General features: G+C 36.9%; 1 long non-coding RNA gene across 3 annotated transcripts; it reads right to left on the bottom strand.

The window, feature by feature from the left end:
- Positions 1-128,679: 128,679 nt before the first annotated feature.
- On the bottom strand, positions 128,680-249,433 carry LOC129626935 (uncharacterized). 3 transcript variants are annotated; one of them, XR_008702282.1, is made up of 3 exons: positions 248,701-249,433; positions 182,577-182,692; positions 128,680-129,529 (listed from the first exon to the last, which is right to left on the bottom strand). It is a non-coding gene; the product is annotated as an uncharacterized LOC129626935 (long non-coding RNA). The 3 variants fall into 3 exon arrangements; XR_008702284.1 differs by having other exon boundaries at positions 128,680-129,489; XR_008702283.1 differs by lacking the exon at positions 128,680-129,529 and adding an exon at positions 135,971-136,832.
- Between the last annotated feature and the right edge of the window lie 38,925 nt (positions 249,434-288,358).

The following is a 288,358-nucleotide window of genomic DNA, read 5'->3' as shown; positions in this document are numbered from 1 at the left end:
ATTTTATAAAAAGTTACCAAGTTGTTTTTAAAGTGACTACACTGTCATATTCCTTTCATCAATACATGAACATCTCAACGGCTTCATACCTTTAGCAGCATGATGTATTGTTCCCTTTTTTAAATTTTAAGACATTTTAGTGGATGTATGATGGTATTTCCTTATAACTTTAGTTTGATTTATCTAATAATAATGCAAATGATGTGGTTCATTTTTCATGTGTATAATGTCATTTTATCCATCTCCTAAAGAAAAGTGTGCTCACATATCATTTGTCTGTTGTTATTGTTTTTCTGTTGATGACTGAGTTGCAAATGTTATTTTTAAAGTCCAAAAACAAGAATATAAGCAGATGTTATATTTTAAGTGTTTTCCGGTCTACATATTTCTTTTCATTTCCTCAAGAAAGTACGTCTACAATATGTCATATCTAAAGAAAAGCAGATCCTACAGATGAGATGAGTTATGAGCCAGGCTTTCTTGGAAGGATGCAGCCAAGAATGAAAAAGAAGAGGTCAGCAGACTTATAGAGGGAAAAGTCCTGAAAAGGACACAGTTAGGAGAAGTTCTCTTCCTATCTCTTTTTTTTATAGTATTCAAAAAAATAACAATTTTATTGGTATATATTTGATTTAATGTTGTGTTAGTTTCAGGTGTACAAAGTGATTTAGGTATACATATACATATGTTCTTTTTTAGAGTTTGTCTTATAGGTTATCACAGAATATTGAGTAGAGTTATCTGTGTTATACAGTATGTCCTTGTTGGTTATCTATCTTATATATGTGCTGTGTGCTTAGTCGCTCAGTTGTGTCCAAGTCTTTGCAACCTCATGGTCTGTAGCCCACCAGGCTCCTCTGGCCATGGGGATTCTCAGGCAAGAATACTGGAGTGGGTTGACATGCCCTCCTCCAGAGGATTTTCCCAACCCAGGGACTGAACCCAGGTCTCCTGCATTGCAGGCAGATTCTTTACTGAGTCATCAGGAAATCCCATTTTATATATATATATATATATATATATATGTGTGTGTGTGTGTGTGTGTGTGTGTGTGTATTATATATAGTAGTGTGGGTATATTCATCCCAAGCTCCTGATTTACTTTCCCCTCCTTATGTTTCCCTTTGTTAACCATAAATTTCTTTTCAATATCTGTATGAATGTTACAGGTTTATAAATAGATTCATTTGTATCCTTTAGAAAGATAGATTCCACATGGGAGACATATTATATTTGTCTTTCTCTGACTTTATGTAGTATGATAATCACTAGATCCATTCATGTTCCTACAAAAGGCATTTCATTCTTTTTTATGGCTGAGTAATATTCCATTGTAATCATCTTTATCCATTCTGTATTGAGCATTTAAGTTGCTTCCATGTTCTGGCTATTGTAAATAGCACTGCAGTTAGCACTGCAGCGAGCACTGAGGTGCATATATGTTTTCAAATTATGATTTTTTCTGGGTATATGCCTAGGAGTGGGATTGCTTTTCAGTCCAGTTTTTGTGCCACTACCATAATGTTTTGCTTGTGGTAGCTTTGTAGCATAGTCTAAAGTCAGGGAGCCTGATTCCTCCAGCATTGTTTTTCTTTTTCATGATTGCTTTGCCTATTCAGGGTCTTTGATCTTTCTATATAAATTGTGAACAAAAAAATTGTGCTAGTTCTCTAAGAAAATGCCATGAGTAATTTGATAGGGATTGTATTGAATCTGCAGATTGCACTGGGTAGTATAGTCATTTCGACAATATCAGTTCTTCCAATCCAAAAACACAGCATATCTTTCCATCTATTTGTATCATCTTTGACTTCTTTCATCAGGATATTATAGTTTGTGGAATGCAGGTCTTTGCCTTCTTAGGAAGTTTTCTTCTTTGTGTGTGTGTGTGTGTGTGTGTGTGTGTGATGGTAGTTGGGACTATTTCCTTAATTTCTCTTTCTGAACTTTCATTGTTAGTGTTTAGAAATGCAACAGATTTCTGGGTTTTAATTTTGTATCCTGCAACTTTAGTATCTGTTCTTTAATCAGTTATATTTCTTATTATTCTGTGGTTCTTCAGTTGCTGTGTCATATATGACTCTTTGCGACCCCATGAACTGCAGTATGCCAGGCTTCCCTGTCCTTCACTATATCCACTGAGTCTGTGATCCCATCCATCTCATCCTCTGTCAACCCCTTCTCCTCCTGCCCTCAATCTTCCCCAGCATCTGGGTCTTTTCCTATAAGTCAGTTCTTCACATCAGATGGCCAAAATATTGTAGCTTCAGCTTCAGAATCAGTCCTTCCATTGAATATTCAGGGTAGATTTCCTTTAGAATTGACAGGTTTAATCTCCTTAGTGTCCAAAACCATAATTTGTTTATTCTCCAAAACCACAATTCAAAAGTATCAATTTTTCAGCACTCAGCTTTCTTTATGGTCCAACTCTCACATCCATACATGACTACTGGAAAAACCATAACTTTGACTATACATATGTTTGCCTTATCATTATACTTTTAGTTTAATTTTTAAATTCCATTTTATATTCATTCTTGACTTACTAGTTATAAATATTTTTCTGCTATCACATTTCCAGTGATGTTGCCTTACTAGCTTATAGTCTTTAAATATTTGTATTGTCCTCCTACCTTGATATTCATATTATTATTCTTTTATTTCTTGATAAGCTAGCAGAGACATCCATCAATTTTATTAAAATTTTAACAGAATCAGTTTTGGGGTTTCACTGATTTTTTTTTGTTTGTTTCTACTCAATTTATTTCTACTCTTTAGCATTGCCTTTATTTTCTTTGGGTTTAGTTTACTTATTTTTTCTAGGTTTGTAAGAATTTAAACACTGCTTTGCATGTTTTATATTCTAATATAAAATTTATTGCTAGAATTTTTTTCTTTCATAATATTTTGTTGCATCTCATAACCCATAATAGGTTGTACTGTAATTTTTATTCAAGTCAACATAATGTTATTTCTCTGGTAAATTTTTCTTTCACCTGCATATTCCTCAGATTTACATCCAGTTTTTGAAATTGTAATATGTATAGTTATTCCAAATGTCATTCTGAAAAAAAATCTAATTTTAGTTACCTGTGCAGATAATATATTTTGCAAGACACAAATTCTATTAAATTTCTTGAGGAGCTTACTCATTGAAAGTCATGTAACCTAATTTGTTGAATATCCTGTTTGAATCTTACAATTTGCGGTGGCATATTATGTCAACTTGTCCAAGTCCTATATGTTCTACTGATTTTTTTCCTCAGGTTTTCCTATCACTTATTCTATTTAAATCCTCAACTATAAGTATAGATCTGTCTATTACTTTAACTCTTAAGGTTTTCACCTGAAGTATTTGGAAACTGCTTTAGGTGCACATATATTTATATTTTTACAAACTCGGAATTACTTTCAAGAAATATCTCTTTTTTATCTCTGACAATTTCTTTGTTTTTCATCCTACTTTGTCTGAAATTATTGGATTCAACTCAGAGTAGGATTTATTTTTCAAAATTTATTTTTAACATTTGTATTTAGGTTTAAAATGGCTTTCTTGTAGGATTATGTTGTTGGAAGTTGCTTTTTTAACTAAATCTAATCTCTTTAAAATTGATTTATTGTTTACACCATTTACATTTTATATGAATAGGGTATGATTAGGTTTAAATGTACCACTTTATGATATTTTAGGTTTGTCCCATTTGTTCTCTTTTTGTCTTTTCTTATCTTCTTTTAGATTAATTATTTGTTAAAAATTTTATCTTCACTATGAGCTTAGTAGCTATATCTCTGTGTTTTGATTTTACTGCTTAGGCCAGGACTCACAATACATATTTTAACTATTTACTTTCACATAATGTACAAATCACACTCAACATAAAAAGCTTGGTATATTTTTCTCCTCCTTCTTCTTGTGCTGTTTTCATTATACATTTTATTTAGATATATGTTACAAACTTTACGTTGTAAGTGTGTTTGAATATAATCATTATAATTTTAAGAAATGTGTTAAAATAACAAAAAGGCTTTTCAGTTCAGTTCAGTGGCTCAGTCATGTTCGACTCTTTGCGACCCCATGGATCACAGCAGGCCAGGCCTCCCTGTTCATCACCAACTCCCGGAGTTCAGTCAAATCCATGTCCATTGAGTTGGTGATGCCAACCAGCCATCTCATCCTCTGCCGTCCCCTTCTCCTCCTGTCCCTAATCCCTCCCAAAATCAGGGTATTTTCCATTGAGTCAACTCTTCGCATGAGGTGGCCAAAGTAATGGAGTTTCAGCTTCAGCATCAGTCCCGCCAATGAACACCCAGGACTGATCTCCTTTAGGATGGTCTGTTTGGATCTTCTTGCAGTCCAAGGGACTCTCAAGAGTCTTCTCCAACACCACAGTTCAAAAGCATCAATTCTTCAATGCTCAGCTTTCTTTCTAGTCCAACTCTCACATCCATACATGAGTACTGGAAAAACCATAGCCTTGACTAGACAGACCTTTGTTGACAAAGTAATCTCTCAGCTTTTCAATATACTGTCTAGGTTGGACATAACTTTCCTTCCAAGGAGTAAACATCTTTTAATTTAATGGCTGTAATCACCATCTGCACTGATATTGGAGCCCCCCAAAATACAGTCTGCCACTGTTTCCACTGTTTCCCCATCTATCTGCCATGACGTGACGGGACCAGATTCCATGATCTTAGTTTACTGAGTGTTGAGCTTTAAGCCAATTTTTTCACTCTCCTCCTTCACTTTCATCAAGAAGCTTTTTAGTTCCTCTTCACTTTCTGCCATAAGGGTTTGTGTCATCTGCATATCTGAGGTTATTGATATTTCTCCCAGCAATCTTGATTCCAGCTTGTTCTTCTTCCAGCCCAGCATTTCTCATGATGTACTCTGTGTAAGTTAAATAAGCAGGGTGACAATATACAGCCTTGATGTACTCCTTTTCATATTTGGAACCAGTCTGTTGTTCCATGTCCAGTTCTAACTGTTGCTTCCTGACCTGCATATAGGTTTCTCAAGAGGCAGATCAGGTGGTCTGGTATTCTCATCTCTTTCAGAATTTTCCACAGTTTATTGTGATCCACACAGTCATAGGCTTTGGCATAGTCAATAAAACATAAATAGATGTTTTTCTGGAACTCTCTTGCTTTTTCAATAATCCCGTGGATGCTGGCAATTTGATCTCTGGTTCCTCTGCCTTTTCTAAAACCAGCTTGAACGTCTGGAAGTTCACAGTTCATGTACTATACTGAAGCCTGGCTTGCAGAATTTTGAGCATTACTTTACTAGCATGTGAGATGAGTGCAATTGTGCAGTAGTTTGAACATTCTTTGGCATTGCCTTTCTTTGGGGTTGGAATGAAAACTGACCTTTTCCAGATAACCAATACTTTTATGTGTAGGTAAAATTTCTGCTTTCACTCATATTCTTCTATATCATTTGATTCCTGCCTTGAGAATGGTTATTACCATTATTTGTGACAAATTTTGCTGATAATTAAAAATTATTTTTTTTGAAAAATCTCCATTTAATTTTTATTTTTAAATGACATTTGACAGATTATTGAATGTTCGCCAGTAAAGTTTCCTCCCCCTTCCTCCCCAGGACCTCAGAGATGTCATTCCATTGACCTTTGGCTCATACAGCTTTTGACTATCATTTTTTATGTTTGCTGCTGCTGCTGCTAAGTTGCTTCAGTCGTGTCTGACTCTGTGCGACCCCATAGACAGCAGCCCACCAGGCTTCCTGTCCCTGGGATTCTCCAGGCAAGAACACTGGAGTGGGTTGCCATTTCCTTCTCCAATGCATGAAAGTGAAAAGTCAAAGTGAAGTTGCTCAGTTGTGTCTAACTCTTAGAGACCTCATGGATTGCAGCCCACCAGGCTCCTCCATCCATGGGATTTTCCAGTCAAGAGTACTGGAGTGGGGTGCAATTGCCTTCTCTGCATTTATGTTTATTTATCTGCAAATAATGTGCTACTTTCCTCTGGCTACTATTAATATTCTGCCTTTATTACTAATTTTCTATCTTATTTTAATAGAAACATTATTTTTATAATTATTTAGTTCTTATTAAACATTGTATTAGTTAATATTGAACTTCTGCATGCCATACATGTATTTGTTTCAACTTGTGAACATATACCAAAAAAAGTTTTTCACTGAGATATGAGAAAAAATATGAGGATATATGACATTAAAATAATGAACCCTTTATTCAATAACCATGAAAAACGTTTTTCTACATTATTTCTTCATTATCCTCTGGAAATATTTTATAAGTTTTTATGTTAATCATGTACCTGTTCCATTAGATTTACTCCTAAAGAAGGATTAAATTTTTTGGTAGCATTACAAAATCTATATTAAAACTTGCATCTAACTTCTTCTGATATATAAATACAATCAATTTTTTCACTAGACACTCAATGTAAAAATTTCTTGTTGTACAGATATTAATTAGAATTGTTTGGATTTGGTCTGTGTATATGCTCCAAAATCTTTAACAAATTATTTGATAGCAATATTCTATATATATATGTATTTATCCTTGTTTGAATATAGAGATAAATACTTAAATATTATTAATAAATTCAATGTGCTATTGTTATGCTATTATTAAAATGTCAAATCTTTGACACTCACCACAAAAGAGGCATTATATATAGCATTTTCTATTTAAGTCAAGCTTGAGCATACACTATTCAGAAATTCAAGTTTAATCAGATATTCAACAAAAGTATACCTAAATATATAAAATTATGGGGCATATATTCATGAGCTCTATGCATTGTAAACCCCAAACTGAAATAATCCAAATATCTGTCAACAGTAGAGTGTTTGAGTAAATAGAGTTAAATTCACATGAAAGGACAATATGCAACAAGAAAAAAGGAACTATAGTCCACCAGAAAAGTATCTGCCCATATTAGCCAAAACACAAGCATACCTACTACATTAGCTTCAACATGTTGTGTCCAACCTAGGCACATCTAAGATGTCACTCCATTGACCTTTGATTGGTAAAACCTTTGACAAAGAATCTGTCACTTTTATCCTTATTTATCTGTGAATACTGTTTCATTTCCCACAGTTTTTTAAAGTTACCCATGTTATTATATCTGGAATGAAAGGTGAGGGTAGTTATAAAGATGGGTATGGGGCCTGATCTTGGTAGTACTCACTTTGTAACATAGATAAATGACTGTGCTGCTGCTATGCTATGCTCAGCTGTATCTGATTCTTTGCGACAACATAGACCATAGCCAGCCAGGCTCCTCTGTCTATGAGATTCTCTAGGCAAGAATACAGTAGCAAGTTGCTACTTCCTAGTCCAGGGGAGCTTCCTGATCCAGGGATCCAACTTGCCTCTCGTGTGTCAGCTATTTTGGCAGGTGGACTCTACCTCTAGCACAAATACTGGGAAGCCTTTTGCAGGAATGTGTCAAGTTCTTCATGATTTCAGTACAATGTTCTGTATACATGTTATATGCAATTTAATACATTTCAAAATAATGAAAAGGTGTTTTGCAGAAAGACAGAGGCATTTTACACATATACTGTGCATGCTCAGTCGCTCAGTTGTGTTGGATTCTTTTTTGGTCCCATGTACTCTATCCCACCAGGCTCCTCTGTCCATGGAATTTTCGGGGCAAGAAGGTGGAGCAGGTTGCCATTTCCTACCTTAGGGGATCTTCCCAACCCGGGGATCAAACCTGAGTCTCTTGTGTCTCTGGCATTGGCAGGCGGATTCTTTACTACTGCATGAAATATTGTTTCTTGCATGAGCATGTATTTTGTATCATGTTTAGTATCTTTTTTCACTTTATATACAAGAATATCTTAAATTCCTTTATTAGTTTGTAATTATGTACAAAGATCATATTTAAAAAATTATATATAAGAGTAATCAATTGTCTTGAATTAGAACATGCAATGTGTTTATCACATTAGATATTTACTTGTTCTGCATGAAAATATATTACACATTGTGTTCACAGATTGGTATCTAATTAGACAGTCTTTCTTTTATGAATAGAGCATAATTTATTTTGCCAGTTCCCTAATGATGAGCCTTAGGAATTTTCATATTTGGCCAATATAAATAGTGTCGTATATATTAATCTGAAAGAAAAATGACCAGAAATGAAATTTCTCATAAAAATAAGCATTATAGTATTCCCTGCTTTCACTGCAAGGGGACAAATTCCAAGACCTCTAATAGCTACCTGAAACCATGAAAGTAGCAAACCCAATACATATGATGTTTTTTCCTATACATATATGCCTATTATAAAGTTTAATTTATAAATTAGGCACAGTAAGGGATCAACAACTAATAGTAAAAGAGAATAATCATAAAAAGAAACTATAGTAAAAGTTATACGTGAATGTGTTCTCTCTCCCTCAAAATATTTTCCTGTACAAATTTAATATCCTTCCATTTTAACTAAGAATTTATCACTTACTGTGGCCTTTGCAATTTGAGGTGCAACAGCAAAACTAACACAAATTTCTTCTTCATTCTTCACAATTTCACAGATAAAAGATTCATGCTTACTATAAATCTTCGCAAACTCAGCATAGGACTTTTTTCTTTCCTTATTAAGTTTAGAACATTCACCTTTTCCTTTAAAGGAAGCACTTTATAGCTTTTCTTTGGCATATCCCAAATACTGCAAGCATTGCTACTTTTGCCCAGTAGGTCCATTATTACCTAAAATAAAGGTTACTTGATAACAAGTACTGCAGTACTGTGACAGTCAATCTGATGACCCAGACAGCTACCTAGTGACTAGCCAGTGGGATACACTAGACAAAGGGAAGATTCACATCCCAGGCAGGATGGAGCATGAATATGCAAGATTTCATCATGCTACACAGATGAGTAGCACACTATATGAAACTCATGGGTTGTTTCTTTATGAGATTTTCCATAATATATTTGAACCATGATACAGCACAAGTGGCTGAAACCCTGTGAAGCAAAACAGTGAATAAGGGAGGACAGCAATACAAATTCCAATAGATAATGCAAAATTCACCTTCTTCGCTTGATTAAGCAAGCAGTCATTCCCTTCAGTAATATAAAAGGGAGACTGTTTTCAAATATATCTCTAAACAAGATAATTAGCAAAGTATCTTTTCAAATCTGATAAGTAAAAATTGGTTTGTGCATGTGAAGTAGCTTCAGTCATGTCTGACTCTTTGCAACCCTATGGACTGCAGCCTGTCGGCCAGGCTTCTCAGTCCATGGAATTCTCCAGGCAAGAATGCTGGAATGGGTTGCAATGTCCTCCTCCAGGGGATCCTCCCAGCCCAAGGATAGAATCCTTGTCTCATGCATCATTTTGCAATGGCACAAGGGTTCTTCACCACTATTGCCGCCTGGGAAGCCCCTATTAAAAAAAAAAATTGTATAGTAGGAGTCAAAAATGCAGTCATTTATTTAGACAAAGACAGTTCAGTTCACTCCCTCAGTCACATCTGACTTTTTGCGACCCCATGAATCGCAGAATGCCAGGCCTCTCTGTCCATCACCAACTCCTGGAGTCCACCCAAACCCATGGCCATTGAGTTGGTGATGCCATCCAACCATCTTATCCTCTGTCATCCCCTTCTCCACCTGCCCTCAATCTTTCCCAGCATCAGGGTCTTTTCAAATGAGTCAGCTCTTCTCATCAGGTGGCCAAAGTATTAGAGTTTCAGCTTCAACATCAGTCCTTCCAATGAACACCCAGGACTGATCTCCTTTAGGATGGACTGGTTGGAAATCCTTGCAGTCCAAGGGATTCTCAAGAGTCTTCTCCAACACCACAGTTCAAAAGCATCAATTCTTTGGCACTCAGCTTTCTTTAGCGTCCAAAGCTCACATCCATACATGACCACAGGAAAAACCATAGCCTTGACAAGACAGACCTTTGTTGACAAAGTAATGTCTCTGTTTTTTAATATGCTGTCTAGGTTGGTCATAACTTTCCTTGCAAGGAGTAAGCATCTTTTAATTTCATGGTTGCAGTCACCATCTGCAGTGATTTTGGAGCCCAGAAAAATAAAGTCAGCCACTATTTCCACTATTTCCCCATCTATTTTCCATGAAGTGATGGGACTGGATGCTATGATCATAGTTTTCTGAATGTTGAGCTTTAAACCAACTTTTTCACTCTCCTCTTTCACTTTTATCAAGAGGCTCTTTAGTTTTTCTTCACTTTCTGCCAGAAGGGTGGTGTCATCTGCATATCTGAGGTTAGTGATATTTCTCCCGGCAATCTTGATTCCAGCTTGTGATTCATCCAGCCCAGCATTTCTCATGATGTACTCTGCATATAAGTTAAATAAGCAGGGTGACAATATACAGCCTTGACGTACTCCTTTTCCTATTTGGAACCAGTCTGTTGTTCCATGTCCAGTTCTAACTGTTGCTTCCTGACCTGCATACAGGTTTCTCAAGAGGCAGGTCAGGTGGTCTGGTATTCCCATCTCTTTCAGAATTTTCCACAGTTTATTGTGATCCACACAGTCAAAGGCTTTGGCATAGTCAATAAAGCAGAAATATATCTTTTTCTGGAAATGTCTTGCTTTTTTATGAGACTTACTTTAACACATATAAATAAAATATTTTGTGAATAGTCTGACCTCTTTTCATACTTGTTTGCTTTTCCACATAGTTATTGTAGTTATTCATCTTTTTCTTATTTACCTTGTATGCAAGTTGAAAATGTAAAATTAAAAGTCATTTGAGAAATATTATTCTATTTTATTTTTAACATCAACATTTTTTAGAAACATAATATTGATGCTAGATGTTGTATCAGGACCTTAATATGGTAATTATTTTACAGTGGCTTTCTATTCATTCTCCAATGTGTAAAGAATCTATGCTTCATATTCATGTAGAACAAAGTACTGAACTATGACAACACAAAGGAATTCTTAATTCAAGACACATGTTTATTTGCAGTGTTGTTATTGCACATCTGTGGATAAATAACCTAATTGAATTGCTTGATATTTACTATGTCTAAATGTACAATTATTCTTTGTTTAAATTATTTATTTATTTATTTCCAGGCTGCCCTGCACAGCATGTGAGATCTTATTTCTCTGACCAGGGATCAAACCAGTGCCTCCTGCATTGGTGTGTGGAGTTTTAACCACTGGACCACCAGGGAAGTCCCTGTACAATTATTCTTAACATTCCTAATATATAATAGAATTGTAAATACTACTATCAAAAATAAGAAAAATAATATAAAATACAACATCAGCTTACTTACAGGGATTTTGAGTCAGGCCTAATTAATGTTACTAAGAAATAGATAAAGCAGAGAAGATGCTGCTGTTTAATTTTACAGCACACAGCACAGAAGTTTTGATAGAGTTTCATGTGAAGAATAAAGATTTATAAGAATAAATACTTATGGGTGAATATTAAGATATAACTTTAATATTGTTTAAATAAAAGGTCAAATATTATTCTATTGCTTTCACACACCAAATCATTTTTGACCCTACTTGTTATTAGGGTTAGACTGTATGATATTAAATACTGACTAGAATGTAATAAAGTTTTATCAAGAAAAAAATCATATTGCTTATTATCATACAATTAAGCAATTTGTTGAAATCTTTATACACAAGTAAAGCTATAAAATCATGAAACAGCAGGAATCAGAGCAGCATGTACTTTAGTCTTTATTAGCAACACCATATGATAAAAAATCTGTTACAACATCTAGACTCTCGTGTAAACTAGGGTATTTCTAGAGTTAAATATAGCTATAGCTAGATGTGGAAAGTTGAATTGAATTATAATAGTAACATGTTATGACATAGAACTGTGTTCATTGGAAAGTGTACTCCATTCTGTCTTTTTGACCAAATGTGAAATCAGGCATCTATCTTAGCAATTGTAGCATAGTGTACACTACAAGTTCAAATTAGCTCCAAAGATTTTAAAGTGGATCCTGACGTATATATAGATAATTATCTTTCCATTTGGTTGAAAACCTAATATATGCTTATTATTCCACAGATAAAATTGTACTTCGGTGAACAAAGAAGTTATTGCATGTGGCGGCATCTAAGCAAAACTTTCATTAAAAGAAACAACACATTTTTTGTTTCAATGTTTGTTCTCATATTACTGAATTTGTTTAAAATTGTTACCAAATAACCCAACAAAGGGAGTTCTAATCCCAATCTTTCAACTTCTAGCATCAATGTTGCCCGTTCCAGTAAGCATCATCAAACTTCATCAAGAAGCTAGTGGTACTCTCCTCTGTGTTTGCAAAGCACTTAATCATAATTGTTGATCACACCTCTGCCATGGCAACTACTGCACTCTGTATTGGTTTATCTTTGTGCCTGTTCCATTTCTTATTAATCATGGACCTCTTAGAGAAAATCTTCCATCTTTATTTCACCTATTTCGATGCTCAGTTGTTAGGTACATCCATGTTAATGATTGTTAGGCATTTCTTGGAAACTTGACCAGTTCTCATTGTGGAACACCCCTCCCTCTGTATACTTGATAACTTTCCTTGTTCTAAATATTCCTTTCTCTGTAATATATATGAGTATTTATATATATATATATATATATATATATATATATATTCTGGTTTTATTTTATTAATGCTAGCATGATGTCTTTCATTATATATTTACTTTTAATCCATCAGGGTTTTTACATTTAAAGCGAGTTTCTTATATATAACATAATGTTGTATCTTGTTCATTTAGGAAGTTTGACAATGTCTATCCTAATTGGCATATTTAGACCATTTGCAAATATTTACAAATATGTTGAATTAATCTACTACATTTATGACTTTTTTTTCATTAGATTCGTCATTTATTTTTCTTCTTTCCCTCTTTTTTGACTTTTGGTTTTGATAGAACATTTTATATGATTCTGTTCTATCTCCCTTGTTAGTGTATAACGTATCCTTCCTTTTCTAGTTTATTTTTTTCTTTCCAATGTTTACCCTACAGTTTTCCATATACATCTACAACTTTTCTTGTTTTACCATAAAATAATATTATAACACTTCAGGGCTAGTGCAGGCCTATTATAACAAATCATCCCTGGTATCTCCCTTCCATCCCTTGTGCACTGTTACCACTCATTTCAGCGATCTCTAGGCTCTAAATACCTAATACCTTGTTACCATTACTACTTAAAACAGTTAACTTTTAGAGCCATAAGGATAATAAGAGATTTTATTTTGCTTCATTTTATTCTTTTTTCTGTGCTCTTCATTTTTAGGTAGATGCTAGATTCTGGCCTGCAGTATTTTACTTCTGAACAATTACATAGCCACTAATCCCCTGAAGGACAGTTGAACTTGGCCAGCTTTTGGTTACTTGGCACTGTGTATAATAACACAGTTAAGTGCCGTTTCTTTCTTTTTTGAAAGAAAAAAAAAGTAACACACAAGAAAAAATTAAGCATATAACTTTTCACACTAAAATGATTTTAATACACGTTTATTCTTAGAATAAACCCACATGTTGGTGATGCTTTACAATATTTGGCTCAGGTTCATTGTTCTAGCCTTAAGCCTCTTCCCTTCTGTCACCATCACCAGATAATTTTGCCACTTTTTTCCATAATACACATTCACAACCCTCATATCTGACCCTTATATATATTCTCTTATCTGCCTGGAAAGCATTCCCTCATGACCTTTCTACAGATTTTTCTTTTTCTTTCTTCAATTTTTTTGTGTTTCTGACAAAGAAAATCTGCCTTTGACTATCTAAAGTCAGATCTCTTGTTATAGACTTATATAACAACCAAACTTCTCTTTTTAAAGTATTTATATATATATATATATATATATATGTATGTATAGGTATTATCATTACCTAATTCATTCTCTAAATATGCTCTTTTGTTGCTGTATTCTGATTCTCTGGTTCTATTATTGTATTTCTAGTGTTTATCTTAATATGTTAACATTCATTGGTTAGAGTATACTCATGAATATTCTTTGAGTAGATTAATCAATATTTGGTGTGAGGAGCATTGTTATTTCAAGCTAGTGATCTGTTTCATTGATAAGGTGAAACTAATAATCTATTTTTATTTCTATTCTCTTTATAGAGATATTGTCCTACTGTTCCCAAACTACAGATGATATTTTTATTTTATTTTCTTCAGTGAAGGTGGCTAGCTCTTTCCTTCCTATCTTCTAAGTTTATTCTCACAATTACTAAAATACTTTTTACATTTGACAAATACTTTTAGATGTATGTGTGACCATAAAGGTGACTACATTTAGATAGTTTTGGACCTTTCTGTGATTATATTAAATGTCACATTACATTTGTATCTATTCCCTGACCAAGTGAATACCTGCTGCTAAACTTGGAAATTTTACACACATGCAACTGGACATAAAAAATTTGAGTTTGCTCTTGTTACGTTATGCTCACCAAAGTCTCAGTTTTTAGGGAGATTGCTGAATATTATTCTCAGAAGTAAACTAGCCAAGAAAATGTTTTACAAAGATATTATTGTTATAGGAAGAGGAGAAGGCACACAAAGATATGTGACAGCGAGGTTTGACACCAGAGAGCATGCAATCAGGGGAAGGGAGAGGAAGCAGTCCAGGTGAGATGAGGATATGCCTGGTTAACAGCTGATATGTTTACACCATCTGCTCTATCAGGCTTCCATTGCCTCTGAAGCACAAGGAAGTAATACAAAGTCATAGAAGGTCACTTAGTTCTTTGGCAAAGTCATTTAAGGAAAAATTTCAGGTATGCAGTTATTTTCATTTAGTAATACAGAAGTGTTAATGTTAAGAAACTTTCAGATATGTTTACATTATTTAAGTTACATATTCTCCTAAAGAACTCCAGGCATTTAAAATATTGTATTATTCACATATACAGAGGAATTAGAGGAAGTTTGTGCAAATTCACTTACTTGCCATTTCATTATTTATAAGAATCAATGATTTCTTGGCCAAATTATTGCTATTATTATTAGTGTATATCATCTTTCTGGATAGATTATTAGCTACATCCTACAATGGATGTTTCAAAGTATATAAACTTTTCTCTATATTTCTGTTCTGTTATGAACTATTTGCTTGGATTCCCCCCAAATTTATATTAAAACCCTAACCCCTACTTCTCATCCCATAATCTTAAGTTTGAATTTTTTTTTCTGTTAATGGCAATACTTTTGTTCTACTCCTTCATCACATGGGAAATTTAGCCTGCTGATTACAGTTGAACACTCAGATCCAATTCATGCTTGTTTCAATCTGTTTCCAAACTTCTAATTGGTGATAAGAGAAATTTGAAAAAATTAGGCTCCTAATTAACAATTCTTTCTAATACATATCTTCTCATATTCATTGCAGAAGATAACATATCTTTCTGGTAAAGATAAAATCACTGCTTCTTTCCAGTCATTGTATGTTTCATGATCATTTGCTAAATGTCCCAAAACAATGCATTTAGTAATATTTAACATAGATATACCTCATACCTATATATGACATATACACCTCATATATAGCTCAAACTACCATACAATTACACTCATCTCACACTCTAATAAAGTAATGTGCAAAATTCTCCAAGCCAGGCTTCCACAATATGTAAACCATGAACTTCCAGATGTTCAAGCTGGTTTTAGAAAAGGCAGAGGAACCAGAGATCAAATTGCCAACATCTGCTGGATCATCAAAAAAGCAAGAGAGTTCTAGAAAAACATCTATTTCTGCTTTTGACTATGCCAAAGCCTTTGACTGTGTGGATCACAATAAACTGTGGAAAATTCTGAAAGAGATGGGAATACCAGACCACCTGACCTGCCTCTTGAGAACCCTATATGCAGGTTGGGAAGCAACAGTTAGAACTGGACATGGAACAACAGACTGGGTCCAAAAGGAAAAGGAGTATGTCAAGACTGTATATTGTCACCCTGCTTATTTAACTTATATGCAGAGTACATCATGAGAAATGCTGGGCTGGAAGAATCACAAGCTGGAATCAAGATTGCCGGGAGAAATATCACTAACCTCAGATATGCAGATGACACCACCCTTGTGGCAGAAAATGAAGAACAACTAAAGAGCCTCTTGATGAAAGTGAAAGAGGAGAGTGAAAAAGTTGGCTTAAAGCTCAACATACAGAAAAGAAAGATCATGGTTTCTGGTCCCATCACTTCATGGGAAATAGATGGGGAAACAATGGAAACAGTGGCAGTCTTTATTTTGGGGGGCTCCAAAATTACGGCAGATGTTGACTGCAGCCATGAAATTAAAAGACGCTTATTCCTTGGAAGGAAAGTTATGACCAGCCTAGACAGCATATTAAAAAGCAGAAACATTATTTTGCCTACAAAGGTCTGTCTAGTCAGAGCTATGGTTTTTCCAGGAGTCATATATGGATGTGAGAGTTGGACTATAAAGAAGGTTGAATGCCGAAGAATTGATGCTTTTGAATTGTGGTGTTGGAGAAGACTCTTGAGAGTCCCCTGGACTGCAAGGAGATTCAACCAGTCCATCCTAACAGAGACCAGTCCTGAATATTCATCGGAAGTACTGATGTTGAAGCTGAAACTCCAATACTTTGGCCACCTGATGCGAAGAGCTGACTCATCTGCAAAAACCCTGATGATGGGAAACATTGAAGATGGGAGTGGAAGGGGATGACAGAGGATGAGATGATTGGATGGCATCACTGACTCAGTGGACATGAGTTTGAGTAAACTCCGGGAACTGGTGATGGAGAGGGAGGTCTGGTGTGCTGCAGTCCATGGGGTTGCAAAGAGTCAGACACGACTGAGAGACTGAACTGAACTGGACATGTATGTGACATTTGTTATGTTCCAGCAACTGTTCAAACACTTCAAAATCAATACATTCGGTACTATTATTTTCCCCATTTATATATGCGAGATTAAGACATGCAAAGGGAAAAACTGGGAAATTTCACATGTTAACTGAAAGATTTTGCACTTCATAACTCTGTTTTAAATTGTTGTTTTCTTTTTACTATCTATATCCAATGTTTTTTTATTATAACTCATGAGGAAAAAAGAAAGTAGAAAAAACTCCTGAAAACATGAGTTCCCTACATCTTCACAAGCGGAGGTTTATTTTCTTACAACCCATGTGATAGGATCTGATCCTTATGCCATTTCCATGTTACTTGTTCGTAAAACCATTGCTAATTTGATATTGATATCATCTGGCATCACTACTCCCTTAAGTTGTTGAAATCTTCCATCTTAATATATGGCAGATATCACACCTGTTCTATCCTAGGTGATTTTTAACAGCAAAATATTCAGTTTAACCAAAATTCTGGCTTCCTTTATCCCTCAGAATCCCACTCACTCTCTTTCACTGCAGCATTTCAAAACAGTATTTTTGCACATTCTATTTCCACACTGATTTACCTTTTATTCCAGAGTACAGAGTGCCATTCAAGTGGGGCTTGGTACTCACTGGAGATTCCTTATTACAAATTTCACTGGCACATTTCAGCTCTCAAGTTGTTTGATCCCTGTAGTATTTACAACATGCAGTTGGAATTGCCACTCTGGACAGAGTTTTTCTATGGATACCTAGGAAATATAGATGTATTTAAAATACATTTGAAGACAAAAGAAAAGACAGTTGGCATTCTTCAGGAATGTTTTACTTCAAAAGACCTGCCCATTCTTAATGGAAACAGGCATAAGTCCCAGGTAGAGAATCCTTCATTCCCTACTTTGGGAAGGTCCCCTGGAGAAGGGAAAGGCTACCCACTCCAGTATTCTGGCCTAGAGAATTTCATGGACTGTTTAGTCCATGGGGTCTCAAAGAGTCAGACACGACAAAGTGACTTTCACTATGGATAAAAACCAAAATTAAAAAAAAAAAAAAATGAAGCTAGAGATTACAGCTGAAAAATCAGCCAGAAATTTGGAAGTAGAGTTTCATTTTGAATAGATTCAAGGAGTAAATCTCATAGCTATGGTGATTTTCCTCCTAGAAAATAAATTTATTTATGTGAACTGGGCAGAAAGATAAAATAGCCAAGAAGATGTAGAAAGACAGTGATGATTTTTCAAAGTCTCTTGTTGATCAGAAGATAAACATTCTAGGACATGCCAAAGGCTGAGGGTGTTCTGATTGGTTCTCCTAGAATCTCAGATGGGACCCTATAAAACTATAGGAAAAGGCAGGGTGCATCAGAGGTAGAGGATTGGCAGAAGCATTAACTCCATCTCAAGCTAGCTAGTTTCTTACAGATTAATCTGTCATTACTCGATCTGACTACAAGTGAATAAAGTGAAGTTTCTCTAAAAGGCATTATATCATTTAGGACTCTAGTATATTTTTTCATACAAAATACCCATCATTTAATTAGAAAATCACCCCACATAAAAGAAATAAATACAAGAGAAACAAAGACAATCTAAACAAACCCCAAATGGTCCAATCATGGCAGTTATCAGAAACTGTACTGTAAAATAGCTGATGAATATTTTCAAGAAAACAGATGATGACAGAGAATTTACTAGGAAACTAGACTCAATTAATTTCATATGCGATAAAAATTATAGAACTTGAAAATGTAATGAATGAAATTGAAATCTCAATATGTGAAATTAATTGCACATAAAAAATACTGGAAATAAGATTAAGAGAATATTTAAGCTAAAGCAAAGCAAAACAAAAACGCTTAGGATGTAAAAGAAAGTGAAAGAAATGGAAGAGTTTTAAGGAACATTTTGGTCTGCTTGAGTAGTACTAACACAAATTCATGGATTTAAATTATTAAAACACACTTCATGATACATAGAAGAAACACATGATAGTTATTTACGGTATGATATATTATAAATGAAAGAAAGGGCAAATATGTACTGTGCAAGCCCTAGATTAAGGAAGATGGTATAGTTCGAGAAATATAAGACAGGAAAGACAAGTGGAGAAGCAAGAATAAATAAAAACATTAAAAATGATTATATAATTATTCTTCCAAATAATATAACAGTTCTAAATTTGTGTGTACCTAGTAACATAGTTTCTAAATACATAACACAAATTGCTAGAACTAAAAATCACATTTAGAAACTCACATACTTTTTGCCAGAGCTGATAAAATAAACAGAGAAAAATATTTGTAAATTCATAGAATATTTGACTATAAACTACTAAGAAATAACTGTATATGTATATATACATATATTTATAAATGTATATAATCATAAAATCTAAATTTTAAAGTGTACCTGTTTATTAAAGCATTCATATTCTGAACCATAAGCTTTAACAATTTTCAAAATTAAAAATTTATTCAGTTGCATTAAGTCAAAAGTAAATAACAATGGTAATAAAGTACTAGAAAATGTTGAGATTTTTGGAAATTAAGTTGTACACTCTGAAATTACCACTGGGACAAAGGAGAAATTAAAATCAAAATTTGAAAATATTTGAAGCTTAATACCAAAATATGACATATTTAAACTTATGGAATTTAGCTGAAGCCTTACTTGGAAGGGCTTCCCTGGTGGTTCAGACAGTAAAGAATCTGCCTGCATTGTGGGAGACCTGGGTTTGATCCCTGGGTCAGGACGATCCCCTGGAGAAGAAAATAGCAACCTACTCCAGTCTTCTTACCTGGAGAATCCCATGGACAGAGGAGCCTGAAGGGCGATAGTCCATGGGGTCACAAAGTGTCGGACACAACTGAGTGACTAACACTACTACTACTATTATAAAAATAAAAGCTGAAATCAGTTTTTAAGTATACATCCCAAAAAGAAAGATACCAAAAATTCATCCTACATAAGGGATGGCAAGGAAATGAAAAGATAAGGATAACAATTAATAAATTAGAAAACTAGCATCACTAAATAATTGAGATTAAAAATTATTATTTTGAAAGTCAAATAAAACACATAGTCTTTCAGCATGATTGAAAAAAGCAAAACAATGAAAGCACACATTAAATAATAGTCTGGAAATAAAAATAAATGCCATCACTATGAATCCCAGAGGCATTATACAAAGATATTAATGGATATTTGAACAATATTATATTTGGATAAAATTGACAAATCCTTAGAATAATTTAAGTTCCTGTGTGTGTATGTGTGTATGTTGGGGGGGTGGGGGCGGGAGTTGTGTGCACAAGTGTGTGTGTGCGCCTGTGTCCAGGTTGCTCAGTCATGTCCAACTCTTTGTGACCCCATTGACTGTAGCCCGCCAGACTCCTCTGTCCATAGAATTTTCCAGGCAAGGATACTGGAGTGGATTGCTGTTTTCTACTCCAGGGGATCTTCCTGACCCAGGGATCATTATACCAAATAATGAAAAGAAAACAATTCCCCATTCATTTTATGGAAGAACATATCCTTTATAGAATATTACCAAAAAAAGTATATTGAAGACTGTCTTCATAAAAACTCCTAAAATAGTTATTGACTCCAATGCAATGTACAAACAAGTATAATACTCCATGGTCAAGTTAAGTTTATTACAAGAAATTCAGTTTGGTTTAATATTTAAATATTAATAAATGAAACTCACATCATTAACAGAATAAGAAAATAAAAATGTACATGATCATCTCAAAGATGTTGAAAATATGTTTGCTAGAAGTAAATACCTATTCATGATGAGGATAATGATGATATTAATGAACTAGGATAAAGAAGCCTTAGATAGAATGGAATTTGAACTGTATTGTTAGCTGACTAGTTAATTAACTAAACTGTGATACCAGAAAGCCAAAACCATGCTAAATAAGGACTGTTTGTAGTCCATTATGGGTGAAGTCAATGGACATTTTACATAGGTTATGTTAAAATAGGAGACATTATGTCAAAAAAAATAATGAAAAATATAATTTTCCTTTATTTTTAACCAAACCTATATTATATGTCATAATAACCCTTCTGCACAGTGCCTAACTGGCTAAGAACCCACCTGCAATGCAGAAGACACAAGAGATGAAGTTTCCATCCCTGGGTTGGAAAGATCCCCTCGAGGAGGCATGGCAATCCACTCCAGTATTCTTTCAGGGAAAATCTCAAGGACAGAGGAGCCTGGCAGGCTATGGTCCATGAAATTGTTAACAGTCAGACACAACTGAAGTGACTGAGAACAGCATATATTTAATATCAACTCATAACTTTGTATTTTACCCTCTAATGCTAAGGACAATAAGGAAAGAAAACAGCTGTAGAATGAGAATAATGATTATCGTTGTGTTTTTATTTTTAATTGAAGGATAATTGTTTCACAATATTTTGTTGGTTTCTGCTATACAACAACATGAATCAGCCATAGATATACATGTGCTTCTCCTTTGTGAACCTCTCAAACTACCCATCTAGATTGTCACAGAATATGGTCTGACTTCCCTGAGTCATACAGCATAGTCCCACTGGCTATCTATTTTACATATGATAGTGTATATGTTTCCATGCTACTCTCTCCATTCATCCCACACTCTCCTCTCCCCAACCCCTGTGTCCACAAGTCTGTTACCTATGTCTGTATCTTCATTGCTGCCCTGAAAATAGGTTCATCAGTACATCGTTCTAGATTCCATACATATGTATTAATATCAGATCAGATCAGATCAGATAAGTGGCTGTCATGTCCGACTCTTTGCAACCCCATGAACCACAGCACACCAGGCCTCCCTGTCCATCACCAACTCCCAGAGTTCACTCAGACTCACGTCCATCGAGTCAGTGATGCCATCCAGCCATCTCATCCTCTGTCGTCCCCTTCTCCTCCTGCCCCCAATCCCTCCCAGCATAAGAGTCTTTTCCACTGAGTCAACTCTTCGCATGAGGTGGCCAAAGTACTGGAGTTTCAGCTTTAGCATCATTCCTTCCAAAGAAATCCCAGGGCTGATCTCCTTCAGAATGGACTGGTTGGATCTCCTTGCAGTCCAAGGGACTCTCAAGAGTCTTTTCCAACACCACAGTTCAAAAGCATCAATTCTTCAGCGCTCAGCCTTCTTCACAGTCCAACTCTCACATCCATACATGACCACAGAAAAAACCATAGCCTTGACTAGATGAATATTTGTTGGCAAAGTAATGTCTCTGATTTTGAATATGCTATCTAGGTTGGTCATAACTTTCCTTCCAAGGAGTAAGCGTCTTTTAATTTCATAGCTGCAGTCACCATCTGTAGTGATTTTGGAGCCCAGAAAAATAAAGTCTGACACTGTTTCCACTGTTTCCCCATCTATTTCCCATGAAGTGGTGGGACCAGATGCCATGATCTTCGTTTTCTGAATGTTGAGCTTTAAGCCAACTTTTTCACTCTCCACTTTCACTTTCATCAAGAGGCTTTTGAGTTCCTCTTCACTTTCTGCCAGAAGAGTGGTGTCATCTGCATATCTGAGGTTATTGATATTTCTCCCGGCAATCCTGATTCCAGCTTGTGTTTCTTCCAGTCCAACGTTTCTCATGATGTACTCTGCATAGAAGTTAAATAAACAGGGTGACAATATACAGCCTTGATGAACTCCTTTTCCTATTTGGAACCAGTCTGTTGCTCCATATCCAGTTCTGTTTCTTCCTGACCTGCATACAGATTTCTCAAGAGGCAGATCAGTGGTCTGGTATTCCCGTCTCTTTCAGACTTTTCCACAGTTTATTGTGAGCCACACAGTCAAAGGCTTTGGCATAGTCAATAAAGCAGAAATAGATGCTTTTCTGGAACTCTCTTGCTTTTTCCATGATCCAGCGGATGTTGGCAATTTGATCTCTGGTTCCTCTGCCTTTTCTAAAACCAGCTCGAACATCAGGAAGTTCACAGTTCACATATTGCTGAAGCCTGGCTTGGAGAATTTTGAGCATTACTTTACTAGTGTGTGAGATGAGTGCAATTATGCGGTAGTTTGAGCATTCTTTGGCATTGCCTTTCTTTGGGATTGGGATGAAAACTGACCTTTTCCAGTCCTGTGGCCACTGCTGAGTTTTCCAAATGTGCTGGCATATTGAGTGCAGCACTTTCACAGCATAATCTTTCAGGATTTGGAATAGCTCAACTGAAATTCCATCACCTCCACTAGCTTTGTTCATAGTGATGCTTTCTAAGGCACACTTGACTTCACATTCCAGGATGTCTGGCTCTAGGTCAGTGATCACCCCATCGTGATTATCTGGGTCGTGAAGATCTTTTTTGTACAGTTCTTCTGTGTATTCTTGCCATCTCTTCTTAATATCTTCTGCTTCTGTTAGGTACATACCATTTCTGTCCTTTATCGAGCCCATCTTTGCATGAAATGTTCCTTTGGTATCTCTGATTTTCTTGAAGAGATCCCTCTCTTTCCCATTCTGTTGTTTTCCTCTATTTCTTTGCATTGATCGCTGAAGAAGGCTTTCTTATCTCTTCTTGCTATTCTTTGGAATTCTGCATTCAGATGCTTATATCTTTCCTTTTCTCCTTTGCTTTTCACTTCTCTTCTTTTCACAGCTATTTGTAAGGCCTCCCCAGACAGACATTTTGCTTTTTTGCATTTCTTTTCCATGGGAATGGTCTTGATCCCTACCTGTCTCCTGTACAATGTCACGAACTTCATTCCATAATTCATCAGGCACTCTATCTATCGGATCTAGGCCCTTAACTCTATTTCTTACTTCCACTGTATAATCATAAGGGATTTGATTTAGATCATACCTGAATGGTCTAGTGGTTTTCCCTACTTTCTTCAATTTAAGTCTGAATTTGGCAATAAGGAGTTCATGGTCTGAGCCACAGTCAGCTCCTGGTCTTGTTTTTGTTGACTGTATAGAGCTTCTCCATCTTTGGCTGCAAAGAATATAATCAGTCTGATTTCAGTGTTGAGCATCTGTTGATGTCCATGTATAGATTCTTCTCTTGTGTTGTTGGAAGAGGGTGTTTGTTATGACCAGTGCATTTTCTTGGCAAAACTCTATCAGTCTTTGCCCTGCTTCATTCCATATTCCAAGGCCAAATTTGCCTGTTACTCCAGGTGTTTCTTGACTTCCTACTTTTGCATTCCAGTCCCCTATAATGAAAAGGACATCTTTTTTGGGTGTAAGTTCTAAAAGGTCTTGTAGGTCTTCATAGAACCGTTCAACTTCAGCTTCTTCAGTGTTACTGGTTGGGGCATAGACTTGGATTACTGTGATATTGAATGGTTTGCCTTGGAAACGAACAGAGATCATTCTGTCATTTTTGAGATTGCATCCAAGTACTACATTTTGTACTCTTTTGTTGACCATGATGGCCACTCCATTTCTTCTGAGGGATTCCTGCCCACAGTAGTAGATATAATGGTCATCTGAGTTAAATTCACCCATTCCAGTCCATTTCAGTTCGCTGATTCCTAAAATGTTGACATTCACTCTTGCCATCTCTTGTTTGACCACTTCCAATTTGCTTTGACTCATGGACCTGACATTCCAGGTTCCTATGCAATATTGCTCTCTACAGCATCAGACCTTGCTTCTATCACCAGTCACATCCACAGCTAGGTGTTGTTTTTGCTTAGGCTCCATCCCTTCATTCTTTCTGAAGTTATTTCTCCACTGATCTCCAGTAGCATATTGGGCACCTACTGACCTGGGGAGTTTCTCCTTCAGTATCCTATCATTTTGCCTTTTCATACTGTTCATGGGGTTCTCAAGGCAAGAATACTGAAGTGGTTTGCCATTCCCTTCTCCAGTGGACCACATTCTTTCAAATCTCTTCACCATGACCCACCCGTCTTGCATTGCCCCACGGAGATGGCTTAGTTTCATTGAGTTAGACAAGGCTGTGGTCCTAGTGTGATCAGATTGACTGGTTTTCTGTGAGTATGGTTTCAGTGTGTTTGCTCTCTGATGCCCTCTTGCAACACCTACCGTCTTACTTGGGTTTCCCTTACCTTGGCGTGGGGTATCTCTTCACGGCTGCTCCAGCAAAGCGCAGCCATTGCTCCTTACCTTGGATGAGGGGTATCTCCTCACCGCCGCCCTTCCTGACCTTTTTTCTCCTTTTGATTTACTTTACTTTGTGTAATAGTTTCTAGTTTCATCCACCTCATTAGGACTGACTCAAATGCATTCCTTTTTATGGCTGGGAAATATTCCATCATATATATATATATATATATATATACCATATCTTCTTTATCCATTCATCTGTTGATGGACATCTCAGTTGCTTCCATGTCCTAGCTATTTTAAATAGTATTGTGATAAACACTGGGGTACATAACATATTTTTCAATTATGGTTTCCTCAGGGTATATACGGAGTAATGGGATTGCTGTGTCATATGGCACTATATTCCTAGTTTTTTAAAGAAATCTCCATACTATCTTCCACAGTGTCTGTATCGATTTACATTCACATCAACAGTACAAGATGGTTTCCTTTTCTCCACACTCTCTCCAGCATTAATTGTTTGTAGATTTTTTTATGATGGCCATTCTTACTGGTGTGGGGTGACAGCTCATTGTAGGTTTGATCTGCATTTCCCTAATAATGAAAGCCATTGAAATATTGAACATCTTTTCATGTGTTAATTAGCCATTTGTTTGTCTTCTTGGAGAAATGTCTGTTTAGGTCTCCTGCTCAATTTTTGATTGGGTTGTTTGTTTTTCTGGTGTTGAGTTCAGGAGCTGCCTGTCTATATTGGAAATTCATCCTCTGTCAGTTGTTTCATTGTATCCTTGTGTCTTGAGAATATTCTATTCAACAAAAGATTAGAGACTTCCCTGATGGGCCAGTGGTTAAGACTTCATTCACCCTAGGACTGCAGGGGGCAAGGGATCAATCTCTAATTGATGCAGCAAAAAAAAAAAAAAAAAAGAAAATAAAATTGCTATTAATAAAATTAATTTTAAAAGGTCAAAATAATTCACAAAATTATGAACAGAAGATGTCCAAGTTGCACGTAAGCATATGTTTTGTGATTGCCATCACGGAACAAAAGCATTCATTTTGATGACTCAATATTTTCTGCATAATCAGAAAATAGAGTGTTTATCAATTCATAGTGTTTAAACCAAAAACTTATTGAGGTTGAAATCAGCAGAAAACAGCAAGAAACGTGAAGACTTTCTCATTAGACCATGAAATGAAATAATTTTGACATGAATATCTAAAGAATTCAAACCATAAGAAATGATTATGTGATAGTTTGTTCTTAAATTTTCTCATGACAGTATTGTGTTATTTCAGTTTACTGAGCCTTTCCTTTTTTATCTCAATATATGTGAATATTCACTTTTATGAACTCTAGATTTAAATTTGCCTAAGCTGAAAAAAAAAGAACTTTAACTCCATTGTTACAAATCATTTAGTAGTGCAGAGCACACATTTAGTAAAAACAGATTAAATTTTCAGTATGTGATTTAATATTTATGATTGAACTAGATATTATTTATGATACTTCTTAAAAGCATTAATTTGATGACAATGTTTTTAAATAATGCCATTTTAAAAATATCTTCCAATTACAACTAACTTGATCTGTGCCATCCTAATCAGTGTCTTCAAAACTGATTATGTTGACAGATGGTGATGCTCTAATAATTGCCTTGGAATCACCATTCCCCATTGTAAACTGCTTCTACATATAAATCATGTCTATTTGCTATAGATATTTGCCAGCCACTGTGGAGAATTTATATAAGATATTAAGAGAGAGTATTCACTATTGTAGGATTCCCTGGTGGCTTAGGTGGTGAAGAATCCTCCCCCTGCAATGTGGGAAATCTGGGTTTGATCCCTAGGTTGGGAAGATCCCCTGGAGGAGGGCATGGCCACCCACTCCAGTATTCTTGCCTGGAGAATTCCATGGAGAGAGGAGCCTGGAGGGCTGCAGTCCACAGGGTCGCAAAGAGTAGGACGTGACTGAGTGACTAAACATGCAACACATTGACTACTATGGAGCTCAGTCAATAGCAGATTACAGGATCCTCAATTAACCATAATATGGTTGAGACATAGCACATCTAACAATGTTCAAAGACTATAATGACAAGGACTTCAGAGATTATACTCAGAGATGATTCAGCTAATATTTATTCAGAATCTACTGCATGTGATATAATTATACTAGCTGCTGAAGGCATGAAAGAACAAAACGGAATGTCAACACTAAAATAGTGAAAATACTTACTGGTTTTTTAAATGTTTATAATATAGTAGAATATCATACAAGGATACAGATAGTTAAAGCATAAGATATTCGGTTGGCCAAGAAGTTTGTTCATGTTTTTCCATACAATCTTTAGGAAAAATGCAAACAAAATCTCCTGCCAACCCAGTAGAATGTTGTATGCAATATGGAAAGGATCCATATTTTCTCATTTACTTAATAGTCTTGAGAATTCAGAGTTGATCAATAAATTTGATTTCTTAAGAGTTGAGAAAAGAAACATGGGTAGAGGCACATGAAAAATTATAAGATTTGGTCTTTTACATCTTTGATATTGATCACAGCTCTTAAAATGTCTTACATATTATTAATTATAAATTATTACAATTAATGATATTATGAAAATTTTGTAAAATAAAATATATAATTGTACATGTTTGTTAAGGGTTCTTTTCAGTTCAGTTCAGTTGCTCAGTTGTGTCTGACTCTTTGCGAACCCATGAATTGCAGCACACCAGGCCTCGCTGTCTATCACCAACTCCTGGACTTCACCCAAACTCATGTCCATCGAGTTGGTGATGCCATCCAGCCATCTCATCCTCTGTCATCTCCTTCTCCTCCTGCCCCCAATCCCTCCCAGCATCAGGGTCTTTTCCAATGAGTCAACTCATCGCATGAGGTGGCCAAAGTACTGGAGTTTCAGCTTTAGCATCAGTCCTTCCAATGAACACCCAGGACTGATCTCCTTTAGGATGGACTGGTTGGATCTCCTTGCAGTCCAAGAGACTCTCAAGAGTCTTCTCCAACACCACAGTTTAAAAGCATCAATTCTTTGGTGCTCAGCTTTCTTCACAGTCCAACTCTCACATCCATACTTGACCACTGGAAAAACCATAGCCTTGACTAGACGAATATTTGTTGGCAAAGTAATGTCTCTGATTTTGAATATGCTATCTAGGTTGGTCATACTTTCCTTCCAAGGAGTAAGTGTCTTTTAATTTCATGGCTGCAATCACCATCTGCAGTGATTTTGGAGCGCCAAAAAATAAAGTCTGCCTCTGTTTCCACTGTTTCCCCATCTATTTCCCATGAAGTGATGGGACCACATGCCATGATCTTAGTTTTCTGAACGTTGAGCTTTAAGCCAACTTTTTCACTCTCCTCTTTCACTTTCATCAAGAGGCTTTTTTAGTTCCTCTTCACTTTCTTCCATAAGGGTGGTGTCATCTGCATATCTGAGTTTGTTGATATTTCTCCTGGCAATCTTGATTCCAGCTTGTGCTTCTTCCAGCCCAGCGTTTCTCATGATGTACTCTGCATATAAGTTAAATAAGCAGGGTGACAATATACAGCCTTGACGTATTCCTTCTCCTATTTGGAACCACTCTGTCGTTCCATGTCCAGTTCTAACTGTTGCTTCCTGACCTGCATATAGGTCTCTCAAGAGGCAGGTCAGGTGGTCTGGTATTCCATCTCTTGAAGAATTTTCCACAGTTTATTGTGATCCATACAGTCAAAGACTTTGGCATAGTCAGTAAAGCAGAAATAGATGTTTTTTCTGGAACTCTCTTGTTTTTTCCATGATCCAGCGGATGTTGGCAATTTGATCTCTGGTTCCTCTGCCTTTTCTAAAACCAGCTTGAACATCTGGAAGTTCACGGTTCACATATTGCTGAAGCCTGGCTTGGAGAATTTTGAGCATTACTTTACTAGCGTGTGAGATGAGTGCAATTGTGCGGTAGTTTGAGCATTCTTTGGCATTGGTGTACTACAAAATATAATTGCTTAGAGAGATTATAAACCTCTTGATATTTAAAATGATACACCACAGGAACTCAGCTATAAATTTTAATGATAGAAACCCAGCATTATTTTTTTTTTCTTTTAAAGCTCCCCAGGTAATACTAATGTTCATCCTAGTATAATACCACTTCTTAGTATTTTAATTATGGATATAAAGCTTTGTGTAGACCAAGGAAGATGATTAAGTTGACAAGCAGTGATAGTCAACTTACAATTTCAGATTATTTTTATACTTGTCCTTTTCTTTCAAGTTACTAGTATACTCTGAATCTATGCTGTTTTAAGTTCATCTTGCTTTAACCTTACTTTCTATACAGCTAGGATGCCTTGCCTAAGGGATATGTATTATTTCTAATTGACAAAGAATGTAATGACAATAAAAATTAACTCACATTTGTAATACAAAGACTATCATTTCTGAAGAAAATCTACCAAAAAGTGAAGTGACTTCAAGTAATTTTGCTTACGTTGTACTACTTGACTTGGTTTAGACACCAATAATATTTCAACTTGGGTGAGATCCTTAGGTTAGAATATGATGGTTTCCTGGTGGCTTAGATGGTAAAAGCGTCTGCCTGCAACGTGGGAGACCCAGGTTCGATCCCTTGATCAGGAAGAACCCCTGGAGAAGGAAATGGCAATGCACTCCAGTACTCTTGCCTGGAAAATTTCACTGATGGAGCCTGGTGGGCTATAGTCCATGGGGTCGCAAAGAGTTGGACACGACTGAGCAACTGCACATATGGTATACAATTTTTATAGCACGTAGCATGAAAATGTGAGAAAATATCCTTGAATACCTCAGCAATAGTCTGAAACTATTGGCCTTTTTCCATATAACGTTGTTTTAATTCAGGAGAAAAAAAGATGGACTTAAATTGTCACCCATAGAACATGATAACATGAAGCTGATTATTTCCTACAAGAGGTCATTGGTATCTGTTGTTATGTTAGATGATGAGATGAATGCATGATATGGTTTTTAAAACTTTATAGCTAAGGTGATATTCAAGGCTAACCATACTTTCATTCAAAATACATTCTTGTTTTGTTACACCTGCCACTTTTCTCATGTAGTTAAATCCCTAAAACAAAATGTCATTGGAAATCAAAGAAATATTAAAGATATTGGCTTAATCAGTTTTTCAGGGATAATTAAATATTCTCATCTATTTATATAAGCTTTTTAGGACATTGGAAACTAGGATCTATTTTTTGTGTTGTTGTTTTACACAATTTTAAGAGTTAATTTCCATTTACAGTTTTTACAGAATATTGGCTATATTCCCTGTGTTGTACAATACATCCTTCAGACTATCTTACACCCAATAATTCATGCTTCCATTGCCCCACTTCTTCTTGTCTGCCCCACCCCACTGGTAACAAGTAGTTTATTTTCTGTATCTATGTCTGCTTATTTCATTTTATACTCCCTAGTTTGTTTTATAATTTAAATTCCACATATAAGAGAAAGCTCCATACTGCTTTCCATAGTGGCTGTACCAATTTACATCCCAACAATAGTATATACGATTCCCTTTTCTCCACATCCTTGTCAACATTTGTTATCTGTAGACTTTTTAATAATAGCCATTCTGGCAAGTGTAAGGTAATATCTCATTGTGGTTTTGATTTGCATTTCCCTGATGATTAGCAGAGTTGAACATCTTTTCATTTTCTGTGAGCCATCTACATTTGCTCTTTGGAAAAATGTTTATTCAGTTTTTCTGCCCCCTTTTAAAATCAGGTTATTTATTTTCTTTGATGTTGAATTGTATGAGCTTTTGTATATATTGGATATTAATCCCTTATCAATCACATCATCCACAAGTATTTTCTCCCCTCAGTAGTTTGTCTTTTTGTTTTGTTGGTGTCTTCCTTTGCTGTGAGTTAGGATGCATTTTTACTTGCTTGAACTGAATTCCATTGTCAAGTAGATACATTTTTTTTCTCAATAGGTCTTTTACTATTGAGTGAATCATAAAGACACAGAGTATTTGTTTATTGCATTGTATATGAAGACATGTTGAGGGAGGGCTTCTCGACACAATTTGTACATCCTCAATTAAATTATCACTTCTAAATTATATTAAATACATTGATTAGTATTCTGGTCTGGAAAATCTCATGGACAGAGGAGTGTGGTGGGCTACAGTTCATGGGGCAACAGAGTTGTCTATGGGGTCACAAAGAGTCAGACACAATTGTCCATAGGATAGCAAAAAGTCAGACAGAACTAACACTTTTGTTAGAACAGTGTGTAATAGAGAATAGAAATGCAACCTCAATATTTGTTCCTGGCAGAAAAATGCATACATTTTTAGCTAGATTTACCCTAGCCTGGATTCTGAACTATATGGTTAAGTCCAACTTAGATTAGAAAATTTTTGTTGCATTTTTGTATTATAAAACTATTTATTATTCTTTATGTCTGTAAATATAAATACATTTCCCTGCAACTTATAACTCAGGAAAATCATCAAATGGTATGTAAACATGAATTAGAATCTTTGCCCTAAAAATCTTTACTGTGTAGTAGACAGCCAGGTAAATAATCACAGTAATTGTTTTAATTATAATTGTGTCGGGGAGTGTGTAATTTCCCTGGTTCTGTCTCATCACAACAAAAATTTGAAGCAATGGACCAGCATTACAGCCCTCGGACGGGTCAGTGTTACAGCTCTCGAACAGACCAGTGTCACAGCTCTGTGTTACAGCTCAGTTTTATTTAGAAAATAAAGGAAAATACATCCTTGAGAAGTGAGGGCATGCCGACCCAAAAGATGCAAAGCGGAGAGAGAAAGAGAGAGAGAGAGAGAGGGAGAGAGAGCAAAAGACCAACCCCTGGCCCATGGCTTCTCTCTTTATATATTTTTTCCTCCCCCTGGGTCTGCCTACTAAAATGGGAAAGCCAGGATTACCTGAGGTCCTCATTCTGGTCCTTGGACTTTCCTTTGTTCTATTTTCGTGGAATTCTCCCTTTCTTGTCTTTTAGCCACCACCATTCTGGACTCCTTTTTCCTTAGTCTAACTACCTAACAATTGTAAATAATTATAATAAATAGAGTCAGTGTTAGAGTGAACATATGGGTATAAAATGAAAACTTACATCTTTATCCTGTACATTTATCAAATAATACTAGAATCATATATATTATCCTATTAAAAAATACTGGAACAGAGCATACTATCAACTATAAATTGGCACTTGTCATGGGTGCTTGTCATCTACCTCTATAAGGATTAAATCACATGCTGCTGCAGCCACTGGCCTTCAACACCCCCTGAAGGAGTTTAGGGCAGAGAGCAGAAATGAGGCATTGTGTGCTTGACGGGTAGCAGTGGGTACTGGCAGTACAGGTATTTAGATAGTTAGATATTCTCAGGAGCTGATTTTATGAGCCCAATTATTATATCTAGAAAAGCACTAAAATTCTTCATGGTGATGACTCTTTCTCATGACTAGCAGAAGCTTCTCGAGACCAGCAGAAACCTTCTGTAAAATACGTACCTGATTGCATGTACTCTTTGTTGTTGTTGTTCAGTAGCTAAGTTGTGTCTGACTTCTTGTGACCCCTGGACTGCAGCATGCCAGGTTCCAATGTCATCCACTATCCCCCAGAGTTTGCTCAAATCCATGTCCATTGAATTGGTAATGCTATCTAACCATTTCATCCTTGCTACCCTCTTCTCCTGTTGCCTTCAATCTTTCCCAGCATCAGGGTCTTTTCCAATGAGTTGATTTTTTACATCAGGTGACCAAAGTATTGGAGTTTCCTTTCACCAACATCATATATGTACTATCCTTCCTCTCTGCCTCTGCGGAGCAGTTTCTCAGAGCTATCTGAGGTGCTGTCTCCCAGGCTGCAATTCTCATTTTTATACAAATAAAATTTAACTTGCAACTCTCACATTGTGCATTTTTTCAAGTCATTAATACTATTCCAAATCTATGTTAAAAATACTGGGAACAGGCATTAAAAAAAGTAAAATAAATTAGCTGCACGCCTCAGGAAATGCTTGCTTTTGGAAGATAAGATTATAAACTGAATAAAATAGTTTCCCTATCAAGATTCATTTCAAGACCTTCTTTCTAGCTTTGCCAAGAAATAAAAAATTGTCATAAAACTCATCTATGCCCAACTTATACTCACAAATTTAACTTTTAAGGATAAATTAAAAATAATACAACCAAAGACATAAAATCATATAAGCATTCTCATCTGTTTTACCTTGAGATATGACAAGAGAGAAAAAAAAATTAGTTTGATTCAAAAACTAAAAACTTTATTCAGCTGAGGTGCATCAGGAAGCAACTAAAGACACAATTACTGCCTGAGCCAAGCTGTGCTGGAGTTTTATAGGGTAAGAGGAGGGAAGAAATATATGTTTTTGTAGTTTGGTTGAGGTAGAATTTTTCCTCATCTCTAACTGCTCTAAAACCTATGGTTGGAAATGGTGGAAACCTTTGTGATCCCATGCCTATTGCTAGGGATGGTGGGTGCAGTACCATTCAGGGACCTGTCATTACAGTTCTTTTGAGAAATATTTCTGCAAGTTGTATAATTTTTCAAGGTTCAGAGGAAAGGTTGATATCAGAAAAATAGGCATGGAGGAGAAAAGAATACATACACACACACACATATGTGTGTGTGTGTGTGTGTGTGTGTGTGTGTGTGTAAAACACAACTTGAAGCCAGAGAATTGGAAATTATTTTCTTTTTTAAAGACACTAGTAACATTTTCAAGGTGGTAGACTCCCTTACCACATTAAGTCTAATAAACTTACCTTTGCCTGTATAATGGATTTTTCTGATATTTCTCAATGAGTTGAAATTTGACAATAAGAAATATTGGAATACTGTGGAATGGAGAAGGAAATATGGAAAAGAAAAAGGAGGTTGCATAAAATGTTACATTTTAACTGCATCTTTAAACTGTTTCAGGGGTTGGGAAAAGTGAGGAAATTGAAGACAGCATACCACCATTATAACAAGTATGGTTTCCCATTGGGAAAAATATGGTACAGACTCAGTTAATAAAAAATAAAGAATTATATCATTACATACACTTCATCCATTGAGAAGATAACAAGATGATACTATGGACAGCTCTATTCTCATATATTCAAAAACTTGGAAAATATGAACCAATTTCTTAAAAGCTGCAATGTGCCACACTCAATCACAATGAAAGAGACAAACTCAATTGTCCTATAAGCATAAAGGGAATTAAATTTGTAAATAAAAAGCTCCTAACAAAGAAATCACCAGTCCAGGACTAAACTGCTTCATTGGAGAGTTTCACTAAAAATTTAAATAGAATTAATGTGGATATTAAACTTTAACTTTCAGAAAATAGGAGAGGAGGGAATTCTACAATTCATTCTGTGAGACTAGTATTATTCTGATGGCAAAAGCAGACAAAGCACATACACACCCAAGGGAAATGTAGACCTATATGTCTCATAAACTTACATGCAAACATTCTCAACAAAATAGCAGCAAATGGGGTACAATAAATGTATAAAAAGAATCATATGGCATGATCAAGTGAGATTTTTCCAGGTATGCATACAGTAGAATAAAATATTTGCAAATCACATATGAAACCAATGATTTGGGTAAGGAGGGATGAATAGGCAGAGTTCAGAGAATGTTTAGGACAGTGAAACTACACTGCATGATATTATAATGCATAGATACATGTCATTATACATTTGGTGAAACCCATAAGATCTGTCTGTGTGCTCAGTTATCAGTCGTGTCTGAGTCTTTGCAAGCCCATGGAGGTAGTCCATAGTCTTCTCTGTCCATGGAATTTTCCAGGCAAGAATACTGGAGTGGGTTGCCATTTTCTACTCCAGGGGATCTTCCTGTCCCAGGAGTTGAAACTGTGTCTCTTCCATCCCCTGCATTGGCAGGCAGATTCTTTCCCACTGCACATCCTGACCAAGAGTGAATTCAACGGTAAACTATGGTCTTTGGGTGTTTATGATGGATGTGTCAGCATACATTCATCTTTGGTAAAAATTGTACCATTTTGTTGAATGATATTGATAGTGAGAAAGACCATGCATTTGTTAGAGCAGAAAGTAACTGGGAAATCTCTGTATCTTCCTGTCAATTTTGCCATGAACATAAAATTGCTGTAAAAATGTTATTGTGCCATACAGTAGGTCCTTGTTGGTATGGCACAGAGAACTCTGCTTAATGTTATGTAACAACTTAAATGGGAAAGAATTTGAAAAAGTATATATACATGAAAATAAATCTTAAAAATACATGTTCTTAAAAAGTGCCAGTATAAAGGAAAATGGTCTAATGAGTAGCGAGTACAATGCTTAGATAATTAAAAATAAAGGTTGCAGATTAGGTTAGAATGCTAGAGAGGGTCTGTTGATTCAGGAACTGTGAAAGATTCAAGTTATTTACCTTTCTTGCAAGACATAAGACTTCTAGATTAGAGACATAGACAATTTATTACTTGTGGCAAAACATCAGCCAGAATAATTCCCTAGCTCCAAATCCCTGTGCTCCAAACTTCTTCACTATTTTGTGATGTGCTTAGTCATTCAATCATGTCCGACTGTTTGCAACCCCATGGACTGTAGCTCGCCAGGCTCCTCTGTCCATGGAGATTCTCCAGGCAAGAATACTGGAGTGGGTTGCTGTGCCCTCCCCCAGGGGATCTTCCAAACCCAGGGATCGAACCCAGGTCTCCCATATTGTAGGCAGATTCTTTACCACATGAGCCACCAGGGAAGCCCATGGGAAGGGCCAAATATTACCCAGTATATGCCGGCACAGGTACAAAAGAGTGATTGCAGAATAAGGATCTGATTTTGATCTTATATTAAGGCTGCTGGCAATCTATCCATTCTTCCCCCTAGAGAAAGACAGAAAAGTTACCCTTATTCCAGAGTGCAAGTAAATCATCTTCAGGGGAATTTTATTTTCCCAAAATGACTTGGAGAGGGGTAAATTTAGGCTTCATTATACTAGTCAGTAAATCTCTTCCCACTGACCTAAAGGGAGATACTATTTTTAGCTTCCAAGAATATTTATTATGCATACTTCTTTGAAAAGATGATCAGCGCCTTTTGCTCAGAAACTACATGAAACTACAAGAAAAAATGCATGGAGAATTGCCTCCTACATGAATCAGATTATTAAGAAACAGAAATTCTATTGAGGGAGGAACGGAACAGGCCAAGTTGACTCCATCTTGAAAAAGAAGGAAACTCCATCTTGCACTTTCAGTGAGCTTTGGACTATGTGCCTGGGAGCCATGGGAATAACATACCTATGGCCGAACTGATCTCCCAGACCGATAAACACCAGATTCCATACCAAGATTTCCCATTGCCAAAAAGAATGTAATAATCCCCTATGTAGTCAAGCTCCTTTGTAATCTTTATGGCACCCATTGGTGTAGGCTACAATGTATAACCAGCTGACCCTTCTAATTATGAATCATGGCTGTAACCTGGTTCTATCTCCCTTTAACACTTTCCAGGCTAGGTTTAAGAAATTTGGGGATGTGGGCTTGAAAACACACTTAAGGTATATAAGGTTTTCCAAAAGTCAGTCAAGGTACTTGGCTAAGAGGAGACTCTGCCTTGGGGCCGTCAGTGTAATAAACTGCACCCCACCATCTGCATTGTCCTTCTGAGTGAGCTTGTTTCCCGGAAAACATGGCTACAACATTCAGTGCATTGGCCTTGAAACTCCTAACTTTGAGGAGACAAGTCCCATTTGAGACTACTCCTAGGCCTTGCAGCTTGAATCATCTAGAGGAGGGGAGGCACCTTGCCCTCTGGAAGGATTCTGCTTCTCAACGCCTGGACCGTTCATGTTAGCAGGTAGTGGATAGCAGTAGGGGAACTGAGCACTCTCAGGAGACTGGAATAGGCAGGTGGTGGCCATTTCTTGGTACACAGGTTGATGAGCAAGTCAGGGCTTAGGAAGGAAATTTGTGAATGTCATTTAGGAGGTGGTGTCCACGCCATCTTGGGGGAAATTTTTACCAAGCAATCGCCAGGGAATTGTTAGGAGAAGAAAATTGGTCTTTGTGTGCTCATATTCTGCCCTCCCCAAGGAGATGTCCCATCTGCTTTGAAATTCTTGACCCCCTTGGAATTGTCAGGCTAGAAGGAGGGAGATACATAAATGAGTACGAATTGGCTTTTCCAGGGATGACCTGAGACATGGGATATTTAACCCATCTGTGTTTTCATCTGCACCTGATCAAGCCCACCAAGGCAGGACCGACTTTAAAAGTTAAGGGAGAAACAGTCTTAAGCCACGTGGTGTTCTGGTTCAGCCCTGCTGACTGGCAGGTGAAGATACACCAATCCCCCTTGTCCCTCTGGAATCTGGCAGGTAAGGCTCTTCTCGGCCCAATTAGGAAGGAGGTAGAATGGTAATTTAAGTGTTTAATTGAGTGGAAATATCAGAAATACATTGGGTACTGAGAACTTCATAGACAGAACGAAAAGGAAAAGTAGAAGGTCTGGGAAAGTAAGCAAGATGGGAGGAAGTAAATCTAAGGTAACTGTATTAGAGTGCATGATTAAAAATTTAAATAAGGGATTTGGAGGGAACTATGGGGTGAAGACGGAGAAGGCAGTGGCAGCCCACTCCAGTACTCTTGCCTGGCAAATCCCATGAACGGAGGAGCCTGGTAGGCTGCAGTCCATGGGGTCACTAGAAGTCAGACACGACTGAGTGACTTCCATTTCACTTTTCACTTTCATGCATTGAAGAAGGAAATGGCAATCCACTCCAGTGTTCTTGCCTGGAGAATCCCAGGGATGGAGGAGCCTGGTGCGCTGCCGTCTCTGGGGTCGCACAGAGTCGGACATGATTGAACCGACTTAGCAGCAACAGCAGCATGGGGTGAAGATGACAGCTAACGCCTCCACGTACTCTCTGAGGTCGAATGGCCCCCTATGGCAGCAGCATGGCCACCAGAGGACACCATGAACTTAAAAATAGTGGAAGCGGTCTATACAGTAGTCATGGGAGAGCCAGGACACCCGGATCAATATCCATATATTGACTCATGGCTAGGGTTAGTGCAAGACCCTCCTCCTTGGATGAGGTTCTGTATCCAGAAAGGAAAGGGAAAAATATTGATGGCACAAAAATTGATGATAAAAAAAAAGAAATTCTACAGGATTTGGATGGGGATTATCTGTCCCTCCCCATGCTGGATGATGACATGCCCACTGTCCAGTGCTCCACCAGGACCAGAGGCTGCCTTAATGCCCAATGCAGGGCCAGGTGGAATTTCTGCAGCAGCTGCTGCTCCTCTGCCAGCTCTCCCGGAGATCATAGAGCCACCGTTTCAGCAGGCTCCGATCCCAGCAATGGAGACCTCTGGTCAACACCCGCAGGATTCCACCTCAGCTGGACCTCCTAGAGTGTATCCACCTTTCCCATGAGTACTGACGGGAAGTGGGAAGAAAACGCAGGAATTAGAGGCTGTGCTTTGCCAAGGAACAGGGGTAAAGAACCCCACTACAGGTGCCCCTCAGAGGGTACAACAGCCTCTGGTTCAGGATGCACGTGGGCACTACCATCAGCCCCCTGTAGCCTATTATTACCAGCCATTTTCCTCTATAGATATATTAAACTGGCAGAGACACACTCCACCATACTCGGGGGAGCCACAAGCCATGATTAGGCTAATGGAGACTATTTTTCGAGCCCACCGCCCTACATGGGATGACATAGTCCAACTACTAGTCTCCCTTTTCAGCAATGAGGAAAGACACAGGAGCCTAACTGAGGCCAGAGAATGGCTAAGAGAAATGGCACTTGTGGATACTGCAAACCCACAGCGGTGGGCAGAACTAGTCACCCCACCATGGGAGGCCTAACTGGGACTGTAACACAGAGAAAGGGAGGGGCCACCTGGAGAGATATAGGATGGCTATTTTATAAGGCCTCAAGAGGGGGGGCCCAGAAACCTATGAATATGGCAAAACCCTCTGAAGTGATTCAAAGGGAAACCAAATCACCCTCTGAGTTCTACCAAAGACTGTGCGAGGCATGTAGACTTTATACACCAATAGATCCAGAGGCTGATGGGTCTCAGACGGTAATAAATGCAGTCTTTGTGTCTCAAGCCTACCCCGAAAATGTCAGATGGGGGAACACCAAGTGACTCATGAATTTTTATACATCCCTGAATGTGCAGTACCTTTGTTGGGAAGAGACTTGCTGTCTAAATTGGGTGCACAAGTGACCTTCCCCTTGCCATAAAAGACCCAGTCTTTGAGTACTCTCCCTCTCAGTAGCTCCTCAAGATGAATGGAGGTTGCATGATCTCCCAAAAGGGAAACTGGATGGGCTAAACAGTCGAGAGAGCGAGAGCGAGAGAGCGAGAGAGAGAGAGTTAACTTAACAATTCCCTGAGGTCTGGGCAACACCCCTGGGCTTGCAAAACAACAAGCTCCAGTGGTAACTCAATAAAGTCAGTACTGGCCTTGGGCCTGCCAGACCTTTCTGAGCTGTTTACTCTTTATGTGACTGAAAAGGACAAGGTGGATATGGGAGTGTTGTCCCAGACTATGGGGGCATGGGACAGACACGTGGCTTACCTCTTGAAATGGTTGGACAGTGTTGCCACTGGGTGTCAAGGATGCTTACGAGAAGTTGCTGAGGTTGCCTTACTGGTCTGGGAAACAACCAAGTTGACTCTGGGCCAAGATTTGATCATAAAAGTCCCGCATGAGGTCAACACTCTCCTGTGAGGGGACCCCCATAAATGGCCGTCAACATCCCAGATTACTCAATTCCAGGGACTGTTATGTGAGAACCCCCATGTTACTATTGAGCTTTGACAGGCCCTGAATCCAGCCACTGTCCTTCCTGTCAGAGAAGGTGGGCCCTCACGTAATTGCAAGGAAATCCTAGAAGTTTATGCCAGCAGACCTGATTGAGAGACCAGCCAATCCTGGACCCAGATTTGGTCCTGTACACCAATGGCACCAGCCTGGTGAAACGAAGACAACGACTGTTGGGATACGCAGTAGTCACAGAAGAAACCACTGTTGAGGCTAGGTTTCTGCCATCACCCTGTCCTGCTCAACGGGCCGAACTATATGCTCTAATTCGGGCCCTCTAGCTGTCAAAAGGTAAGAAGACAAACATTTAAAAAACACTCCAGGTATGCTTTTGCTACTTTACATGCGCATGGGGCTTTATATTAACAGAGAGGTCTTCTGACAGCCAAGGGAAAGGATGTTAAAAACAAAGAAGAAATCTTGACTCTATTAGATGCTGTATAGGAACCTGAAAAGGTAGCAGTGATGCATTGTTGGGGTCACCAAAAGGAAGACACCCCACAAGCACAGGGAAACCACCTAGTAGATAAAGCTGAAAAACATGTGGCTGAGAAATTTGGGGGCCACTGGTGGGGGATCTATCAGAACCTTTGTACTCTCAAAAATGCCTGAGTTAACTTTGACTCTCCCGCAGTATACCCCAGCCCAAGACCAGCTGGCTGAAGGAGAAAAGGCCACCAAAAATGAAAAACATTGGTGGGAACTGCCAGATGGCAGGTTTCTGGTACCCGAGGCCTTAGCCCCCACACTGGTATCTCAGGTTCACCAGACAACTCACTTGAGACATGACAGAATGGAAGAATTAATTAAAAAATATTTCTTAATTCCACGACTTTCCTCCTTATGAAGAATGGAATCCTAGAACTGTTCTGTTTGCTCACAGCTCAATGCTACTCCTGGACATAAACAAAAACCTCCAGGAATACTGTTAAAAGGCACTCTACACTTTGAACATTTAGAAATGGACTTTACTGAGATGAAACCCTGCCAACACCATAGTTATTTACTGGTCATGATATGTACCTTCTCAGAATGGGTGGAGGCCTTCCCCACCCGAACTGAAAAAGCAAATGAAGTGACTCACTGTCTGCATCAAGAAATAATCCCCATATTCAGGTTCCCAACCAGTATAGGATCAGACAACAGCCCTGCTTTTGTAGCCGACTTAATTCAATAGGTATGTAAAACTCTAAATATCAAGTGGAAATTACATATGGCATATAGGCCCCAGAGTTCTGGCATGGTGGAACAAACCAACTGGACACTTAAAGAGATCCTCTCCAAGTGGATCATAGAAACTGACTGCTTCTGGGTGGACTTGCTTCCGACAGCTCTGCTCAGACTCAGGATGACCCCATGGTCCCATGGCTATTCTTCATAGGAAATTGTATATGGGAGACACCCTCCTATAATAAAACAGGTGTCAACAAATTTGCCTCAGGTAAGGAGGGATGAGATTTCACAGCAGATGGAACTAGGTAAGGTAATAAATCAGGTAACTAAGTTTGTACAAGAAAGGGTGCCGTTTCCCCTCGGGGAACAGATTCACGAATTTGTGTCTGGTGATCAGGTGTGGGTCTAGGACTGGAAACACGACTCCTTGGCCCCACATTGGAAGGGCCCATATACTGTTGTTCTAACCACCCCTACGACAGTTAAAGTTGCAGGTGTCACTCCCTGGATCCACCCCTCGAGGGTGAAGAAAGCATAACATGCAGACCCAGAGGATGTCAAGTAGACTACACAAAAGGACCCCACTAGTCCCCATGAAACCAAGATCATCTTAAAGAAGAAGAGATGAAGCTCTACTATCAACTGCTGCTACAAGGACTTGCCGATATCAACTTGAGACTAAACATAATTTCAGCACAAGGAGGAACCTGTGCTATAATTAAAGTTGAATGTTATGTATATATTCCTGATTTATCTGGCAGTATATAAGCCGCCCTAGATGACATGAAAGGTCAGGTAAAACCTATGTCTGATGACAATCTTCCTTTTTGGACTTCTATTCTATCATGGGTAAAAAGTGATTGGTGAAAAACTATATTAACCATTGTTACAGTTGTTCTGTTGATTCTATGTGGACCCTGTATTCTCCAATGTGTTGTTAACTTGTATCACAGAGGCTGAATTAATTTGCTGACATATATACCAGGAAACCTAAAATGCAGTCCATCCCGATGAGTGATGCTCATACTGGAAGTTGAGACCATCAAGAGGGGGCTATGAGGTAGGAAAGGAATAAGCCAAGCTAACTCCATATTGAAAAAGAAGGAAACTCCATCTTGCACTTTCAGTGAGCTTTGAACTATGTGCCTAAGAGCCATGGGGATTCGATTTAGGTCATACCTGAATGGTCTAGTGGTTTTCCCTACTTTCTTCAATATAAGTTTGAATTTGGTAATAAGGAGTTCATGATCTGAGCCACAGCTAGCTCTCGGTCTTGTTCTTTATGACTGCATAGAACTTCTCCATCTTTGGCTGCAAAGAATATAATCAATCTGATGTCTGCATTGACCATCTGGTGATGTCCATGTGTAGAGTCTTCTCTTGTGTTGATAGAAGAGGGTGTTTGCTATGACCAGTGCGTTCTCTTGGCAAAACTCTATCAGCCTTTGCCCTGCTTCATTCTGTATTCCAAGGCCAAATTTGCCTGTTACTCCAGGTGTTTCCTGACTTCCTACTTTTGCATTCCAGTCTCCTATAATGAAAAGGACGTCTTATTGGGGTGTTAGTTCTAAAACGTCTTGTAGGTCTTCATAGAACCATTCAACTTCAGCTTCTTCAGCATTACTGGTTGGGGCATAGACTTGGATTACTGTGATATTGAATAGCTTACCTTGGAAACGAACAGAGATCATTCTGTCGTTTTTGAGATTGCATCCAAGTACTACATTTCAGACTCTTGTGTTGATCATGATGGCTACTCCATTTCTTCTAAGAGATTCCTGCCCACAGTAGTAGATATAATGGTCATCTGAGTTAAATTCATCCATTCCAGTCCATTTTAGTTTGCTGATTCCTAGAATGTTGACATTCACTCTTGCCATCTCCTGTTTGACCACTTCCAATTTGCCTTGATTTATGGACCTAACATTCCAGGTTCCTATGCAATACTACTCTTTACAGCATCGGACCTTACTTCTATCACCAGTCACATCCACAACTGGGTATTGTTTTTGCTTTGGCTCCATCCCTTCATTCTTTCTGGAGTTATTTCTCCACTGATCTCCAGTAGCATATTGGGCACCTATAGACCTGGGGAGTTCCTCTTTCAGTATTCTATCATTTTGCCTTTTCATACTGTTCAGAAATTGAAGAAAGTAGGGAAAACCACTAGACCATTCAGGTATGAACTAAATCAAATCCCTTATGATTATACAGTAGAAGTGAGAAATAGATTTAAGGGACTAGATCTGATAGATAGATTGCCTGATGAACTATGGAATGAGGTTCGTGACATTGTACAGGAGACAGGGATCAAGATCATCCCCATGGAAAAGAAATGCAAAAAAGCAAAATGGCTGTCTGGGGAGGCCTTACAAATGGATGTGAAAAGAAGAGAAGCGAAAAGGAAAGGAAAAAAGGAAAGATATAAGCATCTGAGCGCAGAGTTCCAAAGAATAGCAAGGAGAGATAAGAAAGCCTTCCTCAGCGATCAATGCAAAGAAATAGAGGAAAACAACAGAATGGGAAAGGCTAGAGATCTTTTCGAGAAAATTAGAGATACCAAGGGAACATTTTATGCAAAGATAGGCTCGTAAAGGACAGAAATGGTATGTACCTAATAGAAGCAGAAGCTATTAAGAAGAGGTGGCAAGAATACACAGAAGAACTGTACAAAAAAGATCTTCACGACCCAGATGATCAGGATGGTGTGATCACTCACCTAGAGCCAGACATCCTGGAATGTGAAGTCAAGTGGGCCTTAGAAAGCATCACTACGAACAAAGCTAGTGGAGGTGATGGAATTCCAGTTGAGCTATTTCAAATCCTCAAAGATGATGCTGTGAAAGTGCTGCACTCAATATGCCAGAAAATTTGGAAAACCCAGCAGTGGCCACAGGAAAAGGTCAGTTTTCATTCCAATCCCAAAGGAAGGCAATGCCAAAGAATGCTCAAACTACCGCACAATTGTACTCATCTCACATGCTAGGAAAGTAATGCTCAAAATTCTCCAAGCCAGGCTTCAGTTGTATGTGAACTGTGAACTTCCAGATGTTCAAGTTGGTTTTAGAAAATATAGATGAACTAGAGATCAAATTGCCAACATCCACTGGATCATCTGAAAAGCAAGAGAATTCTTAGAAAACATCTATTTCTGCATCATTGACTATGCCAAAGCCTTTGACTGTGTGGATCACAATAAACTGTGGAAAATTCTGAGAGAGATGGGATACCAGACCACCTGACCTGCCTCTTGAGAAACCTATATGCAGGTCAGGAAGCAACAGTTAGAACTGGACATGGAACAACAGACTGGTTCCAAATAGGAAAAGGAGTATGTCAAGGCTGTATATTGTTATCCTGCTTATTTAAATTATATGCAGAGTACATCATGAGAAACACTGAGCTGGAAGAAGCACAAGCTGGAATCAAGATTGCCGGGAGAAATATCAATAACCTCAGATATGCAGATGACACCACCCTTGTGGCAGAAAGTGAAGAGGAACTAAAAAGCCTCTTGATGAAGGTGAAAGAGGATAGTGAAAAAGTTGGCTTAAAATTTTGTGAATTAAAAAAAAAAGTTGTATTAAAGCTCAACATTCAGAAAACTAAGATCATGGCATCTGGTCCCATCACTTAATGGGAAATAGATGGGGAAACAGTGTCAGACTTTATTTTTGGGGGCTCCAAAATCACTGCAGATGGTGATTTCAGCCATGAAATTAAAAGACACTTACTCCATGGAAGGAAAGTTATGACCAACCTAGATAGCATATTCAAAAGCAGAGACATTACATTGCCAACAAAGGTCTGTCTAGTCAAGGCTATGGTTTTTCCAGTTGTCATGTATGGATGTGAGAGTTGGACTTGAAGAAAGCTGAGAGCTGAAGAATTGATGCTTTTGAACTGTGGTGTTGGAGCAGACTCTTGAGAGTCCCTTGGACTGCAATGAGATCCAACCAGTTCATTCTAAAGGAGATCAGTCCTGGGTGTTCCTTGGAAGGAATGATGCTAAAGCTGAAACTCCAGTACTTTGGCCACCTCATGTGAAGAGTTGACTCATTGGAAAAGACTCTGATGCTGGGAGGGACTGGGGGCAGGAGGAGAAGGGGAGGACAGAGGATGAGATGGCATCACCGAGTCGATGGACATGAGTTTGTGTGAACTCCGGTACTTGGTGATGGACAGGGAGGCCTGGCGTGCCGCAATTCATGGGGTCCCAAAGAGCTGGACGCGACTGAGTGACTGAACTGAACTGAACTGAACTGAGCCATGGGGATAATATACCTGTGGCCAAACTGGCCTCCCAGACTGATAAATACCAGATTGCATACCAAGATTTCCCGTTGCCAAAAAGAATGTAATAATCCTCTATGTGGTCAATCACCTTTGTAATCTTTATGGCATCCATTGGTGTAGGTTACAATGTACAACCAGCTGACCCTTCTAATTATGAATCATGGCTGTAACCTGGTTCTATCTCCCTTTAACAATTTCCAGGGTACATATCAAGAATTTGGGGATGTGGGCTTGTAAAGTACACTTAAGGTATATAAGGTTTTCACAAAAGTCAGTCAGGTACTTGGCTAAGAGGAGACTCTGCCTTGGGGCTGCCGGTGTAATAAACTGCACTCCACCATCTGCATTGTCCTTCTGTGTGAGTTTGTTTTCCAGAATGTGTGGCTACGACGCTATGAAAGGGACTTTATATCAGTTTATTATCCATTCATCCTCATACTCATCCATCCCCTGCAACAATCATTATTGAGTACTTATTATACAGCAGATATTTTAGATGTAACAAAAATGTTCATAGCTTTAAGAAACTGACTATAGTTGCTGATAGAGATGGTTAACAAATAATAAGAGTATATGAATAAGGGTAATTGTGTATATATATATATATATATATGGAATACTAAAATCAGTAAGAAAAATGATATTTAATTTTTAAGAAGAATAAAAAGGAAGAGATTGAAGGCAAGAACATCAATTATGAGATAAAATTACAAAAATCTAGTCCTGAACTGAAGAGTACCTGAAAAGTGATGTTCACAGAAAGAAAATGATTATTTAAGGATTTTTAAAAAAGACTATTTGGAAAAGCTTCTGTGCTTTCTCCACTGATTGACAGTTGTGGTTGCCTGGAAACAGAGAACATTTAATGAGTATCTATTGTTTGGTAATCAGACCTGATTGTATCCCAGACAGATTAGAGATGATGTTGAGCTTTCAGGAATAGAAACACATAATAAGCAGAGGTACCAGGTACCCACAATTCATATTTCCTTCCTAAGGTTTGGAAAGTAAAGTCTCTGAAAGAGAATTATTAATGGAACCATATTGGAGTGATAAGTGATAAGAATATTTGGCCATTGAGTAGTATTAGCTTTCTATTCTTATCAAATCATTTCTGATAATAATTACATCTGAAAGAGATGATTTGAAGAAGCTTAGGTTTTTAATTTTTTTCATATGTTTCCTCCAGGGAACGTTAAAATAGGAATACAAGTAATTAATTAATACTGATTCTTTGCAAGAATAATAGATAAAAACATGAAGGACTTGATATACATGTAGTCTGAACATGTTTAGTGTTTATTTACTAAGTTAAATAATATTTTTTGTGGGTCATGCATTCTCTACTAGATTGGGAATCTCTCTTATTCCTTTATTTTCACTTTATCATTTCAATATAGAAGAAATATCATTACTTATAATCACATAGTATATTGTATATTATAATTTTATTTACATAATTTGTATTAGTAATATTTAATAACAACAAAAATATTTTTTGGGAAAAGTATACAGGAAATCTAGTTAAGATCTAATTTTTTTCCCTAAGCTTCACAAACTCGGAGGCAAAAGTATAAAGGTAGGCTAAGTCTAGACTGTTAAGACCTTGATTTTCTTGTAAAAGAGTGAACACTTTATTCTACATGCCACATGTCCATTTTCATGCCACCATATTCATATGAGGAGAATGGTTTCAAAATCTGAATATCCTATAAATATCATTCACCATAGATATTTTCATAAAATATGTTGAAACTGTTAGTCACTCAGACATGTCCAACCAACTCTTTGCTACCCCATGGACTGTAGCCCACCGGGCTCTTCTGTCCATGGAATCTTCCAGGCAAGAATAGTGGAGTAGGCAGCCATTCCCTTCTCCAGAGGATCTTCTCCACCCAGGGACTGAACCTGGACCCTGGGTATCCTGCATTGCAGGTGGATTCTTTACCATCTAAGCCATCAGGGAAGCCTATATTGTCATACGAGATATTGAGTAACAGTAAAAACTTCTCTATCAAAACTGCCCCATCCCCATCCCCCAAATCATGTTTATCAAAGCACTCTCTGTAACAAATTATTCAATATGTATTTGATTAGTACTGATTTTGTGCAGTTCATGGCCAAAGTCTTCTAAGACAATGAAGGTTCATTTATATTTCTTAAAGTTCAGATGTGTACCCTCAGTCAGAGAGAAGATATAATGTTATAAAATTTTAGAGTGGATACCTCTTTGTCAAATTAGACATTGTAACAACTTTTATGCTGGATAATAAATCATAAGATTGCTTCCAGTCAAATTCAGGATTTTTCAAAAATATTTCTCTAGGAACTTGAATAGAATATAGCAGAAAAATCCAGACATCTGTATTATAAGGCCTGGGAAATTCTGTCCTGAAAATAGAAACATACACAAATGTGCTTAAATTGTATCAATCCATATGAGTTCTAAAGTATGTTTTATTGTCAAAGTTATAGATTTTTCTTATTTACAAAAGATTTTCATGTTCATGGAAGATGAGGAAATAAAAATTTAAATAAATAAAGGACAAAAATGAGTGGAAAGACCACAAGTTGCACTTCAATTCTTATTCTGTACTTTTTCTCTATCATTGGACACTCTTTAACCTGGTTTTATTCACCACTCCAGTATTCTTGGGCTTCCCTTGTGGCTCAGAATCCACCCTCTTTGTGGGAGACCTGGGTTCAATCCCTGGGTTGGGAAGATACCTTGGTGAAGGGAAAGGCTACCCACTCCAGTATTCTGGCCTAGAAAATTCCATGGACTGCATAGTCCATGGGGTTGCAAAGAGCAAGACATGACTGAGCAACTTTCACTTTCACACTTTCAAGTATTGATTTCATAGCTCTATAGTACAGACTATCCTGAAGTATCTTGAAGAATTTCTATATTTTGGGGTGCTTAAACTATTTCTAAGTTTTCACCTCCTAAATAATGTTGAAATGTTTATCTTGGTACATAAAGATGTTGGATAATGGGGCTTGTTTCACAAAAGAACTATGATATTGAAAATTGTATACCTATGTTTAGAGATAAAGCTTTGATATTTCTCATTTTCTGTTTTATTCTTTGCTTGCTTATCATATTGTTAATTTAGTGATTCTATTATCAATCAACCATATTACAAAATGAAGCATCATATTGTTTAGCTTAGAAAAAACTGTGACATTTAAAAAGTTATTTTTTTAATTTCATAATCCATATTTTCAATCATCTTTGTGAGATGGTGCTTAGTCTATGCTTTCACCACTATTACTAGTAGTAGTAGCAGAAAAAAATTCATTTCTATTTTTTTATTAGTTCTGGTGTGATATTTATTTAACAGCTTCAATATTAGCTCGATGATAATTAGATAAATTCCTAAACATTTTTGTCTGAGTTTCCTCACTTATAAAATGAAGTGAGATAACTATCTGTCTAAATTATTGAAATTAATGAATAAAATAATGCATGTAAATGCATGTAACACTGACACATTACACACTGAATAAATATTTCCTTCACACTCTTCAAAGGAAACCTGTACCAGCATCAAAGACTAGTCCAATTGTGTATTTCTTCTCAGATATTGCTTGACTCCCTTATGCCCTCTCGTGGTCATCTGTAGAATTGCTGCTGCTGCTGCTGCTGCTGCTAAATCGCTTCAGTCGTGTCCGACTCTGTGCGACCCCACAGATGGCAGCCCACCAGGCTCCTCTGTCGATGGGATTCTCCAGGCAAGAACTCTGCAGTGGGTTGCCATTTCCTCCTCCAATGCATGAAAGTGAAAAGTCAAAGTGAAGTCGCTCAGTCGTGTCCGACTCTTAGCGACCCCATGGACTGCAGCCTACCAGGCTCCTCCGTCCATGGGATTTTCCAGGCAAGAGTACTGGAGTGGGGTGCCGTTGCCTTCTCCATCTGTAGAATTAATTCAACCTTATTTCAAGAGGAGCCTCGTAGGCTTGGGGTACGTGAAGTCGCAAAGAGTCGGAGAGAACAGAGCGACTTCACTTTTTTTTTTTTTAATTTCAAGATTGAACTATTTTATGTTCAAAACAATGGTCCCAACTCCAATACGCCAGGTTTAGAATGTAGAAAACATTATGTAGACAAAAGAATTATAGCCAAAATAATTTCAAGTGCTCTGAAAAGATCATAAAAGATTTTATCAAAGATAGGTTCTTCTAAGTGTATCCTAAGTTGTATGTTGGGTTGACCAGTTACTTGCCATGTTAAACAGAAGGAAAATAGTAATAAAAATAATAACAGATAATCAAACCTTGTTAAACATTTACGATTTGTCAAGATCTGTGCTAAATGTTCCACATATATTCTCACATTTAATCCTAACAAGAAACTGTGTGGTAAACATGATAAATATATGACAGATAAAGAACCTGAGTTTTAGGGTGGTTAAGTGTCTTATTCAAGATCTGTTCCAGCTGTTTAACTACAAAACCCTTACCCTTAACAACTATACAGTCTTCTCTAGCTTAAAAAAAAAAAAAGTGTAATGAATAAAATTTCTCAGGTATCAGCGAATTACATCAAGGGACCAAATACTATCATTCCTTTGCCTCATATTTCCCTCTAATTGTTGCTGCATTTTTTTTAATTATACATTATCTAGCTTTTTAAAAAAGTATCTTAAGAAACATTGCCACTCCTTCACTTCTCATTCATAATTCAGTCTACTTCAGTTTGGTTCCAAACCAGCCCACTGAATAATGCATTTTTTAAGGTTACCACTGACTTATGTCACATACCATGAAAAAAAATAAATGATCCATGTAGATTTCCAGTGATCCTTACTGAGTTGGTTAAGAACATTAAACCCAAAGACCACCCCTTCCTTCACAAGAATATTCTTCTAACTTCCATTATCTTATTACTTCAATAATTTCTTTCCCTTCCTCCTTCCTCTTCTCTCTCTTCCTCATTTTTCTTCTTTTCCTGTTGGTCTCCATCTTTTTCTCAGTAAAGATTTAGGGGGTTTCTTTTGTAGATTCAAATCCTCTACTTGAATTGATGAAGGAATTTTTCTGACTCATTTTTGTCTCTCTGTTCATTCCCATAGATTAAAAAGTAAAAATACACTTATACATGTTACAAGCAAATTTTGAATTTCATGGGATTTCTAATCTTGTATCCGTCTAAGTAATTGGCATTTCCTTTTTAAAGTCTCAAATTCATCTACAACTAAATGTATCTTAAATATTTATCTTGGTTTATCTATTTACCAGATCACAATATTTCTATCCCTACCTATTATGTCACATTGTGTTTATCTCAAAAACTTCAGATTTGTCTGCCTAGATTTTCAAACTGGAAAACTTGGAGCTGTGCTTTATTCCCACTTCCTTTTCTTTCATATGCAGCATCCCATCTATCAGAATATTTTTTGTCTCTTATTTCTTCAACTCTTCCTTCAGTAGAAGATCCCAGGACACTGACATCAGTTTCCATAGCTCCTGCAATAACTCCTTAATCCTCTTACTTGTTCTATCTTAGCCCAATTCTACACCAGCCATTTAAAAGGATATTTTCAATATCCAAATACTAACATTTTACTTACCTACTCAAAGTGTTTTTGCAGCTTCTGATTTTACATAGAATAAAATCCAAACCTGGTATGCATGCATACTAAGTCTCTTTAGACTTGTCTGACTCTTTGGGACCCTATGGACTGTAGCCCACTAAGTTCCTCTGTCCATGGGGTTCTCCAGACAAGAATACTGGAGTGGGTGTAGAATGGGTGGGTGGAGAATGTCCTTCTCCAGGGGAATCTTCCCAACCCAGATATGCAGTCCATGTCTCTTACGTCTCCTGCATTAACAGGTGGGTTCTTTACCACTAGCCCCACCTGGGAAGCCCTGGTATGGCCCAACACAATTTGGTTTCTACCCATATGCCCATCTACTCTTGAATAAAACTCTAACCACTCTGGTCTTTCTTCATTTCTTCACACACATCACACTCATATTTCTAACCTTGGTCAGAATCTTGGTTTCCATATCCTTATATCCTGGCTAGGAGAAAAAGACAACACTTTATATTGGTTGCTGTTTTAGAGATTGAACAACAGCTTGTACAATTTTCCTGTCTCCCGAGACTGTTTGTTCCCCCAAATTGTTTCACATCCAGTCCTTCCTCTACTTGCTTTCCTTTATGTTTTTTCTCCATATTAATTAATACCTTCCAATGTAATATAAAATTTTCTTAGTAATTATGCCTCTTTGGGGGGTCAGTTTTTCTCCACCAGAATGTAAATGTCATGAGGGCGGGGATCTTTGTCTCTTTTGATCATTTGTGTGACCACACATCACAGGGCCTTGCACATAGTAGAAACTCCATACATCACTGATGACTGAATGACAAAACAAATGAGCGATTTTAGGAAACCTTTATCATGCCAAGGAAACTAGAGTATAGATTTTTGGCATACTCATTCAAAGGCTGTCTACTTTTACAGAAATTCTTTTATTTTCTCAGTTTGAAAATTCATTTAAATTATCTGGCATGAGTAATAACATGCCTTGTTTTATTTGGCAAGACACCTGTGACAGTTATGTTTATTATTTAATTTTACTATACTTTCTAGGCATGTTGAAAATAGAAGTTATAAAGAAAGCTCTGATGTAACTCCAGGTTAAGGAGATAATCTTTACTGTCAACAGTTAGTTTTCTTACTTGCCACACCATTATGTAAGCACATTCTAAAGATCAGAATGGAAGACACGCTCTTGTAAAATAATATTTGCTAAAGCATAGGCAATGGCACCCCACTCCAGTACTCTTGCCTGGAAAATCCCATGGACGGAGCCTGGTAGGCTGCAGTCCATGGGGTCGCTGAGGGTCAGACACAACTGAGCAACTTCACTTTGACTTTTCACTTTCATGCATTGGAGAAGGAAATGGCAACCCACTCCAGTGTTCTTGCCTGGAGAATCCCAGGGACGGGGGAGCCTGGTGGGCTGCCATCTGTGGGGTCGCACAGAGTCGGACACGACTGAAGTGACTTAGCATTAGCAAAGCATAGGTTTCTGTTTACTATTGTGACTCTATCCTCAAATATTCAGGCATTATTCTCATCCCATTTTACTCTTTTGGAAATACTAAAAATTAACATACAAGGGTTTCATTTTGTCAAAGTGCTTCTTAAAACCCAGGCAGCTGCAGGAAGAGACTCAAGATTCTAATGTCTGCCAATACGGTGATGTCATCTGCATATCCGAGGTTACTGATATTTCTCCTGACAACCTACATTCCAGCTTGTGCTTCATCCAGTCTGGCTTCTAGCATGATGTACTCTGTATATAAGCTAAATAAGCAGAGTGACAATATACAGCCTTGACGTACTCCTTTCCCAATTTTGAACCAGTCCATTATTCCATGTCCAGTTCCAACTGTTGCTTCTTGACCTGCGTACAGGTTTCTCAGGAGACAGGTAAGGTGGTCTGGTATTCCCATCTCTTTAAGAAGTTTCCACAGTTTGTTGTGATTCACACAAAGGCTTTAGCAGTCAATGAATCAGAAGCAGGTATTTTTCTGGTATTCCCTTGCTTTTTCTATGATACAAAGGATGTTGATAATTTGAAATCTGGTTCCTCTGCCTTTTCTAAATCCAGCTTGTACATCTGGAAGCTCTTGGATCAAGTACTGTTGAAGCCTAGCTTGGAGAATTCTGAGCACTACTTTGCTAGTGTGTGAAATAAGGGCAATTGTGTGGTAGTTTGAACATTCTTTGGCATTGCCCTTCTTTGAGATTGGAATGAAAACTAAACTTTTCCAGTTCTGTGGCCAATGCTGAGTTTCCCAAATTTTCTGGCATATTGATTATATCACTTTAACAGCATCATCTTTTAGAAATTAAAATAGTTCAGCTAGAATTCCATTAATTAGACTGGGTAATAAGTTTTTGGAATAATATTATAAAGGTAGGTTGCCTTTCCTGCTGCATCACATCAGAATGTGCTTGGTCAAAAACATATCATCACTGAGGACGTTAATCTCAATACCTAGTTTAGACAGTGTTTGCAATGTTGATCCAAGGTAGTTGCGGTTTTTTTTTTCCTTCCTCTTGTGAAACAAAGAATGTTGCTCACCATTCGGTTGTATAAGGATCAAGTCATTTTGTCATTGGCCACTGCAATGGCTGACCCACAGTGCAGCCCGAATGAGACATTCTGTGCTTTGCACAAGCAGATCTCTAATGATAGATAGATGCAGCTCTCTTGAAGAATTTTAATAAAGCCAGGTCCTTGCATCTTCCCATACATAGGATATATCTGTTCTTTTGACTAGCAATAATCCTTTGCTGAGATGTGTGCTTGACTGTATGTATTTTCTAGCCAAAAATCATATATAAACTTGCTCCTCCTTTACCTCTTCAGAGCAGTTTCCTCAGAGCTCTTGAGAGGCTGTTTCCCAGGCTATAGTCCTCACTAAGGTTCCTGAATAAAACTGAAACTCAACTCTGTGTCTTTTTCTTTCAGGCAACTCTGTGTTTTTTGTAAATAGTCTTATGTCTAGCTCACATTTAAGGGAGGAGAATTAAACTATACCTCCTGGAGGGGCAGTAACTAAATGTCTAACATTTGAATATACTATCTGAAATTCTTTTAAAAGATTTTTTTCTTCTCCTTATTTAATAAGTTATTTATATCGCTTTATAGTCATTGATATCTATTTTGTTCTTTGGGCTATCACCAAATACTATTATTATTCGTGTTCTCTCCAGTTGCTTTTGTTTTGGAGCTTGCTCTTTTAGTTTGGCCCCTCTGTCCTTCTGATGGTGTTTCCATCATCTACATTTGAGAATTTCCTTTCTTTCTGGTACTATGTAATACTCCAAGTTTGTATTTTACTTGCCATGTTCTGGCCCTAGAATCAAATATTTTCTAAATGATCCCTGAATATTTTTTAATTGGAAAAGGTATTAAGAACCAAGGTATGGATTGTGTTCATAGCTACTAATGTGTCACTTCTTAAAGACACTCTGATTAGACAGAGCAAGAAAATCATGCATATACAAACCCCTGTATATCTATTCATAACTATAAACATTATATATACACTTGCATACATGGTTATGGGCTTCCCAGGTAGCGCTAGTGGTAAAGAACCTGCCTGCCAATGCAGGAGACATTAGAGATGGTGGTTCAACCCCTGGGTAAGGAAAATCCTGTGGAGGAGGGCATGGCAATCCACTCCAGTATTCCTGCCTGGAGAATCTCATGGACAAAGGAGCCTGGCGGGCTATAGCCCATACTATCTCAAAGAGTAGGGTGCAGTTGAATCAACTGAGTGTACATATATAGGTATATCAGAATGCATGTGTGTGCATTAGCATGTGTGTATAGTAAACATGAGTTTACAGCGATACCTCTATTCGAGCCCTACCGAATCCATTTACCTCACCCCTCCCACACACCTTGCTTACTCATTACTTTGTGTGATAGACTCATTGTCTCTCATCTATTTTCTTATTTGTACAAGTCTAATTCATCAAGTAATTTCAGAATTGCTAAGCTGAAGACCTTTTTGGAGTTTATTTTACTCCTCCTTCTTAGAGTCCTCAGTGTTCTGGTAAGATGAAGTGTGTTTTATGGGTTTGCAGGTTACCTGGTTCATTTTGACTTTTTTTAATTTAAATTTATTTATTTTAATTGGAGTCTAATTACTTTACAATATTGTATTGGTTTTGACATACATCAACATGAATCTGCCACAGGTGTATATGTGTTCCCCATCCTGAACCATTTTGGCTTTTAGAGTAAAAGTGGAATGATGATCTCACACAACATTTCTACATGTAAATTGGAAATCCTTTTTTCTAATTTTTATATGGATGATTAACTCCTATTTTTCAGTCACTTCCCTCCTATTATCTATATTTTAGGCTACTCTCAATTATCACTGCCATTTAGTCTTCATATGCAGCAGTTTTGTGATTATTAAGTAAAGATAGTGTTAATAGTATGATTTCTTTTTAGACTATATGCTGTTTATAAATCATGCTAAAAACAACCTTAGGTACATTTGCCAGTTATTTTTGTTGCTGTTATTTTTACTTTGGCCTGTTTGCAGTGTGATCCATGACTTTATTCTGCATGGTTTCAGTCTTTTTACTTTCTTTTACCATTTGATCCAGTTTATCCTTGCCATACAGTACTGTCATTTATAATAAGAAATATATATATATATATATATATATATATATATATATATATTTGGTCTTCAACCTAGGTTGTGGTATAAAGTAACTAAAACCTTTAAAATGTCCTGTAATACTGGTGATAAAGGTTTCTTTTGTTGTGTTAATAAGATGAGGTTTGGATCCCACTTATAAATGAGAATTGGTTGCCTAGAGAACCAACCATGTGATTAGAGGGTTAGAAATTTAAGTCTGCCTCCTGGTAGAGGAGAGGGATTGAAAGTTGAATTGACGTTCAATGATTTCATCAATCATGGCTGCATAAAGAAGCCTCCCTAAAAATCAGAAAAAGGATGAGCTCAGAGAGTTGTGTTGGTGAACACAGTGAGGTGCTGGGAGAGGGTCGCGCCTGTAGAAGGATGGAAGCTCCAGGTCCCTTCCCCGTGTCTTGTCCTACACTTCTGTCTTGTCTGGCTCTTTCTGAGTCACACCCTTATATAATAAATTGGTAATATAGTAAGTAAAGTATTCCTTTGAGTTCTGATACACAAAGAAATTCATTAAGCCTGAGGATGGGAATCTTTGAGAATCTCTGTCCATAGCCTGTCAGTCAGAAACACATAACAACCTAGGCTTGTGACTGGTGTCTGAAGTGTGTATGTCTGTGGGTGTGGGTGTGTGTTGTAGCAGGGAGGTCTTACAAGACCAAGCCTTAACCTATGAAATCTGATACTGGCTCAAGTAGATGGAAAGTGTCAGAATTGAGCTGAATTGTAGGGCATCCTGCTGTCATCCTGAGAATTGCTTGTTTTGGTGTGGGTGACCCCTGCACACACATGCATACTTTGGGGTTGGTAACACCAAGAATGATGAATTTTTAAGTGTTTTATATAAATGAAAAGAGTGTTTACTGCATATTTGGGCAATAAAGCAGTGTGTAAGGGGAATTCTATTGTTAATGTTGTGAAACCTTTCATATTTTTACTGATATATTATCTGTATTTTCTGCACACATGTTCTATCATATGTGACAGAAGTATGTTTAAATCAATATGAATGAAGGTTTCCTTTTTTTTTCTCTTTCCTGTTTTTGTTGTTTCTTTCTTTATATATTTTGAAACCATGTTATCAAGTGCCAAGAGTTTAGATTAGATGGATTGAATATTTCAAATTTATAAACTATCATTTGTTTATAGTTTAAATTTTCCCTGCATACAAACATCATTTCAGTTCAGTTGAGTCGCTCAGTATTGTCTGACTCTTTGCGACCCCACGAATTGCAGCATGTCCGGCCTCCCTGTCCATTACTAACTCCCAGAGTCCACCCAAACCCATGTCCATTGAGTCAGTGATGCCATCCAACCATCTCATGCTCTGTCATCCCCTTCTCCTCCTGCCCTCAATCTTTCCCAGCATCAGGGTCTTTTCAAATGAGTCAGCTCTTTGCATAAGGTGGCCAAAGTATGGGAGTTTCAGCTTCAACATCTGTCCTTCCAATGAACACCAGGACTGATCTCCTTTAGGATGGACTTGTTGGATCTCCTTGCAGTCCAAGAGACTCTCAAGAGTCTTCTCCAAAACCACAGTTCAAAAGCATCAATTCTTCAGTGCTCAGCCTTCTTCACAGTCCAACTCTCACATCCATACATGACCACAGGAAAAACCATAGCCTTGACTAGACGGACCTTTGTTGGCAAAGTAACGTCTCTGCTTTTGAATATGCTATCTAGGTTGGTCATAACTTTCCTTCCAAGGAGTAAGCGTCTTTTAATTTCATGGCTGCAGTCACCATCTGCAGTGATTTTGGAGCCCAGAAAAATAAAGTCTGACACTGTTTCCACTGTTTCCCCATCTATTTCCCATGAAGTGGTAGGACCGGATGCCATGATCTTCGTTTTCTGAATGTTGAGCTTTAAGTCAACTTTTTCACTCTGCTCTTTCACTTTCATCAAGAGGCTTTTGAGTTCCTCTTCACTTTCTGCCATAAGGGTGGTGTCATCTGCATATCTGAGGTTATTGATATTTCTCCCTGCAATCTTGATTTCAGCTTGTGCTTCCTCCAGCCCAGCATTTCTCATGATGTACTCTGCATATAAGTTAAATAAGCAGGGTGACAATATACAGCCTTGATGTACTCCTTTTCCTATTTGGAACCAGTCTGTTGTTCCATGTCCAGTTCTAACTGTTGCTTCCTGACCTGCATACAGGTTTCTCAAGAGGCAGATCAGGTGGTCTGGTATTCCCATCTCTTTCAGAATTTTCCACAGTTTATTGTGATCCACACAGTCAAAAGCTTTGGCATTGTCAATAAAGCATAAAATAGACATATTAGCTTTCTTGTGGATAGTGTATTTACAAACATCAATTTCAATTATTTTTTTAAATTTTATTGGAGTATAGTTGATTTACAGACCTTAAAAGTCATGTTATTTTTTGCTATACAGCAAAGTGAATCAGTTGCACATATATATATATATACTCTTTTTTAGATTCTGCTCCTATATTGGTCATTACAGAATATTGAATAAAGTTCCCTGTGCTATACAGTAGGTCTAGTTATTAGTTATCTATTTTATACACATGCTTGTGTGTACATGCTAAATTGCTTCAGTTGTGTCCCACTCTTTATGACCCTATGGACTGTAGCCCCCAGGCTCCTCTGTCTATGGGATTCTCCAGGCAAGAATACTGGAGTGTGTTGCCCTGCTCTCCTTCAGGCAATCTTCCCAACCCAGGGACTGAATCTGCCTCTCTTAAGTCTCTTGCATTGGTAGGGAGGTCCTTTACCACTAGCGTCATCTGGGAAGCCCATCTTATATACAGTAGTGTGTATATGTCAACCCCATTCTTCTAATTTATCCTTCCCCATCAATTACTTTACATTCAAACTTTCTGCCTGGCAACTCTTTAGATATATGTATTATTCACAACATACTTACATTTAGCAGTGAAATTATATTTGAGGGGACCTTACTGGTGGCTCAGAGGTAAAGAATCTGCCTGCAATGCAGGAGACGCAGGTTTGATTCCTGGTTCAGCAAAGCAATAGCAATGCACTCCAGTTTTCTTGTCTGGGAAATCCCATGAAGAGAGGAGCCTGGTGGGGTACAGTCCATGGGGTTGCACAACTTAGTGACTAACAAATACAGCACATCATTATATAGAGAGCATTTAGTGCCCTTACATTTAATATCATTTCTCATTTATGATCCGATTTTAATTTTTTCTACCTGCTCTACATACCCACTTTCTCATGACAAACTTTTTTTTTTCATTTCCCCAGATATGATAGATGTATTTTTTTGGAAAATCAGTGTTTTTAAATTGAGGTATAGTTGATGAGCAATATAGTTTCAGGTGTACAACATAGTGATTCATAATTTTTGAAGGTTATCCTCAATTTATGATTATGAAAATTGACCATATTCCCTGTGTTGTATAATATATACTAGTAGCTTGTCTATTTTATATATAGCTGCTTGTACCTCTTAATTCCCTACCCCTATCTTGCCTCTCATGTCTTCCCTTTCTCCACTTGTAATCACTAATTTATTCTTTGGATTTGTGATACTATTTCTTTTTTGTAGTTGTTATATTTACTAGTTTATTTTTTTGGTTCAACATATAAGTCATATCATTCAGTATCTGTCTTTCACTTTAACTAATTTCACTTAGCATGATACTCTCCAAGTTCATCCATAGTTGCAAATGACCAAATTTAATTCTTCTTAGGGCTAAGTTGTTTTTCATTATATGTATTTGTGTGTGTGTGTGTGTGTGTGTGTGTGTGTATATATATATATGTTCTTTATTCATCTATTGATGGACACTTAGGTTGCTTCCATATATGGCAATTGTAAATAATGCAGCTATGAACATTTGTGTGCATGTGTTCCTTGGTGGCTCAGACAGTAAAGAATCTACTTGCAATATGGGAGACATGGGTTCAATCCTTAAGTTGGCAAGATTCCCTGGAGAAGGAAATAGCAACCCACTCAAGTATTCTTGCCTGGAGAATTTCATGGACAGAGGAGCCTGGTGAACTACAATCAAAGAGCTTGACATGACTGAGTGACTAATACACTCATCCTTTCAAAGTAGTGTGTTTTTCAGATATATTCCCAGGAGTGGGATTTGTGAGTCATATGGTGGTTCTATTTTTATTTTTGGAGAAATGTTTTTCACCCTGCACCAATTTCCATTCCCACTAACAGTGTACAAGGGTTCCCTTTTCTTCACATTTTTGCTAGCATTTGTTATCTTTTTTCATTTTTGATGATAGCTTTTAGGAATTTTATGTTTTCCATTCTTACATTTGTCATTAACCCATTTTGAATTTAATTTTATGTATGATTTTAAAGAATATTCATTATTTGACATGTAGCCTTCAGCAGTTTTCTCAGCACAATTTATTAATTTTTTATTGGAATATAGCTGATTTACAATGTTGTATTAGTTTCAGGTGTGCAACAAAGTGAACCAGGTATACATATATCCACTCTTTAAGATTCTTTTCCCATATAGGCTATTACAGAGCATCAAGTAGAGTTCCCTGTGCTATACCGTAGTTTATTAGTAATCTATATTTTATATAGTAGTCACTTTCCCAATTTATCCCCCTTACCCCACACTTATCCCCTGGTACCCATAAGTTTCTTTCCTATATCTGTGACTCTTGTTTTGTAAATAAGTTGATTTGTACATTTTTTTTTTAGATTCCAGATATAAGTGATTTATATATTTACTTTTTTGTGTCTTGCTTCATTCAGCATGAGTCTCTAGCTCCTTTCACATTACTACAAATAGCATTATTTTGTTCTTTTTATGGCCAAGTAATATTCCATTGTATATATGTGAAGTGAGTCATTCAGTTGTGTCCAACTCTTTGTGACCCCCCATGGACTATACTTTCAGTGAAATTCTCCAGGCTAGAATACTGGAATTGGTAGCCTTTCCCTTCTCTAGGGGTCTTCCCAACCCAGGGACTGAACCCAGGTCTCCTTCATTGGAGGTGGATTCTTTACCAGCTCAGCCACCAGGGAAGCCCATTGTATATATGTACCACATCTTCTTTATCCATTCCTCTGTTGATGGACACTTAAGTTGCATCTACGTCCTGACTATTGTAAATAGTGCTATGGTGAACATTGAGGGGTTCTCAGTTTTTAAATTATGGTTTTCTTTGGGTATATGCCTAGCAGTGAGATTGATGTGTTATATGGTAATACTATTTTTAATTTTTTAACTAAACTTGTTTTCCATTGTGTGTAACAATTTACATTCCCATCAATTGTGTAGTAGGTTTCCATTTTTGCCATACTTTCTTCAGCATTTATCTTTCACAGATTTTTTGATGATTGTCATTCTGACCAATGTGAGGTGATAACTCATTGTAATTGTGATTTGCAATTCTATAATAACTGGTGATATAGAGTATCTTTTTGTGTGCTTTTTGGCCATCTGTGTGTCTTCTGTCTTCTTTAGAGAAAAGACTATTTAAATCTTCTGCCCATCTTTTTATTTTATTTTTTTTAATATTGATCTGCATGAATTGTTTGTGTATTTTGGAGATTAATCCCTCAGATCAGATCAGATCAGTGGCTCAGTCGCGTGTGACTCTTTGCGACCCCATGAATCGCAGCACGCCAGGCCTCCCTGTCCATCACCAACTCCCGGAGTTCACTCAGACTCACGTCCATCGAGTCAGTGATGCCATCCAGCCATCTCATTCTCTGTCATCCCCTTCTCCTCCTGCCCCGAGTCCCTCCCAGCATCAGAGTCTTTTCCAATGAGTCAACTCTTCGCATGAGGCGGCCAAAGTACTGGAGTTTCAGCTTTAGCATCATTCCTTCCAAAGAAATCCCAGGGCTGATCTCCTTCACAATGGACTGGTTGGAGCTCCTTGCAGTCCAAGGGACTCTCAAAAGTCTTCTCCAACACCACAGTTCAAAAGCATCAACTCTTCGGCGCTCAGCCTTGTTCACAGACTAACTCTCACATCCATACATGACCACAGGAAGAACCATAGCCTTGACTAGACGAACCTTTGTTGGCAAAGTAATGTCTCTGCTTTTGAATATGCTACCTAGGTTGGTCATAACTTTCCTTCCAAGGAATAAGTGTCTTTTCATTTCATGGCTGCAATCACCATCTGCAGTGATTTTGGAGCCCCCCAAAATAAAGTCTGACACTGTTTCCACTGTTTCCCCATCTATTTCCCATGAAGTGATGGGACCGGATGCCATGATCTTCATTTTCTGAATGTTGAGCTTTAAGCCAACTTTTTCTCTCTCCACTTTCACCTTCATCAAGAGGCTTTTTAGTTCCTCTTCACTTTCTGCCACAAGGGTGGTGTCATCTGCATATCTGAGGTTATTGATATTTCTCCCTGCAATCTTGATTCCAGCTTGTGTTTCTTTCAGTCCAGCGTTTCTCATGATGTACTCTGCATATAAGTTAAATAACAGGGTGACAATATATAGCCTTGATGTACTCCCTTTCCAATTTGGAACCAGTCTGTTGTTCCATGTCCAGTTCTAACTGTTGCTTCCTGACCTGCATACAAATTTCTTAAGAGGCAGGTCAGGTGGTCTGGTATTCCCATCTCTTTCAGAATTTTCCACAGTTTATTGTGATCCACACAGTTAAGGCTTTGGCATAGTCAATAAAGCAGAAATAGATGCTTTTCTGGAACTGTTTTGCTTTTTCCATGATCCAGCGGATGTTGGCAATTTGATCACTGGTTCCTCTGCCTTTTCTAAAACCAGCTTGAACATCAGGAAGTTCATGGCTGACATATTGCTGAAGCCTGGCTTGGAGAATTTTGAGCATTACTTTCTTAGCATGTGAGATGAGTACAATTGTGCAGTAGTTTGAGCATTCTTTGGCATTGCCTTTCTTTGGGATTGGAATGAAAACTGACCTTTTCCAGTCCTGTGGCCACTGCTGAGTTTTCCAAATTTGCTGGCATATTGAGTGCAGCACTTTCACAGCATCATCTTTCAGGATTTGGAATAGCTCAACCGGAATTATTTTTTTCTCCCATTCTGAGGATTGTCTTTTTGTTTTATTTATGGTTTCCTTCCAGCATCATTTATTGAAGAGATTTTTTTTCACTTTTATTCTTCCTTCATCATACAGTAATTGGCCATAAGTGAGTCAGTGTATTCCTGAGCTGTCTATTCTGGTCCATTGGTCTATGAATCAGCACTGTACTATTTTGATTACTATAGCTTTATAGTATAGTCCAAATTCAAGGAACCTGACTCCTCCAGCTATGATCATATTTTTCAAGCTTGCTTTGGCTATTTGGAGTTTTTTTATGTTTCCATATCAATTTTAAAATCATTTGTTCTAATTCTCTGAAAAATGCCCTTTATATTTTGATATGGATGACATTGAATCTTTAGGTAACTCTGTAGGACAATCATTTTAACAACTTTAAATCTTCCAAACCATGTACTTTAATTTTGTATTCTTTACAAAATTATAATTTTACTGATTTTAGTGATGAGCTCTAATAGCTTTCTGGTGGCCTGTTTAGGATTTTCTATATATAGCATCATATCATCTGCAAACCATTATGTGTCTTAAACATTTTGATTATTTATAGCTTTCTACTTTTCCTGTTCTATGTTTAGTAATTTTCTAGAAATTAAATCTTTCATTCTTTAATTAGTAAAGACTAACATTATTACACAAGTTTATATTTTTGTCATTCCTGAAAATACCAGAAACTTAAAATATTTTATCTCCATTTACCTCTTACTTGATTCTCCTCTTTTCCAATATTTCAGATTCTCCAGTCCTTAGCCCACACCATCTGATTCCTTGAGAATGATTCACTCTTCAAGATAAATATTACTATGTTTACTGTATATAACCATATATGTGCAAACTTCTTTGAATCAGTTAATGATTCACTACTCTGGTAATAAAAGACTTTAACATTTATAGCTTATATTATGAAAATAGCAAAGAAAAAATGCATCTTTCACATGTGAATCTAATTTTCAGAATTCCATACTCTATGTTAGTATAATATATTGAGTGATATGAGAGATCATTTTTGACACTACATTCTACCATAATTTTATTCTTTCAGGAACACTCAGCTCCTATCTTTTAAAAAATATATCAGTACTATTCCTTCTAGTACTTCCAGCATCTATACTTGATCCCTTAATTCTTAACACATCACATCCATGTCAGTATTGAACTGCCACCAGATTAACTCCCACTCCTTTTCTAAACTTATTTTCTTCTTTCATTTTGTTGTATATCTTCTGTTACTCAAAAGAATTAGTTTTTGTATAGTATATTGCAAAATCTTCCTAGCTTATTTTTTCTTTTTGTTCTTTTTAATAGGTAAGTATATCTAATGAAATGTTGATATAAGGTACCCTCACCTGGGTTAAACTGTTCAAATAAAGTGCTCCTCATTGCCATAAAATAATTTATAATAATAATACGATGCTTGGAATCTTCTACAACCTGTTCATTGCTCATCTTTCTAGACTTATATTTTGCCACTCTCTCTTCTGCATTTTATTTTTCAGAAATATTATACCTAATCTCAGGCTTTGTTCAATCACTGATGGGTAAGGAAATAAGGGAGAAAAGGGAGGGGAAATTGTTTCTTAAATTATGTTTCATATGGTATATTGAAGCAGGTATTTTAAGAAAATAAATGTATCATAAGAGTTTTGAAATTGAACACCTAAGAAAATATTGAATGCCAATATTAATGTGTAAAATCAGATCAGATCAGATCAGTCGCTCAGTCATGTCTGACTCTGCAACCCCATGAATTGCAGCACGCCAGGCCTCCCTGTCCCTCACAAACTCCCGGAGTTCACTCACTCACGTCCATTGAATCAGTGATGCCATCCAGCCATCTCATCCTCTGTCGTCCCCTTCTCCTCCTGCCCCGAGTCCCTCCCAGCATCAGAGTCTTTTCCAATGAGTCAACTCTTCGCATGAGGTGGCCAAAGTACTGGAGTTTCAGCTTTAGCATCATTCCTTCCAAAGAAATCCCAGGGCTGATCTCCTTCAGAATGGACTGGTTGGATCTCTTTGCAGTCCAAGGGACTCTCAAAAGTCTTCTCCAACACCACAGTTCAAAAGCATCAATTCTTCGGTGCTCAGCCTTCTTCACAGTCCAACTCTCACATCCATACATGACCACAGGAAAAAACCATAGCCTTGACTAGACGAACCTTTGTTGGCAAAGTAATGTCTCTGTTTTTGAACATGCTATCTAGGTTGGTCATAACTTTCCTTCCAAGGAGTAAGCGTCTTTTAATTTCATGGCTTCAGTCACCATCTGCAGTGATTTTGGAGCCCCCAAAAATAAAGTCTGACACTGTTTCCACTGTTTCCCCATCTATTTCCCATGAAGTGATGGGACCGGATGCCATGATCTTCGTTTTCTGAATGTTGAGCTTTAAGCCAACTTTTTCACTCTCCACTTTCACTTTCATCAAGAGGCTTTTTAGTTCCTCTTCACTTTCTGCCATAAGGGTGGTGTCATCTGCATATCTGAAGTTATTGATATTTCTCCCAGCAATCTTGATTCCAGTTTGTGTTTCTTCCCGCCCAGCATTTCTCATGATGTACTCTGCATATAAATTAAATAAGCAGGGTGACAATATACAGCCTTGATGAACTCCTTTTCCTATTTGGAACCAGTCTGTTGTTCCATGTCCAGTTCTAACTGTTGCTTCCTGACCTGCATACAAATTTCTCAAGAGGCAGATCAGGTGGTCTGGTATTCCCATCTCTTTCATAATTTTCCACAGTTTATTGTGATCCACACAGTCAAAGGCTTTGGCATAGTCAAGAAAGCAGAGATAGATGTTTTTCTGGAACTCTCTTGGTTTTTCAATGATCCAGCGGATGTTGGCAATTTGATCTCTGGTTCCTCTGCCTTTTCTAAAACCAGCTTGAACATCAGGAAGTTCACAGTTCACATATTGCTGAGGCCTGGCTTGGAGAATTTTGAGCATTACTTTACTAGCTCAGGACTATTTGAGACAAATAAATATATTGAAATCTCTAGAAATAGTCTTGTGAACTTTAGTAATCAATTAAGATCACTCAATAGTGTTATTAGTTATTTTAATGAATGTTCATGCTATTTATTTTCTGTATAATTCATTTCTAAAGAGGAGATAGATTTATGAAAAGTTCATGTAAATATCTAAAATTATCTTATGTGAATGTGTTATCTGAACATTATTTGAGGTATTTGTTGACTTGTCTTTGTAAATTAACAAAAAATTTTTGTCTATGAGAGAATAAACTTCCTCAAAAACATATTACTTTTGTTGTAATGAGATGGCATGGATTTAATTTTAAGGAGATTACTTAACACAATTTTTAGAGAGATCAGAGTAATTTTATTTAGCAATTATTCATTTCATTATAGCCCTGAGACACAAATCTTACAAGTTTATTTCACAGATGTGCTTAAAAAAAACACAAAACTGATCTTTTTGCCTAAAATGTAAGTGACTTCATATCTATAGTGTATTATTTGGACATTGTAAACAAATAGCACAGAAAGTTTTAAGATAAAAAAAAGAGAGAAAGTGCTTTTATGTCCATTTCTGGAAATAAATGCTCACAATTTTGTTCCACACAACCATGTGTACATATAGTTTTGAAATTATGGGAGGGATTTCCACAGCGTTGGTAGACTGTTTTAAGGCTTTTCCCTGTCCCCTCTGGTAAGGTATTTGTTTTTTTCTTCTTGTAAATAAGCATAGATAGCAGTGTTTGGCTACTGGCTTTGGGTGTGTAGAAGCTGGAAAAGAGGACGACTATTTTGTTGGCACAGATTATAGCTAGATGGGTTTACTCATGGTGCCAGAGAGAGTAGTTATAAATCTTTGATTATGATGGCTTCCTCGGTTTTTAATCATAAGAATCTAAGAATTTAAATCTAAGAATCCTTGTCCACAGAGAGAAGCAGGGAAAGATAAAATCAAAAGCCTAGAGAGAGTAACCCCCAGTAGAGATATATAGCAGGATAATCTAATCAAGATGAGAAAGTGAGACATACCAGCAAAGGGAAATTTAAGGACCTGTAAAATAAAAAAAAAGAAAAAGATAAAACAATAAACATGCAACGATCAAGAAAAGCAGTGTCTGAAATATTTAAGAACATTAAAAACAGGAAATCAAAACTCCTCTGAGAAAAGGATGTGGAGTAATTAATTAGAGGTCTACTGTATTCTTTAAATAGAAGGTCACATCCTCCAGTCCAATATTAAGAATGTAGTTTGTGTCCTTTAAGCTTCAGGGACTATCAGTGAGAACAAGAAGGAAGGGGAAAATGGATGCCAGGGACGCAAATAAAGCAAACTACTCAAGAACTCCCTGTTTTTGTAAGAAGACTCAAATATTTAATCTAATGAAGCCCTTTACAATTATTGAAACATCTTTATAAATCATGTTCAGTTTGTTTAGCAGCATGAAGTGTCTGACTATACATTTTCTGATGCTGAATGTGAATCTCATTCAACTATAAGTTCAAATGCCTGACTGAAATTTATTTTAGACATTACATAAGTAATGAAATGGAAATATTCAATTCATTTACTCACTTAATCCTTCATTTGGAATTGTTTATTGTAAATACCAGATAATGTCGGGCTATATAGATCATTTTAAGGATTTTAACTTTACCACTGTGAATTTTGTCGGCTGAAGAGTTTTGGTTTATCTCTGTCCTTGTTGGGAAACTATGGAAATATATTAGTCCACTCAGTAGTATGGTTGCAGTAATCCCCTCAGTAATACGTTATAGGAATATAGTTAATCTGGCAGAGAGTGTGTATGTGCTCAAAGAGTCGTCTCCATTTTGTTTGCGACCCCATGGACTGTAGCTTGCTAGGCTCCTTTGTCCATGGAATTTTCCAGGCAAGAATAGTGGAGTGGTTTGCCATTTCCTCCTCCAGGGGATCTTCCTGACCCAGGGATTAAACTTTTGTCTCCTGCATTGGAGGTCAGATTCTTTACCACTGCACCACCTGGAAAGCTAGTTAATCTTGTAGATGGTTTTAAAGATTCTCTCTTTGAGAGAATTCTTCAACCCTACTTGGACTCCTCTGAGTTCTTTTTCAACTAGGCTTTGACTTTTGTGTTTATCTCTGTATTGTTCAATTTAAGCAAGAATCCTATTAAATAATTCTAGCCAGAATCCCCATTCCTTAATATCTGATTATCTACAGTATGTGGTTCCGCATTCTCCTTCCCCCAGGTAATGTAGGTGATATCTGGCCTACCCTCAGTAAAAGTTCTTTTAGGTCAGTTTAGCCAAAATTCCCCATTATCTCTATTTTTTTTTTGTTTTTCCTGCTAATCCCAAATTCCCAATCTATATCTCTGCCTTCACCTAGGCAGCTACAAGTCTATTCTCTGTGACTCTGTTTCATAGGTGAATTCATTTGTCTCATGTTTTAGAATCCACATATTTGTGATATCATATGGCATATTTTTCTGACTTCACTTAGAGTATGATAATCTCTAAATCAATCCATCTTGTTGCAAATGGCATGATTTCATTTTCTTATGGCTGAGAAGTATATATATGTACCACATCTTCTTTATTCATTCATATGTCAATGAACATTTAGGTTGCTTCCATGTCTTGGCTATTGTAAGTAGTCGATTATGAACATAGTGGAGCATGTATCTTTCTGGATTGCAGTTTTGTCTGGATATATGGCCAGGTATGGAATTTCAGGATCACATGGCAACTCTATTTTAGATTTCTGAGGAATCTCCATAAATATTGGCTGTACCAATTTATATTTCTACCAACAGTGTAGGAAAGTTCCCTTTCCTCCACACCCTCTCCAGTATTTGTTCTTCATAGGATTTTAAATGATAGACATTCTGATTGGTGTTAGGTGATACCTCACTGAAGTTTTGGTTGGCATTTCTCTAATAATTAGTGTTGTTGAGTACTGCTGCATGTATCTCTTGGCCATCTGTCTTCCTTGGAGGAATGACTGTTTAGGTCTTCTGCCCATTTTTTGATGGGGTTTTCTGTTGTTGTTGAGTGGTATGAGCTGTTTGCTATTTTAAAAATTAAGCCCCTGTCAGTTGCATCATTTACAAATATTTTCATCCAGCCTGTAGGCCGCCATTTTGTTTTGTTTATGATTTCCATTGTGGTACAAAAGTTTGTAAGTTTGATTAAGTCCTTTTTATTTATTTTTGTCTTTATTTATTTGTCTCGGAAGACTGGCCCAAGAAAATATTGGCATGATTTATATCAGAGAATATTTCGCCCATGTTCTAGAAGGTTTATAGTGCCATGTCTTATGTTTAAGTATTTGTGTTCATTTTTGTGTATGGGAGAGGGTGGCTTCTAACTTCACTAATTCACACGCCAGTATCCAACTTTCCGAACACCATTTGCTGAAAAGAGTGTCTTTTCCCCATTGTATAATCTTGCTGCCTTTTTCAAAAATTAATTGATTGTAGGTGTATGAGTTTATTTCTTGGCTCTCTTTCTTTTCTATTGATGCATAAGTCTGTTTTTGTGCCAATATCACACTATTTTGATTTCTGTTGCTTTAGTATGAAGTTTGGGAGAGTTATGTCTCCTGCTTTGTTATTATTATTATTATTTCCTCAGAAGTGCTTGCTTTGACAATCCTGGGTCTTTTACAGTTCCATATAAATTTTAGGATTATTCATTTAAGTTCTATTTTTTAAAAAGTCATGGTAATTTAATAGGGCTGACATTAAATCTGTTGATTACTTGTGGTGATATGGCCATTTTAAGAATATTAAATCTTCCAATCCAAGAACATGGGCTATCTTTCCATTTCTTTGAATCTTCAACAATGATTCTTTTATTCACATTTTATTTGATTCACTTCTTGTTTTATTAGAATGATGAAGAAAACTAGGGTTTGTCAGATGCCTTCCTATGATAGAAATAGCTTTCATAAACAGTCACACAAAAAACTGATCACTATTTTCCATTTATGTAACATGATTTCCTTATTTAAATATTTAAAATGGTATATAGAATGATGCCAATGCATATGTTTGAGTGTAGAAAAACAGTTTAAAAATATTTCTAAGAAATCATTGGATATGAAAATCATTTGGATTTATTCTTACAAATAAAAATGATAAAACATTATAATATGTAAAATATGAAAATAAACAAAAATGTATAAACTCAAAATACTACAGAATCAAACATTACTTTTTCCTTATAAAAAATCATAAGACAAAGAAATGACCAAGTTACTTTCTTCTTCTCAGGGAGTTAACCCATAAGCAGGAATGTTATATTTTATGCTACTTTTTGGTAGAGACCATCTCTTTATTAAGGGTTTTATATTCCCTTGTATATCTCAGAGTAGTATCATCTTTTTGAGCTAATATTTATAAATTTTGTCAGCCTTTTCACAGGTCAATTTCTTGATTATCTTTTTAACCCAATGCAACTTTCATTAAAAAATATGTTCCAATATATTCTTTCCTTTTCTATTGTTTTTAAAATTACAGGTACAGATATTCTGAGAGGTAGTGTAATACTTAAAAAAAAAAATCATACAGAGTGAAGTAAGTCAGAAAGAAAAACACCAATACAGTATACTAACGCATATATATGGAATTTAGAAAGATGGTAATGATAACCCTGTATGCGAGACAGCAAAAGAGACACAGATGTGTAGAACAGTCTTTTGGACTCTGTGGGAAAGGGATGGGGGGATGATTTGGGAGAATGGCATTGAAACATGTATAATATCATATAAGAAATGAATCGCCAGTCCAGGTTTGATGTAGGATACAGGAAGCTTGGGGCTGGTGCACTGGGATGAACCAGAGGGATGGTATGGGGAGGGAGGTGAGAGGGGGGTTCAGGATTGGGAACACGTGTACACCCGTGGCAGATTCATGTTGATGTATGGCAGAACCAATACAATACTGTAAAGTAATTAGCCTCTAATTAAAATAAATAAATTTAAAATTTAAAAAAAATCATAGATATGGAAACAGTTCTCCTAACAAAGTTAAGGATTTGACAGAGGATATCTGGAAATCTGGATTTCCATATATTAGAATATTTCTTAAAATAAATCTGACAATGTAAAGTCACTTATTTCTTAACAAAACTTTATATGTATAGCTAGATTTTCTCTATGCACATTTATTTTCATTATATGAGTACAAATATATATTGAAATTCCTTATCCCCAGTGACACTCACATTTACATTTCTTATCTAGAAATTTAGCCAAAATTTTTCTCAGACAGCAGTGACATTCATAAACTCTTGGACTACCAGATTACCACCTAATTCTCTAATGGGGTTCCTGAGATCTAAAATGATATGGTTAATGTGTTCAATAATGAGATTTATATGAAAATCAGTCTATAGCAAGTAGAATAATTTAACCTTTCAAGATCATTCTAGGATATTAAGTCATACAAACAAATTTCATTAGATAAAATATTATTAGCAAATAGCTTTTAAATATTTCACATAAATACAATGCTGTCTTTGCTATGGCTAACTAACTCCTTACAGACCTAACCCACCAACAAATGATAACTGGGCAATCTGAAAATTCTGGGTAATATTTTAAAAGCAATAATCTGAAAGCTCTATTTTGTTGTGAACAAAAGGTACATTTGGGAGGTAATTAAATACTGTAAAAAGGGAATTTTATGATATGAAAAACACATTTCATTGTATTAACCCTGAAAGCTGGACATAATTGGTGCATAGAATATAGCATTGAAAAATATACTAATTGAACAGTTTAAAATGTGTGTGTTGGATAAATTAAATATTAAATTATATAACCATATGTACCTAATCTAATATTATATAAGATATGATTTGTAAACTGTTAGCTCTGAAATAACTTAAACTTGGTGGAGATAAATAAAAAATAAAAATGTGAAAAAGAGGTTGAGATTGAAGGTGAGTAGAACTATCATATATCCTATTCTAACTTCCCCTCTTGTGTATAACCTCTCACTTAAATAGTGAGAAATCTAGCTACCACCATCTGCCATTCTTTTGATTATTTGCTCAGTTGTAATATAAACTTGCACTGGTTTGAGAGTGTTACTTATAACCCACTGAAAATAACTTTAACAACTATAGTACTTATGAGTATTTATAAGGATACTATAACTTTAGTTTTTATTCTCCACTTGTTAAGCTGATTTTAAAATGTATATTGAAATTGAAAAACACCCAGAAAAGCCATTATGGTGGTAAAAAAGAACAACAACATTAGAAGATTCACTGTCTGATTTTAAAACTGAATATAAAAAAGCTACAGCAATAAAGTCAATGTAGAACCATAGAAGGATTGACAGATGGATTACTAGAATAGTATTCACAATAGACCTACAGAGATTTGTTACAAAGGTGCCAAGAGAATTAAAGAAGAAAAAGAAAATCTCTGCCACAAATGGTTGAAATAACTGAATATCTATATATTAAAGGAAAAAGCAAAGCAGAAACTCTTACCTCAGATCTTATTTAAAAAAATTAACACAAACCAGATAACTGCTCAAAAATAAAGTGAAAATGTATAAGAAAACCTTTGTAACCTTGAGGTAATATTTTTTGATAGAATGTCAAGCATCAAAAAAAAAAACTGATATATTAGAATTCAAAAAATGTATAACCTTTATATTTTAAAAGATGTTATTAAGAAAAATTTGAGAAATGGAAAGTAATAAAAGGGCAAAACAATGAATAGACATTTCAAAAAGGATAACAAATGATTGATAAGCACATGAAATATTTAATATTGTTAGTTTTCAGGAAATCTAAACATTGAATTTAGGCCCATATCAAGAAATAAACTAGGTAATTTCCTACATTGTTTATGTTGGTATAAAATGTAAATCTATTTCAGGAAAAAATTGACAGCATATACTAATAACAATTGTTTACTTTCCCTTACTATTATGTATGCATGAAACTCTTATGTATGCATGAAAAGAAATGAATGAAGTTTTTCACCAAAAAATAGTTTTTAACTGCTTTTATAGAGTATCCAAATACTGGAAACAACCTAAATGTATGTCAACAGCTGAATAAACCTATTGCGGTTTAATTATACAATGAGTTATTACACAACAATGACAGTAAATCAACTGCTGCACCATGGGAAATAATGATAAGGAAAATAGATCAGGCACAAAGGAACATACACTTGCCACAGAATTTATGTGACGTTTGTGCACATGTGCTCAGTTGTGTCTGACTCTTTGCAACCCCATAGACTATAGCCCTCCAGGTTTCTCTGTTCATGGGATTCTCCAAGCAAGAATACTACAGCAGGCTACCATTTCCTTCTCCAGAGGTTCTTTCAGAACCTAGGGATGGAACTGCATCTGGGCATTGGAAGGCAGATTCTTTACTACTGAGCCACCTGGAAAGTCCTATATTAAGCCCTATATTAAGTTCAAGGACAGGTAAAATCGAATCATGTTTTTAAGCTCTTAAAGCAATTTTCTCTTGGATTATTGCTATGGTTCAAATATTTATGTCCTCTCAAAATTCATAGGCTGAAATCTTAACCCCCAAAGGTGATATTTAGTAATGAGGTCTTCAGATATAATTTAGCCACTGAACAACAACAACTTTGGGAGTTGATTTGGTCATGAGGGTGGAACCCTCATGAATGGGATTGGTGCTCATATCAATGAGAATTTGTAGAGCTCCCTTCTACCATTTGAAGAGACAGGAGAAGGTCCTCATAAAATCATGCTGGCACACTGCTCTCAGACTTTTAGGCTCTAAACTGTTAGGAATAAATCTCTGTTGTTTTTATAAGCCACCCAACCTTTTAGTATTTCGTTCTAGCACTCCAATGGATGAAGACAGACATTGTCTGGATAGCAACAGAAGGAATTCTTCTGGTATCTTGGCAATTACATAACTGTTTGCATATATAAAATTCATTGAACTACACACTTAAGAATAATGCACATTTATCTTTGTGCTCTATACTTCAAAAAAAAAAGGCCAAAAAATTACATTTATTCAGAATTCCAAAATGAGAGAATAGAAAAATGAAAGTGGCCCATATTATTTATTAATGCTAAGTTAGTATTAAGAAAGATATTAGCTAAGAATATTTCTTAATCAGAAATTTGAAATATATTTATTCCAGAAAAAGAAAAAAATCCCAAGCAAAATAAATAAAAACAAATTGAGAAGCACCATAGGCAATCTTTAAACAACAGACTTAAAAACTTAAAGTTCTTAAAAGAAACCATATATTTAAAACAAAAGATTATTTACAATATACAATTATATAATCTATGGACTTTTCAGTAATGGCAATGGAATAAAATGATATAATAATCAAATCTTTAACATACTGAGAAAAAATGACTATAAACCTGGAATTTTATATATAGTAAAACTATTAACTTGAATCAAGGGTGAAACCCATAAATAGACAAATAAAGGACAAATAATCACCGAGAACATGTTTCAAAAGAAAGAGTTCACTTAAAGCATATAAATGCTGGATTGCAGAGACAGGAAAAGTCTCGAAGGAAATCTGAAAACGGTGAGGAAGGAAATCATAAATTGGTTGCTGTGACCACCTGCAGGAGGAATACCACAGGAGGCAGGATGAAATACCACCTAAAATTTGGTTTAGATGTTAGGATTCATAATATTGATGATCACACACAGACACGCACACACACTCCCCAAGAGGGTATGAAAAGATTTAGAGCAATATTCCTAAGTGAAATGCAAGTGAAAGTCACTCAGTCATGCCCTACTCTTGGTGACCCCATGGACTATACAGGTCAGACACTGGAGTGGGTAGCCTTTCCCTTCTCCAGGGGATCCTCCCAACCCAGGGATCAAGCCCAGGTCTGCCACATTGCTGGCAGATTCTTTACCAGATGAGCCACAAGGGAAGCCCAAGAATACAAAGGTGGCCTCAAATTTTCTTGAAAGAGCAAGGAGTGGAGATTGAGTTAGCTTCTTGTTATGTTCAGGGTGAGGGATGCCAGTGAAAAGTCCTGCATGCAAGCAATGCTTGCTTGGTTTCAATCCTGCTCAGCACCAAAGGAAAAAACACTTGAGCATTTTGATCACTTTACCCAGATGTGTGGCACAGAGGAAAAAGAAAGGACGGGTGAGGTGTAAAAGCTGTCAGCACTTAAATACTACCATATGGACTCAAACTCTTATTGGAGAAGTGAAAGTATACAATTGAATTATAAAATGTCAATATCAAAATATGTAAGGTTAAGAATGAAATAATCAAGCTCAAATATGAACATTCATTACAAATAATTTTGGAGTACAGTCAATAGGATAAAAGCATGTCAAGTCTATTTACCTCTAAAAGGGATCTTTGTTAAATATGTATAAAAGATGTCTAGTATAACTTTTTAAGAAACAATGCATAACTTTGAAACTAGTTAAAGTAGGAATAGGCAAGCAAAAAAACCTCTAAAAGTCAAAGAAAAACTAGGAATCTATTTAATAGTGAAATATATCAGAACAAGAAAAAATAGTTTACCATAAAAATGAATATATGAAATTCAACAAATTTAAATAGACTATAATATACACTGTTGCTGCTGCTGCTGCTGCTAAGTCGCTTCAGTCGTGTCCAACTCTGTGCGACCCCAGATATGGCAACCTACCAGGCTCTGCCATCCCTGGGATTCTCCAGGCAAGAACACGGGAGTGGGTTGCCATTTCCTTCTCCAATGCATGAAAGTGAAAGTGAAAGTGAAGTCGCTCAGTCGTGTCCAACTCTTCGCGACCCCATGGACTGCAGCCTACCAGGCTCCTCTGTCCATGGGATTGTCCAGGCAAGAGTACTGGAGTGGGGTGCCATTGCCTTCTCCGATAATATACACAGAGGTATTCAAATGAGATAAGCAGAAAACTGAGTATATGTTAATAAAAGATGAATGAATATGAATGAATGAAAAACATCCACATGAATGAATAAATGACTAAGGAATTTGAAAAAATTGGATTGGTAAAAATTGTAATTGTCAATTAGAAATACAAAAATTTAGATCTAGGGTGAAAAAGAAATTCAATGCATCTCATTAAACCCAGTGAGAAAAGTTTTAACAAAGTAGCAAATAATAACAATAATTATATATACATAATAGCATAGCTTCAAACTACATAAATCAAACATTGATAATACTGGAGAAAAAAAATTACAATGAGAATTAAAAATATAAAACAACCTGAACCTTGATAGCTCAAGGTGACAAAAGCTTATTAGGCAAATATGAAAGTTCAGACAATAAATACCTGTACCTATATTGCTACCAACATTTGGAGGATTCCCATTGATTTCTAGCATATATAGGATGTTCACAAAATTGACCATAAGACAGAAAGTTAGATTCAGCAAATTTTCAACCATCATTATAAAAGCTATTTTTAATCAGTTAGGCAATGCCAAAGAATGCTCAAACTACCACACAATTGCACTCATCTCACACACTAGTAAAGTAATGCTCAAAATTCTCCAAGCCAGGCTTCAGTAGTATGTGAACTGTGAACTTGCAGATGTTCAAGCTGGTTTTAGAAAAGGCAGAGGAATCAGAGATCAAATTGCCAACATCCGCTGGATCATCGAAAAACCAAGAGAGTTCCAGAAAAACATCTATCTCTGCTTTCTTGACTATGCCAAAGACTTTGACTGTGTGGATCACAATAAACTGTGGAAAATTCTGAAAGAGATGGGAATACCAGACCACCTGATCTGCCTCTTGAGAAACCTATATGCAGGTAAGGAAGCAACAATTAGAACTGGACATGGAACAACATACTGGTTCCAAATAGGAAAAGAAGTACGTCAAGGCTGTATATTGTCACCCTATTTATTTAACTTATATGCAGAGTACATCATGAGAAATTCTGGGCTGGAAGAAGCACAAGCTGGAATCAAGATTGCTGGGAGAAATATCAATAACCTCAGATATGCAGATGACACCACACTTATGCCAGAAAGCAAAAAAGAACTAAAGAGCCTCTAGATGAAAGTGAAAGAGGAGAGTGAAAAAGTTGGCTTAAAGCTCAACATTCAGAAAACTAAGATCATGTCATCTGGTCCCATCACTTAATGGGAAATAGATGGGGAAACAGTGGCAGACTTTATTTTTGGGGGCTCCAAAATCACTGCAGATGGTGACTGCTGCCATGAAATTAAAAGACACTTACTCCTTGGAAGGAAGGTTATGACCAACCTAGACAGCATATTAAAAAGCATACACATTACTTTGCCAAAAAAGGTCCGTCTAGTCAAGGCTATGGTTTTTCCGGTGGTCATGTATGGATGTGAGAGGAGTTGGACTGTGAAGAAGGCTGAGCACCGAAGAATTGATGCTTTTGAACTGTGGTATTGGAGAAGACTCTTGAGAGTCCCTTGGACTGTAAGGACATCCAACCAGTCCATTCTAAAAGAGATCAGTCCTGGGTATTCTTTGGAAGGACTGATGCTAAAGCTGAAACTCCAGTACTTTGGCCACCTCATGTGAAGATTGACTCATTGGAAAAGACTCTGATGCTGGGAGGGATTGGGGGCAGGAGGAGAAGGGGACGACAGAGGATGAGTTGGCTGGATGGCATCACCAACTCGATGGACATGAGTTTGGGTGAACTCTGGGAGCTGGAGATGGATAGGGAGCCCTGGCGTGCTGCAATTCATGGGATCGCAAAGAGTCGGACATGACTGAGCGACTGAACTGAACTGAATTGAAGTAAGAAATAAGTAACACAGTCAGCAAAATATTATAAAATAGTTAAATTAATATTTGCTTCTAAATAACTTTGGATGAAAGATGAAATTGCAATAGAAATTACAAACATTTATAATTGAAGATAATAAAAACTATAACTCAAAATGGTGAAAGAGTAAAACAATCCTTATAGCAAAATTTATTACCCTAAAGACATGTTAGAGAAGAAAAGTGGCTGGAAAATACTGAGTTAAACATCCAATGTAAGGAGTCACTAAAAGATAAGATCATAAAAATTAAACACTCATTCAAAAATTTTTTAAATAATAGGATGAATACATAAAAAAGTAGTATCACTTAACAGTTTTAAAGAATGCACATTAATGAAATGGGAAGGAAGATAAATAGAATCAACAAAGTCCAATATTCTGTTAGTTTCAAAAAATATTTTTAAAATAATCCTGGAAAAAAATAAAGAGAAAAAATAATATTAAAATAAATATGAAAATGGGAGGAGTTATAATTGCTCAAAGGCTAAAGAAATACAAAATTTAAAAGTTTAATTCTTTAAATAATTCCTTATCATTAATTATAATAAAGGGACTTAAAGTAAAAGTAATTGCTAACAACAAAACTTTTGAATCTGCTCCTATTCCCCATTCACTTTAATGCCTACTAGAGATGGATACGTCACAATAACCAAGAATTTTTCATGATCATCCTTTACTTTCTATGTTTCTCAATTAAGTACTCTAAAACTGTCATCCACTGATCAGAACTAAACTTTAATAATGATAATGCTCTTCTCCAAATAGTGTTGAATTTTTTGATGGACTAGTAAATCTTAGAACCTTGGAATTACACATTGAAAAGGTGACCTCCTATAATTTTGTGAGATGATAAAGTGGCAGGAGGAGGATGCTGTAAGGGGAGGCCAAACAAATATTGTATAACTTTTATTATTACTATTTATAAAAATATACTTTTTCTGAGTAAAGTTTGATGGGGTGCATAGTCACACTGTCTTGGTAGGAAGAGCTTATGTGGCCAATAAAACCTGTTTGGAGTCAGTCAGTTTGGGGTTCTAGAACTAAATGTCATAGAAATGACATGTCTCAAGCGACAGACATTTATTTCTCATTTTTCTGGAGGTTGAGAAGTTCAAGATCAAGGTGAGTGCAGATCCTATGTCTGGTAAGAACCCACTTCCAGCTTCGTATCAGATCGCCACCTCATTGTATCCTAAGGCAGGACAGAGCTAGCAAGCTCCCATGTCCTGTCTTGAAGGTCTCTAACTCCATTTATGGGGAATTCCCAGTGGCTCAGTGGTAAAGAATTTGCCTGCCAATGCAGGAGACACAGGTTTAATCTCTGGGCCAGGAAGATCCCCTGAAGTAAGAGATGGTAAAATGCTCCAGTATTTTCATCTGGAAACTTCCATGGACAAAAGAACCTGGAGGGCTACAGTCCACAGGGTCAAAAAGAGTCAGCATAAACAATCCTATTTATGAGAGCTCCACCTTCATGAGCCTATTCACCTATCCACCATCCAAAGGCCCAACCTCACAATATCATCATATTAGGAGTTGAGATTTTAAGGCATGAAAATTATAGAGATGCAAACATTCAGTCCAAAACAAAATCTGAGAGTGAAATTGACTCTATTATCACCTAACTTTTTTCGGGGGAGGGTGTAATTAAGGAGAAGGATTCCTTGAAACTGATAAACCAAATGTTCTAAAAAGTAAGGATGGTTTAATATATAGAAATATAGTCATTATCTAATCGTGTACATAGATTTTAAGTATCTGTCATACATGCAGTATTCTGTATAGAAAAGTATATAACATTTTTGACAACTCAATTTAGGTTTTATGAAGACTACTATTTTTTTTCTTACTGAAAGTTATATTCCTTATCATAAGAGCATCTTATGTTAATTATGAAAGAATAGGAGATAAAAAAGCACAAAGAAAAAAGCCATGTATGCATATAATCCAAATCAACATTTCTATTAACACTTTGTTGTGTTATCATTCCCTTTTTTTTTCCTGTGGGTTCTTGTATGTGTATGTGTAGGTGCAAGCAAACAACAAATACATTTATAGCCACTTCTTGATTGTGAAAATGATTAGCAAAGAATAAAACCAGTTTCTTAAGATTTGCTAAATTAGGTTTAAATGTATTAAGATCATAGTATGATAATATAGGAAACAATTAACTTTTACGGTATTAGAAATGCCTAAAAGGCACATCCAGCCATTCTGCCATTCAAACTGATAAGTATTCATGCAACTTTTATCTCTACCTTTTTCTTAAAATATTTTTCTACCTTGCAAAAGCAATAACAGTCATAAATAATGTATATACCTACAGACCTGTAGGCAATGGTTTTTTTGAAAATGTGTATCTTCATTTAAGTCTTATAGCATTTTTTAAGTCTTATAGCTTAAATTGCTGAAGTCTGTAGGCTGTAATTATCTTTAAACATGAGTCATGCTTCTGTCTTTATTGATTAATCCCTCCCTAAATTGCAGAAAGGCCTTATGAACACTCTGAAACTAAATTTATGATTTTCTTTCCTTGAAAAGCAGAGTGTGGTTATCCCTCCCCTGTGCTTCCATAACACCTCACACAATTCTTCATGTTAGCACTTACCTCACCGTGCTGTAATTATTTGTTTGTATTTGTCTCTCCTGTTAAATAATGATTCCATTAAAGCAGTGCTTATTTCTTATTCAACTCTAAACTCTTAGCATCTAGAAAAATTCTTGGCATGCAGTAGACATCAGAAAATAATTGTTAAAGGTATAAAATCTTCAAACCTCCTATATCACTGTCACCAGCTTTAATGGCATAATTTGTACAACAATGTTGACAGAATGACCTGTTTTCATCGAGTTATCTTTAGAGATTTCACATTTGCTATACACATTCAGTCAACCTAAAGTTTAGCAATCTCCATATTCTTACAAATTGTTAAATAATTTAACATGGCATTTGTGTGGTTCCCAAGTAAATAATAAATGTACAATTGCTAATTGATTTCTGGTTTGGCCTGTGTCAACACTTAAAGAAATAGAACCAGTGATCATTTTGCATCAGATCATCAGGTTGTACATCTTAAACTTACACAATGTTTGTCAATTATATTCTGATAAAACTGAAAAAAAAAGATGTTAATAACAACAATTAGGACCAGAACATTTCTGTAGCATACTCAGAAAGTCACACTAGACTTTCTCCACTGAGATTCAGTAAATTTCTACATTTAAAGAACTGTATTGGATTAGAATTGACCACTACTATTGGAAGAATCTATTTTGTAGAAAAGACAAATACTTTAAAAAAAAATTTTTAAAGTATCAATTTAATTAGGTGTTTTAAATAGCATAGTCTGCACAAGCCACACTAATTAAGAACTAGAATTGTGGTATGCACAGATTTCTGCTAGAATATATATGTATGTTAGTTGTTGGCCACGTTTGAGTCTGCATTTTTAACCTTTCTACTGGAGCTACTATATAAAACTGTGAATCATATTCTTTTCGTTACCTATACTGATGGTAACTTAACTCTGAGTAGTGACTCAGGATTATAATATTGTATATTTTTCATCTTAAGGAAAAGACCCTGATGCTGGGCAAGACTGAGGGCAAAAAGAGATGGGGGAGACAAAGGATGAGATGATTGGATGGCATCACTGACTCAGTGGACATGAATCTGAGAACACTCTGGGAGATAGTGAAGGACAGGGAAGCCTGGTGTGCTGCAGTTCATTGGGTCGCAAAGAGTCAGACCCAAGTTAGCAACTGAACAATGCACCTTAAGGAACCTAGTTAAAATTAACAACAGTATAAAAGTAGCATGCAGTATTTTAAGACTATGTGTAGCAAAAATGTGATTTTTCAAAATCTGGAAGGCTTTGCCTTGAGGTATTTTATGATGATGTTGTGTGAGAGACTGGCCGTAGGTAACTGGGGTGCTTTAAGTTAGTGGATGTGGTTTAGCTCTTGAGTTAATGCTGGAAAATGTAGCTGAGTTAAAGGTATAGAACGAAATTCTGTGAATCAAATTCAGGTTTAATTTAGAATTACTAACAGAGAATAAGATCTTGTTGATTTGAAGTAATAAAATCTAGAAGGCAATCATAGTATATAATATTTCAAGTTAGATAGGTTTGGAGATTTGACCACTAAAGCTCTAGGAAATAATTTAGTTTACCACTACCCACTAACTCTGTAACTTGTGATATATGAAAGAAAAAATCCAGCCTAACAAAATGTATGGGAAAAAGTACAGAGCCTGCCAAAGTGAATTCTTCTAACAGCAAATAGGAGTGTAGAGCATTTCAACCAACATAAAGGCCCCTCACAACAACTGGGGAGTTGAACTCATGAATTTAGCTGCCAATTTGATATTCAGGATCTATATAAATGTTGTGAACTTTATACATTGCCTTTAAAATTCTGTTTTCCCTGTGTGTGTGTTCAGGCATGTCTGACTCTTTGCTGCCCCATGGACTGACTGTAGGCCACAGGGCGTCTTTGTTCCTTTAACTTTCCAGGCAAGAATACTGGAATAGCCATTTCCTACCCCCAGGGGGTCTCACCCACCCACATATCTTGCATCAGCAGGCAGATTGCTTACCACTGGCAGCACCGGAGAAACCCCTAAGTTTTCCCTATACTAATTCAAAGTACCAAAATGCATAATACTTCTCAAGCCAGAGATTTAGGAATCAACTTTGATTCTTCTATCCTCTTCACTTCCACATCTAATTACTGTCACCGCTACCTCCAGAATATGTCACAAATACATGAAATTTTCTCCAAAAGGAAATTGGAATAATTTGTAGAAGCATAAATCTGCTGCTCTCTATCCTCTGCTTAAATTAGATATCTTCCAAATGAACTTTGAGTAATGCCCAAGCTCCATATTAGTTCAAAACACCCTGTGACATTTTTTCCTCATCACCAAATCTCCATTTATATTGTTCTATTTTGAAAATTCTTGAACATGATGATCTTTATTTTATAGTCTTTTTAAAGATATATTATGTATAAGATTCACAATTTTAAAATGTATGCTTCATTTCCTCTAAAGTCAGGAACAAGACAAGGGTTCCCACTTTCACCATTACTATTCAACATAGTTTTGGAAGATTTGGCCACAGCAATCAGAGCAGAAAAAGAAATAAAAGGAATCCAAATTGGAAAAGAAGAAGTAAAACTCTTACTGCTTGCAGATGACATGATCCTCTACATAGAAAACCCTAAAGACTCCGCCAGAAAATTACTAGAACTAATCAATGAATATAGTAAAGTTGCAGGACATAAAATCAACACACAGAAATCCCTTGCATTCCTATACACTAATAATGAGAAAACAGAAAGAGAAATTAAGGAAACAATTCCATTCACCATTGCAAAGAAAAGAATAAAATACTTAGGAATATATTTACCTAAAGAAACTAAAGACCTATATATGCTGCTGCTGCTGCTAAGTCATTTCAGTCATGACTGACTCTGTGCGACCCCATAGATGGCAGCCCACCAGGCTCCCCTGTCCCTGGGATTCTCCAGGCAAGAACGCTGGAGTGGGTTGCCATTTCCTTCTCCAATGCATGAAAATGAAAAGTGAAAGTGAAGTCAAAACACTGGTGAAAGAAAACAAAGAGGACACTAATAGATGGAGAAATATACCATGTTCATGGATTGGAAGAATCAACATAGTGAAAATGAGTATACTACCCAAAGCAATTTGTAGATTCAATGCAATCCCTATCAAGCTACCAATGGTATTCTTCACAGAGCTAGAACAAATAATTTCACAATTTGTATGGAAATACAAAAAACTTCGAATAGCCAAAGCTGTCTTGAGAAAGAAGAATGGAACTGGAGGAATCAACCTACCTGACTTCAGGCTCTACTACAAAGCCACAGTCATCAAGACAGTATGGTACTGGCACAAAGACAGAAATATAGATCAATGGAACAAAATAGAAAGCCCAGAGATAAATCCACGCACATATGGACACCTTATCTTTGACAAAGGAGGCAAGAATATACAATGAATTAAAGACAATCTCTTTAACAAATGGTGCTGGGAAAACTGGTCAACCACTTGTAAAAGAATGAAACTAGAACACTTTCTAACATCATACACAAAAATAAACTCAAAATGGATTAAAGATCTAAACGTAAGACCAGAAATTATAAAACTCCTAGAGGAGAACATAGGCAAAACACTCTCTGACATACATCACAGCAGGATCCTCTATGACCCACCTCCCAGAATATTGGAAATAAAAGCAAAAAATAAACAAATGGGACCTATTTAAACTTAAAAGCTTCTGCACAGCAAAGGAAACTATAAACAAGGTGAAAAGACAACCTTCAGAATGGGAGAAAATAATAGCAAATGAAGCAACTGACAAACAACTAATCTCAAAAATATACAAGCAACTCCTACAGCTCAACTCCAGAAAAATAAATGACCCAATCAAAAAATGGGCCAAAGAACTAAACAGACATTTCTCCAAAGAAGACATACAGATGGCTAACAAACACATGAAAAGATGCTCAACATCACTCATTATCAGAGAAATGCAAATCAAAACCACTATGAGGTACCATTTCACACCAATCAGAATGGCTGTGATCCAAAAGTCTACAAGCAATAAATGCTGGAGAGGGTGTGGAGAAAAGGGAACCCTCTTACACTGTTGGTAGGAATGCAAACTAGTACAGCCACTATGGAGAACTGTGGAGATTCCTTAAAAAACTGGAAAGAGAACTGCCTTATGATCCAGCAATCCCTCTGCTGGGCATATACACTGAGGAAACCAGAATTGAAAGAGACACACGTACCCCAATGTTCATCACAGCACTGTTTATAATAGCCAGGACATGGAAGCAACCTAGATGTCCATCAGCAGATGAATGGAGTATTACTCAGCCATTAAAAAGAATACATTTGAATCAGTTCTAATGAGTTGGATGAAACTGGAGCCTATTATACAGAGTGAAGTAAGCCAGAAAGAAAAACACCAATACAGTATACTAACGCATATATATGGAATTTAGAAAGATGGTAACAATAACCCTGTATACGAGACAGCAAAAGAGACACTGATGTATAGAACAGTCTTTTGGACTCTGTGGGAGAGGGAGAGGGTTGGTTGATTTGGGAGAATGGCATTGAAATAAGGATAATATCATATATGAAACAAGTCACCAGTCCAGGTTCGATGCACGATACTGGATGCTTGGGGCTGGTGCACTGGGACGACCCAGAGGGATGGTATGGGGAGGGAGGAGGGAGGAGGGTTCAGGATGGGGAACACATGTATACCTGTGGCAGATTCATTTTGATATATGGCAAAACCAATACAATATTGTAAAGTTAAATAAAATAAAATTTAAAAAAATAAAAAAACTAGGAAAAAATAAAATAAAATAAAATGTATGCTTCAGTAATTTTTCATATATTCACAAAGCTGTTCAACCAGTATCACTAGCTAATTACAGAATATGTTTTTTTCATCACCTGGTAACAAATCTTATATCCATGAGCAATCATATTTTTAGTTCTATTCCCTGGTAGCCACTGATCTATAGAGTTTGTTTTTACAGATTTGCCTATCCTGGACATTTAATATAAATGAAATCATATAATGTGTGAAGTGAAGTGTTTGGTTTCTTTTACTTAACCTGTTTTCAATGTTCAGCCATATTAAATATATCCATATATATATATATATATTTTTTTTTTTGGTGAAAAAACATTTTGTTTACCCATTCATTACTTAATACAAATTTGAGTTTTCTCTTAGGAGATATTAATTTAATAATGCTGCTACAGATATCATGTACATATTTTTATGACATATGTTTATAATTCTCTTGGGTACAGGCTGGTTTCCACTTTTAAGCTATTGTGAATAATGCTGCTATGAACATTCATGTACATATTTTTGTGTAGACATATGTTTTCAATTCTCATGGGTACATACCAAACCTTGAAATTGCTGTGGGAAACTTAATGACTAGCCTTTTGAGTTCTACATTAAACATTTCCACAGCAGCAGCACCATTTTGTGTTGCACTAGTTATGAATGAAGGTTCCAATTTAATTGCACATAGTTAGTATCAGAATTCAATTGTAGTATGCCTAGTTAACATCCCCAAGAGTGTTGGGGCATTGGTTGCTGTGAAAAAGATCCCTACACATTTGGTGTCACAGATGTTCTGTAGGTAGAATAACAGTTTTGTTTTTTTTCTCTCTCTCTTGCACATACACACCCCTACTCCCCAAACTGGCTATAAACCAGACCACAAACAAGTTGTCAAATGTGAGTTAAAGATGGTTTTGAGCAGTAGAAAAATCCTTGATCTTTACATATTCTATGGCCAACTTGATAATCTGAATGAATGGTCCAATATTTAATTGAATGGAGTAGTAAAATCGTTCATGTATGTTTATCCGAACAACTCACAGACTCCCACTGTTTTACATCAGAATACAGAAAAAGGAAATTTCCCTTTGACTTACAAACAATTTATAACAAGGGTCCTCAACCCTAGGGGTTCCTGTTAGGAACTGGGCCCCGTAGCAGGAAGTTGGTGGCAGGCAGGTGAGACAGTAAAGCTTCATCTGTATTTACTGCTGCCCCTCATGGCTTGTATTACCACCTGAGCTTCACCTATCAAATCAGTGGTGGCATTAGATTCTCACAGGAGATGAACTCTAACCCTAAAATCAATGCGGAATATCCTGAGATGCCACAAAATAGAAATAAAGTGCACAATAAATGTAAACCTCTTGAATCATCCTGAAATCATCTCTTACTCTGACCCTGTTCCATGGAAAAATTATCCTCCATGAAACCAATCCCTGGGGCCAAAATGGTTGGAGACAACTGCTTTGTAAAATTAAAGCACTGTCACAAAAATCAAATGAATCCAAAGAAATTAGCAGTATAGACTTGTTATAGTTTCCAGTTATTAGAGAGTCTAGTAAGGCGTATTATATTATTTACTATATTCTGTACTTCACTGAAATCTCAGTGGATACATAGTATAGTTTTGGCATAGCAGACAAAAAAACAGGCTTCAAATAAATAATACAAATCAAAGATTTAAATATAGGCTTCTATGTAGATTAAATGTCAAGAGGCCATATAGAATATCTCTACCACTATTCTAAGCAGTCATCAATCTTTTTTGGATATATTTTAATGATTTTATTAGGCATTTCATTGTTTAAGCTTTCCTTCAGTGAACAGAGGGTCTAATAGGAATTTTCCTTCTATGTTCAACTTTACAGAGCAGGAAGAGTAGCTGCTTCCAGAAGGAGGCAATCCTACAGTAAAAGGTGAGGATTTAGGACAAGAAGAGGAAGTATGAAGCCAGTGTTTATAAGCAATGTGTGCTTAGTAGCCCAGTGGTGTCCAGCTCTTTGTGACCCATGGACTATATGCAGCCTGCCGGGCTTCTCCACCCACGGGGATTCTCCAGGCAAGAATACTGGAGAAGGTTTCCTGTCCTCCTCCAGGGGATCTTCCCAACCCAGGGATTGAGCCCAGGTCTCCCTCATTGCAGGTGGATTCTTTACCATCTGAGCCACCAGGGAAGCCCATGAGTATTGGAGTGGATAGCCTATCACTTCTCCAGGAGAGCTTCCTGATGGAGGAATTGAACCAGGGTCTGTTGCATTGCAAGTGGATTTCTTACCAGCTGAACTACCAGGGAAACCCTTAAAAGCAATAACAATTACTACAACATAATTGAGAATATACCCAGTGTGTCTTGTAAATGCTTCCTAGGAGAATTGTCTCATTAGGAGGTGAATGAATGTTTTGGCTGTCTAAACTCTGACAAAAAAAATATATCATTATTTCCCCAGAATGTCTACTTCCTCCAAAGACCAGTCTCCACATGGACATATTATTGCCAAGTTGATGAATTGTAAGAGCTTTCTTTCTTGACATGTTAACTGACACTATGTGAAGAGTGATAGTCTAATACTAAGGAACAAGCTGTAAGTGAACCCATCCAGGGTTTAGCATTTTGGTAGGATAGATAGATAAGGAAGCAAGTAATTTTAATATAGTAGTATAGCAAATATCTCTTAGTAAAGCATTTATCATGTGAACACAGTGGAAACTTGCCTAATTGTGCCACAAAATCTGATTAATTGTCTATTCTGCAGCTGATTCAATCAAGTCATGCTCACAATTTGAGTTTGTAAAAGAAAGTATCTTTTCTTTTTCTGACTTTGGTATAATTTCTGTTTTGCACTTTTGCTTTCATGTATACTATAGAGACCACTAAGTAAATTGCCAAGAGATATGTAACACTGATTTTCATCACTGAGAAGAACTATAGTTTGATAAGTTCTTAATTAATATTAAAGAACAAAATAAATAAGTTTTTTAAATAATTTAGCTTTTATGTTGCAGAAAGTAATTCTAAATTTTGTTGCATGTACTCTAATGCCCAGGGCACTTGGCATAGCTAAAAATAAATAATGCATCATTGCTGATCAGGCTGATAAACATGCTTTCATTTTTCAACTGATTGTTAGAAAATGTTAATTAGATAACGTTGCAAAAATAATGAGTTCTCATGTGAAGTGGAAATCTTAAGTATCTTCTTTTTGTGCCCTGATACAGACTGACTAGTAGCTCCAGGGTAATTACATTCTCAAGTGCTAAACCAAGAACATTGGAAAGAGGTACATTATGGATTATAACTAGTCAGAAATTATATATAATTAAAATGTACATTTTAGGAATATTGCAATTTTGATAAACTATACAAGTAGACTTGAACTATATTAATTCTAAATACATTTTCTTCTGATTTTCAAAATAATGTATTTAAGTGTACTAATCTTGGATGTAAATATCAATTTATTTGATGGGGACTGGCCAAGATGTGAGAAGACTCTGAGTCTACCTCTTTCCATAAGCATGTCAAAACAACCATCGACAGAGACACTATCAATGAGAACAACCTGATAATCAGCAGTGAAGTTCCTCAACTAAAAATATAAAGAAAGAAATACAATGAGATGAATAAGAGATGTGGAGACAGGGTATTGACAAGACTCACATCCCCAAGTAGGTGACCCACAGAAAGAATAATCACATTTGAAGAGTTTGTCATCAAGGTTCACCAGCCTGGGTATCCTGCATTGGATAGATAAGCCCCCAGAATATCTGGTTATGAAGGCCATCAGGGCTTGCATTTGGGAAATCCAGATGGCTGTAGGAAACAAAGATTACTCTTAGAAGGCACACACAGGATCTTAACTTTTTTTTTTTTTTTTTTTTTAAGAGAAGATGCAGTAATTTCAAAAGCTTCTGTGTCAGGTCCACTTAATGATATTAGAAGGACTCCTGGAGAAGCAGGAAGCAACTGGGTCTCACCTTGGAAACATAAACACAGATGACAGCAATTTGGGGGAGCTCATTCTACTCTAAGGACACAAGCACTGGCAGGTGCAATTACGGAGATGTCCCTCGAGCTTCTTAGCACCAGAACCAGGCCCCAGACACCAATCTGTCAGAATCAGTCTTGGGATCCCCCAGGCCAAGCAGCCAGCCATGCAAAGATACAGCCCCTTCTAGCAACAGGCTGCAGCAGCTGTGGGCCTCCTGAGCCTTTCTGCCCCCTTTGGACACAGTCCCACACACCAAAGGGGCCAGAATTCGCCCCACTCACCAGCAGGATGGCAGAAGCCCCAGTAACACCCAGGGCCCAGCAGCTAACCATAGCATGACCTGGCGCCACCCAATAATGGGCAGTAACACTAGGATCTGGCCCCACTGGACTTCCCTGGTGGCTAAGTGGTAAATACTACACCTGCCAGTGCAGGAGATGGAGGCCTGGTCCCTGGGTCAGGAAGATTCCCTGGCGGAGGTAATGGCAACCCACTGCTGTATTCTTGCCTGGGAAATCCCATGTACAGAGGAGCCTGGTGGGCTACAATGCATAGGATCACAAAAGAGTAGGACATTACTTAGTGACTAAACAACAAAACAACTGGCCTCACCCAGAAGTGAGCTGATTCAAGCCCCTAGATCCACTGACCCCTGAACCCAATCATACCAGTAGACCTGCACCAGGACTGAGTGAGTGAGTGAAGTGGGACTCCTTTAACATGCAGCCAGTCACACTAAGACCCAGACCCAACCATTAAGAAACTACAGCTTCCACACTAGGTAAAGCCTGGCAGCAAACCAGGCAAGGACCAGACATATTTACTGGTTCAGCCACAGTAGCTGATTCCATCACAACAAAAAGTTTCACTGAGCTAAACAGAGGGTGTCCCTAGATCATACAGGTCTCATGTAGGTCTTGGAGAAGACTCTTGAGAGTCCCTTGGACTGCAAGGAGATCCAACCAGTCCATCCTAAAGGACATCAGTCCTGAGTGTTCATTGGAAAGACTGATACTGAAGCTGAAACTCCAATACTTTGGCCACCTGATGTGAAGAGTTGATTCATTTGAAAAGACCCTGATTCTGGGAAAGATTGAAGACAGGAAGAGAAGGGGATGAGAGAGGTTGAGACGGTTGGATGGCATCACCAACTCAAAGGATGTGAGTTTGGGTAAACTCCGGGAGTTGGTGATGGACAGGGAGGCCTGGCGTGCTGTGGTCCATGGGGTCACAAAGAGTCGGACATGACTATGCGACTGAACTGAACTGAGCTGAGAGTCTGAGAGAAACCAAATATACACTCAGGGCCAGGAAAAGCAAGATGATTGACCAGAGGAAACTCAAAAGAAATGCCCCATATAAGTGATTCTAACTACCAGAAGAGCATGACTTTCTGAGTTGATCCATGTATCTATCCACATGTACACTTTTCCCTTTTTTCTCCTAATAAATACTTTACTTGTTTCATTACTTTCCATTGCTTTGGGGGAATTCATTTCTATAAAGTTGATGAGCCAGGGCCTTGTCCCTGGCCACTGATCTAGTAGCTAGAATTCAGTACCCTCACTGCCACAGCCTGACTTGAATCTCTGGCCAGGGAACAGAAATTCTGCTTCAAGCCACTGAATGCAGAGGCCATCTGAGATCAATTCTATCAGGTCAGCAGCACCTTGATACCAAAACCACACAAGAACACTGCAAAGAAAGAGTATTATAGCCAATATTATAGATGGACATAGATGTCAAAATTTCTCAAGAAAATTTTAGCAAACTGAATTAAATAATCACGAAAAGGATCATACATTACATCAAGTGGTTTTATCCCAGGGATGCAAGAACAATTCAGAATCTGCTAATGAATCAATGCAATACACCACATTAAGTTCAGTTCAGTTCAGTCGCTCAGTCGTGTCTGACTCTTTGCGACCCCATGAACTGCAGCACACCAGGCCTCCCTGTCCATCACCAACTCCCGGAGTTCACTCAAACCCATGTCCACTGAGTCAGTGATGCCATCCAACCATCTCATCCTCTGTCGTCCCCTTCTCCTCCTGCCCTCAAAATTTCCCAGCATCAGGGTCTTTTCATATGAGTCAGCTCTTGGCATCAGGTGGCCAAAGTATTGGAGTTTCAGCTTCAACATCAGTCCTTCCAATAAACACCCAGGACTGATCTCCTTTAGGATGGACTGGTTGTATCTCTTTGCAGTCCAAGGGACTCTCAAGAGTCTTCTTCAACATGACAGTTCAAAAGCATCAATTCTTTGGCTAACAAATTAAAAATTAAATCATATGAACATCTCAATAGATGCTTTTTTTTTGAGAAGGGAGCATACCTCACACAATAGCAGCCATATATGTATGACAAGATCACAGCTAACATCATGCTCAATGGTGAAAAGCTAAAAGCAGTTCCTCTAAATTCAGAAACTTGGCCAAGGATGTCTACTCTCACCACTTTTATTCATCATAGTATCGGAAGTCTGAACCACAGCAGTCATACAAGGAAAATAGATAAAATACAAATTTTAAGGGAAGAAGTAAGACTGTTAGTGTTTGTTTATGACATGATACTCCATATAGAAAATCAAAAGATATCACCAAAAACAATAGAAACTCATCAATTAATTCAGTAATGTTGAAGCATACAAAATTAGTGTACAAAAATCTGTTGCATTTCTATACCCTAACAATAAATTATCAGAAATAGAAATTAAGGAAATAATTCAATTTATAATTACATCACAAAGAATAAAATAATCAGGAATACATCTAAGGAGGTAAAGACTTATATTCAGCAAACTATTAGACATTGGTGAAAGAAATTGAAGAAAATAGAAATAAATGATAAAGACATACCATGCTCAAGGATTGGAAGAATTAACATTTTTAAAATACCATTCTACCCATGGCCATCTACAAATTTAGAGCAATACCTTTAAAAACACTAATAGCATTTTTCACAAAACTGGAACAAATATTTCTTAAATTTGTATGGAAACACAAAATACCCTGAGTAGTCAAAACTATCTTGAGAAAGTAAAATGAAGCTGGAAGTATCATGCTGATTTCAAACTATACTACTATATATTATTGCAGCAATTAAAGCAGTATGGTACTGTCACAAAAATAGGCATATAGATCAAAGAACAAAATAGAGACACCAGAAATTAAGCCAAACTTATATGGTCAATTAATCTGTAACAAATGAGGCAAGAATACACTAGGGGGGACACAGCCTCTTCAATAAATATTGAGAAATTGGACAGCTATATGCATATGAATCACACTGGACTAATTTCTCATACATATATAAAAACTCAAAATGGATTAAAGACTTAAAAGTAATGTGAACATTAAACTCCTTGAAGATAACAGCACACTCTTTGACAGAGGTCTTATCAGTATTTTTATTTTTTAATTTTTTTTGGCTAAGTCTCCTCATAGAAGGGAAACAAAAACAAAAATAAATAGGACTACTCAAACTTAGAGGGCTTCCCAGGTGGCCCAGCTGGTAAAGAATTCACCTGCAATGCGGGAGACCTGGGTTCAATCCCTGGGATGGGAAGATCCCCTGGATAAGGGAAAGGCTACCCACTTCAGTATTCTGGCCTGGAGCATTCCCTGGACTGCATAGTCCATGGGGTCACAGAGTTGGACATGACTGAATGACTTTCACTCACTCAAACTAAAAAGCTTTTGCACAGAGAATGAGACTATTAACAAAATGAAAAGGTCATCTAATGAATGGGAGTAGATATGTGTAAAGAATATATCTTATAATGGGTTGATATCTAAAATATACAAAAAAAAAATTCACACAACTCAACATCAGGAACAAATACCAGATTAAAACCTGGTCAGAGGACTTGAATAAATTTTTTCCAAAGAAGACATATAAACAGCCAACAGTCACATGAAAAAGTGCTCATCACTAGTCATCAGGAAAACACTAGTCAAAACCACAGTTAGATATCATCTCACACATGTCAGAATGACTACTGGGAAATAGTCAACAAATAACCAATGTCGGCAAGGATGAGAAAAGAAGGGAACCCTCTTGCACTGTTGATGGGAATGTATATGCCACTATGGAAAACAGTATGGGATTTCCTCAAAAGATTAAAAAAAAGACAAAACTGCTATATGATCTAGTTAATTGAAGAATATGAAAATAGTAATTTGAAAAGATACATGCACCACCATGTACATTGTAGCATTATTCACAATAACCAATATGGAAGAAATCTAAGTGCCCAGAGATAAACTGATGAACGTAAAGTATTTATACCACAGGCATAAAAAGAATGAAATCTTGTCTTTCAGGACAACTTGGGTGGATAGATGGTATTATGTTAAGTAAAGTAAATAGGACCAAGACAGTTATCATATGATTTCACATATATGTTGTATCTAAAAAAGAAAACAAATGAACATATATAAGAAAACAGAAACAGTCATAAATACAGAGAACAAACAAGTAATTGTCACAAATAATTGGGGTTGGGGTATGATAGAAGCAGGTGAGAAAAATGTTACAAACTTCCAGGGAGTAATAAATGAGTCAGAGCTTTGAAATATATAGTGTGAGTAATATAGTCAATAAAAGAAAAAATGGTATGGACCTAACAGAAGCAGAAGATATTAAGAAGAAGTGGCAAGAATATACAGAAGAACTATGCAAAAAAGATCTTCACAACCCAGATAATCATGATGGTGTGATCACTCACCTAGAGCCGGACATCCTGGAATGTGAAGTCAAGTGGGCCTTAGGAAGCATCACTATGAACATAGCTAGTGGAGGTGATGGAATTCCAATTGAGCTATTTCAAATCCTAAAAGAAGATGCTGTGAATGTGCTGTGCTCAATATGCCAGAAAATTTGCAAAACTCAGCAGTGGCCACAGGCCTGGAAAAGGTCAGTTTTTGTTCCAATCCCAAAGAAAGGCAATGCCAAAGAATGCACAAACTACCACACACTTGCACTCATCTCACATGCTAGTAAAGTAATGCTTAGAATTCTCCAAGGATGACTTCAACAGTACATGAACCATGAACTTCCAGATGTTCAAGCTGGTTTTAGAAAAGGCAGAGGAACCAGAGATCAAATTGTTAACATCTGTTAGATCGTCGGAAAAGCAAAAGAGTTCCAGCAAAATATCTATTTCTGCTTTATTGACTATGCCAAAGCCTTTCACTGTGTGGACCACAACAAACTATGGAAAATTCTTAAAGATGGGAATACCAGACCACGTGATCTGCCTCTTGAGAAATCTGTATGCAGGTCAGGAAGAAACAGATAGAACTGGATATGGAACAGCAGAGTGGTTCCAAATAGGGAAAGGAGTATGTCAAGGCTATATATTGTCACCCTGCTTATTTAACTTCTATGCAGAGTACATCATGAGAAATGCTGGCCTGGAAGAAGCACAAGCTGGAATCAGGATTGCCAGGAGAAATATCAATAACCTCAGATATGCAGATGACACTATCCTTATGGCAGAAAGAGAAAAAGAACTAAAGAGCCTCTTGATGAAAGTGAAAGAGGAGAGTGAAAAGTTGGCCTAAAACTCAACATTAAGAAAACTAAGATCATGTGGCATCTGGTCCCATCACTTCATGGCAAATAGATGAGGAAACAGTGGAAAGAGTGACAGACTAATTTGGGGGCCCCCAAATCACTGCAGATGGTGACTGCAGCACTGAAATTAAAAGATGCTTGCTCCTGGAAGAAGAGTTATGACCAACCTAGACAGCATATTCAAAAGCAGAGACATTACTTTGCCAACAAAGGTCCATCTAGTCAACGCTATATTTTTTCCAGTAGTCATGTATGGATGTGAGAGTTGGACTCTAAAGAAAGCTGAGCACCGAAGAATTGATGCTTTTGAAGTGTGGTTTTGGAGAAGACTCTTGAGAGTCCCTTGGACTGCAAGGAGATCCAACCAGTCCATTCTGAAGGAGATCAGCCCTGAATATTCATTGGAAGGACTGATGCTGAAGTTGAAGCTCCAATACCTTGGCCACCTGAGTCAGTGAAGAACTGATTCATTTGAAAAGACCCTGATGTTGGGAAAGATTGAAGGTGGGAGGAGAATGGACGTCAGAGGATGAGATGATTGGATGACATCACTGACTCAATGGACATGCGTTTGAGTAAATTCTGAGAGTTGGTGATGAACAGGGAGGCCTGGCGTGCTGTAGTCCATGGGGTTGCAAAGAGTCAGACATGACTGAGCGATTGAACTGAACTGGTAATATCATATCCATTGTATGGTGACAGATGTTATCTAGACTTACTTGGTAATCATTTTGTATTGTATAGAAATAACAAATCATTATTCTATGCAGTATGAACTAACATATTGTTTTAGGTAAATTATATTTACAAAAATAAACAAACATAAAAAAAGAGATTGGATTTGTGATGGCCAGGGACCAGAAACTGGGGGAAGATAAGTTGGATAAAGCTGGTTAAAAAGTACAAACTTCCATTTTTAAGATAATTAAGTACTTGACTTGTAAAATACAACATAATTAATAAAATCACAGCTGTATATTATGTATAAAAGCTCTAAGTGTATAAATCCTAGGAGAACTCTTTGCAAGGAAAAAGTAAATTTTATTTTGTAATCATGTGACATGATAGATGTTCGCTAAACTTACTGTAGTAATCATTTCACAATGTATTTAAGTCAAATCATTATATTGTATACCTTAAACTTATACAAGAATGTTTGTCAATTATACCTCAATAAATACCTCTCTTTATTATACCTCTCTTTCTGAAAGCAGAAAGAGAAATGTTTTTGATACAGTTTATAAATAGATATCAATTTACAATATATATTTACTAACTTAAAGGCACTTGCCCCCTTTATACATGGCAAGAATTACTCTTTAAAATCTAATTCATCAAAGGCCTGCCATGACAATGAATTCCCGCCTCCAATTTTCAAACTTCTCCAACACCCCTAGTTAAGAATATGTATTCCCTAAATTATATTCCAAATTTTAGGTATAAGAAATACGCATTTTTTATGCCAGGATGATATATATAGTCCCAAGTTTATTATGAAAAAAATTACTAAGTTTAAGAAGGTGTATCCTGGATTGTGTTACTTACTCTACAGGGAAGGGATCTTAGATTTTATCAGTAATTATTAGCTTTAAATATTGCATAGCTATATACATATATAAGTGAAACCCACATTTAAAAAATAAGCATTAAGATGAACACCATATTCCCAATATCCAGCTGAATAAATAAGCCTTTATAGTATTTTTTTTTGGAAAAAATTTTAGGTGAATATTAGATCCTCTCATATATATTTCTGAATATGCATGCCTTTCAGATTTTCTTTTTTTTCCCCTTTATTCTATTTTCCACATTTTTTCACATCTATCACTATTCCTAGCTTCACCTCTGCTATAAAAACAGTAGTAGCATGATCCTAGTTTGTTTATATTGCCATCAGAAACAACTATGTTTTGATCTGATACTACATTTACATATCTTTATAGATGGACACGAGAGAAGATTCACAGCAGGTATAGCATCTTCATCTCATCAGGAAACCCCAAACCTAAACAATACATAGCTTCTTTGACCTCCTTATCCACACAGGCAGTGTATGCAGCATAATTTTATTTATAGATCTAAATGGGCTGCATATTGTTCCTGATGTCTTTACTAGGTGTATTTTTATTTATTAGAATGATATTTATATGAATTCTTTGAGTCCTGAATTTAAGTTGTTTGTCCACAAAACATTTAAATTAACTTTTTGCATGTTCTCTGTGAGCACTAAAAATTTACGATCACTCAAGAAAAGGCTTAAAAGCATAGAGATATTTCAAACTGGACTGCGTGTTTCTGTGGAATGGGCTTTTGACCCTGAATTCGCAAGGGTAAATTTTAGTCTTTTGTGTTGTTTTACTCTCTTCAGCAACAAGCATCTACAGGCTAACTAGTAGTTTACGAGTTCTAATGAATTTCTCCAAGAAATATAATACTTAAGTGAATTGGATGCTTGAACATAGAAATTTGAAGAGAATCTATTTAGTATATGAACAGATCATAAATTCATATGGAGAAAAGTGGACGCAGAGAGAATTAGCTGGGTGCCCTAACTAATGGAGTGTTAAAATAGAAATTAGTTTCTGCTCCTAAGAGGAGAATAAAATAGGAAGGTGCCTGAGTGAAGTACAAGTCTCTCATTGCTTTTCTCTTGTGCTAGCATTCAGTTTACAGAAATCAAATTTGGCTTGGCTACCATTGTTCCTCTTGTGTTCAATATATAGGAAATAGTCTTATTAAACTTTAATATGTGGGAAAAAAAGTAAAATGTCAGCCATTTGAAAATGTGGAAATATAAAATTTAAGAAGTATTTGTTGTGAGTCAACTTGGGTAACTATCATTAGGATTATAATACTAATCCTTTCTTATTAATGTGTTTATCTCCACATGTAAATTATTAAGATAATAAAAATTCTTGAAAGTATAAGCAACAGCTGTAAGCATCAGTAGTACATAATATCACTCAGGGACTATTTTTATCACATAAAAATTGTAATTTTGTGATAGTTTTTTCTCATCTATTATTGCAGAATATAAATCTTAATATATACTATATTTTACACAACATAGGAGTATAAAACAGGATAATTTTTTTAGAAGCCTGTCAATTATAGGTACCATAACCATAAAATAAATATAGTGTTTTTCTTTGCATAGTTTCCATATTCTGTCTTTGTCCTCTTCTACTAATTTCTCTCATTTCCCATAATAAGTGCTGCATATATGGAAAAAAACACACTTGTTCCTCAATTATTTGTAGCATCAAGCAATTTTTTGCATCTTGTTAAACAATTAAGTAACCAGAAAGATTACATGGAAAATTATTTGGTTTTCTTTTTATTGTTTTGTTCTTGTTTTTATATTATAGTAGGGTTGTCAACAAAAATATTAATAAGATAATTTGACCAGATTCTAATTTACCAACCGCCCATTCCCCAAAAGGGCTCCAGAAAAACCTGTTGAACAAAATACAAAGCTGAGTTTATTAAGCTTATGGATGTAACCAAGATTATCACCTAGGGAATGTCTAAGATTGCATGATTTTTATGGTGAATTTTGCAAAAGAGAGAGTTTGTTGAGACTGGGCACTGTCTAAGGCATAATAATTTTGGATTGGTGTACAATTGAGGTACAAGTCTTGAAGAAATCTTGGTGAGGAATCTATTAATTTAGTTGGTCATTGTTTTATGTTACAGGAACAACTATCTCCTGATGCAAGAATCTAAGTCCATATTTGCCTGTTCTCTGTACTTTTTAAGTATGAGGTGAGAAAATTATGCCTGGAAGATCCCTAGAGAAGGGAATGGCAAACCATTCCGGTATTGTTGCCTGAAGAATTCCATGGACAGAGGAGCCTGGCGGGCCACAGTCCATGGGGTTGCAGAGTCAAACAGGACTGAGTGACTAACAGTTTCACTTCACTGTGTGTGTTTGGGCATGTGCTAATTTGCTTCAGTTGAGTCCAGCTCTTTGCGACTTCTTGGACTGTAGCCCACCAGGCTCCTCTGTCCATGGGATTCTCCAGGAAAGAACTGGAGTGGTTTGTGGTGCCTTCCTCCAGGGGATCTTCCCCACTCAGAGATTGAACTTGTCTCTCTTTAAGTCTCCTGTCCTGGCAGGCAGGTTCTTTACCAGTAGTGACACCTGGGAAACTCTTCACTTCTGGTACTGTTTAATATGAGGAAAAGACATTATATTTGGTGGACTTCTGCTGCATTGCTCTTGATGAAAGAATGGACAGAAATAATCCATTTTAGATTTTAACCCTCTGTTTTTTTTTTCTCCATTCTACTATAAAATTGTTCTAGAAACTTATCCACCCTTAGAATTCTCACCAAATTAGCCCACCTAAAACATACTTCTTCTACTGAGTTTCCCTTAGCATTTACTGATGTAGTTCATACTGCATTATTTTGTTCATGTTTAGTTCTGCTCAAGTAATTTATGTGAACTTTCTGACACAAAGGCCAGACTTCTTGCTGTGGCATAATTTCATTCAGCTACATTGTCCCAATTGTCTCTCATTATCCCCTCATTCAGTTTCCCTTCGGCAATTATTTACATAATTTTTATCACATTTCGGTTGTAATTTTACATATTTTTAACTCCCGTCAGAGAAAAAAATAATGAATTTATGCACAAATGCCAGAATTATCCATGTTTTATTCTTCCAGACTGAAACAGTGATTCCATTCATGCCCACAGTTGTTGATATAGAAACTGTTTCTAAGAATTTAGTTCTAATGCTAAAAAGGAACATGAGAGTTATTCCATTAAACTACTTATTTTTCTAAAAATAAGGTGGATAGTTTCTAAAATCAAGTATAATTTTTCTAATTTGTTTGAAGTAATTAGATATTCAAAACAGAGGAAAACTTATTAAAAATGCATTTTTTTCATTGGAATCTAATTGCTTTACAACGTTGTATTACTTTCTGCTGTATAACAATGTGATTCACTTATATGTGTACATATATGCCCTCCCTCTTGGGTCTCTCTCTTACCACTCCCCCTATCCTACCCATCTAGAGATGCAGATGTATAAAACAGACTTGTGGATACAGGAAAGGAAGGAGAGGGTGGGAGGAGTCAGGCTGTCTGTGTTATACAGCAGTTTCCCATTAGCTATCTGTTTTACACACGGTAGTGTTTATATGTCAATGCTAGTCTCTCAATTCATCCCACCCTCTCTTTCCTTCCCTGTGCCTAAGAGTCCATTCTCTATGTCTGCATCTCTATTCCTGCCCTGCAAATAGGTTCATCAGTAACATTTTTCTAGATTCCATATAATGCATTAATATATGATATTTATTTTTCTCTTTCTGTCTTATCTCGCTATATATGACAGAGTCTAGGTTCATCCACATCACTAAAAATGACCCTATTTCATTCCTTTATATGGTTGAGTATTTTTTAAATTGTAAAAATAAAGCATCCATTGAAGAGAAGTAATACAAATTTAATCCTATATTTTACATTAAGAATTTTGAAAAGCAAGTGTAATATTTGCTTCTTTATAATTTCTTCTTTTTTTTTTTTTTACCCTCTTCACACTTGTATAATTATTGTAGAAACCTGATGAAGTTTTTGTGTTTTTCATTTTGAGTAGATCCTCATGCAGATGTTAATTTTATTTATTATTTTTTGAGATAAATCAATTCAGTTTGTATTTATTTTTATGTATAATAATAAATTTTTATTTTATTTAATATTATTTTTAAAATTTAAATTTATTTATTAATTACTTTACAATATTGTATTGGTTCTGCCACACATCAACATGAATCCACCACAGGCGTACACGTGTTCCCCGTTCTGAACCTCCCTCCCAACTCCTTCCCCGTACCATCCCTCGGGGTCATCCCAGTGCACCAGCCCCAAGCATCCTGTATCGAACCTGGACTGGCGATTTGTTTCTTATATGATATTATACAAGTTTCAATGCCATTCTACCAAATCATCCCACCCTTGCCCTCTCCCACAGAGTCCAAAAGACTGTTCTATACATCTGTGTCTCTTTTGCTGTCTTGCATACAGGGTTATTGTTACCATCTTTCTAAATTCCACATATATGCATTAGTATACTGTATTGGGACTGGATGCCATGATCTTTGTTTTCTGAATGTTGAGCTTTAAGCCAACTTTTTCACTCTCCAGTTTCACTTTCATCAAGAGGCTTTTTAGTTCCTCTTCATTTTCTGCCATAAGGGTGGTGTCATCTGCATATCTGAGGTTATTGATATTTCTCCCTGCAATCTTGATTCCAGCTTGTGCTTCTTCCAGCTCAGCGTTTCTCATGATGTACTCTGCATATAAGTTAAATAAGCAGGGTAACAATATACAGCCTTGACGTACTCCTTTTCCTATTTGGAACCAGTCTATTGTTCCAAGTCCAGTTCTAACTGTTGCTTCCTGACCTGCATATAAGTTTCTCAAGAGGCAGGTCAGGTGTTCTGGTATTCCCATCTCTTTCAGAATTTTCCACAATTTATTGTGATCCACACAGTCATGAAATTAAAAGACGCTTACTGCTTGGAAGAAAAGTTATGACCAACCTAGATAGCATATTGAAAAGCAGAGACATTACTTTGCCAACAAAGGTCTGTCTAGTCAAGGCTATGGTTTTTCCAGTGGTCATGTATGGGTATGAGAGTTGGACTGTGAAGAAAGCTGAGCGATGAAGAATTGATGCTTTTGAACTGTGGTATTGGAAAAGACTCCTGAGAGTCCCTTGGACTGCAAGGAGATCCAACCAGTCCATTCTGAAGGAGATCAGCCCTGGGATTTCTTTAGAAGGAATGAAGCTAAAGCTGAAACTCCAGTACTTTGACCACCTCATGTGAAGAGTTGACTCATTGGAAAAGACTCTGATGCTAGGAGGGATTGGGGGCAGGAGGAGAAGGGGACGACAGAGGATGAGATGGCTGGATGGCATCACTGACTCGATGGACGTGAGTCTGAGTGAACTCCGGGAGTTGGTGATGGACAGGGAGACCTGGCGTGCTGCGATTCATGGGGTTGCAAAGACTTGGACATGACTGAGTGACTGCACTGAACTGAACTGATACTGTATTGGTGTTTTTCTTTCTGGCTTACTTCACTCTGTATAATAGGCTCAAGTTTCATCCACCTCATTAGAACTGACTCAAATGTATTCTTTGTAATGGCTGAGTAATACCCCATTGTTTATATGTACCACAATTTTCTTATCCATTCATCTGCTGATGAACATCTAGGTTACGTCCATGTCCTGGCTATTATAAACAGTGCTGCGATGAACATTGTGGTACATGTGTCTCTTTCAATTCTGGTTTCCTCAGTATGAATGCCCAGCAGTGGGATTGCTGGGTCATAAGGCAGTTCTATTTCCAGGTTTTAAAGGAATCTCCACACTGTTCTCCATAGTGGCTGTACTAGTTTGCATTCCCACCAACAGTGGAAGAGGGTTCCCTTTTCTCCACACCCTCTCCAGCATTTATTGCTTGTAGACTTTTGCATTGCAGCCATTCTGACTGGTGTGAAATGGTACCTCATTGTGGTTTTGATTTGCATTTCTCTGATAATGAGTGATGTTGAGCATCTTTTCATGTGTTTGTTAGCCATCTGTATGTCTTCTTTGGAGAAATGTCTGTTTAGTTCTTTGGCCCATTTTTTGATTGGGTCATTTATTTTTCTGGAATTAAGCTGCAGGAGTTGCTTGTATATTTTTGAGATTAGTTCTTTGTCAGTTGCTTCATTTGCTATTATTTTCTCCCATTCTGGAAGTTTTAGGCCACAGCAATCAGAGCAGAAAAAGAAATAAAAGGAATCCAAATTGGAAAAGAAGAAGTAAAACTCTCACTGTTCACAGATGACATGATCCTCTACATAGAAAACCCTAAAGACTCTACCAGAAAATTACTAGAGCTAATCAATTAATATATTAAAGTGCAGGATATAAAATCAACACACAGAAGTCCCTTGCATTCCTATGCACTAATAATGAGAAAATAGAAAGAGAAATTAAGGAAACAATTCCATTCACCATTGCAAGGAAAAGAATAAAATACTTAGGAATATATCTATATAAAGAAACTAAAGACCTGTATATAGAAACCTATATATAAAACACTTGTGAAAGAAATTAAAGTGGACACTAATAGATGGAGAAATATACCATGTTCATGGATTGGAACAATCAATATAGTGAAAATGAGTATACTACCCAAAGCAATCTATAGATTCAATGCAATCCCTATCAAGCTACCAACGGTATTTTTCACAGAGCTAGAACAAATAATTTCACAATTTGTATGGGAATACAAAAAACCTTGAATAGCCAAAGCTATCTTGAGAAAGAAGAATGGAACTGGAGGAATCAACCTACCTGACTTCAGGCTCTACTACAAAGCCACAGTCATCAAGACAGTGTGGTACTGGCACAAAGGCAGAAATATAAATCAATGGAACAAAATAGAAAGCTCAGAGATAAATCCACACATCTATGGACACCTTATCTTTGACAAAGGAGGCAAGAATATACAATGGAGAAAAGACAAGCTCTTTAACAAGTGGTGCTGGGAAAACTGGTCAACCACTTGTAAAAGAATGAAACTAGAACACTTTCTAACACCATACACAAAAATAAACTAAAAATGGATTAAAGATCTAAATTTAAGATCAGAAACTATATAAAAGCTGGTGCACAACAAAGGAAACTATAAGCAAGGTGAAAAGACAGATGTTAATTTAAAAAGTAGATCCATTGCTTATTTTTTTCCAAATAAAAAATATAAATTGAATTTATCTGGACTCCTTGAAATTTAGATGACTTTTATTTTTCCTATGAAATGGTGACCACCAATGGGAAAACAAAATCTGCCATTATATGCTATGATTTATTACAAATGAATTAAAATTATATGATCTTTATTAGATTTGTGTTATTTTGTTAAATTTAATTTGCAATTAAAAGTGGGAGGGAGGAGGGAGGAGGGTTCAGGAAGGGGAACACATGTGTACCTGTGGTGGATTCATTTTGATATATGGCAAAACTAATACAATTATGTAAAGTTTAAAATAAAATAAAATTAAAAAAATAAAATAAAAGCAATAATATACACTTGATCAATAGAGCATAAATATAAGAATTTATAATTATTTACTAAAAAGTACAACATTGTATTGAAAATGTATCTCTTCTAGAAATTGAGGTGATTTTAAAACATGAATTTAAATGTCTGTTTATGAATATAATTTAAGGGTATAAGTATACAATTTTCATCATCAGTTTATATAGTCTAACGTTTTACTTTTAAAAGGTAATTTTTGAGAAAACTTGGGTAATAATAGAAAACTATTGAAGATTTTTGCATCTATGTTCATCAGTGATACTGATCTGTAATTTTCTTTTTTGTGATATTTTTCTCCAGTTTTGTCTTGGAATGTGAAGTCAAATGGGCCTTAGGAAGCATCACTATGAACAAAGCTAGTGGAGGTGATGGCATTCCAGTTGAGCTTTTTCAAATCCTGAAAGATGATGCGGTGCAAGTGCTGCACTCAATATGCCAGCAAATTTGGAAAACTCAGCAGTGGCCACAAGACTGGAAAGGGTCAGTTTGCATTCCAACCCCAAAGAAAGACAATGCCAATAATGCTCAAACTACTGCACAGTTGCAGTCATCTCACACATTAGTAAAATAATGCTTAAAATTCTCCAATCAGGCTTCAGCAATACGTGAACCGTGAACATCCAGGTGTTCAAGCTGGTTTTAGAAAAGGCAGAGGAACCAGAGATCAAATTGCCAACATCCGCTAGATGATGGAAAAAGCAAGAGAGTTCCAGAAAAACATCTATTTCTGCTTTATTGACTATGCCAAAGACTTTGACTGTGTGGATCACAATAAACTGTGGAAAATTCTGAAAAAGATGGGAATACCAGACCACCTGCCTCTTGAGAAATTTGTATGCAGGTCAGGAAGCAACAGTTAGAACTGAACATGGAACAGCAGAGTGGTTCCAAATAGGGAAAGGAGTATGTCAAGGCTGTATATTGTCACCCTGTTTATTTAACTTATATGCAGAGTACATCATGAGAAACGCTGGGCTGGAGGAAGCACAAGCTGGAATCAAGACAGCTGGGAGAAATATCAATAACCTCAGATGTGCAAATGACACCACCCTTATGGAAGAAAACGAAGAAGAACTAATGGGCCTCTTGATGAAAGTGAAAGAAGAGAGTGAAAAAGTTGGCTTAAAGCTCAACATTCAGAAAACTAAGATCATGGCATCTGGTCCCCTCACTTCATGGCAAATAGATGGGGAAACTGTGGAAACAGTGGCTGACTTTTTTTTTCTGGGATCCAAAATCACTGCAGACAGTGATTACAGCCATGAAATTAAAAGACGCTTACTCCTTGGAAGGAAAGTTATGACCAACCTAGACAGCATATTGAAAAGCAGAGACATTGTCAACAAAGGTCCATCTAATCAAAGCTACGGTTTTTCCAGTGGTCATGTATGGATGTGAGGGTTGGGCTATAAAGAAAAATCAGTGCTGAAGAATTGATGCTTTTGAACTGTGGTGTTGGAGAAGATTCTTGAAAGTCCCTTGGACTGCAAGGAGATCCAACCAGTCCATCCTAAAGGAGATCAGTCCTGGATGTTCATTGGAAGGATTGATGCTGAAGCTGAAGCTCCAATACATTAGCCACCTGATGTGAAGAGCTGACTCATTTGAAAAGACCCTCTTGCTGGGAAAGATTGATGGCAGGAGGAGAAGGGGATGGCAGTGGATGAGATGGATGGATGGCATCACCGACTCAATGGACATGGCTTTTAGTGGATTTCAGGAGTTGGTGATGAACAGGGAGGCCTGGCATGCTGCAGTCCATGAGGTCGCAAAGAGTCAGACATGACTGAGTGACTGAACTGAACTGTCCAGTTTTGGTGTCAGAGTGATGGTTAACACAGAGAATGAGTTTAGAAGTATTCTTCTATCTGCAATTTTTTGGATAGTTTAAGAAGGATAAATGTTAACTCTTCTCTCAATTTTTGTAGAAATCACCAGTGAAGCCAACTGTTCTTGGACTTTGGTTTGTTGGGAGTTTCTTAATCACAGTTTAAATTTAAGTACTTATAATTGGTCTGTTCACATTTTCTAGTCTTCATGGGTCAGTCTTGAGAGATTGTAGCCTTCTAAGAATTTGTCCATTTATTCTAGGTTGTCTATTTTATTTGCAAACATTTGCCTATAGTAGTCTCATATGGTCTTTGTATTTCTGTGGTGTCACTAGTAACTTTTTTTTTTTCCATTTCTAATCTTGTTAACTTGGGCCTTCTCCCCACCCCCCTTTTTTTAAGGTATACATAGTTGCAAACATCTTCAACAATATGCTAGCAAACTGAGTCCAATAATTCATTAAAAGATTATACACCATGATCAAGTGAGATTTATCCAAGTTATGTAAGGAGTTTTCAATATCTGCAAATCATTCAGTATGCTACACTGTATTAACAAATCAAAGAATAAAAACAACATAATCTCAATAGATGAATAAAAAGCTTTTGATAAGATGACCATTATATCTACTATTGTGGGCAAACAATCCTTTAGAAGAAATGGAGTAGCTCTCATAAAAAAAAAAAAAAAAAAAGAGAGAGAGAGAGAGTCCAAAATGCAGTACTTGGATGCAATCTCAAAAATGACAGAATGATCTCTGTTTGTCTCCAAGGCAAATTCAATATCATAGTAATCCAAGTTTATGCCCCAACCTAATGCCAAAGAAGCTGAATGGCTCTCTTAAGACCTACAAGACCTTCTAGAACTAACACCAAAAAAAAGATGTCATTTTCACCATAGGGGACTGGAATGCAAAAGAAGGCAAGAGATACCTGGAGTAACAGGCAAGTTTGGCCTTGGAGTACAAAATAAAGCAGGACAAAAGCTAACAGTTTTGCCAAGAGAACACGTTGGTCATAGTAGCAAATACCCTCTACCAACAGCATGAGACGACTCTACACATAGACATCATCAGATTGTCAATACTGAAATCAGATTGAATACATTCTTTGCAGCCAAAGATGGGGAAGATCTATACATCAGCAAAAACATGACTGGGAGCTGATTGTGGCTCAGACCATGAACTCCTTATTGCAAAATTTGGACTTAATTTGAAGAAACTATGGTAAACCACTAGACCATTCAGGTATGATCTAAATCAAATCCCTTACAATTATACAGTGGAAGTGATATATAGACTCAAGGGATTAGATCTGATAGAGTGCCTGAAGACATATGAACAGAGGTTCCTAACATTGTACAGGAGCCTATGATCAAAACCATCCCCAAGAATAGAAATGGAAAAAGGCAAAATGGTTGTCTGAGGAGGCCTAACAAATAGCTGAGAAAAGAAGAGAAGTGAAAGGCAAAAGAGAAAAGGAAAGATATATCCATCTGAATACAGAGTTCTGAAGACTAGCAAGGAGAGATAAGAAAGCCTTCCTAAATGATCAGTTCAAAGAAATAGAGGGAAACAATAGAATGGGAAAGACTAGAGATCTCTTCAAGAAAATTAAAGATACAAAAGGAACATTTAATGCAAGGATGGGAACAATACAGGACAGAAATGTTCACCTAAGAGATGCAGAAGATGTTGAGAAGAGGTGGCAAGAATACAAAGAACTATACAGAAAAAGATCTTAATGATACAGATAACCATGAAGTTGTGATCACTCACCTAGAGTCAGACATCCTAGAGTGCAAAGTCAAGTGGGCCTCAGGAAGTATCACTATGAACAAAACTAGTGGAGGTGATGGAATTCCAGTTGAGTTATTTCAAATCCTAAAAACATGATGCTGTGAAAGTGTTGCACTCAATGTGCCAGCAAATTTGGAAAAATCTGCAGTGGCCACAGGACTGGAAAAGATCAGTTTTCATTCCAATCCCAAAGAAAGACAATGCCGAAGAATGTTCAAACTATAGCACAACTGCACTCATTTCACACATTAACAAAGTAATGCTCAGAATACTCCAAGCTAGGTTTCATAAATACGTGAACCAAGAATTTCCAGATGTTCAAGCTGGATTTAGAAAAAGCAGAGATCAAATTACCAACATCATTGGACCATAGAAAAAGCAAGAGAATTGCAGAAAAACATCTAGTTCTGCTTCAGTGACTATGCTAAAGTCTTTGATTGTGTGGATCACAACAAACTGTGGAAACTTCTTAAAGAGATGGGATACGAGAACACCTCACCTGCCTCCTGAGAAACATGTATTCAGGTCATGAATCAACATTTAGAACCAGCCATGGAACAACGGACTGGTTCCAAATTGGGACAGGAGTACATCAAGGCTGTATAATGTCACCCTGCTTATTTAAATTATATGCAGGGTACATCATGCAAAATTCTGGGCTGGATGAAGCACAAGGTGGAATCAAGATTGCCAGGAGAAATAACAATAACCTCAGATAAGCAGATGACACCACTCATGGCAGGAAATGAAGAAGAACTACAGAGACTCTTGATGAAAGTGAAAAAGTAGAGTGAAAAAGTCAGATTAAAGCTCAACATTAAAAAAAAGAAGATCAAGGCATCTAGTCCCATAACTTCACGGCAAATAGATGGGGAAACAATGGAAACAGTGAGAAATTTTATTTTCTTGGGCTCCAAAATCACTGTAGATGGTGATTTCAGCCATGACATTAAAAGATGCTTGCTCCTTGGAAGAAAAGCTATGACAAACCTAGACAGCATATTGAAGAGTAGAGAAGTTACTTTGTTGACAAAGGGCCATCTAGTCGAAGTTATGGTATTTTCAGTAGTCATGTATGGATATGATAGTTGGACCATAAAGAAAGCTGAGTGCCAAAGAATTAATGATTTTGAATTGTGCTGTTGGAGAAGACTCATGAGAGTCCCTTGGACTGCAAGGAGATCAAACCAGTCAATCCTAAAAGAAATCAATCCTGACTATTCATTGGAAGGACTGATGCTGAAGCTGCAGCTCCAGTACTTTGGCCACCTGATGCGAAGAACTGATTCATTGAAAAAGACTCTGATGCTTAGAAAGATTGAAGGCAGGAAGAGAAGGGGAAGACAGAGGATGAGATAGTTGGATGGCCTCACTGACTCAATGGATATGAGTTTGAACAACTTCTGGGAGTTGATGAAGGACAGGGAAGCCTGGTGTGCTGCAGTCCATGATGTCGCAAAAAGTCAGACATGACTGGGTGACTGAAATGAACTGAACTGAACACCATTTGTGATAAATACTCTCCAGAAAGAGGGTATAGAGGGAACATACCTTAGCATATTAAAAGCCGTATATGACAAACACACAACTCACATACTAAATGGTGATAAGCTGAAAGCATTTGCTATAAGGATGTCTACTCTTGCCACTTTTATTCAACACAGTTTTGGATGTCCTAGCCACAGCAATCAGGAAAGAAAAAGAAATAAAACAATCAAAATTGGAAAGGAAAAGTAAAACTGTCACTGTTTGCAGTGATTTGATACTATACATAGAAAACTTTATCAGAAAATGCTATCAGAAAACTACTAAAACTCATCAATAAATCTGGTAAAGTTTCAAGATGAAAAGCATACTTGTATGAGAACAATCCACTTGATTTGTGAAAACTTTCTTACTATGTCCACATGAATTTGCATAGATATATATTTTTTAATAGCTAGATGCCTTTGATGGTATATAAATGTACACATATGGTTTCCCTGGTAGCTCAACTGGCAAATAATTCACCTACAATGCAGGAGATCCCAGTTCAATTCCTGTGTTGGGAAGATCTGCTGGAGAAGGGATAGGCTACCCACTCCAGTATTTTTTGGCTTCCCTGGTGACTCACCTGGTAAAGAATCCACCTGCAGTGTGGAGACCTTGGATCTATCCCTGGGTTGGGAAGATCCCCTGGAGAAGGTTACCCACTCCAATACTCTAGCCCAGAGAATTCCATGGACTGTATGGTCAACAGGGTCGCAAAAAGTAGGACACTACTGAGCAACTTTCATTCACTCAACTTACATATTAAGAAAGCAAGGAAATTCCAGAAAAACACCTAATTCTGCTTCATTGACTATGTGAAGCCTTTGACTGTGTGGATCAAAACAAACTGGAAAATTCTTAAAGAGATGGAATACCAGAACACCTTAACTGTTTCCTGAGAAACCTGTCTGTGGGTCAAGAAGCAACAGTTAGAACATTACATGGAACTACTGACTGGTTCAAAATTAGAAAATAGGTACAGCAAATTGTATATTGTCACCCTATTTAACTTCAACAGTTAGAACTGGACATGGAACAGCAGACTGGTTCCAAATAAGGAAAAGAGTACATCAAGGCTGTATATTGTCACCCTGCTTATTTAACTTATATGCAGAGTACCTCGTGAGAAACACTGGGCTGGAGGAAGCACAAGCTGGAATCAAGACTGCAGGGAGAAATATCAATAACCTCAGATATGCAGATGACACCACCCTTAATGCAGAAAGTGAAGAGGAACTCAAAAGCCTCTTGATGAAAGTGAAAGAGGAGAGTGAAAAAGCTGGCTTAAAACTCATCATTCAGAAAACTAAGATCATGGCATCTGGTCCCATCACTTCATGGCAAATAGATGGGGAAACAATGGAAACAGTGGCTGACTTTATTTTTTGGGGCTCCAAACTATACATACCACTCATGCAGCTCAATATCAAAAAACAAACAACTCATTAAAAAAAAAAATGAATGGAAAACCACATAGACATTTCTCCAAAGAAGACCTACAGATGGTGAAACACATGAAAAGATGCTCAACATTCACTATTAGAGAAATGCAAATCAAAACTATAATGAGGTATTACCCTTGTTGTTGTTTAGTAACTAAGTTGTGTCCTATTCTTTTGTGACCCCATGGACTGTAGCCTGCCAGGCTCCTCTGTCCATGGGATTTCCCCCAAGAATACTGGAGTTGATTGCCGTTTTCTTCTCCATGGGGTTCTTCCCAATCCAGGGATCAAACCTGCATCTCTTGCATTTGCAGGCAGATTCTTTACCACTGAGCCACCAGGGATGCCCTGAGGTATCACCTTACACCTGTCAGAATGGCCCCCATCAAAAAAATCTGCAAACATTAAGTGCTTGAGAGGGTGTGGAGCAAAGGGAACCCTCTTACACTATTGATGGGAATGTAAATTGATATAGCCACTATGGAGAACTGTTTGAAGTTTCCTTAAAAACTAAAAGTATCAATAGAACTGACATATGACCCAGCAATACCACTACTGGCCATATACCCAGAGAAAAACCATAATTTAAAAAGATACATGTCCCCAGTATTCATTGCTGCACTTTTTAAAATAGGCAGGATATGGAAGCAATCTCAATGTCCATCAATAGAAAAATGGATAAAGAAGATATGGCACATATATAATGGAATATTACTGATTCATAAAAAGAAACAAAATTCTTCAATTTTCAGAGATATGGACGGAATCAGAGACTGTCATACATAGTGAACTAAGTCAGAAAATGCAAAACGAATGTCACATATTACCATGTATATGGGAATCCAGAAAAATGGTATGGATGATCTTATTTTCAAAGCAGAAATAGAGACACAGAGAGAAAAAAAAAAATGTTTAGATACCAAAATTGAAAGGGGGGTGGGATGAATTGGGAGATTGGGATTGACATATATACACTAATTGGTACTATGTTTAAAACAGATAACTGATGAGAACATACTGAATAGCACAGGGAACTCTACCCACTGCTCTGTGGTGGCCTAAATAGGAAGGAAATTTAAAAAAAGAGGAAATATATGTAAACATATAGCTGATTCACTTTGGTGTACAGCAGAAACTAGCACAACATTGTAAAGCAACTATACTCCAATAAAAAATAATAAAAGTTACATATATTTAAAGAATATTTACTATAGTCCAGGTATTGCACATGCACTATTACAATCAATCCTTGTAAGAAATTTATGGTACATGAACTGTTATTTTTCTCAGACATGATAAATGAGGCAGAAAGACATTAAGAACACTGTCTAAAGTCAAACAACTTCATCCAATCTAAAGTTCTATAGTCTTACTAAATAGTTGAAAGAGATAATTACTTACAGAATTTTTTTAAAGTGTTCCTATTGTTTTCACACCTGGCACACTTTATTGTATCCGTTTAATTTTCTGAGGGCTTCCCTGGTGGCAGAGCAGTAAAGACTTTGCCTGCAATGAGGGGGCCATGGAGAAATAAGTTTCATCCCTGGTTTAGGAAGATCCCTCGGAGGTGGTCATAGCAATCCACTGCAGTACTCTTGCCTGTAAAATCCCATGGTCAGAGAAGCCTGGCTGGCTACAGTCCATAGGGTCACAAACAGTAGGACACAACCGAAGCAACTTAGCAGCAGAAGCAGTTGTCTGAAGTTCACTCAAAGACCTTAGTCCAATGAGGGCAAATACCATGTCTGTTTTGGCCACTGTACCTCCAAACTCACAGGCAGTTAGAATTTTAAAAAACAAGTACATTTATGTTTAATGTGCAACCATTAAACAAATTATTTAGAGTTATGCCTATAGTCATGGAAAACTATCCACAATATAGTGTTTACTCAAGGGAAAAAGTCAAGGTACGAACACATATGCACACATTGTAAAAAGATTCAGACTATTATATAACAATATATACAGTGATAATATCTGAGTGGTGGAATTTGGAAATATTTTAACTTCTTGATTATGTCTTTATTTTCTGAAGTTTCCAATGAGCAAATAACATAGCTAAAATAATTCACAGCTTTTAAAACTTTAAAATAAAAATTTCCCTATTTTTCTTATCATTACTACATTTAGAAAGATTTGGCTCAAACACCATGTGTTCTACAAAAAGGTAAATTTTCCCTGAAGCTGAATGTTTTAAATTAAAAAAAAAATTGGAATATAGTAGATTTACAACGTTGGATTAGTTTCAGGTGTTCCATTTTATTCTTTATACTAAAAATAATTTGCACATATAATATGATTTAATTTTGCTAATAAGCTTCCCATTTGGCGCTAGTGGCAAAGAATCTGCCTGCCAAGCAAGAGACCTGGTTTTGATTCCTGAGTCAGGAAGATTCCCAGGAGGAGAAAATAGCAACCCACTCCAGTTTTCTTGCCTGGTAAATCCCTTAGACAGAGGTACCTGGCAGGCTACAGTCCATGGGGTTGCAAAGAGTCGGACAGAGACACAACTGAGAGACTAAAGTACAATAGCGACAAACAATTGCTAATGAAACACCTCTTAAAACTATTTAATTCATGGACCATTTTTTAATGTATAGAATTTTGTTTTGGTCTTTGAAACATATACACATTTGACTCTACAGATAATTTCTTTACATGACATGTGGAGATTAAATTAGAAAATTATCTGAACAGCAAGAAAACCAAAAAGGCACAAAATTATTAAAGGTTATTGGAGAGTCATGAAAAACTAAATTTTTTCCTGGTACTAATGCTGATATGAAATGAATAACCAGTAGTTAAATATAATAATAAAATAAATTGGCCATTGAAATAATACTCCAGTGAGGGATTATGTGACATACTAACATAAATATACTCCAGTGACTTGATTAACCCCCTATGTAGTTTCTATTTATCTTGACTAATTTGTGGATTCAATATAGCTAATTGTTTGACAAGTTGTACTCTTGTTTCTGCCTCACTATTTGGAAAAATTATAATGAGAATATAGCTTTCATTACGTCTGTCTTTTATAAACTAGTATTGGAACCCAATTTTCTTCTGGATATATCTATGTGTTCCTAAGTTGGTTGACACCTTCTGTACCTCTTGAGTTAGAAAGTACTCACTAAAACAATCAAAGAGAATTCTGAGCAGGAAGTGTCTTTATAGACTACCTAAGTCTTCTATTTAATAGATGAGAAAACTGAGACTCATTGACATGTTTAAGATCTGTCAGGGAATACGTGAAGCACACCAACTGGATAACTTGAAGGGAGTTCAGTAAAGGGTTCATTTTCAAAGATCAAGTTGAAAATTACAAGGGAAAACATAGACGCTTAGAGTTCACTATAGAAAGTTTCTATCCTAGACCTAAGAAATCAAAGGAGAATCCAAGAGCATCAAAACCTGGAAAAGATAGCTATGTGGGAGGAGCCACCTGAGAAAAACAGTGGCCACTGACTGAGGTATGCAATGAACAATGTGACTGAAAGGGAGGTCACAGAATTAGAACACTGACTCCACTTTTTATATAACTTCCAAACACTTGTGAAGCCTCCCACTGGCTGAACCCATTCAGAACTCAAGACACCAAAGAATCTGTTGATGTATCCATATTGGTAAATCCTGGAAGATAGAGCATTCTAGACAAGCGTACACAACAGACATAGAATGGCAAAAAGGAGAGCAATGGGAACAAGCATCTGGGGAAACATCCATAGGAGATAAACATTTTGCTGACTTTTAAAATAACATCTGTGAGGGGGCGGGAATACTATTCTCCCATTGAAATACTACTTCTGATCACTTTTATAGGTGTTTTTTTTTTAGGCCGTGTGGTCACAGTAATGAAGAAAACAAATGAACTCCTTCTCTCATGAAACTTAGAGTGAGAACAAAAGAAATGGTAAACTAATATGCAAAGGATTACAGTTTTAATAAATAATCTTTAAGAATGGAGCGCCTTAGGATAAAAAAAGAGAATAATTAATATATAAGATGGACAAAGAAAGGATTATGTCTATTTCTAGAGATGAAGAAATTTAAAAACTATCATTGTAAAAATTTGCATATTTTAATGATAGATATGGAAAAATCTACATTTTCTGTGTTCACCCCCAGTATTTTTTTTTAACTTACTGTCAGGGAAGACAGTATTTTAAACTATTAAACATAGGTCTTTTTCCAACTCATAAATCTTTGCACAATTGATTATTTCCACTATCCAGTGAACAAAGCTTCCTATACTTGTTGCCTTAGGGAAGGGGTGATAAAGTAGAAGCCAAAACATTTGAGTCTAACATAGTTTGGTGTTATAAAACCTCAGTCTATGAAACAATCCCTGTGAGCAATAACAAGTCTCTTACTGAGACTAGAAAATTTGCTAGTTATGAAGTGATAGAAGATAAAAAGGTTGAGCCATAGAATAAAGGGTGAAAGCAAAAACTAATAAACAAACAAAAAGAATTTTCAAGTCAAATCAGATAAATGTGGAGGATCCAAGGTTAGAAACATGTCCTCCAGTTCCATGAAGAATCTGAATATTGGTTTAAAAAAAAAAAAAAGCAGGGCAAGGATTACTACATAGCATGTCTGGATAGAAGTTTTGGGAATGATCTTAACAAAATTCTGTTAAACCACAGGAGACACTAGGACAGGATATTTCCACTTACCTAAGAGTAGTGAAAGAACTTACACAGCAACATGGGCTTGTATCATAGAATTTCTGTTGGTTCTAGAATAGCCAAGGCTGATTAAGGTAGAGACCAAAAGGAATAATTACACCCAGGTGACAAGATTCATGAAACTAGATACGTAAATCTCAATCAATACCAGTGTCTTTGAATGATGTTGACACCATGCAAAACCATCTCCCACTTGACTCAACATTAATCATCTGATAATTTTGATACAATCAAGGGAGAGTTTCTGATGCATAGGAAAATGGGTTTCTTAAGAGAATTTAAGATTTATGAAAAAATAAAATGCTCATTTTGCATACTGATTTCACAGTATACAATTTGAAACTATGGCAAGTACAACTGGGATATTTAGATGTTTGAATCACATTTTTTTTTACTTGTATGCATTTATTCATATTAAAGGAATTCATTAGGCTTTAGACTTTATAATTTTTATTTTAGAGAACTATAAACCATTAATTGTTCTTATCTGAGGAAATCATGATGGAAATACTTGCATTTTTGTGTTATACAGACCTGGATTTGAATACAGTCTCTGCCTTGAACTCAGACGAACTAAACTTTAGTTTTCATATCTATATGAGGAAGAGAAAAAATATCTATACTTCAGATATATTTCCTGTTATAGAAATTAGAAAAATATATTAAATAACAAATATTTAATAAAAAGCTGCTTAATCTTCTTTTCAAAGTTTGTGGGTGAGTCTATAACCTTTTACGAATTTGATAAATCTGATGTCTATATGTGACCTGAATATCTGAATTTTTTCAAAATATTTCTCTTTGCTACTTTTGATAGGTAGCCATTAGACAGCCATTTGGGAATAAAGTATCACTATCTTGCAAATGATAGTATTTTTAGACTCAGGGAACCTGCAGTTACTTTTGGTAATTCAAGTCACATATGTTAGGAGTGTGGGAGGAATTTTATAATCAGAATAATCATCTATTACATGAAAGACAAAGCTTATAGTTTTCAAAATGAAAACACACACACACATTGAAATCAAAGAAAATAGCTTTCATAACTAGAAAAAAAAGGATGAGGGCTGATGTTATTTCTCAGTTTATTCCATGATTTAAATGTTTCCCTTAATCATTGATAATGACATTCAAGTGGTTTAATTCTATTCACCAGTAGAAATGATAATTAGACCAGTGATCCACTCTTTACATCCATACATAAAATAGTATGAAAATTGTATAAAATAAAGAGAAAATCATTAGACTATCTCTTTTTTCCCTCCTTGCACTGTTTTGTCATCATCTGGCTACTATAAGGACATATTCATTTGTTCACAGATCATAGTTTTTAAGTAACAACAGCTAAACATTCTAGCTAAGAACAGATGGAAAGTCAAATTAATACAAAACTGGTTAGAATGGATGGAAACAACTTAATGTTAACTGTCAGTGTAAACTCAGTATCCACAAAATAAAACAAAAAATCTGTATTCTTAGTAAATCTATTAATTTTATATTAAAATTATATGTTTGATATTAAAAGTATGCTAAATATATAATATAGTTTATACTATAAATAAATAAGAGCCTTATAAATGATTGTGTGTTATGGGGGATAAGAAGTGGTAAAATATTAGGAGAGGTAAATATCAAAAACAAAACACCCTTTAAAATGTAAGAAATAGTTAACACGGGAAAGGGAGGCACAGAGAAATCACGTTTAACCATAATTTGGAGATTTGAAGTATGTGCGAGCATTTTAGTTAATGGAGTTAAAGAGATATGTCAAAATAGAGATGTACAAATCAAAATAGATGGACGTTTAGAGGATACAATAGTACAGAAAATATACCAGGAACTATCATAGAAACAAAGAGTTAGTCTTATTAAAGCAGAATGAATCAAGCAATAGTTTATCAACTTACTGGGTATTATCAGTCCTGCTGCTAAGATCAGTTACATCTCCATGAAAGAGACTTAACATATTTTGAAATGTCTCTGGGTAAACCAGTCTTCTTAATAAACAGCAAGAAAATAAGTCTATGATGCACAAAATATTTCTATCTTGTCAATAAATTAAGAATTTGTAACTTCTTGCATCTAAGTCCAAATTCATTCTTTCAAACAGAACCAAACTATATGCAGATACAAGAGCATTCATGTTTGGTAAGTGACTGAAAAGGAAACAAGATGTTTTGAGTCAAAAATCCATTGTTAAATATTTTAATTTCTTTTTCTCAGAAATAGTGCCTCTGTCAGAGTATAGCAGCCATCTCAGGTCCTGCTTAGGGGGAAAAGAGAGCAAGGAGAACTCAGGAAATAACATAATAGAAGGCAATAGAATTCATTGATAAGCCCAACAGTAAACCTATAGATGAGTTTTAGGAAATCTGAATACATTATCCCTATAGATATCAAGTTATAAATGGTGGTTGGGTATTTTTCATTGATTTCAACAATCAAAGGCTTAATGAATCCCTGGGCTGTGGGGAGGGTACCAGGAATGGAACTCCTCAAAGAAAAGAGAAACTAAGTATATTTATTATTCACAAACCAAAAGTATAAGTTCTGCTGCTAAAAATAATTCTGAAAAACACTGACATAGTTGAGTGAAATTGTGTGTGTGCGCTCGCACACACCATGTTTGGTTCAGTTCAGTTGCTCAGTCATGTCCAACTCTTTGCAACCCCATGAACCGCAGCATGCCAGGCCTCCCTGTCCATCACCAACTCCCAGAGTCCACCCAAATCTATGTCCATTGATTCAGTGATGCCATCCAATGCCATATTCAGTCATGGCCAACTCTTTGCAACCAGTACACATTTTTTGTTAATTACTGACTATATATATCTTCATCGATTAGCCTTAATACCAAACTACTAGTTACTACTTGCATTTTAAACAATGCCCAAAGAATACCACTTGGAATAACATCTGCCTCAAGTAGAGGACCATCCAGTTTCTACGCTTTTTGCTTGGTTGGAAATCTAAACTTTCCTGCTTTAGTTTCTGAAATTCGATCCCCAGTTTATGATCTAATACAGTTAACAATATTCTTGGCATTTTTCTGTCCCTCACTTCTCAGGGATGTAATGAAATACAGTGGAACACAAGTTTAGCTGATTACAAGCTGTGTAGTTGGACAGGATATTTAACCTCTGGGAGCCTCAAATTCATTATCTGCTAGTTGTGCCTGTCTCAAGAAAGCAGTTTGAGGACTAAATGTAAATGTCACATAGAGTTCCTTGATCCTTTCTTAATGGTAGTTATAATTATCATCATCACATTTCTTGTTGTTTTTGCTGTTAATTAATAACATGGGGTCTGAACTTGTCTAGTCTAAACTCCCTACTTTATGTCTTGAAGAGCATGCAGGTCAGGGCTCTGTTCTCCCTGATACTTTCTGCTTAACTGGTTTCTGATGTTTTGCCTTTCTTCCTCTGGTGTTCTGTCTCCTTCCCCCTCAATGTATAGAGTTACAGATACCAAATGAGCCTTGCCCCCTCACCTATCACCTTCTCATCACATTGAGCTTCTCCAGTGCTCTGTTGCAGTGAAGTTTGGGGTTCTGGATCCAACCAGTCATTTCAGTGAATGAGGCCCTGACCCAGGCATTAACTGTGATATGCTCCCATGTAAAATGAAGATTTTAATTCTGGCTATTCATACACACATTCATGTGTGTATATAGATATATGCACACACATATAACTTAGCTTGGCCAAAAACTTCATTTGATTTTTCATCTTACGGAAAAATTCAAATGAATTTTTTGGCTAACTCAGTATTTTAAAATTGTACTTTTATTATTTTAAATACAATACTTGGCCACCTGATGCGAAGAGCTGACTCCTTAGAAAAGACCCTGAAGCTGGGAAAGATTGAGGGCAGGAGGAGAAGGGGACGGCAGAGGATGTGATGGTTGGATGCCATGATTGACTCGATGGACATGGGTTTGGGTGGACTCCGGGAGTTGGTGATGGACAGGGAGGCCTGGCGTGCTGCAGTTCACGGGGTCACAAAGAGTCGAACATGACTGAGTGACTGAATTGAACTGAATGTCTTTAAACACAATATTCAACTAAATGAGATGAGAATAATTTGTTCTCACTTCTGTGCCTAAAAACTTTAATTCCATAATAACTATTCAATCGTAGATTTCTTTTTTCTGCTAACTTTAAAGGTTAACCATGACCCCACCACCACCACTGTGTGCATGCGGTAGCAGCATCACTTTGAAAACCAGAGAGAGGGAAAACCAAAGGGAAATCTTTAAAAAAACAATTTTTTTTTTTCCTAGAATGTTCCAGTGAATTTGTTTTTATCAAGTCAAAACCCTAAGGAAACTGACTCTGAACACCTGATTACAATTTTGACTCATTATGGCCCTTTGAAATATTTGATTCCAGAAAGGTAATATGTCATAATACAGCCTGTAAAACCACATTAAAATATTGCTTAGATTGCCAATATTTCTGTTGCTTTTTAGTGCTTGGGGGAAAAATAAAGTGAAACTAGCATTATGAGGATTTTTCTTCCTGTTTTTAAGTTCTATATTTATTTGGTAAGAAACCTCACCAAAGCAAATGATTTCTTTCATCCACATTCAAACCATCCTCCAAAGTTTTCATCAAATGAATGTCTTGAACAGCATCTCACACAGCCTCTCTTTTTTTGCTTAAAGTGGTTCCATGTGGCAGCACAAAATACAGAGTTTAATTTAAAAGGAGGCAATAGGATATTGGCATCAGCCAATTGTTGATGTCAAGAGAGAAAATGCCTATTACTGAAGGATCCTAAAGGTGATTTGTGAATTCCATCTGTGGCCCAAAAAAGCATATATATCCTGATGCCACTATCAACAAGAGTAAACAAGTTTCAAAGATTAGGTAAAATCAGCACTTGAGCCCTCAAGGCTTCCAAAGACTTTCTAGGATGAACTGAAAACAAGGACAGAAAGCCTGCTTTAAAAAAAAAAAAAAAAAAAAAGCAGTATACAGTCATTTAGTTTAACATTAAAATGAGGTGACACACATATATACTGAATTTAGAAAGATGGTACTGACAATCTGACATACAGAGCAGCAAAGGAGACACAGATGTAAAGCATAGACTTTTGGACTCAGTGGGAGATGGAGCAGGTGGGATGATTCGAGAGAATAGCCTTGAAACATATACATTACCATAAGTAAAAAGATGACCCTGAAAGTTCCTTGCATGAAGCAGTGCAGCAAAGCCAGTGCTCTGAGACAACCTAGAGGGATAGGGTGGGGAGGGAGGTATGAAGGGGGTTCAGGATTGGGGGTGGGGGGGTAACACGTGTATACCAATGACTGATTCATGCTGCTGCATGGCAAAAACCATCACAATATTGTAAAGTAATTATCCTCCAATTAAAATAAATAAATTTGAAAAAAAATAAAAAGAAAATGTTACAAATACTAAAATGCATCTATCTCCAAATATAATTTTGTTCATGAAGAAAATTCAGAATCCATCTAGAAAGATTTCACAAGAAAATTACTGTTATATGAAAGAGTGAAGAAATTTAGTATATAGTATGTCAGTAGTTCACTAAACAAAACATGCATAGTAGCATCCTGATACATACTTTCTGTGATGCTTGATGGGGAAAAGCCCTGTAGAAAAGCCCCTCATGAGCTGTTCTTACACATAGGTGGATAGAACTGTAAAAGCATTATGACAGTAGGAGACTGGACCTGGTGTTGGCTTTTGTTAACCTCATCAATGGCATATGATACAACCTATTGAAATAGTTCTATACAACATGACCAATGCATAGTAAATGTTATTGTAAAAGGAGGGGTATGGGCATTAAAAAAATTCCCAGATGATTTCAATAAGTATTTGACTTAAGAATTGCTGAAATATTCCTAATTTAGCAAAAGACATTTAAGAGCTAAAACACTGTGCCTTCATTTTAAACTCCTTGTTGACTACTTGTAAATATTTTTGGCAGGTTGAAGTAAAAGAAAACTAATATAAAGACATCTTCCTCAAGAAATATCCATTCCAGTAGAGAAGGTTTACTTCTGCTTTATTAAATATGCCAAAGCCTTTGACTATGTAGATCACAACAAACTGTGGAATATTCTTCAAGAGATGGGAATACCAAACTACCTGACCTGCCTCCTGAGAAATCTGTATGCAGGTCAGGAAGCAACAGATAGAACTGGATGTGGAACAACAGACTGGTTCCAAATAGGAAAAGGAGTTCGTCAAGGCTGTATATTGTCACCCTGTTTATTTAACTTATATGCAGAGTACATCATGAGAAATGCTGGGCTGGAGGAAGCACAAGCTGGAATCAAGATTGCCGGGAGAAATATCAATAACCTCAGATATGCAGATGACACCACCCTTATGGCAGAAAGTGAAGAACTAAAGAACCTCTTGATGAAAGTGAAAGAGGAGAGTGAAAAAGCTGGCTTAAAACTCATCATTCAGAAAACTAAGATTATGGCATCTGGTCCCCTCACTTCATGGCAAATAGATGAGGAAACAATGGAAATACTGACAGATTTTATCTTCTTGGACTCAAAAATTACTGCAGATGGTGACTGTAGCTGTGAAATTAAAAGATGCTTGCTCCTTGGAAGAAAAGTTATGACCAACATAGATAGCATATTCAAAGGCAGAGACATTACTTTGCCAACAAAGGTCCATCTAGTCAAAGCTATGGTTTTTCCAGTAGTCATGTATGGATGTGACAGTTGGACTATACAGAAAGCTGAGCACCTAGGAATCTATGCTTTTGAACTGTGGTGTTGGAGAAGACACTTGGACTCCCTTGGACTGCAAGGAGATCTAACCAGTCCATCCTAAAGGAAATCAGTCCTAAATATTCGTTGGAAGGACTGATGCTGAAGCTGAAATTCCAATACTTTAACCACCTGATGGAAAGAACTGACTCATTTGAAAAGACCCTGATGTTGGGAAAGATTGAAGGTGGGAGGAGAAGGGGATGACCGAGGATGAGATGGTTGGATGGCATCATGGACTCAATGGACATGAGTTTGAGTAAACTCCAGGAATTGGTGATGGACAGGGAGGCCTGGTGTGCTGCAGTCCACGGGATCGCAAAGAGTCAGACATGACAGAGCAACTGAACTGACTGACTGACTGAGAGAAGATATGTTGCCAACACAAACTTGGTATTAAGCATTTCAAAGTTCTTACTAGAAATGAGTGGAGTTTCTGTGCAAAAGTCAATGAGAGTGGGAAAAAATTATTTTTGCCACGTTAAATGTGGGAAGGTTTTATAAAGATGTAACTATTGAAATAAATTTTGATGAATACGTTTTTACCGAATGGAAAAGAGAGAAAATGATTTTACCACCAAACTTATTTAAATGAAAAATTTTTAAATAGGTATGAAACATTTATCTGTTTGATTCAGAAGTTCTGAATTACTAAAAGAGAAGGGAAGAGATGAAAAGAAAAAACAAATTTAGCAAATACTATATATCCTGATGTTGAACTGAAATTAACTTTTCCAATTCTCCTTTAATATGACAGGGAGGCCTGGTGTGCTGCAGTCCATGGAGTCACAAAGAGTTGGACATGACTGAGCCGAACCGAACCAAACTGAACCGAACTGAAGGAATAGATATAAACTCAAGAAGCTCATGAATATTAACAAAAAAATACTGGAGATGCCAAGAATTACATTATGTCTGGAAAACATAAATGGTCTAAACTTTATATATATCATATATATACACTATGTGATGTTGCAAAATTTAGTCCAAGAAGAAACTGAACAAGTTATACAAGTAATGAGATTAAATAGGATTTTAATCCACTTACAATTGTTTGAAACTAAAGAGCTTAAAATATATTTTCTAATTTTCTTGGTAAAGTTTAAATAAAACATGGGGAAGATTCTATAGTATTTTAAGATAAATTTGAGTTATACAAAACTCAATAATATTTTATCATGCATGTAAGTCTAGATTTTTAGTTCAGTGTGTAAAAACAAGAAAATCAAAGACAGAGAAGAGACGCAGAAATATAAAAGTTCTATGGAACTATAGAAGCTAAGCATATTTTCCTATGCTGTCTTGGATAGTAATTAAATGCATTGAAGAGGAAATGGAATTTGAACTGAATTTTAAATGATGAAGGAGAAAAGAAGGGAGAGACCCAGAGGGATGGTACGGGGAGGGAGGGGGGAGGGGGGTTCGGGATGGGGAACACGTGTATACCTGTGGCGGATTCATGTTGATGTATGGCAAAACCAATACAATACTGTAAAGTAATTAACTTCCAATTAAAATAAAAAATTTATATTTTTTTAAAAAATATAAGATTGTGAAACAGCAATATTCTAATAAAAATTGTCAAAAAGTAAGTGCACTGATGCTCAGTCACTAAGTCATATCTGACTCTTTGGGATGCCACAGACTGTATCCTGCCAGGCTTCTCTATCCATAAAATTTCCCAAGCAAGAATACTGGAGTGGGTTACCATTTCCTACTCCAAGGGATCTTCCTGACCCAGGGATCAAACCTCCTGTCTTGTATCTCCTGCATTGGAGGTAGATTTTTAACCACTGCACAACATGGAAAGCCAGGGGCTTTAGTAACATTAAAGGATGGTGAAAAATTCATCACTCTTAGAACAGGGTGAAGAAATGGCAAAATATAAAGGTGATTTATAATTAGGCCAAATATTAGGAAGACTTAAACACCAGAAATTTAGACATGGGCTTCCCTAGTAGCACAGAAGGTAAAGCATCTGCCTGCAATGCAGGAGACCTAGGTTCAATCCCTGGGTTGGGAAGATCTCCTGGAGAAGGAAATGGTTACCCACTCCAGTATTCTTGCCTGAGAAATCCCATGGGCAGAGAAGCCTGGCAAGGTACAGTCCATGGGGTCACAAAAAGTCAGACACGACTAAGCGACTGAAACACAAACACAGGTCCAGACGGCTTCACAGCTGAATTCTACCAAAAATTTAGAGAAGAGCTAACACCTATCCTGCTCAAACTCTTCCAGAAAATTGCAGAGGATAGTAAACTTCCAAACTCATTCTATGAGGCCACCATCACCCTAATACCAAAACCTGACAAAGATCCCACAAAAAAAGAAAACTACAGGCCAATATCACTGATGAACATAGATGCAAAAATCCTTAACAAAATTCTAGCAATCAGAATCCAACAACACATTAAAAAGATCATACACCATGACCAAGTGGGCTTTATCCCAGGGATGCAAGGATTCTTCAATATCCGCAAATCAATCAATGTAATACACCACATTAACAAATTGAAAAATAAAAACCATATGATTATCTCAATAGATGCAGAGAAAGCCTTTGACAAAATTCAACATCCATTTATGATAAAAACTCTCCAGAAAGCAGGAATAGAAGGAACATATCTCAACATAATAAAAGCTATATATGACAAACCCACAGCAAACATTATCCTCAATGGTGAAAAATTGAAAGCATTTCCTCTAAAGTCAGGAACAAGACAAGGGTGCCCACTTTCACCATTACTATTCAACATAGTTTTGGAAGGTTTGGCCACAGCAATCAGAGCAGAAAAAGAAATAAAAGGAATCCAAATTGGAAAAGAAGAAGTAAAGCTCTCACTATTTGCAGATGACATGATCCTCTACATAGAAAACCCTAAAGACTCCACCAGAAAATTACTAGAACTAACCAATGACTATAGTAAAGTTGCAGGATATAAAATCAACACACAGAAATCCCTTGCATTCCTATACACTAATAATGAGAAAACAGAAAGAGAAATTAAGGAAACAATTCCATTCACCATTGCAACGGAAAGAATAAAATACTTAGGAATCTATCTGCCTAAAGAAACTAAAGACCTATATATAGAAAACTATAAAACACTGGTGAAAGAAATCAAAGAGGACACTAACAGATGGAGAAATACACCATGTTCATGGATTGGAAGAATCAATATAGTGAAAATGAGTATACCACCCAAAGCAATTTATAGATTCAATGCAATCCCTATCAAGCTACCAACAGTATTCTTCACAGAGCTAGAACAAATAATTTCACAATTTGTATGGAAATACAAAAAACCTCGAATAGCCAGAGCGATCTTGAGAAAGAAGAATGGAACTGGAGGAATCAACCTACCTGACTTCAGGCTCTATTACAAAGCCACAGTTATCAAGACAGTATGGTACTGGCACAAAGACAGAAATATAGATCAATGGAACAAAATAGAAAGCCCAGAGATAAATCCACGCACATATGGACACCTTATCTTTGACAAAGGAGGCAAGAATATACAATGGATTAAAGACAATCTCTTTAACAAGTGGTGCTAGGAAATCTGGTCAACCACTTGTAAAAGAATGAAACTAGAACACTTTCTAACACCATACACAAAAATAAACTCAAAATGGATTAAAGATCTCAACGTAAGATCAGAAACTATAAAACTCCTAGAGGAGAACATAGGCAAAACACTCTCTGATATACATCACAGCAGGATCCTCTATGACCCACCTCCCAGAATATTGGAAATAAAAGCAAAAATAAACAAATGGGACCTAATTAACCTTAAAAGCTTCTGTACATCAAAGGAAACTATTAGCAAGGTGAAAAGACAGCCTTCAGAATGGGAGAAGATAATAGCAAATGAAGCAACTGACAAAAAACTAATCTCGAGAATATACAAGCAACTCCTACAGCTCAACTCCAGAAAAATAAATGACCCAATCAAAAAATGGGCCAAAGAACTAAATAGACATTTCTCCAAAGAAGACATCCAGATGGCTAACAAACACATGAAAAGATGCTCAACATCACTCATTATCAGAGAAATGCAAATCAAAACCACTATGAGGTACCATTTCACACCAGTCAGAATGGCTGCGATCCAAAAGTCTACAAGTAATAAATGCTGGAGAGGGTGTGGAGAAAAGGGAACCCTCTTCCACTGTTGGTGGGAATGCAAACTAGTACAGCCACTATGGAGAACAGTGTGGAGATTCCTTAAAAAACTGGAAATAGAACTGCCTTATGATCCAGAAATCCCACTGCTGGGCATACACACCAAGGAAACCAGAAGGGAAAGAGACATGTGTACCCCAATGTTCATCGCAGCACTGTTTATAATAGCCAGGACATGGAAGCAACCTAGATGTCCATCAGCAGATGAATGCATAAGAAAGCGGTGGTACATATACACAATGGAGTATTACTCAGCCATTAAAAAGAATACATTTGAATCAGTTCTAATGAGGTGGATGAAACTGGAGCCTATTATACAGAGTGAAGTAAGCCAGAAAGAAATACACCAATACAGTATACTAACGCATATATATGGAATTTAGAAAGATGGTAACAATAACCCTGTGTACGAGACAGCAAAAGAGACACTGATGTATAGAACAGTCTTTTGGACTCTGTGGGAGAGGGAGAGGGTGGGAAGATTTGGGAGAATGGCATTGAAACATGTAAAATATCATGTATGAAACGAGTTGCCAGTCCAGGTTCGATGCACGATACTGGATGCTTGGGGCTGGTGCATTGGGACGACCCAGAGGGATGGTATGGGGAGGGAGGAGGGAAGAGGGTTCAGGACGGGGAACACATGTATTCCTGTGGAGGATTCATTTTGATATTTGGCAAAACTAATACAATTATGTAAAATTTAAAAATAAAATAAAATTTAAAAAAAAAAGAAGGTAATTTCTCAACAGTAAAAAAAAAAAAGAAACACAAACACACATCTATGGAACAGACTTATACATGAATGCCATTCTTCTACTTGAGTTTAAGAAATATAATGTTGATGGCAGTGAGAAGGATGGATTTAGCTTGAGCAAGAACAGTCAAAATACTTATAGCAAAACTCCAAGTGAGAAACTAGGAGGGATTAGTCTAAAATCCCACAGTAGCAAATGGAAAAAGTTATCTGCTGGGGACTGAATTAAAGAGACCTCCTGAAGAAGCAATTCTCTAGTAATGTTTAAAGTGTGACAGTCACTCAGTAATTTCCGCCTCTTTGTGACCCCATGGACTGTAGACCGGGAGGCTCCTCTGTCCATGGAATTCTCCAGGCAAGAATACTGGAGTGGGTAGCCATTCCCTTCTCCAGGGGATCTTCCTAACCCAGGGATCGAACCCAGGTCTCCTGCATTGCAGGCAGACTGTTTTAATCTGAGCCACCAGAGAAGTAACATTTAAAAATAAGCTAATTAACAGTGATTAATATCGTTCATGTCTACCCAGATGGCTCAGAAGTAAAGAATCTACCTGCAATGCAGGATATGCAAGAGACATGGACTGGATCCCTGGATCAGGAAGATCCCTTGGAGGAGGAAATGGCAACCCACTCCAGTATTCTTTCCTGAGAAATCCCAGGGACAGAGGAGCCTGGCAGGCTACAGACCATGGGGTCGCAAAGAGTCAGACACAACTGAGCACAGGGCACACACGTGCATGTGGCTTCCCAGAATATTATTTTAGGAAAGAAAGTAAAGTATATTTTGCTCAACCATCTACCAATACACAATCTTCTCTAAAACAGTAAGACAACCACACTTATAAAAAACAAAGTTCTACTTGAGACATTCAGCAACAATTTCTTCTAGTTTTTCTTCTATGATAGGCTATATATTATTTTTCACATGTTTATTCTTTCTTTAATTTTCAGGCACTATATTGCATACATGTAGAATGTCCCTGTGTCTCCTGACTCTTTTCAGATTCCTTTTCAGTGTACTAATTACAGTGGAAACTGATAAATATCACTTGGTGTCATTTTTCAGTAAAATTCAAGTATCTTAAAAAAAAAAAAAACTACAAAGGAACAGCAGATTTAACATTCTTGTACATTTATGCTAGAGAATAACTATACTCATAAAAATAACTGAATGTAAAATTGTTTTTATGGAATGAGTAATCATATAATCAGTTTTACTTTATGCATTCTTAGATTGGATCAACATATGAAATTCCTTTCATGGTGATAAGAAATTAGTTCAGGATGGGAAATTTTCTAAACCAACCAAATTGGATTAATGAAGATGGACAGGATAGATCTGAATTCTGAACTTAAAGTCAGTTAAATTTTCTCTGACAGTAAAGTATCAATTTGTTCATTGCATTGTAGACCGGATGTTAAAATCATCCACAGCTACATAGATTCTTTAGCCATGGTTCATTAAAATAATTTTATAATTGACTGGATTTTTATTGTGGCAAACCTGTAATAAACCATATACACAGAAGACATGAGGCTATTCTGTACTTTTTTCTACAATAATATTCATATACACAAACCAAAATCTAAATTTTTAATCTTTAATGACTTGTGCTTTTATCTATCCTTTTTGTTTTTACAGTGATCCTCAATCACTGTATCCTTGTACCATAACCTGTAGATAGTTTACTTGTATTTGGAATGGGGGAGGAAATTCAGGTTAAATCACAATTTGTTCATTTTATTAACTTTGTAACTGCAGTTATTAGAGGTGATTCAGGCAGTTTAAGCCAAAACATGTAGAAATATATATTATTTTGCTTTTGGTCCTATAAACAATGGGAAAATATGGGATGGTTTTGCTGCTGCTAAGTCACTTCGGTCGTGTCCTTCTCTGTGTGACCCCATAGATGGCAGCCCACCAGGCTCCTCCGTCCCTCAGATTCTCCAGGCAAGCATACTGGAGTGGGATGCCATTTCCTTCTCCCCCATGCATGCATGCATGCTAAGTCGCTTCAGTCGTGTCCAACTTTGCGACCCTATGGACAGCAGCCCACCAGGCTCCTCTGTCCATGGGATTCTCTAGGCATGAATACAGGAGTGGGTTGCCATTTCCTTCTCCATGGAATGGTTTTAAGCCTTGGTAAAATCATATTTGTAATTTTGAAAGACAACAGTGGTGACAAATATGAATTAGAAGAGGTTGGGTAAAATGGATAATTTAAGAGGCTATTTCAATGAAGGGAACATGAAAAGATAAAGGACTGAACAATAAAGCATTAATATGAATTGAGAAAGTAGAAAAATAATTAAAATTATTTGAAAGATATTATCAATGTAACTTGATTATATGGGCTACCTGAGCGAAAGGCTAACTTACATGACAATACCATTAATAAGGCTTACAAGAGATGGTGCAGATTTGGCGAAAAACATAATCAGTCACCTTTTAAAAAATTCCACAATGAATTATAAAAACAAAAGACAGGAGAGAATATTGAGCTTTATTCCTCAAAGTATGATCTGTGGAGATGCAGCCCTGGCATCCCTTGGGAGTTAGAAAATGTGAAGACAGAGGACAGAATTTAAAAAAACATAAACTTTATCTAGTAGGAAATTTACAGCAAATGAGAATAAATGCCATACACTACTCAAAGACAATATGAGAACAGAGATTCCAGAACTTCTCCAGGAAGGTTATGAATAGGTAGCAGAGTAATATGAATAAATTCTAGTGATATTTCTATATAACAAACACAAAGAAAATAAAATGACCACCAAGCAGATAAAAACTATCAAGATAAAAACATTTAAAGTGATACACTTTTCAATGAAGGTATTTATACTCCAACATAACTGTATTAAAAGAACTACTACAAAATGTCCTAAAGGGGAAGGAAAATCAGATATAGGGTCTTATTTTTTAATAATGGAAATAAATACATCTTTAATACAGTTCAGTTCAGTCGCTCAGTCGTGTCTGACTCTTTGCGACCCCATGGACTCCAGCACGCCAAGCCTCCCTGTCCATCACCAACTCCTAGAGTTTACTCCAACTCATGCCCATCGAGTGGGTGATGTCATCCAACCATCTCATCCTCCGTTGTGCCCTTCTCCTCCTGCCTTCAATCTTTCCCAGCATCAGGGTCTTTTCCAATGAGTCATTTCTTCACATCAGGTAGCCAAAGTATTCAAGCTTCAGCTTCAGCATCAGTCCTTCCAAATATTAACAGTCTTCATTTAAAAGAAAAAATTACTGAGAAAAAAATAAACAATAAAAAATTGCCAATAGTTTTCTATTTTTTCTGTCATTATATTTTTTATTTAAACATCCTCCAGTGAACACGTATTAATTATATAATAACAATAATGTTCATTCAAAAACAAAGATCGGCTTTTCACATTTGTTTGAACACCTTTAAAAAATAATCCAGAGTTTCAGTTAATTTTTATGATGATTGTGTAAGGGAAAAATGCATCAACATTTTCCATTCTTCTTTTCCATTTTCATGTGGACTTTATTTTCTTGCCTGAGTGCTTTGGCTATATTTTATAATACTGTTTTGAATATAAGTGGCGAGAGTTGCAATCCCTGTCTTGTTCATCATTTTAGAGAAAAACTTTTGACTTTTCACTGTTGAGTATGATGTGTACTTGTCATATATTCCAGTAACTTTGTTGAGGCACATATAGCTACTTTGTTGAGAGTTTTCATCATAAATGGCTGTTAAATTTTGTCAGAAGTTTTTTCTGCATCAAATGTGATCATATGATTTTATCCTTCATTTATTATTGTGGTTTATTACTCTGCTTGATATGTAGATTTTGAACCATCACTGCCTCTCTGAAATAAATACCATTTGGTCATGGTGTATGATCCTTTAATTTCTTCTTTAAAAATATCTATGCATATTTGTCCTATGCTATTCACATGGGGCTTCAGAAATCAATTGAAAATTATTATAAAAGTATATTGATAATTTATTTCTTACAGTCACACAAATTAATGACTATATTTTATCAGACATGGTAGTCTTCCTAAAAACCATCAACTTTTTTCAGCTTATGTGTACATTCTCTCATCTCCTCCCCTCACTCCTCTCATCAATATAACTAAATGGACAAGAGGAAACACATTAGACAAAAGGGATCACGCACACAAACTGGTAGTTTATCACTGATCATTATATTTGATTTTAAATCCTACACTTGATATGCTTAATTCAGACTGAATATTTATATCAGTGTGACAAACTGCACAACATATTTCACTCATTTCAGTACCTGTATTTCTGTCATTCCTAAATTCAACAAACAAAATTTTGCCCCAGCATTTTTGGAAACTATTTGTTCAAGCCCAAGTACAGAATGTGTACTCACTAGATTATATCGAAATCAGACACATTGACTTCCTGGAAAATTACCATACATACAATGCTGTATTTAAAACAAAAACGAATAACAGACTTCAACCATCACACTGCTAAATGCACATATTCCTCAAAATAGTAAAAACACATACTATTATTACTTCTTAAAAATGCTTGGTTGAAACACATTAACCTATGTACCAAGAAAGTCTAAGAAAGACTAACCTGATTAATATGAGTACAAATAAAAGTCCTCCAGTAGGAAGCAGAGGAATTCAGGGAACAGAAAACCCAGACATAAAAAAATGTGCTCTATACCAGCATTCGTCGATCTGTCGACATTTCTGACGTTAACGCTGTACAACGCAATGCCCTGCGCGGGTCTACTGCTGCTGCTGCTGCTAAGTCGCTTCAGTCCTGTCCGACTCTGTGCGACCCCATAGACGGCAGCCCGCCAGGCTGCCCTGTCCCTGGGATTCTCCAGGCAAGAACACTGGAGTGGGTTGCCATTTCCTTCAATGCATGAAAGTAAAAAGTGAAAGTGAAGTCGCTCAGTCGTGTCTGACTCTTAGCGACCCCATGGACTGCAGCCCACCAGGTTCCTCCGTCCATGGGATTTTCCAGGCAAGAGTACTGGAGTGCGGTGCCATTGCCTTCTCCGCGCGGGTCTACTACTTAAAACAAACAAATCAGTTATCTCCAAAGCCTGTCTCTCTTTCCAACCCATACTGGGCAAAATATGCTGTGGTATAATTTTTTTATGAAATAGTTTCTCAGTGAACTAGTATAGATGCACCTTAATGAGAATCTTGAAACAGATGGGGATATTTTAACTGCTCTCACCCCTTGAACAAAATACTTTGTAATTAGTGGTGTGGTAAAATATTCCTTTTGAAAGGCTAGGAACTGAATGCATTTTCAGGCTATCATGGGAAAACCCATGATACACAAGAGATCCACGAAGCCAAGATTTTTGTTTTTGCTTTGTGTGTTTTTTGAAACACATTTGCTTTGCAGTGGACATTTTAAAAAGCCACAAGTAATTTCCTACACTCCATCCTCTTATTTCTGTGTAATTTTAGCAGGATATCTTCGTTAACAATAATTGCAAATTAAATGGAGAGGGGGTTCTTCTTTTAATTTCCTTTTATGTCTGACTCCCTGATTTTCTTTCAAAGACATCTTTTCATTCATTCTTTTTTTTTTTTTTTTGGCTCTTATGTGTTTTTTTATATTTATCTTTCCCAACTTTTATTTTCTAACCAAAATGTACAGAGTAACATAATCCTTATAGCAGAAATCTTTCTCTGCTTAGATGTACAGATGATATGCCCTACAAAAAATGTAGCAGCAAAAAGCAAGAAGGTAAATTTTAAAATATTCTATTTTCCACATGACTATCAGTAATGGAGTCCCTCTGACACAGGTCTAAATATTTTAACATATTCTAACTAAAGTGATATATCACAATTTTATCCCATAAGAAAATGTTTCCCTCTGTTGCTTAGGAAATACATATTTATAGGAATTTTCTATTCTTAGATTGTCCACAATAAAAATATTGACTGAAAACAAAAATAAATTATTTATATTTTTGTTTATTTCTCTTGTATACTGCATTTGATTATTGATGATATCCTTATGTTTCACTGGATTCGCTATATAATTTTTTTCCACAGACATATTGCCTTGAGTAGTCCCCCAAGTTTATTTAGCCAGTCCTGTAACAAAGTGAGCCATTATTATTCTTTCATTTTCTATGACCTCTGACTCTGGCAGTCCAACCTTCAGTCATGGTCTGAGCTCTCCAAATGCAGTCTTTCTCAGTTCTCCTTGTTCTTTTTTTTTTTTTAATATAAATTTATTTATTTTAATTGGAGGTTAATTACTTTACAATATTGTATTGGTTTTGCCATAAAAGAAAGAAAGTGAAGTTGCTCAGTCATACCCGACTCTTTGCAACCCCATGGACAGTAGCCTGCACCAAGCTCCTCTGTCCATGGGATTTTCTAAGCAAGAGTACTGGAGTGGGTTGCCGTTTCCTTCTCCAGGGAATCTTCCCGACCCAGGGATTGAACCCAGGTCTCCCTCATTGTAGACAGATGCTTTACCTTCTGAGCCACCAGGGAAGTCCATCAACATGAATCCGCCACAGGTATACACGTGTTCCCCATCCTGACACCCTCCTCCCTCCTCCCTCCCCATACCATCCCTCTGGGTCGTCCCAGTGCACCAGCCCTAAGCAACCAGTATCATGCATCAAACTTAAACTAGCTCCTTTTTCAGTTGGAAAGCAGAGAGATTCCATACCCTAAGATTCCACTTCCACATAACTTTTCACAGGATTTCTCCACTCTTCCCAGTACTGGCACTGCCAAATCCCTATTTTTGGACTTTGGGTTCCTAAGGACTTTATTTTCTTTTAGGGATTTTCACCATATATTTGTCATTTGTTCATCTTTCTTTGTCAAATTATAGCTAAAACCTTCCTGAACATTGGTCAAGAAAATATATCAAAGGCCAGCAGAATAGAGTGCATGAGCCAGCTCTTCCTTACCAAGGATAAAAAATCTGAAACAGTACCAACAATGCAAACCAGAACCAAAGTGGTTCAGAAACTAGTTTATGGTTTCTACAGCCACTACTTCAAAAGTCAAGTGGTGCTATTTCAAGAGCAATGAGGACTATAAAATCAATGTGCTTTATTAGTCTTCTCCACTGGCTGTGAGTTTCTTGAAATAACGGTTCTATAATCCATCTAAATATCCCTCCCTTCACCAAAAAAAAAGAAAAAGAAAAACAACAACTGTGTTTGGGATATGCTGCTGCTGCTGCTGCTGCTAAGTCACTTTAGTCGTGTCAGACTCTGTGCGACCCCATTATGGCAGCCCACCAGGCTCCCCCATCCCTGGGATTCTGCAAACAAGAACACTGCAGTGGGTTGCCATTTCCTTCTCCAATGCATAAAAGTGAAAAGTGAAAGGGAAGTTGCTCAGTCATGTCCGACTCCTAGCGACCCCATGGACTGCAACCTACCAGGCTCCTCCATCCATGGGATTTTCCAGGCAAGAGTACTGGAGTGGGCTGACATTTCCTTCTCTGTGCTTGGGATATAGAAGATGCTATATAAATCACTGTTTGTTGAATAATTTAATTTTAAAAATAGAGACATAGCCACTCACTGAATCCCAATTAAATGACCAATTACAGAGAAAATTCTTCAGAAAAGCCTAATTATTAACTATCGTCATGTATTTGAGTTAAATCTACTTCACTGAATTTCTCTTCCAAATTGATGAGAAATTTCCAAAAGAGCTCTATAGTGTATTTCAGTGTTGAGCCTTATGTGATGCTTTAATTATGGTAGGAAAAAAGAGTTCAATAATTCAAATAGTATCCCAAAAAATTTGTTTTGCAACGATATAAGCATGTATACTTTTCTACTTCATGAAAGGTTTCAGATCAGATCAGATCAGTCGATCAGTCATGTCCGACTCTTTGCGACCCCATGAATCGCAGCACGCCAGGCCTCCCTGTCCATCACCAACTCCCGGAGTTCACTCAAACTCATGTCCATCGAGTCAGTGATGCCATCCAGCCATCTCATCCTCTGTCGTCCCCTTCTCCACTTGTCCCCAATCCCTCCCAGCATCAGAGTCTTTTCCAATGAGTCAACTCTTCACATGAGGTGGCCAAAGTACTGGAATTTCAGCTTTAGCATCATTCCTTCCAAAGAAATCCCAGGGCTGATCTCCTTCACAATGGACTGGTTGGATCTCCTTGCAGTCCAAGGGACTCTCAAGAGTCTTCTCCAACACCACAGTTCAAAAGCATCAACTCTTCGGCGCTCAGCCTTCTTCACAGTCCAACTCTCACATCCATACATGACCACAGGAAAAACCATAGCCTTGACTAGACAGACCTTTGTTGGCAAAGTAATGTCTCTGCTTTTGAATATGCTATCTAGGTTGGTCATAACTTTCCTTCCAAGGAGTAAGCGTCTTTTAATTTCATGGCTGCAGTCACCATCTGCAGTGATTTTGGAGCCCAGAAAAATAAAGTCTGACACTGTTTCCCCATCTATTTCCCATGAAGTGATGGGACCAGATGCCATGATCTTCGTTTTCTGAATGTTGAGCTTTAAGCCAACTTTTTCACTCTCCACTTTCACCTTCATCAAGAGGCTTCTGAGTTCCTCTTCACTTTCTGCCATAAGGGTGGTGTCATCTGCATATCTGAGGTTATTGATATTTCTCCCGGCAATCTTGATTCCAGCTTGTGTTTCTTCCAGTCCAGTGTTTCTCATGATGTAGTCTGCATATAAGGTAAATAAACAGGATGACAATATACAGCCTTGACGTACTCCTTTTCCTATTTGGAACCAGTCTGTTGTTCCATGTCCACTTCTAACTGTTGCTTCCTGACCTGCATACAGGTTTCTTAAGAGGCAGATCTGGTGGTCTGGTATTCCCATCTCTTTCCGAATTTTCCACAGTTTATTGTGATCCACATAGTCAAAGGCTTTGGCATATTCAATAAAGCAGAAATAGATGTTTTTCTGGAACTCTCTTGCTTTTTCCATGATCCAGCGGATGTTGGCAATCTGATCTCTGGTTCCTCTGCCATTTCTAAAACCAGCTTGAACATCAGGAAGTTCACGGTTCATGTATTGCTGAAGCCTGGCTTGGAGAATTTTAAGCATTACCTTACTAGTATGTGAGATGAGTGCAATTGTGTGGTAGTTTGAGCATTCTTTGGCATTGCCTTTCTTTGGGATTGGAATGAAAACTGACCTTTTCTAGTCCTGTGGCCACTGCTGAGTTTTTCAAATTTGCTAGCATATTGAGTGTAGCACTTTCACAGCATCATCTTTCAGGACCTGGAACAGCTCAACTGGAATTCCATCGCCTCCACTAGCTTTGTTCATAATGATGCTTTCGAAGGCCCACTTGACTTCACATTCCAGGATGTCTGGCTCTAGGTAAGTGATCACACCATCGTGATTATCTCAGTCATGAAGATCTTTTTTCTACAGTTCTTCTGTGTATTCTTGCTACCTCTTCTCAATATCTTCTGCTTCTGTTAGGTCCATACCATTTCTGTACTTTATCGAGCCCATCTTTGCATGAAATGTTCCTTTGGTATCTCTGATTTTCTTGAAGAGATCCCTAGTCTTTCCTATTCTGTTGTTTTCCTCTATTCCTTTGCGTTGATCGCTGAAGAAGGCTTTCTTATCTCTTCTTGCTATTCTTTGGAACTCTGCATCCAGATGCTTATGTCTTTCCTTTCCTCCTTTGCTTTTTGCTTCTCTTCTTTTCACAGCTATTTGTAAGGCCTCCCCAGACAGCCATTTTGCTTTTTTGCTTTTCTTTTCCATGGGGATGGTCTTGATCCCTGCCTCTGTACAATGTCACGAACCTCATTCCATAGCTCATCAGGCACTCTATCATATCTAGTCCCTTAAATCTATTTCTCATTTCCACTGTATAATCATGAGGGATTTGATTTAGGTCATACCTTAATGGTCTAGTAGTTTTCCCTACTTCCTTCAATTTAAGTCTGAATTTGGCAATAAGGAGTTCATGGTCTGAGCCACAGTCAGCTCCTGGTCTTGTTTTTGTTGACTGTATAGAGCTTCTCCATCTTTGGCTGCAAAGAATATAATCAATCTGATTTCAGTGTTGACCATCTGTTGATATCCGTGTATAGAGTCTTCTCTTGTGTTGTTGGAAGAGGGTGTTTGTTATGACCACTGCATTTTCTTGGCAAAACTCTATTAGTCTTTGCCCTGCTTCATTCCATATTCCATGGCCAAATTTGCCTGTTACTCCAGGTGTTTCTTGACTTCCTACTTTTGCATTCCAGTCCCCTATAATGAAAGGACATCTTTTTTGGGTGTTAGTTCTAAAAGGTCTTGTAGGTCTTCATAGAACCGTTCAACTTCAGCTTCTTCAGTGTTACTGGTTGGGGCATAGACTTGGATTACTGTGATATTGAATGGTTTGCCTTGGAAACGAACAGAGATCATTCTGTCATTTTTGAGATTGCATCCAAGTACTGCATTTCGGACTCTTTTGTTGACCATGATGGTTACTCCATTTCTTCTGAGGGATTCCTGCTCGCAGTAGTAGATATAATGGTCATCTGAGTTAAAATCACCCATTCCAGTCCATTTCAGTTCGCTGATTCCTAGAATGATAGGTTTAACTAATATTTAATCATTTTAAAATTTTATTCAATCAATGTAACTTCTCCTGACAGCTTCCACTAAGGAAATATTTCCTTTCTCCTCCAAAAAAGATTTTAAGAATTTTCACCTGAAATATTTTATGGGTCATGTAAATGCATAACCCTGGAAGAAATATTTTCTGTGATTTCCTTCAATGCAGTAACATATAAATTCACTAAAGTATTGTGTTACAAGGAAGCTTGGAAACTCTCCTAATGATAGCTGTCATGTAAGTGGCCTGAGGATTTTTGGATAAAGAAGCCAGATGCAGTGAGTTAAACTTTAAGAAAAATAATACTTAATTTTTTTTTATACTGAAGTATTGACATCTGCTTGAAGTACAAACAAGAATTATTCTAAAAATTAAAGTGATTGGATCTGTCATTTCTTTTTTTTCTTAAAAAGTATGTTTCAATATCATTGTTAAGAATGAAATTCATAAAAAGAAAGCTATTATCAAATATGGTAAATGCTATATGGTAGCAATATTGTTTAATGCCAATTAATTCTTTTATGTATTAAAAGTTATTCCCCTACACACACACACACACACACACCCATATATATATATATATATATATTTAAAATCTTATATAAAGGAAGAAAACAGGTAGTTGCTTAAGGAAAGAATATATGAACTTATGAGAAAAAAATCCAACCTAATATCTTTTTAATTGGGGAATGTTTTTACAGTTTTGGGTTTTTTTTTTGTTTTGTTTTGTTTTTTAGCTTTCACTTAGGAAGTACACTTATTTTTATGTTGTTACTTAGGAATCAGTCCCTTACTCCTACTGTTACTTCAGAGTGTTATTTCAGAATGTATAAAATTTGTAAGCCAAAATTTAGAAAAAGGAAATGTGACTGTGTTTCCAAAAGTCCTGTAATGTAGTATTTTATAAGAAACAAGACATTTTTCTGCTAATCCGGAATAACATTACTTAATATTTGTAGAGGACAAACTGTGCCAAAACTTTAAATAGACTTTGTAAGTTGCACATTACAACTAAGTTGTGTATGATTATTGTTGTTAGTACTGTCCTGCTCTTTTGAGACTCTATGAACTGTAGCCGACCAGGCTCCTCAGTTCATGGGATTTTCCAGGTAAGATTACTAGAGTGGGTTGCCATTTCCTTCTCTAGAGGATATTCCTGACCCAGGAATCAAACCCACATCTTCTTCATTAGAGGCAGATTGCAATGCACTGAGCCATCTGGGAAGCTCCTTGTATATAATTAATGTTCCTAGTTTATACATCAGGAAATTGCTATAGTATAGATTTAAGTATTGCTCAGTTACATGAATCATAAAAAAAGGAAATTCTGATTTGAACACAACATTTAAAATTTGCCTACCCTCTCTCACTCTTGTTCTTTATTTGGAATCTATTTCAAAGGATCCAGCATGAAAAAATGAAACGTCATTATCAGATTTTCAAGTACTCAGAAAAATAGTGCACATTCACTTTACTTTGGCTACCTAATCAGAATTTATCTGTATGTAATCAGTTACTCTGAATGGAATCATTTTTCATTTATAGAAATGCTTTTCTAAATTAGGACCATAATATCTTACACTGGCAATCATAAAGACAACTTACTAAGCCTTACTAAGCAGTTGTGATCTATGAGACTTGGTGAGCCTTTTGAAATAGTTGAGTTACCATTTTATTACATGTACAGTTGACCAACAGTCCTGATCATGCTTACCTATGTGCAGTGCTAATGTGTTTGAGGACTGTAACCTAGTGTGGTACTTGGCACACTGTAAATGAATAGTAAGTTTTAGTTCCTTTATATTCCTGAGGTGGTATACATGTGCTCAGTCATGTCTTTGTGACCCCACAGACTGTAGCCTGCCAGGCTCCTCTGTCCATGGGATTTCCCAGACAAGAATATTGGAATGGGTTGCCATTTCCTTGGGGGGATCATCCTGACCCAGGGATCCAGTCTCCATCTCCTGTGTCTCCTGCATTGGCAAGTGGATTCTTTACCATTGTGCCACCTGGGAAGCCCCTTATATTCCTGAATCCCAACTTAACTTTCTTTATGCATGGTATCTGCTACTATCAATTCCATGTTTCAGAGTCTCCTGAATACTATCTATTTCTCAATGGTTAGTTTTCCTTAATATCTCTCACCAGTGTATGGGATATTATTCTCATTAGTATTGTCCATTTATAACCTCATACATTTCTCCTCTTCTATTTTTCTATTGCCATTTGTGGTCTAGGACCACATAATACCTCATCCACCACTTCCCTAGAGGACTACTTCTAGACTTTATCCTCATCAATCATGTACACTGCTGTCAGAGATATTCCAAGCTGATATTATATAATTCCCCTGCTTTAATCCATATGGTGACTCCCCATTGTCTTCAAAATAAAGTGAAATTTACTTAATATGGCCTATGAGAACATTCATGAAATAGGTACCCCTTACTCACAGCAGCCCTCCAAATTTTCTCAGCAGTTTTCTTTTCTCCCATTCTTTATGTTCTATTTCTTTTGCCAAGAGCAAAATTTTCCATCCTTTTCAAAGTTCAAAATAAGTAACCTCTTTTTGGTCTTTTCTGAATTCTGTAGAGAATCGACCTGACTTTTATGCATCATTGTACCCATGATAAATGTCCAGAATATTTTGGTTATTAAGATCTCTCAGCTCATTTATATAGGTGCACAAATGACGTATTTTTCCAAACAAATGCACCCCTGGTTAAGCTATGTCAAAATTTACTCCTAGATAATGCCTCTCTTAAAAAAAATATTTTAGCATTATACCACAATTGCTGTTATTATGGTTAAAGGGAGAAATATTTTTTTAATCTCATTAGTGTTTATGTTAAAACTAATTTATGGGACTTTTAAAATATTAATTGAAGTACAGTTGATGTACAATATTTTATATTACAGAGGCACAAACTAGTAATTCACAATTTGAAAGCTTTTACTCCATCTATAATTATTATAAAATATTAACTATATTCCTTGTGTTATAAAATAAGCTACAAGGATATATTTTACATCTAATTAGTTTGTACCCCTTAGTCCCCTACTTCTATATTGCCCCTCTCCACTTCCCTATCCCCATTGATAACCACTAGTTTGTTTCTTGTCTTTGCAGTCTCCTGATTGTTACATTCACTAGCTTGCTGTGCTTTAGACTCCACATATGAGTGACACCATACAGTATTTATCTTTCTCTATATAATCCGTGTTGCTGCAAATGACAAAATTCTTTTTTTTTTAACAGCTGCTTAGTATTCCACTGTGTGTGTGTGTGTGTGTGTGTGTATACAGAAGATATGGAGATATATGGCACTTAGGTTGCTTCTATATCTTGGAAATTGTAAATTATGCTGCTCTGAACATTAGCATGAATCTTTTCAAATTAGGGTTTTGTTTTTCAGCTGTATACCTAGGAGTGGAATTGCTGGGTCATCTGGTAGTATTTTTTTGAGAAACCTTCATATTCTTTTCCACAGTGGCTGTTCCAATTTTCATTCCCACCATGAGGGTTAACTTTACTCCATAACTTTCATACAAATTTTAGAATTTTTTTTCTATTTTTGTTAAGAATCTCATTATAATTTTGATAGGAATTTGTATGTCTAAATTATTTGGACTTTGCATACTATGGCCATTTTAAAAAATTGTCCCCAATGTGTTACTTCTGCATCAAGGGTAGCTTTAAAGAGAAGCAGATGGTTTGGAGCTGACTTTCACATAAGTTTTCTCTCCCTATCTCTTGATGGGTATAGTTTTCTTCAAGACTGATTAAAATGGGGATAGAAAAAAATAAGAAAACGGCTTCATGCATTGGAATCTAGGGGTGTTACTGTCTCACCTCCTTGGGAATACATACAATCTCTCCAAAATGCCCCTCTTCTTTGCTCCAGTAATATAGGGAGAGCTCCACAGGCTGATGAATCAGCAGAGGAAGATGTTTAGAAGAAGATATTAAAAACAAGAGGTTTTATCTTTTTAAAGATATTCCCCCCCAAAAAAGATATTCCCAAAATGTGTTAGTAGTTCTCTTTTGGTGAAGCAATACTCTTCTCTCTTACAGGTAGGAAATAAAAGAAAATAGATATCTTTTGGTCAGTTAATATTGGTCATCTAGGGCCCATGACAAACATGCTTTAATAAAATTGAAAGAATCTCCCAAAGTGTTAGTTTTGTCATTCTTTAATTTCTATAATAGAAGATTCAGACAGTGTCAACTGACATATGGCTGCCTTCTGGCAAATTTTACTAGTTAGAAGTGTTCAGTTCAATTGCTCAGTCGTGTCCGACTCTTTGCTACCCCATGGACTGCAGCACGCCAGGACTCCCTGTCCATCACCAACTCCCAGAGTTTACCCAAACCCATGTCCACTGAGTCGGTGGTGACATCCAACCATCTCATCTTCTGTCGTCCCCCTCTCCTCCTGCCCTCAATCCCTCCCAGCATCGGGGTCTTTTCCGGTGAGTCAGCTCTTCACATCAGGTGGCCAAAGTATTGGAGTTTCAGCTTTAGCATCAGTCCTTCCAATGAACACCCAGGACTGATCTCCTTTAGGATGGATTGGTTGGATCTCCTTGCAGTCCAAGGGACTCTCAAGAGTCTTCTCTAACACCACAGTTCAAAAGCATCAATTCTTCAGTGCTCAGCTTTCTTCACAGTCCAACTCTCACATCCATACATGACTACTGGAAAAACCATAGCCTTGACTAGTTAGAAGTGTTCAGTTCAGTTCAGTTCAGTTGCTCAGTCATGTCCGACTCTCTGCGACCCCATGAATCGCAGCACGCCAGGCCTCCCTGTCCATCACCAACTCCCAGAGTTCACCCAGACCCACATCCATCGAGTCAGTGATGCCATCCAGCCATCTCATCCTCTGTCAGCCCCTTCTCCTCCTGCCCCCAATCCCTCCCAGCATCAGAGTCTTTTCCAATGAGTCAACTCTTCGCATGAGGTGGCCAAAGTACTGGACTTTCAGCTTTAGCATCATTCCCTCCAAAGAAATCCCAGGGCTGATCTCCTTCACAATGGACTGGTTGGATCTCCTTGCAGTCCAAGGGACTCTCAAGAGTCTTCTCCAACACCACAGTTCAAAAGCATCAACTCTTCGGCGCTCAGCGTTCTTCACAGTCCAACTCTCACATCCATACATGACCACAGGAAAAACCATAACCTTGACTAGACGGACCTTTGTTGGCAAAGTAATGTCTCTGCTTTTGAATATGCTATCTAGGTTGGTCATAACTTTCCTTCCAAGGAGTTAGTGTCTTTTCATTTCATGGCTGCAGTCACCATCTGCAGCGATTTTGGAGCCCAGAAAAATAAAGTGACACTGTTTCCACTGTTTCCCCATCTATTTCCCATGAAGTGGTGGGACCGGATGCCATGATCTTTGTTTTCTGAATGTTGAGCTTTAAGCCAACTTTTTCACTCTCCACTTTCACTTTCATCAAGAGGCTTCTGAGTTCCTCTTCACTTTCTGCCATAAGGGTGGTGTCATCTGCATATCTGAGGTTACTGATATTTCTCCTGGCAATCTTGATTCCAGCTTGTGTTTCTTCCAGTCCAGCGTTTCTCATGATGTACTCTGCATAGAAGTTAAATAAGCAGGGTGACAATATACAGCCTTGACATACTCCTTTTCCTATTTGGAACCAGTCTGTTGTTCCATGTCCAGTTCTAACTGTTGCTTCCTGACCTGCATACAGATTTCTCAAGAGGCAGATCAGGTGGTCTGATCTCTTGAAGAATATTCCACAGTTTTTTGTGATCCACACAGTCAAAGGTTAGAAGTGTTAGTAGACCTCAAATATCAGGTTTTATTTTAGGTGTCCTTTTTCATATGGGTTATTTAAATAAGTTAATTTGAGTATTAATTTATCCTCTACTCATCATATTTCTAAAATTCCAGAGCTGAATTGATTCATAAGTCAGCCTGTTAACATGACATCCACTCTCTTTTGAAAAGTTATTTTCATACATTCTTTCCTCTGGTATGGAATTGCTTATGCATGTGAAACCTGCCTTTTAGATTTGTTCTTTCTTCACTGGAAAATGCATCAGATGGAGAATACTTTTCAGTAGATTTCTGAAATGAAGCTGTCACTACTTTTGCAATGGGTCTCTTAGTGTACCCTGAAGATTAGTTTTCCCACATGTGTTCAAAGACTAATTTAGGCCTCAAATTTCATAGCTATGGTCAGATGTCCAAACGTATTCAACTAAACAACCCAAGGCCAACTTGACCGTATGATGAAAGGATGTATGTCTCTTGTGCCTATGTATAAGCTACTTGAATACAAGGATAACCCCTTAAATTGCTCCCCTGTGGTCACAAATAATAAATGCCATTTCACCCAGCTGATCTAGCTCTGTTTATAACTAAAATCAAGAACCTCACAAATTAGTCCTCTGGAACACACAAATCATTTACTCTACCTGCCTGCATTTGGGCTTAAAAGCACAACAAAAACAACAAATAAATGTCACACTTCTTGATGTTCAAAAATTGTAAATATGGAAAGCCTCTTTTTCATAGTATCCTAAATATTTCCTCAGAAATATCTGCTTGCTGATAAATATATCAGCACATACATATATGTGTATATCTTAGCACATATGTACATATGTCACACACACACATATATATCAATAATTGTACCTAAACAGTTCAAAGTCAAGTTGAAACAAGTCACAAACTAACACTTTGATAAAGTTCATGTGTTTCCATAAACTGATGCCTTATAAAATAGCCATTGACCAGTAAAAAAAAACAAAAAACAAAAACTTCTCACTTGTGGACAAGGTGTCATCTATTATAGTTTTCTGTTAAGTTTGTAACTGTTAAGACAACAGCTCAAATCTAAAAAGGGGCAGTGCAGCTTTGAATATATTATCTGCTTTACTAAACCATCACTGAACTTAAACTCCCTGGATCAAGACCCCACCATAAATTTACATTCTTACTCTACTATCAAATCCCTTTCTTTAGAGGTTTTTTTTTCAGTCTTAAGTTCAATATACCAGATGTAAACATTTCCGCTGAATTAAACCTTCACTCCTTTCTGCCCCAGGACTATAGACCTTACACAGAGCAATTGAGAACTCAGGGTTTTCTGCAGGGATAAGTGTAACAGGTCCCAAAGACAAAGAAGCAAGTAATCCCCTCCTGTTGCAGGAGAATGGAAAAAAAAAAAGATCATGATATTTTCAGCCTAAAACCACCTATTTAATAAAGTTGTCATTAATATAACTTATAACACATGTCAAAGGTAGTCACCCAATAACAAGGAGGTTATATCATTAATATTACTTTTAGCCTTTTTTGATGTATTCCTTGGCACAGATCAGACCTGTGTATGTTGTGTTTTCTACATATTTTTTTCCTCTGTTTTCCTGCCAAAGCTTTCCACACTGAGGTTAAAGAGAGGAACTCAGTTCATGCAGAAAATCAGTGTGATTCAATTCTAAAGAAGAATCTAGAACAATTTACCCCTTTACTCCTTAATGTAAAAATTCACCCCAATACAAAGAGCATATTACTTTTCTTTTATGCTCAGGACAGCATATTTTTAACATTAGCTGTGCAATTTAATGTCCTTAATAAGCTAGCAATATGGCAGAAATATTAATGGCATGTACACTAATAATTATAATAAATTCAGTACATGCAATAAAATGTATACTTGAAACACACAGGCATGGTAGTTAATAGAAGCAGGTGAGGGTGGTTAGGGAAAGTTGGTTGGGAGAAGCAGCCTAAAACATTTGGTTTCCATGTGATTCTATCTCATATCCTGCATTTCTCTGAACCAAATGTGATTTTTAAGTAACATAGTTAATAGAGAAATATTGATTTTGTTTGTTTCTTTCATAGTTCTTTTTGTTTTAGTCACAAGAAGAAAAGAGCAACATATGTTTGACAAAATAAAATCAATAACTCTAAAAATTAACTTACTTTTTCCAATAACAGAATTAGGCATACACATAAATAATGTATTTTGTAGTATGAAAGAGAGAAATGTGTGTTGTAGGAAAAAACAATTTACTGAAGGCAGCTTAGGCAGCTGTGAGAAATGCCCAGTGGCACTGAGAATAAAGTATAGTGGATTTGGTGGGATCCATACTTCATTTTGATACAGAAAGTGTGTAAATACAAGGCCTACTTTAGGGATGAGAAGCATCGCCTTTCTTTTATTATTCATTTTTTAGGGAAGTCTGGATAATTTGCACTCACGTATCAAATGTAATGGGCTTCACCAGTGGCTCAGCAGTAAAGAATCTGCCTGACAATGCAGGAGACATGGGTTTGATCCCTGGGTTGGGAAGATTCTCTGGAGAAGGAAATGGCAACCCACTCCAGTATTCTTGCCTAGAAAATCCCAGGGACAGAGGAGGCTGGCAGACTAAGGTTTGTGGAGTTTCAGAAGAGACAGACATGACTTAGTGACTAAACAACAACAATCAAATATAACGCTTTTCATGGATAAGTAGTATTTAAATTTGATCATAATTTATGTCATCCATTTTTAAAACAAAATGTCAATAAAATTTCTTTTTAGGAAGAATTTACAAAAATGTGCTCTTTGTATACTACCTCAGAACTTAAGAAATGTTGGGGAAAATATATATTTCTAACGTAGGTCTAAATTCCTTAACTATAAATTGTCTTAATTGTAAGTTCTGAGTTGAGTGAAACAACTTTTATACCTCATTAGAGAAATGCTTAAATCCCAAGTAAACTGTCACCCAAGCAAACTGTCAGTTTGGATATTTTTAACTGATTACATAGAGAATCATGTTTCATTTCACTCTCCTTCTGGCCAAGAAACATTTGCAAGGTTTTAGTAAAATGTGAGTATATTTAACTACCTAATACATAACACGGAGTGAATGTAGACATTATTCTGCTTGAGGGAAAACATCACAAACTGAACCAACAAGGCCCAACAATTTGTTTTAAAAGAAGTGTCTCTTTTGTGTTCAATAAATGGGAAAACATTCACTATCTTTCTCATTCTATATAATTACAGCAGATGGTAACGTTTTTCTTTAGATTGAGAACTTGGCATTTTACATGTTTAATTTGGCTCAAGATACAGCATTTATAGAACTGCATTCCAAACAGTGATTTTCTAAAAGATTCCCTATTGAATATGAATGTAATTATGTTCAATATTCCACCCAGAAATTACAACCCTAACCCTAAAGGTTAGTCTTTGGGCATAAAACAAAAACATAGGTCTTTTTTCCTGTGATATTTTCTAGACCACAGAGAAGTCTATAAATTACTACTCCAGGGTAATAACTGACTTAAAATTTGAATATAAATACAATTAGCTTTAACACTCCAAATGATATATTAAACTTATTAATTATGGTTTTTCCCCTTGTGTATTAATGTCAAGGTTGTTCCTGTATGACTGGAGGCTAAAGGCCTACAATAGATGCAGGGAAAGAAAGAAGAAGCAATTTGGAATATTTCAATCAAGTATTTCTCTGCTTTTGCTCTTTTTCAATTGTTAATGAAGGAGCCTGTGCCACTCTCACAACTGATACCAATCATTAAATCACTCCTGAGTTTTAGAAGAATTTTTCCTCAAGGCTTATACAGAGAGAAGAAGCCAGACCAGCTTAAAAGTCACCCTTTCCCTCGGGTAACCAGAAACTGTACCAAATGAACAGCTTACTGTGGCATTTGGAGTCAGTATCTAATCTACAAGAAATTACCAGGCTTACTCAGTGCAACTTGATATGCAGGAGGAGTTCGTCTTGAGAACTAGGCCTAATGAGTTTGGCTAATATTTATCACTGTTGTGAGGAATGTGTGCTGACTATAAGAGAAAGAAACAGGAAAAAAGCAATTTTAAGAAAGAGCAAATGGCGATTGTAGAGTCTGGATTCAAGTTTGGGATCAAGCATTCAACATGAAGTGAAAAATGCACAGAACACTTGAATGTTCAGTGAAAGTAGTACTCCACTTCAGATTTTATAAAAAGTGAATGGGATAAAAGAAAGCTTTTATTGAGACTAGTTAGCTGTATGTTAGATGAGGGTCTTTAAGAGGATGAATATGACCTGCATAAAAATGAAGTACATCAGGAAAAGCAAGGGTCATAAATGAGGTAAATGTTTCAGTGAGAATAAAGAGCAGAGAACAAAGAGGAGAAAACTGAATCTCTTTACCTCTGGGATACACAATTTATGGAATACTTTCCTATACAGAATGGTTTAATAAATTATTAGTCAATACTTTCATAAAGAAGCTCACCAGTATAAGACAGTTCCTACATCAGATTGACCACTGGCAGCCAAGTATAATTTGAAAGCCTCTGATTAGATGGTAAACATAACTCTTGGTCTGCTCTCATTAACAACAGTAAGAAAAGCCAATATTAAATATGTAAGACATACAGGTCTATGAAAATGGCAAAAATAAAACAAAACCAACAACAAAACCCTGGCAATATCAATTCTTTTGGCAAGGAGCAAAAGGACATCTCTGTGGTAATAATATAAAATGGTAAACTGCTTTGAAAGATAATCTGACAGTACCTTACAAATCTAACTGTAGTCAGACCATTCAATCAATTGTGCTCCTAGATGTTTACTCAACTGACTTGAAAAAGTATGTCCAAACAAAAGCCTTTTTATTTCAGCTTTATTCATAATCATTAAAACCTGAAAACCAGGAAAATGTTCTTCAATAAATAAATGGGTACAAAACTGTGGTCCATCCATTCAATGGATTATTCAGTGATAAAATGAAATGATCAATCAAGTCACACAAAGACATGGATAAATATCAAATGCCTATTATGAAGTGAAATAAGTCATTCTGAAAGTGCTTTACAGTGTTTTATCGCATTTATAGCAGGGAAAGGCAAAACTATGTAGACAGTTTTCTACTGTCTAGTTTTCCATTACTTACCAGTTACTTTGATAGAATACCAATGGCACAAGCAACAAGAGAAAAAAAGCTAAATTGGACACCAAAATTGAAAACTCAGTTTACAAAGGATACCAACAAGAACTATTGTTCTTCGACACCAAAGGAAAAGACAGACCATGGAATGGGAGAAAATGTTTTCAAAGTACGTAGCTTAATAAGTGTTGGGTAAGCAGTCTCGGACACAATTCAGCGACTTCACTTTCACTTTTCACTTTCATGCATTGGAGAAGGAAATGGCAACCCACTCCAGTGTTCTTGCCTGGAGAATCCCAGGGACGGAGGAGCATGGTGGGCTGCCGTCTATGGGGTCGCACAGAGTTGAACATGACTGAAGCAACTTAGCAGCAGCAGCAGTCTCATGTGTGCAGTCTTCCAATACCAACTGAGACCCATAAAAACGGGCCTTGTGCTTGGAACGCTTACTTGCCAAAAGATAATTAGCCCACACAGCCTGTGCTGGTTTATCATCTTATGTGGGAATATATTTCCCTATTTAGTGATCAATATTCTTTCATAACTTCCCTGGTACCTCAGATGGTAAAGCGTCTGCCTACAAATGCAGGAGACCCAGGTTCAATCCCTGGGTTGGGAAGATCTCCTGGAGAAGGAAATGGCAACCCACTCTAGTATTCTTGCCTGGAAAATCCCATGCATGGAGGAGCCTGGTAGGCTGCAGTCCATGGGGTTGCAAAGAGTCGGGCACGACTGAGCAACTTCACTCACTCACTCACTCATTCTTTTACAGTCCAGCTCTCACATCCATACATGAGTACTGGAAAAATGATAGCTTTGACTAGAAGGACCTTTTTTGGCAAAGTAATGTCTCTGCTTTTTAATATGCTATTTAGGTTGGTATTAGTTTTTCTTCCAAGGACTAAGCGTCTTTTAATTTCATGGCTGCAATCACCATCTGCAATGATTTTGGAGCCCACAAAAATAAAAACTGTCACTGTTTCCACTGTTTCCCCATCTATTTGCCATGAAGTGATGGGACCAGATGCCATGATTTTAGTTTTCTGAATGTTGAGTTTTAACTCAACTTTTTCACTCTCCTCTTTCACTTTCTTCAAGAGACTCTTTAGCTCTTCTTCACTTTCCGCCATAAGGGTGGTGTCATCTGCATATCTGAGGTTATTGATATTTCTCCCTGAAATCTTGATTCCAGCTTGTGCTTCATCTAGCCCAGCATTTCTCATGATGTACTCTGCATATATAAGTTAAGTAAGCAGGGTGACAATATACAGCCTTGACGTACTCCTTTCCCTATTTTGAACAAGTCTGTTGTTCCATGTCCAGTTCTACTGTTGCTTCCTGACCTGCACACAGATTTCTCAGGAGGCAGGTCAGGTGGTCTGATATTCCCATCTCTTTCAGAATATTCCACAGTTTATTGTGATCCACACAGTCAAAGGCTTTGTCATAGTCGATAAAACAGAAGTAGATGTTTTTCTGGAACTCTCTTGCTTTTTTGATGATCCAGCGGATGTTGGTAATTTGATCTGTGGTCTATAAAAGAATTTTTCTAGTAGTCATGTATGGATGTGAGAGTTGGACTGTAAAGAAAGCTGAGCACTGAAGAGTTGATGCTTTTGAAATGTGGTGTTGGAGAAGACTCCTGCGAGTCCCTTGGACTGCAAGGAGATCCAACCAGTCCATCCTAAAGGAAATCAGTCCTGAATATTCATTGGAAGAACTGGTACTGAAGCTGAAACTCCAATACTTTGACCACCTGATGCAAAGAACTGACTCATTGGAAAAGACCCTGATGCTGGGAAAGATTGAAGGTGGAAAGAGAAGGGGATGACAGAGGATGATATGGTTGGATGGCATCACCGACTCAGTGGACATGAGTTTGAGTAAACTCCGGGAGTTGGTGATGGACAGGGAGGCCTGGAATGCTGTGGTTCATGGGGTCACAAAGAGAGAGACACAGTTGAGCAACTGAACTGAACTGATTCTTTTATAGTTGGTCAAAACATGTGCATTGTATGGCAATGTCCAACTGTTGTATCTGTGTATGATGGGAGGTGACAAGGTCTTTTTACTGCAGTATGAGAGGGATGTATGTCGCAAATTGCTCTGCATTAGCTGCAAGGAGAGATTGCTGGCCATGGGGCACCAAAGAGCTCTACTGAAGCTGATCTTGCTCAGTCTCTTCTCCATGTAAGAAAAGCATTGTTTCCTTCAGTGCTTGACTGCTTTGTGTTTTCCTTGGGACTCTGACAGCAACATTCAGTGGGCAGAAGAATTTAAAGTCCTCCTCTGGCCTGGATGGGAGGGGAGTTTGGGGGAGTGGGAAGATACATCTATATGTATGACTGAGTCCCTTTGCTTTCCACCTGAACTATCACAACATTCTTAATCAGCTAAACTCCAATATAAAAATTTTTTTTTAAACAATAAAGTCCTCCCTTGGTATTAGTAATGAGTGTACAATACTCAACTTGACATAAAAAATGTGTGTATAGTTATATTAAATATCTTCACAGTAATAAAGAGAACCATGTTTTAAAAATCAGAGAAAGGATATGAATAGACATTTCTTCAAAAAGCATATATAAGTGGATATTAAGTACCTATAAAGGGGCTCAACATCATAAGCCATCAGAAAACAAATGTAAATCAAAATCACAATGATATACTTCTATACAACACATACTGTGATGCTCATCATCAAAAAAAAAATTTTTTTTAAGGGGAAAAAAAGTGTTGAGATGATGTGAGAAAACTGAAATACTTATGTCCTGCTAGTGGAAACATAAAATAGTACAGCTGCATTGGAAATAGTCTGGAAGTTCCTTAAAAACATAGCATTATCATATTACTAAGCATATATTCTCTTAGAGGAAGAGGAATCAGAGATCAAATTGCCAACATTCACTGGATCATAGAGAAAGGTAGGGAATTCCAGAAAAACATCTACCTCTGTTTCATCAATTGTGACAAAGCCTTTGACTGTGTAGATCATAATAAACTGTGAAAAGCTCTTAAAGTAATGGGAATACCAGACCATCTTACCTGTCTCCTGAGAAACCTGTATGCAGGTCAAGAAGCAATAGTCAGAACCCTGTTTGGAATAACTGATTGGTTCAAGATTGAGAAAGGATTATGACAGGGCTGTCTGTTGTCACCCTGTTTGTTTAATCTATATACTGAGCACATCATGCAAAATGCTGGGCTGGAAGTGTTACAAGCTGAAATCAAGATAGTTGGGAGAAACATCAACAACCTCAGATATGTGGATGATACCACTATAATGGCAGAAGACAAAGAGAAACTAAAGAGCCTCTTGATGAAGGTGAAGGAGGAGAGTGACAGAGTTGGCTTAAAATTAAATATTTAAAAAACTAAGATCGTGGCATCTGGCTCCATTACTTCACAGCAAATAGAGGGGGGGAAAATGTGAAGGTAGTGACATATGTCCTCTTCTTGGGCTCTAAAATCACTGCAGATGCTGACTGCAGCCATGAAATCAAAAGAGGTTTGCTTCTTGGCAGGAAAGCTATGACAAACCTATACAGTGTGTTGAAAAGCAAAGACATTGCTCTCCCGACAAAGGTACTTATAGTCAAGGCTATGATCTTCCCAGTAGTCACATTCAGTTATGAGAGCTGGATCGTAAAGAAAGCAGAGTGATGAAGAATTGATGCCTTCGAACTGTGGTGCTGGAGAAGATTCCTAAGAGTCCCTTGAACAGCAAGGAGTTCAAACCAGTCAACCTTAAGTGAAATCAACCCTGAATACTCATTGGAAGGACTGATGCTGAAGTCCAGTATTTCAGTCATCTGATGTGAACAGACGACTCATTGGAAAAGTCCCTGATGCTGGGAAAGATAGAGGGCAGGAGGAGAAGAGGGTATCAAAGGATGAGATGGCTGGATCACCCATGCAATGGACCTGAATTCGGGTAAACCCCAGGAGATGGTGAGGGACAGAGAGGCCTGTTGTGCTACAGTCCATGGGGTCACAAAGAGTTGGACATGACTGGGTGACTGAACAGCAACAACATTCTCTTAGAGAAATTAAAACATATACCACACACACACACACACACACACACACATTTTCCTAGTACCATCATGCATAATAGCAAAAATGTGGAAACAATCCAGATGTTCAACAGATTAATAGTTAAGTAAAATATGGTATATTCATACAGTGGAATATTATTTGACCATTAAAAGAAAAGAGAAAAATTAAATTGCAGTTTCCAGACTGGCATGTAAGAAACTTGAAAGTTACCCTCCATTCTAACAATAAGTAAAAAGCTGAACAAGCAGAAAGAAACAACTCTTCTTAGATCAGTAAGTACAGTGAGGTCACAGGTCAAACTGCTGCCCCTAAATTAGAGACACCTGCAAGGAATACAGATAATCACAGCTTACCAGAATAGAAATCCATGAGCAGAAACAGCCATGAGAACCAATGCCAGGGTAGAGAAACTTGACCAAGAACTGATGAAATGCTGGAGGCTCAATGTGGACAAGCATGAGAGATTAAAAACTCAAAGAGGATCCAGTCATTGAGGGGATTCCCCCCAACAATTTTATGAATATTTCCTAAAACTCTACAAAATTCTTACAGTGAATATTGCAGAAAAATCCCCTCATGCTTTCAGCAGGGGGAGCAGAAAAAAGGAAGCATTATGAAATACACCAGAGTACTCTATTTTTAAGAAGATCTGTCTTTAAGGAGAAACAATTTAACCAGAGTATGGGTTTTATCATAGGCATTTCCTTTCCCCAAGGTCAGTTAGGCTAATTCCATGAAACCCTATCCATCCTGTCCCACCTAAGTGGGCGTTAAAAAAGAAACTTAAGATGAACATTAAGATGCATATATCTTTGGAGCATATGCCCAGGAGTAGGATTGCTGGGTCATATGGCAGTTCCACTTTTATTTTTTAGGGAACCTCCATACTGTTCTCCTGTTATAGTGGAGATAGTGGAGTTCTACTGTGATAGTGGCTGTATCACATGGAAGCAACCTAAATGTCCATCAACAGAGGAATGGATAAAGGAGTTATGGTACATATATACAATGGAGCATAACTCAACCATAAAAAGGAATGAAATTGTGTCATTTGTAGACACATGGATGGACCTAATGACTGTCATACAAAGTGAAGTAAGTCAGAAAGAGAAAAACAAATATCGTATATTAATGCACATCTGTGGAAGCTAGATAAATAGTACGGATGAACCTAGGTGCAAAGCAGAAAGAGACACAGATGTAGAGAACAAATGTATGGATTCCAAGTGGGGAAAGGGGGGGAGTGGATTGGGAGACTGAAATTGTTAGGAGGAAAAAAAAACTATGCAAAGATTAAAGCATGCCAAAAACAATTGGAAATCCCTCCATATATACCACTTCTGGGGCACACCCACCAAGCTAGCAATAGCAGGCCCTTCTGCATGGGTAGAGGACACCAATCTAAGTACTTCAGCAGAGTGGTAGAGGGAGCAATATTTCAATGAGCCCTGTTAGCAGTTGGAGTGGTTACCTACAAATTGTACAATACAGCTGAATACAGTGTCTTGAGTTTGCTCCTTGCTGTTTCAATAGCAATTGCTCCAAATGAGGTTAGAGTTTCTAGATGTTGGACCATGTCTAACTCTCACAGGCCTCAGAAGTCCTTAGGTCTGGTGCTGGACAGTCATTGTTCAATTAGCACACATAGCTGAATTGATATTAATTTTATAATCAGAAAATAGGCAAAGGGAGAAGACAGTATGAGGGGGTTACAGTGGTGACAAGTGAGGGGAAGAAGCTATACGGGGTAACTCTATTACTATAACCCCATACGAAGGGGAGCCTGTTTTCATGAAATCAATCTTCTCAAGTAGAATAATACATAACCAGAAAACTTACCCAGAGCCTGAGGGGATACTGAACATATCTTTGATATTCCAGACATTAAAATTCATGTCTTATGATTATTCCTTTTAAAAAGAGAGGAACATTCATTTAAAAGGTTAATACAGTATATATATACACTACTGTGTATAAACGATTCCCAGGTGGCACAGTGGTAAAGAATGCAGGAGATGTAAGAGACACAGTTTCGATTCTTGGGTCACGAAGATCCCCTGGAATAGGAAATGGCAACCCACTTTAGTTTTCTTGCCTGGAAAATTCCATGGACAGAGGAGTTTAGCAGGCTACAGTCCATGGGGTTGCAAAGTGTAGGACACAACCGAGCAACTGAACTTGCACACACATGGCTAAAACAGATAAATAATATGAACCTACTGTATACCACAGGGAGCTCTACTCAATGTTCTATGGTGACCTAAATGGGAAGGAAATCCAAAAAAGATGGAATATATGTACAGCTTATTTACTTTGCTATACAGTAGAGATTAAAACAACATTGTAAAGCAACTATACATCAATAAAACTTTTAAAAACAAACAAAAAAAACCTAAGTACGTGTAATGCAAGTAATGCAGAGGTTCAGGCTTACTAAAAGACTGAGACCTCATCATAGGACTATAGAATGCTTTTACCCATTCACACATACAACCAAATTACTAAATATTTACTTATAATAGTCATTTTACCAAGTATATCAAGTTCAGCTATAAAGGAAAAAATCACAAGGCACCCGAAAATGCAAAATGCATAAGAGATAGAGAATCATCAAGCACAGTCTTGGATATGTCAGAGATGTTAACATTATTAGACCAGGAACTTTGAACAACTATGACTAATATGTCAAGTTATCTTACATGTAAAATAAACAGCATTCAAAAACATGGAGAATGTAAGTGCATATATGAAAATTTTAAGAGACAGTTAAAAAACATTGTAACAGAAGTAAAGAATGTTACAACAATAACCCTGTGTACGAGACAGCAAAAGAGACACTGATGTATAGAACAGTCTTATGGAATCTGTGGGAGAGGGAGAGGGTGGGAAGATTTGGGAGAATGGCATTGAAACATGTAAAATATCATGTATGAAACAAGTTGCCAGTCCAGGTTCGATGCACGATACTGGATGCTTGGGGCTGGTGCACTGGGACGACCCAGAGGGAGGGAATGGCGAGGGAGGAGGGAGGAGGGTTCAGGATGGGGAACACATGTATACCTGTGGCGGATTCATTTTGATATTTGGCAAAACTAATACAATTATGTAAAGTTTAAAAATAAAATAAAATTAAAAAAAAAGAAGTAAAGAATGTCTTTGGCTTATTTAGAGATTGGACATAGGTGAGAAACAAATCTTTGAGCTTGAACACGTATCAATAGAAACCTTCAAAACTAAAAGGAAAAGGCAAAAGGATAGAAAACAATGAAGATATCCAAGAATCATGGCACAAGTACAAAATGTATAAAATATATGTAATGGAAATATTTAAAAGAGAAGAAAGAGAAAAAGAAAAATAAATATTTAAAATAAAAATGAGAAATTCTATTAAACTAATGTCAGACATCAATACACAGATTTTAAAAGCTTAGAAAACACCAAATAGTATAAATGCCCAAAACATATACACACAAAGAAACACACCCAAGCATGTCATTTCATTTCCAAATTCCAAAAATAAAATATAAAGAAAAAGTCCTGAAAAAGGCAGTAGAAAAAACAGTTTAGTTACCAAAGAATTGCATTTCCCTTCTCAGAAACATGCAAGAAAGAAGAGTGGAGTAAAATATTTAAAGTATTGATAGAAAAAAACTATATACCTAAAATTCTGTACCATGTGAAATTATTTTTCAGAAGTGAAGGAGAAATAAATTTTGTCATACCAATAACAATTAAAAATTTTTTCAACAGTAGACCTGCCTTGTAGAAAATGTTACAAGGAATTCTTCAGAGAAAAGAAAAACTATACAAGTTAGAAACTCAGAACTATATACAGAAAGGAAAAACATTTTCAAAGCATTGTTAATATGTAAATGTAAAATTAAAACTTTTAATAATAATTTTAAATTATTTTTCTTGTTCATATATAATAGCATTTTGTATAAAATAACAACACTGCATCCAATTATTTATGCTTATATATTTATCTATGAATTTTTATGTGTATTTGAAGTGAATAACTGCAATGATACAAAAGACAGGAGGGAGGAATTGAGATTATTTTGTAACAAAGTTACTTGCACTACTTGAAAAGCTGTACAGTATTATTAATATTTGAATGTGGACTTATATCAGTTGTAAATTTATGTTGCAAACTCTAGACTAACCACTAGAAAAGTGTTTTTTAAAGTACATCAAATATGCTAAGAAAGGAAAGAAAATGGGAAAACATAATGAATTAAAACCATGAAAGCATAAAAGAAGTCAAAAATATCAACAGAGTACAAAGGAAACAAATTAAAAACAGTAACAATAGGGTAGGTATTAATCCTCCATATCAATGTTTACTTCACATGTCAATGGTCTAAATTTAACTATTGAAAGACAGATTTTTACAGTGACTCATAAAGAAGACCCAACTGCATGTTATATATAAGAAGCCTACTTTAAATATGACACACACATAGACTTAAAGTAAATGGATGCAGAAAAATATATTATGCTAATAGTGATTAAAAGAAAACATAAGTATCTACATTAGTGTCAGACAAAAGATCTTAAATAAAGAAAAATTAACAAAGATAAAGAGGATCATTACACAATGATAAGAGTCAATTCTCAAAGAAAATATAACATTCCTTAATGTATAAGTCAATGGCACCCCACTCCAGTACTCTTGCCTGGAAAATCCCATGGATGGAGGAGCCTGGTAGGCTGCAGTCCATGGGGTCGCAAAGAGTCGGACACAACTGAGCGACTTCACTTTCACTTTTCACTTTCATGCATTGGAGAAGGAAATGGCAACCCACTCCTGTGTTCTCTCCTGGAGACTCCCAGGGATGGGGGAGCCTGGTGGGCTGCCTTCTATTGGGTCACACAGAGTCAGACATGCCTAAAGCGACTTAGCAGCAGCAGCAGCAGCAATGCATAAGTGCATAAAAACAATATCAAACTACATAAGGCAAAAGCTGAGAGAACTGGAAGGAGAAATAGATAATACACTATTATAGTTGGAAACTTCAGAAAATCTAGCAGAAACTGACATATCAGTTGATTTGTAGTTTATATGGATGTATTATTTCATCCAACCACAACAGAATATCTATTTTTCTCAAGCTATGATGAAACATTCTGCAAAGTAAACCACATTCTGGGCCATAGGATATACCTTCTCAAAATTAAAAGAAGAGAAATCATACAGTGTCTGTTCTTAGACTACAATGGGTATAAACTAGCAGTTAACAGAAAGATAGCTGGAAAATCCCAAAATAATTAGAGTAAACAATACACATCTAAATAACACATGAGTCGAAAAGAGAGATCTCGAGTCCCTACAAAAATATTGTGAACTAAAGGAAAATGAATGAACGATTTATCAAAACTTGCACAATGAAGTGAAAGCAGTACCAAATGGGAAATTTACAACATTAAAAGCATGGATTAGAGGAGAAACAGGTCTAAAATTAAGATCTAGATGACGAAAATTACAAAAATCTGCTAAATAAAAATCAAAGAATAAGTAAATAGAGAGATATTCCATGTTTGTGAATAGAAAGACTCAAGATTTTCAAGATGTAAGCTTCCTAACTGAATCTATAAATTCAATGAAATCCTAATCAAAATTTCATCAGGTAATTTTGTAGATATTGAAAAACTGATTCTAAAATTTATTTGGAGAATCAAAAGATCTAGGATAGAATGAATTGATGGAACAGAATAGAGTGCAGAAATAGACTCCTATAGATTCAACATCACACTTGTTCTGAAAAACTACCTGATAACATAAAGATTAACAGGGAATCTGCCATGAAAACTTTCACATGGTGAATAAATGCTGAACATTAGCAAAGTCTAAACAAAAAGATAGTCCCTTTCTCAAATTAGCTTAAAATAAAAGGTGAGCCTATACCAGTGCACACATGCAAAAAGTGAGTCTGTACCAATAGGATGGTACTAAGTGGGGAGTAAAAAACAAGGAAATATTTTCAGTGTTGTGCTCTGTCAAAAAAGGAAAACAAATGACTTAAAAATACAGCATGAACACAACACTGCCTTCTAATGGCATAATCAACTGAACTGGGTGCTGTGCTTAGTCTCTCAGTCATGTCTGACTCTTTGTGACCTTGTGAACTGTAGCCTGGCAGGCTCTGCTGTCCATGGGGATTCTCCAGGCAAAATACTGAAGTGAGTTGTTATTCCCTTTTCCAGGGGCTCTTCCCAACCCAGGATTGAACCCAGGTCTCCTACATTGCAGGTGGATTCTTCTGAGGCACCAGGGAAGCCCAATCAACTCAACTAGAGAGCAAAAATTTATTTGTATGTATAAAAAATGTATAAAAATATACATTGCCACCAAGTTTTTAATAAATAAATATATGTATTGGTATTTATATTTAAATATATATATATACACACATCAATTATGATATGCATAAAAACATCTACTCTGTTTTATTGATTACACCAAAGCCTTTGACTGTGTAGATCACAACAAACGGTGGAAAATTCTTAAAGAGATGAGAATACCAGACTACCTTACCTGACTCCTGAGAAATCTGTGTGTAGGTCAAGAAGCAATTTTTAGAACCGGACATGGAACAACAGACTGGTTCCAAATAGGGAAATGAGTACGTCGATGCTGTATATTGTCACCCTACGTATTTAGCTTATGTGCAGAGTACATCATGCAAAATGCTGGGCTGGATGAAGCACAAGGTGGAATCAAGATTGTCGGGAGAAATGTCAATAACTTCAGATATGCAGTTGACACCACCTTTATGGCAGACAGTGAAGAAGAACTAAAAAGCCTCTTGATGAAAGTGAAAGAGGAGAGTGAAAAAGCTGGCTTAAAACTCAACATTCAAAAAACTAAGATCATGGCATCCAGTCCCATCACTTCATGGAAAATAGATGGGGAAACAATGGAAACAGTGATTTTATTTTCTTTGGCTCCAGAATCACTGCATATGGTGACTGCAGCCATGAAATTAAAAAACACTTGCTCCTTGGAAGAAAAGCTATGACCAACCTAGGCAATTAAAAAGCAGACACATTACTTTGTTGACAAAGGTCTATCTAGTTAAGGTTATTGTTTTACCAGTTGTCATATATGGATGTGAGAGTTGGACTGTAAAGAAAGCTGAGCACTGAAGAACTGACACTTTTGAACCATGATCTTGGAGAAGACTCTTGAGAGTCCCTTGGACTGCAAGGAGATCCAACCAGTCCATCCTAAAGGAAATCAGTCCTGAATACTTTTTGAAAGGACATATGCTGAAGCTGAAACTCCAATACTTTGGCCACTCAATGCAAAGAACTGACTCATTGGAATGGGCCCTGATGATGGGAAAGATTGAAGGCCAGAGGAGAAGGGGACAACAAAGGATGAGATGGTTGGATGGCATCACCGACTCGATGGACATGAGTTTGAGCAAGCTCCAGGGGTTGGTGATGGACAGGAAAGCCTGGCATGTTGCAGTCCATAGGGTCACAAAGAGTTGGATATGACTGAGTGACTGAACTGAACTGACTACTTATGAAATAAACTTATAAAATATATATTCACTTATGTTAAAGTAATACACATATAATTTTTACATTCTAATTAACATTCAAATTATAGCTGAAATTTTAATCTAAATCTTGAAGATAAGGAGAGATTTTTAAAAGTATCCCCTCTAACATTTGAACTTTCTAAAAATATTCATATTTTGCTTTATTTTTTTAAAAAAGTGCATCTTGTAATTTAGAAATACTGGAATTTACACTGAAATCAAGCTGTTCATGAAATACTGCTACAAAAATTGCAATAATGTCATTTAAAGTGGAAAATAATACTTTTTTTCTATGTCTTCTGAATCCTATAATTTTAGGATGATGGAGAATTAATCAGGAGCAACTTTAGGTGTTTAAGGATGTGTCCAGAACATGTCATTGATCCAATAATCAATTATAACAGAAACATAGGAGGCCATTAAAAGTTACAAAAATGTTTCATTTTTTTTTGTACCTTATATTTCCTCTTTTTAGATTACTTGTTTAAATTTTGGGGACAGCTTTAACACAGAGAAGTAGAATTGGGAAAGTATATATCCTATCCTTATACCAAGAAAAAAGCTAGACAAAAGTGAATTAATGACTTTTTGTAAACCCATCAGAGCACTGAGATCATAGGATAAACTAGTGAGAAGGAGCAGGGATGTGCACTAGTCCAACCACTGTAACAGGAAGAGGCTCAGAACTCTTGTGATGATCACAGGACCAAGAACTAGGCTCACAATGCTATCACAAAACAGGTTTACTCTGAAGTCCCAGATCCCATGACCATGCTCACAGTATAGAGTGAAAATAACAGTGGAATGCAGCTATAAGAGTGCAAGAGACAGATCTTATCGGTGGTGGAAGAGTGGAAAGGGAAAGTAAGCAGGATGCAGAAATTAGAAAAACCCTCAGGCCAACTCACCCATCCTTACAGTGAGGGTGTGTATTCTTCTATTTAGGATCCCCACTGGGTTTAAACATTGTGGTTGCTATGGTTACCTTTTGTGCATCATAGGCTCCAGGGCTTGTGAGGGAAATGTCTGATTATAGGGGTAGGCACAATACAAGCCAAGCCTGGAGCACCCTTTAGGGCCAGGAAGTGAGAAAATGCTAAAAAGATAAATGGATGGTACATGAAGGACACAGGAGACAGCTTAAAAGAGTGGCCGAGGCTGAAATGATTAGAGCAATAAAATAAATGATGGCAGCTGGGCTATAAGCAAAAATTAGAAAAAATGAATGAATGAATAATTAAACAAATGAGAAAATAATTAAATGAGAATGAATAATCACATTAATATAAAAAGAAACAATTTTTTCTTGCAGAATAATGTTAGTTAACAAAATTGGAAGAAATGAAGGAAATAAAAATTACCATTAAAACAGCATAATAATCTCTGCAGGCACAATGTACTGAAGAATGCCAAAACTAAAACCGAGAAACCTTAAGATGGACGATATTTGCATCCACATGTTATGTTTCACAAGATATTTATTAATCACTGTTGTGATTTTAACATAAATCCACAGAATATTTGATACTTCTCCCTCTAGAAGGTGGGATTTAACATACTTCTCCTGAGCATGGGCTGGATTTAGTGATTTACTTCACACTGCAACCTTAGCAGTGGAAAAGCCTTATAGACACAAAGTTAATCAGTGATTAACATTAAACTCACCAGTGATACCTCATGTTGATATGCACCCCTCTAACACGATATAATTTAGGAAGGCACATTACCTCCATAGTTCTCTTCCCAAATCCATAACCCCAGTCCAATTAGGAGATAGCACCAGAAAACACAAAATTCGCTGACATCCAATAAAATATTGGACTAGCGCTCTTCAGAAGTGTCGAAGTCAAGAAAGATGTTGCATGATTAGAAACTGTCACATATTGAAGGGTATCAGGAGATGTGATTGACAAATGCAACATGGGCCTTTGGATAGGACTCTGGAAAAGAAGAAGCCCGCTAGTGGAAAAATTGAATCTAAATACAGTATCTACTTTAGGTCATGAAATTGTTATCACTGTTAATTTATCAGTTTTGATTTATTGTGTTAACGGTACATAGCCAACCTGTACTACCATTGCAATTCTTCCATACTCCTAAAATTATTTCTAAATAGATTCTGTATACATTCTTTAATAAAATGAATTAATCGTTCTTTTGATAATGTGTCTGCTTTGAAAATTCTTAACAGTGATTTCCCTGATAAATATAAACAGAAATCTTAATTCACAGAAGTCGACCCTTGTACTCAATGAGGTAGAGCTTTAGGAGGGATGAAAGTCTAGAAATCATAGGAAAATATCACCTGGAGTAGAAATTGTAAGTTCAAGGTAATTAATGCATTGCTGATGGGGGGTTACACCCTAAGTCGTGTCCAATACTTGCTACCCCATGGACTATAGCCCTCCATGTTCCTTTGTCCTTGGGATTTCACAGGCAAGAATACCTGAGTAGGTTGTAATTTCCTTCTCCAAATCAATGCATTACTTGCATACTAATCACTAAACATTAGGATGCATTAGCTATTTGAAAAATGATCAATATTTTTATGTAGTTATTTTTTTCATGAAAAGATATTCTCTAAGACAAGTTACTTTCAATAAATCTTTTAAATCCAAGGATATACTTTAGACTAAATATTACATAAAAAGAAAAACATTAATGTATACATGTATGTATAATTTAATTTCTATTAATTAAAAAATACATTGTGATAAGCAGAATTCTAAGATCAGCCATAAGATTATCTATACTCTAGAAAATATACATCTTTTCCTAGCTATTCAATGAAATGCTAATCTGGGTGCCAGATGAGGGGATTTTGTAGATATAATTAATCTCCCAAGTTATTTGCCTTTAAATTAGGGATATTATATTCACTGGGTCTTATCTATTGGGTGATCCTTGAAGAGACTGGGCTTTCCTTGGAAGAGACTATACTAGTTGTCCCATGTGGAGATTTGAAGCATAAAAGGCATTTGACTCAAGAAAGATTATCTATTGTTAGCTCAAAAGATGGAGGAGACAAAAAATGCTGATAGTCCACAATGACACAGGATTATTAAATCTACAGTTTACAAGGAAATGAGATCTGCAGAACAAGAATGACTTGGGAGGGACTTCCCTGGTGGTCCAGTGGCTAAAACTCCAACACAGAGGGGACTGTGTTCCATCCCTGTTTGGGAACTACACCCCACATGCCACAACTATAAGCTTGTATGCCATTACTAAGACCCAGTGTAGCCAAAATAAATAAATGCACATTTGATTTTGAAAAACTACTTGGGAAGTGGATTCTCCCCAGATGCTCTGCCTGGGAACTCAGCCTAGTCTACACATTGATTTCAGCCTTCAGCAGAGAAACCAGGCATTCCACACTGTTTATGATCTACAGAACCTAAGCAAATAAGTAGGAGTTTTATGAAACCACCAAGTTTGTGGCAATTTGTCACATAGCAAAGGAAACAAACACAATAAATCGATGAGAATGAATCTGTATGGGAGCAAACATTTGATAAACAGACTTCTTAATGAAATTTTAAATTCTGTATCAACCTAAATAGCATTTTATATTTCTTTTCAGTTGCATCATTTTGAAAGAAATCCTGATTCAAATACATAAGAAGTTTTGAATGCTTACTATTTTTAATTAGTTTTTTAACAGTTCACATTGAAATTTTTATACTCATCAATTAAACTGATCTGAATGTTTGGGGAAAAAAGCAGCAGCAGAATATTATTTCAAGCTTAGATCACTAAAAGTAATTTAACAATGCTCATATCATTTAAGCAGATACACATTTTATAGATATTTACTGATATGTATCAGTCAAAGCAGTAAATCTATGTAGTTCAATACCACTTCCAATTATGCCTAAGTTTATCTGCAAAGCTTATTTTTATGTCATTATGAACTGAACTGTTATTTCTAAACTGGCTTCATCACTTATATTTTAAAAATCAATCAGGTGATCTGAAGAGTTTGGAGTCATTTTGAATAAATGCATATCCTGACAATAAGCATCATGTTGTATGATTATGCTACATACATGTTGTATAATCATGTATGGATGTGAGAGTTGGACTATAAAGAAAGCTAAGTGCAGAAGAATTGATGCTTTTGAACTGTGGTATTGGAGAAGACTCTTGAGAGTCCCTTGAACTGCAAGGAGATCCAACCAGTCCATCCTAAAGGAAATCAGTCCTGAATATTCATTGGAAGGACTGATGCTGAAGCTGAAGCTCCAATACCTTGGCCACATGATGCAAAGAACTGACTCACTGGAAAAGACCTTGATGCTGGGAAAGATTGAAGGCAGGAGGAAAAGGGGACAACAGAGGATGAGATGGTTGGATGGCATCACCGATACGATGGACATGAGTTTGAGCAAGCTCCGGGAGTTGATGGACAGGAAGGCCTGGCATACTGCAGTCCATGGGGTTGCAAAGAGTCAGACATGACTGAGTGACTGAACTGGCTGAACGGCTGTACATTTTTAGGCAAAAAGTTTTGCATGTCTAAATTTTCTAGAAGTCAATATAGCAATACCAGCTCCAGTCAGTTGTTAATGAAAATGAAAGGCTTACATATATGCACAATGTTGGCTGATAAATGTTTAATTCCAATGTAAGTGCACAAATGCATTGAATTAATTGCATAGTAAAAAAAAAATTAACTCTTCATGTCCTAAAACTTGGTATCTATAGTACAATTAAATGTACTTACTTTTTAATTACAGTTTTTAATGAGTAAAATATTTAAATGAAATCTGAATCAGCTATTGAGGATTCCCTGAATCATCTTCTTGCAAATGCACTTTTAAAAATCATTGACTTAAGCCATGTACAATACAAACCCAAACACATTAGTTCAGGAGCCCTGGAATGAATTGACTAAGCATGGTTCACTGAGCTAGAGCTGATAAACCTCAAGGGACTAAAAAAAAAAAAAAAAAAAAAAAAAAAAAAAAAAAAACCCTTGTAGGTAGAAGATGTGTATCTAAACAACAAAACAGATGGTTGCTCTTTTGTTGATGACTTTTAGAGACAATGCCTCTATAATCTTCATATCCCTAAAACTCACAAAGCCCTGCACTGTAGTCTAATTTAATCTCTTCTATTCCCACTCCAATATTCTTGCCTAGAGAATCTCATGGACAGAGGAGCCTGATGGGCTGCAGTCCATGGAGTTGCTAAGAGTTGGACACAACTGAGTGACTGAGCATATGCACATGCAAGTTAAATGTGAACCATTTCTTGTCATTCAAAAAATTGTAAGTGCCTTTTCGAGTTTCTTCCAATAAAGATGTTATTTTTTGAAATGATTTTCATATTCTTCAGATAAATAGCCAGAAGTGTGACAGTTGTGTAGCCAAGATATGAAACCAAACTAAATGTCCATAATGTATGAATATGGATAAAGCATATGTAACATACATATACACACACATACATATATATACATATATATGATATACACACAATGGAATACTACTCATTCATTTAAAAATATGAAATTCTGACATTTGCAACAATGTGGATAGACCTTGAAATAAACTTTCTATGGAGAAACAGATCCAAAATTTCACCACTTTCACACCCCCACCACTACTAGCCTGGTTCAAGTCATTATCATCTCACACCTAGAGTTTGATAATTAGCTCTTAAGTTTTCTCCAAGCTTCTGTTTATAAAACAGAGAGCATCTTCAATACAGAAAGTAAACTTTCCAAAAGAAAATCACATCCATTATTATTCTGCTCAAAACTCAACATTTCTATTTATTTAGCATAAAAGCTGAAATCTTCACAATGGCTACAAAACCCTATATTACCTGCTCCACTCCTTATTAACTCTCAGATATTCAATCTTCACTCACTCTCCTCTAGTTAGGTCAGCTTTATTGCTGGTTCTCAAACAGTTCAGAAATTTGTCTGCCTTAGGTCTTTTGCACCATCTCCTCTTAGGACACATTTCTGCTAAATTTTAGTATCCTTAACTCCTTTATTTTTTAGGTCTTGGTTCAACTCTTAACATTCTAAATGAGGCCTGTCCTAATTTCCCCATTTAAAATTGTAAAATGTTCATCACCTACACATCTCTGGCATCTCAAATCCCTTTTTCTTTTCCTATATTTTTCTTTTTTTCTTCTTCCTTCTTTCCTTACTCTCTCTTCCTCCTTTAAAAGTAGAACTTCTTATGCCCCAATATACTATGCAGTTAATCATGTTTTTTTGTTCATTGTTTACCTCCATTTACTAGAATTTAATTTCTACAAGGGTAGAGATAGGGTTCAAATAGCTATTAAAATAGTCCCTGGAAAATAGTAGGTGTGCAATAATAATCTGTGAATGAATGAGTAAATATTGGGGAGAATTTATGAGAAAAGGACCACCTTTTCCCTGTCTGGGACAAGAGGGTAGTCATTTTGGGGATAAGAAGCTCTAAAAACTACTGGAAGTTTTATGGCATCAACAGGTGGAAAAAAAAAAAAGTCCACTTATGTGAAATTTCCAAGCTTCAGGATAAGAGGCGCACAATGAGGTTGACAGATTGACTGAGAATAGATTCTACAACCAACACTGAACACACTGGGTGACCAAAATATGCAAGAAGAGCTAGGACAGGCCCACAGCAATCCCTGAAGTGGGCAGTGTGCCCTCTCAGACCTCCTTGAGACACCACGCTTCCCATTTGAACCACAACTTTCTTGGAAGCAAAGAAGGCACTGACATTTTAAGAAACACAAAACACCAAGAAATTCTAGCACATTCTTTCTTATTCCTCTTAGCCAATCAGTTATGCTGAAAACGATGATAGAGAAGGAAAAGAAAAGGTAGATCAACCCATAGTCCATTTTCCTTTCAGTCATTCCTTACTCATTGGCAAGCCAAAAGAAGAGTGTTGGTATAAAGTGTGCAAATCCGGTAGTTAAAACAGCTTGTTTCCATCAGTTTCTATCAGGCCACAAGTCCATGGGGTTACAAAGAGCTGGACATGACTGACTGACTAACACTACTACTACTCCTCTACTGGTAGGCATAGAATCCACAATCAGGCACACTAAGAAAAACAAATTGTGTAACTTGGGTGATTCTGCATGTGTGTTAAATGCTCTTATACTTGCCTTTAAAACAGACATTACACAAAATAAAAATGAAATAAAATGCATAGAACTATATTAAATAAAAGCACCATTAAAAGTCAAAGCAGACCATGTAAGTGAGGAAAAAATATATTTTAGTAAGATTAATGGCACTTTTATCTTGCTTTTTAAAACAAGGGGCTTCAGCACTTTCAATGCTTCATGTAGAGCATTAGGCTCTACCAACTATGTAGCCGTCCCTAGTTGTAGAGGAAAGGAGTAGAGACACGATAGAGGTCACCAGAAAAAACACAATAAAGAATGAATTATCTCTAAGAAGGCATTTGACTGTAATCCTACTGAGTGAACCAGGGAAAATGTCCTTAACATATGTGTAAATGTGCTCTTCTCTTTTCCTGCCCATGAAGGCTATCAAAATTCATAATTTTTGTTCATTATCCTCAAGTTATACGGTCTCTCAAGGCATCTGCCTCAACTGTTATAACTAAAAATATTTTGGTTAAAATTGCAAAATATATATATAGCTTAAGAAAAAGATCAATAAATAGTTTTATTTTTCACATATCTGGACAATCTAGATTTAAATGTTATTTTTCCAAAGTGAAACTGATTTTTCTCAAACTCTTGGCTGGGCTTTCTATCTTGACATTTTTATCAGGAATGCCCGTGGAAAAACTTAACTATGAAAACTCTTATCCCACAGACTTTTAGGTTCAAATAGAAAGACAAGACATATTTTGCAATACTTCTTCAAAAAGTTCTGAGAGTCATTAAACTTTCTCAGTTTGTTTTCTCATCTCTGAGGCAATCACTGTGAACAGGATGTAAAATGGACAGAAAGACTTAAGATTGGAATGCTTTTCCATCCTGAGGGAGTAACGGGACCCCGTATTAAGTATTTTCACTATGCCTAATGGCTACACTATCTCAAAAACTGTAGGGTATGCCAATTTTTGTACCTATTGTTTCTCTAGTCCATTCCTTCCCTTCTATGTAATGCTCTGTATTGCAAGAGCTGGGACCATTAAAATCTATCATTCTAAGGCACAGTTGCCAACTGGCTTCCAGTTAAGATGATTAATGGATGGCATCAAGAAGGGCTTAGTAGTCAGGAGATGAGATCCAAGCTATGTTTTTCATCTCTTTACTTCTTAAAGACTCTCTGGCAAAAACTGGTTGCTAAGTCTCCAGAGCCCCTTGGTGATTCTTTCCAAGATAGCAAATGATGCCTGATGAGGGATGTAGGTCTCCCAAACATGAGCATTTTGAGCATGAATTAAACAGTAGCAGCAGCCTCCAGTATATAAGAAGTGCAGTTATATGTTATGAAATCATGACCCTGTTGCTTTTCATTTAGTCTTAAAACTGAAATGACTTACTGAAATTTCTAATATTCCAGTTACCGTCTTTATTTCTGCTCCCTCAGACTTGAAATACTTCTGTACCCAGCAACTGTTTCTGAAATTCATAGCACGTTTTCACTCTTCACACCTGACTGGTGTAGTAGCTGCTCCTAGTTATCAGCATAATCAACATCAAGAGACCAACAACAAAAGTTCTTACCTTTGCTTTGAAGAAGATATTGTAAGCTGATGGCTTCTCAGATTTTACAAATAAAAGCATGAGAAGGTTGAGTTTCAAAGAACTATTGATATCTGTAATTATCATCTGTGTAATTCAGGGCATGATGAGACAGATCTAATCCTGTCTATTGTGTGACTGTTTAATTGCAGGTTTTTAAGTACTACCAGCGGCAGTGCCAGCATACAACTTTATATTGCAAACAACTACGTTTTTATGTTGATAGAATATCAGAAAAACCGTGTTTGTGCATCTTTTCAGTGACATGTTTTCTCTTCAGGAGACTTGAAAATAAAAGCAAACTTGTAGAGAGTATGAATCAATTACAAATAATGAAGGTAAGAAGATAAGCTTGCTGCAGCTGCTGCTAAGTCACTTCAGTCGTGTCTGACTCTGTGTGACCCCATAGACAGCAGCCCATCAGGCTCCCCCGTCCCTGGGATTCTCCAGGCAAGAACATTGGAGTGAGTTGCCATTTCCTTCTCCAATGCATGAAAGTGAAAAGTGAAAGTGAAGTCGCTCAGTCGTGTCCGACTCCTAGCGACCCCATGGACTGCAGCCTACCAGGCTCCTCCGTCCATGGGATTTTCCAGGCAAGAGTACTGGAGTGGGGTGCCATTGTCTTCTCTGGAAGATAAGTTTACCAATCTGTAATAAGAGTCCATGTTATCGTTTAGCTGTGGTTAACATTTAGTTCTGACACTATTAAATTTCATACAATTTTAACTATCATGGTATTTAAAATTTTTGAAACTTAGCTTAGATGTTTGGACAGGTATGAAACTAGATATGCTTTTTTTCATTATAAAAAAGAACAAATAATGTCACTCATTAGAAAATTGTAATATTTTACAAAATATTTTGAATATATAGGTCATTATCACTTTTAATAAATATAATAATAATAGCAACACTAATTTGACTAATTAGTAAGCAACAACAAAGTTTTTCTATAAGACTGGCAGATTTGACCAGTTAAGACACACTGATTCCTTGTAGGGTCCAGTTTGCTACTTGCATTGACAGGAAAAGCAAGATGCAATCAGGGATAACTCCCTGCTATATCCCTTGTCCTACAGGATAACACAAAAAACAGAAGGGGCCAGGTAACATGGCAATAAACACACACACAGTGGGGCCTGTATTGTTGAGGAATTAATTCTGTGCTATTGGTAAACAGTTTTATAGCCTGCAGCTATACTGTAAGGTGGGTCAGGGAGAAAGTCTCATACATCATCAGAACTCTAGAGGTGATAAGAAACTGTCATGACAGCTGTCTGGGAATAGAGGGAAATGAGTAAGAAATGGCCTTACAATAGCTCCTCAAAATCTCCTGTTCTCATGTTCTGGAAGAATTATGGGTATTCTGCTAAGGCTCACGTCAGCTTTGATTAAACATTGTCTCTCCTACAAAAATTACAAATATACCAAATGAAATAGTGTGTTCTATGATTAGAAATAATTCCACATAGGGAAAGATACAAGAACATGTCTATATGTAACAGATTTGTTAGGTAGTTAGAACAGGAAAAAGGAGTCCAAAATGGCGGTGGTTGAAGAATGAAGAAGGGTGAAGCCCCCAAAAATGGAACAAAGGAAGGTCCAGGGACCAGAGTGAAAACCTCATGTGAAACAAACAGTCCTCCTGGCTAGCCCAGTTTTCATAGGGCAGGATCAGGGCGAGGAGTAAAACATATAAAAAGTGAGCCAAATTTGAGCCCCTCTCTTTTTTGGGGTTAGATTTTATTTGTTTGTCATCTTGGACCCATTTGATATTTTTTGGTTTATGTTATGCCCTTGGGCTATGTCATTCTTTCAAAAGTTGTACCCTGCCCCCTTCCCTCATATTTCATGATCTTCTCCTGAGCCCTGTCTGGGCCCATAATGTTGCCTTTACAATCTTCTGCAGGGATAACCAGAAAATAACTGGCCCTTGGGAAGGAAATACTGTATAGTATCCAATCCCTCTAGCTATTCAGGTATTGATCTTCCATATTTCCCACAACATGTACAATAACAGCATCTCTCACTGAACCTGCTAAGGTGGGTGACAGGCATACAATGCCTGCTAGAAGTCCATCTGTTGGTGACATCCTTTCAAGGGCAATTGGGCTTCAAGGGATAATGTTTGCCACTTTGGGAGGAAGCCCTGCAGGCCATTTGGGTCCAAACTCTTACCACTCTTCTCCTAAAGTTACAAACATAAGTGAAAAATGAAAGTTGCTCAGTCATGTCCAACTCTGCAACCCCATGGACTATACAGTCAATAGAATTCTCCAGGCCAGAATACTGGAGTGGGTAGCCTTTCCCTTCTCCAGGGGATCTTGCCAACCCAGGTCTCCTGCATTGCAGGCAGTTTCTTTACCAGCTAAACCACAAGGGAAGCAATGTTACAAACATATGCCTGGATCAAATCTCCATTCCACTTTTATGGAACATCTGGTCTGTTGTCTCTTATCAATTTGTTCTTAAGTCACTTACTAACTTCTACAACCAGGATCCTGCCCCCTTGTAGACAACATCACTCCACCCAGCTTATTAAAATACTCTTAATGCCCCTAACAGGACCAGATAACTCACTTCTTTGTCATTACTTCTGTTATTACCTAAAGTGAATCTATGACAATGAAATGTTTACATTGGAAACACCCTAAACTGCTCTTCTGGAGGACTAGGGGAGGAATGGCTTAACATTCCCTCAGAGCAATAAGAGGATAAGGCTTATGGCTGCTTCACCAGGTTCCCAGTCTCAGAGCACAGGCTTGGAATGCTTGACATCATGGTATCTATTCCCACCCACGGTGGACAAACGGACAATGAGTTATGATTACAACCCCTTAATCCTACCCAGCACTAGTCATACTAGAGACCTTGGGCATGCCAAACTCCAGCCTAGGGTCCCCGGAGGTCGACCTGCCTCGACCTGCCTACGGATCTGGTTCTCGGGATGTTGTCATGCCTCAACCTGCTTAGGGATCCACCAGTCCAGGGATCACAAATTGACATGCCTCAACCTGCCCAGGGATTCAATCTGCAGGAGGTGGTCACACTTCAACATGCCTGGGGATCTGCACCCTGACCTGGGGATGCCTGGCTCTCAGGTTGCAACAGTAGTGGGTAGGATAAAGCTTCAGAAAGACTCACCCCTAAGGAAGTCCACCGATGGAAGTAAGAGGAAGCCTGTTACTTGTGAGGACTGTGCCCAGTCTCAGCAATAACTCAGGAGCCCAAAGAAAACCACATTGCCTTTCTGGAAAGGCTAAAAGAGGCCTTCCAAAAGTTTACCAATCTGGACTTAGACTCTCACGAGGGACTGGTGATTTTAAAAGACAAATTCCTGTCCCAATGTGCATCAGACATCAGAATAAAGTTACAACAGCTACAGCAGCAGGACCCTGCTGCCTATTTAGATGACATGGTCCAGACAACCACCAATACCTTTTATAACAGAGAACAGGAGAGGGAGGCCAAGGCCCAGGAAAGGAAGAAAAGGAAAGAGACAAAGCATGCCCTGATGCTGGCCACCCTCCAGGGAAGCCCTATGGCAAACCCCGAGTCCATAAAGGGAAAGGCACAAGGCAAATGCCTAATCTGTAGACAAGCAGGACATTGGGCCAAAGAGTCTCCAAACCATGACAAGTCTCCTGAAACTGCTTGCTACAAATGCCATCAATTGGGACATTGGGCGGCACTCTTCCCTCAGGACCCAAGAGCCTCAAGGTCAAGCACCAAGCCTTCCCTCATGATGGTTCAACAGGACTGAAGTGGCCCACTCCAGCCAGCCTGCCTGTCACAGATAACCACTACAGGGCTGGAGCCAAGTGTGCAACTGGATGTGTAAGGTAAGTGCGAGAATTTCTGGGTTGACACAGGGGCTACCTACTCTGTCCTGACCTCCTACTCCAGAGCCATCTCCTCCCAATCCTCTACCATTTTGAGTGCTACAAGAAAAACAAACAAAAAGATTCACCTGAGCACTTGTTTGTTTCTGGGATGGACAAATATTTTCCCATCAGTTTCTAGTAGTCCCTGACTGTCCTACTCTTCTTATTGGGAATAGATCTTTCCCTGCCTTTGAAATTTTGCAGCTATTGCAGTCCTGGTAGAAGATGCTTTAAAACTCTTTTGAGGGGACAAACTAACTATTTTTACCAGTTACCAAGTGAAATAACTCCTGAAAGGGAGAGGTCATTTATGGATGTCTGATCAAAGGATCCTCAGATATCAAGTAGTGCTGATAGAATCCAGGCCTGACTATATCCCTTTCTGAGGTTCTTAACCCCGTTACCCTCCTGCCTACCCCCGAGGGCTCTCTCCCCTTTCACTCTTGCCTAGAAACCTTGGACCACTGGACAAAACCCTGAGAGGGATTGTCAGAAGATCCTCTGACCAATCTTGAGGAAATCTAGTAGACTGATGGAAACAGCTTTGTCTTGGATGGAAAAAGAAGAGCTGGATATGCAGTAGTCTCCAAATTTGAGATAATAGATGCCACTAGGTATTTCAGCCCAATTAGCTGAGCTCATAGTCCTGACTTGAGCTTTAGAGCTAGGAAAAGGAAAAGAGTAGTCATTTATACTGACTCCAGGTATGCCTTTCTGGTGCTACATGCACATGCTGCTGTTTGGAAAGAAAGGGGCCACTTGACCACCCAAGGGTCCCCAATCAAAAAAGTTGATCAAATTCCTAGGCTCTTGGAGGCAGTCCATCTGCCCACTGAGGTTTCGGTCTCCTATTATAAAGGACACCAAAAAGGGGGTACGGAAGTGGCACGAGGGAACCAAGCAGCCGATTGGCAGCTAAGAGAACAGCATTACAGAACAGTGACCTAATAGGGGTTGCCACCTTAGTTCCACAGACTAATTTGTCAGAAATTCCTTCATATACTGAGTGTGAGACTCTTAAAGCTAAGAGTGAGGGCTTTCAGGAAGATCACATGCGGTGGTTCCAAAAGGAGGGACTGCTTTTTCTGCCTGGGAACTTCCAATGGAAGTTGGTTAAGTCCTTATATCCCACCACTCATTTAGAGGAGAAGGCCCTCCAAAGATTAATAGAAAGGCCCTTCAAAGGAACAGGCCTTCAAATGACTATAAGGCAAGTGGTCTCCTCTTGTCCCACTTACCAATTAAATACCCTCCAAGGAGCTCAAAGACCCCAGTTGGCCCAGCCTGTCCAATGGCATGGAACCTACCCAGGAGAGGACTGGCAGATGGACTTCACCCAGATGCCAGTTTCTCAAGGGTATAAATACCTACTACTCATGATAGATACATTCACAGGATAGATTGAAGGCTTTCCCCCCTGGACTGAAAAGGTTGAGGAGATGGTAAAACAAAACAAAACAAAACAAAACTGCTCAATGAAATCATTCTGAGTTTGGTCATTACAAAGTGACAAAGGGACATCATTTACTTCTAAGGTCACCCAAGGGATCTCTAAAGGATTGAGCACAACTTATTATCTCCATTGTGCCTGGAGGCTTCAGTCTTCAGGAAAGTAGAAAGAGCCAACTAATTATTAAAATCAACAATAAAAAACATAACCCAGGAGATCTCCTGGGATGAAAGGAGGCTTTACCAATAGCTCTCCTCCACACCCATATTGCCCCTAAGGAACAGGTTGGTCTTAGTTCTTATGAGATGCTATATGGAAACCTTTTGTTTATGTCAATGACCTCTTCCTAGATCCAGAGGCTCAGACCTTCCAGTCTTATACCATGGCCATTGGACAATTCCAACAAGATATACACTTGTGGGATGTCAACCAAGACCCCAAAAATTCTAAAGAGCCACTACTATATGCTCCAGGGACTCAAGTCTTAATTAAAGTCTGGAAAGATGTTCCCCAAAGGCTCAACTCCAGCTCACATGGGAGGGCCCCTACCCTGTAATACTTTATACCCCCTCAGCATTCAAGGTACCAGGACATAACTCCTGGATTCACTACTCACAAGTCAAGCCATGGAAAACAGAAGAGGACACTCAATACATCTATGAGCCCTGGGAGGTCTCAGACATCTATTCAAGCCTACAAATGAGTGCCATTCTAATGAACACCCCCCAAATTAAGTTTATGGGGATAAGATTTCTCAGGTTAGCTCTAAAGAACCAAAGCAGCTTGACACAGGCTGTACTCCAAAACAGACAGGATATCGATCTCCTGATCCCTGAACACGGAGGGACTTGAGCCATCTTGAATGAGACATGTTTCCAGGTAAATAGCTCCAACCAAGTTGAAGAAAGTCTCATAGTCCTCAAGAAAAACATTCAAGTCCTACAAGATTTAAAAAAATGAGCTGTAGAGTTCTCAGGGTGGCTACAATCTCTCTTTGGGGGATCCTTCTCCTGGTGAGGGGGAATTTGGAGTTGGCTAATGCCCCTGCTAATCCCTGTTATCATCATTGATGCTGATGTTCCATGTATTATCAATTGTCTAATCCATTTTGTCTGCCCAGATCAACAGGCTACAACAACCAGCTCCAGTTCAACAAGGATATACAAAACTACACCTGACCACTCACCTGAGATGGACACTGCTATAAGGACTCTGAGGCTTGAGACTAGCAAGAAGGGGAAGCCCAATGCCCCTTGCCATTCCAGCTCAGCAGGAGGTAGCCAGAGAGACCTCAACTCTCCTACTTCCAAAGAATTGGGCCTCCCATCTCTTGAGGGGGGAATGTTAAGTAGTTAGAATAGGAAAAAAGAGTTCAAAATGGTGGTGGCTGAAGGACAGTGAAGGGACAAGCCCCCAAAAATGAAAAAAAGGAAGGTCCAAGGACCAGAGTGAAAACCTCAGGTAAAACAAACAGCCCTCCTGGCTAGACCAATTTACATAGGGCAGGCTCAGGGGGAGGAGAAAAAAAAAACATATAAAAAGAGGAGCCAAAATTGAGCCCCTCTCTTCTTTTCAGTCAGCCTGCCCTCATGCCTCAAGGATGTATTTTCCTTTGCTTTTCAAATAAAACTGAGCTGTAACCAAGCTGTAACAATGATCTGCTGCTTCAAATTTTTGCTGCAGTAAGACAGAACAGAGGAAATTACACACTCTCCCAACATATGTGTTTGGTATAAGAGATAATCTATTCTAGTTTTTCCTTATCTTTTTTATATGGTTATGGGATGACTAGCATCAGTTAAAGCTTGCTGAAGATAATTCTTTCCTTTGTTATTGAGGAGGCACTATTAGATTCTTAAAAGGGCTTTTTGGCTATGAAACGGTCAGAACTCACTGCTAGGTTCATCTTATGCTCAGTTTCTACTATGCCCCTGACTGTAGCTTCAAAATGTGCTACAAAGCTATAGTAGTATAAACAGTGTATTACTGGCATAAACACAGATATAGTTGAAATAAACAGAATAGAGCCAGAAATAAACCCACACATATATGAGCAGCTTATCTTTGACATGGGCTATAAGAATATACAATGGGGAAATGATACTCTGTTCAACAAATGATATTGAGAATACTAGATATCCATACTTTAAAATTTGAGAGGTTGAATCCTATTTGTTAACTCAGTTTGTTGTTTAGACTTTAGTAGAGAAAGCTAACATTTTTATCTGCGATTTCTTCTAGTTGATATTAATTGATTAAGATGTAAGAAAATAAAAATCTTTTAGAGTTTATTATTTATTTATTTAATTTCTCTAGATAACACTAATATTCTATTATGGCTTAAAACTGTAACACATGTATTCTGATTATTTATTCATAATTATAGATTAAGTAAATTCAATGAGCATTACAAGCATTGTACACTACATGAGTTATTTAATAGTGGAAATAAGTCTTCCCTCTTTGTGAAATTTATGATTTATAAGGGAGAATGACAATGAAAAGTTATTAATAAAATTATGAATTGTGACACAATAAAATGGAAAGCATATTATAGAGTATATTAGATTAAGGATTTATGTAGTCAAAAATTTAATATTTATAAGTTAGATAATGCAACTAACAAGGATATATAAGAGGCAGACAAATGGTATCATGAATACCAAAATGAAATAGTGTATCATAAAGGAAATGATGTGTAATTTTTCATTGCTGTAGACATAGCTTTTAACACAAAAGATAAACATTCACCATCAAATTCAGTGACAAGAATCATCACTTACCTTAAAATAAATACACTCATTTTGGATGACAAAATGCATGTGAGAGTACTTAAGAAAGAATGGATGGCAAGAAATTAAATAAATTTTAGACAACTTTGTCAAGAATCTTTCCTTTATGAAGGGATGCAGAGATTTAAGCTGATAGCTGCAGAAAGAATCAAGGATCATGAAAAATATTTTTTTTAAAATACACACTTTCACATCTAAGACTTAATTAGAATGGTTCAGCAGAGGTGGAAAGGCAGTGCAATAATAATGTAGAGGAGCTGAGACTTGAAAAAGTAAGCAGGATGGGAATTGAGAGCACACATGAAATGAATGGCCTTAAATAAAAGGAAGGAGATTTGTAATAAGACAGTAAAAAAGATAATGGAACAGATCACTTTATATCTGTAGAACTGGGAAAATTAAGGATTTATTTTTAATGGGTCTATTTTCTCAATAAACTATGAAGTCCTGGTACAGTTTACCCAGGTTTGAATTTTTCAGATAAATATATAGAAGTAAAATATAAGAAACTCCAATACTTTGGCCACCTGATGCAAAGAGCTGACTCATCTGAAAAGACCCTGATGTTGGGAAAGATTGAGGGCAGGAGGAGAAGGGGACGACAAAGGATGAGATGGTTGGATGGCATCACCAACTCAATGGACAAGGGTTTGGGTGAACTCCTAGAGTTGGTGATGGACAGGGAGGCCTGGCGTACTGCCATTCATGGGGTCTCAAAGAGTCAGATATGACTGAGTGACTGAACTGAACTGAAAATATAAGAAAGGGAGCTGAGACTTTTTGCAAGGCATTGTTTACAGTAATAGATTATTAAATCTAAACTAGGCAAGGAAAGAAGGCGTTCTGATTGATAGTGGAAAATTGAAAGAAACAACTAATCAGAGGTCTTGATAAAGTTAAAATATTGATTAATAAGGCAATTTATCCAAGTAACCTTTAATTTAGGGTAATTGTGATGAAAATGTTTAACCCTAAAATTTATGATTTAAGATTGGTACCATTGCTTGTGATGTGTGGGTGATTGGTATTGAAAAGAGAAAGTTGTCATTGGATATGAGGGATTCTAGAAAATGAAAAGTGGATTAATCTTATTAAACAGCCTAAAGACCAACTGGGGTGTTTTCAATTTCCTGTGGTGAGTCAAATGTGGTAAAACCTATGTACAAGTCCTCTACAGTTGGAATACATATAAAGGATGATGCTTGAAGTTAGTTTGCTAACTATAACCTGAGTTTGTGGAAATTTGATTATTTAAAGGTACTACTAATCAAAGAAGGTTGGAAAAACACAGTTTCTGCAAATTTGCATGGCATTTAATAATTTGACAGTTATTTATTAATAAAGTGATTTGATAGTGCATATTTGTAAAAAAAAAAAACTTTTATTTCATATATTTTATAGAATATTTGACACCAATTTTCAAAAGAATGTTCAAGAATGAATTCAGAAATCTAATTTTTTTAATAAAATGTAATTAAATTTAAATATATTTAAATATGTTAATTTAAATGTATATTAGTTCCAACTAGGGGTGATTTTCCCACAGATTGCATTTAGGGATGTCTGGAGACAATTTTGGTTCTCATAATTTGGGAGGATGCTACTGAGTAGAGGCTAGGAATATGCTAAATATTCTACAAGTAGAACAACTCCCACAAGAAAGAATTACTGGTCAAATATGTCAGTAGTGCTAAGATAAAGAATCTCTATTTTATAGGAATAAATTATCGGGTGAGGCTATTGCTGAAAGACTGAAAATAAATTTGAGAATATAATATCACCTGGCCCATTCTAGATAGAAGTTAAAAGTGAGTATCTTGAGCCTGTTGCAATTTCTTTTAAATCTCTTCTTTCAAGACACCTTAGTAATAGCTTTCTTTACATGAGTGTTTTTAACAATAAAGGAGTTTAGATAAAAACAATTTCCCACAAATACCACTGATATTAATCCAAGTGTGATTAAATAAATTTTAAATATTAATAATTTCACTTGGCATATTAAAATTTTGAAGGACTGGAAAAGGTCAGTTTTCATTCCAATCCCAAAGAAAGGCAATGCCAAAGAATGCTCCAACTACCGCACAATTGCACTCATCTCACACGCTAGTAAAGTAATGCTCAAAATTCTCCAAGCCAGGCTTCAGCAATATGTGAACCATGAACTTCCTGATGTTCAAGCTGGTTTTAGAAAAGGCAGAGGAACCAGAGATCAAATTGCCAACATCCGCTGGATCATCAAAAAAGCAAGAGAGTTCCAGAAATGCATCTATTTCTGCTTTATTGACTATGCCAATGCCTTTGACTGTGTGGATCACAATAAACTGTGGAAAATTCTTCAAGAGATGGGAATACCAGACCACCTGATCTGCCTCTTGAGAAATTTGTATGCAGGTCAGGAAGCAACAGTTAGAACTGGACATGGAACAACAGACTGGTTCCAAATAGGAAAAGGAGTACGTCAAGGCTGTATATTGTCATCCTGCTTATTTAACTTATATGCAGAGTACATCATGAGAAACGCTGGACTGGAAGAAACACAAGCTGGAATCAAGATTGCCAGGAGAAATATCAATAACCTCAGATATGCAGATGACACCACCCTTATGGCAGAAAGTGAAGAGGAACTAAAAAGCCTCTTGATGAAAGTAAAAGTGGAGAGTGAAAAAGTTGGCTTAAAGCTCAACATTCAGAAAACGAAGATCATGGCATTCGGCCCCATCACTTCATGGGAAATAGATGGGGAAACAGTGGAAACAGTGTCAGACTTTATTTCTCTGGGCTCCAAAATCACTGCAGATGGTGACTGCAGCCATGAAATTAAAAGGTGCTTACTCCTTGGAAGGAAAGTTATGACCAACCTAGATAGCATATTCAAAAGCAGAGACATTACTTTGCCAACAAAGGTTCGTCTAGTCAAGGCTATGGTTTTTCCTGTGGTCATGTATGGATGTGAGAGTTGGACTGTGAAGAAGGTTGAGCGCTGAAGAATTGATGCTTTTGCACTGTGGTGTTGGAGAAGACTCTTGAGAGTCCCTTGGACTGCAAGGAGATCCAACCAGTCCATTCTGAAGATCAACCCTGGGATTTCTTTGGAAGGAATGATGCTGAAGCTGAAACTCCAGTACTTTGGCCACCTCATGCGAAGAGTTGACTCATTGGAAAAGACTCTGATGCTGGGAGGGATTGGGGGCAGGAGGAGAAGGGGACGACAGAGGATGAGATGGCTGGATGGCATCACTGACTTGATGGATGTGAGTCTGAGTGAACTCCGGGAGTTGGTGATGGACAGGGAGGCCTGGCGTGCTGCGATTCATGGGGTCGCAAAGAGTCGGACATGACTGAGCGACTGATCTGATCTGATCTGATCTGATGTTCTGGAATCTAAGCCAATGGCCAATGATTTAATCAAACATGACTGTGCAATGAAGCCTCTGTAGAAACACAGGAGGACCGAGTTCAAAGAGTTTCCAGGTTTGGGAAGCAGAACACTACCACATGCCTTTTGCTACCCACCCACCCACCCCCAAACTCTATGAGGACATAAGTTCCTTTGTTTGGGACCTTTCATTATGTATCTCTTTGGATGTTGAGTTTGCTTTCTCAGACTTCAATTTATAATTCCTGGGAAAGATGAAAGAAAAACAGAACCCTGGAATCTAAATACCTTAGGTCATCCATTTTCTACTGACACTGAAAACTACAGAGAATCTGGAGTGTTCCAACTCTGCCACCAATTCCAGTGCCCATGAGCACTGGACTACCAAGACCACTGGAACGCAAGCTGCCTTGGAATCCCTGGAACCGCACTGTCAGAACCCAGAAGCCAAGGTCATCCAATCTGCTTCAGACTTTGCCAGAAGCACTACATGAAACCTAAGGGAAAAAAAAAATGTGGGTCCCAGAGGGATGAGATGGCAGAGTCGAAGGACCTTGAGCTCACCTCCTCTCAGAAAACACCAAAATCACAACTTACTGCTGAACAATCATCCACTAAAAAAGATTGGCACTAGGCTTCCCTGGTGGTCCAGTGGTTAAGAATCTGCCCTGCAATGCAGGGGACACTGGGTTGATTCCTGGTCAAGAAAGATACCACATGCCACGAGGCAACTAAGCCCATGTGCCACAACTACTGAGTCCACACCCTAGAGCCCATGAGTTGAAACCACTAAGCCCACATATGTCATAACTGCTGAAGTCTGCATGCCTAGAGCCTGTGCTCCGCAACAAGAGAAGCCTCTGCAATGAGAAGCCTGAGCACTGCCACTATGAGAGAGTAGCCCCTGCGCATAGTAACAAAAGACCCGTCACAGCCAAAATAAAATAAGATTATTTTAATTTATTGGGGGTTACCAAATGATATTTCCTATGTTCAAAGACGCAAAGAGGAAACCGCAAGATGGTAGGAGGATTACAGTCATGACATAATCAAGCCCCATACCATCCGAAAGGGCAACCCACAAAATGGAGAACATTATATTACAGAAATCCTCCTCTGAGCCCCACATCATGCTTCTCAGCAGGGTAAGAGCCCCAGAGTATTTGGCTTTGAAGGCCAGTGGGGCTTGATTGCAGGAGCTCCCCAGGATGGGAGGAAACAGAGACTCTGCTTTTGGAGGGTGCAGTAGGATCTCACATGCACTGGAACCCTGGGCAAAAGCAGTGACTTCATATGAGCCTGGGATTAACCCACCTGCTGGTCTCGGAGAATCTCTTGGGGAGAGTTGGTACTTATCCACCCCGGACCCTCAGACTATCATCCAAGCTCACATCAGATCATGGCCAAAAGCATGAATAAATATCCCTTTGGCATGCTGATGTAATTGAAAAGCCTTTGTGCAAGAGATATGCCAATAAACCACAAATGTGACAAGTACACATAGACACTCTGGGATCCTGCAGAATCACAGGTTGTTGGTCATAGTTCACATGGTCAGTGGGCAACTCACCCAACACAGATTTGTAACACTACATTGTGTGTTAATCACTCAGTCGTGTCTGACTGTGATCCCATGAACTGTAGCCTGCCAGGTTCCTCTGTCCATGGAATTCTCCAGGCCAAAATATAGGAGTGGGTTGCCATTTCCTTCTCCAGGGGATCTTCCCGACCCAGGGACACTACATTAGTGGTGATAAAGTTGGAAAAAGTAGTTATTGGTAAGGCTGAGAATCACGATTAGACTCAGGTGTGAACAGTTCATAAGATAGACATTATACCATACATCAGTTCTTTACACTGTGCATGAAAATCACCTGGGACTTTTTTTTTTTTTTTTTTTAACAATGTGGATTCTAACAACTGACATGAGGCCTGAGGCTTTGCATTTCCAACCAGCTTTCCTAATATGCTTTAAAGGTTGTTGTTGAATCATGTGAAGACACCGGGATTCTTGGCCCCCAGAGGAGAAGAATTCAATCCGGGGCCAGAGACGAGGCTTGATCGCTCAGAGCTTTTATGTAATAAAGTTTTATTAAAGTATAAAGGAGATAGAGAAAGCTTCTGACATAGGCATCAGAAGGGGGCAGAAAGAGTACCCACTTGCTAGTGTTAACAATGAAGTTATATAATCCAAAGAATGTCTGGAGGTTGTAAAGACCTCATCAGACCTACCCCCATAATTTACATTTTAAGATAACAGAAGGTTTAATCCAGAGACTGTCCTTAGGCAGGATACATTATTGTTATATAATCCTAAGGAATGTGGAGAAAGAAAAAAAAGTTTGTCCTTTCTTCCTCCTTGAGAATTCCAGAGCCCTCTCTCCTTGGGGACCCCTAGACTCCCTATCAACCTGCCTAGGAACTGACTCTCTCATGCTGAAAGTACCGATCCTCAGATTATACTCTGCGTACCAATCCCATAGACCTCCTTGTCACAGGCTTATAAAGGAAGAAATATAGTTAACTTACTTAGACCTAAGTTATGCATATAGCTGGCATTAGAACTTTCTGGACAAGTTGCATGATCTTACCCCAAAAAGTAATCATTCATAGAGGAAAAAGACCCAGCACTGAGTCTCAGAGCATGTGGGAGATGGAGCCTATGGTGGATGGGTCTGGAAACATATATTGAAATCAAGAGAGGGAAAGAAAAGGGCAGTAATCATAGAAATAGTAACAACAGTTGTTCATCTGAATAAATGCTCCATATTTGAAAAGCAGAGAAGGTAGTCCGAGGTATGTGAAATCAGGCCAGGGAATGCCAGACCCTGGACACGCAATAGCACAAAAAAGGCAAATTTCAAAGTCTTAACAATAAACAATAGAAATCAGTGCAGGCAAATCAAAAAGCACAGACTGTAGGGTCACTAGTGTTCAAAGGCAACCAGGTAGATTTCCAGAGGTAGGAAGTGAACTTACCTGCTCATCTTCAGCTTCCAGCATGAACTGAGCAAGGGAAATCCCAGTGTCCTAGTCCCAGAAGATATAGCATGTCCAGTGAGGAATCCAGGAAGGCGAATCCAGGAATCCAGGAGCTGGAAAATGCAGCAAAGGCTCAGCTCTGCTACCTGCATCAAATCTGTTGTAAAGTTACCTCCTATTTAACCAGTGAAAGACCTGTATTCCTCCTCCCTACATGGAGCAAAATCAACTTGTGAGTTAAGTGACTCTAGCTGTGAAAACTGGCAAGCAGTATGAGGCAGGAGGCATGCTGGGAGAGCCCCGAGTCTCAAAGTGAGGTCCCAGATCAGTGGTATCAGCGTCACCTGGGAACCTGTTGCTATGCTATGCTAAGTCACTTCAGTCGTGTCCGACTCTGTGTGACCCCATAGACGGCAGCCACCAGGCCCACCCCCGTCCCTGGGATTCTCCAGGCAAGAACACTGGAGTGCGTTGCCATTTCCTTCTCCAATGCATGAAAGTGAAAAGTGAAAGCGAAGTTGCTCAGTCGTGTCCAACTCCTAGCGACCCCATGGACTGCAGCCCACCAGTCTCCTCCATCCATGGGACTCTCCAGGCAAGAGTACTGGAGTGGGGTGCCATTGCCTTCTCCGTGGGAACCTGTTAGGAAATGTAAATACTCAGTCCTGCTCCAAACCTATTAATCAGAAACTATGCGGGTGGATCCCACAGCCCGTGTTCCCACAAGTCCCCCCACCCCAGGTGATTTCCATGCATGCTCACTGCAGTAGAGTCTAGAGACAAGGCCAGATGTGGCAAAGGACAGTAAAACCTGTTTACAGAAAACCCAGTAGAAAATGCATAAAGTTGCAATTAATAAAACATGCTCAATGATCAACAAAATTGGGCAATGATATTTCCTGATAGAGTTTTATCAAAGTGAAGGAATTATGCAGCCACGTGTAAGACAGCAATGTTTTGCTGCCCATAATGAGAGACATCATGAGTGCCAGAGGGGTCAATTCACAATATGTGTTTGAAAATTCTCTCATAACATATTTTTAGTGTCTCATCAAGAAGTGGTATTTGGTGCCCAGGCTTGTGAAGAGATCTTCCCAGAGGGGAAAAACACATTTGAGAAAAACAAACATGGTCTAATGGGATCTGTTTGACAAAAAGCATTGAGTAAGAACTTTGTTTTAAATATGCACACGAGATACAAAACCCAAGAAAACATGTAAGGACTTTAATTATAGGCACATTTTGTTTTACTGGGCTTTCCTTCATCGTGCTTCACAGATCCTGCATTTTTTCACAAATGGAACTGTTTGAGGCAAACTTGCATCAAACAAGCCTGTTGGCACAATTTTCCACCAGCATTAACTCATTTTGTGTCTCTGTGTCACATTTTGGGGATTCTTGCAATATTTAATATTTTTTCATTATGATAATATTTGACATGGTATCTGTGGTCTTTAATGTCACTATTGCAAAATAGACTGCAAGGAAATCAAACCAGTCAATGCTAAAGGAAATCAGTCCTGAATATTCATTGGAAGTGCTGAAGCTGAAGCTCCAATATTTTGGCCACCTGATGTGAAGAACTGACTCAATGGAAAAGACCCTGATGCCGGAAAAGACTGAAGGCAGGAGGAGAAGGGGACAGCAGAGGATGAGATGATTAGATGGCATCACCAACTCAATGGACATGAGTTTGAACAAGCTACAGGAGTTGATGATGGACAGGGGAAGCCTGGCATGCTGCAATCCATGGGGTCACAAACAGCAGGACACAACTGAGCAACTGAACTGAACTGATTGCAAAATGATTGCACCTTGCTAAAAGCTCAGATGTTGGTGAGAATTTTTCAGCAATAGAGTAATTTTTAATTAAAAATATATTTCATGCTTTTTGAAAGTATATGTGCTCAAAAGGCAGAATAGTTATTTTGCTCAGAAATATTTGGTCAGAACTGAGAAATGGCAAAACTACATGTTTAATAGTGATTTTCAATTCTGTTAGCATCTAGCCACACTGACCATATTAATTTATTTTTTTAATTCAGCTTCTTAGTCATGCCGGTCATATTTTAAGTGTTTAATAATTACATGTGGCTAGCAGCTGCTGTACTGATCACCACAGATACAGAATATTTCCGTCTCTGCATTGGACAATACAGCTGTATATTAATTATCCACACTTATATTTCAATACAAAACATGTATTATTCTTAAATTATTTGCTTTATCCTGTATTCTGTTTCTTCTATATTTATTGAAAAAAAATTTATTCTTTTTGAAATGAATAGAAACTGAAGTTGTAAATGATATATATATTTTTTTTATTTCCTGATAATTTCTCTTTTCTGTATTTTAAAATAGTATCAGTTTGCAGTGAATTGTAAGCTGAAAAGAGGGGAAGAAAGGAGAGGGGAGAGAGGTAGGAAAAAAGGAAGGGGGGAAGAAAGAAAATCCAAACCTAGTCTTTTGCCACAGACTGTAAGAATATAGAAGCCCTAGTCTAGAATATCTTGGGCTCAGAAAGAACATGCATAGAGATCAATTAATAAATCTAAATAAGCTCCTAAAGGATAGAAACTTGATGTTAGCACTCACATATAGTTGAAAATAATAGATGCTTGATGATGTTAAATTGCATTCCCAGTTTTTTGTTCTACACTTTCAGGTCCAATTGTGGTCATCAAATTGTCATTAATAAGCATCACTGTAATAACTTTTTATTAATCAATAAAATATTTTGTATTATACACAGAAGAATTCAAATTATGGTCAAATCATATTCTCCAAATCATACAAGAGATATATAAAGTCCTATTTATATATTATAGTATTAATATAACAGAATCAAGCTGACATTTTATAGGAGTTTACTATATATGTCTCCTTGGAGTGAGGATATTCATTGATGTTTCATGAAGTTTACTGCTCTATCTGGAGGACAACCAAAACTCTTGTTTGTGATCTGAGAGTTAGAAAGACACAGAGAAACTCAGGGCTTTCTCTTACTAGAGAAATGGTGGGGAGCCAATGCTTGCTGCTTTCATTGTTACAGTTAACAATACATTTCTAATTTTGCTATCTTAATTGCTCCCAAAAGTTCTTCCCTGGTGGGTAATTGTTAACAATTACAGTAATTAATACATTTCAGATAAAATAAAACATATTATAGAAAAATTACAGTAAACATATGTGTATTAGAAATTGAAAATAGAGAAGTTTGATACTATACTGGATCTCAACAACTTCTAGCTTCTTATGCTACAAGGAAGTCGCAAATGTGAAAGTGTGTAGACTGGAAAAAACAGGAAATAGTGTTCTCTGCTTGGTCTAGTTTCCTAAACAGTATGTGTGCATTTTGTTCAAATATGCCACTTTATTTTCCTGTTGATTTATTTTAATATATTATGGAAACATGTTGATTATTCTACCAGCCAGGCAAGAGAGCATTCTAAAAACTTTGGGGAAAGGAAGCAAAGCATCAGATCAGATCAGATCAGTCACTCAGTCGTGTCCCACTCTTTGCGACCCCATGAATCGCAGCACGCCAGGCCTCCCTGTCCATCACCAACTCCCAGAGTTCACCCAGACTCACATCCATCGAGTCAGTGATGCCATCCAGCCATCTCATCCTCTGTCGTCCCCTTCTCCTCCTGCCCCCAATCCCTCCCAGCATCAGAGTCTTTTCTAATGAGTCAACTCTTCGCATGAGGCGGCCAAAGTACTGGAGTTTCAGCTTTAGCATCATTCCTTCCAAAGAAATCCCAGGGCTGATCTCCTTAAGAAGTAAATATTTAGACTACTTGAAAGTGAAAGTGAAGTGAAAGTGTTAGTCGCTCAATTGTGTCTGACTCTTTGTGACCCCATGGACTGTGTAGCCCAAGGGCTCCTCTATCCATGGAATTCTCCAGCAACAATACTGGAGTGGGTTGCCATTCCCTTCTTCAGGGAATCTTCCCCAGCCAGGGATCAATCCTAGGTCTCCCACATTGCAGGCAGATTCTTTACTGTCTGACCCACCAGGGAAGCCCTTTTGGGAGCAAGTAAGATAGCAAAATTAGAATGTCTATTTTACTTCTTGAACATGATAAGCACATATTGAGGATCACTATGGAAAATTACTTATTTTTCAAAATACATAAAAAGAGTTCTCATATTTCTAGAAATTAATTAGTAGGATGAAATGATACATATATGACCATAGTAATAGAATGTATTTGGTGTATCACTTAAGAATGATAAACTAAGTGCTTTGTCCAAAAGCACAGTTGGACAGTTGGTATTTGGCAGAATATGATCAGAGTAAAATACACAAACTAGAGTTTATACTCAATTTCAGGTTTATGAACAGAATTTTGATACATGGACAAACAGTCTATAGTGATCTACATCCTTTTAAAGATATTTGGCAGTTTAGAGTATTGTAATCACCAGCTTATCCTTATTTTTCACACACAAACCTGTACCACATATCTTTGATTCCATTCCCAAGAAGGAGATACACTGTAATGCACTGATCTGATTCTAATACTTGAAAAATGCATATTATATATACATATATGTGTATGTGTATATCAGCAGCACTGATACATACTTGATACATAAATAAATATAATAACAATCAAGACATCTTTCCTATTCACCTCTATTTAAAATGCCTGCCTACCTATATGGAGAAGGCAATGGCACCCCACTCCAGTACTCTTGCCTGGAAAATGCCATGGACGGAGGAGCCTGATAGGCTGCAGTCATGGGATCACACAGAGTCGGACACGACTGAGCGACTTCACTTTCACTTTTCACTTTCATGCATTGGAGAAGGAAATGGCAACCCACTCCATTGTTCTTGCCCGGAGAATCCCAGGGACGGGGGAGCCTGGTGGGCTGCCATCTCTGGGGTTGCACAGAGTCAGACATGACTGAAGCAACTTAGCAGCAGCAGCAGCCTACCTGTATATTTCCTTCATGATTTGCAGCATTTTTGTGGCAAAGGAGTTTGTGTAACTCAATGAAGCTATTAAATATGAGTCATGCCATGCAGGGTCACCCAAAACTGATGGGTCATAGTGAAGAGGTCAGACAAAACGTGGTCCACTGGCTGAGGAAACGGCAACATACTCCAGTATTCTTTCTAAAGAACCCTATGAACAGTATGAAAAGGCACAAAAATATGACACTGGAAGATGAGTCCCAGGTCAGAAGGTGTCCAATATGCTAATAGAGAAGAGAGGACGGCAATTATGAATAGCTCCAGAAAGAATAAAGTGGTTAGGCAAAAGAGGAAATGATGATCAGTTGTGTATGTGTCTGGGGGTGAAAGTAAAGTCTGATGCAATAAAGAACAGTATTACCTAGGAACCTGGAATGTTATGTCCATGAATCAAGGTAAATTGAACATAGTCAAGCAGAAGAAGGCAGGAGTGAACATCGACATTTTAGGAATCAGTGAACTAAAACGCACAGGGATGGGCAAATTTATTTCATATGACCATTGTATCTGCTACTGTGGGCAAGAATCCTGTAGAAGAAATGGAGTAGCCCTCAGAGTTAACAAAAGAGTCTGAAATGCAGTATGGATGCAGCCTATAAAACAACAGAATGATCTCTGTTCATTTCCAAAGCAAATGATTCAACTTATCAGCAACCCAAGTCTACACTGCATCCACTGATGCTGAAGAAGCAGAATTGAAATGGTTCTATGAAGACCTACAACATTGTCTGGAACTAATACCAAAAAGATGATGTCCTTTTCATCATAGGGGATTGGAATGCAAAAGTAGGAAGTCAAGAGATACCTTGAATAACAGACAAGTTTGGCTTTGGAGGAGCTTCCCTGGTGGCTCAGACAGTGAAGAATCTGCCTGCAATGTAGGAGACCTGGGTTTGATCCCCGGGTCAGGAAGATCCCCTGGAGAAGGAAATAGCAGCCCACTCCAGTAGTCTTGACTGGAGAATCCAATGGACAGAGGATCTTGGCAGGCTACAGTTCATGGGGTTGCAAAGAGTTTTGTTAAGAGAATACTCTGGTCACAGCAAAAACCCTTTTTCCAACAACCCAAGAGATCTATACTTGGACGTCATAGGATGGTCTATACCTTAATCAGATTGACTGTGTTCTTTGGAGTCAATGATGAAGAGGCTCTGTACAGTCAGCAAAAACAAGAACTGGACCTGAGTGTGGCTTAGATCATGAACTCCTTTTTGCAAAATTCAGGCTTAAATTGAAGTAAGTAGGGAAAACCACAATGCCTTTCAGATATGACATAAATCAAATCCCTTATAATTATATAGTGGAGGTGACAAATAGATTCAAAGGATTAGATCGAGTTCCTGAAGAACTATGGATTGAAGTTTGTAACCTTGTACCGGAGGGAGTAACCAAAAAGCTTTCAAAGAAAAAGAAATGCAAGAAGGAAAGCAAACTGATTGCCTGAGGAGTCTTTAAAAATAGCTAAGAAGAGACGTGAAAGGTGAGAGAGAAAGTGAAACATATACCCACCTGTATGCAGAGTTCCAGAGAATAGCAAGGAGAGATAAGAAGGCCTTCTTAAATGAACAATGCAAAGAAATAGAGGAAAAGAATAGAATGGGAAAGACTAGAGATCTCTTTATGAAAAATGGAGATATCAAGGGAAACTTTCACACAAGGATGGGCACAATAAATGACTGAAATGGTGAAAATCTAACGGAAGCAGAAGGAATTAAGAAGAGGTGGCAAGAAGTTTTCATTCCAATCCCAAAGAAGGGCAATGCCAAAGAATGTTCAAACTACTGTAGAGTTGCACTCATCTCACAGGCAAGCAAAATAATGTTCAAAATTTTCCAAGCCAGGCTTCAACAGTACTTGAACTGTGAGCTTATAGATGGTTAAGCTGGATTTAGAAAAGGCAGGGAAACCAGAGATCAAATTGCCAACATCCATTGGATCATAGAAAAAGCAAGAGAATTCCAGAAAAAAATCTACCTTTGCTTTATTGATTATGCCAAAGCCTTTGATGTGTAGGTCACAACAAGCTATGGAAAATTCTTCAAGAGATGGGAATACCAGACCACCTTACCTTCCTCCTGAGAAATCTGTATGCAGGTCAAGAAGCAACAGTTAGAACTAGATAGGGAAAAATGGACTGTTTCCAGATTAGGAAAGGAGTATGTCAAGGCTGTATATTGTCACCCTGCTTATTTAACTTATTTGCAGAGTACATCATGTGAAATGCCAGTCTGGATGAAGCACAAGCTGGAATCAAGATTGCCAGGAGAAATATCAATAACTTCAGATTCACAGATAACACCACCCTTAGGGCAGAAAGTGAAGAGGAACTAAAGAGCCTCTTGATGAAGGTGAAAGAGGAGAGTGAAAAATCTGGTTTAAAAGCTGTGGTACATATACACAATGGAGTATTACTCAGCCATTAAAAAGAATACATTTGAATCAGTTCTAATGAGGTGGATGAAACTGGAACCTATTATACAGAGTGAAGTAAGCCAGAAAGAAAAACACCAATACAGTATACTAATGCATATATATGGAATTTAGAAAGATGGTAACAATAACCCTGTGTACGAGACAGCAAAAGAGACACTGATGTATAGATCAGTCTTATGGACTCTGTGAGAGAGGGAGAGGGTGGGGAGAATTGGGAGAATGGCATTGAAACATGTATAATATCATGTATGAAACAAGTCACCAGTCCAGGTTTGATGCACCATACTGGATGCTTGGGGCTGGTGCACTGGGACGACCCAGAGGGAGGGTATGGGGAGGGAGGAGGGAGGAGGGTTCAGGATGGGGAACACAGATATACCTGTGGTGGATTCATTTCGATATTTGGCAAAACTAATATAATATTGTAAAGTTTAAAAATAAAATAAAATTGAAAAAAATAATAAAAATAAAATTAATCATGAAAAAAAAAAACCCTCAATATTCAAAAACCAAAGATCATGGCATCCAGTCCCATTGCTGCTGCTACTGCTGCTAAGTCGCTTCAGTCATGTCCGACTCTGTGCGACCCCATAGACCGCAGCCCAGCAGGCTCCCCCGTCCCTGGGATTCTCCAGGCAAGAACACTGGAGTGGGTTGCCATTTCCTTCTCCCATGCATGAAAGTGAAAAGTGAAAGTGAAGTCACTCAGTCGTGTCCAACTCTTAGGGACCGCATGGACTGCAGCCCACCAGGCTCTTCCATCCATGGAATTTTCCAGGCAAGAATACTGGAGTGGGGTATTCAGTCCCATTACTTCATGGCAAATAGGGAAACAATGGAAACAGTGACAGACTTTATTTTTTGGGTTCCAAAATCACTGCAGATGGTGATCCCAGTGATGATATAAAGGACACTTGCTCCTTGGAAGAAAAGTTATGACAAACCTAGACAGCATATTAAAAAGCAGAGACATTGCCGACAAAAGTCCATCTAGTCAAAGCCATGGTTTTTCCAGTTGTCGTGTATGGATGTGGGAGTTGGACGATAAGGAAATCTGAGTGCTGAAGAATTGATGCTTTTTAAACTGTGGTTATGGAGAAGACTCTTGGAAGTCCTTTGAACAGCAAGGAGATCAAACCAGTCAATCCTAAAGGAAATCAGCCCTGATTATTCATTGGAAACACTGATGCTGAAGCTGAAACTCCAATACTTTGGCTATCTGATGCGTAGAGCTGACTCATTTGAAAAGATCCTGATGCTGGGAAAGATTGAAGACAGGATAAGAAGGGGACGGCAGAGGATGAGATGGTTGGATGTCATCACTGACTCGATGCACATGAGTTGAGCAAGCTCCGGGAGTTGGTGATGGACAGGGAGGCCTGGTGTGAGGCAGTCCCCAGGATCACAAAGAGTCAGACAGAAATGACTGACTGAACTGAACTGATAGAAGAAAGATCTTAATGACCTGGATAACCACAATGGTGAGGTCACTGACCTAGAGCCAGACATTCTAGGGTGTGAGGTCAAGTGGGCCTTAGGAAGCATTACTATGAACAAAGCTAGCAGAGGTAATAGAATTCCAACTGACCTATTTTGAATCCTGAAAGATGATACTGTGAAAGTGCTGCACTCAATATGCCAGCAGATTTGGAAAATTCCGCAGTGGCCACAGGACTGGAAAATGTCAGTCTTCCTTCCAATCTCAAAGAAGGGCAATGCCAAAGAATGTTCAGACTATTGCACAATTGCAGTCGCTTCACATAATAGCAAGGTTGTTCTTAAAATCTGTCCAGCTAGGCTTCAGCAATATGTGAGCCAAGAACTTTCAGATGTACAAGCTGGGCTTAGAAAATATAAAGGGACTAGAGATCAAAGTGCCAACATTTGTTGGATAATGGTGAAGACAAGAGAATTCCATAAAAACATCTACTTTTGCTTCATTGACTATGCTAAGGTCTTTGACTATGTTCAGGTCAGTCGCTCAGTCATGTCCGACTCCTTGCAACCCCATGGACCACAGCACACCAAGCTTCCCTATCCATTACCAACTCCCGGAGCTTGCTCAAACTCAAGTCCATCGAGTCAGTGATGACATCCAACCATCTCATCCTCTGCCATCCCTTTCTCCTGTCTTTCCCAGCATCAGGGTCTTTTCCAATGAGTTGGTTCTTCACATCAGGTGGCCAAAGTATTAGAGTTTCAGCTTCACTATCAGTCCTTCCAACAGTCAAGACTTATTTCTTTATGATTGATTGGTTGGCTCTCCTTGCTGTCCAAGGTATTCTCAAGAGTCTTCTCCAACACTGTGTGGATCACAACAAACTCTGGAAAATTCTTAAAGAGATATGAGTACCAGACCACCTTAACTGTCCCTTGAGAAACCTGTATGAAGGTCCAGAAGCAACAGTTAGAACCTGACATGGAACAAATGACTGATTCAAAATTAGAAAAGGAGTATGACAAGGCTGTATATTGTCACCCTATTTGTTTAACTTCTATGCAGAATACTTTATGTGAAACGCCAGGATGGATGAATCACAAGCTAGAACCAAGATTGCCAGGAGAAATATCAATGACCTCATTTATGTAGATACCACTCTAATTGCAGAAAGTGAAGAGGAACAAAAGACCCTCTTGATGAGGGTGAAAGAGAAGAGTGACAAAGCCTGCTTCAAACTCAACATGCCAAAAACTAAGATCATGTCATCTGGTCCCATCATTTCATGAAAAATAGAAGGGGAAAAATTATATGCAGTGACAGATGTTATTTTCTTGGGCTCCAAAATCACTATGGACAGTGACTGCAGCCATGAAATTAAAAGATGCTTGTTGCTTGGAAGGAAAACTATGACAAACCTAGACAATCTATTAAGAAGCAGAGATATCACTTTGCCAAGAAAAGCCTGTATAGTCAAAACTATGTTTTTTTTTCAAGTATTCATGTATGGTTGTGAAAGTTGAATCATAAAGAAGACTGAGCACTGAAGAATTGATGCTTTCTTATTTTGGTGGTGGAAAAGTTTCTTGAAAGTCCTTTGGACCCCAAGGAGATTAAATCAGCCAATCCCAAAAGAAGCCAACCCTGAACATTCATTGGAAGGACTGATGCTGAAGCTGAAGTTCCAATATTTTGACTACTTGATGCAAAGAACCAACTCTAGAAAATACTCTGATGCTAGGAAAGATTGAAGGCAGGAGAAGGGGATGACAGAGGATGAGATAGTTGGATGGTTGACTCAATGGACACGAATTTGAGCAAACTCTGGGAGACAGTGGAGGACAGAGGAGCCTGTTGTGTTATAGACCATAGGGTCTCAAAGAGTTGGACATGATTTAGTCACTGAAAAACAGAAAACTTATACATCATCTTTATACTGTTTAATCTATTGTTTCAGTCATTACTTGCTACAGTAACGGGTAATCTATTATCTCAAAGACTTACAGCAAAACCTATTCATTTCTTGCTCTTGTTCCTTGAAAACTGCTGGTTGACTGAATGTCCGGTCAGTTGATATGTCTTGCCTGAGGTCAACTCACCTTCTTCTCCTTCCAGAACACAGAAGAAAGTTGATCTTATTAAGAGCATCATATTCTCTTATGAAAGTGAAGAAAAGCAGTGGAGCCAAACTGTGAAAGCACAATTTCAGTTGCCTGCTTAGACATGGAATATGTCACATTTGTTTATATTAATATTTCATTGGCCAAAGCAAGTCTTTGACAGGGCCATGCAGGTGATGTGAGGAACTATGTTTTCCTTAAGAGAATTGTGTTAAACATAGGAAGAGAGTAACCATGAATAAATAATAATATATTCCATATATAAGTATTTTTAAGTGATTCCTTATAGATTTTTACCTGCTTTTGAAAATTGCTTTTTTAAATGTGTCATGTACTCTGTTTTATGTATATTTAATTTATACTTTAAGTTCAGGCATCTTACAGTTTGTGTATGTATGTATGTTTGTGTATGTATTTAACTAAATATCCACATATGATAAATAATTATGTTGCTTTAAAAATGTATTATGGCAAATAGTGTAGCAGGAGACATCATTAAACACATATGTACTTTCCCATATGACTGACAATACTAGAAGTATTCCTAAAAGGAAAATTGCTGTATTTAAAGAAGTACACATTTAGAACTACATTTTGAAATACAGCATATATTCCAAGTAGTGAATATAGTAGAAATGTTGAAAAATGGAAGGTATAATAAAGCAAACACCTATTTAACCAATACCTGACTAAACAAATATACTGTTCATATCTGGAAATTTCCCCTACTTTGTAACCCTCCCAAAATACAATCCTCTCCATCCTGATTTTTAAATAGTTCTTATTTTTCCTTATAGATTTGACTTAATAATGTCTATACCTCTAAATAATGTGTTGTTAAAATTGCCTATTTAAAAATTTTATGTAAAATGGATGACTGTATTTTTGTGACTTGCACTTTCTTTACAACAACATGATTAGAGATTTATTCACATTGAAACATGCACATGGCAGTCCCTTCTTTTCTACTATTGTGTTGAGCAGTAGTTAACTACATTAATATAACATGCGGTATGGGCTTCCCTCGTAGTTCAGTTGGTAAAAAATCTGCCTGCAATGCAGGAAACCTTGGTTCAATTCCTGGATCAGGAAGATGCCCTGGAGAAGGAAATGGCAACCCACTCCAGTACTCTTGCCTAGAGAATCCCATGGACAGAGGAGTCTGGTGGGCTACAGTGCGTGGGGTCACAAGAGTTGGACACAACTAGGTGACTAAATCACCAGCAATATGTTTTACATCTATCTCACTCTTGTTGATCATTTACAGTATTTCTGTTCTGTGACTATTAGCAACAATATTTGAACAACTATCTCTGTACATTTCTTCTGATATACATATATGTTAAGACATACCCTATGCATATGTTTTGTTAATATCCAGTACTTTTCCAAATAGTAATGCCACTATATATGTTCAACAGCACTGTATGACAATGTACTTAGATCTGCATCCTTGATCATTGAGGTTGTTATCAGACTAAAAAATATTAATCCAAGAAGGAGAATATTATGTTATTGTGGTTTTTATTTTGCATTTCCTCAAAACATTAGCTTGTGTCTTTTATCATGTATATGCCTTTCATGATCCTATTCTGTGAAATGTCATTTCATGTATTTTGCCCATTTTTATATTTTAATTATTCTGATGTGTTATTAATTATTCTGTGGTGTTGGAGAAGACTCTTGAAGAGTCCCTTGGACTGCAAGATCATCAAACCAGTCAATCCTAAAGGAAATCAGTCCTGAATATTCATTGCAAGGACTGATGCTGAAGCTGAAACTCCAGTACTTTGGCCACGTGCTTCAAAGAACTGACTCATTGCAAAGACCCAGATGTTGGGAAAGACTGAAGGCAGGAGGAGAAGGGGATGACAGAGGATGAGATGGCTGGATGGCATCATTGACTCAATGGACATGAGTTTGAGCAAACTCTATGAGTTGGTGAAGGACAGGGAAGTCTAACAGGCTGCAGTCCATGGAGTCGCGAAGAGTCGGACATGACTGAGCAACGGAATTATTCTGATATTTTAAAATTTGTATTTCTGTCATTTTTTTTTTGCTACACAATCATTCCTCAGTTATAGGTATTTAAACATAGTATTTCAATTTTTTCACCCTATATGTCTTAAGAAACAGAACTCAAATAGATGATCTCAATTTGTTTCCATATCATGGCTATTATAAACAATGCTGCAATGAACATAGAGATATATTTTTAATTTTCTTTGGACAAATAGCCAGAGATGGAATTGGTGGATTATATGGTAATTCTACTTTTAATCTTTTTGATGAAACTTCATAATATTTTTTATAGTGGCTGACCCATTGTTCATTAACCCAAACAATGCAAAAATTTTCCTTTTTTTTACACTCTCACAAACACTTGCTACTTCTTATCCTTTTGATGATAGTCAAACAGGTATGAGATAATAGGTCATAGTGGTTTTAACTGACATTTAAAAATTTATTGAAGTATACCTGCTGTACAATATTATATAAATTATAGGTGTATAATATAGTGATTCACAATTTTAAAGTTTATAGTTCATTTATAGTTCTTAGTCAATATTAGTTATATACCCCATGTAAAATATATCCTTGTAGTCTATTTTATACTTAATAACTTGTACCCCTTAATCTTCTACCCCTTATATTCTCTCTCCCTTCTCCTCTCCCTACTGCTAACCACTAGTTTCGACTCTATATCTTTAAGTCTGCTTCTTTTTTGTTTTATTCACTGATTTGTTGTGTTTTTTTTTTAGATTCTGCATATAATGATATGATACAACAGTTGTCTTTCTCTCTCTGACTTATTTCACTTGGCAAAATGCCCTCCAAGTCCATGCATATTGCTGCAAATGGAAAAACTTCATTATTTTTATGGATGAATAGTAGTCAAAACTTTCTAATTCCTTCTCGGTGAAATCTCTATTCTAAAAGTAGAAAATAAAAACCATTAAGTAAATCATATAACTAAGTGGCTAGTGATTAAGATAGTGATATATATTGTGAAACTGATAGAAAACCAAATGTATATAATTTTCAAATATCTTTTTTAAAAATAAGTTTCATAGGCATTCTGCTTGGAAATTTTCTCGAAGTTTTCTCTTCAAGAATTACTTAATTATTTATATCTCCATAAGAAAGACTCACAGTAGGTAAAATAAAAAAGGAAACAAACAGTAATAAATAAAGATCTTGGGAAATACTAAACATCCATCAATTCCATTTTCCTCATTAATAAAAAAAAATAACACTCATCTAACATAAAAATAAAATGAAAAAAAAAATAAAATGAGATTATATAATTAAAGGACCTGGAATAGAGTCAAGTTATTAATTTTATTCCCTTCAGTATGTAGTCATGCAAACTTGGCAATGACATTTTCTTAATCAAAACTTAGGACATATTCTGACAACTTTTAATTGTGAGTATTGATATGAAAATTCTAGGAGAAAAGTTGAGCTGTTAATTATATTTAGTAATTAATGTAACAGACCTATTCCAAGTTAATCATACACAAATAAGTATTTTCTAATTTATCTGTAGCTGCCAATTAATAGAGGTGGATTAGAGTTTGCCACTCCCACTAACTTCATTATCAGTTCAAAAGGAAAGAAACTTCAGAACTCATTCTGTTTCATTACAGACATTCATAACTAGATAGGTATAAACTGTCTGATATTTGTTTCTGTAATTTAGAATGAAATCTCAACTCTTATTCCTTGTGGTATTCTAAGAACATCTTTGAAATAGTCATTTGACGTATATTATAAAAGGGTGTATGTAAGATTGGGCTGGAGAACAAGGGGGGACAAAAATTGCCTGAGTCAGTAACTGAGCTCAAAAACTTTTAGGGACTAAGTCCAGAGTATGCTCCTTTAGCATAAGGGTCAGGGTTCACTTGACTTTTATGCCCTGACCATGTAGGTGGCACTAGTCCTAAGGAATCTGCCTGCCAATGCAAGAGAGTCAAGAGATATGGGTACAGTCCCTGGGTCAGGAAGATCCCCAGGAGTAGGAAATGGCAACTCACTCCACTATTCATGCCCAGAAAATTCCATGGGCACAGGAGCCTGATGGGCTACGTTACATAGAATTGCTGCTGCTGCTGCTGCTAAGTCACTTCAGTCTTGTCTGACTCTGTGCGACCCCATAGATGGCAGCCCACCAGGCTCCTCTGTCCCTGGGATTCTCCAGGCAAGAACACTGGAGTGGGTTGCCATTTCCTTTCCCAATGCATGAAAGTGAAAAATGAAAGGGAAGTCGCTCAGTCGTGTCTGACTCTTCGTGACCCTAGGGACTGCAGCCTACCACGCTCCTCTGTCCACAGGATTTCCCAGGCAAGAGTACTGGAGTGGGTTGCCATTGCCTTCTCCAATAGAATTGCTGAGTTGGACACAACTCAGCAACTGAGTACACATACACATGTAGAAGTGTAGAGTTTCTGCTGCTGCTGCTAAGTTGCTTCAGTCGTGTCCAACTCTGTGCGACCCCAAAGACAGCAGCCCACCAGGCTTCTCCGTCCCTGGGATTCTCCAGGCAAGAACACTGGAGTGGGTTGCCATTTCCTTCTCCAGTGCATGAAAGTGAAAAGTGAAAGTGAAGTCGCTCAGTCGTGTCTGACTCTAGCGACCCCATGGACTGCAGTCCACCAGGCTCCTCCGTCCACGGGATTTTCCAGGCAAAAGTACTGGAGTGGGATGCCATTGCCTTCTCCAGTAGAGTTTCTAGGAACTATTAAAAAATAAAAACATAGTTTGAAAAATACTAGTGTTACGAATGGGATTCAGTTTCTCACATCCATTAGCTAATTTGCAAACCTTCTATTGCTGAGTCAAGAAACAGATTGTGGAAATTCTTGCAATACTATCTCTGTAATGCAGTCACTCTGTTTAAATGCTAGCTGACAATCCGAGGAGAATAAATTCCAAACTAGAGCAAATGAAAGAACTTATAGTACAAACAAAGGCACACATTTATTTCACATTGTCCATTCTGAAATGTAAATTAGTGACATCATATAAATTTGTCCTTAATTATTTTTGTTTAAAAAATCAAGTCATATAATCAGGACTGCCTTAGGACATACATTAGCTATGTGTCTATTGGCTACCCAATGGATATATAGAATTTGCAAATGGCAAATCGACTTGGTTACCTACATTAAATACTACTATAAACCTGGAGTATTGTAAACATGGCAACCAGTTGCTTGCTCTGATTTTCCCTCATGTCAGTGGTTCTGGAAAACACACCCATAAAAAAATGGTTAGTGCCAAGTAAAAGATGCTATTTTATGGAAATGCTGTAATAAGGTATTGTTTATAGGAGTTGACTGACCAATTATGTCTTTTTAAATAATTATATACATAAAAATAATAGTAGTTAAATTTTTGAAGCCTTATTTATGTCAGACACAATCGTATGAGTTTTTGTCTTACTTTACTCTTCAAAATAACTCCATTGATTAGATTCTATTATCATTGTATTGTGTAGATAAAATACAAGGCAGAGAGATATCAAGTAGTTTGTCTAAGATCAATGCATTAAAAAATTATGATAAAATGGATGCAAACTTAGGCACATGGCTCCCATGGACATAGTCTCCACTGGACGAGGTACTGAATCTGTCATAGTGTATGGTCAAGGTTCGTTTCAGGGCATGTTATCTGTGCAGTTGCACAGGGTCTTACCTGTACTAGGTTCAATGCTCACATTGCTAAATTCATGCTTAGTTCATAAACTTCATCCCTACCACCATGGATATATGTTCTTGAGTCCATTGTGTAAGAACAAAGGAGAGTGTCAAAGGAAGTTGGCTGATACCAACAAAAGAGTGAACTTGTCCGTCTACTTCATGCAATGCCCCCGAAACTAAATCTTTGCCAGTTATTAATGCTACATAACAAACTGTCCCAAAACTTAGTGGCAAGAAAAACATTATGTTCCCTAATTCTTTAACTTGTCTCATGTCCCTGAAGTCTGAGACTCAGTTTGTTAGATTTGATCCAAGGGGACTATTTTACAAACAATGAAAGAAAGCTCAGTCATGTCTGACTCTTTGTGAGTCCATGGACTGTAACTAACCAGGCTTCTCTGTCCATGGAATTCTTCAGGTAAGAAGATTGGAGTGGGTTGCCATTCCCTTCTTCAGGGGATCTTCCCAACCCAGGGATTAAAACCAGGTCTCCTTCATTATAGGCAGATTTTTTTTTTTAGCCATCTGAGCCACCAGGAAAGCCCAAGCAGAGACTGATATAGTCCAGAGGTCTCTTTACTCATATATCTGGTTTTTGAAGCTGGAGGTCATCTGGAACTTCAGCTGAGGTTGTTGAGCATTTTCACATGGTCTCTCCTTATATCCTGGGATTCCTCACAGCCTATTGAATTCAGAATATTCATATCTCTAACATCAGAGACTTCATAAAAACATCTTACATAAGCGACCAGATAAGCTGCTGTGCTGGCCTTCTCTTAACCTAGACTCAGAAATTATCTAGCATCATTTCTACTATACTTCATTGGTTAGAGCAGTGGCAGATTGAAAGGGAGAGTACAGAGTCTGAACCTGTCATAGGAGAAACATGAAAAAAATTACACCTCAATGAGCATCCCAAACAATGTCTTATAAACTCAGAAAAGCAGGGGTATCAACCCACAATACATTTGGAAAACCTCATTTGGCTTTGTTAAGAATCTATTTTCTATAAATGTATCTGTATAAAGCTTGTGATATAATATACTCTGACTTCACAGCTGACATTCAAAACTTAGCACAAAGCTCGGCATGTAATTGGTGATGAGTAAATATTTGCTATTGTTGACTTAGCATCTCTATTTTCATTATTGCATTGAATATTTTTAAGGGAATAACATAAGAAGAATTATACCTGGAACACAGGTTACAAAGTTAACTAGAGAATCAGAAAATATAAGGTTGATTAGCGGAGATTTTTCCAGGAACAATACATTTTAATAAAATCAAGGAAATAGATAGTAATAGAGGAAATTGGCCCCTGAAAATGTTTTAGTGGAAATTGGAGTCAGTGGATGAGAGAATTATGGATTTATTAGACAATTATTTGACTTCTTTACAAAAGGCAAAGTGAATTGAGTTTTATTGGATGCAATTTAAGTTAATCCTGTTTTTAAATGCAGGCAGATACAAACTGTTTATAAAATCTGAAAGTATTGTAGCATGAGAAATGTTTACCATGGGCATGAGAAAATTTGGATTTTCCATCTGTTGTTTTAAATATAATAAATCAAATTAAGACTTTCACAAAATAATTTAAAACCCAGTTTTATCAGGAAATGTCATTCCTATGCATAATTTGTAAAGTATTTCAAATCTTGTTTATTTATGTCAGATTGGCAAATTTAGCAAACTTGCTAGCCATGTTTATGAAAGCAAAGGGAAGAATTGAGACAAGTTTTTCCATTACACATGTAATCTAATTGACCCTACAGTGATATCCATTCCAGGAGCTACTATTGAGACACAGTATTATAGTAATATTTCTAGACATTTTGTATAGTATATAAAATAACAAATAGTCTCTATATTACCCAATTATCTATTTTTTTTAACTTTTTATAGATTCTTTTTTTATTCTAAGGAATGAATGGCAGTTCAATGTTCTTTTTCCAAAAATATGGGTAAAATTAAAATATAAAATATAAGATATTCTTGGGAACTTCCCTGCAGTCCACTGGGTAAGACTTTGCCTTCCAATGTGGGGGGTGCAGGTTCAATCCCTGGTCAGGGAGCTAAGACCCCACAGGCATTGTGGTCAAAAAAGAAAAACATAAAAAAATTGTATTCTTCAAGTATAATTATTTTTATCAGAAATTAGATGCAGAAACTCATTAGTATATTATAATCAAATTAGAGAACTTGGAAAACATTCACTCCCTTTTTAGAGATTACTTATGAATTGTTTTTCATTTATTATGAATACAGATCTAGATATAGTAGACACTACTATATGGAAGACATTCCAGATTTGCAATTTTGGGGGGTAAGCAAAACAAACAAACAACAACAAAGCAACAACCTGAATATAATGAGAGATGAATGATATGGTTTGGCAGAATACATAGGAAGGGCATTATAACCAGACAGAGGATTCCAAATAAAAGCTTCCCAGAGAAACACAGCTTTGAGCTAAGACATAAAGAATGTACAAAAAGACTTCCTTAGAAAAATAATCTTAGGTTTTTGAGTGAGACTATTTTCTGATGATTCATAAATGATTATAGAACATTTTCCTATGGAAATACTACAGATAATGCATGTTGTCACTGAAGTAAGAACTAACAAGCATGTAATGCAAAACTGAACATTTATGCTTCCTCTATTTAAATTGGAAGCTGTACACAAAGAGTCCATTCATCCTAAAATATTTGTTCTCTTGGTTCCATATGTCAAAACACTCGTAGAATATTGGATCAAAAGGACTGCATAAGTTGTTGACACAACGTTTTTCTGATTTTGCTGCTGCTGCTGCTAAGTCGCTTCAGTCATGTCCGACTCTGTGCGACCCCAGAGACAGCAGCCCACTAGGCTCCCCCCTCCCTGGAATTCTGCAGGCAAGAACACTGGAGTGGATTGCCATTTCCTTCTCCAATGCATAAAAGTGAAAAGTGAAAGGGAAGTCGTTCAGTCGTGCGCGACTCCTAGCGACCCCATGGACTGCAGCCTACCAGGCTCCTCTGTCCATGGGATTCTCCAGGCAAGAGTACTGGAGTGGGGTGCCATTGCCTTCTCCGTTTCTGATTTTAGACACTGCTTTTATGTCACAGTGACAGTCTTTGCTTTCCTTCTAGTTTTACACCCTCTAGCATTAGTTGACATTGTGTTCTATAGAGAAATGAAGTTACTATACTTTTTCTCAGTCAGTGTTTACTCTTGCCATCTTGACCTTGATACAGTATAGTATGTGTAAGGTTCTTCAGTACATAGGGACCCTGTGCTTCTGAATTTATTTCTATAGGCATGGAAAAAGAACTCTATTTTCCTATCTCTCCTTTCATCTGAGTCCAAAGTTCTTCTGATAAATCTTCCTTTCCCATCGTCAGCTCCAAATGATGCCAAGCAACACTTTTCATAATTGTAATTAAAAACTATGTGCATGCACCTGTGGAGAAAAAAGAAGAATGTTCCTCTTCCAATGGAATAATTCTTAGGTTCAGCTTGAACATTCTGCTAAGCATATAAAGAAAATTCTAAAATAATGAAAATATGTGATAATAGATGTACAAATGTAGAAGGTGATAGAAAAACTAAGCAAAAATATCTCTAGTGTTTTAAATTTTGAAACTGTCAGAAGCACTCTTATTAAACATCAAAAAGATGAGATGACAAAGTAGGCTGCTTAAAAATCAGAAATTACACTGAGATTTTTATAGCATATGTGAAAAGCAAGCATAATTCTAGAACTGAGAACTCCAAGAGTTCACTATAAGTTCAGGTGCAAGTAAAATAATTAACAGTAAGTACAATTTCTGAATTATTACTAGCTGTTACATGTTACTAGTTGTTATATGTTAAACATTCTCATGTTTCATGAATTCCTACAGTTATCTAAGGCATTACCTATATTATCCAATTCATCTACATTTAAAAGCTTACCATGAAGTTGAATAAAAATTCCAGAAGTAAAAATAAATTTACAGAAAACAGAGACCTTATTATTTTGTATTAAATGACACAAAAAGCATAACAATTACAATAGTGAACAAAGCATAATAAAAATTTTAATTTTGCTGGAGATTGAATTGATTAATCCAAGATTATTTATGTAAACAACAGTCATTAATTCAGCTTGCTTTAGTGCAAAGTATATGTTATTTTACAGCACAGCATCTAGATGACCAAAGTAATTTATTACACAGTTTTTATCTCTTTCACTTTGTCCTATATTTACTACAGGTTGCTCAGAATGAAAGTGGGTCTGTCGTGTCCAACTCTTTGTGACCCCATGGACTACATAGTCCATGCAATTCTCCAGGCTAGAATACTGGAATGTGTACCCTCTCCAGGGGATCTTCCCAGCCCAGGGATCAAACACAGGTCTCCCACATTGCAGGTGGATTCTTTACCAACTGGGCTATGAGGGAAGCCCACAGGTGGCTAGAGTTAGCATCTATGATGCAAATTCTTCATGCTTAGGGAAATAAGGAAATAGAACTTACTTTTCAGCATACTTGGGCTTGAAATGAGAGTGTCTTTCTCTCATTGTTACACCTAATTAACTACCAGCAAATACTGTTCTTTCTGTCCTCCAAGTTCTGAGCTTTGCTGAGTTTGAGGTTTCAGTATTAAAAGGAGAAATGTTTCCCAAAAGGGCCCCAAGCATGTTACCATAGTATTAGAAGTTGAGATCACATCGCATTATTTTATGCTTATTGGGCCAGTGAAAGAGAGCAAATGAAAAAAAAAAAAAAAAAGGAAAGGTGTTAGAATGTTGGTAGGTGTTAAGATCTTGAAATTAATGAGGAAATAGAATGGATGTTGTAAAATAGAGCTAGAAGTAAGTAAGGAATCAATAGGACTGAAATATTAATATCACATTGATAAGTTTGTAAGATCTACAAATACTTAGATCCCTCAGGAAAGATCGTCAATTCATATGTATAAATACATATATACATAAATGGCAACTAAAATGGACTAAAGTATAAAGGGGATAAGGAAGGTGGTAGAGAACACAAATATTAGGTATAAAATCTCAAAATCAACTGCAAATCAACTGCAACTGTAGTATTTACTCATTTTTTCTATGCAGTGCTATACATATATTGTATATACTAACTACTTTTGCAAAATTAGCCCATAGATTATAAACTATTAAGGAAGAATTAAGAGAGAGCTCTATAAAGAAGCAGTAGTAACCAGAGAGAGTAGATTTTGAGCTCAATAAGAAATTTCATGAAACTGGTTCTCATTTGGATAGAATAAGGCTGGGATGTTTCTAGTTACCAAAGAGATTTTTATATTATGTTAAGCAGAGGCACTACTGTGCTGTTGCTGTTATTGTTTTTGTGGTTTGGATATTTGAATATGCAATAAAGATGCATATTGATGTTAAGCAGTCAAAATGGTGGACCATAGCATATAATTTTTATACTTTTGGAGCGTCTGGAATCTTGAAACACCCGTACAAGTGTGATAAATGTCTAGATCTTTTTATTTTGCCTCTCTTTGTTTGAAATCAGAAATGTACTTTCCCTGCCTTTCCTGTAGGCACTTGACATGAACTCCATCACTCTAAATTGTTTATAATAACTTCAAGAGATGTGAGTCAAAGAAGCAGACTTCTTTGAGTCTGGCAAATGTAATGTCATATCTAGCTTCACATTCTAAAAATATCAGAAGTTCTAGAAAAAGTATCTACTAGAAAGACTTAACAGTATTAACTGTGATTATCTGTGCCCCATGGTCCAGTGATGATAGCACAAGGGTCTTTGCTGAAGAAGTTATATGCTCTACACTGGACAGTTTTAGCTGCATAATTTCCAACTTGGTCATAGGGCTTCTAGAAGATTCTAAGAGTTATCAAATATTCTTCTTCTTTTTTTAAATAAAACTAGTCATAGTAAGTCACTCGTTTTCAATTATGAACTTGCTGCAAAAGCCCCTTAAGTGACAAAGTGACTAAGCACAATGATGTATTTGATTTCTTGCATGAGAAAGGGATAAAAGCTATGAACAAAACAACACAGATAATAGATTTCATTATCTCTTACTCTTCCATAGTAGTGAACACAAAACATACATTAATATCTCAAAAAGGTATAACCCGGCCTATGAATGTAAGTTTTCATGTAATCAGGCAGGAGGTCTCATTTAAACCTAATCCCAAATCCCTCCTTTTAATTTTTGAGTAAAATGTGTAAATGTCAACATTTTCAGAAAAAAGAAGCTGGAAGCACATGAAAGAAAAATAGTGCATAAAAGCAATCTTTTCAAGACATGAAGTGATTTTATATTTGAATGGCTGTTGTTGCAAGACAAAAGCAGCTAAGAAAATAACTTAGGGGCAAAAAATTCCCTTCTTGTTATAAAAAAAAAGAAGGTACCTTGGCAATAATTAGATCTAAGGCAGAACAAAGTTTCAACCTGAAAAAAAAAAAAAAAAAGGATAAACAAGATGCTAACAAGGGAATAAGGAAAAAGATGGAGTGGACTTCAGTGGTTTTGGGTTGGGACCCAGTGTGTCAATTTGGGGGGTTTCCTATCTGGGGAATTGCTATGGCAATATAATCTCTAACAGTAGAGGAGTATTTAGAGAAGGATATCACTGTTTTCCCAATCTCCAAGGGGCACAGTATGGACATTCTTCCAATTGTTGAGTAGCTAGCAGAGAGAAAGTGTTCCCAGATATGAAGATGTAGATACCCAGCAAATTTTAACATATAGAAGTTTCCTATAGGTTTCAGAAACTGATTCACAGATCATTTATTATTTAGAGATGATTGGGGAGAATTAACAAATAGGACTGTGGGCTACATTTGTCTTGCATGTTGGGTTTGAATCAGATTGTAGAGTCATGCTAGGATGTAAGATTTCTCTGAGAAGATTTCTTGCCCAGGTTCCTAAAGGACCAGAGTCAATTAGATCACCCTAAAAATAATCCAACTATTCCATGGCATTTGTTTCCTTCAGGAACACTAGGGTTTCAATATACAGATCTAGGTTGCTACATACAACAGCCTTGTTTTTGTTTTTGAAATCTCACCACACCAGCTCCATCAGTGAAAGGAGATACCAGAGGATGAGTGTTTGATTTTTAAAGAATAAGTCACCTCTCACATCTAGCAAAAAAAAAAAAAAAAGAAGAAGAAGAATTTGTAAAAGAAAAAATGTACTTTATATGATTTTATGTGCTATTTCAGGGAGACTTTAATTTTCTTTAAAAGCATTTAAATATTTGACTCCTTAAAATGTCTCCAAAGCTGCAAAACTTTACATTAGCATAGAGAAACATTTAAAGCAGTTTTGTTTCAAATTTATATTCATATATGCAAGAATGTCTTAAAGTAAGTCTTTATGTAGGATATTCTAGCAGAGTGGAGAAAAATCAGTTTCTGAGTTGGTGAAGTTTATTATTCAGAGAGTAGAAAATCATTTTGGTATAGTGAATTAATAAGGAGCCCATGCATCCCAAAATTACCCACTTTAAGTGAAATCTAGAATCATCTGCTTTCAAGATAGAATTGGTAATCTAGGTATTGGCAACAGGTAATTTCAAAATAATTTTACGAACTTTGTATAAAATGTACATTTGATGGAGTCTACAATGGAAAATAGATCATTTTAAAGATCTCTTTAGTTATTTACATATTTATTAAGAATTCATTTAATAAACTGTTGATGTGTGTGAGGCTCTATCTTAGTTACCAAAGAAGATATAACATGTTATTAGTTCAATATTTCCCTTCTCCTAGAATACAAACTAAAACATATACACAGATAATAATGCATGCTTTAGTGTATAATAGAAGAGTTAAACCTCTACTATGATAAAAATAATAAAATTTCTCCTTTGGAATATGTGAGTTCTGTTAAGTAGGAAGAGGAACAGAATTCAGATGGACAATAATTAAAAAGTTCACTTAAGGGGAATTTTGTCTGCTTTCTAAAATCAATTCTATCTAACAATCCTGATTTTCATATGAGTGACGGGAATCCACTATTAGACCTACACAGATGTAGAACACATAATCTGGCCTAAAGCCATCAGTCATTCCATTCTTAGGTCTAAGTTTTTTGATTCAGCCATAGCTTGTGATCTAATGAATATCAGGAATGTCCTTAGGAAATTTACTCTTTGCCTGTGGATTCAAATTTCAGACTAAAAAAAAAAAAGAATTAATTGTGAAAAAGAGTTGTAAGAAATATATGCAGAGAAAGTTGTTTAGGGGAATGTAGATTATATCATTCATTGAGCCATATGTAAAACTAAACTTACCTCTCTGTTCAGCTATATGAACCAATAAAGTCTCTTTAGTGCTATAGCTAATTTTAGTTGAGATTTTATTAATTGCAAAGAAAAGCAGAGGAAGAGGGTTCCTAGTTGCTGCAATCTATACATTTTAAAACGTAAAACCATTTTTATTCCCTAATGGGAGTTGGTGATGAACAGGGAGGCCTGGTGTGCTGCGATTCATGGGATCACAAAGAGTCGGACACAACTGAGCGACTGAACTGAAAGTAAAGAACAAGAACTTTTGGATTTGGGCATTGTAACATTGTGATTTGGGGTACTTTACTTACTCCTTTCAACTACAATTTTTTTGTTTTAAATTTAAATAAAATAATGCCTTACCTATAGAATCATTTTAAGTTCGAAATGATATAGTATATATCCAATGAACTATTCCAAATCCTGAAAGATGATGCTGTGAAAGTGCTGCACTCAATATGCCAGCAAATTTGGAAAACTCAGCAGTGGCCACAGGACTGGAAAAAGTCAATTTTCATTCCAATCCCAAGGAAAGGCAATGCCAAAGAATGCTCAAACTACTGCACAATTGCACTCATCTCACATGCTAGTAAAGTAATGCTCAAAATTCTGCAAGCCAGGCTTCAGCAATATGTGAACCGTGAACTTCCTGATGTTCAAGCTGGTTTTAGAAAAGGCAGAGAAAACAGAGATCAAATTGCCAACATCCGCTGGATCATGGAAAAAGCAAGAGAGTTCCAGAAATGCATCTATTTCTGCTTTATTGACTATGCCAAAGCCTTTGACTGTGTGGATCACAATAAACTGTGGAAAATTCTGAAAGATATGGGAATACCAGACCACCTGATCTGCCTCTTGAGAAATTTGTATGCAGGTCAGGAAGCAACAGTTAGAAATGGACATGGAACAATAGACTGGTTCCAAATAGGAAAAGGAGTACATCAAGGCTGTATATTGTCACCCTGTTTATTTAACTTATATGCAGAGTACATCATGAGAAGCGCTGGACTGGAAGAAACACAAGCTGGAATTAAGATTGCCGGGAGAAATATCAATCACCTCAGATATGCAGATGACACCACCCTTATGGCAGAAAGTGAAGAGGAACTCAAAGCCCCTTGATGAAAGTGAAAGTGGAGCCTGAAAAAGTTGGCTTAAAGCTCAACATTCAGAAAACGAAGATCATGGCATCCCGTCCCACCACTTCATGGGAAATAGATGGGGAAACAGTGGAAACAGTGTCAGACTTTATTTTTCTGGGCTCCAAAATCACTACAGATGGTGACTGCAGCCATGAAATTAAAAGACGCTTACTCCTTGGAAGGAAGGTTATGACCAACCTAGATAGCATATTCAAAAGCAGAGACATTACTTTGCCAACAAAGGTCCGTCTAGTCAAGGCTATGGTTTTTCCTGTGGTCATGTATGGATGTGAGAGTTGGACTGTGAAAAAGGCTGAACGCTGAAGAATTAATGCTTTTGCACTGTGGTGTTGGAGAAGACTCTTGAGAGTCCCTTGGACTGCAAGGAGATCCAACCAGTCCATTCTGAAGGAGATCAGCCCTGGGATTTCTTTGGAAGGAATGATGCTAAAGCTGAAACTCCAGTACTTTGGCCACCTCATGCGAAGAGTTGACTCATTGGAAAAGACTCTGATGCTGGGAGGGATTGGGGGCAAGACGAGAAGGGGACGACAGAGGATGAGATGGCTGGATGGCATCACGGACTCAATGAACGTGAGTCTGGGTGAACTCCGGGAGCTGGTGATGGACAGGGAGGCTTGGCGTGCTGCGATTCATGGGGTCACAAAGAGTCGGACACGACTGAGCGACTGATCTGATCTGATATCCAATGCCTAATATATACTGCTGCAGCTGCTGCTACTAAATCGCTTCAGTTGTGTCCAACTCTGTGCGACCCCATAGACGGCAGCCCACCAGGCTCCCCCGTCCTGCGTTTCTCCAGGCAAGAACACTGGAGTGGGTTGCCATTTCCTTCTCCAATGCATGAAAGTGGAAAGTGAAAGTGAAGTTGCTCAGTCGTGTCTGACTCTTCGCGATGCCATGGACTGCAGCCCACCAGGCTCCTCCGTCCATGGGATTTTCCAGGCAATAGTACTGGAGGGGAGTGCCATTGCCTGCTGTGCTAATATATACTAAGAATATTAAAAAAGCTATTGGTACTGCTTTAGAGTTATAAATTACGAGATTGAAATACAATCAGATTTAAGCTAAGTAATGGCCCACATTATAGAAAAATTGATGATCTGGGTCAAATGACTTACATGATATGATTTTCCTATGCAGACTTTTGCAGTTTGTAGTACAGGTTGAATTTGAATCCAGATCATCTGAGTGCAAATTCAGTGGCATCTCATTATTCAAACACTAAAACACTATTTCTTTTTTATTTACTTATTTAATATTCACAGTTTTCTATTTTCAGTCACCTATGTGAATAATTTTTCACAAAGTCAGGTCACCTTGGAAATTATTTTTTAAATAAGGACCACCTGGAATTTCTCAAGGTGATATCTATTAACATTCAGATATGCTTCCGTAGCATTAAAAAAGCCTCTTCTTTTTCTTCTCCTAAAATTATCTGAACATTATGAGAGGAGGGGAAAAGCATAAGGAAGAGAAATGCAAAGATATGAAAAAATATTTTTCATGGAATATCACTTATATGAAATCAATATTAGCAAAAATAATTCAAATAAAAGTAACGTTGAAGAACATATGGACATTATTTTTGTAATCAAGAAGTCAATTCTGCAGTGTGTCATTTGTCAACATTCACAAAGTGCACAGGGAAAAAGATGAGCATTCTCTCTTAATTAAGACAGAGGAGGAGAGTGACAATGTTATGGCCTGCAGCCCTTTGTTTATGCATGCTTCCTTTGGTGATTTATGTTTTTCATAGCAAAAGTCGAGAGTCACAGCTAATATATGAATATATTGCAGGTGTCAAAAGTGAAATACATTCTTGCTGAAGAATAAAATAGAAAGCCATTAATAAGGAAGAGTAAAGAGTGTTCAGAGCAGGCTGTTCACTTCTCACTCATAAAATCATCTCAAACAGAATGTGATGACTTGTAAGCTTTCAAAATATCTGCAAGCAGTTGTGCGGTTGTAATTTAGCAGTTTCAGAACCTATAATTATTCATTTTCCCTCCTAAAGTTAAACATAAAGAAATTATAAATATTTAAAAATATGTATTTATGCATTATCATATACATATATCTCATAAAATGTTTAAATTTATGTTTTAAACAAGTAATTAAAAATTTATACAAAATTATTATATAAGGTTTGGTTTCAACTAAAGGGGAAGGAAATCAGACAAGAGGATACTCTTCAAAACTTAGGAGATAACATATAAAGAAAACTAATGGTGATATACAGAAAAGGGACAGATTCAAAATGTAATTATGAAACTCACTGATTCAATGTTATGCTGCCAGAAAGATCAGAGGAATCAATTAACAATAAGGTTAGCATGAAATATGTTGTGGATAATAATTCAATCAATAGGAAAAACCAGTGAAGAGGTTCAGTAAGGAAGCAGAGATACAGATGATAGGAGTCATTAGCATTGATATAATATTTATATAATTAATATTTAATATTAAATAATTAATATTTAAATCTAATATTTAAAGTCAAAAGTGCAAATGAGATCAACTAAGTAGAACCTATCTTCTTAAAAGAAAAGAGGATGGATTCCATGGGAAGTTAGAAGCCAATATTCTGCATTTTCATTTTGACATGTCTAGCTCCTATGATGATGCCTCCCACAAATTTGGGATCTATATACCTACAAATGTTCATAGAACAAATGACTACCAAATTTATAAAATAGGCAGAAATACATGAATTAATTTAATACTGAAAAAATGGTATGGGAGATTTTGGGGGGAAAGGTACAGTTTCTTTTCTCAAGAGGCAGGTCAGGTGGTCTGGTATTCCCATCTCTTTCAGAATTTTCCACAGTTTATTATGATCCAACAGTCAAAGGCATTGGCATAGTCAATAAAGCAGAAATAGATGCATTTCTGGAACTCTCTTGCTTTTTCCATGATCCAGCGAATGTTGGCAATTTGATCTTTGGTTCCTTGGCCTTTTCTAAAACCAGCTTGAACATCTGGAAGTTCATGTTTCACATATTTCTGAAGCCTGACTTGGAGAAATTTAAGCATTACTTTACTAGCGTGTGAGATGAGTGCAACTGTGCGGTAGTTTGAGCATTCTTTGGCATTGCCTTTCTTTGGGATTGGAAGGAAAACTGACCTTTTCCAGTCCTGTGACCACTGCTGAGTTTTCCAAATTTGCTGGCATATTGAGTGCAGCACTTGCACAGCATCATCTTTCAGGATTTGAAATAGCTCAACTGGAATTCCATCACCTCCACTGCTTTGTTCATAGTGATGCTTCCTAAGTCTCACTGGACTTCACATTCCAGGATGTCTGGCTCTAGGGGAGTGATCACACCATTGTGATTATCTGGGCCTGAAGATCTTTTCTGTACTGTTCTTCTGTGTATTCTTGCCACCTCTTCTTAATAGTTTCTGCTTCTATTAGGTCCATACCATTTCTGTCCTTTATCGAGCCCATCTTTGCATGAAATGTTCCCTTGGTATCTCTAATTTTCTTAAAGAGATCTCTAATTTTCCCCATTCTATTGTTTTCCTCTATCTCTTTGCATTGATTGCTGAGGAAGGCTTTCTTATCTCTCCTTGCTATTCTTTGGAACTCTGCATCCAGATGCTTATATCTTTCCTTTTCTCCTTTGCTTTTCACTTCTCTTCTTTTCACAGCTATTTTTAAGTCCTCCTTAGACAGCCATTTTACTTTTTTGCATTTCTTTTCCTTGGGTATGGTCTTGATATCTGTCTCCTGTGCAATGTCACAAACCTCTGTCCATAGTTCATCAGGCACTCTATCAGATCTAGTCCCTTAAATTTATTTCTCACTTCCATTGTATAGTCATAAGGGAATTGATTTAGGTCATACCTGAATGGTCTAGTGGTTTTCTCCACTTTCTTAAATTTAAGTCTGAATCTGGCAATAAGGAGTTCATGATCTGAGCCACAGTCAGCTCCCAGTCTTGTTTTGCTGACTCTATAGAGCTTCCCCATCTTTGGCGTCAAAGAATATAATCAATCTGATTTCGATGTTGACCATCAGTTGATGTCCATGTGTAGAGTCTTCTCTTGTGTTGTTGGAAGAGGGTATTTGCTATGACCAGTGCATTCTCTTGGCAAAATTCCATTAGCTTTTGCCCTGCTTCATTCTGTACTCCAAAGCCAAATTTGCCTGTTACTCCAGGTATTTCTTGACTTCCTACTTTTGCATTCCAGTCCCCTATAATGAAAGGACATCTTTTTTGGGTGTTAGTTCTAGAGGGTCTTGTAGGTCTTCATAGAACTGTTCAACTTCAGCTTCATCACCGTTACCGATAGGGGCATAGACTTGGATTACTGTGATATTGAATGGTTTGCCTTGAAAATGTACAGAGTTCATTCTATTGTTTTTGAGATTGCATCCAAGTACTGCATTTCAGACTCTTTTGTTGACTATGATGTGCCGGGAGCCAGCGAGAGACATTCCACTCGTGACAAAGGTCATGAGGAAGGAGGCTCGGCCTACGCAAAGGCGGGATCGAGCCTCAGGAGTCCCCCTGGATATTCTCGAGCATCTACCCCCCCCAAAAAAAACCAGAGTCTGCCTACTTTATTGCTTTGTGCTCTCACCTCTGACTTTACTGGGGGCTGTCCCCTACCACCATCTCACTCTCTCTGTCAAAGAGTTAACTTACAGCTCCAATTAATAAAGTTCCTGGGCAATTAGGAGTGTTTAAATCCAAACCCCTCAGATAGCTCTCTAACTCGCCTGACAAGTTTACCCGGACTCCTACAGCTATGCATATGATCGTTTACAGGCTCCCAGCCTCGAGAGGCACAGGAAGCTTAAGATATTCAAATAGCTTAGAGCCTCTCAGAGAGTTAGAAACTGTCAGAATAAAACTAGTAAAAGATTTCATTGATGAGCCAATGCTTGTTGCCAAGTTTTCACATCCCCTGAATTGTATCCTTGAATGTGTATTAATTAATATAGTTGGTATGTAGAAAAAATAAGTAGTGGCCTTGGTGTTAGTAACTTTAGACCCTTAAGGTAATAAATTTTTTCCTTTCTTGTAAACCCATTACATATCCGCCCTATAGGAATGCAATTTTATCTTCGGAAAATGGCGCCAAACCTTAAAATAATTACTTTTAGAGAAAATAAGTCTTTGTTGATAAGTCTTTGTCAAGAGTCATAAAATGTTAATAAGCCTTCTGGCCAGAAGATGATGTAAATCACCTAAACCATTTGTATACGATAAATTTGCAGGAAAGAAACCCTGGTTTTTGATAAGGATCAAAGACTGCTGACTTCGCATCCCCTATTATCCTCTATGTATAACTTAGGGTATATAAGCCCCTGTTGAAAATAAAGCTACGGGCCTTGCTCACCAAAGCCTGGTCTCCCCATGTCATTTTTCTCCTCAATTTCCAGCTGAGTCTCCATCTGGAGCGCGGATATCTTCTGCGACCATTTATTTGCCTGGGCTTCTAAGATCCACTCGAGAAGGTGTCTAAGGTGAGGTATCTTCTGCTATTCGAGAGGGCGCCTGTGGCCTCCGTGGTCAGAGCTAACCTGGTGTCACGGGTTTTATTGATTTTCCGCGTAAACCAAGCTACTCAGCTTCTTTTCTCCACTGAATTTTCCTACTGAGCTATCCTCATTCTATTCTTTATATCTTTGATGAATAAATAAATAAATAGTTGCCGACGCCATCTCCCCTTCAAATACCCTGGATCAGCCAGGGCTGGACCTCGTCAATGATAGCTACTCCATTTCTTCTAAAGGATTCCTGCCCACAGTAGTAGATATAATGGTCATCTGAGTCAAATTCACCCATTCCAGTCCATCTTAGTTCACTGATTCTTAGAATGTCGACATTCACTCTTGCCATCTCCTGTTTGACCGCTTCCAATTTGCCTTGATTCATGGGCCTAACATTCCAAGTTTCTGTGCAATATTGCTCTTTACAGCATGGAACCTTGCTTCTATCACCAATCCCATCCACAACTGTGTGTTGTTCTTGCTTTAGCTCCATCCATTCATTCTTTTGGAGTTATTTCTCCACTGATCTCCAGTAACATATTGGGCACCTAGCAACCTGGGGAGTTCATCTTTGAGTGTCCTGTCTTTGTGACTTTTCATACTGTTGATGGGTGGGTCAATATGGAGAGGTCTGACAGGATGTGGCCCACTGGAGAAGGGAATGGCAAAGCACTTCAGTATTCTTGCCTTGAGAACCCCATGAACAGTATGAACAAATAGACAAGGTGATGCCATTGGGAGAAACTGGATGAAGGAAATATAAAATCCTTCTGTATTAATTTTTGCAGTTGTTTATGAACCTACACCAGAGCTTCCTTGGTGGCTTGGATGGTAAAGAACTTTCCTGCAATGCAGGCAGACCTGTGTTTGAGCCCTGGGCCAGGAGGATTCCCTGGAGAATGGAATGCTTATCCTTTCCAGTATTCTTGCCTGAAGAATTTCATAATTTGGCAGGCTACAGCCTATGGGGTCACAAAAAATCAGACATGACTGAGCTACTAACACTTCCACTGCACTTTCATGAACAGGTATCTCAAAATAAATATTATATATTTTAATTTCCATAGCTTAACACATTTATATATGTCATAAAAGAATCATAGGTTGGTTTTAGTGTTTAAAATATTTCAATTGTTACATTTATTTTCCACACTGCACACATTCCTCTTTTCTTCCACTTTTCAAGAAGCTTTGAGTTCAGGAAATGTTTTCTCCATTAACCAATGATTAACTTTAAATTCAAGAAATTTCTATTGTTTTTATTCTTCATCTCCTCCTGTGTCTCTTAACTTCCATTTGGCATAAGCCCAAAGGACAATTTTTTTTAGAAATTCCTCTTGTAGTGGTCTGCTAGTGGTGAATTAGCTTAGTCTTGATTTTATTCTTGAACAATAATTTTAATGGATACGAATTCTACAATGGGAGCTGCCTTTTTAATATTTCTATGACATCATTTCATTAACTGTCTTCCAATTTTCTGTTGAGAAGCCGCCAGACTCAGTTCACTTTTGGTTTCTTTAGGGTAATCTCTTTGGCCCCCACTGTGGTTACTATGTAGATTTGCTCTTGGTTGTTTTGTTTTTTCCCTTTAATTAGATTCACTATAATGTATTTAGGAGTGTTCTTTTCATGTATGTTTATTTGGTTTTGCTAGAATGAATTAAGATATTGCTGTTTTTTCAGCAATTTTGGAAAGTTCTGATTCTTTGTATTCAGTGTCTTTATTGTTTTTGCTAATATTGTTTTTCTCATTTTTTAGCTTCTTGAATTCAACCTTACAGACCTTGCTTATATCAACTTTTGTTAGGCTATAGCATATTTAAAAGACCCAAAGTCTAGTTATTTAATTTTTTTTCCTGTTAATATCAGCCTTTAGCTATGGCACTGCTCCATGTATCTTCGTTCTGGTATCCAGACTAGTGGAGTAGCTCCTGTTACCAGAGAATACTTATATTGTTTCAGAGGGAAAAATTGTACAACCATGTCCTGCCTCTTAAAGATTCTGCCAGAAATGAGAAATTTTCATGCTGACAGCCTTCTATTGTCCAAAGTCAGTTACTTAACCAAGTTTACATTGAGTAATAATCTATCCAAAATTAAACCTGTAGGTGAACTGTAAAAATAATACAATCTAATAGATACTTTATCACAATATCCTTTATATCTTTTGGTATTGTTCAGTCACTCAGTTGTGTCCAAATCTTTGCAGCTCCATGGTCTGCAGCACACCAGGCTTCCCTGTCCTTCATTATCTCCTGGAGTTTGGTCAAACTCAGGTCCACTGAGATCATGATGCCATCCAACCATCTCATCCTCTGTTGTCCCCTTCTTCTCATGCCCTCAATCTTTCCCAGCATCAGGATCTTTTACTGTCTGCTACCTATTTAAGTTTTTCCATACTTTTGTATGAATATTTTGACAGCTAATTTACTAATTCTCTCTTTAGTGGTGTCTGGTTTGCTTTCAACACACATTTTGAAATTATATGATTACCGTATTTCCTAGATCTAGAATTTCATTTATATATAAATAATTTTATCATCATCACTCATTCTTTTCCATTCTCAGCCAAAATTTTCAAGCTTGATTTTATCTCTTTGAACATGTTAAGCGTCAATTTCACCATCTGTCTCTGATAATTCCACTGTCTGTGGTTCTAGGCATCTGTTTCTGTTGTTTGTTGTTTCAACTTCATTGTCTTATCTCCTTGTGGGGCTGATTATCTTCAATTATGAACTTTGATTTAAAAGATATTTATAGAAATAATTTCAAACCAAGAATAATGTTATTTTTCTCAAGATGTTTGCTTCTGCCAGATGCATGGGAAATTTACACTCTATCATCATTTAAATTCAATTATAGTAGTATAAGATTTTGGGAGGAAGGGCTCTGAAACAGCTTGAAGCTGATTAGCAGTTCACAGGGGAGTATGTTGACGTCTTGCTTGTTTTACTCTGAGGACAAATCCTTGTAGCCTTCACTCCCAGTGTACCCTGAACTCCAATTTTTTTCTCTCTTCTCCTACAAGTTTATCAATATTAGTGCTTGTACTTCCGGGCCCTTATTCAGAACTGGCAAAAATGAACTTCCAAGACCAACTTTTACATGTACATTTTGGTTTTATCTCAGACCGAGTGAATCTTATTTTTAGCTTTCAAATGTTTTTAAGAAGTTTTTCATAAGTATTTTTATGAATTTTTTAGTTGTCTCCAATGAGAGAACTGATCTGAATTACATATTCTGACATTCTAAATTGTCATCTTTGATCTACTAAACTGATTCATGCAAAACATTTGCTTGAAATATTTTGATGGTGAAATAATTTCTTTATCTAAATGTGTTGCCTAAAAGTATACAAAATATTATTTTAAAAATTAGCATCTTTTTCATGTAGATGAATGTTACTCTTCCAACTTAAACCAGCTCAGCCTTTGGAAAATTCAATCTCAGTGCTCACATCACAGGGTCAACTGTTGTCTTTTAGGTGCCTTCTTCTGCACCTGGAGTCCAGACATTCTTTCTAGGCAAAGCCAGCACGATCATAGGGTTCATTTTGTTCTCATTTTTTTTAGGGTTCATAGCCTGTGCTACCTTTTATCCAATGTCTGAAAACAGATCTTTCATGTACTTAGTTTGATAGAGTTAGAGTTATTTCTGGCTTAAAGTTAAATTCAATCCTATTTAGTCTATCATGGATTTTTTTTCACTAAAAAGTTATTTTGTTATTATTGACTTGTAGGAGATTTTATCTATTTTGGATATAAATTATTTGTTAAAAATATACACAAAAAGATTTTCAATCAATTTGCAGCTTGCCATCAATTTTCTTATGTTGAAGAGATTAAGAAATGAGTAGACTTTATAACATTAATAAGATTCAATGATTTATAGCTAAACTTTTAATTTTGCAATATATTCCATGATTCCCCCTCCCCCACTGGATTTCTAAAGCCAAAGAAGTGAATGGATATAGAAGAATAAACAAATGAAAATAACTCATATGGTTATACTAATTACACCAGCTGCTGAACACCTACCACTAAACAAACACATAATATTTCATTCATGGAAAAAGATCAGGGTGTTTAAGTAAAGCATTCACCCCAATACTAGCTCAAATTTGAACTTAAGTATGTGTGTATGAGTGTGTGCTTGTACTAATACAGTACAGTACAGTATATATACATAAGTACTGATACAATTTTATATTACTAACTTTTGACTGGGCAAGATTACTTCCTGATTTTCATTTTTTCTTCACTTGTAAAATGGTAATATTATAATGTTGCTTACTTTTCAGATTTTTTTAAACTATAAATTGCAAATATGTAGTGTAGTGTGTAGTAGATTATCAATATTAGATCTTAAGCTGAGTTTCCTAGGTAGCAAAGGTAGTTACTCCTAACTTTTTTTACATCATTCACTCAACTTTTAGCTGAATTGACTGAGACCACAAAAAAAACAGAACACACAAATAGAAAAACTAAACAAATCCACCCAAAAAAGAAACAAAACAGAGCCTAACTTAAATCCCTCATTTGATAAACTCTCTAGTTCACCAATTTGCTGACCCAATTCTAGACTTTTGCACATGCAAAGTCATTGAAAAGTGCTTGAAATTTAACCCTCCAATTCACCCTTTGACTATACTTTTACTGACTTAATCAATATACTTTACATTCTAATGTGATTGGTCTCAAAGCTTGAAATACAAAATTCTCTGAATTTTTCTATGGATCCTTCTACCTACATGTGCCTCTCTGAGATCTTGCAACTTGTTACTGACAGAAAGTTGGATCCATATCCCATTTATACTGTAATGTACAAATGCTCCCTCTCACTGCATTTCAAAGGCTTTTTATTAGTGGAACTGTTGAGTATACACATATGCAAAACAAAAACTCAATAAATAAAACATTTTTCATTGTTGTTTGGTCACTAAGTCATGTCCAGTTCTTGCAGCTCCATGGAGTACAGCCTACCAGGCTCCTCTGTCCAGTGGATTTCCCAGGCAAGAATACTGGAGTGGGTTGCCATGCCTTTCTCCAGGGGATCTTCCCAACCCAAGGATCAAAACTACATCTCCTGCATTGGTAGGCAGACTCTTTACCACTGAGCCACCAATACATTCTGCCAAACTACCTGCCAAAAAGCTGCATCTATTTTCACTTCCATGTGCTGTGTATAAGCCTATAATTAACATACCATTAAAGTATACTCAAGTAATATATGAAATACTTATTTTTATATTTAAGTAATAATACAAGCTCTTTTGTGAATTTTGAATAATACAAATTTATAAAAATAAAATGTGAACCATATAATTGCACCATTTTGAATGGTAAGGCTGCCAATATTTTGGTGTATTTCTTTCCAATCTTGTATTAAGTGTGAGTGTATATGTTGGTATGTAGGCATATAAAATATAACTAAATATAAATTATTTATATTTCCTATTTTGATTTTAAAATTAATGTTATACCTTATATGTATATTTCTATTGTGCTTTAAAAATTAAAGAATGCTTATATCAACATAAATTTACTGAGAAGATTTTATAGATTTACTGAGAATTTTGCACTTTATTCCAGATACAATATTAATTTTACTAAACTGCCACTTAATAAATTCAACTTTTTTGGTTTTTAAAGTAAACCATTATAAACACCACTAATGTCATCCCTTATATGTATATTTATGTTCAATTAAAAATGCCTAGTCAGCCAAACAAAAGCAAAAAATAAAATGTCTATTTATGAGTTCCTCACAAAGTAATCTATAGATTTACTTTAGACCTTTTAAAAATTCACAAATAAAAATGTTTCACATCTTTGCAATGTGCTTTAATAAAAATCAAGATGTCTAAACTATAACAGAAAAGAGACGCTAATAGGGAAGGCAAACATCTCCAAATAAAATAGTTTCCACCTTTGAAACTTTGAAACAAATTCAAAGCAAATATTTTTATGATTAATAAAATTTGATTTTAAATTAAAAAATTATGTTCTTGGTAAAAGCAAAAAGCTAGATTTCAGGTGTTCTGGGTTCTTTGCTTAGATCTGCTACTTGTTTTTTCCAAGTTTGGAGGAAATTTTGGTTTCAAAATCTTTCAGGGTTGCATCTCAGTTTCTACTACTTTCAAAAATCTAAACCCCATGGAAAAATACAGGATACATTGTCTACAATTTTTAAAAAGAGAACTTGTTTTAATTCAAGGCCAAAGAAATGGAGAAAAATAGCAATGTTTTACTCAAGAAAAACTATTTTATCTGGCATTAATCCAGAAGTAGTCACTATGTTTCCTTGTGTCTTAGTTTTGAAAATCTTAGTTTATCCCACTTCAGATGTTATGAGGGTCTTGGTACTAATCTTTCAGCACTTGGCACTCAGCAAATCAGAGACATTTTACTGGAAACACCTGGAAAGCTTGTTGCAGCATGTGGCCTGAGCAAGTGAAAGTTCTGCAAGGTCACCCATGATGAACTTGACTTGATGAATCAGTATGCTAGCTTTCTATCAGGGCTGAGAAAACTCAATAACATCATTTACATTGTTTCTTAGAGGTCTGCAAAAGTGGCTTTATTTCTGTTTCTCACTCCTTCAGCTTCCTTTCCAGTGTTTCTGGATGACTTCTTCTCCAATCCAAATTCCTTTCATTTGAATTCCTGTTCCAAAGTTGGTTTCTGAGGGAACCCAACCCAAGCTATTCCTGATGTGTTTTCAAAAACATTTAAACATCCTGTTTATCATGCAGACTTTGAACAGCCACATTTGACCTGATAACATGATGAATATGAAAATTTTAATCAACTTTCTTATAATTCAAGAGTTTCTCAACATCTCAAAATTTTATTAGGTTTATACTTATGATCGGAGAAGGCAATGGCACCCCACTCCAGTACTCTTGCCTGGAAAATCCCATGGACGGAGGAGCCTGGAAGGCTGCAGTCCATGGGGTCGCTAGAGTCGGACACAACTGAGCGACTTCACTTTCACTTTTCACTTTCATGCATTGGAGAAGGAAATGGCAACCCACTCCAGTGTTCTTGCCTGGAGAATCCCAGGGACGGGAAGCCTGGTTGGCTGCCGTCTATGGGGTCGCACAGAGTCGAACACGACTGAAGCGACGCAGCAGCAGCAGCATACTTATGATATCAATAAATAATTTTTAAAACATTAGAAAATCATATGTGTGCGTGCATGCTCAGTTGTGTCCACCTCTCTGTGACCCCATGGACTGTAGTGCACCAGGCTCCACTGGCCATGGAGTTTTCCAGGCAAGAGTATTGGAGCAGGTTGTCATTTTCTACTCCAGGGAATCTTCCCGACCCAGGGATCAAACTTGTAACTCCTAAGTCTCCTGCATTGGCAGGCTAATTCTTTACCACTGAGCCATCTAACAAGTCCTAGAAAGTCATACACACACACACACACACACACACACACATATATATGTGTATATATATACGTATATATGTATATGTACACATACACACACACACACACACACACACATATATATATATTTCTTCATTGTTGCCATACTGCCATTTGCATGAAAAGTTAAATAGAGTAATAATTTAAAATAATGGAATACTTCTACTGTGTAATTTTCACCTCTGCCCAAAATATTGCTTTGGAATCAACAAAAGTCATTGCGTTTTGCCCCCACCCCCCGTTTGGTATTTAGTCATTTTAATGTGAATATTGAATAAAGCAGATAATCCAAACAATTTTGCTCTCAATCCCACTCTCATGATATTCGATTATTTGTTGAGCTGGTTTGAAGATATTAATCAAAGGCCATATTTAGAAGCTGTCTTAAAGTATTTTTCTGGCTTTCCATTTTAATTTGTTCAGTGATGCTGTGATAACAGAAACAAATCCCTCAATAACATATTTCCTTCTACTTGTTTTAGTTGTAACTTTAAACATTCCCAAGTTTTTTACTAGAATGCTAATAAGCAAACTTTGAAAAGACCTAACTTTGAGTGTATCAATTTCATGGCATTTCATTCTGCCCCTTATTGAAAAAGTCAGTGGAGGAGGCTAAGAAACCCCAAGCAACTTAACTTAGATACTGTCAACTCAGTCAACTTGATGATGCCACAGATGGGTGTAGGTCTTTGCTGATTAAGTTAGAACACAGCTTCATTAAAGGATAAACTTTGCTTTTATTACTTACCACCATCCCCCTATGAGTTGAATAAATGAACATCTAAATTAATTAATGTATAGTGGTGGGTCAGAGGTTAAAGCATCTGCCTGCTTTCTTTCTGTGGGAGACCTGGGTTCAATCCCTGGGTCGGGAAGATCCCCTGGAAAAGGAAATGGCAACCCAATCCAGTATTCTTGCCTAGAGAATCCCATGGATGGAGGAGCCTGGTGGGCTACAGTCCATGGTGTCGCAGAGTCAGACACGACTGAGCGACTTCACTTTCACTTTACTTATGACCAGAAAATAATTTTGATTTTGTTTTTTGTAATCTATATAATTCTGTTTAAATATTACATTCTCCTATTCTTTGGGCATATAACTAATGAACTGTTATCTTCTTTCCAGATATATGTGACTACACGACAAAGTTCTCAATGAAGTATTAGTAGGGATATGTATGGTCATTTCCACATCTGGCCTATGAAATTCTCCAACAAGACCTTCTTAAAGATAGGTTCAGGACAGGTGCCCCAACTGATCAGTTATCCAGAGAAGAAAAAAATTTTTTTTTTCTATAAACGACTAAATTTTAGAGTGTAGGGCTTCCCAGTTGGATAAAATGGTAAAGAATCCACCTGCCAATGCAGGAGACATGGGTTTCATCCCTGGTTCAGGAAGATACCCTGGAGTAGGGAATTGCAACCTGCCCCAGTATTTTTGCTTGGGAAATCCCATGGATAGAGAAGCCTGATGGGCTACAGTCCATGGGAATGTAGAGAGCTGGACAAGACTGAGCACACATATCTTAATTCAGCTTAGGCTACTTTAATGAATATATTAGACAAGTATAAAAACAAATTTAATTACAGCCCCATTGAGATTAAAGCAAGGGCTACATAAATCAATATAACATATACAAATATATGTATATGTATGAATACATATATATAATATATATATATTTTTTGAAAGTTATTTTTAGGGCCAAAGTGTTACTTTAGACTGATTTGTTATTTGTGGCTTATGTCTGTTTCATTTCTATTTTTGTATTTTATCAGTCTTATAGGGATTTTAACTTAAACTTTCTTCCTGCTGTGATGTGAACTTCCTTTAAGTCAAATACACGCTGTGAACAAGTGGGTTTCTTTATTTGTAAAAATCATGTTAAGATCTTTATTTAACTATTTCTCTACGTTGCTGTTTAATAGATTGCACAAAGCAAAAGGATGGCAATTTTAAATTAACCCACAGATAATTTATGGATAAAAATCTCTAAATTATTTGTGAATGATGACATGAAGAATAATGGTAAACTTAAAAATTAGAGAAAGTAACTTTCCTTGAGGAAAGTTGCTGCTTTATCTAATTATCAGCTCTAAATTATTTTACTGTCTACTTTAAATCATTTAGGGATTTATAAAAAATAGGTCTTTTCTGTAGAGGTTTTTCTGTTTTTTTTTTTTTTTAAAGACTTGTAATTGACTAACTTCTGGATACAGTAAATTTCATCAAACTATTTGCATGGTATATGTAATTTAAAAAAATATATATCTATTCCTTCCACTGAAGAATTGCTTTATAAATTTTATTTTGATTAATGTCTTTAAATGCAACATGACACTCCAACTGAAAGTTACAGTAAATGGTGAAACATTCAATTTCTGAGACTCATACTGTATCTTCTAGATAATATTTTAAAAATACTATGAATGAATAAATCTGTATACCCATATGCCAAAGCAATAGTAGATCTCTACTGCTCTTTCTTAAGAGTCTCTGTTGGTGCTTTGCATTCCACTTTGGTGCACCTTCTGTAAGAATAGGGCAATTTAACAGACTAAATCAAATAAGCTTTGGCTCTTGCTCTTGGAATTAATTGTAGATTTCGATAAGCATCATCTGAGTGGAAGTTCTCAAACATAATGTGTCATATGAATGTCATCCCCTGGTATCTTAGCTTCTATGAAAAACTGTCCACATGTCAACTTGGGAAATTTAATAAACAAAATTGTATCTCCATAGTCATCATCATGAAAGTCTTTAAGGGGGAAGATACTGGCTGACATTTCAGATTATTAAAAAGAAAAAAGATAATGGGTAATATAAAAAAAAATAAGTGTTTTTGAAAACATAAAACTCTAATAATTGGTATATATAAAGTATCTTTAGTGCTTCCCTGGTGTCTCAGCCATAAAGAGTCTGCCTGCCAATGCAGGAGATGCAAGTTCCATCCCCGGGTCAGGAAGATCCACTGAAGAAGGAAATGACAAGCCACTAAGGTATTCTTGCCTGGGAAATCTCATGAACAGAGGAGCCTAGCAGGCTACAGTCCATGGAGTTGCAAAGAGTCAGACATGACTTACCAACTCAACCACAACAATGATAAAGTATCCATATGTGTACACACCATAAGTGTACTATTTAATGTTATAGTTAGTAAAATGTACACATCAAAATGTTGAAATTGAGACTAAATCTTCTCATTTTGCATTTCCTTCAATCACAGAAACTAAAAAAGAGCTAATGTCATTCATCAAAATTAGAGTCTTCTTATATGTTTTTTAATTGAGAAACTAATATTCCTTTCATAAAAAACCAAAGAGCTTAACTCCTTATTATAACTACATAATATCAAAAAAGAAAGACCTTAACAAATAAAATACATAATGTGTCTGGAGTGAAGACTTGAGAAACTTTAAATGGAAAACTGAGATTTAGAAATCATTTAATTGATATAACCTATTCAAAATGTTAACAAAACTGTCAACCTCCCTACCAAATAAGGAATTTATTATTATTTTTTTTTTTTACAAACAATTCCCCTTCAAACTTTAAAGTTTGTGTTACTTAATCAAATCTCACTTCAATAGCAGGGAACTGAAAGCCACATGTTCTTCAAAACTGGTTGCATTTTATGTATGAGTGTGTATACATATGTATGTGTGAATAACCAGACCCAAACTAATCCAAATAAGTTGCACATATTAATGCACTCATAGCAAGTTACCAGTTATAGAAAACTGAATGATTGCCTTTCAATTTTATACAAATTCAAATAAACCTAAAGTAGGTAGAATCATTACTGCCAAGAAGAGCGCATGCCTTCATCCCCAGAACTGTGAAAAAAAGATGAAATACCATGCCCAGGAGTATGTTAATTTACTTAGTTAATGGCATATGCAGATATTTTAGCTGTTTATTAATTAGTTGACCTTAAGATAGATTCTCTTTGATTATCTGGGTGGGCCCAATGTAATCACATAAGCCCTTAAGAGCAGAAGAGAAAAATCAGAGGGTGAAGTGGAAAATAGCAGAAAAGAAGTCAGAGAAACAAATTATGCCAGATACTCTTTGCTGAGAGCCTGAAGATGGAGGAGGCCATGTGGAAAGCATTAAAAACATCTAGAAGTAAAAACTGGCCCGACTAACAGCAAAGAAACAGAGACCTCCATACTACATTGCATGAAAATAAGTTCTACCAACAACTAGATGAGCTTAGGAACAAAAACTTTCCTAGAGCCTTTAACAAGTAACTCAAGCTCTAACCTTGATCTTGGTCTCGTGATTAATTTTTCACAAATGTAAGGATGGAAATGGCTCTGTGGAATACTTTTCTTGGTAATGAGAAATGATAAAATGTCTCATAATTTGGTTATATTTAAATATTTAATTTATATCTTTTAAAATATTCTAGACAAAATTATTTAAACAGGGTTGTATTAATGAAGTCTAGCATATGCCTATTTAATTGGTAATGATAAACATTCTTTTCTGTTGAGGTGATAAGTTACATTAAATTAGTAATGTGAAGTCTGTTCCCAAGGAATTAGCAGATCAGGAAAACAATCAGAATTTTTTTTTTTTAAGTATAGGTGGGACAATATAATCTCCCACAACCTCAGTAATATATGCACAATAATGATAAAATATATGGCTAGGCATTTAACCAGTCCATAATTTAAAATAAGGAAAAAGAAAGTTACTCTAGTTACTACTGCTAAGGTAGATGGATTTTAACTGCCAGTAGGTCAATATTTTTTTTTAATGCTTCTCAAAAAAAAGAAAAAAAAAGAAAGAAAGTAGGTTTGTTTCTTTTTCTAATTTTAATTTTAGATTTTCTGATCTAAATCAACTCTGCTGAGTTAGGCTCAATTCAAAGATTTGTTTTGTTTTTACTCTGTAATTAGATTACTTCCTACAGTTTAATACACGTGCTCTAATACCAGCTTGCAGACTCCTTGTTGTGTTCAGTAGTACGAGGCTGTAACTATGTAAGACTGACAGGATCAGAAGGGAACTGCATAATTCTAGAAGTAAATACAACAACCAAGCTCTTATACATTAATGTACTGAGAATGTACATTCTCATATAACATTAAAGACGTATCTCATTTAACCCACATCAGAGATAAAATGTACTTAACTACCACATGGGAGAAGGAAATGGCAAGCCACTCCAGTGTTCTTGCCTGGAGAATCCCAGGGACAGAGGAGCCTGGTGGGCTGCCGTCTATGGGGTCTCACAGAGTCGGACACGACTGAAGCGACTTAGCAGCAGCAGTAGCAGCAACTACAACACTTTTTCAAGACATTCAAATGCAGAACTTGTTTTGTGATAATATTTATAACCAAATCATATAAACAATCAACAAAAGAGAACATTCAAGTATTTTGCTGCTGCTGCTGCTAAGTCGCTTCAGTCGTGTCAGACTCTGTGCGACCCCATAGACGGCAGCCCACCAGGCTCCCCTGTCCTTGGGATTCTCCAGGCAAGAACACTGGAGTGGCTTGCCATTTCTTTCTCCAATGCATGAAAGTATTTTAGAAGACAGTAAATTCAGGCTTAAAGTACTCCATTGACCTCAGTATAATGTTCACGGTTTATACAAAATGACACATAACCCATTCTACTATGTTGGAGCAGAAGTGATTCTTTAATCATTTTAGCCAATATCTACATTTCTTTAATAGTATTAGGCCACGGGTTGGCTTCCTTAAGATTTACACTATAAAAATTTATTTTTCTTTGACCATTAGTGAAGCGAATGCTTATGTTAAAGGCAGCCGATGTGAAGTATGCAGTTTTTCTGATAGAGGTTGCAAACGAACATACACTTAAGATTTACTCATAAAAGGAGGTAGGGCGACAGAGAAGAACCACTTAATTACCTGTATACTTAATTGTGTAGTTATTCTTTTGAGAGTATATCAATATTAGTTTGGTTGTAAGTCAAATTGGAAATCATATATGTCAAGTTCTAACTATTTTTCTCAGTACATTCTTTGAATCTGGATCTGTTTTTTATCTAGCCTAATTTATACTCATAGAAATACTGAATACTTAAAAAAATGTGGGGTATGATGTGCTAAATTGCAAATGTCTTCTGACATTCTTGATAATACTGGGTATTGCCTTGAATGCCACTAAAAGGTCAAAATATCTATTGTGCAATGTGCACAATTGTGAAATATTTAGGTAACTGGGTTTCAGCCTTAGCCACATGTTGGAAATACCTAAAAAAATGTTTAAATACAAGCCTTATGATCAGCTCATAAGCAGACTGAATCAGAATTTGGGGGAAGAGGTGATACTTAGGATCAGTTATTTGTTTTAAAATTACTCTGATAATTCTAATGAGCAGATATGAATAATGTATAGTGATGTTATCCCTGTTCTTTGATAATGTGTTGCCATGATAGATACTAAGTAAAAGAACTATAGCCACTTATTTATGAGCAATTAAAATGATGTGGTTTTATGGATTAGATAAAGAAGCATAAAAGCAAACAGTAAGATACTCTAAAACTCAGCCAGACAATGTGAATTATCACTGAAAGATAGTCCATTTGGGTAAGGCAATATGAATTCATGGTCCCCTGCTAAAGGCATATATCCTTTAGGAAACATAACATATTTAACATCAATATTCGTTTATTTATTCATATATTCAATATACTTCACCTTATATTCACATTCGCATAGAGGTCCTACTATGTCTCAACATGGTATGGGTATTCAATTGTAAATAAAATGTGGATACTGCCTTTAACATTATCAGGTATATTAAAACTAATTATAAGTAAAACATTATACATTCTTAAAAGACAAAGATGTGAGTGGGCAATTCTCTTTTAAAATATAATTTTAACTGGTAATTTGTCCTTGAATAGAATGTATTCAGTGGGTTACCCAGGAAAAAAAGATGAGTGCCCACCAAAGCATGAAGACTCAAAAATGAATCTTATATTGGATGAAATCCATCTAAAAGACTTGGTTGAGATACATTTGTATGAAGTAGGTTATGTTATATATACACATATATATGTATATTGTGCAGTATATCTATATATGATTTGTATTCAAAATTCTGAAGTTGTTTTTAGTCTGTAGACAATGTGATAGGCCCAGTATATGTTCACAAATAAGAAATTCATGGTATATATTGACATAATTGTGGCTTTAAAAAATCTACAAATAAAATGGAATAGAAATAATATAGGGGAGGAAGAGAATAGGATGTGACAGCTAATATCATACATTTTTGCTTGTTTGTTTTTACTCAGGAACCTATGTAAAAGGTAGTAAAAGTCTGAACAAGGAGAGGGATTGTTGAGATGATGAGGTGGAGTGAAATCTGTAATTCTTTGGAAGATATATTGTATAGAAGTTAAATATAGGAGATGAACATAAATATGTGGGAAAGAAGGGTTAGAAATGCATCCCATTATTCTAAGTGGATGAGTGCAATATAGGGCTAACACTGAGATTTTAAAAAATGCAAAACAGATTTGAAGAAAGACAATGAGTAGTTTGGAATATTCTGAATTAGAGAAAATTGTATGTCATATGATAAATGGTAGATGGTGACCAATTTAAAATGTCACAAAACAAAGATAGCAGCAATAACTTTAAGAGAAAAATTAAATGTGTGACCTTTTCTCAGTAATGGAGTGAGACATTGTTGACAGTAGAGTCAGATGAGAAGAAAGCTACCCCAGTTATTATGTGGTGATTAAGATTGTAGCTATGAGGATTATAGTCCTATAAGAAAAAGTAAACTAAACTCAATCTCAAGTAAATTTACTCAGACTGATATTCAAACTCAATATATTTTAAACTGAATTCCTTATCTTCTCTTCCAAACCTCTTTTATATGCTTAGTATTCCAATTTCAGTTTATGGTACCTCCTTCCTTCTTATTTCTTAGACCTAAACCTTTGAATCACATTTGACTCTCATTTCCTTCTTCAATCAATAGCCAACCCATTCAGAAGTCTACTAGGCTTCACATTCAGTGTATCTATAGTCAGACTACTTCTCAGCACCCTCAGAATTACACCTTGTGCTGCGGCACCATCCTCTTGTCTGAACTATTGGAATTGTCTTTGATTTCCCAGCTTCTCAATAAAACTGTCAAAGTGATCCCATTAAAATATGTCAGATTATCTCACTGATATTCTCAGAAACTTTCAGTGAAACACCTCTACTGTAAATGCCAAAATCCTTACAGTGGTCCCCAGAGCCAACCAGTATGATCTCTTCTCTCACAGCACCTCTTTCCCTGTTTTAGTCACACTTCATTCTTTGCCTTCCTTTGTCAATCAAGGCACGCTCACGCTGCAGGATATTTGCACTGGCTGCTATGCTTGTCTGGAATGCTTTTCTCCAAATATCGATACCGTTAACTCATTTCCTTACTCTTTGCTCACAGGTCACCTTTCCCACAGGGACTGCCTTATCTACCCTTTAATATTAAAAACTAACTTTTCCCTGCTCTCTCCACTTTCAATCCTGCTTACTCTATTTTCTCCATAACATCACTAACCGTATCACACTATCTATGTTGCTTATCATTATGGCCTGTCACTCTCACCAGAAAGTAAGTAGGTTCTCAATAAATATTTGTTAATAAATGCATCCTGCCAGCTTCTCTGGTAATTATAATAAGAGTAATAATTATAATGACCATGTTTATCCATAACATGGTCTATAGTCTATATTATACAGTCATACAGTATAATATTATACAGTTGATATTTTCCTACTTGTTAATTTCACATTTATTCCACTTCAAAAACTGCATTCATATAGTCATTGAATGGACCAGAATTTATCTTTTCTTAAGCTTTGAATTCTGAAATTATTTTCTTGCAGACAAATTTTATCTTTCATTATGGGAAGTATTTTTTGTGTTTTAGCAAATACTTCCCTGGTTCTTTCCACTTCTTGGTTCATGTTAAAATTTCCCTTCCCTTCCCAATTGACCATGTGACTTGCCTTGGTCAGCGAACTGTGAAAAAAGCATTGTATGTCACTTATGAATGGCGACTTTCTAACCAGTGATTGATTTGCCACCCTGTCTCATTTTATTTGCCACAGCAAGAGATATGCCAGGCAGTGGTTGCTTTGTCAGCTTGAGTCTAAAAGAGAAAACAATGTGAAACAGAATCATAGCCAATTTGCCATCAATATATAGCATGAGTGAGGAAAATATTAATGTTTTAGCCACTAAGATTTTGCAATTAATTATTATTTCAACATAAGTTATCATTGTGATTGATGTATGCTTTCATCTCACCAATGAGCTCATTCCTACTTAACTTTGTCTTCATCATGAGCCTTTTGGCTATATATCATTCTCCATTGAGTCTGCAACCTGCAACTGATGCTTTCAACTGTGTTTTTTAAGTGATAATTTATTTACCCAAGGTTATTAACTTGGTGTGGATAGAATGGTTAAGGGCAGATACAAATAAATCTAAATGTTATGCTTTTAAATGTAATGAAGCATAAGTATGAAACATATAAGAACTAGAAAGAGTGATTTGCCTTTGTCAAGGAAATCAGAGAATATTTCCTGGAAAAATTAAAGATGGATTTGAAGAATGAACGAGAAGAATTAACAAAAGAAGAGGGAAGAAAGAGCATTAGGACAAGATAAACAGTGAGTGTGAGTTACCTGCCAGTGTAACTGCAAACAAGAAAAATAGCTGAGTTTGGTACAAAATAACATTAGGGGAAATCCAGTTTATATAGTATTATGGTCCCTGATAAGGAGTTTTGGTTTAATTTCAGAAGAATGTAAAGCTCCTGAAGAATTATAAATTGGGAAGAAACACAAATTGATATGAAATTTGAAACTGTCACTCTGGTTGCATGAAGGAAGAGACTATAATTCAGCAAGAGTGAGTGCAAGTAGCCCTAAAAGAAGGTACTGGATTAACCCAGAAAAATTTGCATCAGCTGTGTAGTGGAGACTTAAAGATGAGAAAATAGATCTGATGGGTATAAGGGAGGTAGACTTAGTGACAGACTATTTATGACAGTGAAGGAGACAAATTACTTTGGGTTATTTTCCCAATTTCTAAATTGTATAAGTGAAAAAATTTTATGGCACTTCATTGAAGTAGGAAAAATAAAAGGATCACCTTAAGAAAGAAAGACAAACAAACCACAGGACTCTCAAATACTTCTAAATTTATATAATTACTTTTAACTCTATAGATACTTTCCGACCAGACTGTGAAATCTTTATGTTTGGAACTATATGATTTACTTGTTTCTTTATCCTAAAATAACTAGTACCTCAATACACTCTTCGGTGTGCTATGCTTAGTCGCTCAGTACTGACTCTTTGCAATCCCATGGACTGTAGACTGCCAGGCTCCTCTCTCCATAGGAATTCTCCAGGCCAGAATACTGGAGTGGGTTTGCCATGACTTTATCCAGGGGATCTTCCCAACCCAGGGATTGACCCCAGGTTTTCCACCTTGCAGGCAGATTTTTTACTGTCTGAGGCACCAGGGAAGCCCACACTCCTTGGTAGTATGCTATTGTTTTAAAGTATTTTCTACTCATTTTATTTAAATTTTTGCAGCATTTATTCCTTTATGCTCTTGTTTCTTCCCTTCACATTATAGCATACAAGGAAGAAACAAGAGCATAAAGGAATAAGTGCTTCAAATATTTAAATAAAGTGAGTAGCAAAATACTTTAAAACTTAAATAAGGGAATAAAGCGAGATGGGAATATTTTACCTGGATGAGATCATTGGAGTTTCAGTTCAGTTCAGTTCAGTCGCTCAGTCGTGTCTGACTCTTTGCAACCCCATGAATCGCAGCATGCCAGGCCTCCCTGTCCATCACCAACTCCAGGAGTTTACCCAAACTCATGTCCATCGAGTCGGTGATGCCATCCAGCGATCTCATCTTCTGTTGTCCCCTTCTCCTCCTGCCCCCAATCCCTCCCAGCATCAAAGTCCTTTCCAATGAGTCAACTGTGCGCTTCAGGTGGCCAAAGTATTGGAGTTTCAGCTTTAGCATCAGTCCTTCCAATGAATACCAGGACTGATCTCCTTTAGGATGGACTGGTTGGATCTCCTTGCAGATCAAGGGACTCTCAAGAGTCTTCTCAACACCACAGTTCAAAAGCATCAATTCTCCATCACTCAGCTTTATTCACAGTCCAACTCTCACATCCATACATGACTACTGGAAAAACCATAGCCTTGATGAGACGGACCTTTGTTGGCAAAGTAATATCTCTGCTTTTTAATATGCTGTCTAGGTTGGTCATAACTTTCCTTCCAAGGAGTAGGCGTCTTTTAATTTCTTCGCTGCAATCACCATCTACAGGGATTTTGAAGCCCCAAAAAATAAAGTCTGACACTGTTTCCACTGTTTCCCCCTCTATTTACCATGAAGTGATGGGACCAGATTCCATGATCTTCGCTTTCTGAATGTTGAGCTTTAAGCCAACTTTTTCACTCTCCTCTTTCACTTTCATCAAGAGGGTTTTTAGTTCCTCTAAACTTTCTGCCATAAGGGTGGTGTCATCTGCATATCTGAGGTTATTGATATTTCTCCTGGCAATCTTGATTCCAGCTTGTGTTTCTTCCAGCCCAGCATTTTTCATGATGTACTCTGCATAGAAGTTAAATAAACAGGGTGATAATTTACAGCCTTGATATACTTGAGTTTAGCACTCAGTAGTACTCTTGCCTAGAAAATCCCATGGACGGAGGAGCCTGGTAGGCTGCAGTCCATGGGGTCGCTAAGAGTCGGGCACGACTGAGCGACTTCACTTTCACTTTTCACTTTCATGCATTGGAGAAGGAAATGGCAACCCACTCCAGTATTCTTGCCGGAGAATCCCAGGGACAGAGGAGCCTGGTGGGCTGCCATCTACGGGGTCGCACAGAGTCGGATATGACTGAAGTGACTTAGTAGTAGTAGTAGTAAAGAATAAAAAATGTCATAATTGGAGGAAAACCTAAACTTTCCACTATCGTTTATGCGCGCTGTTTCTGCTAAACAGTTTGCTATTTGATTTAATAATATTCATAATTATTACAGAAATTTCTTAATATTTTTGTTCTGAAGATCATAGGAGGAAAAAAATCACTATTTAACAACCTGAGCCACACTGTGCCCTGGTTCTTGAGTTGCAAGTTGACAGTCAACCAAGAGTTAAATTTGTTGTTGTTCAATAGTTGGTTGGGGGTTTTAAAAGAAATCATTATTAATCACGTGATGTCTACCTTAAAGCACTTATTTTAATTGCTATTTTTTTCTCCTAACTATTTGATAAAATACCAAGCATTTTATTGAAACATATGGCAATAGAATACTTGAGTCTAAACACGGGCATCTGACAGATCTTGTTCCTTGCTGAGAAATAATTATTTCAACATAGTTTGACAATATGGCTTTTTCCTCAGACATTCTATGCTTCATTTTTTCCCCTGAAGTAAGCATGCTGTTAAGAAAATTTATTCACACAGGATCCTTTACTCAACCCACAGTCATAACAATAAACTGTCTTTCTCCTAAATCCCTCCCAGATTTCCCTCTAGTGACAATAAGGATACACTGCATCTACAGATTTAATAGATTGTTTTAAATTTTAAATCTGAAATTCTTTCTTTTGTGTAGTTATTACCTCCTAAGAGTAGACTGAACCAACCTTCTATTTCATCTAGTACATAGGCATCGTTCCATAATAACAACATCTGCAGTTAATCTTATCCATCTTTTTATGTGCAAATGTTTTTGATTGTAGACTGATTTTGATACAGGTTTTATGTTAGTTCTTTGAGCTTTCTAGCAAATGGCATGCCATGATTTTCCTAAAAACTGGTTTAATAATATATTAATTGTGCTTCTATTCAATCAAGGAAACTATATGTAAAAAATTAATGCAGCTTTAATTTTCAAATTGGCCCAGAAAAAGATTTATTAAAACATGTCCCTTGTTCACTTACCATAAATAAAATACAAAAATCAAAGTTCTCTTTATTCTGAATTTTTCCTTATGCAACTTTGTGTCTTATATATTATCCTGATGCATTTTCTGTTTTACTTTCCTTGTGCTTTAATTAACATATTTTTCTCAATATAAAATGCTTTACTCAGTTTGAAAAAATACAGATATTCCTAAGTCTGTGCCTAAACCTCAATTTAGCGGATCTCAATATTCACTTTATGCATCCAATTCATATAACAGGTCTAGTAGAAAATATTCACTTTTCCTAACATTGAAAACCTATTTTATCCTGTCATGTCATCTGCCTTCCTTATTAAAGTGATTGCTCCACTGCTGCAAAGCTCTTAAGTAAAACAATGAATATGGTAGGTGTTCAGTGAACAACTGTGAAATAGAACTAACCTACACAGGAGGTATTTGTGGGTTCCTTATTAATGATAAAAATTTGCCAAAAATAAAGATGTGTTTTTAGTGTAAATGGAGTACAGGTTATGGGAGTAAAGAAATAGAAGTAGACAATATTATCTGTCACCTGTCATCATTTAGTATCTCCATTTTGACTACTCAAATCCTTCAATATTATAGAAGAATACAGAGGTATTTCTCACATATGGTCAAAGATAACAATTCATTCTCTTAGTGGAATTTTAGATAAACACCTGTTCTTAATTTTAATGAAGACTCTTTACAGATATTTTTGCTACAGTTAGTGTGGTTTTTGCTCTGTTTAATAAATCATTCCTATGTCAAAATGATAAAGAAGTCCCCTTATGTTTTCTTCTAAAACATTTACCTTTACATTTAGCCCCATAATATATCCAAGATTAAGTTTTCTATTATTTGAGAAATCACGTAAAGGTAAACTTTCTTTTCCTATATAGAACATGTAACTTAACATCACATAATGGAAATATCATCCATTCTCCATGAAGGTGCAAGGTCTCCTTTGTAATAACAGGCAAACTAATAATTATTGATATTAGGTAATGTACAAATATAAACTTTGATATTTACAAGCTGGATTTAGAAAAGGCAGAGGAACCAGAGATCAAACTGCCAACATCTTTTGGATCATAGAAAAAACAAGGGAATTCCAGAAAAAACATCTTCTACTTCATTGACTACACTAAATCCTTTGACTGTGTGAATCACAACAAACTGTGGGAAATTCTTAAAGAGATGGGAATATCAGACCGCCATATCTGCCTCCTGAGAAACCTGTATGCAGGTCAAGGAGAAACAATTAGAATTAGAACTGGACATGGAACAATGCACTGGTTCCAAATTAGGGGAAAGGAGTACATCAAGGCTGTATATTGTCACCCTGCTTATTTAACTTAATGCAGTGTACATCATATGAAATACCAGACTGGATGAAACACAAGATGGAATCAAGATTGCCCAGAGAAATATCAATAATCTCAAATATGCAGATGACAAAACTTAATGGCAGAAAGCAAAGAGGAAGTAAAGAGCCTCTTGATAAGGGTGAAAGAGGAGAGTGAAGAAGCTGACTTAAAACTCAATATTCAGAAAACCAAGATCATGGCATCTGGTCCCATCCCTTCATGGCAAATAGATGGGGACACAATGGAAACAGTGACAGACTTTATCTTCTTGGACTCTAAAATCAGTGCAGACAGTAACTGCAGCCATGAAATTAATAGATGCTTGCTCCTAGGAAGAAAAGTTACAACAAACCTAGACAATGTATCAAAAAAGCAGAGATATCACTTCACTAGCAAAGGTCCATATAGTCAAAGCTATGGTTTTTCCAGTAGTCATGTACGGATGTGAGAGTTGGACCATAAAGAAGGCTGAGTGAAGAATGGGTGCTTTCTAAGTGCGGTGCTGGAAAACACCCTTGAGACTTCCTTGAACAGCAAGGAAATCAAACCATCAATCCCACAGGAAATCAATCCTGAATATTCATTGGAAGGACTGATGCTGAAGCTGAAACTCCAATACTTTGGCCACCTGATGAAAACATCAACTCTTTGGAAAAGACCCTGATGCTGGGAGATTAAGGACAGGAGGAGAAGCAGGTGACAGATGATGAAATGGTTGGATGGCATCATCAACTCAACAGACATGAGTTTGAGCTCCATGATACAGTGAAAGACAGGGAAGCCTGGCATGCTGCAGTCCATGGGTCTGCAAAGAGTCGGTCGTGACTGATTGACTAAACAATAGCAACAAATATGAAAGATCTGATTACACTTCTGATCAAATACTCCCAAACAGATAAAAGTGAGGAACATGGACACACATGTTTTCCTTCTCTAGAAATTGCTTCTTCTCTTGCTTTTGTTAAAAGTGTGAAATGTGTGCCATCATTATTCACGGATTTTAAGTACATAATTTATCACATTTATTATTTCTGAAGTTGTGATTCACCAGTCATTGGCATCTTATAAAAAAATAGTATCTTTTTTTCTTTCTTAGAGGTTCTTGAATTAGTGCTGAAGCTTAAACTAACAGTTGTCATACATTTGATGACACATGGTATGTGATTTCATCTCCCTGGCCAGAGATTAGTAACTTGTGCATCTGACCCAAGAAAATCCAGAAACTAGAGATGGTCTCTCTCCAGAATCTATGCTAATATACATAAGACAGTAGCAAAGTTGGTGGCTAATTATATTGTAACATTATGTAGTCTCAGCAATAACATCAGTCTCATGGCCAGGGCATGAACATGAAGAAATCATTTGAGAGAACAGGAGAGAAAACTAGGAGAATGGTTGAGAAAAGAGATCATGAGGCCCGTAAAGAAAAATAGTGTGACTTTTTTTTTTCTTTCCAGAGGCTACCTGACTCCAGTTCTCACTGTGCATTAATGTATTTCAGTACTCATAATATTGCCTACTGTATTATAGAAAAAAATCTTTATATTTAATGTAGTCTAAATGAATCTCTCTTCTTTGTAATTCCAGGAGCTCAGGCTAACAGAGAGTATATCAATTTTTCCAATTTCATTAGGTCTATCTTTAAATAGGGCAAAGGTACAAATTACTTTTTAGCATAATAAGAACATACCACATATCATTGCATACTACTCTATTCACTTTTTGCTTATAAAACTAGAGTGTAAAAATCAATAAAATATCAGCATGTCTGAAAGGGTTTGCACTTTGCATTTTCTTGAAAGTACTTCAAAAGCCAAAAAATCAGGTTGTCAGTGTTACAGTTTTCATTTGCTGTTCCATTTGAAAAATAAAAGCCAACTTCTAAATGTTTCATTGAATATGCTTAATTAAATATCGTGACTTTTTAACATTTTCAACCATATATACTCAATGATTGAAATCTTTTGTTAATAAGGCCAGCTTTTCTAATACTATAAAACTAAATAAAATACCAAAGAATAGTTCTTAGTTCAATATCTATTATTTGTAAATAAAACCAAACATAAAGAACTTTGAAGAACCCAGAAAATGCTCTAAAGAAAATGCAAGATGATATAATTAGATGAATATGTCAGATTAATATAATAGTTGGTTTGCTCTTTAAGAAGTCCCTTGATATTTTTAACTGAGATACTTCTCATGAGCCTCAGAGCCACATATTCTACCAGATGGGTATTATTTCCATGAATGACATACTTTCTGCCTAGTTGTACAATTGAAGAATTTAGCATTGTCTCCAAGTTTCTCTATCATGCCCAATCACCAAGTCCAATATTATCCACCTTCTGCATGTCTAATTTAACTATTTTATTCAACTCCAATTTTCACTTCTCCAATGTAACCTGTACTCTCTCAACTGTAACCATATTTATTTTCAGCTCTACTGTCCCAAAGATGTTCTTCAAACTATTGCCAGAGAAGGCTTTGTAAGCTTTAGATTGTATTCCATCACTTTCTCCCTTAAAACACTTTACTGTACTCTTGTTATAATTAGGATAAAATCTAAATTATTTAATGTGGTATATAAAGCTTTGTATAATCTTTATTTTGTATATTTCTAAAGACATATGTTTCATCATCTCATTTTGTATTGTTTTTTAATTTATATATTGCTTCCCCAGGGACTTTTTCTTCCCTCACCTCTCAATTTTTGATGTGCCTCCATCGTGTGTCTTTCATAACATGTTGTAAACTCTCCTTGCTCTGTATTTTGATAAAACACTGTTGTTATTGTCCCTCTGCATTTCCTTATAGTTGAACATCTGTCTACATTATTCAACAGTGGGATTTCAGCAGTGCTTGCAGGACTTAGAACCATATAAAGTGTTTAATAAAAATGGTTTAAGTAAATAAATAAATATCTTCTCTGCTTTAAAAACACTACTTGACTTGGATAAACATATTTCTGATACACCACATATTTGAAAAATAAGGTAGAAAACAAATTTGTTTCACTGGACATTTATTTTTAAAATACTATTATTACTACTTGATATGTGTATTTAAAAAATTTTTTTAATTAGTATAAAGTAACATTGACTTTTCTTTAAAGCTTAGTCTTGTTTGTAATTAAATGTTAATTAAATCCTTGAGATAAACTTTTTCATATACCAAGCAAAGATTTGAAAGAATAGTGTTAAAATGTGTGTGGTTGGTTGTCTTTCAGTTATACCTCATAAATTTTTTAAAAATAAAATGAAAAAAAGTGTTTTAGATTGCTGGAAAATGAAAGCTCTCTAGCACATCCAAAGAGTATAAGAATATTTTTGGTTTACTGAAGTATAATGGAAAATTAAAATTGTAATACATTTAAATTTGCAATAAAATATATTGATATACATTGTGAAAAATTTTCCACATAGGGTTAAATAAATATCCATTCATCATCTCACATATTTTTTTGTGTGTGTGAGCATGTAAGAGTTACTCTCTTGACAGATTTAAGTTATATAAAACATTATATCAACTATAACCTTCATGCTGTACATTAGATCCTCAGACAGACCTTATGTATCTTATAACTGAAATTTATACACTTTTTATCAACTTCTATGCATTCCCCTTTCCCCAACATCTACAACCACCATTCTACTCTAACAGTTCAACTTAAATTTTTTAAATATAATATATAGTATTTATCTCTATCAAGCTTATTTCACTTAGCATAATGAAAACTTCCAGTTTTATCCACGTTGTTGCAAATAGTGGAATTCCTTTCTATTTTAAGGCTTAATGGTATTTCATTGTATATGTGTCTATAAGCACACAGTCATATATATTCCATTGGTAGTATATTCAGATGTGAAATTGCTGGATCATGTGGTAGTTCTATTTTTCAGTTCAGTTCAGTCCCTCAGTCGTGTCTGACTCTTTGCAACCCCATGAATCGCAGCATGCCAGGCCTCCCTGTCCATCACCAACTCCCGGAGTTCACCCAAACCCATGGCCATCGAGACGGTGATGCCACCCAGACATCTCATCCTCTGTTGTCCCCTTCTCCTCCTGCTCCCAATCCCTCCCAGCATCAGAGTCTTTTCCAATGAGTCAATTCTTCACATGAGGTGGCCAAAGTACTGGAGTTTAAGCGGCAGCATCAGTCCTTCCAATGAACACCCAGGACTGGTCTCCTTTAGGATGGACTGGTTGGACCTCCTTGCAGTCCAAGGGACTCGCAAGAGTCTTCTCCAGCACCACAGTTCAAAAGCATCAATTCTTCAGTGCTCAGCTTTCTTCACAGTCCAACTCTCACATCCATACATGACCACTGGAAAAACCATAGCCTTGACTAGATGGACCTTTGTTGGCAAAGTAATATCTCTGCCTTTTAATATGCTATCTAAGTTGGTCATAACTTTCCTTCCATTGAGTAAGCATTTTTTAATTTCATGGCTGCAATCACAATTCTATTTTTAGTTTTTTCCAATTTGGCTGTTGCCATATCCTTCTCCAAAGGATCTTCCCCATTCGGGGATCAAACCGGAGTCTCCCACACTGGGGGAAGATTCTTTCCTGTCTGAGCCACCTGGGAAGCCTATAATGGCTGTAGCAGTTTACATTCCCATTCAAATTGCAGAAGCATTCCCTTTTCTCTACATCCTCACCAGCACTTGATATTTCTTGTCTTTTGATAACAGTCACCTAACAGGTGTGAGGTGATATTCCATTGTGGTTTTGATTTGTATTTCCCTGAAGATTAGTGATTTAGTTCCTTTGCCCATTCTTAAATGGTTTATTTGATTTATTTACCATTGGGTTATATGAGTTCTTTGTATGTTTTGAATATTAACTTCTTATCACATATATGTTTTGCAAACATTTTCCTCTATTCCATAGGTTGCTTTTTATCTTGTTGATGGTTTCTTTTGCTACACAGAAGCTTTTTAATTTAATGCAGTCCCACTTATTTATTTTTGCTTTGGCTGTCTTTGCTTCTGATATCAAATTATTCCCCCAAATATTGTCAAGACCTGTATCAAAGAAATTACCAGCTATATCTTTCACTAGAAGTTTAATAAATACCCAATTGAAAAATGGGAAAAAGGACCTGAATAGACATTTTCCCAAAAAAGATATAAAAATGGCCAACATGTGCATGAAAAGATGCTCAGCATTATTAATCATGAGGGAAATACAATATGAACCCCTACACACATACATACATATAGGGTTTGAGACACACAAATTTGTATTCTTATACAGCACTGTAGGTAACTTGTAGAGTGACAATTTGTAGAATCCATAAGGCTCTATAGGTACACATTTGGAGACAGAAAATTTAGGAAGTCTACTATAAGCTTGGTCAGAGATCTGGGGTTTTATTTTTTCTCTTAGTCCCCAGGAAATTTCTTGCACTACTGAGTCAAGAACCTCAGAAATTCAAATAGATTTTCCTAGTATCTTAATGGCCACAGAATTGCTCTACTCTCTTCCTCTGTTCAGTCTCTAAGAAAAGCACTTCTGAAGGGATTCCAAAATTAATCAGTGGTTTGAAAATGCATACCTCTTTCAACCTCATCAATACACTTCACAGAGAAGTTAATGGAGTCCAAAGATAGAAGGGAAACTTCTATTCCTGGAAATATGAAAGATTAGATCATATGAAAAAAACCACATGGTTAAAAAAAATCCAAAAAATGCTGAACAGGATAAGAAAAAATTCTTTCTGTTAAAATGTTATTTTTCAAAGTAAGAAGTAGAACTCTCATAAATATAGACAATGAACATGCTTAAACATGTAACTAACTGATTGAAAGAGGCAGTAAAATGCTAATGGTTCAAAGCACATTTGAGGAAGAAAGACATATTCAGACAGGAAATTTTTTAACATTAGAATAGTATTGATAGCATTACATACAAAACTAGTTTAAGTACTATGTGACAATAAATTGTAGGCTCTGGATTTATCTATTTTACTGAACAGAAATTATTTTTATTGCTATTTGACAAAAATTCTTTTTATGGATTGATTTGCTGTAAGCTAACCTCTACTCTTACAGAGCTGAAAAATATTTTATTCAATAATGAATAGAAAGCCAAACAGATAAATATACCCGCTGGAGAGTCAAATAATTTCTGCCAGACAATGCTCAGCACTATAATGAAAAAACACTCCACCAGCCCATTTTGCCAATTTCAAAGTTTGCCATATTTTTCTTAACAGTGTTTGCCCTTGGAATCCTAAGTAATTTTCAAAAATTATTATTCACCATAATAAAAAGTAAAATAAAAAGTACAGTCTCATTATATGTTGCCCTGATTCATTTATATAAGCACAAGAAGGGTTAATTAACAAGTATAAATCTTATATTGCTCAACAAACATAGAACCATTTGGTGTTAAGCAACTATTAGAGCAGAAAATTAACATCTGTCTGGAGTTTTAATAAGAAATCTAGAATTATATTTTCAATGGAATTTATTATTTGCTCTTCTATATGAGGAAACCAAGTCCAAGAAAAAAGACTCCGCTTCTTCTCAGGGTCCCCCAAATTCCCCAAGTTCCTTGGCTTGCAGAGAAGTTCCCTTTCTTACTAGGAGACTTGGCTCCAAATTATTCCTGGAACAGTAATATGCCAGCTACCTCCAAGGGCTTTGTTGGCACTTGCTCCACATATAAAGTACAGCACATGGTCCTTATGCTGCTGCTGCTGCTAAGTCGCTTCAGTCATGTCCGACTCTGTGTGACCCCATAGACAGCAGCACACCAGGCTCCCCCGTCCCACGGATTCTCCAGGCAAGAATACTAGAGTGGGTTGCCATTTCCTTCTCCAATGCATGAAAGTGAAAAGTAAAAGTGAAGTGCTCAATCATGTCTGACTCTTAGAGACCCCATGGACTACAGCGACCCCATGGACTACAGCCTACCAGGCTCCTCTGTCCATGGGATTTTCCAGGCAAGAGTACTGGAGTGGGGTGCCACTGCCTTCTCCACATGGTCCTTATAGGTGGGCTTTTTACATAGTGCTGCTGCTGCTGCTAAGTCATGTCAGTCGTGTCTAACTCTCTGTGACCCCATAGACGGTGGCCCACCAGGCTCCCATCCCTGGGATTCTCCAGGCAAGCATACTGGAGTGGGTTGCTATTTCCTTCTCCAACGCATGAAAGTGAAAAGTGAAAGTGAAATTGCTCAGTTGTGTCCAATTCTTCACGACCCCATGGACTGTAGCCTATTAGGCTCCTCCGTCCATGGGATTTCCCAGGCAAGAGCACTGGAGTGGGTTGCCACTGCCTTCTCCGATTACATAGTGACATTCTCAAATATGACACTCATGGCCTTGGTTACACAATGTATTGTCCGACTGTTAGTCGTTCAGTCATGTTGGACTCTTTGCAACACCATGAATTATAGCCCGCCATACTCCTCTGTCCATGGAATTCTCCAGGCAAGAACACTGGAGTAGCCATTCCCTTCTCCAGGGAATCTTCCCGACCCAGGGATTGAACCCCAGTCTCCTGCATTGCAGGCAGTTTCTTTGCCATCTGAGCCACCAGGGAAGCCCATTGTCCAATCATATCCTGTTAAAAAGGAGGACATAGTCTAACTGAGGCAAACTGAATAATTATATTGCCATGCAAGTGACAAAGGCTCAGAAAAAAATATTTATTTTTCATTTTGAATGTCATTGAGAGTCATATAACATTTTTATATGTTTTATTTCAGTTTGTAAAATCTCGGTCTACTGATTTGTGGGTTAACAATAAAGAAGAAAACTAAATCATATCCTTCTTTGCTCATCAGAAAATGGACTATAACAAATAATAACAGCTTTGCAAAACAATTACAAATTGAGTTTTCTAATCAGTTTACTCAATACTGTGTAATTCTTGTTTTGTTGAGTCTTGGGTTAGCAATTGGCTTATGAAGTTGTTTATGTCTGGACAAAGAAGAAATGCAGAAATCAGAAATCATGATGCAGTTTCTTAATACAATCTGATAATTTTCTAAGAGAAATTAACACACTAGCACACATGCACATATTCAAAATCATTATTTGAAGCATCAATTATTAAAACCTTTCACTTTTTTTTTTTTTCTCCAGAAGATCCAATTTCTAGCTTGTAGTGCATAGCAAAGTTTTCAGGCAATAATCAGAGGAAAGAGAAAACCAATTTGATAATAAGATATTCCAGTTGCAAAGATCTGTTCTTTTCAATAGTCTTGATAGATTTTCTTAATTGCTTTATTGCCTGGAAAATCCCATGGATGGAGGAGCCTGGAAGGCTGCAGTCCATGGGGTCGCTGAGGTTGGACACAACTGAGCAACTTCACTTTCACTTTTCACTTTCATGCATTGGGGAAGGAAATGGCAACCCACTCCAGTGTTCTTGCCTGGAGAATCCCAGGGACGGGGGAGCCTGGTGGGCTGCCGTCTTAGGGGTCGCATAGAGTCGGACACGACTGAAGCGACTTAGCAGCTGCAGCAGCCGCAGCTGCAAATAGATAAGCAAATAATATATATGGTAATCACAACAACCACAAAAAAAATTGTTTAAAACCCTATTTCCTTTCCTCTCTCACTAAATAGAGAACAAAACCCCATTTCTACTAACAGAGATCACCAAATGGTCAGATTGCAAAGCTCAATTTCTAATCCTTGTTGCTGCTAATGCAGAAAAGGTAAAAAAACAAACTGAAACCAGAATAAAACTTAGCAAAGAACCATAAGAAAATAAAGTCATAAAATGAGAAACTATCAATCTCCCTCAGGAGCCAAGAATTCTAGGATTAATAGCACATAAGGTGTTCTTGTTCTTCTTGGGCCACATCTTAATTGCCCCTGAGTAGTCAGTCATCATAAGTAACTTGGTAGAAAAGCCTCAAACATTTAAAGTATAAAATTCAAAAATCTAAAATCATGATACTATAACACATGGAAAATTAATGCATGTCAAAGATTCATTAAATACCATCAAGAAGGGAACCAGCAAGATGACAAAGCTGGTTCAAAAGCATTTGTGAAGAGGGCAAAGTTTAAATAGAAACTTGGTAAATGGTAGGTTAAGATTGCCAAATGAGATATAAATAGTAAATGTTTTTGAAAGGGAATAAAGGATGACCTTTGAGATTATCTTTTTAACAGGACAACAATCATTTACATGGGTCTCAGACAAGAATAATTTGCATTGTAATAAGTCTTCCACAAGTTAACCTCTAGTCTTAGAAAGTTGTAGAGTATCCTGCGTGTATGCCTGCCAAGTTAGGTCCAATTCTTTGTAACCCCATGAATTATTACCAGCCAGGCTCCTCTGTCCATGGGATTCTCCAGGCAAGAATACCGGGGTGGGTTGTTATGCCCTCCTCCACAGGAATCTTCCTGACCCAGGGATCAAACCTGTGTCTCTTAGGTCTTTTGCATTGGCAAATGGGTTCTTTACCACTAGTGCCAGCTGGGAAGCCCATAGAATGTCCTAATCAATAAAAAGTCAAATAAACTCCACGGCCCTAGAAAATTAGACATCCTCAGCACCACAGTCATCAAGCATTCAGTAAACCCTTTTGATTATTTCCAAGTTGATATTTTTTCTCAGTACTTCTAATACATATTTGAACTTAGAAGTGAAAATCCCCAGGATCAACCTCCTCCAAAAAAAGACAGATGGTGTATCAGTTTGCTGGGGCCACAACAACAAAAAGATTGGATGACTTAAACAACAGAGACTTACTTTCTTACATTTCTCAAAGGTAGAAGTTCATTATCAAGGAGCCAGCAGGTTTGGTTTTCCCTGAAGCCTCTCTGCTTGACTTGCAGATGGTCAGCTTTTCCTGTGTACTCACATGGTTTTTTCTTCTTGAGCACACATCCCTAGAGTCTCTGTCTTTTCTCATAATAAGGACATCATTCCATCTGGATAAGGATCCCACCCTCATGATCTCATTTAACCCTAATTATCTCCTTAAAGGCTCTATGTCTAAATATAGTCACTTTTGAGTGTTAGGGTTTTAACATATGAATTCCAGGGGGAAATAATCTTTCTTTAACTGTTGGAGTTAAAAGGAGTAAAATAAAACTTAGGCCTTATCTGACTTGTCATCATTTGGTCATCACATTATCAAAGAAATTTGCATTTTAATTTCCCTGAGAAAGGATTCAGGTCATGAGTCCTAACAAGATGTAAACTTGTAATGGAGAATGCTGCAGATAACTGATACTCTCAATGTTTTCACTATAAGGGAAAAAAAAAAAGAAAACTAAAAAATAATTGCTGGTAACAGAAGAGACAGGACAAGTCTATCTGAGAATAGATTCTGTGTTAAAAAAAAAAAAAAGCTCACTCAGCATCACACTTTCACAAGAATTTGGGATTTAGATATCTATTGACAGTGTAACTCAAAAAAGTTAAACTGATATAACGTGGTATAAACTGGTATCAAGTGATCCTAGTTTGGGAACATCATTGGATACAAGGTCACAACAAACACAAATCCTCAGGATTTGTATCTTAAACTAGATAGATTGCTAATCATATAAACATAAACTCACATCTTTAAATTATAAAACACACGAGCAAACAGTCTGTAACAACAACAGATTAAAAACTAACAAAAACCGAGAAAATTATGGAAGATTTCCAGAAAATGTAATTATCAGGTGTAGACTATGATGAAAGCATGTTTAACACATTTAAGAAGTACTCAAAAAATTTAAAAGGAAATGAGTTTCTATTTATAAAATATCAAGATAAAAAATGCGTAAATGAATAACTCCTAGAAATAAAGAGTGTAATGCTAAAATTAGAAGTCCATTGAATGGTTAAGCAGTATTATAGACAGGGCTTAAGGAGAATTAATAATTGTAAGAGAAATCTGAATAAATTAGTTCTACAAAAACTTGAGAATAAAAACCCCAAGATGCAAAATTATTAAGTAAAAGGTAAAGAATCTGGAGGATAGACTAAAACTAATATTCACCCCACTAGGGTTCTTGAGAAAAGGAACAAGAAGTAATATTTGAAGATATAGTGCCTAAGAATATTTTAGAAATATTGAAAGATATATATTTATATTCAGATTTGATAAGCAGAATGAATCTCAAACAAAATACATAAAAATATGTTCAGGCATAGACACATGACTCTAGAACAGGGGAACACCAAAGACAACTAAATGAAAGAAGCTGGGAGAAAAGACTGCTTACTTACAAAGCAATTAGACTGTCAGCAGGCTTTCACAATGTAAGAGTATACGCCATAAAACCGAGAAATATCATCATCAAAGTTGAGAGGAAATTAACTGTCAACCTCCATTTCTGTATTGTAGAAAAACTTTTATTCAAGTGTGGGCAATTGTAAAGTTATTTCTGCTAATGTGCCTCAAGGATGTAACACTTAGAAAGATTAAGGAAACTTTGCTCTTTGAAAATATCTGAGAGACTATAAGACCAGAGTAAGGCAGCTTTGAACTGAAGAAAACAGTAAAATGATTGAAGCAGCCATAATTTTACATAGCAGCCAATGAACAGCTTTCCCTGCTTCTGTTACAAATAATCATATCTGTTCTTATTGCTTGAGCATTGTTCAAAGAAACTATCCTGATCCAGCTTGTCCTTTACCTGAAACATTTCATAAATTCAGCTGTCATTCAGTTAGTGATCTCTATACATGATTGAAGAGTTCCTGACTCTGATGTGACCTTGACTCTCTTCTTTGTGTGAATGGCCTTAACCAGACTATTAGAGGATTTCCTATATTAACAGAGATTGCCATTGGAAGAGACATTTCTGGATACATAACATTTTACTGCTGCTGCTGCTAAGTCGCTTCAGTCGTGTCCGACTCTGTGCGACCCCATAGACAGCAGCCCACCAGACTTCCCCACCCCTGGGATTCTCCAGGCAAGAATACTGGAGTGGGTTGCCATTTCCTTCTCCAATGCATGAAAGTGAAAAGTGAAAGTGAGGTCGCTCAGTCGTGCCCAACTCTTAGCGACTCCATGGACTGCAGCCTACCAGGCTCCTCTGTCCATGGGATTTTCCAGGCTAGAGTACCGGAGTGGGGTGCCATTGCCTTCTCCAACATTTTACTAAACATTCTGAATGAATCTTAAAACAGAAGGAGAATAAGACAGAATAAACAGATGGATTTACAGGTTATACAAGTATTTGCTCCTGTCCAGGTGAAAGCAGTTAATGCAAAAACCTTCTTAGTAAAGATACCTGTAGATGCTGCAAATGGAAAAGTTGAAAAAAATAATGCACAGCATTAGCCAAGAAAATAAAGGTTAAAAATAAAGTGGGTGAACAATAAAATCTTCAGCAAAAAGAGAGCCAAGTACTTAATCTTTCTGTTTAACTCTTACACTCACAAGAACAAAAACCACTGTTGGACCTCACTACATGAACCTCTAAGTCCTGTATTAGCTCAGCTTTAAGACTGATCAAAGAGTCCAGAGTCAAAAACAGAGAAATAAAAAAATTTTTAATGCACGATCCCCAAACTTTTTGGCACCAGGACCTGATTTTGTGCAAGGCAGTTTTTTCATGCACTGAGGTGAGGTGTGTGTGTTGGGGGGGGGCGGGGGGCAGGTGGGTGGCAGTGGTTCAGGATGATTCAAGCACACTGCTTTTATTGTGTACTTTATTTCTATTTTTATTACATCAGCTCCAGCTCAGATCAGCAAGCATTAGATACCAGAGGTTGGGAACCCTTGGTTGAATGGATGACGGCGCTTACCTGAATGAAGCAAGTTCCTGGAGAGAAATCCACCTACTGCAGCTATCTGCGAACAGTACACAGTGACAGTCTTACTCTGTTGCTGGGGGGAAGGGGGAAGATTGCCAGTTATATGGGGAATTACAAATTACATAAAATGGGCTCATTAGTTACCAGGGAAACCAGCAAGCAGAGGTGCATGCACCTCATGGCCCCTTTGGTAAGAACAATCCCCAGCTGGGTCCTGGGATATTCACCTGAGTAGGCTATAGGTGAAGCAGGCAGTAGTTGAGCAGGGGATGCACAGAAAACAAGAGAACGGCCACCTTGACTAGGCAGACCACACAGCCATAAAATATGAAAGGATAATCTTGAACATCTTAACTAAAATTTATTTTATAATGTTTACTTTAAGCCCTTGAACCATCTGGCTTTCCCCAAAGTTCCCATTTGTAACAGGTAATTATTATCATCTTGGCAATGCTTAGGTTTCATCCTGTGACTCTCACCCTTAATTTTTTTAAAAAAGGATTGTTCCTTCCTCATTCATGACATCCAACAACTTAGCAGAGAGTGTGTGCTAGAATGAATTTACACTGTCTTATAGGATCTGACTTGCTCATCTCTCTCCCATGCTGCACCCACTGACATCATATTGCTAAAATGAAATTGAGTATTGAAGTTATATAAATCAAAACTTTTAAAAATGAAAGCTAGTTGTTAAACATAAATCACTATGCAAATAAAATATCAGATTATGTACTTTGCTAAAGGCATCTTCCTGTTAATTCTCTATTCTTGTCTTAAGACATAAACCATCAACAAACCATAATCAGTATGGAATTTGCACAAGGGTCTTTAAAGTCTGACTGTGTCATGAGCAATTCTAGAACAGACACTAGGCAGTAATAAGTTTTCCCCTCCTCTAATAATGAAAAGATAACAGCAGTTTTTTAAAAGTATTATAATGCTATGTAAAAATGTATTGAGTGCTTTCCAGGAACTCAGCGGTAAAGAATCCACCTGCCAATGCAGAGACGCGGTTCAATCCCTGGGTCAGGAAGATCCCCGGGAGAAGGAAATGGCAATCCACTCCAGTATTCTTGACTGGAAAGTTCCATGGACAGAGGAGCCTGGTGGGCTATAGTCTGTAGGGTTCCAAAAGAATTGAACACAACTTAGTGACTAAATAACAACAATAAAATGAATTTGGGAAAAGAAATTTCATTCTGAAGGAGATCAGCCCTGGGTGTTCTTTGGAAGGAATGATGCTAAAGCTGAAACTCCAGTACTTTGGCCACCTCATGTGAAGAGTTGACTCCTTGGGAAAGACTCTGATGCTGGGAGGGATTGGGGGCAGGAGGAGAAGGGGACGACAGAGGATGAGATGGCTGGATGGCATCACTGACCCGATGGACGTGAGTCTGAGTGAACTCCGGGAGTTGGTGATGGACAGGGAGGCCTGGCCTGCTGCGATTCATGGGGTCTCAAAGAGTAGGACACGACTGAGCGACTGAACTGAATTGACTGAACTGAATTTCATTTTACTTTTTTTTTTTTTTTTTTACTGGCCGTTTGCCTAGTAAATGGCTTGTATATTCAGTATGCAACAAAGTCTTCATGATTTCAGAGATCATCAAAGTTAAAAACCAAGTTTATATTAGGTCTCCACTCATTAATAAGCAGTTCTTATTGCCCATTTATTCATAATCTGATGATAGTGGTTTAGTCTAATCATAGATAATTTGGACATTGATTTACCTGTATCCTTGTGTAAAAATCTAACCTAAATTGAAGATCTCTAGGAAGTATTAGATATTACTAATTTCTATTTATATGTGTAGAATTAGTAGGATTCTTATCAAAGTTCTCAGCAAGGCTCAATAGAAAAGGTGCTAATAATACCTTATCCTAGGCAATGGCACCCCACTCCAGTACTCTTGCCTGGAAAAATCCCATGGACGGAGAAGCCTGATAGGCTGCAGTCCATGGGGTCGCAAAGAGTTGGACATGACTGAGCGATTTCACTTTCACTTTTCCCTTTCATGCATTGGAGAAGGAAATGGCAACCCACTCCAGTGTTCTTGCCTGGAGAATCCCAGGGACGGGGGAGCCTGGTAGGCTGTCGTCTATGGGGTCGAACAGAGTCGGACGCGACTGAAGTGACTTAGCAGCAGCAGCAGTCCTTGTAATAACCTAATCCTCCAGTCAGGAAGACAAATGGACAAGGATGTGGATTTATTCATAACTTCAGGACCATACACAAAAACAGTAATTCCTTGTTTCCATACTTCTAAACACAAGTACTATTTTACCTTTTGTGTCACTTGTGGCTGTATCTTTTATAATCACTAATCTGTGACTATAAAAATTCAGCTTTCCTTAGTACCCTTCTAGATGGAGTATATCAATACCCAGTACCTTTCCCAGAAAAATCATTGGCATAACTAGGCCAGCAACTGTTTACCTCAAAATTTTACTGAGGCACCCTTTAATTGTCATGAGACCTTAAATAGGACTTAGGAGTCACAAATCTCCTTTTAATGTTTATATTTTTTTCAGTGCATTGAATTCAATTACTTTTCACATTGTTATAAAATGAGATCAGCTCTAAAACAAATTCCATCTACTTGTTGATTTGGTCCAGTTTAAAAAAAAAAAAGTTTTTTTCCAAGGAGAAGTTAATTTGCCATAACAAAGTGCCTACAACACCTTTTATTTATCACAATGACATAAATCCCTCACTTTTGACAGACTGTAAGCCATTCACAAATTTCCCAGATCAGTCACTAAAAACATTGAAATTATTCCTCTATCTTCCTGACTACCACTACAAATTAGAATTAGTAGGATTACTAATTTGAAGTATTTATGAAATTATCACACTACTATATGACTTAGTTAACTAAGTTCCTGGTAAGCAAATCACTTCCTTTGAATGAAAATTTGAGCAACCACTGTGATTTAGAATTACCTGTCCAATAACCACTCACATTTATTATCATAAACTGTGTTACCTATTCATACATGAGAAGTAAGGACCATTGATATTTTGGCTAAATGTCAAGGGCATGGTCAGGGATTATGGGTTAATTAGTCTTTCTCTTCTCCTAAGGCCAGTTTTCTCCACTTTATATCAGGGCAGTAACAGCTGCATTTTAGCTTGTGGAGACCCAATACAAACTTTTAGTTCAATGACCTTTTAAACTTGGCTGAACACTGAATATACAAAATATTTATTATTCAAGTAGCCTTACTGCTTATAACACTCATTACTTTCTCCAACACACAATATTCATATAACATTAAAAAAATAAAACTTAAAAATTTGCTGTTCTTTCACTACTATTTTAAAGAGAGAAAATTTCATTACTGCCCAAACTCTGTTCTAGAATTGTTCATAATACAATAAGACTTTTTAAAGGCTCTTGTGTAAATCCCACATTTATTATTGGTTGTTGATAGTTTATATCTTAAGAAGAAAAAGAGAATTACCAGGCTGCAACCACATTTACAGATCTTAATTTCCTTGGTAGAATGATAGAAGCAAAATTAACCTGGATGATAATATTCCTTGCACTTACAAGAGCTTGCAGATAAGCAAGAGATAGATGAGTTATTATGTATAATGATAACATGTCTATGGCTTTGGAATACTTCAAAAAATTGAGTGCTCTTCACCTCAACAGGCCCTACAGTTAGAAAAGTTAAAGAGATGAAAGGACTCTTAATGTTTCCTGAGAACTTGACTGTAATAGTACAAGCAGCACAAAAAGAGATGACAAAGAGACTAAGGAAAAGCACCCTCGCTGATAATTAGGCCAGACAGGTAGCTTTTACTAAGACCCTCAAATTCATGTTGTTGCAGCTGTTTAGTCACTACGTTGTGTCTAACTCTTTAACTCTTTGGTGACCCCGTGGACTCTAGCCTATCGGTCTCCTCTATCCACAGGATTTTCCAGGCAATAATACTGAAGTGGGTTACCATTTCCTTCCCCAGGGGATCTTCCCAACTCAGGGACTGAACCTGCATCTCCTGTATTGGCATGTGGATTCTTTACCACTGAGCCATCGGGGGATCCCCTCTCCTTGAATCTGTAATGGCACTCAAAGGCTAAATCTTGGGAAAAGTGCAAAGAATCTATTATGGAATGATACTGATTGGCTTTTGAAACAGAAAAGAAAAAAAAAAGAGTAATGAAAATGTATAAAAATAAAATTTTATGAAATAAATTTCTTACATCTAGGAGAAATGATATATACTTAATATTTGAGAGGGAAACAAAAAATGCTGAGCCATTTTTTGGTGCATAGTTCACTTGTTACCAATATAGTCCTTCTAAAGGTGACAATATCACACATGGACAAGATCTCAAGCTTCAGGATTCTTGATCATCTCCAAACAAACTTAATACTCTACTCCCATTCCCATAATGGATTTTGAAAATGAGATGGTTGCAAGGAAAAGAATGAAGAGGTTGTAAAGGAAGTCACATCAGTAAAAACATTTGTGTTAAAAAAAATGTTGTAGATGTTTCACACACTGAAAGCACAGAGGATAAACGTTGGAAGCAGACTGCAATGGAAAGAAGCATGACAATTTCAAAGACAGTAAAGCTGCTTTAAACTGTTTCATAAGCCATACAAAGAAACAAAGGCAAGTGCTGTTGCAAACTTGTTATTGTCAAAAAATAAAGCAATTTATTACCAATACTTCTAATATTTTATTACAAGGCACTTAACGAATATTAGTTTTACTAGCTATTTTTTGCTTTATATATTTGTCACTGGTAGTAGGAAAAAATTTAATGTTTTGACAATTTTTGGAAGGTCTTGGAAAATTGTACCTCTTTCCCCTGATTATTAAGATCCCTTGATTCAGTTTCAGCCAGGAGCCATTAGTATGGTCTCACACTATCACACAAAGACTGCAAGTATGCATACATATATACGTGTACACATAAATATGTTCATGTATCACAAATATGCTTTTGAACTGTGGTGTTGGAGAAGACTCTTGAGAGTCCCTTGGACTGCAAGGAGATCCAACCAGTCCATTCTAAAGGAGATCAGCCCTGGGATTTCTTTGGAAGGAATGATGCTAAAGCTGAAACTCCAGTACTTTGGCCACCTCATGCGAAGAGTGTGTGACTCATTGGAAAAGACTCTGATGCTGGGAGGGATTGGGGGCAGGAGGAGAAGGGGATGACAGAGGATGAGATGGCTGGATGGCATCACTGACTCGATGGACGTGAGTCTGAGTGAACTCCGGGAGTTGGTGATGGACAGGGAGGCCTGGCGTGCTGCGATTCATGGGGTCGCAAAGAGTCAGACACGACTGAGCGACTGATCTGATCTGATCACAAATATACATGTCATATGTATGCATATATTCAATATACATAAAAGCTTCAAAATATCATAGGAAACATCCAATTGAGAATGACAGATGTGTGCAAGTTGTTTAGGTGGGCAGGAAACAGTAATTTCCATTGAGTAGAGAATCATAGCTTCTATCGCATTTTAAATTTACTTTTCTTATACTGGGTTGTGAATAAACACATGGTCATTATACTGTTCTTTATAAATGGTTGAATATCCAAACTATTTTGTAATTTTTGTTAAGAAAATTAATAAAGAAGAGGAGTTATCTTCTTTTAGTCATTTTACTCTCTACATACACACCATTAATACAAGGACCTAATTACTTTGTTCTACATTTTAAGTGGTGATCTCATCTCAAAATCACTGATAATAAGTGCTCCTTATAAAAATCTGCAAATATAATTCTGTAAGTAAAATATGTATTAGTTTGATATCTTGAATTGAATCCTACTTAGTTCATGCACATTTTTAGGGCCCCCACAATAATAGTATTTAAAATAAAGAAGCAGAAGAAGAAGATTAAAGAAGTGGAGAACCTTAGTACTATGAAGAGTTTCTAATTTCTTTGACTGTAATAAAGAGCACACCAGTGGCATTATCACAATTCCACAGCCTAATTAAAAATTAAACCAATCTATACTTACAACTCTAAAATTCTAGGATCACATTTGGTCAAAGACAGAGGAAAAACTATCCGTGGGAGGATGTTTTTGGTTATCTGAATGTATTATTGATTTGGCTTTGGAAGGAGTATATTAGAAATTGTAAAATATACATTTTTTGATTATGTGATGTTCTTGGTAGGACAAAACCCTTGAGGAAGAAAAATTCAAGGAAGACACTGGAATCTAATAAAAAGGTCATCCATGTACATGGTGGAAAAGAACAAGAACCCACCTAACAAGCTGTATGGTGGTAAAAATTGGGCCATCCCACCATTAAAGTTACAGACCACTTCTCCAGAGAGATAAATACAGAGTACAAGAGAGATGTGCAAATCACAGGAGGGCAGTGACATGGAACAGCAGAACAAGTACTGACAGGAATAGCTGCTGTGTAAAAGGAGCTAATAAAAAAGGTTTTTAGTTTTCTTGTCACTGCGGCTAAGTTTGCTTAAATCTCAAGGGTAATTCCAAACCTAGCAAAGGAAAAGTATTCACAAGGGATTACTAAGTAGTGGATATATCTATTTTATTGGGGACCCTGGAATAGTAGCTTCAGTAAAACAAAAAGCAACAGCTGAGATTCAGAACTAACAAAAGATTCTTCACTTTGGTAACCATGGGATGGGATGGGACAATCTATCTGGGTGTCAGGGATTAGGTGAGGATTTCTGAAGAGTAGATGGAGAGAGAAGACATGATGGCAAGAAAGACAGGTCAGATGAATAAGATTTGGAGATCATTTAAGGGCTAAAGATATATGAAGAGAAAATCAGGAGTGACATTGAAAAATGAAAGTCATATAGTATATGCTATTATAGATATACCCTGACGTGTATGCATATACTGTAATATGTTGTTATTCAGTTGCCTAGTCCTGTCTGACTCTTCGCAATCCCATTGACTGCAGCACACCAGGCTCCACTGTCCCTTACCATCTCCCAGAGTTTGCCCAAGTTCATGTTCATTGCATCAGTGATGCCTTCCAGCCATCTCATCCTCTGTTGTCTTCTATACTCTATACTATGCTATGCTATGCTAAGTCACTTCAGTCGTGTCCGACTCTGTGTGACCCCATAGATGGCAGCCTACCAGTCTCCTCCATCCATGGGATTTTCCAGGCAAGAGTACTGGAGTGGGGTGCCATCGCCTTCTCCGATACTCTATACAAAATGCCTCTATTTACCACATATATATACTAGGCACCTCTATAAACTCTATACCTCTACATACTATATGCATGCATATACTGTATACATATCTTGTTTTAAATATATTTGCCACTATTAAAGAAAATATAGACTGAGATTCTAAGCATGTCTAGAATTCAGCCCTGCAATTGGGACACTGAGAGCACAGTGACTTTCCCATAATAAATGTAAATTAAACCACAGTATATACATTTAGTAGATATAAAAAAGAAGGGAACTTCCAGAAAAATCCAAGGCTTGGAGATCCCACCTTTTTTAAAAAATTGAGATGCAATTCTTAAAATCAAATATAAAATGGTAACTGGTCTTGTACATTCCCTGAGCAGATAAAACCAATTAAGCCATACAACTGAAACTTATTTTAGATTTTTTGCAGAACAAATGAAACTGAACTTGGGCCACTTCTTATAAATACCTCTGAAAATAATAAACAAAATATAAGCTGTTCCCCAAAATTGATATAAATTAATTCAGACGGTGACTGCAGCCATGAAGTTAAAAGACACTTGATCCTTGGAAGGAAAACTATGACAAAACTGGACAGCATGTTAAAAAGCAGAGACATCACCTTGCTGACAAAGGTCTGAATAGTCAAAACTATGGTTTTTCCAGTAATCATACACAGATGTGAAAATTGGACCATAAAGAAGGTTCAGCTCTGAAGAATTGATGCTTTCAAATTGTGGTGCTGAAGAAGACTCTTGAGAGTCCCTTGGACAGCAAGAAGATCAAACCAATTTATCCTAAAGTATATCAACCCCAAATATTCATTGGAAGGACTGATGCTGAAGCTGAAGCTCCAATACTTTGGCCACCTGACATGAAGACCTGATTCATTGGAGAAGACCCTGATACTGAGAAAGATTGAGAGCAAAAGAAGGGGGCAGCAGAGGATGAGATGATTTGATAGCATCACGAACTCAATGGACATAAATCTTAGCAAACTCTGGGAGATAGTGAAGGACAGGGGAGCCTGCTGTGCTGTAGCCTCTGAGGTTGCAAAGGGCGGGACACAACTTAGCAACTGAACAACAACAAAAAGAAACCCACTTTTTACCAGTCCTCCATAACTAGGGAGAACTTTATCTAATGTTATAAGCAATCACTTTAAATTATAAACAGCCTTTGTGTCTCACTATATAAAACCATCTTATAAACAATATACCTCTGAGAACCATTCCACTCTCAGTTTGAGAGGTCCTGGTTTGCAAATGTTTTTTTAATGTGCAGAGTAGACTCTTACTATTACTCTTTAGTAATCAAGTGGCTTTACTTCTACTATTTCTAAATTTTTGCCTTTATTGACGTATATCATTGGGTAAGTTTAAAATGAAAAACATGTTGATTTGATACATTTATACCACATGTGATTGTCATTATAACTTTAGCTAACACTTTTATAATGTCACATAATTACTTATTTTTGGTGAGAACAGTTAAGATCTAGTCTCTTAGCATTTTTGAAACATATATACAGGAATACCTGAGAGATACTATGGGTTTAGTTCCAGGCCATTGCACTAACATGAATATAGCAATCAAGCTAATCATACAAATGTTTTAATTTCCTAATGCATATGAAAGTTATATTTGGGCTGATGGCAGCAATATGGCAGAGTGAAAAACTACCTTTCTCTATCCCCTTTAATCTACAACTAGTAAAACATCCACAACTGAACAAAGGTTCCTCTGCCCAACACAACAGGATGCTGGAGAATTCCATGTATCTGTTACCTCTGAAGGTGAGCAGACTAGGAGACACAGAGGAGAAAGAACCTAGGGAACCATGGGGTCTGCGACTGCAATTCTGGCCGTCTGACAGTGGGAACTAAGCCAGCAGCTTAGAACCCAGTAGCAACAGGGCAGGCAGTACAGTCAACTCCAGTCTCTTGAGCAATGGTCCTTGTGGCTACAGGTAGCTGGGCAGTAGTGGCCGTGGGCCTGGAACCCCATGCACCAGTCTGTGAAGCACCCGTCATCCTGGCTCAAGTTCTCCCATCTGTGGCGGTAGAGAGCATGAACCCTACAAAACCTCACAAGGTAGAGGCACCCACGCAACAGACCCCAGTTCCACATCTCCCCACCAAGGCCCTCCCCAAACAGAAGTGGAGTCTTATGACTTAGGGGATACCTAACACAAGGGAAGAGCCCTCAATCCCAGTGATAACAGCAGCTCTGGCAGAGGCAAGGTAGCAATGACCCTGAGGCACAAGAATTGACAAGGAAAGCACGGAATTCTATCCCTTATAAAGACATGGAGACTGGAAAGTGCCATCTCTCAAATAGAACCAGAGGCAGTTCATGTAAGAGAATCTAAAAACTTGTGCTATAGTGCCACCTACCAGAGAACAAAAGAAAGGACTCTAATGTCTAACCTGTCATTTAACTTCAAATGTTCCAGCAGAGGAATAATTGATAAAGCATGGTGAAGAACCACAGATGCACTATACCGCAAGAAGAAAAGGACAGTCCAGAAAGCAAATTTAAAGTCATGGAGTTTTGTGACCTAACAAATAAAGGATTCAAAATAGCTCTCATGAAAAACCTCAGTGAGATACAAGAAAACTCAGAAAGGCAGTTTAATGAATAGAAGTCATATTTTATCCAAGAGATTGAAACTCTCTAAAAGAATCTAGCCGAAATTCTGGAGCTGAAGAATTTTACTGAGCCTACTGACTTGTTTACTGACAAGACGACGAATGTGTAAGAAAGTGTCAGAAATATAGCAGACCACGTGGAAGACAGACTTAGCAAGCTCAAAGATAGAAATCTAGAAATAAATAGAAGAGACACATGTTTTTAAAATGAGGAAATTCTCTGAGAACTTTCTGACTCAAGAAGGACATCATTAGGGTAATAGGTATCCTAGAAAAAGAAGAGAGGGAGACTATTTAAAGAATTACAGCTGAGAAATCCCCAAAACTGGGAAAGGAACTGGATATACAAGCCTGTGAAGCTAGGAGACCACCTAATTACCTCCCTATCAAAAAATCTTCTCCAAGATACATAATATTAAAATTGCCAAGAGTCAATGACAAAGAAAGAATTGTAATTGCCTCCAGAGGAAAAAAATGATGATAATCTACAAAGGAACCCCCAATAATCAATTAGCAGATTTTTTGCAGAAACCCTATGGGGTCAGGAAGAAGTGGAATGATGTTTTCAAAATACTGAAAGATAAAAACTCATCCAAGAATACTCTATCCAGAAAAGTTGTCATTCAGATATGAAGGAGAAATAAAGACTTTCCCAATCAAAAGCTGAGAGAGTTCACCAACACTGAACCCGCTGAGAGGTGTTCTTCTACCGTAGACAAATCAGCAAAAATACACAAAACCCTAAGCAAGATAAAAATAGATAGAAAATTTCAACTCTTTGTCAGAATAGGTTCTTAAACATTTATTAAAGCATAGTGTTTAAAGGGAGAAAAAAAGGTAGAAAAATAATGACAGCTATTTCAGTTTGGTAACAAACTCACAACATAAAAAGGAATAATTTGAGATGATAAAGAAATAAAAGGGGGAAAAGAAAAAAATGGAACTGAGATAAGTTAGTTAAGATGCTATCAGTGGAAAAGGGGATACTTTATCTATGGAATTTTTTATACAAACCTCAGGGTAATATCAAAACATAAACATAAAGCAGAAACATGAAACACAAAAATAAAAGAAACTGAGAAAAAAGTCATAGACAATCACTGAATCAAATGAGACAGAAAACAATGACAAAGAAACAATGGATATAAAGAAATAAAAAAACAAAGACAAAAAGGCAGTACTAAGTCCTCATCTTTCAATAATCACCCTAAAAATAAATGGATTGAATTCATCAATTCATCCATTCATCAATCAGAAGACACAGTACTTGTGTGGATTAAAAAACAAGATCCAACTATATGCTTTCAGGAGACACAATTCAGTTCTAAAGGCAAACATAAAGTGAAAAAATGGAAGATGACACTCCAGTTTCCAAAAGGAAGGTGTGACAATTTCTTAAAATATACAACAATAAATTTTGCCACATTGATTGACTCTTCCATTCAAGAATGATATCTCTGGAGCAGGCAATACTGTTTGATGGCTTTTTATTCATGGTAGAACTTCTTTTCAAAATTGGAGTTAATTCTCTTAAACTCTGCCACTGCTTTATCAACTAAGTTGATGACATATTTAATCCTGTGTTATCATTCCAACAATCTTTACAACATCATTACCAGTACATTTTATTTCAAGAAACAACTTTCTTTGCTCATCCATAAGACGCAACTCTTCATCCATTAAAGTTTTATCATCAAATTGCCATAATTCAGTCTCATCTTTAGACTTTGCTTCTAATTCGAGTTCTCATGCTATTTCCACATCTGTAGTGATTTCCTCCACTCAAGTCTTGAACCCCTCAAAGTCACCTATGAGGGTTCAGATCAACTTCTTCCAAATTTCTGTCAATGTATTCTGACCTCTCCCAATGAATCACAAAAGTTCTTAATGACATTTAGAATGGTGAATCCTTTCCAGAAGGTTTCTGTTTACTTTGCCTAGATCCAACAGAGGATTCACTCTCTATGATAGCTATAGCCTTACAAAATATATTTCTTAAATTATGAGGCTTTAAAATCAAAATAACTCTTGGATCTATTGAACGGTTGCAGAATGGATGTTATGTTAGCAAGCATTAAAACACATTAAATTCCTTAATTATTAATCTCCGTCAGAGATGTTCGGTGACCAGTTGCATTGTCAGTGAACAGTAATATTTTGAAAGCAATCATTTATTTGTTTATTTTTTGAACAGTAGTTTTCAACAATGGATTTAAAATATTCAGGAAACCAAGTTGTAAACAGATGTGTTGTCCTCCAGGCTTTGTTGTTCCATTTATAGACCAGAGTAGATTGAGCATAATTCTTAAGGGTCCCAGGATTTTGGGGAATGGTAAATGAGCATTGGCTTCAACTTTAAGTAACCAGCTGCATCTCTTCATAACATGAGTCAGTGTGTCCTTTGAAGCTTTGAAGCCAAGCATTCAGGCTATGAAAAGTCTTAAATAGCATCTTTTCCCAACATACAGCTGCTTCATTGGAGGAGGAAATGGCAACCCACTCCAGTGTTCTTGCTGGGAAATCCCATGGACAGAGGAACCTAGCGGGCTACAGTCTATGGGGTCATAAAGAGTTGGACACGACAGCGACTAAATCCCCCACCTCCAGCTTCTTCATATACATTGAAAATGTGTTGTTTAGTGTAGCCACCTTCATTAATCATCTCAGTTATATCTTCTGGATAACTTACTACAGCTTCTACAACAATGCTTGCTGTTTTACCTTGCACTTTTATGTTATAGGGACTGCTTCTATCCTTAAAATTCATGAATCAAACTCTACCAGCCACAGAGATTTTTTCTGCAGCTTCTTCACCTCTCTCAGCCTTCTTATTACTCTACTGCAACTTGTGCAGTAAGCCTAGTTTTCAGCCCATTTCAGCTTTCAACATGCCTTCCTCACTAAGCTTAGTCATTTCCGGCTTTTGAAATGAGAGGCACAGTACTTTTTACAATGAGAGGTACTTTTCCTTTCACTTGAATATTTAGAGGCCATTATAAGGTTTTTAATCGGTCTAATTTCAATATTGCTTTGTTTCAGGGAATAGGAAGGCCAGAGGAGAGGGAGAAAGGCAGGGGAACTACAGTCAAAACACAAGTATTAAGTTCACTGTCTAATACGGGCATGGTTCATGGAGCCCCAAAACAATTATGATAGGAACATCAAAGATCACTGATCCTAGGTCATCATAACAAATATAATAAGGATGAAAATCTTTGAAATAGCAGGAGACTTACCAAATCGTGTCACAGAGACACCAAGTGAGCAAATGCTGTTAGAAATATGACATCGATAGACTTGCTCCAAACCAAGTTGACACAAACCTTGACTTTGTAGTAAAAAAAAAAGAAAGAAAGAAACCACGATATCTACAAAACACAGTAAAAACAAAGTATGCTTGTAATAACGTATTGTTGACTGTAATCACAATGCCATACATTAGGTCTCCTGAACATATTATTTATCCACTAGTTGCAAGTTTATAATTAGGAAAAAAAAATTACAAGGTAAAACTGTTTCTTATTTGCCTCTAAGGAGAACAGTTAAATTGTGTGTGGGTTTTTTTGTTGCCCAAGGTATGGCAATTTTAGTGAGATAATTACCGTCTTGATGGGGAATTTCTCCCTAATGAGATTTAAATATACAGAGTAGACTCAGGCTGGAATATTTTATTTTGTTCTTCTGTTCTCTCTGTCTCATTATATATCTTATAGATTTTATTCCTTTTTTGTCCATATAGATGTTTACCCCAATCTTTTAACAGCAATTTGGGCTAGAATATAATTAATGCCTTTAATTTTGAGAGCATCTCTTTTGTTAGTGAAATACAGTTGTAAAAGACAATTGATTAAATAACTGTGCAGTTCCTATGTTTGGTTTGAGAGCTTGCTTCTGTTTTTTGAATTTGGTGAAAATTGTTATGTATATTATTTTGTGTGTTCTTTGTGTTCTGAAACATTTCACATAAAGAACACATGAGATAGGGGCACTCCCATTAGAAATTACTGGAGCATGGTTCTAGGAAAAAGACTGCAAACTGCCTCTGATGATGAGGAAATATATTCTGAAAAAAACACTGCTGAATAAATTACCTTTTGCTGGAAGACAGAAAAAAGAAGGAAGTAAGGAAATGCAGATAGTGATTTTATTTTTGAAAATCAAATTCTCTGTGTGATGATGTGCTGTGCTGTGCTTAGTTGCTTAGTTGTGTCTGATGTTGTGACCCCGTGGACTATAGCCTGCCAAGCTCCTCTGTCCATGGGGATTCTCTAGGCAAGAATACTGGAGTGGGTGGCCATGCCTTCCTCCCAGGGAACTTCCCAATCCAGGGATCAAACCCAGGTCTTCTGCGTGGCAGGCAGATTCTTTACCATTTGAGCCACCAGAGAAGAACCTGTGTGATGTTTGGAGAGGTTAATTGTATCAGTTCTGAGGGGATACAGAATTTAGCAATGAAAGGATATTTGCAGTGATCAAGTGCTTCCTATCCTATAAAACTTGAGAATGTTATATAACTGACTTCTAATTATTTAATTTATATTGACATTAATTATATAACATATCATGTAAAGTTATCTAGTGAGTTTAGTGGAACCATTTGTTGGAACAACATACAAGACAGAAAACAAACTAGGAATAGACTTTTAGCTGCATGTGTTTTATATTCCCAGAGGAAATGGAGGGGTTGATTTGAAGATGAGAGGGTTAAATTATATGAATAGCAGAAAATGTAAACTATGGATAGACTGACTATGTTGCTTATCCACATGGATGACCCTGCACCCCATACCAGGATGGACACAGAGCCAAGCACTTATTCAGTGTGCCCAGAGGCTTCAGTGGATCTAAAGGAGTATAAGCCCTGCACGACTTCACTGTTATCTGTTAGGAAAGAGATGATGAAAGAAGCATTATATATGCTTTTTTTCTATAGTCTGGGCCACTCTCTGTGTTGTCCATTGCCTTTAAAAAAATTTTTTTTCATCAGCTTCACAAATTCCAACTTATTTTTCAGAAAATAAGCTGCATCATTTTAACAACAATTTTTTTTCATTTCTTTGTTTTTTATTCTTTTTTGTCTTTTTTAAAGTTTATTTTTATTTTATTTTTTTAATTTAAATTTATTTATTTTAATTAGAGGCTAATTACTTTACAATATTGTATTGGATTTGCCATACATCAACATGAATCCACCACGGGTGTACACGTGTTCCCAATCCTGAACCCCCCTCCCACCACCCTCCCCATACCATCCCTCTGGGTCATCCCAGTGCACCAACCCCAAGCTTCCTGTATCCTGCATTGAACCTGGACTGGCGATTCATTTCTTATATGATATTATACATGTTTTAATGCCATTCTCACAAATCATCCCCCCGTCCCTCTCCCACAGAGTCCAAAAGACTGTTCTATACATCTGTGTCTCTTTTGCTGTCTCACATACAGGGTTATCAATACCATCTTTCTAAATTCCATATATATGCGTTAGTATACTGTATTGGTGTTTTTCTTTCTGGCTTACTTCACTCTGTATAATTGGCTCCAGTTTCATCCACCTCATTAGAACTGATTCAAATGTATTCTTTTTAATGGCTGAGTAATACTCCATTGTGTATATGTACCACAGCTTTCTTATCCATTCATCTGCTGATGGACAGCAGGATCCTCTATGACCCACCTCCCAGAATATTGGAAATAAAAGCAAAAATAAACAAATGGAATATAATTAAAATTAAAAGCTTCTGCACAACAAAAGAAACTATAAGCAAGGTGAAAAGACAGCCTTCAGAATGGGAGAAAGTAATAGCAAATGAAGCAACTGACAACCAACTAATCTCAAAAATATACAAGCAACTCCTGCAGCTCAACTCCAGAAAAATAAATGACCCAATCAAAAAATGGGCCAAAGAATAAAATAGACATTTCTCCAAAGAAGACATACAGATGGCTAACAAACACATGAAAAGATGCTCAACATCACTCATTACCAGAGAAATGCAAATAAAAACCACAATGAGGTACCATTTCACACCAGTCAGAATGGCTGCAATCCAAAAGTCTACAAGCAATAAATTCTGGAGAGGGTGTGGAGAAAAGGGAACCCTCTTACACTGTTGGTAGAAATGCAAACTAGTACAGCCACTATGGAGAACAGTGTGGAGATTCCTTAAAAAACTGGAAATAGAACTGCCATATGACCCAGCAATCCCACTGCTGGGCATACACACCAGGGAAGTCAGAATTGAAAGAGACACGTGTACCCCAAAGTTCATCGCAGCACTGTTTATAATAGCCAGGACATGGAAGCAACCTAGATGTCCATCAGCAGATGAACGGATAAGAAAGCTGTGGTAAAGTTTATTTTTAATCAGAGGATAATTGATTTATAATATTGTGCCAGCTTCTGCTATATAACATCATGAATTAGCCATAAGTATACATATTTTGTTCCCTCTTGAAACTGGTCTCCTAACCCCTGACCCATCCCACCCCTCTAGGTTCTCACAGAGTACTATGTGGAGATCTCTGTGTTATCACAGGGGCATCTTCCATTGATTATCTATTTGACATATGGTAATATTTATGTTTCAATGCTAATTTCTCAATCCAGTCTGTCCCACTCTCTCCTTCCTCTGCTGTGTCCACAAGTCTGTTCTTGAAGTCTGCATGTCTATTCCTGCTCTGCAAATAGATTTATCAGTACCATATTACTAGGTTCCATATATACATATGTATTAATATTTGTTTTTCTCTTTTGACTTACTTCACTCTGTATAACAGGCTCTAGGTTCATCCACCTCACTAAAATTAAATACATTCTTTTTTATGGCTGAGTAATATTTCATCGCATATGTGTACAACAACTTCTTTATTCATTCATCTGTCAGTGGACATCTAGGTTACTTCCATGACTTAGCTATTGTGAATACTGCTGCAATGAACATGGACGTTCATGTGTCTTTTTCAATTATGGTTTACTCAGAGTATACGCTCAGTAGTGGGACTTCTGGGTAATACAGTAGTTTCATTCCTAGTTTTTTAAGGCATCTCCAGGGGCTCAGATAGTAAAGAATCCACCTGAAATGCTAGAGACCTGGGTTCAATCCCTGGGCTGGAAAAATCCCCTGGAGGAAGGCACAGCAACCCACTCCAGTATTCTTGCCTGGAGAATTCCCATGGACAGAGGAGCCTGGCTGGCGATGGTCCATAGTGTTGCAAAGAGTCAGACACAACTGAGTGACTAAGCACAGCACAACACACACTCTTCTCCATAGTGGCTATATCAATTTACATTCCCATCAACACTACAAGAGGGTTCCCTTTTCTCCACACCCTCTCCAGCATCTATTGTTCGTAGATTTTTTGATGATAGTCATTCTGACCAGCGTGAGGTGATACTCATTGTAGTTTTGATTTGCATTTCTCGAATAATGGTCAGTGATGAGCATCTTTTCATTGTGTTTGCTGGCCATCTGTATATCTTCTTTGCAGAAATATCTGTTAAGGTTTTCTGCCCATTTTTTAATTGGGTTGTTTGTTTTTCTGATATTGAGTTGCATGAACTGCTTGAATGTTTTGGAGATTAATCCTTTGTCAGTTGTTTCAGTTGCAAGAATTTTTTTTTTTTTTCCCCATTCTGAGGATTGTCTTTTCATTTTGTTCATAGTTTACTTTACTGTGCAAAAGCTTTTAGATATAATTAGATCCCACTTGCTTATTTTTATCTGATTCCATTACTCTAGGAGCTGGGTCATAGATTTATGTGTTTAAATTTTTATTATACTGTGAATTATGTCAAGGAATGTACTCCCTGTTTTCCTCTAAGAGCTTTATAGTTTATGACCTTACATAAATCTTTAATCCACTTTGAGTTTATTTTTGTGTTTGGTATTAGGAAGTGTTCTAATTTCATTATTTAATGTGTAGCTCTCCAGTTTTCCCAGCACCACTTATTGAAGAGCTATCTTTTCTCCATTGTATATTCTTGCCTCCTTTGTCAAAGGTAAGGTCCCCATAAGTGCATGGGTGTATCTCTAGGATTTCTATCTTGTTACATTGATCTGCATTTCAGTTTTTGTGCCAGTACCATACTGTCTTGGTTCCTGGAGCTTTGTAGTATAGTCTGAAGTCAGGGAAGTTGATTCCACCAGCTCCATTCTTTTTTCTCAAGATTGCTTTGGTTATTCAGGCTCTTTTGTGTTTCCATACAGATTGTTAATATTTTTATTCTAGTTCTGGAGAAAGACATCATTGGCAATCTGATAGGGATTGCATTGAATGTATAGATTGCTTTGGGTTGTATAGTCATTTTAACAGTATTGATTTTTCCAATCCAAGAACATAATATATCTCTCCATCTGTTTGTATTGCCTTTATTTATTTATTTTTTTCCATCAGTGTCTTAGTTTTTCTGTATACAGGTCTTTTGAGATAGGTTTATTCCTAGGTGTTTTATTATTTTTGTTGCCATGGTGAATGAGATTGCTTCCTTAATTTCTCTTTCAGATTTTTTTGTTGTTAGTGTATAGGAATGCAAGGTATTTCTGTTTATTAAGTTAGTACCCTGCAACTTTACTAAATTCATTGATTAGCTCAAGTAATTTTCTGATGGCATCTTTAGGGTTTTTCTGTATATAGTATCATGTTGTCTGAAAACAGTGAGAGGTTTACTTCTTTTTTCCAGTTTGCATTACTTTTCTTTTTCTCTTCCCATTGTTGTGGCTAGGACTTACAAAACCATATTAAATGATAGGAGGAGAATGGGCACCCTTGTCTTGTTCCTGATCTTAGTGAATATGCTTTCAGTTTTTCACCATCGAGAATGTTTGCTGTGGGTTTGTCACATATGGCCTTCATTATGTTGAGATAGGTTTCTTCTATGCTCATTTTCTGGAGAGCTTTTAATCATAAATGGCTATTAAATTTTCCTGCATCTATTATCATATTTTTTTATCTTTCAATTGATTTATATGCTGTACTACATTGACTGATTTGCATATGTTGAAGAATCCTTGCATCTCTGGGATAAACCCCACTTGATCATGCTGTATGATTCTTTTAATGTGTTAAAAACAATCTTTTAATTTAGTTTCCAAGAATTCAACCAAAGGCAGGCTATATTTTATCTTATCAACAATTGGGCTTTGCACGCTGAACTCAGTGTCACATAAATGAGTAAAACACAAGAGAGCTTTAATGTTATGTGCCTTCCTTATTTGATGCAGTGAAGGGGTACTCCGGCATAATGGCTGGATTTTAATATCTCAAATCTGCAAACAAGGGTGTGCCACATGCTGAGGATAGGGAAGAGAGCAAGAGAGCTAGGCTTAATATTGAAAGCCAGTGAATCCCCCAGGATCTGAAACTCATCCTGCCTATTCAAATGAAGAACAATAATTTGAACAAAAATGTATATAATAACAAAAAAATCTTATGACATAAAGTAGATGAATTTCTTGCTTCCTCAAGCAACCTTAAAAAGATGATCAATGGATGTAAATTTCAAGTTTTGACTAAGAATAGTCCAGATATTCACTGAGAAGAAATGATTCAGAAACCATGCTGTTTCCTTGTAAAATTCAGCTTTCTATTTCACATGTATTGTGAAAAGTCAACTGGGTTCTTACATTTCAAATATGGCAATTGTATGTAACCAAACTGCTACAATAAACAAGTTGCCAGTATTTGTTTTATCCATAAATCCTAAAACCTTAAGCCAACAGAGTAGACAATCTAGCAACAACAAAAAAAATGCCTCACTCACTACTCAGTAACAAGTGAATGAAAAGCCTGGATATTCAGCAAGTTTTCCAAGGAAAACCCAGCCTGTTCAGGATTTCAGAAATTTCACCTGATTAAATGTTTGTAATGAGCACTTGAGGATCGAGCTCACTTCATTCATCTTAACTATGAAGACTGAAAGTTGAAACCAGGTTTCAACATTTGTTAAATATTTGCTATTAAAAAATTATTGCCCAAGATGGTAAGCCTGGAATAAATAACTTAAGTATTTACTTCAGGAGTCTCTATAAAACTATTTTGAGGGCAAATAGTTTCCTTATTTGGGCAAACAGTTTATTTTCAGGACATTAGATTGGCAACTTGGCCATAAAGTTTGCTTTTCAAACAAATGTTCTACTTATCAAAATTTGTTTCAAGATCCTTGCAATACTCAAGTCTTATGGCATGAAATTTACCCAACTCTAATCAGTTCCCTGTATTTAATATGTCTTAAACTATTTACTATCAGATTCCAAAGCCAAAAAATATGATACTAGTTTTCCTCTTTCACTTAACATTATTACTCAGACTTTATCAAGCTGGTGTTATTCCTTGCTGTAGTAGTTTTAATAACCTCAGTTTTGCTTGAACTACATGTAAATTCTGGTGGATTTATTTTTGGGAAGATGGGGAGTAACCAGTTGACACAGTAAAAAATAATAATATTATAATTGGTTTATTTGATAAACAACCAGTAATGCTATGGTGTATAAAGAGATAAATGAAAATGATGAATACTTAGTTTAATTGACTAACAATGCTTTTTCAATTTTTTTCTGATTTATTATAAATATTTCTCCTGAGGTTTCATAGTAAACAATACAACTTAATTTTATTTATTCTTAATTTGGCTATTCTCTGTAATTCTAAAAAACAAATTCCTACTTTTCTGCATTTAACTGTATTTTCAGTGTATGAAAATAAAAATTATATTTATATTGAATATATAAAACATATTAATAACAACAGTGTATTTTAAACCTTTATTTAAGTTCAATAGCCTTAAAACCAGATCAGAAAAGACCACCCAATGGGCTTAATTTGTAAAAGGAAGGATTTAGGTTGCAAAAAAATCAACAATTTTCTGACTTAGAAACAAAAACTATAAAGAATTATTGGAGATTCTCCCTTTCTAGAAATGCCAGTTATCCTGGATGTTCTGTGTGTACTAACAAGGTTTCCTGAGGGGTGAAAAATATTTTCTAAGGTTTTTCAAATTTTGCTTTTCTATTGTTTGCAATAAAGCTTAATTTTGACATAAGGAATTCTGTATTTCCTTGGACAAAACATGCATGTGAGAAAACGCAGATCTATATTTCACAATATTGAAACTCTCAAAATTCTTGCTGAGATAATCTTTTTCAAATGAACCACACTTTTGTATTTGCTTATAAACCTGAATTTTTTTTATTATTTTTATTAATTTAAAATGAATTCAATGAAGGAAGGTGTCTTAGTTCAGGTTACTATAACAGAATACCATAGACTGGTTGCTTAAAAAAAAACAGACACTGATTTCTTACAGTTCTGGAGGATAAGAAGTTCAAGATCAAGGTGCTGGCGATTTCAGTCCAGTAAGAGATCTCTTCCTGGCTTGAGGAGAGTTGCCTGTTTGCTATGTCCTTAAATGTGGGAAGGGAGGAAGAGAAGGAGAGAGAGCACAGGTCTCTAGTCCCTTGTCCTCTGCTTACAATGACATTAATTCCATCATGGGAGCCAAATCCTTATGACCGCATCTGAGCCTCGGAGAAGGCAATGGCACTCCACTCCAGTACTCTTGCCTGGAAAATCCCATGGACAGAGGAGCCTGATAGGCTGTAGTCCATGGGGTCGCTAGGAGTCGGACACGACTGAGCGACTTCACTTTCACTTTTCAATTTCATGCCTTGGAGAAGGAAATGGCAACCCACTCCAGTGTTCTTGCCTGGAGAATCCCAAGGATGGGGGAGCCTGGTGGGCTGCCATCTATGGGGTCGCACAGAGTCGGACACAACTGAAGCGACTTAGCAGCAGCAGCAGCATCTGAGCCTAAATATCTCCTAAGATCTCTACCTCCAAAGCCATAACATTGGAGATCAGGACTTCAACATATGACTTGGGCTGTGGGAACAAACCTTCAGCCTAAACCCAGTAATAAATGGGTTACATGGGTATCATCTCAACAATTTTCAGGAACTGCTGCTTTCCTAATTGTAGCCATATTTCACATCTCCTCAGCACACTTGTTCCATAGATCATACCCTCATCATTATCTTTGTTTCTACATCTTCCTCTGAAGGTCTTTTTTTTGTTTTGTTTCACTGTGTGATAATGTTTATTGATTTATTACCTTACAAAAGATATGTTCTATTCTAACTCCTATCTAAGTGATATTTCTATTTTAGAGCAAATTTTAAAATGCAAAATCACTTCAAAACATAATGAAATCTAGTGTAAAGAGCTCAACTTATTCTTTTATTTATGTATTTATTTGTTATTTCCAGCACTTAACAAAATACCAAGTCTTAGATAATATTGAATATATAGAGTAAATATTGAATATATAACATAAATATACAGTGGATAAGTGAATGAATAAATGGGTAGATGTCTCATTCATTTTTTAATTTCTTAATGCAAGTTTTACCTACAACACTACATATCCACTGAATCTGATCTCATTTAGGTTATAAATTAATTCAAAGAAAAAGTTTAAGAAAATAGGTTCTGAAATGACCCAGTGAGCCACTGAAGAAATCAAAGAATAAATACCAATTAAAAAAACATCTGGAGGCAATGGAAATGAGAACACAGTAATTCAAAATCTAGGACATACAGCAAAGCAGTTCTAAAAGGGAAATTTATAGTGATACAAGCCTATCTCAGAAATGTAGAAAAATCTCAAATAAACAACCTATCCTTACACCTAAAAAAGCTAGGAAAAGAAGAACTAATAAAACCCAAAGATCAGAACAAAAAAAACCTAAAATAGAGCCAAAAAATAGAAAAGATCAGTAAGAGCTGGTTTCTTGAAAAGATGAACAAAATTGATGACACTTTAACCAGACTCATAAAAGAGAGAGCCCAAACAAATAAAATCAGAAATGAAAAAGAAATTACAATCAACACTGCAGAAGTACAAAGGATCATAAGCGATTATTATGAACAATTGTATACCAATAAAATGGACAACCTACAAGAAACGGACAAATTCCTAGAAACATACGATCTCTCAAATTTGAACAGACACATAACCAGTAATAAAAACACAATCAGCAATAATAAAATCCCCCAGAGAGGTGATCAAAATGGCAAAGTAGGAGGATGCTGATGTCACCTGCCCCATAAACACATAAATATACATCCATGTGTGGACCAATTCTGACTGAAAACATACTGGAGATTGGCAGACTCTTCTCAATCAAGGTTGTAAAGAAAGATACACACAGAATCAGATAGGAAGGGAAGACAAGGGATCAAGCAGGGACCCACACCCCTAGGAGAGAACACAGAGGAGGAGGGGAATTACACAGACTCTGAGATATTCCCTGGAGAGATAGCAGTTCAAGCCACATATGATCAAGTGTTGGCAAGGCTGTGGAGAAAAGAAAGTCCTCATCCACTGTTGGTTGGAAAGTTAATTGGTACAACCACTATAGAAAACAGTATAGAGTTATTAAAAATTAAAAGTATAACTGCCATACAATTTACCAATTCTATTCCTGGATATTTATTCTAAGAAAAGGAAAACACTCATTTGAAATGATATATGTACCCCTATGTTCATTGCAGTGTTATTTGCAATAGCCAAAATACAAAAGAAACCTAAGAAACCATCCATAGATGATTGGATAAAGAATATGTGGGGGGGGGGGTGTGTATCTATATATATATATGGGCTTCCCTTGTGGCTCAACTGGTAAAGAATCTGCCTGCAATGCAGGAGACATGGGTCCAATCCCTGGATTGGGAAGATGCCCTGGAGGATGGAAAGGCTACCCACTCCAATGTTCTCGCCTAGAGAATTCCATGGGCTGTATAGTCCACAGGGTCCCAAAGAGTCGGACACGACTGAGTGACTTTCCCTTTCATATATATATATATAAAACTAGAATGAAATATTCACATTTGCAAAAACATTGGTGAACCTAGAGGGTTATTATGCTAAATTAAATGTCAGATAGAGACAGATAAATACCATATGACTTCACTTGTATGTGGAATCTAAAATAAAATTTAAAAATAAGCATAACAAAACAAAAACAGAATCACAAATACAGAACAAATGGGTTACCAGAGGGTAGGCAGGGGGGAGATGAGAGAAATAAAAGTCGCTCAGTCATGTCCTACTCACTGAGATCCCATGGACTCAACAGGCCACAGAATTCTCTAGGCCAGAATACTGGATGGGTAGCTATTCCCCTTTCCAGGGGATTTTTACAACCCAGGGATTGAATCCAGGTCTCCCACATTGCAGGCTGATTTTTTTTTTTTACCAGCTGAGCCACCAGGGAAGCCCAAGAATACCGGAGTGGGTAGCCTACCCCTTCTCCAGCAGATCCTCCTGATCCAGGAATCAAACCAGTGTCTCCTACATTGCAGGCAGATTCCCAGCTGAGCTATCAGGGTAGCCCAGATGGAGATTAAGGGGTGCAAACTTTCAGTAGAAAAATAAACAAGTCATCTGTATGAAACAGTCAGTGTAGGTAATATAGTCAATAGTAATGTAATATCTTGGTTTTTGTGACAGATGGTAATTAGACTTCAAAGATAAGAAAAGAAAAAATGTTCTGGAGTCAACCTATTAGATATTAGATTCTCTGTCACTTAAGAGCTGCCTGACTGTGTGAAATTTTCATAAATTTTCTGAGCCTTAGTTTCCTGATACATGGAGTTAACTGGGGGACTTAAAGGATAAACAGCAAATAATACTAACACTGATACTAATAGATAAAGTGCATCTGGAAAGTAGAAAAGATAATTGCTTCATAGAAAGTTCTATAGAGTCTTTTATATTTTTTCCACTAACAGATAATTTGAGATCTCTGTCATTACAACTCCTTGTAGGAATTGGTATTATTGACCACTTCTAATTTCTGAAACCCCTTTTCTCCATTGTCTTTAGTGACACTCTTTAATTCACAGGTAATGACTGAGTTTCATTTCCAGACTTCTAATATTGTCTGCTTAAATACTAAAAATACCATTTTCTATCTTCAGAATTCACTCTTTTCACTTCTTTGATGATTACAACCACAATATCTGCTTTCAATTATTTAAATTCTAATGAACCAATTAACTTTAAATAAATAAATAATAAAAAAATAAAACCTTTATCTTTACTTAAGATCTTTTTCACCAGCCAGAACCAGGAATTAAAGAGTATGGTAACCTTCCCCACTTAGATGTTCCACATATATTTCTATTCAAAGTGTTAGTTAGGAAGTTAGGCATGAGCAATTAAGGGTGGAAGGATGCAAACTAATCTCTAAACCCCAGTCCAGACATGCCCAGAAGAGCTCACAGATATGCTACAAACTAACCAAAGGAGCTTCTCTAACTCCAGAGCATGTGCCCTAAGCACACAATATACACAAACTAAGCACAGGGGGCTCCTCAGCTCACCTTAGACCTCTGCTGCTGCTGCTGCTAAGTTGCTTCAGTCGTGTCTGACTCTGTGTGACCCCAGAGAAGGTAGCCCACCATTCTCCCCTGTCCCTGGGACTCTCCAGGCAAGAACACTGGAGTGGGTTGCCATTTCCTTCTCCAATGCATGAAAGTGAAAAGTGAAAGTGAAGTTGCTCAGTCGTGTCCAACTCTCAGCGACCCCATGGACTGCAGCCCACCAGGCTCCTCCGTCCATGGGATTCTCCAGGCAAGAGTACTGGGGTGGGGTGCCATTGCCTTCTCCGACCTTAGACCTCTAGGAGCCAATTAAGGGTTCATAAGTACTCCATACATATATACATCTGATTATAACAGACTGAAATATGAAAAGACATACACAACAGAGCCTGTTGTTATGTAACTTGCAACTTTCAATCGGCCTTGAGCATAGGCATATTTGCATTCCCTTTCTTGATTGGTGTCCATCGTTTCAAATTTTTGTTGTGGTGAGACAAGAACTGAGGGGAAATAAACCAACCTGACAAAAGAAAACAAAATCACCATTTCTTTCATAACTGCTCTTCCCATTTTCCCTCAGATCAGATCAGATCAGATCAGTCGCTCAGTCGTGCCCGACTCTTTGTGAGCCCACTAATTGCAGCACGCCAGGCCTCCCTGTCCATCACCAACTCCCAGAGTTCACTCAGACTCACGTCCATCGAGTCAGTGATGCCATCCAGCCATCTCATCCTCTGTCGTCCCCTTCTCCTCCTGCCCCCAATCCCTCCCAGCATCAGAGTCTTTTCCAATGAGTCAGCTCTTCACATGAGGTGGCCAAAGTACTGGAGTTTCAGCTTTAGCATCATTCCTTCCAAAGAAATCCCAGGGCTGATCTCCTTCAGAATGGACTGGTTGGATCTCCTTGCAGTCCAAGGGACTCTCAAGAGTCTTCTCCAATACCACAGTTCAAAAGCATCAATTCTTCAGCGCTCAGCCTTCTTCACAGTCCAACTCTCACATCCATACATGACCACAGGAAAAACCATAGCCTTGACTAGACAGACCTTTGTTGGCAAAGTAATGTCTCTGCTTTTCAATATGCTATCTAGGTTGGTCACAACTTTCCTTCCGAGGAATAAGCGTCTTTTAATTTCATGGCTGCAGTCACCATCTGCAGTGATTTTGGAGCCCAGAAAAATAAAGTCTGACACTGTTTCCACTGTTTCCCCATCTATTTCCCATCAAGTGATGGGACCGGATGCCATGATCTTTGTTTTCTGAATGTTGAGCTTTAAGCCAGTTTTTTCACTCTCCTCTTTCACCTTCATCAAGAGGCTTTTTAGTTCCTCTTCACTTTCTGCCATAAGGGTGGTGTCATCTGCATATCTGAGGTGATTGATATTTCTCCCGGCAATCTTGATTCCAGCTTGTGTTTCTTCCAGTCCAGCGTTTCTCATGATGTACTCTGCATATAAGTTAAATAAGCAGGGTGACAATATACATCCTTGACGTACTCCTTTTCCTATTTGGAACCAGTCTGTTGTTCCATGTCCAGTTCTAACTGTTGCTTCCTGACCTGCATACAAATTTCTCAAGAGGCAGATCAGGTGGTCTGTTATTCCCATCTCTTTCAGAATTTTCCACAGTTTATTGTCCCTAACTGGACAAATAATTGGGCTTCCCTGGTGGCTCAGCAGTAAAGAATCCCCTTGCGATGCAGAAGATGCAGGATACCCAGGTTCAATCCCTGGTTGTGGAAGATTCCTTGGAGAAGGGTATGGCAACCCATTTGGGTATTCTTGCCTGGAGAATCCCAAGGACAGAGGGGCTTGGCAGGCTACAGTCCATAGGGTCACAAAGAGTCAGACACAATTGAAGCAACTGAGCAGGAGCAGGACAAATAATTGTCTTCCCTTATCTGGCAGGGCTTTTTTTTGTTTTTTGTTTGTTTGTTTGTTTTTTTCTCTCTCTGATTTATGACACATTTTGGGAGAGATAGAAGCCCTCTTGTCTACCCTTAACCTTCCTTCTGGTAAATGGTGCCACAAAATCCTGGCTCATTCACAGGTTCTTCTCATTTGTCTCTGGTGTACAATGAGTCTGCTAAGTGAGAATTATTGTAGTTTTCTTAAATAATCTTTGGTTTTCTCTTTTCCAGTTCACTTCTGTATAGAATATGTTAGTTCATGTCTCAAATTTTATCTTACTGTGTCTTTATAGTAAATCTGGGAATGAGTACTGTGTTTCCTCTAATTTTGTCTGTTTTTTTTTTTTTTTTTTTAAGTTGCCTTGGCTATTCTGCTGCTGCTGCTGCTGCTAAGTCGCTTCAGTCGTGTCCGACTCTGTGCGACCCCATAGACGGCAGCCCACCAGGCTCCCCCGTCCCTGGGATTCTCCAGGCAAGAACACTGGAGTGGGTTGCCATTTCCTTCTCCAACGCATGAAAGTGAAAAGTGAAAGTGAAGTCACTCAGTCGTGTCTGACTCTTAGCGATCCCATGGACTGCAGCCCACCAGGCTCCTCCATCCATGGGATTTTCCAGGCAAGAGTACTGGAATGGGGTGCCATTGCCTTCTCCGGCCTTGGCTATTCTAGCTCCATGAATTCCTATATAAATATTAGAAACACCTTGTTAATTTCTACCAAAAGGAAAGCCTACTAAAATTGTTCTTGAAATTGAATTTAATTTATAGAGCAACTTAGAAAGCACCAACATCTTAACAATATTGAGAATTAAAATCCATGACCAGGATATGTATTTCCATTTTTCACAAGTCTTTATTTCTCTCAGAAATGTTATAGTTTTCAGAGTAGTGATCTCAAAGTATCTTCTGCCAAATTTATTTCTAAGTATAACACCTTGGTGGTTATTGTCAGTGACATTGTTTATTTTATTGGGAGAATACTGGAGTGAATTGTCATTTCCTTCTCCAGGAAATCTTCCCTACCCAGAGACTGAACCCATAGTCTCCTGCATTGGCAGGTGGGTTCTTTACTGCTGAGTGACCTAAAGTCACTTAACAATTATAGAAGCTTTACACTGTTTTTAGGGCTTTCTACATCACTGACAATGATATTTAAAAATAGACTTTTTACTTTTCAAACTGTGTGCCTGTAAATTCTTTATCTCACCTTATAGCACCGGCAGCAATGCCAATACAATATTTCAGTATATTGTGGAGAGCACTTTCCCTGCCTTGTTCCAAAATGGAGGGAAAACTATTCAGTCTTTCACTATTAAGAATGATGTTAGTGGTAGGTTTTTCATAAACACCTTTGTCAGGTTTAGGAAGTTTCCATATATTTCTTGTTTACTGAAAATATTTCTATGAATGGGTGTTGAGTTTTGTCATTTTTTTCTTCAGATATTAAGATGGTCACAGGTTTAAGTTTGTAAATATAGTAAAATATATTCATGGATTGTTAAATGTTAAGTTTTTCTTGTATGACAGAATAAATTAAATTGGTCATGATGTATTATTGTTTTTATACATTGTCAAATATAATGCACTAAATCTTAAGTAAATACTTGTCTCTGTTCATGAGGAATATGTGTCTATGGCTTCTTTATACTGATGTTTCTGGTTTCTTGTCAGTGAAATACTAGTCTCATAAAATGAGTTGGGAAGTGATCCCTTCCCTTCAATTTTCCTGAGGATTTTGTGTAGAATTGGTATTATTGCTTTCTTTAATGTTTCAAACTGTGTCATTGATGACATCTGAGCCTGTCATATTCTACAGGAATAGGAATTTAACTAAAAATTAAATTTCTTTAGTAGATAGTGGGCTATTCAGGTTATTTTTTTTCCTTCAGTGAGCATTCGTAGTTTGAAAACTGTTAGAGAATATTGTCCATTTCACCTAGAATTTCAGAATAATAGGCAAAAATTTGATTCTCTTATTAACCTTCAAATTTCTATAATATCTGTGGTCATCTTTCTCACATAGCCCCAATATGGGTAATTTTATTTTTATTCATTCTAGTTATAGCTTTATCAGCTTCATTGATCCACTCAAGTGTTCATATTCTGGTTTTATCTATGTAATTTAAAAGTTATTTTACTGTTTTCTACTTTGATTTCTGATTTTATCTCTATTATTTCCTTGTTCTGCTTACTTCATATATGTTATTCTTCAACTATTTTAAGGCAGAAGCTTAAATCAATCATGTGATAACATGTCTTCTTTTCTGCTTTAGGAATTCTAATGCTGTCAATTTCTTTTTCAGTACTGCTTCAATTGAAGTACACAAGTCTGATATGTCATGTTTCTATTATATTTCATTCTGTACATAATGCTTTCTATTTTCCTTTTGATATTCTGTTTTGTCCATGCACTGTTGAGACAAATGTTATTTAGTTTTGAAAACACTTGAAGATAATTCAGGTATTATTCTGATCTTGGTTTCTAATTTAAGTCCATTATGGCCAAAGGAAAATTCTTAGTTTTACTTCATTTAAGTGTAATGAGAATATTGCATTGCTCGAATATGATCTATCATGATAATTGCTGTGTGTGCCCTTCAAAAGAATGTGAATTCTGCTGTTACTGGTTTGAGTGTTCTATAAATATCAATTAGATGAAGTTGTCTAACAATACGGTTCAGTTTAAACATCTTAATAATTTTCTACCTGTTTGACCTTTTGATTATTGAAACAGTATTATTAAAATTTATAGCTATAATTGTATTTTTTTTTTTTTGGTTTTTCTTTTGAGCATTGTTAGCTAACACCTTGCATCACTATTCTGCTGCTGCTGCTGCTAAGTCGCTTCAGTCGTGTCCGACTCTGTGCGACCCCATAGACGGGAGCCCACCAGGCTCCCCGTCCCTGGGATTCTCCAGGCAAGAACACTGGAGTGGGTTGCCATTTCCTTCTCCAATGCATGAAAGTGAAAAGTGAAAGTGAAGTCGCTCAGTCGTGTCCGACTCTTCGCAACCCCATGGACTGCAGCCTACCAGGCTCCTCCATCCATGGGATTTTCCAGGCAAGAGTACTGGAGTGGGGTGCCATTGCCTTCTCTGCATCACTATTATGTCAGTATACTAATATAAGTTAAAGATGTTTACACGTGTTGTGCTGTGCTTAGCTGCTCAGTCATGTCTGACTCCTTGCAACCCCATGGACTGTAGCCTTCCAGGCTCCTCTGTCAATGGGGATTCTCCAGGCAAGAATACTGGAGTGGGTTGCCATGCCCTCCTACAGGGGATCTTGGTAACCCAGGGATTGAACCCAGGTCTCCCACATTGCTGACAAATTCTTTACTGTGCAAGCCAGGGAAGTAACTCCAGCTTGAGTTTGATTAGCATTGGCATGGTATATTTTTTCATCCATTTATATTAAACATATATTTCTTTATTTTTAAAGCCTTATTTTTTAATGACAGCATACAGATGTACCATACTCCAAAATTCATTCTATTAATTGAATAACTTTTGATTTAAGCATGCTGACCTTTTACATTTAATTTAATGAGTTACATGCTTGATTTAAAAAATCTACCATCTTTCTATTTGTTTTATAAATGTCTCATCTGTCCTTTGTTCACCTTGTCTTCAATCTTATGAATTAATTGAATATATTTTATGATTCTATCTCATAACATTTTTTGGTTTATTAGCCATATCTCTTTATTTTGTTTATTCTTGTTGATTGTGTTTATATTATGAATATCTCTTCTGCCCTTTGTGGTATTGTTTTACATTTATTTTAGTTTTCTGTATGTTATGAACCAGACAGTACATTGCTATTATTGTGATTTCAAAGATGAATTTTGAGGGGACTTTCATTTTTGAAAAGGTGGGATAGATTTTCCATAATCTCTTATTAAATTCATCTAAAAACCCTGGCTATGTACAGTATATATGCGTATAACTATGTATGTATGTATAAAAATATGTTTGTGTAAAATATAACAAAAGTGAACACTGACCATATACAAATAATCCTCACAGTGGATCACAGATTTAAATGCAGAACAAAAATCACTAAAACATTTAGAAGAAAATATTGAAGAAAAATCTGGTATCTAAGGCTTGGTCAAGAGTTCTTAGACCAGATGCAACACAAGTATGATTCACATAAGAAAACATTGATAAACTGAACTCACTGAAATTAATTATTTTTCTCCAGACACACCCTTGTTAAGAAGATGAAAAGACAAACTGTAGAGTGGGAAGGTTTATTTCAAGCCATATATCTTACAAAAGACTTTTTATTTGTATAATAATACTTAAAGACCTCTCAAATTTTAAGAATTAAAAAAAAAAAAGATAACCCAATTAGAAAATGGGCCAAATGTATGGAACAGATACCAGACCATATGCAGATAGATAATAAACACATTAAAGATGTTCAACATCACTAGCCATTAAGGAAATTCCAGTTAAAACCATGATGAGATATCACTATACAAATCTTAGAACATGTGAATTTATTTTTTTAATGACAATAGCAAATGCTGGTGAGGATTCAATGAAACTGGATCACTTGTACACATTGACTGTTAGGAATACATATTGATTCATCCAGTCTGGAAAAAGCTTTGCCAATTTCTTTAAAAACAATAAACAAAACCAAAATACATTTAATTTATGCCCTGTCAACTGCAGTCCTGAATATTTTCCTACAGAAATAAAAATTTTTGTCCACACAAAAACCTATACATGCTTATTCAAAACAGGGTGGCACAACTTTGCCATAGAATACTACTCAACAATATCATAATGAACGACTGATACATGTGACAACTTAGATGGATATCAAGTGTATTATGCTACTTTTTTAAAAAGCAAGTATCAAAAGATTACATCCCATATGATTTTATTTATATGTGTGTGCTCTGTCACTCAGTCATGTCTGACTCTTTGTAACCCCATGGACTGCAGCCTGCTGGGCTCTTCTGTCCACAGAATTTCCCAAGGAAGAATACTGGAGCAGGTTGCCATTTCCTACTCCATTTACTTATATAGCATTTTTCAAATGATAAAATTATAGGAACAAAGGGAATCAGTGATTGCCAAGAGTGAGGCAAGGTAAAGAGGAAAAAAATAATTGTGACTATAAAGGAAAAGTACAAGAAAGATCTTTGTAGTGATAAAATGGTCCTGTGGTCCATTGTGGTTACATAATTTTACACATGTGATAAAATGACATGTGTGTGTGTGCTAAGTGACTTCAGTCGTGTGAGACTCTTTGCCACCCTACGGAGTGTAGCCCACCAGGCTTCTCTGTCCATTGGGATTTTCCAGGCAAGGATACTGGAATGGGTCGCCATGCCCTCCTCTAGGGGATCTTCCTAACCCAGGGATCGAACTCGCCTCTCCTACAGCTGCTGCACTGTAGGCAGATTCTTTACCCCTGAGCTATCAAGGAAGTTCCAAAATGACATGTACTAAAGTTAATTTCTGGGCTTCCCTGGTAGCTCAGCTGGTAAAGAATCTCTTTCAATGCAGCAGACCCTGGTTTGATTCCTGGGTTGGGAAGATCCCCTGGAGAAGGGATAGGCTACCCACTCCAGTATTCTTGGGCTACTCTGGTGGCTCAGATGGTAAAGAATCCACCTGCAATGCAACTGACCTGGGTGCGATCCCTGAGTTGGGAAGCTCTCCTGGAGGAGGGCATGGTAACCCACTCTAGCATTCTTGCCTGGAGAATCCCCATGGACAGAGGAGCCTGGTGGTCTATGGTCCATGGTGTTGCAGAGTCAGACACAGCAGAGCACAAAGTCAACTTCTAGGTTTTGATATTGTGCTCTAGTTATATAGGATGTATCCAGTCTGGGAAACTGGGTAAAGAATACTGGGTATCTTTACTATCTTTGTGTGAATTTATGATGACTTTAAAATTTAAAAATAATTAAATTAAAAAGTTGATTCTCTCTCAAGATATTTACATAATATTGATTACAGGGAACCGTGAAGAAATCATTGAGTTGATTTATGCTCCTTGTATTGATTATACTGTTGGTTTCATAGGTATATAGATATATCAATCCTAAACTTAAAAAAAAAGTACACTTAAAAATATTTGAAGTTTATTGTATACATTATATGCAATGAAGCTATATTTCTATCTTATGAAAATAATTAATATGCTTAAATTAGGTTAAGCATATTCTCTGAGATTTATGCTACCATTACATCTATACTGAACTTTAGAAAGTTTTCATAGTTATCCAAAGTTACAGGATTGGCATATGAAGGGCCTAGAATCTGAAAAGTCTGACGCCAATTTATACTTTTTGAACAAATGAAGTTTACCTCCTTCATCACTTCTTACCAGCCCTAGAGTAAAATTCTTTTTTGCTCCTTGCTTCATACTGTGGTCCTTACAAATCAAATCCGAGACATTTACCACTGGGTAACTGGTAACTCTCTAAAACATAAATCCTCATATTATTATTAATTTTCCCCAGTACCTTTGGTAACTTCCATAACATTCCAGCAAGAAAGCTTTAGAATGCCATACAAACATCAAAGCCATTCTTTTCTACTTTAGCATGCTCGTGCACACACACACACACATTGAGACACACATATATAAAATTTAATAATTTGTTCATAAAATATATTTGTATCACAATATATAAATAACATATGTCCTATAATTTATAACTTATATACTTATAATACATATATAACTTTATAAATATGTAAAGCATACACAATTTACCTTCCTACAGTACTGAGCAATCAACAAATCTTAGTACTTTTTCCACTTTTGACAAGAACTTGCTCTCTGGAATTGTGATATGACCAGTATTGGGATTGCTGGTCATATGGTAGATTTAGGGTTCCCCAGGTGGTGCTAGCGGTAAAGTACCTGGATGCTAATGCAGGAGACAAAAGGGAGGCTGGTTCAATCCCTGAGTCGGGAAGATCCCCTGGAGGAGGGCATGGCAACCCACTCCAGTATTCTTGCCTGGGAAATCCCATGGACAGAGTAGCCTGACAGGCTGAAGTCCAGAGTGTCGCAAAGAGCTGGACACGACTGAAGTGACTGAGCACAGCACAGCACATGCGGTAGATTTATTCCTGTTTTTTTAAGAAATCTTGCTACTGTTCTGCACATTGGCTATATCACTTTATATTCCCACCAGCAGTGCAGGAGGGTCCACTTTCCTCCACATCTCTGCAGGATTTACTGTTTATAGATTTTTTCATGATGGCCATTCTGACCATGCGAGGTGATACCTCATTGTAGTTTTGATTTGCATTTCTCTAATAAGTCACATAAAATGTTTTTTATCTTTAAGCCAGGAACTGATAATTACACAAGAAACAACTCAGTTTAAACTCTGTACTAAGAATTATATAACAACAATGTATTCTGCTTGAGGACAGTTTCTCCTTCCTGAAAACCTTCTGTCTACTCCTTTTAGCTTAATATGGAAGTTATGGGATTGGGTCCAGTTATATCTTTACAACCTTGAGACATTCTTTTGATTTATTGTAATAACCAATTAAAAAAGTATATAACTCCCTTGCTTAGACTAGAGAAGGGGGCACTCTCTGTCCCCTTTCTGATGTCTAAGTCAGAAGCTTTCTATGTCCCTTTTCACTTTAATAAAACTCTGCTACACAAAAGCTCTTGAGTGATCAAGCCTGGTCGCTGGTCCCAAAGCTAAATCTTCTTCTTCAGAGATCACGAATCAGACCCTTTCACTGTAAGCTATCAGAAGCAACCTAGATGTCCATCAACAGATGAATGGATAAAGATGATGTGGTACATATATACAATGGAATATCACTTAGCCATAAAAAGAATGAATTTGAGTCAGTTGTAATGAGATGAATGAACCTAGAGCCTGTTATACAGAGTGAAATAAGTCAGAAACATAAAAACTAATTTTGTATATTAATGCACATATATTAATCTAGAAAAATGATATTAATGAACCTATTTTCAGGGAAGGAATGGAGATGCTTCCCTGGTAATTCAGCGGCAAGAATCTGCCTGCAATTCAAGAGAACCAGGTTTGATCCTTGGGTCAGAAAGGTCCCCTGGAGAAGGGAAGAGCAACTGACTCCAGTGTTCTTACCTGCAGAATTCCATGGACAGAGGAGCCTAGTGGACCACAGTCCATGGAGTTCAAAGAATTGGACACAACTGAGCAGGTAACACACAATGGATATTTGCAGGTATAGAGCATGGACTTGTGGACACAGTAGGGGAAGGAAAGGGTGGGAGGAACTGACAAAGTAGCATTAACATACACACTATCATGGGCAAAATAGAGAGAGGGAAGTTGCTATGTAACACAGGGAGCCCATCCTCGTGCTCTGTGAGATTTAGAGGGATGGGATGGAGAGGAAGGAAGCTCAAGAGGGTGGGGATATATATAATTATAATTGATCTGCATTGTTGTAGAAAATCAACACATTTTAAAGCAATTTCCTCAAATTAAAAAAAAAAAAAGTTCTTACTCTCTTCTTCTTATCTCTCAGTTGACTCTTTCTCTTCCTACTCTTTATCTCAGGCATCATGTCACATTATCTAGGAAAACTTGCGCTTGCAAAGCATCCTTTGTCACCATATTCACAAAAAGGGTTATGAACTTTCAATTTACTTCTTTCCAAAGCCTCCTGTGCACAAAGACTGTGTCTTTCTCTCCCCTCACTCTCACAGCCATCCAGAATGCCTGTAGGTATGTATTTAATTTGCTTACTGAGAGCCTGCAGTTCATTTCATTTACAAATAAAAAGCAGAACAAACAGCTATTACTTCTATGACATCTTCTTACCTATTTCAAAAAGAAAACTTTTAAAATATACATAAACAAGAACCAGGTCAGCCTTAAGAGATAGAGGTAATCTATTCAGTACAGTCACTTGGAGTTATACCTTCTGGGTTTCAGTACTACTCTCAATAAGAACACAATTGCTCAGCTTGACCTGGGGTAAAAAGCCCTTTTGAACCTGTCTTCACTGACTCCAGGCATTACACTCTTTGGAAACACAGCATTAGACTAATAATTTTTTTTTTCTTTTAAACACTGAATTATTTTATTCTTTCCTTGGCTTGTGGTGTTTTCTTTGTTATTTTTTTTTATGTACATAACTCATCAAATATTTCAAGGATCTTCTGAAGGTGATTATGCTAAAGGCCCAAAATACTTCAGAGTGATTAAGGGAAATCAATTTATACTTTTTCCCCTTTATTATCCCTAAAATAAAATTAGATTTCAGGGTTCCTTTTGATCTTTCATCATTTACATGTTAGGGTTTAATTTTTTTCTTATGTGAATATTTTTTTTTTTCCTAGACAATGTATCTTCCCTTAACCAGGCTTTACTTTTCAAATCAACATTCTGCAAAAGTAATGTTTTTAATCAGATGCAATATTAAAGACAGGACTAGCATTAATTTTTAAAAGATTTTTTAAAAAGATTTTTCAAGTTACAGAAAAATGTTTCATGTGGGTTAAAATTTGATTTTAAACAAAATGAATTCCAGAAATGGTGAATCATTTTGTACATTTAAAAATTACAGTGAAATGCAGGTTAAAGCAATCATAAGCACTTATACAAGTACAAAATGAAAGTATTTTTTTCACATTATTGCTATACAAGAGCAAGAAAAATATTTCAAAGAATAATTAGGACACATTGTCATATGATTTATGTCATATGAATAATTTTCAAATCATAGATATTCATTGTTTAATAGAGTTCAGTTCAGTTCAGTTCAGTCGCTCAGTCGAGTCCAACTCTTCCCGACCCTATGAAACGCAGCACGCCAGGCCTCCCTGTCCATCATCAACTCCCGGAGTTCACTCAGACTCACATCCATCAAGTCAGTGATGCCATCCAGCCATCTCATCCTCTGTCATCCCCTTCTCCTCCTGCCCCCAATCCCTCCCAGCATCAGAATCTTTTCCAATGAGTCAACTCTTTGCATGAGGTGGCCAAAGTACTGGAGTTTCAGCTTTAGCATCATTCCTTCCAAAGAAATCCCAGGGCTAATCTCCTTCAGAATGGACTGGTTGGATCTCCTTACAGTCCAAGTGACTCTCAAGAGTCTTCTCCAGCACCACAGTTCAAAAGCATCCATTATTCAGCCCTCAGCTTTCTTCACAGTCCAACTCTCACATCCATACATGACCACCTAAGACTGAAATATTTACTTTAAATGAAGGAGGAAACAGGCAGAACAGGCTTAATCTTGAAAGCAGGACTCCATCTTGGGCTGGACTGTGGACTTTGAGCTATATGTCCAGTATCTATGGAAAGGACATACCAACTGGAAAACCAGACCCCCCAGATGGAAGAGCCCCAGGGCTCTTTCCTAGACTCTCTGTAGCCTAAAAGAATACCCTAATTATCTGTGTAACTGAATAGAATCATAAATTCTATTATGCTTATTGGGGTATGACCACAGGCCTACTGGTAATTGTCCACTGTTAACTACCTAGGCTTAAGGCATACGAATCACGATTTTAAGGCAAACAAATCACAGGTTAACTTTGATTGAATCTTTCTTTTCCTTTGTTCACACTAGTTTCAGAGAACTTGGGGAGGTGGATTTGAGCATGTAAACTTTAGGATATATAAGGTTTTCACAGACATTGGTTTAAGAGTAGACTCTGCCTTGGGCCAGCCGGTGTAATAAACTGCACTTCACTATCTACATTGTCCTTCTGAGTGAGTTTGTTTCCCGGAACACTTGGCTACAACATAAACTGAACAAGGTTTGTTTAAAAGTAATGTTCCCCATGATCTATTAATTGGGCACTACATAGAGACATAGTACTTAAAAAATAGCCTCTGAAGAGGGTTTGACATTTTGGTAAGGATTTATCACACTATCAACTTACTGAATTTTTGATAAATTTCAGTAGAATGTGTTGAAAAATACTGAAAAATATCCATGAATTTTTAATTATTATTCTAAAGATGTGCTATGTGAGTTATCAAATTGAAATTAGAGTTCTGAATTTGCTCTCTTTTGTTCTTTTTTTTGTTGTTGTTCAGTCAATATGTCCTATTTGACAATTTGTGACCCCATGGACTGCAGCATGCCAGACTTCCGTGTCTTTCACAATCTCCTAGAGCCTGCTCCGGAAAAGGCAATGGCAACCCACTCCAATACTCTTGCCTGGAAAATCCCATGGATGGAGGAGCCTGGTAGGCTGCAGTCCATGGGGTCGCTACAAGTTGGATACCACTGAGAGACTTCACTTTCACTTTTCACTTTCCTGCATTGGAGAAGGAAATGGGAACCCACTCCAGTGTTCTTGCCTGGAGAATCCCAGGGACGGCGGAGCCTAGTGGGCTGCCGTCTATGAGGTCGCACAGAGTTGGACACAACTGAAGTGACTTAGCAGCAGCAGCAGCAGAGCCTGCTCAAATTCATGTCCATTATTTCAATGATGCCATCTAACCATTTCATCCTCCATCATCCCCTTCTCCTCCCGCTCTCAGTCTTTCCCAGCCTCAGGGTCTTTTCCAGTGAGTCAGCTCTTTGCATCAGGTGGCCAAAGTATTCAAGCTTCAGTTTCAGCATCAGCCCTTCCAAAGAATATTAAGGGTTGATTTTCTTTAGGATTGACTTGTTGTACTCCTTGCTGTCCAAGGGACCCTCAAGAGTCTTCTCAGCCCCACAATTCAAAAACATCAATTCTTCAGTGTTCAGTCTTCTTTATAGTCCAACTCTCACATTCAAACATGACTACTAGAAAAACGTGCCAAGTGTCCGACTCTGTGCCACCCTATGAACTGCAGCCTGCCAGGCTCCTCTCTCCATGTGATTCTCCAAGCAAGAATGCTGGAGTGGATTGCAATTTCCTCCTTCAGGGGCTCTTCCCAACCCAGGTATCAAACCCATATCTCTTACATCAACTTGCATTGGCAGGTGGGTTCTTTGTTATGAGAAACACCTGGGAAACCTGGGATAAAAATATAGCTTTGACTATATGGATCATTGTCACTAAAGTGATGTCTCTGCTTTTTAATATGCTGTCTAGGTTTGTCATAGCTTTTCTTCCAAGGAGCAAGTGTCATTTAATTTTGTGGCTGCAGTCACCATCTGCAGTGATTTTGGAGCCCAAGAAAATAAAGTCTGCCACTGTTTCCACTTTCTCCCCTTCTATTTGCCATAAAGTGATGGGACTAGATGCCATAATCTTCGTTTTTTGAATGTTGAATTTCAAGCAGGCTTTGTCACTCACTCTGCTCTTTCATCATCAAGATGAAAAGCTCTTTAGTTCCTCTTTTCATTCTGCCATTAGGGTGGTGTCATTTGCATGTTCATTTGCATGTCTGAGGGTTGTTGATATTTCTCCTGGCATACTTGATTCCACCTTCTCATTCATACATCCTGGCATTTTGCATGATGTACTCTGCATATAAGTTAAACAGAATGACAATAATATAGCCTTGTCATTCTCCTTTCACAATTTTAAACCAGTCCACTGTTCCATGTCTGGTTCTAACTGTTGCTTCTTGACCTGTATACAGG

This window comes from Bubalus kerabau, chromosome 14 (assembly GCF_029407905.1).
Source record: "Bubalus kerabau isolate K-KA32 ecotype Philippines breed swamp buffalo chromosome 14, PCC_UOA_SB_1v2, whole genome shotgun sequence".
NCBI lineage: Eukaryota > Metazoa > Chordata > Mammalia > Artiodactyla > Bovidae > Bubalus > Bubalus kerabau.
Note: the sequence above shows the minus strand (reverse complement) of the source record. Positions and strands in the feature narration are given on the sequence as shown.